Here is a 288,358-nt window from a genome sequence, read left to right as displayed (position 1 = left end):
AATAGCATTAAAAGGGGTATAATACTTAGGAATAAATTTAACAAAAGAGCAAGACTTATGCATTGGAAATTATAAAGCATTATTAAAAGATATAAGAGGAAGCAGGCTCCCTGCTGATCAGAGAGCCCGATGTGGGGCTCAATCCCAGGGCCCGATCCCAGGACCCTGAGATCATGACCTGAGCCGAAGGCAGCGGCTTAACCCACTGAGCCACCCAGGCGCCCCGATATGAGATATAAATAAATGGAGAGACAGCTCACATTAATGAATTAGAAGACTTAATATTGTAAGGATGGCAATACTCCTCCCCAGGGTGATCTACAGATTCAACACAGTCACTATCAAAACCCCAGCTAGTTTTTTTTTTTTTAAGAAATTGACAAGCTGATCTTAAAATTCATATGGAAATACAAGTAATCTCGAGTAGCCAAAACAATCTTGAAAAAGCACAAAGTTGAAGGATTCATACTTTCATTTTCAAAACTTATTACAAAGCTACACCAATGAAAATAATGTATTTTTGGTATAAAGACAGGCACACAGATGAATCAGATAGAATTAAGAGTCCAGAAAATAAAAATCCTCTATTTATGGTCAATTGATGTTTCAACAAGGGTCCAATATAATTCAATGGGAAAAGGCTCATCATTTCAACAAATGGTGCTGGGACTAAAGGCTATCTATGTTCAAGAGAATAAAGTTAGACCCCTCCCTCACACAATATATAAAAATAATTCAAACAGATGTGGAATATTTGTCATAAATAAAGAGCCAGAACCCAAATAAAATAAAATTTAATTTTTAAAAATTTTTAAATTTTAAAAAAAGTGTGAATTTTATGGCATGTGACATATCTCAATAAAGCTGCTATTTTTCAAATGTCTGGCACAAAGTAGACATTTAATAAATATTGTTTGGTCTCATTCCCATAAGCCTAAATTCAGAATACAGAGCTGAGACTATTTCCTGCCCAGGATTTAACAACTTTTTTCTCCTCTTGCAGGATCAGGTAGGAGTGCCTGAGGGCTGCCAGTGAAGGAAATTGGAAACAGCTGTCCAGGTTGTTGGATGGGGGGAAAGAGCTGGTAAAGAATGAGGCGTCCAAAATTAGGGAAGAGATGCAGCTTCTCTCTCCAGAGGTCATTCCAGACAATAAAATAGGGGGAAGAATAGAGAAGATAAATTGAGACTAGAGAACAGTGGCTTGTGATCTGGAGAAAACTTAATTCAATGAACAGCTACTTACATTCTCCCCTCTATGTTTCATTTGGCTACTAAGCTTGATTTCTCATAGAGCAAGGAGATGCACCCCACTGCTTATACTCAAGTTGATCTAGTCATTTTCCTGCCAGAAAAACTATATCTTTTCTGGTTTCATTGATGTGTAACTGACATATAACTATTCCTTTAAGGTGTACAACATGCTCATTTGATATATATTGTGAAATGATCACCACAGTAAGTTTAGTTAACATCTATCACTTCCCATTGTTACAACCTTTTCTCTTACAATGAGAACTTTTAAAGTCTGCTCTCTTGGCAACTTTCAAAAGTACAATATCATACTGTTAAATAAGCACTAAAATGTACATTAGACCCCCAGAACTTACTTATTCTTTATTTTAGATAAATAATTATATTACGAAGCATGGCGGTGAACAACAAAGGAGAGCTGAGTTTCTAAAATATTTGGTTCCCTTCCCTGGGTATGAGTGAAAAAGACTGTGGTAATTCATTGTGCTGGATTAGCAATAGGTACACCAGATACAACTAGACTGCTTAAATTTTCATTTGATGCAATATTTTATGCAGATAAAGAATACTGTCTATTTATTGACTTAATCCATACCATTGAGCAAAATCCTTGCGGGAACAGAACTAAAATATATTCAGAACTGATTGTTTACTGGGCACCATATATTAAGTACTGTCACAAATGTGATCCAGAAAGATAAAACCTAAGGAAGAGGCTTTGAAGCTTTAGACTAAGACGACAGTGGCCTTTGAAAAGCGGTTTCATTAGAGAGGTGAACTACAATTGGAAGGGTTATAGAGAGTGCACTGTGAAAAAGGGAAAGTAATGGGTGTGTGCGCCATTACTCTCATCTCAAAAGGATGACTAGATGAGATAGCTTGAGGAATATGCAGGGTAAAAAATTATAGAAATTTATTTTTCTGATTATTTAATCTGGGCCTAATGTAGATAGTCTGGAAGAACAGAAAAGCACAACAAAAAAAATAAAATGGTGTATGATTTTTTTTTAAAGATTTTATTTATTTATTTGACAGACAGAGATCAAAAGTAGGCAGAGAGGCAGGTGGAGAGACAGTAGGAAGCAGGCTCCCTGCTGATCAGAGAGCCCGATGTGGGGCTCGATCCCAGGACCCTGAGATCATGACCTGAGCCGAAGGCAGAGGCTTAACCCACTGAGCCACCCAGGCATCCCTGGTGTATGATCTTTAAATAAAAATAAACAAACTACAAATCTACATTTTCTGCCTAGATTCAGATCAAAGAAAATAAGAAACTAAATTATTTAAAAGCTAGTATACAATTTCGATTTTTAACTTATCAAAGTACATTTCTATTAAAGAAAGAAGGAAAGGACAAAAAGGGACTTGTCCTTTTATGACAGATGTTGAGTTTGAAGGAAAAGTATGGAAGTGACAGAAGCCACTTGTACTGCTTAGAAATTATTTTCCTTGTTGACAGCAATAAACTTTTGTTGATAGAGTAGATCTCACCAAAGTTCGTAACTATGTGTGGTGACAGATGTTAACTAGACTTACTGTGGTGATCATTCTGTAATGTATACAGATATTGAATCATTATTTTGTATACCTGAAACTAGCATAATGTTATGTCAATTATGTCTCAATTTTAAAAATAACAAAATAAAAAAATGTATAGGAGCAGACACAAAAAAATTCTATTCCCGTGTAATAATCAAAATTATGGATTTCAGGGGTGCCTGGGTGGTGCAGGTGGTTAACCCTGACTCTTGGTTTTGGCTCAGGTGGTAGGCTCAGGTTCTGATCTCAGAATTGAGAGATGGAGTGGGGGAGGGGGGATGGGAATCCATGTTCGGTGGGAGTCTGCTTAAGACTCTCTCCCTTTCCCTCTGGCCCTCCCACAATAAATAAATAAAATGTTTTTTTAAAGTATTATGGACTTCATTTATATTTTAGGCTTCTTTACCTTATATCTGGCTCAGATCTGCCCCATCTAGTGCAGCCTGCAGTCAGAGAAGCCAGAAGTCAGAAGTCAGGGAAGAGAATATGATAAACGTCTCTTTCCTTCCATTACCCATTCTTCGGCCCCTCCCATTGTTTTATAGCTCACCAAAACTGGAGCACAGAGAGGAAGGAAAGGAAAGTGGGCGAAAAAATTCTCACTTAACTGATGGTAGTGGCTAACAGCTCCTTAGACATGACAGATGTGTAAACCTGCTTTTCCCTCCCTAGAAGGTATTGGGGAAATTTTGCAAACCCTGCCTCCAGCACTGCCACTACTACTATATCGCTAAGCCATCTCTAATCCAGCTAGTCATTTGTAATTTCTTCCATACCCTGAGGTATCTACTTTTTTTTGCCTTCTGCTCCTGAGGCTTCCACTTGGACAGTAACTAAGACCATGCCAGGTTGACTTTTCCCCCCCGTTATCCACCAAGATCTGGACCTTGGGAAACATCACAACTGTTAGTGCTGTGACAGACTCTAAAAGGGCAGCTACTTCCCAAACAACAACCACTGACCACTTCCTCTGAGCTCTCATCCTTTAGATTTTTCAGGGATAATTCTGACACCAGCCTTGGGTGTCCCCCAAACTGCGGGAGACACGTAATAAGCTCTTTAAGTGGCTTCCTAAGTTCCTCTGTCTTGTCTTCAACTGAAGGGAAAGCTCCACTACCCTCATACTCTTCCCACCATGTTGGGGATCAGCATACCCATAAATTTATAGAAAATTATATATGCATATAGTTAAAATTTTAAATAAAAATAAATAAAGCAAAGGCAGTTAAAGAGCCAAGCACAGTGCCAGGAAGATATTAACCATGAATGAATGTATTAGCTTCTCTGAAAGGTCAACTCTGAAAGGTGATTGTTAAGAAATGGAAAAAACAAAACAAAACAAAACACCAGAGTCATTTTTTAAAGACCTGGCTATCTACATGCCAGGAAACCAATTACTTTTATTAAATATTGCTAGGGGCATCTAGGTGGCTCAGTTGGTTGAGCGACTGCCTTTGGCTCAGGTCATGATCCTGGAGTCCCCAGGATCAAGTCCCGCATCGGTCTCCCTGATCAGCAGGGAGTCTGCTTTTCCCTCTGACCTTCTCCCCTGTTCATGCTCTCTCTCTCTTTCTCTCTCAAATGAATAAATTTAAAAATCTTTAAAAAGAAAAAAAGAAGAAAAGAAAATGGTTAGGATTAAAAAGAAGTTAAGAAAAATAAACAACCCAGGGTGGTACAGTCAACAGGGCAATTTGGGTGCCATCTAAGTATTCTTCTATAAAAAAGGTAGAATATAAATGAAATAAGTTACAAAGCTCTAATTGTGCCTTGCAGATCACACAACCAACATGACAGAGGCAATTTGGGGCTGAAGTGATCAGATTGCCAAGTTTTGTTATTTGGGGCATCCAGACCTAACTAGAGATATTCGCACACTCTGTATTCATGCCTTCATTCAAAAAATGTGCACCTATTTCATATGAAGTATTTTCTTTAGCCTGTGATGGATATAAACAACTATGACACAGTAATTGGCCTTAAGGCATGTACAGTCTAGTTGGAGAAGATAAAGCAAGCTGTCTTTCAATTTAGAAAATTTGAGGAAAACTAAGCTAGCTAGGTAGAGAGGTACTTATTATTAGAAGAAACATTTTCTGTTACTGTCAAATTCTATATATTTTCAAATTCAAGATGTCAATTTTCAAGTTTGTGGCTGTTGGGTAGTAGATAAAAGATCCATATGGTAAAAAAGGATTCAAATGATGATTTTCTATATCATGTTCATATGCATTTCTTACATACCAGGGCACAAGAAAGACCCTAATTTTCTTTCTTCCTCCCTCTCTTCCTTCTTTCTTTCTTTCTACTTTTCCTTTCCTTTCCTTTCCTTTCCTTTCCCTTCCTTTTTCTGATTTATTTATTTGAAGAGGGGGCAAGGAGAGAAAATCCCAAGCAGATTCTGCACTCAGAACTGAGTCCAACGCAGGGCTGAATCTCACAACCCCAAGACAAGACCCCTAGATCACAACCCAAGCTGAAACCAAGATTTGGACACTTAATTGAAAGCACCACTCAGGCACACCAGAATGCCCTAATTCTCAAAGACACTAGTTTTTACTTCACTACCTTATTATCACATTTCCTTTGATTTACTTCAATCCCCATGGTACGCAATATGAAGAACATGATAGGTATTTTTCAGGCCAGCATAACACTTGGCCAGATGTCATTCTCTGTTCTCTTTATAGAATCTCTGCAGTGTTTCCTCTAAATGTTTTTTTTTCTATAATATTATCTATCTTCCTTTTTTGTTTCCTCTGTTTCTTTTTTTTTTTTTTAACTCTAATCACATAACCCAATAGAGATCTAAAAATCCTTACTTCAGCAACTTCTAATCTGCTACTGAATTCTTCCCAGACCCGTGATTTAACATCTGTGTTCAATATTCTAATCTACCAAGGAAGACTGGAGCTCAGCTTTATTTGCTTCTTTCAACCTGGGGTGGGGGTGGGGGAGAAAAGTGGGGGGAAGGCAGAATAATTGAACTCATCAGTTTCCTGATTTGAGATCTTTTTAATATAACTTCATTATTTTGACATGAGTTCCCTAGACTTTGGATTCACTCATATTCAAATTTAAGGGCAAAAGCATCCAAAAGACAAATGAATTACTCTTGGATTACTGAACCTCTGCTTCTTCTGATGCAGACAACTGAGTTGCCACTATATTTTACACAGTGAAAAGTGATACCTTTGGCTAGCAATTAGCTTTTTATATAACTTTGTGATATTGTATCCCAAAGACTTAGAATACAGATTTGTTAATAACCCTCTTAAATGCTACATTTAAAATAACTTTAAAATTGGGTCATAATGAGTGATTCTTGAAAAATCCCCAGCTAATTTTAATGCCCTAGCTTTAAATAATGCTGAAACACAATGGCCTCATCTTGAAAATTTGACAACCAAATTGATACTAATTAAAGCAATGTGTGCAATTTTCTTAGGGCTCTAAAACAAAATGGAATTTGAAACTCAGTAACAGACTAGAATGACTGTCAGAAAATTAGATAATTAAAAGATTTTAAAAGAAGCACACATGTAATACAGTAGAAAATAGGTAGGTCTACAAGGTATAAAATGGAATGCAATTTATGTGACTCTTAAAAAGATAATACCGGAGTGCATTTAGCAGTGCTGACCCTTGGACAAGCTTGACCCTGAGGTATAACTGGGGCCTGAATCCAGGCTGGGACAGGAGGAAAAGCAGAGCCAGTCATAATGTTGGGTTGTGGGACAGCAAGCTAGTATCCAAATGACAGATTCACCACTGACCCAACTGGTACTGATATTTGGTCCATTCCAGTGGGTAAGTGTATAGAGAGTAGAAAATAATGAAGTCAGGGAAGGTGGTGGTTTTGGATTTCAGGAGCAGAAGTCTAACAAAGCCTTGGGTTTATGGAGCACAGGATTCAGCCCCTCAAGAACAGGCTGTTAGGAGCCCATTCACGGGGATTTGGTTTCCCTATTCCAAGGGAGATCTTGAATTCTGTTAGGATTTTGAATTCTGTTAGGATCCCATTCACATGGATTTGGTTCAGTGTTCCTATTCCAAAGGGATCTTGAATTCTGAAGAATTAACTGAGGCAGAAATCCAGTCAAATGACAGGAATAACACAGAGGGAGGAGGAGAGGCTGTGGTTTGGCGGCATATGAGAAGCCAGGGCTCTCCCCAGGCACACAAAACCCAGGCTCAAAGCAGTTGAGACTAATCCCATACTCCCATGGCTCTGGTTTGAATCTGATAAAATAGTGCCTCTTAGGTACTAAGATAAAAGCAATCAATGGTTGCAAGGTAGTCAGGAAGGTGATGAAGCTGTATGTCAGACTGAGGATACCAGTGCCTTAAAAGAACAGGACAAGTGAAGGTAAAAACCAGTAAGAACCCAGTTCTTAAGAAAGTATTCAGGACATAGAAAGAATAGAATACTCAACAAGGAATGGTTTGTACTTGGATACATTCAGAGAGAAGGTGCTGCTTAACTGGTATATCCAGTTAGGACACAAGAGAGTTGCCTGCTTCACGGTACTGGGTGAGCTAATTTTTTTGGAACCCAAAATGTTATGAAAGCTAATAGTAATAGATACATTTACAGAGCACCTCTGTTGGGCCAAGCATTCTACAATGTTCTCAACAACCTACAAGGCACCTGGGTGGCTCAGTGGGTTAAGCCTCTGCCTTCGGCTCAGGTGGAGATCTCAGTGACCTGGGATCAAGCTCCCCATGGCAGCAGCAGGCAGCCTGCTTCCGCCTCTCTCTCTGCCTGCCTCTCTGCTTACTTGTGATCTCCGTCTGTCAAATAAATAAATAACATCTTAAACAACAACAACAACCAACAAGGTAGTTAGACTATTATCACCATTTTACAGACAGGGAGATGAAGAGTCAGAGAAGTACAGTAAATGATCCCCAGCCACTCACTTTAACATGCTGAACTGGGTCTGGTTCCAGTAAAGCAGTTGAAAAGAAATAGGTTTATATTATGGAATAAAATATATACAATTTATTGCCAGTTAACTTAAGTTTTTTAAAAAAAGGATATATAGTTAAGCTTACTTTAGTATACCTGTACACATAGCAAAATGAAAATAAAATACAAGCTTTACTACTGTGATATTCTAATGCTAACTGGTCCTTTCTCATTCAGATATTAGGGAAATGTTTATAGGATCTGTTCTTCTCAATCTCTATCTTGGTTTTCCTAGTGCCTGCCTTTTTACTCCCCGACTTAGTCTACAGATACATTACTTCAGTTTCTGTGAAAAATCCTAAGTGAAATGGAATTTGTGTTTAAAATCTGCTGGTATTTAAATTCTAACTTAAGTTTCCTTCAGGACTGTGGGTCACACCCAAACATTACTATGGAGCCTCCTCCTGGCTACTCTCAAGCAACTGATATCAACTAAAACCCGATGAAAGGAAAAAGCTAAGGAATGAGGTAATATTGTTGGCAAGGATAATACAAATTTAAAAGAAAATTACTACAAACTCTTAACATTATAAAGAGGATGCTATGGATGCCATGCTACATCTATTCACAAAGAAGTGTCATTATAAAGGAACATTTATAATTAACATCTAGTGTTAATTAGAAAATCAATTTCCAGGGATAAAAATAGTATAGTTGTGATATGTAAAAATGTGCATCACATAAAGAAGGCTGCAGTACTAAGAGTTCACTGATTTCCAAGCTACATAATATCAGACATTTCAAATAAAAAGCACACATTGAGTATCTAAGGGGAGAATGAAGATCAAGTTTAGGGATAGGATGGGAAAGTCTCTCCCAGATGCAGGGAGGGGAAGAAAAGCAAAGCAGCAGCATTCACAATAATTGGAACGGAAAAGTAGACTTTCATCAAGGCAGGACAGACTCAAAGTCCTAGAAAATTCTGGTGACAATTAAACATCTTTTTGTCAGTCTACTTTACCAGAACCCATCTCTCCCATCTCCAATCAATGTACTAGTGGAATCTGCTCCACATACCTGACCTTAAGGATGGCTCCAGAGGTGGAGATGAGCCCAAGCCAGGTGTGAGAGTTTAGCCAAGCATACAGTTAGGAGGAGCACTGTCCACACAAGACTGCCCTCACTTATGACACCAACTACAAATTTGGCGGGCTCCCCCAAACACCCTCAGTTTTGACAATTTGCTAGAAGAACTCAGAATGCCCTACAAACTGCTATATCCACAGTGAATGGGGTATTACAAGGGTTAAAACCAGCCAGGAGAAAAGATGCATAGAGCAGAGTCTGGGAGGGTCTGAGGAGCTTCTTGTCCTCTCAACACCAAGTCATGGGGAGTGTTAACTTCTTCTAGTCACAACATGTGAAGATCTGTATGGCCAGCAAAGGAAGCTTGCCCTAGGATTTGGTGTTTCAAGTTTCAATTGGGACCCCATCACATACCACCTGTGTGGCTGACCTTTAGTCCCCAGCCCTACTTGGAGGATAGGCTGGCATCTTTAGTCTCTAAGCCCTTCTGGAGGTAAACCTGATACTAAATGGCCCCAAACCTTCATAATATAAATCACATTTTTAGACTGATACTGGGGTCAAAGCCCCCAAGCAAAGATACTTCTTTCAGCAGGACGTTCCAGGGCTGGAGAATCACCTCCTGCTTTCTGGGGACAAAGGCAGACCTCTCTTTGGGTAAGACTAATTCTTTACTACATACCAGGCAAATCAGAATTCTTTCCCAGGAGTTTTCTTTCTGGAGATAGAGGAGAAGGAACTGTTTTAGGATTCCCAGAAACAGAGATTAAGATTTTTAGGTAAGTGATTTGCTAAAGGAGCATTCTTAGGAGAAAGTGATCAGGATTTGAGTGAAGCACAATAGTACAGGGGAACATACTAAGCAGAAGAAATAGTTTCAGCTAAAGTCTAGTCATAGCCAGATTCTACCAGAAGCTCTTGAGCATGATTGATTGTACCTCAAAATTGACATACCGTAAGAGGGGCTTTATACCCTCATATCAGCCAGCCCTTGGCTGTAGGCCACAAAAGGTGGTGGGGCATTGTTTCCCAGGCATTTCTGGATAATGCAGCAACTAGTGGCCCAAGAAAGTTTTCCAAAATTGAGTACAGCTGTGAGCCTGTATCAATCAGCCACACTGGCAGCAGCTTGAAGATTGATGCATTGACCTGGAAAAGGGGGTAGGATGGGTGGGCCATTGGTAGCATTTATTGGATTCCATACCTTCCACTGCTCAGATCAGCTTGCCATTCACAGTGGGTTCACTATTCCCAGTCACAGCTTCTCTAGGATTCTGGTTGATCACAATTTCTGGGGTAAGTTACACAAGGAGGATCAATGGGACAGATTTCCACCCCCAGCTGCTATGCGTGATCACAAGGCCAGATACTTACAATGTCCCTCCCCTACTGCTCCATTCTTAATTATTCTCCCCATTGACAAGCATTTTCACTGGTATAGGTTTATAAGGTAGAATAACCCAGACACCTGTGGTAATAGCAGTAAGACCCTTCTCAAGCTGTGGTTGCTATTGTTATCTATTTATAGTTAGAATCAGTCTGGGAATACCAAGAGATGCCACAGTGCAACACCTGAATTTCTTCCTGTTTCTTTATGTATCAATAGTTCTACCTCTTCAAATGATTAAGGTCAGTTACTCCTGCCAGTGTAGTAATTTCTTTCTTTGCTTACCAGCTGCTATAAAGGGACAAGAAGTACAAAGTGACCAGAATGCAGCTATAGCTTTAAGTTTAGAGGTACTTTATGTTACTCTATGTGCAAAGATCCCATTGTCATGGAAATTTAGAACTCTCAACCCACAGATTCTAAAGTTGAAAGGAAAAGAAGACAAATTCTCCAAGTGGGTCAGTGGGAGGGATATTGAGGGGGATACTACTATTTACTATACACCTTAGTTCCTGAACCTATGTATTCTAACTACCAGGGACATAGACCATATAATATTCATCACTTTATGATGCATATACCATTCTGAAGAATAATGCCCCTTTTTCACACGAGAGTCATCTCTAAGCTAGCAACTCAGCAGAAGCTTTGAAAAGCCATTACAATATAATGACAGAAACAAATGGAAAGATATTCCATGCTCATAGATTGGAAGAATTAATATTATTAAAATGTCCATATTATCCAAAGCAATCTACAGACTGAATGAAATCCCTATCAAAACACCAATAGAATTCTTCACATAAACCTAAAATTTGTATAGAACCACAAAAGACCCCAAATAGCCAAAGAAATCTTGAGCAAGAACAACAAAGCTCGAGGTACCACAATTCAGGATTTTAAGATATGCTACAAAGCTGTAGTAATCAAAACAGTATCATACCAGCACAAAAACAGACACATAAACCAATGGAACAGAATAGAGAGCCCAGAAATAAACTCAACAATTATATAATCAATTTATGACAAAAGAGACAAGAATATATGGTGGGGAAAAGAAAATCTCTTCAATCAATGGTGCTGGGAAAACTGGAAAATTACCTGCAAAAGAATGAAACTGGACCATTTCCTAACACCATACATAAAAATAAAATGGATTAAGACCTGCCTTAATGTGAGACCTGAAACCATAAAAATCCTCAAAGAGAACACAGATGTTAATTTCTCTGACATGGCTGTAGTGATATCTTTCTCGATATGCCCCCTAAGGCAAGGGAAACAAAAGCAGAAATAAACTACTAGAACTCCATCAAAATATAAAGCTTCTGCACAGCAAAGAAACCCACCAATAAAACAAAAAGACAATCTACTGAATGGAAGAAGATATTTGCAAAGGATATGTCCAATAAAGGGTTAATATCAAAAATATATAAAGAACTTATAAAACTCAGCACCAAATAACCTAACTAAAAAATGAGCAGAGGACCCAAATGGGCATTTCCCAAAGAGGACACCCAGATAGCCAAAAGACACACCAAAAAATTCCCAACATTACTAATCACCAAGGAAATGCAATCAAAACCCCATTGAGCTATTACTTTATACCTGTCAGAATGGCTAAAATAAAAAACACAAGAATTTTAAAAATGTTGGTAAGGATGTGAAGAAAAAGGAACACTCATACAATGTGAGTGGGAATATAAACTGAAACAGCCACTACAGAAAACAGTATGAAGGTTCTCCCAAAATTAAAAATACAAATACTATATAATCCAGTAATTCCACTGTTGGGAATTGCCAAAGAAAATGAAAACACTAATTCGAAAAGATATATGCACCCCTATGTTGACTGCAACATTATTTACAATAGCCAAGATATGGAAGCAACCTATGTGTGTCCACTGATAGATGAATGGATAAGGAAAATATGAGATGTCTGTCTGTCTATCTATCTATCTATCTATCATCTATCTCTCACATGGAATATTACATGGCCATAAAACGGATGAGATAATGCCATTTGAAATAATGTGGATGGACCTAGAGGGCATTATGCTAAGTGAAACAAGTCAGACTGAGAAAGGTAAATACCGTATTATTTCACTCACATGTGAAATCTAAAAAAAGATGCCTGGGTGGCTCAATCAGTTGCGCATCTGCCTTTGGTTCAGGTCATAATCCTAGGGTCCTGGGATCGAGTCCCACATTAGGTTCCCTGCTCATTGGGGAGCCCACTTCTCCCTTTGCTGCTCCCTCTGCTTGTACTTGCACTCTCTCTCGCTCTGACAAATAAATAAATAAAACCTTTAAAAAAATAAAAACAAGGGGCACCTGGGTGTTTCAGTGGGTTAAGCCTCTGCCTTCAGCTCAGGTCATGATCTCAGGGTCTTGGGATTGAGCCCGGTATCGGGCTCTCTGCTCAGTGGGGAGCCTGCTTCCCCCTTTCTGTCTCTGCCTGCCTCTCTGCCCATTTGTGATTTCTGTCTATCAAATAAATAAAGTCTTAAAAAATAAAAAAAAGAAAAAAGAAAAACAGGGCTTTGGCCTTGATTTTAAATAAATAAATAAATAAAAATTTAAAAAGAATTAATAAACAGAAAGCAGAGTTGGACCTATAAATACAGAGAACAAACTGATGGTGTCCAGAAGGGAGGGAGATGAGGTGATGGACAAAATAGGTGAAGGGGTGTGGGAGATACAGCCTTCCAGTTATGGAATGAATAAATCACAGGGATAAAAGGTACGGGAATATAGTTAATGGTATTGTAATAGCATTGTGTGGCAACAGATGATAGCTACACTTGTGAACATAGCATAATGTATAAACTTGTCAAATTACTATGTTCTAACCTAAACCTAATGCAACATTGTGTGTTAACTATACTCAAAAACACACAAACAAAACCACCATCTCTGGGGCGCCTGGGTGGCTCAGTGGGTTAAGCCGCTGCCTTCGGCTCAGGTCATGATACTGGGATCGAGTCCCACATCGGGCTCTCTGCTCGGCAGGGAGCCTGCTTCTCTCTCTCTCTGCCTGCCTCTCTACCTACCTATGATCTCTCTCTGTCAAATAAATAAATAAAATATTAAAAAAACAAAAAACAAAAAACACCATCTCCTTTGTTCTTGTAAGGGCTATTTAGCCAGAGTGGCCCCACCTTGGTTGAACAGCCATTTTGTTGTTTATGCAGTACAACTTAAACTGACCCTGCCCCCGCCAACCCCCAAAGGGAATTTACTTAAAAGCAAGTCCAGGGAACCAGGCCCAGGTAACAAAGCCCAAATACAAGGGTGGGTCAGGTCAGGTGGAGATAACAGCCGGAATGCAGGGTTGCGTCGGGTCAGGTGGAGACATCCAATCAGTAAAGCTTGCATACTGTCTCCCTAGCTACCAAGGAGTGTGGGCCCAGCCTTTTGGGTGCCACTTCTGACCAAGGTGATAGGCTAGTTCAAATGTCTAGTATAGGGTAAATTGTAGTTCAATTGGCCACCCATGTGTGACCTAGCATGACTGTGCAGCTTTCTCTGTGTGTTGCAGTCTCATATGGCCAGTCTCAACCACACAGTCTTTGCTCTATAAAAGTTCGTCTGTGAGGCAGGGAGGGGTCGCCCTCTCTGTAAGGGGCGGCCCCGACCAGTCTGTTTGACAGGGTGTGTTTTGACAATCGGTTTGATTCTCGATGCTTGGTGCGAAATAAAGCTTTGCTTGACCTTTGCTTTGTATTAGTCTTGTTCCTTTGACCATGGACCCATTATTGGGGGACCCAACAGTTCTAAGGAGATATTATGTGGGATTTCATATCAGTAAATCAAATAGTCTGTGACCCCTCATAGAGTAGAGTTAGAGCAGACTCCGTAAAGAAGAAAAACATACCAGAACCACCATGGTAAAAATGAATCTTCACTCTTTCAAAGGTGGACATTATCTATGTAAGGAAACCAAAAGGATGCTCAATGGAGTATGTATGCCCCTTCAACTATCCCAAGCAAAACAAGCATTTTGGCTTTTTAGTTCCATACCATATTCTGTGGTCATGGCCAAGGTCAACAGTATCCCTCTTCTCCTGCTCAGATGGCAACATCTCTGACCCAGAAGATCTTTCACATAGGTATTTAAGGAAAGTGTGCTAATCTACATCACAATCTATATAAATGAAGAATTCTAAATTTATCTAAAGCATTTAGGTGCATTAAGACCTGTTCCTCTCTTATCAGAGGCTTCTATTCTTTTTCTACTTTAAAGTTCCTTTTACCTTTGATTGCTAGTTGCTTAATAAAAGGAAAATAGGCATTCCAGTCCTGCCTTCCTTACTGAACACTGCTCATCTTGCCTAAAACAGCTAAGTGTGTCTTTTCAATTCTTTTAATCAAAAATGTAAACATCTTAAAAGAAAGTAGAATACACTTGAAAATAATGTAACATTGTGTGTCGACTATACTTCAATTAGAAAAAGAAGTAGAGGGGGCACTTTCCCTATTTTTTGCATTTCTTACCCATTGGAATTCCAGCCTTCCAGTTTTGAAGATTCATCCACATTATGCTGTTTGTCTTTTAATTATTTGCCATTCTATTTTTCAAAGATCATTTCAAATCCGAGTTAATCACAAAATTCCTTATATACCTATTTTTATTTCCTTACAGGCCAATTACCTCATTTTCCCAATGAAATAATTAATGATTGATTAGTGATAATTTCATATTTATAAGAATTTCATATTTTAAAACCATACTCCTCTACAGATACTCTAGTCCTAATACCATAATTCATTTTCCTTTATTTAAAGTAAAATAAATTTCTAACTTTGACAATCCCCTTTTTCAGGTCCAAACCCAGAGGAACTGGAAAGGACAAAGTCTCCTCTTCAGAGATTCCAATCCCAGATTATCTTCAGCTCTTTGTCAGTGAGACTTAAATTCATAGTTGTATTTCTCATTACGGCATTATCTACCTTATCTGAGGAGAATTTTTCCTCAGGGCTGGCATGTATCTTTAGAAATCTTTCTCTTCACTCGATTCAACAAAAGAGTCCAAATTCAAGTTACTTTAACTACTACCATTAACTTGATTTTGTTGTTTTCTTTACACTTTTTACATAACATCATCCTCCCCCCCCCCCGAAATCTTGTCCTCTTTAAAATTGCATAGTATTTTCTGAAAAATCGATTCTTTGTTCCAGGAGTTAGCAATACTTTCCAACAAAGAGACAAAATAAAATTCCAACCTGATCTACAAGCTTTGGAAGTTCAGAGGTGGGACAAACTGGGAATTAAATCATGGCTAGGTTGCAACCTACCCATGCATGAGATGGAATGAGGAAATGGATTTCAAGAAAACAAGAAGAACTGGAAAAACTCAAGATGTATTCAGAGGACAAGTGAACTAGTTTATCTGTACGGTTTGCAAAACGAGATGTGAGACTTAAATCTGAAATGTAAATGTGGAGGATTTACACGCCGATCTAAGAATTATTATCCTAAGAATTAGGATATTATTCTAAGCAGAAGTTCTAGCTGAGGTTAAGGAAGTGAATTGATGTTACCAAAATTTTATTTTAGGAAGATGTGTGATGGCATTAATCAGAACTTTCAGGAGAACTAATACCAGTAAATTAATTTTGAAGGAACTCAAGCATAAATAAGAATAAACCCTCATATGGGTGATAGCAAAAATGGAAATAATGGATACATGAGAAACCCATTTCAAAACATGGGGCTTATTTTGTTGTTCCTAAAACAGTTAAATATAGAATTATTATAAGACCCAGAAATTCCACCTGTAGGTATATTCTCAAAATTGAAAACAGGTATTCAAACAAAAACTTGTACATGCATATTTATAGTAGCACTATTCCTAATAACCAAAAAAATGTAACCAACTCTACAAATAATGAAAGAATAAATGAAATGTGGTATATTAATATGACAGAATATTATTTGGCAAATAAAAGGAATGAAGTAATGATATATGCCTCAACATGGATAAGCCTTATAGGCATTATAAAATAATTCATACATAAAAGTACTAATATTGTATGGCTCCGTTTATTTGAAATATCCAGAATAGGCAAATCCATAGAGATAAAAAAGCAAATTAATGGTTGCCAAGGACTGGGGAAAGGAGATGATGGGGACTGACTATTTAATGAGTACACGTTTTCTTTTCATGATGATGCAAATGTTCTGAAACTAGATAGTGATGATGGCATACCATTGGGAATGTCACTGAATTATATATTTTTAAATAGTTGAAATGGTAAATTTTATGTTACATGTATTTTACCACACACAAAACAAAACAAAACAAAAACCACAGGGCTTGCTAATTGATTGGAAAGGTTAGAAAGAAGGGTAAGCCATGATATTATCATTTAAAGTATGGTTGATTAGGATACTGATGCCACCATTAATTGACATAAGAAAATTAATTAGGGAAGTTATTTAAGAAGAAACTATGTGGCAGTCACTTCCTTATATGGCAGGGAGGCTATGGGGTCAGCATCAGGTTTTCTTCCTTTTTTAAGGTATCATTGACACACAATATTACATTAGTTTCAGGTGTACAACTCAGTGATTTCACAAGTTTATACATTATTCTATGTTCACCACAAGTATAGCTACCATTTGTACCATTACATTGCAATTACAGTATCATTGACTATATTCCTTATGCTCTGCTTTTTATTCCTGTGACTTACTCATTCCTAACTGGAGCCCTGGATCTCCCTCTCCCCTTCACCCATTTTGTCCATCCCTCACTCCCTCCCCTCTGTCAACTGTCAGTTCGTTTTCTGTATTGATAGTTCTGATTCTGCTTTTTGTTTGTTTATTCACTTTTAAAGATTCCATTATGAATGGAATCATAAGGTATTTATTTGTCTTTCTCTTATTTCCCTTAGCATAATACCCTCTAAGTCATTCATGTTGTCTCAAATGGCACCATCTCATCCTTCTAGGGATGTATAATATTCCATTGTATATGTATCATAGTTTCCTTATCCATTTGTCTATTGATAGACACTTAGGTTACTTCCGTGTCTTGGTTATTATAAATAATGCTACAGTAAACATAGAGGTGCATATATCTTTTCAAATTAGTGTTTTCATTTTTTCAGGGTAAATACCCAATAGTAGAATTATTGGATCGTATGGTATTTCTATTTTTAATTTTTGAGAAACATCCATATTGTTTTCCACAGTGGCTGTATTAGTTTATATTCTCACTAACAGTGCATGGGGGTTCCTTTTTATCTACATCCTTACCAACAATTATTGTTTCTAACTTTAGGTTAGAAGGACTCATTAGCAGGCAGGTATAAAGTCCCTGCCATTTGGGTCTGATGCAGGGAAAACTCTGATGGGCCAAGCTTCTCCATGGGTTCCATCAAAGGTGTCATTTGGGACTGCATCACAGCTCAACTTCTCTATCTCCTGTACCCTGCCTCCTTCTCCTTTCTTCCACAGGTATTGATCCCAATGGCATTTCCTAATAAACACCCTGAACCCTAGACTCCAATCCACTGTACTTCCTAGAAAATCCAAACTGCAAGAATTCGTGCCAGGAGTGATCTAATAAAACAGGTAAGACAGGGATTTGGAGCTAGTTCACTCACTACTTGCTTGGTAAAGAGGATGCCATCCCTGAAGGTAAATGAAGCAACAACAGCCTCTGTTGCAGAGAGCTGTGCAGTTGTTCAAATTTCCACTGGTAGTGAGCTGCAATGGCATAATAATAGAAATAAATACTCTGGCTGGTTTGATGTATCAGACATTTGAAAAACAGGGATACAGTAGTAACTACGAGGACAATGGAATTCCATAGCCAATGCCAAACTGGATTGATGCTCTAGAAAAAGGTAAAAGGCTGAGAACAATTAACAGGCAATTGAATGTCAAGTGCTCCTTAGCAACATAAAAAGTGGCTTTCTGTAGCAAGAAGGCAAAGAAAACTTGGGATTAGGCCCAGAACTTGTCAGAATAGGTACTTTCCAAAAAAAGTTCAACTTTCAAACAAGACAGGTCTGCTATACTAAGTTCTAGGCTCTGTCTGAGAAAGAATTGGACCTTAACACTTGGAGCGGGGACATTTGGGTTGATATCCCTAAAAATCTTAAACTCTTAGATTTCCCTGAGTAATGATCCTGCCTAAGTAGCCCAGACCTCCCTATTCAGAGCTATCGCTTCCTCTTGCTTTAAAATGCAGATTTCTACTCCCTGCAAGACAATATGTGCCCATCTCAGAATCTGTGAGGTAGGTAGCTGGGGAAAGATTTTGATAGGCGTCATAGCGTAATCCAGTTGGGGACATGTTGGGACATGAAAGAGGACAGAAAGGAGATGCAGGACCCAGATGGCATGTGGTGGAAAGAGCTGGAAGTATGCCTGAAGCTATATTCTTGAGTACTTGATTAAGGGCATTAGAACAAAAGATTGAAAAAAGTGTTTTTTATGAAGCCCCGTGATACAGGATTTAACACCTATAACACAGATCCCAAGTGGGGGTGGGGGGGAGGTGTCTCTGTGTACTCTCTGCGATCTCTTTGAACTCACCAACTGGGTAACACCTAAGAGTGTGGAAAAATGATGGCCCACAATAAGGGAGGTCAAAATGCCAGAATCCCTGTGACAGATGGAAAAGGAAATTGAAAGGCATAAGAAAATGAGCATGCTGGAGTACATATACTGTATCACAAAAATATCTCCCTAAATGATTCCCTTCCATGAGAAGACCTGAAGGATACATAATTTGGCAAGACCATAGGGATATCCTGGTCAAAGGAAGACAATCAGTAAAAAATTCAGTGTTAGTTCTCTTTTGCATGCCAGGTATGACAACAAAAGAGATGGTTACAGTACCAGGCTTACTTAGGATAACAGTGATGATAAGTGATGATAACTACCAGACTTAGTATAACAGTGACGATAAGTGATATCTCCAAAAAGATAGAGACCACATGGCAGCACTTAATTAGATGATTGGTAGATGCAATTATTGTAATGAGTATCAAGTTCAGACTGGCAGCCAAGGGGACTGATCCACAAAGAGTTATGGAGATGATTAGTAGAAGACTGTATCCCAAGGCCCAAAACAGATGGACAAAATTCATGGTATTACTCAACTTGTACCCTTAGAAGAAATCAAGGATGGCTAAATAGGAGGCTGAGGCAATTTTTCCAGTAAAACTTCATGATCTTTTGCCCAATTTTCAGAATTGAATTTTTTTTTTTTTGACCCAGAGGATGCCAGTTTCTCAGAAGTAAGAGCTAGCTTCTTGTGTGTCCTCCTACTGGTAAAATCATTCCCCAGGGGGATCTATGGCTATTTATGCAGATATATACATACTGGGGAAAGGGAGCTACGGAAACATTTTGGGGGGGGGGGTGGCTGTTGGATATCGCTTTATGATGATTACAGTATCCTGAAGAATAGTGCCTCTTTCTCACATGGGAGTTATGTCCAAAAACAGCAGAAGTGTCAGCTGAGGAGAGACACCTAGAGCAGCTGCAATTATGGAAGCTGTAGTTCATCTCATTACCATTCCTCTTCTAAGTTGTCCCCAGTAGAGCAAGCCAACCAGAATCCTAGAGGAACTTCTCTCTGAACATATTTCAAGAAGTAGATTTGAGCAATGCAGAGTGGAGGGTTGTGGACATGAAATTGTGATATCCAGAGCCTCATTCAAAGAAGTACTCACTAAATACAAAGCATTCTGACATGAAGTAATAATAAAGGACACTCACATTGCTTGAATTTCCTTTTCCTATCCTTTGGTTTCTTCCCTGATTACAAGAGGGATAGTATGGAGGTAATTGTCTTAGCTGGCTTAGTGGTACAATCACAAATATGCCAAATTTGAGGTGATAGCAAAACACCCAGCACAAAATTTTCAGGAAGCACTTGCATGGAGCTTGAGGACAATGGCAGGACTAGATAAAGGTGAAGTAATTTGAATGTCAGTCACAAGCTTGGCTAAGATATACCAGTTAATTCTTTTTCTGCATTTCAACTTACTTTCTGATACTTACTTACCCTCTGACTCTGTTCCACTGGATAGACAGGAAAATTGTCCATAGCCATTCAGGGGTATGCCCTTTTCCTTGAATTGTACTGTGATTTTAGGGTCTAATACAGTGCCAGGGCAGGGAGAACTTACATAGTTACCACTAGGGGTCCACTGTCCTATGTGCATGGTCCCTCCAATTTTAGAAGCTCTCTGCTGATTTTTGTGCCTGGGAATCATTTTTAGACTGCCTATGTTCCATCTCCCTGGGTGGCCGCAGAGCCATTTCTCTCTAGCTACTTTCTTTCTCTCTACTATCCACCTGGTAGCACTAGCTGAAAGCAGCACCCCAGTGTCTAAACTCTGGACTCCACAGCTATTAATTTCATCTCCTATCCTCAGTCCAACAGAATGTCATTTTAGTCCAAGTTAGATCTTTATTCTTTCACGTTTTTTCTGAGACATGCCACTTATGCTTGGAAATTTTATTCTCCCTTCTTCTAACTTCCCCTTTTAGTTTTTCTAGGTCTTACACTTTTGGAATGCAAAAGCCAAGGAGACTTGTGGGTTATTTCTGCTTTCCATTTTGCGGCCTACTTCCTTGGAGACAATAATCAACGTGCTTCATGCTTGAATGGGAGGTAAGAAGAGCGGAAATACAGAGATGAAAAACTCCATAGATTCACATCCCAAAATAACTTAGAGCCACACAGATTTTTCTTTTGTCTTTTAAAAAATTTTTAAAAAAATTTTTAATAAACATATAATGTATTATTAGCCCCAGGGGTACAGGTCTGTGAATCACCAGGTTTGCACACTTCACAGCACTCACCATAGCACATACCCTCCCCAATGTTCATAACCCTACCACCCTCTCACTACCCCCCTCCCCTCGGCCCCCCTCAGTTTGTTTTGTGACATTAAGAGTCTCTTATGGTCTGTCTCCCACCTGATCCCATCTTGTTTCATTTATTCTTTTCCTGCCCCCCAAACCCCCGATGTTGCATCTCCACTTCCTTATATCAAGGAGATCATATGATAGTGTCTTTCTCCGATTGACTTATTTTGCTAAGTATAATACCCTCTAGTTCCATCCACGTTGTCGCAAATGAGCCACACAGATTTGATCATGAGCTGAATAAAGATGAAGCTGTAAAAATTAATGAGCTATTTTTTATTCTATGACATCAAAATCTATTAGTCTATCTTGCATACACACACACACACACACACACACACACATTCCTCCCCCCTCTTAGGAATCTATTCAGTTCATTCAAGAGTGACAGATGTTTAATGCTGGATTTTTTCAGCAGATTACGTAGAGTGGAAAAAATACTATATGAATATTCAATTGTAATTTTTCTTTTAATTTTTGAGTAGCCAATAAAATACCATGGTTTCTTTTTTTATTTGAATATAGTTGACTTGTGATGTTACACGAGTTTCAGGTATATAACATAATGATTCAACAACTTCATGTATTACGCTATGCTCACCACAAGTACAGCTGTCATCTGTCTCCACACAAAGCCTTTACAATACCGTCGATTATATTCTCTATGCTTTTATTCCCTTTATTCCTTTGATTCATTCCATAACTGGAATGCCTGTTATCTCTCACTTCCCTTTACCCATTTTGTCCATTGTCCAACCTCCCTCCTCTCCGGCTACCGTCAGTTTGTTTTCTGTATTTATAGGTCTGATTCTGCTTTTTGTTTATTCAACTTGCTTTGTTTTTTAGATCCCACATATAAGTGAAATCATATGGTATTTGTTTTTATCTGACTTATTTCACTTAGCATAATCCCCTCTAGGTACATCCATATTGTTGTAAAGGGCACGATCTCTTTCTTTTTTAATGGCTAAGTAAATTAGTATAGCCATTGTGGAAAACTGTACAGAGGTTCCTCAAAAATTTAAAAATGAAACATCATATGATCCAATAATGCCATTATTGGGGTATTTACCCAAAGAAAACAAAAACACTAATTCAAAGAGATATATGTATCCCTATGTTGATTGCAGCCATATTTACAATAGCCAAGATATGGAAGAAACCTAAGTGTCCATCAACAAATGAATGGGTAAAGAAGATGTGGTGTGTGCATACAACGGAATATTATCTTGCACTTTAAATCATATTCCTGCCATTAAACTTATGAAACTGTTTCAGACTATGATGAATTCATTTTCTTCTGAAGTCACAGAAAATAATTATCACTCTTTTAATTTTAGGGGGTAATAATCATGTACTATCTTCTGACTTATCTTGCTCTTCAAATACTTGAGGTTTCTGCCCATATCCTTTTTTTAATTGCAAAACTAAAGTATGTTCACTATAAATAATTGTTTGGGGACTTAGATTTTGTGGCATGGCAGGTAAGTATTACTTACTAAAGTAAGTAAAGGATACAACACCAAAATGCTGAATAACAACTTAATAAAAACAACAAAAATACTGAATAAAATGCATATTTTAAAGTTAAGAGCACTGAAGAACTGACAATATCAAAAGGAACTGCCAGGCAAAAATCCAAAGGAAAGCTAGAACAAGAAGGAGAAGTCACAACACCAAAGCCACTTTTAGCCTGAGAGTTTTTGTCATTCCTGAGAAAGTTAAATTGGGTTTTGGTAAACTTGTAATATGATGGGGACAGATCTCAAACCCCAAGTGGCTGGTGGGGACACCCACCAGAATGGCTAAAATCAATAACACAAGAAACAACAGGTGCTGGTGAGGATATGGAGAAAGGGAAACCCTCTTGCACTGTTGGTGGGAATGCAATCAGGTGTAGCCATTCTGGAAACAGTATGGAGTTTCCCCCAAAAGTTAAAAATAGAACTACTCTACAATACAGCAATCACATTACTAAGTATTTACCCGATGAATACAAAAATACTAATTTGAAGGGGACACATGCACCCTGATGTTTACAGTAGTATTATCTACAATAGCCAAATTATGGAAATAGCCCAAAATGTCCAATGTCCATCAACTGATGAATGGCGCTAGAGAGTATTATACTAAGTGAAATAAGTCAGATAGAGAAAAACAAATACTAGATGGATTCACTCATAGGTGGAATTTACAAAGCAAATTATCAGAGGGGGATAAAAGAGAGAGGCAAATCAGGAAACAGACTCTTAACTATAGAGAACAAACTGATGGTTACCAGAAGGGAGGTGGGGGGAGGGAAAGGGTGAAATATGTGATTGGGGATTAAAGAGTACACTTGTAGTAATTCAATATTTATTGTACTAAATAAATACACTTTAGTAAAGTGTACTAAATTGTACATTTGAAACTAATATTACACATAGCTAACTAACTAGAATTTAAATTAAAACTTAAAAAAAAAAAAGAAAAAACCCACATAAATCTGCACTAATTCCCACTTCCAGTGGATGGCAAAGAACACAGCTTTTGGTGCTGAAGAGAAAAAAAAAGAAGGGATTAAACCTTCCATGAGAATTTGTGACTACCCAATATATCCTCTCACAGATGTATAGCCTGGATCTGTATCACCTAGTGGTCCAGACAAGCTCAAGCCATGAACTTGTTTTGGGATGGTCCTGGTTTAGAGCCTGGCAGAAGAAACACAAATATTCCCTCAAGAAGGTACTGTGGTGGACTGAATAATGTCCCCTTCTCTCAAAACAAAAGGTGTTCATGTTCTAATTCCTAGCACCTGTGGATACGTTAACTTACTTCACAAAAGGGATATTGCAGATGTGATTAAACTAAGAATCTTGAAACAGGAGATTAGTCTGGATTACGCAGGTGAGCCCAATGTAAACACAAGGATTCTTTTTTTTTTTTAAGATTTTTATTTATTTATTTGATAGACAGAGAGAGATCACAAGTAGGCAGAGAGGCAGGCAGAGAGAGAGGGGGGGAAGCAGGCTCCCCGCTGAGCAGAGAGCCCGATGTGGGGCTCAATCCCAGGACGCTGAGATCATGACCTGAGCTGAAGGCAGAGGCTTAAACCACTGGGCCCCAAACACAAGGATTCTTATAAGAAGGAGTCAGATGGGCCAGAATCAGACCTAAGAGATTTAATAGCAGAAGCAGAGGTTGAGGTAACGCAAAGGGCTCTGGCTAAAGAATGCAGGCAGCCTGTAGCAGCTAAAAAAAGGCAAGGAAACAGTCTTCCCTAGAGTGTCTAGAAGGAATGCAGCCCTGCTGACACCTTGATTTCAGATTTCAGAATTGTAAGAGAATGTGTTGTCTTACGCCACTAAGTTTGCTGTTATTTGTTATAGCAGCAACAAGAAATTTATATAAATACCTTCACTCTAAGTATTAAAGAATCCCCACCAATAATTCTCAAGAACAAAATGAGGTATACACATCAAAATACCTAGCACAGAAAAATGCAAGGTATAATGAATAAAAACTAGCAGAAACGACAGAATAAATAGATGCAGAAAGTACTCAGGTATAAAAATTATCAGACAAATTTTAAAAACCTTGTCTATATATTATGTTTGAAGAAAGGTGAGATAATTTGAATTTTTCTGTAAAGAATAGATGTAAAACAGACAAAAATGACCAATTAGAAACTTCTAGAAAGAAAAAGTAAAATGCCATAACAACCACAATAAAAAATATAATGGATATGTTTATCAACAGATTATAGCCAGCTGGAGAAAGAAAAAGTGAACCAACAAAATAAGTTAGAAGAAATACAGTATGTAACACAAAAAGAGTTAAAACTATGAAAGCACAATTAAAAAACATTAAGGATACATTGACAAGATTTAACTCATTTACCAGAATTCCAGAAGGAAAGGAAAAAGAGAATGAACACAGGTAATATTTTAAAAGATCATGGCTAAGAATTTTCATTTTCCAGAACTGATGAAAGACAATCCATGGATTCAAACAGAGAAAGAGAAATAAAAAGAAATCACCAATAGGTATTTCATGGTGAAATGCAGAACACCAGACACTCTTTAAGGAATCCAGATGCAAAAGAGCACCTTCAAAAGAGTAACTTTTAGAGGCAGTACCGAAGGCTAGGGACCTAATCAATACAGACATTGGTAATATGTCAGATCTAGAGTTCAGAATGACAATTCTCAAAGTTCTAGCCAGGCTGAAAAAAGGCAGGGAAGATATTAGAGAAACCCTCTCGGGAGATATAAAAGCCCTTTCTGGAGAAATAAAAGAACTAAAATCTAACCAAGTTGAAATCAAAAAAGCTATTAATGAGGTGCAATAAAAAATGGAGGCTCTCACTGCTAGGATAAATGAGGCAGAAGAAAGAATTAGTGATATAGAAGACCAAATGACAGAGAATAAAGAAGCTGAGCAACAGAGGGACAAACAGCTACTGGACCACGAGGGGAGAATTTGAGAGATAAGTGACACCATAAGACGAAACAACATTAGAATAATTGGGATTCCAGAAGAAGAACAAAGAGAGAGGGGAGCAGAAGGTATACTGGAGAGAATTATTGGGGAGAATTTCCCCAATATGGCAAAGGGAACGAGCATCAAAATTCAGGAGGTTCAGAGAATGCCCCTCAAAATCAATAAGAATAGGCCCACACCCCGTCACCAAATAGTAAAATTTACAAGTCTCAGTGACAAAGAGAAAATCCTGAAAGCAGCCTGGGAAAAGAAGTCTGTAACATACAATGGTAAAAATATTAGATTGGCAGCAGACTTATTCACAGAGACCTGGCAGGCCAGAAAGAGCTGGCATGATATTTTCAGAGCACTAAATGAGAAAAACATGCCGCCAAGAATACTATATCCAGCTAGGCTATCATTGAAAAGAGAAGGAGAGATTAAAAGCTTCCAGGACAAACAAAAACTGAAAGAATTTGCAAACACCAAACCAGCTCAACAGGAAATATTGAAAGGGGTCCTCTAAGCAAAGAGAGAGCCTACAGGTGGTAGATCAGTAAGGAACAGAGACAATATACAGTAACAGTCACCTTACAGGCAATACAATGGCCCTAAATTCATATCTCTCAATAGTTACCCTGAATGTTAATGGGCTAAATGCCCCAATCAAAAGACACAGGGTATCAGAATGGATAAAAAAACAAAACCCATCTATATGTTGCCTACAAGAAACTCATTTTAAGCCCGAAGATACCTCCAGATTTAACGTGAGGGGATGGAAAAGAATATACCATGCTTTCAGAAGAAAGCAGGAGTGGCAATCCTTATATCAGATCAATTAGATTTTAAGCCAAAGACTATAATAAGAGATGAGGAAGGACACTATATCATACTCAAAGGGTCTGTCCCACAAGAAGATCTAACAATTTTAAATATCTATGCCCCCAACGTGGGAGCAGCCAACTATATAAACCAATTAATAACAAAATCAAAGAAACACATCAACAATAATACAATAATAGTAGGGGACTTTAACACTCCCCTCACTGAAATGGACAGATCATCCAAGCAAAAGATCAGCAAGGAAATAAAGGCCTTAAACGACACACTGGACCAGATGGACATCACAGATATATTCAGAACATTTCATCCCAAAGCAACAGAATACACATTCTTCTCTAGTGCACGTGGAACATTCTCCAGAATAGATCCCATCCTCGGTCCTAAATCAGGACTCAACTGGTATCAAAAGATTGGGATCATTTCCTGCATATTTTCAGACCACAATGTTCTGAAGCTAGAACTCAACCACAAGAGGAAGTTTGGAAAGAACCAAAATACATGGAGACTAAACAGCATCCTTCTAAAGAATGAATGGGACAAACAGGGAAATTAAAGAAGAATTGAAAAAAATCATGGAAACAAATGATAATGAAAATACAACGGTTCAAAATCTGTGGGACACAAGGCAGTCCTGAGAGGAAAATATATAGCTGGTACAAGCCTTTCTCAAGAAACAAGAAAGGTCTCAGGTACACAACCTAACCCTACACCTAAAGGAGCTGACAAAGAAAAGAAAAAACCCTAAGCCCAGCAGGAGAAGAGAAATCATAAAGATCAGAGCAGAAATCAATGAAATAGAAACCAAAAAAAAACAATAGAACAACTCAACGAAACTAGGAGCTGGTTCTTTGAAAGAATTAATAAGATTGATAAACCCCTGGCCAGACTTATCAAAAAGAAAAGAGAAAGGACCCAAATAAATAAAATCATGAATGAAAGAGGAGAGATCACAACTAACACCAAAGAAATACAAACTATTATAAGAACATACTATGAGCAACTCTATGCCAACAAATTTGACAATCTGGAAGAAATGGATGCATTCCTAGAAACATATCAACTACCACAACTGAACCAGGAAGAAATAGAAAGCCTGAACATACCCATAACCCAGCAAGGAGATTGAAACAGTCATTAAAAATCTCCAAACAAACAAAAGCCCAGGGCCAGACGGCTTCCCGGGGGAATTCTACCAAACATTTAAAGAAGAACTAATTCCTATTCTCCTGAAACTGTTCCAAAAAATAGAAAGGGAAGGAAAACTTCCAAACTCATTTTATGAGGCCAGCATCACCTTGATCCCAAAACCAGACAAGGATCCCATCAAAAAAGAGAGCTATAGACCAATATCCTTGATGAACACAGATGCGAAAATACTAGCCAATAGGATCAACAGTACATTAAAAGGATTATTCACCACGACCAAGTGGGATTTATTCCAGGGCTGCAAGGTTGGTTCAACATCCGCAAATCAGTCAATGTGATACAACACATCAATAAAAGAAAGAACAAGAACCATATGATACTCTCAATAGATGCTCAAAAAGCATTTGACAAAGTACAGCATCCCTTCCTGATCAAAGCTCTTCCAATGGTAGGGATAGAGGGCACATACCTCAATATCATCAAAGCCATCTATGAAAAACCCACCGCAAATATCATTCTCAATGGAGAAAAACTGAAAGCTTTTCCGCTAAGGTCAGGAACACGGCAGGGATGTCCATTATCACCACTGCTATTCAACATAGTACTAGAGGTCCTAGCCTCAGCAATCAGACAACAAAAGGAAATTAAAGGCATCCAAATCGGCAAAGAAGAAGTCAAACTATCACTCTTCGCAGATGATATGATACTCTATGTGGAAAACCCAAAAGACTCCACTCCAAAACTGCTAAAACTTGTACAGGAATTCAGTAAAGTGTCAGGATATAAAACCAATGCACAGAAATCAGTTGCATTTCTCTACACCAACAACAAGACAGAAGAAAGAGAAATTAAGGAGCCCATCCCATTTACAATTGCACCCCAAACCATAAGATACCTAGGAATAAACCTAACCAAAGAGGCACAGAATCTATACTCAGAAAACTATAAAGTACTCATGAAAGAAATTGAGGAAGACACAAAGAAATGGAAAAATGTTCCATGCTCCTGGATTGGAAGAATAAATATTGTGAAAATGTCTATGCTACCTAAAGCAATCTACACATTTAATGCAATTCCTATCAAAGTACCATCCATCTTTTTCATCTAATTCTAAAATTTATATGGAACCAGAAAAGACCTCGAATAGCCAAAGGGATATTGAAAAAGAAAGCCAAAGTTGGTGGCATCACAATTCCAGACTTCAAGCTGTATTACAAAGCTGTCATCATCAAGACAGCATGGTACTGGCACAAAAACAGACACATAGATCAATGGAACAGAATAGAGAGCCAGAAATAGACCCTCAACTCTATGGTCAACTACTCTTCGACAAAGCAGGAAAGAATGTCCAATGGAAAAAAGACAGCCTCTTCAATAAATGGTGTTGGGAAAATTGGACAGCCACATGCAGAAAAATGAAACTGGACCATTTCCTTACACCACACACAAAAATAGACTCAAAATGGATGAAGGACCTCAATGTGCGAAAGGAATCCATCAAAATCCTTGAGGAGAACACAGGCAGCAACCTCTTCGACCTCAGCCGCAGCAACATCTTCCTAGGAACATCGCCAAAGGCAAGGGAAGCAAGGGCAAAAATGAACTATTGGGATTTCATCAAGATCAAAAGCGTTTGCACAGCAAAGGAAACAGTTAACAAAATCAAAAGACAACTGACAGAATGGGAGAAGATATTTGCAAACGACTAATCAGATAAAGGACTAGTGTCCAAAATCTATAAAGAACTTAGCAAACTCAACACCCAAAGAACAAATAATCCAATCAAGAAATGGGCAGAGGACATGAACAGACATTTCTGCAAAGAAGACATCCAGATGGCCAACAGACACATGAAAAAGTGCTCCATATCACTCGGCATCAGGGAAATACAAATCAAACCCACAATGAGATATCACCTCACACCAGTCAGAATGGCTAAAATCAACAAGTCAGGAAATGACAGATGCTGGCGAGGATGCGGAGAAAGGGGAACCCTCCTACACTGTTGGTGGGAATGCAAGCTGGTGCAACCACTCTGGAAAACAGCATGGAGGTTCCTCAAAATGTTGAAAATAGAACTGCCCTATGACCCAGCAATTGCACTACTGGGTATTTACCCTAAAGATACAAACGTAGTGATCCGAAGGGGCACGTGCACCCGAATGTTTATAGCAGCCATGTCCACAATAGCCAAACTATGGAAAGAACCTAGATGTCCATCAACAGATGAATGGATCAAGAAGAAGTGGTATATATACACAATGGAATACTATGCAGCCACCAAAAGAAATGAAATCTTGCCATTTGCGACAACATGGATGGAACTAGAGCGTATCATGCTTAGCGAAATAAGTCAAGCGGAGAAAGACAACTATCATATGATCTCCCTGATATGAGGAAGTGGTGATGCAACATGGGGGGTTAAGTGGGTAGGAGAAGAATCAATGAAACAAGATGGGATTGGGAGGGAGACAAACCATAAGTGACTCCTAATCTCACAAAACAAACTGAGGGTTTCTGGGGGGAGGGTTGTTGGGAGAAGGGGGGTGGGGTTATGGACATTGGGGAGGGTATGGGCTTTGGTGAGTGCTGTGAAGTGTGTAAACCTGGCAATTCACAGACCTGTACCCCTGGGGATAAAAATATATGTTTATAAAAAATTAAAAATTAAAAAAACACAATGAGAAAAAAAATAATAATAAAATACTTAGTTATACATTTAACAAAGAAGGATTAAATGAATTTAACCAAGAATCTGTACATGGAAAGTTATGAGACATAGATAAAAAATTGAGAGAGATATACTTATAATGGAAAGATGTTCAGTATTCATGAATCAGAAGAATTCTGTTAAAATGTGCATACTACCCATAGCAATCTATAGATTCAATGCAATTCCTATCAAAAACCTCTATCAAAATTCCGATGACACTTTTTCAAAGAAATAGAAAAAAATTCTAAAATAACATATGGGATCACAAAAGATTCTTATAGCTATAAGCAATCTTGAGAAAGAAGAACAAAGTTGGAGGCATCAACTTCCTGATTTCAACCTATATTACACATAGACCAATGGAAGAGAATGAAGAGCCCAGAAATAAACCATGCATATATAATCAACTATTTGAAAAAAGAGTCAAGAATGTTCGATGGAGAATGGATAATCTTTTCAATAGAGTTGGAAAACTGGACATTCACATGCAAGTGAATAAAATTTGACCCCAATTGCACACTACTCACAAAAATTAACTCAAAATGTATTAAAGACTTAAATATAAGATCTGAAACTATAAAACTCTTAGAAGAACATACTAAGGTGAGGCAAACCTAGGATTCTCCTATTATTGTCCATCCCTAGGCTTGCCTCATCCCTCAAGCACAGCTAGATAAATGTTAAGTCATTCTGAATACCCAAGAAATTGATCTGAGGACTTAGAACAAGCTATATAACTAGAGGGAGAGAGGAGAGACTACGCACAGAGATGTGGAGATGTGGTATGAGGGAGAAATGTATGACAGGTGCTTACAGGGAAGAGAGCCCAGGTAGCAGAGAGAAGTGAGAGAGGAGCCCACAGGGAATTGCACAAGGAAAACACTTCCCCAAACGCACTGACTGGGAAAATAAAAGGGGCTAATTTTCATGACTCTTTCAGTCAGCAGGGCATAAAGACTGGAGTTTTAGAGGTTTTTGGTGTGGCTGGTAGAGAGCCATGAAGACACTGCAGTGCTCCTGAAGAGAAGGCAGGCATGTAACCTGGGGATACAGACAGGGCGATCTGAGGATCTCCTGAGATGCACTGGAGAAGATGGCTCCCCCTTCTTGGAGCACATCTGAGAGAGGTGGCATTGCCTCTCCAGGAACAAAGAAACCCATGGGTGACATTTCTCTTCCCCACTCCTCATAATAGGCACAGAGATGCCTGCGAGGGTTGCTAATGCAGTTACTGGCTGCTTAGTGTGTTTTGCTCCAAATTCCATGTTCCTGAGCTCTAGTGCAACTGCCCTGCTGGGTCAAACCAGCATCAGTCCCAGTGCAGCAAGACCTTCCCTCAGAAGACCACCACAGGTCCCTGCCACACCAGGTCCCTAAAGTTTGGAGCTTTAAAACTCAGCTAGCCCGGCTTCGATAGAGCCCAAGGTACACTACACTGGGGGCAAGCAACCCAGACACAGTGTGTATGTAGCAATCTGAGGAACACCTGGGACACATGAGAGGAATCTGTTATCTCTTCTGGCATCACTTCCCTGATAGCAGCAAGCATGAACTCCCCTCTCCCTCTCCAGACAAAGAAGCTCCCCATTTCCATTTCCCTCCCTTGCCCCTCACCATAAACTAACTTCAGTAACTAACAGTGTGTCAACACTGGCTGCCTAAATTGCTTACACCAAACCCCACTCCCCCTCCACCCCACTGTTCACCTGAGGCTTTTCTTGGCAAGTGTGCCTGAGAATCCGGGTAATGGACCCCTTTCCCAGAAGACCAGCACAAACTCACTGCATGCACCATATCTACTGACCATCAAGTCCTGCAAAGCTTCAACTCTAGTTAAAATAGCATCAGGTCTCTTTTAACAAGCAGACCAGAGCACACCTAGTTAAAACTCGCCACACTCTGGCCAAGGTCCAAATACTCCTGATTGCAGGCAAGGAGAAACTCTGAAGAAGGCTGATCTGAGGCACAAGCAACCAAAATACATGCAGCACACACCAGAGGTAATTCCTGAAGCACTGGGTCCTGGGTATTGTATGACTTTTTCATAGAGCCATTCCTCTCAGGAGCAGGAAACGGGCTTTTCTAACACAGAGATGAAGAAAGAGACCTAAGCAAAATGCCAAGACAGAGGACTTTTTCCCAAAAGAAAGAAGAATAAAAGGTCATGGCCAGGGGTCTAATCACAACAGATAAGGAATATGCCTGATCCAGAATTTAAACCAACAATCATAAGGCTTGAGAATAACATAGAAGACACTAGGAGTCCCTTACCACAGAGATAAACGAACTTAAAATCAATCTGGCTGAAATGAAAAGTGCAATAACTGAGATTCAAAACTAATTGGATGTAATGGCCACAAGGATGGAAGAATCAAAAGAATGAATAATTATATAGAAGATAGAATTATAGAAGATAGAAATAGATCAAAAAAGAAAGGAAAATCTTGCATCATGAAAGTAGACTTAGGGAACTCAGTGACTCCATGAAACATAATAACATCCATATTACAGGAGTCTCAAAAGAAGAGAGGAAAAAAAGGGTACAGAAGGCTTATGAAACTTGAAATTAACGACAAGAAAAAATTTGGAAAGATTAAAAATACATGGAGATTAAAGAACATCCTATTAGGGGTTTGGGTGGCTCAATGGCTTAAGCCTCTGCCTTCCACTCAGGTAATGATCTCAGGATCCTGGGACCAAGCCCCACATCAGGCTCTCTGCTCAGCAGAAAGCCTGCTTCCCCTGCTCTCTTTGCCTGCCTCTTTGCCTACTTGTGATCTCTCTCTCTGTCAAATAAATAAATACAATCTTTTTTAAAAATCTCATTAAAGAATGAATGGATCAACCAAAAAATTTAAGAAGAAATTTAAAAAATTTTTTTTTATTTTTTATAAACATATATTTTTATCCCCAGGGGTACAGGTCTGTGAATCACCAGGTTTACACACTTCACAGCACTCACCAAAGCACATACCCTCCCCAATGTCCATAATCCCACCCCCTTCTCCCAAACCCCCTCCCCCCAGCCACCCTCAGTTTGTTTTGTGAGATTAAGAGTCACTTATGGTTTGTCTCCCTCCCAATCCCATCTTTTAAAAATTGGAAACAAATGAAAATGAAAGCATGACAGTCTAAAACCTCTGGGATGCAGCAAAAGCAGTCCTAAGAGAGAAGTATATAGCAATACAGGTCTACCTCAAGAAGCAAGAAAAATCTCAAATACACAACTTAACCTTATACCTAAAGGAGATAAGTAAAGAGCAAAAAATGAAACCTAAAGCCAGCAGAAGGGAAATGGGAAATAATACAGATTAGAGCAGAAATAAATGGTACAAAAACAAAAAAATAGAACAGATCAATGAAACCAAGAGCTGGTTTCATTGAAATTATTAATTATTATTAATTGAAAAAAATTAATAAAATTGATAAACCCATAGCCAGACTTTTCAAAAAGAAAAGGACCCAACTGAATAAAATCACAAGTTAGAGGAGAGATCACAACTAATCCACCAAAATGCAAACAATTAAAAGAGAATATATGAAAAATTATATGCCAACAAATTGGTTAATCTGGTAGAAATGGATAAATTCTTAGAACATAAATTACCAAAACTGAAACAGGAAAAAATAGAAAACTTCAATAGACTGATAACCAGCAAAGAAATTGAATCAGTAATCAAAATACTCCCAACAGAGAGCCTGGATGGCTCAACCGGTTAAGCATCTGACTCTTGGTGTTAGCTCAGATCATGATCTCCTGGTCAGGAGATCAAGCCCTGTGTTGGCCTCCACACTCAGCAAGGATTCTTCTTATCCTCTCCTTCTGCCCCTCCCCACTCCTGCTTGCATGCTCACTCTTTCAAATAAATAAAACTTAAAAAAAAAAAAATCTCACAACAAACAAAAGTCCAAGGCCTGATGGCTTCATGTGGGAATTCTATCAAACATTTAAAGAAGAGTTAATACCTATTCTTCCCAGACTTTTCCAAAAAAATAGAAATAGAAAGACAACTTCCAAGCTCATTCTGTGGGGCCAGCATTACCTTGATTCCAAAACCAGACAAAGACCACTCTAAAAAGAACTACAACCCAATATCTCTGATGAATAAGGTAAGAAGCTTCTGCACAGGGAAGGAAACAAACAACGAAGCTAAAAGGCAAACTTCAGAATGGGAGAAGATATTTGAAAATGATATATCTGATAAATGGTTAGTGTCCAAAATACATTTTAAAAAACCACACCCAAAAACCAAATAATCCATTTCAAAAATTGGCAGAAGACAGGAATAGAAATTTTTCCGAGGAAGATATACCAATGGCCAACAGATACGTGAAAAGATGCTCAACATCACTCATCATCAGGGAAATAGAAATCAAAACTACAATGAATTATCAACTCAAGCATGTCAGAATAGCTAAAATAAACAGTACAGGAAACAAGAGATGTTGGCAAGTATATGGAGAAAGGGGAACCTTCTTACACTGTTAGTAGGGAATTCGAACTGCTATAGTCACTCTGGGAAACAGTATGGAGGTTTCTCAGAAAGTTAAAAATATAACTACCCTAGGATCCAGTAATTGCAATACTAGGTGTTTACCCAAAGGATTCAAAAATACTGACTAAAAGGCACACATGCATCCTGATATTTACAGCAGCATTATCAACAATAGCCAAATTATGGTAACAGCCAAATGTCCATCAACTGATGAGTGTGTAAAGAAAATGTGGTATATATGCCCAATGGAATACTCAGCCATAAAAAAGAATGAAATCTTGCCATTTGCAACAACATGGATGAACTAGAGAGTATTATGCGAAGCAAAATAAGTCAATCAGAGAAAGACAATGATCATATGGTCTCATATGTGAAACTTAAGGAACAGAATCATAGGGGAATGGAAGGAAAAATAAAATAAGATGGAATCAGAGGGAGACAAATCATAAGAGACTCAATCAGAGGAAACAAACTATAAGTTGCTGGAGGGGAGGGGGTTTGGGAGTTGGAAATGTGAGTGATGGACATTAAGGAGGGTACATGATGTCGTGAACACTGGATATCATTTAAGACTGATTAATTACTGAGCTCTACCTCTGAAACTAATAATACTATATGTTAATTAATCAAATTTGAAGTTAAAATCACTATGATGAATACTGAATATCTTACAGTTTTATATGTCACTTATACATCAGTAAAGCTGAGATTTAAAAAAAATAAAAAATGGAATCTTGCATTTGCAATGACATAAGTGGAGGTAGAGAGGTATTGTGCTAAGAGAAATTAGTCTGTTAGAGAAAGAAAAATATCATATGAGTTCACTCATATATGGCATTTAGGAAATGATAATCTGTTCATCATAATAGATGAACATAGGGAGGAAAAAAAAGAGAGGCAGCACTTATAACAGACTCTTAACTATAGAAAACACAGTGAGGGTTGCTGGAGGGGAGGTGGTCAGGCACTGGGTTAAATGAGTGATAGGTATTAAAGAGCACACAGGTTGTAATGAACACCGGGCATTGTAAGTGATGAATCACTAAATCCTACACCTGAAACTAGTATTACACAGTATGTTGACTAACTGGACTTTAAATAAAAACATGGAAGAAAATAACTAAGTAAAAATTTAAAAGAAAAATTTTCTAAAGATTTTATTTATTTATTTACAGACAGAGATCACAAGTAGGCAGAGAGGCAGGCAGGGGGGGGGGGGAAGCAGGCTCCCCGCTGAGCAGAGAGCCCGATGTGGGGTTCGATCCTAGGACCTTGAGATCATGACCTGAGCCGAAGGCAGAGGCTTTAACCCACTGAGCCACCCAGGCGCCCCAAAAGAAATTTCTTAATTAAAAAATTTTTAGGAAAAATATATAGGGAAAAAAATCCTTGACATTGATCTTGGCAATGACTTTTTTGGATATGACACCAAAAGCATAGGCAACAAAATAAAAAACAAGCTGGATTACATCAAACTAAAAATTGTCCACACAGCAAAAGAAGCAGTCAGTGAAATGGAAAGGCAACCTACAGAATGGGAGAAAATATTTGCAAGTGTGTGGTGTGTGTGTGTGTGTGTGTGTGTGTGTGTAGAACACATATAACTCAATAGTAAAAATCCAATTAATAGAATTTTAAAATGGCCAAAGGACCTGAATAGACACACAAATGAACAATAGGTACATTAAAAGGTTCTCAGTATCAGTAGTCAATAGGGAAATGCAAATCACAACTACAGTAAGATATGCCTTCACACTTGTTAGTATTGCTTCCATGAAAAAGGCGATAAGAAGTGTGGACAAGGATGTGAAGAAAAGGGAACCTTTGTGCATTGTTGGTGGGAATGTAAATCGGCACAGCCACTATGGAAAATGATATGGAGATTCCTCAAAATATTAAAAATAGAAGTCCCATAAAATTTAGTAATCTAACGTTTGGGTATATAGCCAAAGGAAATCACTGTCTCACAGATATCTTCACTCCCATGTTCACTGGAGTATTATTCACAATGGCCAAAATATGGAAACAACCTAAATGAGTATCAATGGATAAATGGCTAAAGAATAGGTGATAAATATCAGATAGATTTAGATGAGTATGTGCTTATATATTGTTATTATTATTCAGCCATAAAAAATCCTACCATTTGCAACAACAGGGATGAAATCCTGCTGTTTGCAACAATATGGGCATTATGTTAAGTGGAATAAGTCAGAATGACACTTGCTGTATGCTGTCACTTAGATATGGAATCTAAAAATTGGAACTCATAGAAACAGAATAGATTGATGGTTACCAGGGGCTGAGGGATGGGAAGAAAGGAGAAATGTTAGTCAAAACAGACTTTAAGTTGTAAGATGAATAAGTTTTAGGGATCTAATATACAGCATGGTGACTACAGTTCAAAATACTGTGTTGTTATAAACACACACACGCACACACACACACACACACACACACACAATTCTGTGTTGCATTTTTAGAAGTTGCTAAGAGGATAGATCTTAAATGTTCTCACCACACACATACATACACATGCACACCAAAAGACAACTATGTGAAGTGAAGGATGTGTTAACTAAAAAAAAAAAATTTTTTTTTAATGTTAATAATAGGAGAAACCAAGTGGGGAGAGAGAAGATTGAGGGAGTATAGGGGAAGTCTCTGTACTTTCTACCTCAGTTTTCTGTAAACCTAAAACTTCAATAAAATAAAATAAAATCTACTAACTAAAAAAATTCTCTATGTAATTTCAATCATGTTAGAGTCATTGAGACTTGCTTTATAGCCCAATTTTTTTTTAACAGCCCAAAATTTTATAATGTTTCATGTGTGCTTCATACAAAGTGTGTATTTTTTGAAGGTTTTATTTATTTATTTGAGAAAGAGAGTGAGCGAGAGAGAGAGAACACAAGCCATGGGGGAATTGGAGAGGGAGAAGCAGGCTTCCCTGCTGAGCAGGGAGCTCAACGCGGAACTTGATCCCATGACCCTGAGAATACGACTTGAGCCAAAGGCAGCCGCTTAGCTGACTGAGCCACCTAGACTCCCCCAAAAGTGTATATTTTATAGTAACTCTTAGATCAATTTTCATTAATTATATCCCAATAATAAATATATATATATATATATATTTATTTTTGTCTGCCTATTACATAAATTATTGAGAGAGGTGCATTATAAATATCTTAGTATGTGAATCTGGAAAAAATTTTGGCTTAAACATTTTGAACTATGTTATTAGGATTATACTAATTTAAAATACTTATATCTTCTGTCCAACTATACCTTTTGATTATGAAATTATCTTTGAATCTAGTAATGCTTTCTGTATTTGCATTTATTTGTTTGATACTAATATAGCAACAGCTACACTGGCTTTTTAGGAGAAGTTCAGTATTTGCAATAGTATCTCCTTTCCAATGATTTTATTTAAATCTGAATGTTTTAGATGTGTTTCTTGTAGACATCATAGGGTTATACTGTGTTATTTTAATCAGCTTGAATCTATGTCAGTTCCTCATATATTTTATCTTAAATCTATCTTCTCATCCTGTGATTTCTACTTGTCTCACCTTTTCTGTTTCTTTGTCTTGACTTCTTTTGAACTGCTTAATCTTTTCATCTTATGCCTTTTCTAGAGTGGAAATTTCACATTAGGCTTCTCTTCTTTTAATAGTGACACAAAAGAAACTTAAAAATTTATACCTAACTTATCAAAGTGTAATCAATACTTCTACTCTCCTCCATCATGATATGAGTTTCTTGGAACACATTAACTTCATTTTCCCATCTCCTATTGTGTGCTTTAAATATATAATTCTGTGTTATAATTTTCTTTTCTCTCGCCTGACACTTTCTGTTAAGTCATTGTTCATTTAGATTTACCCATGTACGTTCATTATACCTTCTTTGTCTCAGACCTTCCATTTGAGATTACTTTCCTCTTGCCTAAAGTATGACTGAAGTATGTCAGTCTCTAAAATGTTCTCTGTTGATACATGGAATTCTAGCTTGGCAATTATTCTCTATTAATTATTTAATTAAGAATGGTTCAAGATATTCTACTCTCTTCCGGCTTCCATTGAAATATTGAAAAATAAGTCATAAGTACAAAAGTTACTCTTTTTTTGAATTTGGAATTTTGAATTTTTAAAATTTTTTATTTTTTATAAACATATATTTTTATCCCCAGGGGTACAGGTCTGTGAATTGCCAGGTTTACACACTTCACAGCACTCACCAAAGCACATACCCTCCCCAATGTCCATAACCCCACCCCCCTTCTCCCAACAACCCTCCCCCCAGAAACCCTCAGTTTGTTTTGTGAGATTAAGAGTCACTTATGGTTTGTCTCCCTCCCAATCCCATCTTGTTGCATTGATTCTTCTCCTACCCACTTAACCCCCCATGTTGCATCACCACTTCCTCATATCAGGGAGATCATATGATAGTTGTCTTTCTCCGCTTGACTTATTTCGCTAAGCATGATACGCTCTAGTTCCATCCATGTTGTCGCAAATGGCAAGATTTCATTTCTTTTGGTGGCTGCATAGTATTCCATTGTGTATATATACCACTTCTTCTTGATCCATTCATCTGTTGATGGACATCTAGGTTCTTTCCATAGTTTGGCTATTGTGGACATGGCTGCTATAAACATTCGGGTGCACGTGCCCCTTTGGATCACTACGTTTGTATCTTTAGGGTAAATACCCAGTAGTGCAATTGCTGGGTCATAGGGCAGTTCTATTTTCAACATTTTGAGGAACCTCCATGCTGTTTTCCAGAGTGGTTGCACCAGCTTGCATTCCCACCAACAGTGTAGGAGGGTTCCCCTTTCTCCGCATCCTCGCCAGCATCTGTCATTTCCTGACTTGTTGATTTTAGCCATTCTGACTGGTGTGAGGTGATATCTCATTGTGGGTTTGATTTGTATTTCCCTGATGCCGAGTGATATGGAGCACTTTTTCATGTGTCTGTTGGCCATCTGGATGTCTTCTTTGCAGAAATGTCTGTTCATGTCCTCTGCCCATTTCTTGATTGGATTATTTGTTCTTTGGGTGTTGAGTTTGCTAAGTTCTTTATAGATTTTGGACACTAGTCCTTTATCTGATTAGTCGTTTGCAAATATCTTCTCCCATTCTGTCAGTTGTCTTTTGATTTTGTTAACTGTTTCCTTTGCTGTGCAAACGCTTTTGATCTTGATGAAATCCCAATAGTTCATTTTTGCCCTTGCCTCCCTTGCCTTTGGCGATGTTCCTAGGAAGATGTTGCTGCGGCTGAGGTCGAAGAGGTTGCTGCCTGTGTTCTCCTCAAGGATTTTGATGGATTCCTTTCTCACATTGAGGTCCTTCATCCATTTTGAGTCTATTTTTGTGTGTGGTGTAAGGAAATGGTCCAGTTTCATTTTTCTGCATGTGGCTGTCCAATTTTCCCAACACCATTTATTGAAGAGGCTGTCTTTTTTCCATTGGACATTCTTTCCTGCTTTGTCGAAGAGTAGTTGACCATAGAGTTGAGGGTCTATTTCTGGGCTCTCTATTCTGTTCCATTGATCTATGTGTCTGTTTTTGTGCCAGTACCATGCTGTCTTGATGATGACAGCTTTGTAATATAGCTTGAAGTCTGGAATTGTGATGCCGCCAACTTTGGCTTTCTTTTTCAATATCCCTTTGGCTATTCGAGGTCTTTTCTGGTTCCATATAAATTTTAGAATTAGATGAAAAAGATGGATGGTACTTTGATAGGAATTGCATTAAATGTGTAGATTGCTTTAGGTAGCATAGACATTTTCACAATATTTATTCTTCCAATCCAGGAGCATGGAACATTTTTCCATTTCTTTGTGTCTTCCTCAATTTCTTTCATGAGTACTTTATAGTTTTCTGAGTATAGATTCTGTGCCTCTTTGGTTAGGTTTATTCCTAGGTATCTTATGGTTTGGGGTGCAATTGTAAATGGGATGGGCTCCTTAATTTCTCTTTCTTCTGTCTTGTTGTTGGTGTAGAGAAATGCAACTGATTTCTGTGCATTGATTTTATATCCTGACACTTTACTGAATTCCTGTACAAGTTCTAGCAGTTTTGGAGTGGAGTCTTTTGGGTTTTCCACATAGAGTATCATATCATCTGCGAAGAGTGATAGTTTGACTTCTTCTTTGCCGATTTGGATGCCTTTAATTTCCTTTTGTTGTCTGATTGCTGAGGCTAGGACCTCTAGTACTATGTTGAATAGCAGTGGTGATAATGGACATCCCTGCCGTGTTCCTGACCTTAGCGGAAAAGCTTTCAGTTTTCCTCCATTGAGAATGATATTTGCGGTGGGTTTTTCATAGATGGCTTTGATGATATTGAGGTATGTGCCCTCTATCCCTACACTTGGAAGAGCTTTGATCAGGAAGGGATGCTGTACTTTGTCAAATGCTTTTTGAGCATCTATTGAGAGTATCATATGGTTCTTGTTCTTTCTTTTATTGATGTGTTGTATCACATTGACTGATTTGCGGATGTTGAACCAACCTTGCAGCCCTGGAATAAATCCCACTTGGTCATGGTGAATAATCCTTTTAATGTACTGTTGATCCTATTGGCTAGTATTTTGGTGAGAATTTTGGCATCTGTGTTCATCAAGGATATTGGTCTATAGCTCTCTTTTTTTGATGGGATCCTTGTCTGGTTTTGGGATCAAGGTGATGCTGGCCTCATAAAATGAGTTTGGAAGTTTTTCTTCCCTTTCTATTTTTTGGAACAGTTTCAGGAGAATAGGAATTAGTTCTTCTTTAAATGTTTGGTAGAATTCCCCCGGGAAGCCGTCTGGCCCTGGGCTTTTGTTTGTTTGGAGATTTTTAATGACTGTTTCAATCTCCTTGCTGGGTTATGGGTATGTTCAGGCTTTCTATTTCTTCCTGGTTCAGTTGTGGTAGTTGATATGTTTCTAGGAATGCATCCATTTATTCCAGATTGTCAAATTTGTTGGCATAGAGTTGCTCATAGTATGTTCTTATAATAGTTTGTATTTCTTTGGTGTTAGTTGTGATCTCTCCTCTTTCATTCATGATTTTATTTATTTGGGTCCTTTCTCTTTTCTTTTTGATAATACTAGCCAGGGGTTTATCAATCTTATTAATTCTTTCAAAGAACCAGCTCCTAGTTTCGTTGAGTTGTTCTATCATTTTTTTTGGTTTCTATTTCATTGATTTCTGCTCTGATCTTTATGATTTCTCTTCTCCTGCTGGGCTTAGGGTTTCTTTCTTGTTCTTTCTCCAGCTCCTTTAGGTGTACGGTTAGGTTGTGTACCTGAGACCTTTCTTGTTTCTTGAGAAAGGCTTGTACCGCTATATATTTTCCTCTCAGGACTGCCTTGTGTCCCACAGATTTTGAACCGTTGTATTTTCATTATCATTTGTTTCCATGATTTTTTTCAATTCTTCTTTAATTTCCTGTTTGTCCCATTCATTCTTTAGAAGGATGCTGTTTAGTCTCCATGTATTTTTGTTCTTTCCAAACTTCCTCTTGTGGTTGAGTTCTAGCTTCAGAGCATTGTGGTCTGAAAATATGCAGGGAATGATCCCAGTCTTTTGATACCGGTTGAGTCCTGATTTAGGACCGAGGATGTGATCTATTCTGGAGAATATTCCCTGTGCACTAGAGAAGAATGTGTATTCTGTTGCTTTGGGATGAAATGTTCTGAATATATCTGTGATGTCCATCAGGTCCAGTGTGTCGTTTAAGGCCTTTATTTCCTTGCTGATCTTTTGCTTGGATGATCTGTCCATTTCAGTGAGGGGAGTGTTAAAGTCCCCTACTATTATTGTATTATTGTTGATGTGTTTCTTTGATTTTGTTATTAATTGGTTTATATAGTTGGCTGCTCCCACGTTGGGGGCATAGATATTTAAAATTGTTAGATCTTCTTGTGGGACAGACCCTTTGAGTATGATATAGTGTCCTTCCTCATCTCTTATTATAGTCTTTGGCTTAAAATCTAATTGATCTGATATAAGGATTGCCACGCCTGCTTTCTTCTGATGTCCATTAGCATGGTAAATTCTTTTCCATCCCCTCACGTTAAATCTGGAGGTATCTTTGGGCTTAAAATGAGTTTCTTGTAGGCAACATATAGATGGGTATTGTTTTTTTATCCATTCTGATACCCTGTGTCTTTTGATTGGGGCATTTAGCCCATTAACATTCAGGATAATTATTGATATGAATTTAGTGCCGTTGAATTGCCTGTAAGGTGACTGTTACTGTATATTGTCTCTGTTCCTTACTGATCTACCACTTGTAGGCTCTCTCTTTGTTTAGAGGACCCCTTTCAATATTTCCTGTTGAGCTGGTTTGGTGTTTGCAAATTCTTTCAGTTTTTGTTTGTCCTGGAAGCTTTTAATCTCTCCTTCTCTTTTCAATGATAGCCTAGCTGGATATAGTATTCTTGGCGGCATGTTTTTCTCGTTTAGTGCTCTGAAAATATCATGCCAGCTCTTTCTGGCCTGCCAGGTCTCTGTGAATAAGTCAGCTGCCAATCTAATATTTTTACCATTGTATGTTACAGACTTCTTTTCCCAGGCTGCTTTCAGGATTTTCTCTTTGTCACTGAGACTTGTAAATTTTACTATTAGGTGACGGGGTGTGGGCCTATTCTTATTGATTTTGAGGGGCTTTCTCTGCACCTCCTGAATTTTGATGCTCGTTCCCTTTACCATATTGGGGAAATTCTCCCCAATAATTCTCTCCAGTATACCTTCTGCTCCCCTCTCTCTTTGTTCTTCTTCTGGAATCCCAATTATTCTAATGTTGTTTCGTCTTATGGTGTCACTTATCTCTCGAATTCTCCCCTCGTGGTCCAGTAGCTGTTTGTCCCTCTGTTGCTCAGCTTCTTTATTCTCTGTCATTTGGTCTTCTATATCACTAATTCTTTCTTCTGCCTCATTTATCCTAGCAGTGAGAGCCTCCATTTTTTATTGCACCTCATTAATAGCTTTTTTGATTTCAACTTGGTTAGATTTTAGTTCTTTTATTTCTCCAGAAAGGGCTTTTATATCTCCCGAGAGGGTTTCTCTAATATCTTCCATGCCTTTTTCGAGCCCGGCTAGAACCTTGAGAATTGTCATTCTGAACTCTAGGTATGACATATTACCAATGTCTGTATTGACTAGGTCCTTAGCTTTCGGTACTGCCTCTTGTTCTTTTTTTTTTTTTGTGGGTGAATTTTCTGCCTTGTCATTTTGTCCAGATACGAGTATATGAAGGAGCTAGTAAAATACTAAAAGGGTGGCAATAACCTCAGGAAAATATGCTTTAACCATCAGAAGAGATCCCAAATTGTGAGGGTGGAGAAAGGGGATAAAAAGAGTTTCAAAAAGAAAGAAAGAAAAAAAAAAAAGAAAACTAATAAAGAAAAATATAAAAAAGAAAAAATATATGTATTAGATAAACTAGGTAAAAGACATTAAAAAAGAAAAGGGTAAAAGCTTTAAAAAAATGTTAGAAGAAGAGAAAAAAAAAAAAAAAAGAAAAAAATTAAATTAACTGCAAGACTAAAAAAAATCACAGGGAGAATGTCATGAGTTCCGTGCTTTGCTTTCTCCTCCTCTGGAATTCTGCTGCTCTCCTTGGTATTGAAACGGCACTTCTTGGTAGGTGAACTTGTCTTGGCTGGATTTCTTGTTGATCTTCTGGGGGAGGGGCCTGGTGTAGTGATTCTCAAGTGTCTTTGTCTCAGGCCAAATTGCACCGCCCTTACCAGGGGCCGGGCTGAGAAATCCGCTCGGGTTTGCTTTCAGGAGCTTTTGTTCCCTGAGCACTTTCCGTATAGTTCCAGAGGACAGGAAAACAAATGGCGGCCTCCTGGTCTCCCCCCCGGAGGAGCCGAGAGCCCGGGGCCCCATTCCTCAGTGCGCCCTCAGAGAACAGTGCTCCGTTACTCCTGTCTGCCTGACCTCCGGCCGCGCTCTGAGCTCACCGAGCCTGTGTTTGGTTCAAGGTAACCCTGAGCTGTGATCTTACTGTCGGCTCTGTCTCTGTAGCCGGTTTTCCCGTTCCAATACCCGCAAGCTCTGCGACACTCATACACCCTGATCCTTCTGTGACCCTGTGGGACCTGAGGCCCCGCTGACCCCGCGTGGGCTTCGCCCCGGTGTATCCTCTGGGGCGATGTCCCTCAGCGGAACAGACTTTTAAAAGTCCTGATTTTGTGCTCCGTTGCTCCGCCGCTTGCCGGGTCCCGGGCCCTCCCCCCGGGGTTATCTTCCCGTCTCTTTGGATTCACTTCTCTGCCAGTCCTACCTTTCAGAAAGTGGTTGTTTTTCTGTTTCCAGAATTGCTGTTCTTCTTCTCTTCAATCTGCCGATGGATTTGGAGGTGTTTGCAATCTTTAGATAAGCTATCTAGCTGATCTCTGCTTGCTGAAGTAGTCTCAGACTGCTACTTCTCTGCCATCTTGACTGAGTATTTTATTATTTTTGATGTGATTATAAATGAGATTGTTGTCTTTATTTCTTTTTCAGACAGTTCACTGTTCTGAATAAGTTCACACTTATATTCACTTCTTTAAGAGTTTGGCAAAACTCATCAGTGAAGCAATCTAGTTCTGGGTTTTTCTTTGTTGAGAGGCTTTTGATCACTGATTCAGTCTTCTTACTCATTATTGGTCTGTTCACATTTTCTATTTCTTCAAGACTCAGTCTTGTATGTCCCCAGGATTTTATCCATTTTTTTCTTGGTTGTCTAATTTGTTGGCTTTTCCTTGTTTGCAGTAGTCTCTCATGATCCTTGTACAGCAGTACCCCCCTTATCCACAGTCTCACTTTCCTTGGGTTCAGGTTCCCTCAGTCAACTGTGTCTGGAAGCACATGATCTGCCTCCTGATGTAACATCAGAAGGTCTATAGTAGCCTACTGTTATATCATAATGCCTACGTTCAGTCATCTCACTTCATCTCACCATGTAGGTATTTTATCATCTCATCACAAGAAGGGTTAAGTATCGCACAATAAGATATAGTGAGAGAAAGAAAAAGAGACAACATTCCTATAACTTTTATTATAATACATTGTTATAATTTTCTATTTTATTATTAGTTATTAATCTCTGTGCCTAATTTGTACATTTAGCCTTATCATTGGTATATATGTGTAGGGAAAAAACATAGCATATACATGGTTCAATTTAATATCAACATCAATTTAAGTCTTGGTATTTTACCAAATTTGTAACAGTGCTATCAAATTAATTGTGATTTTCCCCACTCCAGGTTTATGTTTGTCTTTTCATTTTGGTCATGGCTCTTCTTTGGGCAAGGACTGAAATTTCAAATGTTCACATAACTAGACATTTACTATTTTTTCCATTGCTTTTCAGTTGTCTCCTTTCAAAAGTTTGATAAATATTCACTTCTATTTTTTCTGTTTTGATTTGTTTTTATATATTTAACTCAAACCATCTGGGATTTATTTTGATGTTTGATATGAAGTGAGAACCTACATGATTTTTTCCCCTCAAACTGCTAAACTATTGCTCCAGAATGAATAACTTATTTTTCCATTTATTAGTGACATATTCTTTGTATTGATTTTATATTATATTCAAATTTATTTCTGGGATATTTTGTGTCACCAACAGTGTCTTCTTTTCCCAGCATTTAAAGGTGTTTATAATTTTATGTTATAATATGCTTTAATACTCTAGGACCAATACTTAACCAGATGGCTTTCAAACATATATTTGTTGTTTTACTTCTACAAATATTTTCAGTAAGAATTATTCCCTGATTGTGTTTAAAACACGGATATAAAGAAGTTTTAGAAATTACAACAGCACAACATGGTCATAAAAATAATGCAAATGATATTGAAGGGTATAATACAAACAAAGTCCTTCCCCTCACCATGCACTATGTCCCCTTCAACAAGGGCCACTGTTAACTCTTTTTGATTATATTCCTTCAGAAATTGTCCATCTATATAATAACATACATAGTATCTATTTCCTTACCACCGATTTTTACATAAATTGGTTGATACTACACATTCAGTTCTCACACTTGTTTTTTCACTTTACTTCTCATAATAGTAGTATACTCCTTCCTTATCTGGAAAGAACTTTAAAATAACTTTTGAAGTTCCATGATACCCTGTTGAAGTTTTGTCTGGAATTGCATCAAATCCTACACACACTAACAGGCATTTTGAATTTTTTTTTTTTTTTTTTTTTACTTCCTCAGCCATCAAGTGCTTCCTCTTGTTCCTTGGTCTTGTTCCTTGGAATTTACCTTAGATAGAAAGAATACTTTCATGTACTTCAGGCCTTTTATGCCTGCCTCTCCATCTTGGTAACTCTTAACAACATCTGGGGTATTAACTTGTGATATTATCTCCTGAAAACTTTATTATTTGCATTTTTTCTTATATCTAGTTCCTTAATAAAGCCATATTAATTCTACAATTTTTGGAAGTTCTAATGAAATTTCTTGATGTCTACTAATATAATTGTAAGTAACAAGAGTTTTTCTATTTCTGCTTCCTCTTTATTGCATTAATCAGAATTTCCAGTGCAATATTAAGTAACAATAGTGATAGAGGACACCCTGATACTGTGTCTACTTTGAATAAATATGCCTTACCTCTTTTGTTTTAAATATTATGCCTACAGGTGCTTTGAAATATGTATTGTCTAAAATGTTAAGGAGGTGACTATCTAGCCCTATTATTTTAGGGAATATGAAAGATTTTGATTTTTTTTAAATGCTCTTTTGGTATCTGTTGAGATGATTCTGATTTTTTTATATGATTTATTTATATAACATACCACAGAAAAAGTTTCCTCATGTTGAATCTGGATTGTTTTTCTGGGATAAAATCCCTTTGGTTCTGGTACATTACAATACATATTATCGCCTTCTCTTTCTCACATTTTGCTTAGCATTTTTTTTTTTTTTTGGTAAATAAAGTTAGTAATATCCTTTTTATGATTTGACAAAAATCTCTTAGAATAAATGAACCTCAACATTTAGAAGGTAGGTAGTCCCTACTTATGCCAGAAATGTTTTATATCATAAATTAACAACTGATATTAATAGATAAAAGCAGCCTCCTGTGAATTTGATTAGCAAAACCCATATCATTTCATTTTCCCTAGGTGAATCAAATCCCTCAATCCATAGTTCTTCAGAGTGGATACTATATTGGGGCAGAAATATCAAGTAATAGGTATGAGAACTGATTGGAAGAAGTCACTACACCAATTCTCACTACAAGTTCCTAGGTCCAAGACCTTATTTTCAAAGTGCAAAAACATCACAAAATAGATACCAGAGACTTTTACTGCTTTTAAGTTATTTTGATTATCTGAGGGTTTGAACCTATATGACAACCTATTAACCAAATTGGGGGGGGGGGTTCCTTTCATTTGCCTTAAAAGGGTTCTATTTTTCCCATTTCCATTTTGTGAGACAAATGTCTTTTAAGGCATATCAAGATTTAGTAGCCCTTATATTCAGAAATAACAGCACTTTTATAATGCAGAAGGCAATGTGTCAGTAACTCTAATGTCATTTAATCTCTTCAATACAAGGTTTCTATTACACACAATAACTTTCTTACCAATCACTGAAAACAAAACAAAACAAAACAAAAAACCACTACACTACTTCTGAACTCATTAAGTCCCTCTGAAGCTATAAAGGTCAACTTTGTTTTAGCTTCTGGTTCACTTAATGATACCCCAATACAAATCTTAGGTTGAAATTACTTAAGCAGATCTAAACCAGGCATTAGTTATTCATCTGGTTTTATATCAACACTGTTTTTTAGAATTAATGCTCACTCTTAGGCATAAAATCTGGGTTGAGAATTCAAATGATTTAGCCAGGGATTGAAAGACATAGAAATTATTCCCAGCTACACTGGTTCTATTATGCTCTTCTTCAGATGACCATCTTCAGGATTTCAGTTCTCTGAAATTAAATGTATCCTAATGGAGTTATGTTATTTTGTACCTTTCTTGTGGATGTGGTTTTGTTTTCTTACTAATCTGTTTGAAAATGGCCAGAATAGGCATAACCTTGCCTTTATTGGTAGCAACTACATTCATATATGCATTATATTACTTGGTTCATGTAACTTATTTCTTATTCAATAGAAATTACAACTATAATGGCCCTTCCAATCTTTGCCTTTGGGTAGGATGTTCAGAAAACAGAAGGGGCACTATTCCTCTGTCAAAATTATTCCTGCATAAGAACATACATAATTTTTGGACCTTCCAAGATGGCAGAGGAGTAGGAGACCTTAGTTTTGTCTGGTCCCAGGAATTCAGCTAGATAGCTATCAAATCATTCTGAACACCTGTGTACTCAACCAGAGATCTAGGAAAAGAATTGCTGGAATTCTACAGAAAGTCTACAGAAAACCTACCACTTTCTGCAAGGTAGGAGGTGCAAAGAAGTGAATCTGAGGTGACATATTGGAAGATAATTTGTGGTGGGTGGGGAGGGGGTTCTGTCAGCTGGCTATTAGAAATTGATATAGCAATGGAGCACAAAATTGGAAATTTTAGAAGTCTGCTCTGGTGAGGGATGCCCCTGCCTGAAAGGCATTCAAATGGCAAACTGGGGCGGAATCCTAGGTGGGACAGTGTGGTCTCAGGATTTTTGGGGTCAGAGAAAGAACACGGGTGCAACATATTTCCCAGGCATTGGAGCAGGAAAGCCAGCTGTAATCAGCAAATCCAGGAGTGGAATTTCAGCTCAGGGTTGCCATATACCAGGAACCCCAGCACAGTCAGGTGACTGGTCTCTGAGCAGAGTCCTAGCAAGTGTCAGAACCATAGCGAGACACTCCCTCCTATCCCCTGAGAGGAGCGGAACTGGTACGTGCAGGAGTCACAAGTTGGGTCACATGCCTGAGAGAGAAATGCTTGGTCACATCACAGGCTAGGTGAGCACAGTGTGGATGGAGACCAGGGAGAAAATAGTGATTGACTGCTCTTCCCTAAGGGCATACCGAGGAGAGGGGCCCCCGAGCTTTTGGCTCCAGGGCTCAAGATTGGGGGGCCAGGAGGCCACCATTTTCATTCGAATTCTCTAAAGCTGCATATAAAGCCTTCAAGGAACAAAAGCCATGTAGAGCAATCCAGAGCTGCTTAATTAGTCTGGTGCAATTTCACCCAGTGTAAAGACTCCTGAGAATCAGTGCAACAGGCCCCTACCCTGGAAGATCAGCGAGAACATCCAGCTAAGACCAAATTTACCAATCATAAAGAACTGCAAATCTCCAGCACTACGGGAAAATAGTGTATAGAATTCATGTCACCCCTCACTAACTCTTTAGTCTTTCAATTTTAATTTTTTCTCTTTTTCACCCAATTTCTTATTTTATCAACTTTTAAAAAAATATTTTTAAATTTTCATTTTACAGTTACATTCTATACTTTCATTGAATTTAATTTTATTTTTGTGTTTTTCTTTCTTTACAATTTTGGGATGCAGTTTCTTTCAAAAAACAGACCAAAATATACACAGGATATAGTGTATTACTCTGTTCTCTTCACCTGTTCATGTTTTTTCTCTTTTTTTCTTGTAATTTTCATTTTTACAGTTACATTTTATTCTTTCATTGTATTTAACTTTATTCTTGTACATATGTAAGTTTCTTTTCTTTACAATTTTGGGGTCTAGTTTTTTCAGAAACAGACCAACATACACACAGGATTCAGTCTATTGGTCCATTCTGCTCAGTTGTCTGATTATATTCTCTCCCTTTTCAAATTTTTTTTTTTGTTTTGGATCTTTCCTGATTTGTTTAGTGCATATTTCTTTGGGGTCACTCTTGCCACTTTAGTGTTTTGTTCTCTCATTCATCTGTTCTTCTCTGGATAGAATGGCAATATGAAAAAACTCACCTCAAAAAAAGAGAACAAGCGGCAGTACTGACTGCCAGGGACCTAATCAGTATGGATATACATAACATGTCAGAACTAGAGTTCAAAATAACAGTTATAAAAAAACTAGATGGGCTTGAAAAAAAGTACAAAATACACTAGAGAATCCCTTTCTGAAGTAATAAAAGAACTAAAATCTAATCAAACAAAAATAAAAAAGGCTATTAATGAGATGCAATAAAAAAATGGAGGCTCTAACTGCTAAGATAAATGAAGCAGAAGAGAGAATTAACAGTATAGAAGACTAAGTGATGGAGAATAAAGCTGAGAAAAAGAGAGATAAACACTACTGGATAAGTGATAACATAAAGTGAAATGATATTAGAATAATGGTCATTCCAGGAGAAGAGGAAGGGGGGGGTGGTGCAGAAGGAATACTGGAGCAAATCATAGCTGACACCCTCCCTAATCTGGGGAAGGAAACGGCATCAATCCAGGAAGCTCAGAAAACGCCTCTCAAAGTCAATAAACATAGGTCAAAACCTTAGACATATAATAGTAAAGCTTGCAAATCTCAGAGACGAGGAGAAAAATCTTAAAAGCATCTTGGGACAAGAGGTCCATAACCTGCAAGGGCAGAAACATTAGACTGGCAGCATACCTATCCACAGAGACCTGGCAGGCTAGAAAGGGCTGGCATGATATATTCAGGGTGCTAAAGAAGAAAAATATGAAGCCAAGAATACTTTATTCAGCAAGGTTGTCATTCAAAATAGAAGGAGAGAAAAAGCTTCCAGGACAAACAGAAACTAAAAGAATTTGTGATCACTAAACCAGCCCTGCAAGAAATATTAAAGTGGATTCTTTAAGCCAAGAGAGACCCCAAAAGTAACATAGACCAGAAAAGAACAGAGACAATATATAGAAACAGTCACCTCATAGGAAATACAATGGCACTAAATTCCTATCTTTCAATAGTCACTCTGAATGTAAAAGAGCTAAGTGCCCTAATCAAAGGACATAAGGTATTATACTGCATAAAAAAAACAAAAAACCCATTGATTTTTTGTCTGCAAGAGACTCATTTTAGTTCCAAAGACACCTCAAGATTGAAAGTGAGGGGGAAAACCATTTATCATGCTAATGGACATCAAAAGAAAGCTGAGGTGGCAATCCTTATATTAGACACATTAGATTTTAAACAAAAGACTGTAATAAGAGGAAGGACACTATATCATAATTAAGGGGTCTATCCAACAAGATCCAACAATTATTAATACTTACTCCCCTAACATGGGAGCAGCCAATTATATAAACCAATTAATAACAAAATTAAAGAAACATGTTGATAAGAATAAAGTAATAGTAGGGGACTTTAAGACCCCACTCACTGTAATGGATGGATCATCTAAGCAGAAGATCAATAAGGAAACAAGGGCTTTGAATGCACAGTGGACCAGATGGACTTCACAGATATATTCAGAGCATTCCATCCTAAAACAACAGGATACATATTATTCTCAAGGGCACATGGAACTTTCTCTAAAATAGATCATACACCAGGTCACAAATCAGGTCTCAACTGGTACCAAAAGATTGGGATCATTCCTTGCATATTTTCAGACCATAATGCTTAGAAAGTTGAACAATCACAAGAGGAAATTTTGGGGAAAAAAATCAAACACATGGAGGCTAAAGAGCATCCTACTAAAGAATGAATGCATCAACCAGAAAATTAAAGCTTTAAAAATTCATGGAAACAAATGAAAGTGAAACAACTGTTCAAAATCTTTGGGATGCAGCTAAGGCAGTCCTAAGAAGGAAGTATACAGCAACACAAGCCTTTCTCAAGAAATAAGACAAGCTAAAACAACAACAACAACAACAACAAACAACAAGAAATAAGATGGGTCTCAAATACACAACCTAACCTTAAACCTAAAGGATATGAAAGAAAGAACAGCAAATAAAGCCTAAGCCCAGCAGGAGAGAATTAATAAAGATTAGAGCAGAAATCAATGAAATAGAAACCAAAAGAACAGAACAGATTAATGAAACTAGGAGCTGGTTCTTTGAACAAAGTAATAGATGGATGAATCCCTGGTCAGGCTCATCAAAAAGCATAGAGAAAGGACCTAAATAAATATAATCATGAATGAAAGAGGAGAGATCACAACCAACACTGAAAAAATACAAACAATTATAAGAACATATTATGAGCAGCTATATGCCAACAAATTGGGCAATTTGGAAGAGATGGATGCATTCCTAGAGACATATAAACTACCAAAAGTGAACCAGGAGGAAAGAGAAACCTAAAGAGACCCATAATCAACAAGGAAATTAAGTCAGTAATCAAAAATCTCCCAACAAACAAGAGTCCAGGGCTGGCTAACATCCCAGGGGAATTCTAGCAAATGTCTAAAAATGAGTATCTCTTTTTTCTGAAGCTCTTTTAAAAAATAGAAATGTGGGGTGCCTGGGTGGCTCAGTGGGTTAAGCCACTGCCTTCGGCTCAGGTCATGATCTCAGGGTCCTGAGATCGAGCCCCGCATGGGGCTCTCTGCTCAGCAGGGAGCCTGCTTCCTCTTCTCTCTCTGCCTGCCTCTCTGCCTGTCTCTCTGCCTGCTTGTCATCTCTCTCTGTCAAATAAATAAATAAAATCTTAAAAAAAAATAGAAATGTAAGGAAAACTTTCAAAGTCTTTCTGTGAGGCCTGCATTATATTGATCCCCAAAACTAGAAAAAGACTCCACCAAAAAGGAAAATTATAGACCAATTTCCATGGTAAACATGGATGCAAAAATTCTCACCAAGATATTAAACAATAGCATTCAACAATACATTAAAAGGATTATTCACCATTTATTCCTGGGCTGCAAGGGTGGTTCAACATCTGCAAATTAATCATGTTATACCCTACATTAATAAAAGGACAAGAACCATATGATCATCTCAATAAATGCAGAGAAAGCATTTGAGAAAGTATAGCATCCTTTCTTGATTAAAACTCTTCAGAGTGTAGGGATAGAGGGTTTATACCCCAGTATCATAAAAGCCATACACAAGAAACCCATAGCAAATACCATCTCAACAGGAAAAAACTGAGAGCTTTTCCCCTAAGGTCAAGAACATGACCACCAGTAGTGAGTCCACGTCTCACTACTGTTGTTCAACATAGTACTAGAAGTCCTAGCTTCAGCAATCAGACAACAAAAAGAAAGGCATCTGAGTCAGCAAACAAGAAGTCAAACTCTCACTCTTAACAGATGTCATGATACTCTGTGGAAAATGCAAAAGAATTTACCCCAAAATTGCTAGAACTCATATAGGAATTCAGCAACATGGAAGGATATAAAATCAATGAACAGAAATCAGTTGCATTTCTATACGGTGACAATGAGACAGAAGAAAGAGAAATTAGTAAGTTGGTCCCATTTACAGTTGCACCAAAACCCATGATACTAAATATAAACTTAACCAAAGAGGCAAAGGATCTATACTAAAAAAAAAACTATAAAACACTCATGAAAGAAATTGAGGAAGACACAAAGAAATGGAAAAATATTCCATGCTCATGGATTGGAAAAATAAATATTGTGAAAATGTCTATGCTACCTAGAGCAGTCTATGCATTCAAAGCAATCTATATCAAAATACCAATGACATATTTAACAGAGCTAGGACAAATAATCCTAAAATTTGTATGGAACCAGAAAAGACCCTGAATAGACCATGGAATGTTGAAAAAGAAAACCAAAGCTGGGTGGCATCACAATTCTGGATTTCAAGTCCTATTACACAGCTGTAATCAAAGACAGTATTGTACTGGCACAAAAACAGACACATAGACCAGTGGAAAACAGTAGAGAGCCCAGAAATGGACCCTCAATTTTATGGTCAACTAATTTTCAACAAAGCAGGAAAGAATATCCAACAGAAAAAAGACAGCCACATGCAAGAGAATGAAACTGGACCATTTTAATTATACTGTACACAAAAAAAACTCAAAATGGTTGAAAGACCTAAAGGTGAGACAGGAATCCATCATAATTCTAGAGGAGAACACAGGCAGCAACCTCTGTGACCTCAGCTGCAGCAACTCCGTGCTAGACTTGTCTCCAAAGACAAAGGAAACAAAGGCAAAAATGAACTCTTGGGACTTCATCAAGATAAAAAGCTTTTACACAGAAAAGGTGACAGTCAACAAAACCAAAAGACAACCAACAAAATGGGAAAAGATATTTACAAATGACATATCAGATAAAGGGCTAGTCCCTAAAATCTACAAAGAACTTACCAAACTCAACACCCACAGAACAAATAATCCAATCAAGAAATGGGCAGAAGCCGTGAACAGGTATTTCTCCAAAAAAGACATACAAATGGACAACGGACTCATAAAAAGATGTTCAACATCACTCTGCATCAGGGAAATACAAATCAAAACCACAATGATATACCACCTCATGCCAATCAGAATGACTAAAATTAATAAGTCAGGAAATGACAGATGTTGACGAGGATGCAAGGAAAGGGGAACCCTCTTATACAGTTGGTGGGAATGCAAGCTGCTGCAGCCACTCTGGAAAACAGTATGGAGATTGCTCAAAAGTTGAAAACAGAACTACCCTACAACACAGAAATTGTACTACTGAGTATTTATCCCAAAGATGCAAATGTAGTGATCTGAAGGAGCACCTGTACCCCAACGTTTGCAGCAGCTATGTCCACAATAGCCAAACTATAGAAAGAGCCCAGATGTCCATTGACAGAGGAATGGATAAAGAAGATGTGGTACATATATATGTATATATACGTAAACAATGGACTATTACTCAGCCATCAAAAAAACAAAATTTTGCCATTTGCAATAATATGGATGGAACAAGAGAGTAGTATGCTGAGCGAAATAAACTGATCAGAGAAAGACAATTATATGATTTTACTCATAAGCAGAATTTGAGAAACAAAACAGGATCATAAGGGAAGGGAGGGAAAAATAAAAGAAGATGAAATCAGAGAAGGAGACAAACCATAAGAGACTCTTAATCATACGAAACAAACTGAGGGTGGCTGAAGGGGAGGAAACTGGAGAAATGGAGTAACTGTGTGATGGACATTAAGGAGGGCACATGATGTAACGAGCACTGGGTTTTATAAAACACTGATGAATCACTGAAACTAATAATATACTATGTGTTGTTTAATTGAACTTAAATTTTTAAAAAAGTTAATAGGATTGTAAAAATATATGAAAAAACCACAACTATCAACAATAGGAATAGGATGGAATTTCCTCCACTAAGTGGCATTTTTAAAAGATTTTATTTATTATTTGAGAAAGAAAGCGAGAGAGAAAGCAAGAGCAGGGTGAAGGGCAAGGGGAAAAGCAGATTCCTGGCTGAAGAGGGAGCCCAATGTGGGGCCCGATCCCTGGACTCATGACCTGAGCCAAAGGAAGATGCTTAATGGACTAAGCCAACCAGCACGCTCAGTAAACAGCATCTTAAAAAAATAGCTAATGTCATATATTATAATGAGAGACAGTGTTTCCCTCTAAGTTCAGAGACAAGGCAAGGATGTCTTCTCTAATCAGTTCTTTTGCTGGATTACAGATCTACAGGTAAAATCCAAAGCTATGAAATGCCTAGAAAAAAACTCATTGGAGAAATCTTCACAATCATAAGTAAGCTAAGATTTCGTAAAGAGAAAAGTGAAAACACTAAGGATTTTTTAAGATAACTTATAGTTTGAACTTTTGCAAAAATAAAACATTGTTCAGGAAGACCTACCATTAAGAAAATAAACACCTAGGCCATGGTGAAAGAAAATATTTACAAATATACATTTAAGAATGGACTTGTCTGCTCCCCAATAATGAGAAGATAAAAATGAGAAACAAATTGGAACTGACATTTCAGAAAGAAAGATGTATAAATGTTCAGTAAGCATAAGATTTCATGCTCAACATCATTAGTCATCAGGGAAACCCAAAATTTAAAAATCACATCTATCCACATAACTAAAATGAAAAATACTGGTGAAACCAAGTGTTGGAGATGATGCAGAGCAACAGTGGAAAAATATGACCCATGCATTAAACCCATGTGTTGTCTTTTTAAATAAAGCTCTATTAGAACACAGCCATGCCCATTTATTCATATATTTTCTGTGCATGCTTCCTCTCTGCGACAGTGAACTGAGTAATCACAACAGAGACTGTATGGCCCACAAAGCTAGGATATTTACTTGATATCCCTTATAGAAAAACATTGCTGATCCATGACATAATATTATCAGAACCCTCATAATAATCTCATTGTTGTTTGGCAGGTAATTTCTGAAAAATCTCTATCTACCCTATAACTCAGCAGTGTACCACCCAGCATTTATTCAAGCTGGAAATATATATCCACATTAAGCTTTGTGCAAAATGATCATTAAAATGTTACTCACTTTAGCCAAAAACTACAAAAAATTCAGGTATCCATCAACAGGAGATTGGAAAAACATTGTGGTATATTATTCATTTAATAGAACACTTCTCAGCAATATTATTAAAGAACAAACTACCAAAATACATAGCCATCTCAAAAACCTAATGCTGTGTGAAAAAAGAAAACACGGGCGCCTGGGTGGCTCAGTGGGTTAAGCCGCTGCCTTCGGCTCAGGTCATGATCTCAGGGTCCTGGGATCGAGCCCCACATCGGGCTCTCTGCTCAGCAGGGAGCCTAATTAAAAAAAAAAAAAAAAGAAAACACAAAATATAATGCTTACATGAACTCTAAATAAAGCAAATTCACATATGGTGACAGAATTCACTGTTTGCTTTGATATGGAGATGGATTACCTTGCAAAGGGCACAAGGTAACTCTTTGGAGTGATGGAAATATTCTGTCTTGGTAGTGGTGAAGATTACACAAATCTAAGCATTTGTGAAAATGGTTTAAATTGTATGTTTAAAATTTAGAAAAAAGAAACATATCTTTTTCAAGGCTTACACAATATGAAAGTTTAACAAAAATAAATAATATCTTCTATTTCTCTAATCCAGAGTTACTTCCAACAAGGCCAGCTGAAGTTGTTAAGCAAGGATTATAGGAGAAAAAAAGTCTCAAAATAATCTCTTAATGTTTATAGTCACACTACATCTTCTGCTCTTTTGTATATAAACTTAATATTTTTGAGAGTTTGCTTTGCATTAATAAAATTCTGTTAAGAAAAATGTGATATTTAGAAATAAGGCAAAAGCATAACTACATACCATTTTTATGTCACTTGAAAGCACTAATGGCTCTAAGGATTATTAACTAAATAAGGGGATTTTGCTTTTGTTTGAACTGCTACTTACTCATGATTAGGGACTAGATTTTGTAAAATTAAGCTTTAACTTTAGATTTCTCTCTGGAATTCAGGTAAGTCTGATGGTTATGGTTCCCTTACCCTGTAGGACATTAACTAGTTTGTATATGTTAGCAAATTCATTTCAACTTTTCTTTCACTGCATAACTGTCTAGTAGGTGTTTCAAAGTCTCACATGAACCATCTTTATCTCTTCATGGTTCTCCCAATAATGAGTTAAGAAATCCTTGACACCTGTCTACCATAATATTTGTATAAGAAACAAGTCTTAATTTTGTAAACAATTGTACTTTGACAATTCTCAAGTTTAACACATAGTTCACTTTCAAGACCAAAGGCCCTTAGATGTTATTCTCCCCTTAGCTCTTCTCAAAAAATACGAAGGCAGGTGGTTTCAAATACCATGAAACATGAGAAAACTATTAAACCCCTGAAGCATATTTCCAAATGCAAGCATCAACTAAAGCATTTTTAAAAATTCCTGTCGCTAGTACACATGTGTGCAGTTTCCTCCCTCCCTTAAATGTATACATTTACACACACACAACTTATGGATAGAATTTAATAGGTTGCATCAGGACAATGTTCCAAATGCAACAATTAGATTTTACTCATTCTGACAGTGAGGTGATATCATCGTGGTTTTGATTTGCATTTGCCCAATGATGAGTGATGTTGAGCATCTTTTCACGTGTCTGTTGGCCATCTATGTGTCTTTAGAAAAATGTCTATTCATGTCTTCTGATCATTTTTAATTAAATGTGGTGGGGTATTTTTTGGTGTTGAGTTGTATATGTTCTTTATATATTTTGGATATTAACCCTTTATTGGATATATCATTAAAAAATATCTTCTCTGGTTTGTAGATGGTCTTTTTGTTTTGTTGATGGTTTCCTTTGCTGTGCTTTTTATTTTGGTGCAGCATTATTTACAATAGCTAAGATATGCAAGCAACTCAAGTGTACATCCACAGGCGAATGGATAAAGAAGATATACATAGACACATACACATATACACACACATTGAGATATTACTGAGCTATAAAAAAAAGAAATCTTACCATTTGCAACAACATGGATGGATCTAGAGGGTATAATGTTAAGTTAAATAGGTCAGTCAGAGAAAGATAAACTTATGATTTCACTGCTATGTGGAATTTAAGAAACAAAACAAATAAAGAAAAAAAAAGAGATGGACAAAAAAAACACCAGACTTTTAACTACAGAGGACAAACTGGAAATTGCTAGAAGAGAGGCTGGTGAGGGAATAGGTGAAATAGGTGAAGGAAATTCAGAGTACACTTGTGATAAGCCCTAAGTAGTATATAGAATTGCTGAACCATGATATTGTATACCTGAAATTAATATAACACTATATGTTAATTATATTTAAATGTTTGAAATAAAATATTTTTAAAAAGAAAGTTGGAATGGCAATTTTAATATCATAAAATTGGACTTCAGAATAGGAGTATTTCCTGGGAAAAGGAAAAAAAAATAATGATAAAGGGCTCATTTCACCAAGAATATACAAAACTGATAAATTACATGTACAAAATAATCTTCAGAATACAGTAAGCAAAATCTGATAGAATTGAAAAAATAGTTATTTCTAAAATTTGGTTGATAATGTCAATATTTTTCTCTGTAATCTATAAAACATTAGATCAAAAATCAATAAGAAATTAGAAGACTTGAAGGTTATCAACCAATTTGACCTAATTAATATTCATAGAACACTCTACCCACCATAGTAGATTAGTCATCCATTTCAAGAAAATATGAAACATCTGCCAAGAGAAATGATATTCTGGGGCATAAAACAAACAAAATACACTTGAAAGATTTTAAATAATACAAAACAGAAGAAAAGTACAAAAAATGATTTTGAAAACATATTTTATTTGGAAATTTGATAAAAAATTCTTCTAAATAAACAATGGGTTGAAGATCTTGCCAGAAAATCAGAAAAATTTTCAACTGAATTAAACTGAAAATACAATATATCAAAACCATTGGGATGCAGATAAAGCTTTCCTTAGAGGGAAATTTTTAGCATTAATGCTTATTTTAGAAAATAAGAAAGACTTCAGATCAATGACCCAAGCTTTTAAAAAAAAGTAGAAAATTCACATGGAAAGGCATAGAAGCTAGTACAACAAAAACAAAATTGTAAAGAACAAAGTTGGAGCACTCTTCCTATACATTTTCAAGATTTACTGTAAATAACCAAATAATCAAGGCTATAATTTTGGTGAAAGGATAAACATGTAACTCAATGAAGCCAAGAAGTATAAAAATTAGACCCTCACATATGTAACCAATTGATTTTCAACAAAATTGCAAAGGCAATTCAATAAAGAATCAATGATCTCTTCCACAAATAGGGTGGAAAAGTTTGATATCCATTTGAAAAACAAGACAAAACAAAACCTCAATCCATGACACAGGCCATACCAAAAAACTAAATCAAATGAATTATAGATATATGGAAAATCTAAACTATAAAACAATTACAATACAATGTGAGGTCTCATGTCCTAAATATTTAAAATTCAGTAAGAAGAATACAAACAATCCAGGAAAAAACTTAAAAGATTTGAGCAGATACCTTATCAAAACAGACATGGATTACAAATAAGCACATAAAAGATACTCTGCATCAGCAATCCTTAGGAAAATGTGAATTAAAATCACAATGAAACTCCACTACACATCTATTGGAATAGCAAACAAAAAACTTGACAATACCAAAAGGCTAATGAAGATGTGAAATCATTCAATAATACTTTATTGGTGGTAATCAAAAAAATGGTATGACTACTTTGGAAATGAATGTTCAATTTCTTACTTATCATCACTTTTTTTTCTTTGTTTCTTTTCTTTTTTCTTTTTTTTTAGGGAGGGAGGGAGAGAGACAATGGACAAGTGGGGAGGAAGATCAGAGAGAGAGGGAGGAAGAAGGAGACACTCTGCTGAGCAGGGAGCCTGATGAGGGGCTCGATCCCAAGACCCTGCGATCATGACCTGAGCTGAAGGCAGACGCTTAACCAACTAAGCCACCCAGGTACCCCCTTTACTTATTACTTTAAATGTATACTTTTAACATGGCACAGTAATCTGATTCCTAGGTATTTACCAAGTAAAAAGGAAAACATGTTCACACAAAAAACTTGCACACGAATGTTCATAATAACATTATTCAAAGTCAGAAGAAATTGGTAACAAGTCAAATACATTATCCATAACAGCTTAAAAGTAGAAACAATTCAAATAACTTTCACCTGGTAAATGGATAAACAAACTGGTATGGTCATACAATGAAATACTACACAGCAATAAAAAAGAACAAATGACATATAACAACAACAAAAAAAGAATCTGAAATGCATAATGTTAAATAACAAGAAACAAACTCAAAATGACATATACTATATGATTCTACTTATATGATGTATAAAAACCAATACTAGAGGGATAGAAAAGAAAGCAGTGGTTGCCAGAGTATGCTAAGGGGAAGCAGTGGTTGTAAAGAAGCACAAGTAAATTTGCGGGGGCGGGGGATGGAATTCAAAAGTCCCTTGTGATAGTGGTTTCACAACTTGTTACATTTGTCAAAACTCATAACACTATATAGTAAAAATTATGAATTTTACTGTATGGAAATTATATCTCAATAAGCCTGAATTTAAGAAAAGCTAATAAACTAAGTAATATAAAATAATGACATAAAAAAACAGAAAAGAAGGAAAAGAGAAAGAAAGGATAAGAGAAAAAATATACAAGCAAGATGGTAAACTTAAAATTAGTTATATGGGGGGCACCTGGGTGGCTCAGTGGGTTAAAGCCTCTGCCTTCGGATCAGGTCCTGATCCCAGGGTCCTAGGTTCGAGCCCCGAATTGGGCTCTCTGCTCAGCAAGGAGCCTGCTTCCCTTCCTCTCTCTCTGTCAGCCTCTCTGCCTACCTGTGATCTCTGCCTGTCAAATAAATAAATAAAATCTTTTAAAAAATTAGTTATATGAGTAATTACATTAAGTACAAATGGACTACACACTCCCAAATCAAAGGCAAAGATTTTCAGACTGGATTTTAAAAAACAAGTCAAGTATATGTTGTTATGTTTTAAATATAAGTACACAGATTGAAAGAAAAAGAATGGACATGATAGAGCATGCAAACAGTAACCTAAAAAAAAGTTTGTGTGGTTATATTAATATCAAAGTTACCTTTAAGGCAAGAAGTCTATCACAAATAAAGGGTGGCATTTCCTAAAGCTAAAAGGGGCAATTCAACAGGAAGACAAAATAATCCTAAATTTTTATGTCTGTTTTAACATAGCTTGAGACAGTGTACCTAAGTATTAATAGAAGAATAGAACCCTAATTACAGTTTAATATACCTACTTCTGGTGTATTAGACACCACAGAATGACTAGATAACAAAAATTATAAATTATATCGAAATCTGAACAAAATTAACAAATTTGATTTACTTTATATATAAATATATATTATGAAATATATATCAAATTTAATAATATATTAATATACATATAGATTAAATTGAATTATTAAATATTTAAATTTAATTTATTTAAATGTATTGAATTTATTTGAATATTTGGATATTAAATACATTAATATTAAACATATATTAATATATAAAGAAATATATATTTCTTGACCCAGTAGTCAAGAAAGCACAATAACAATTAGATAATAAAAATTCAGCACATTAAAATTCATAGGATATAGTAAAAGCAGTGTGTGCTATTTATTATTTTTTGCCTCTCTGCTCCAAATTCCACCTATTTGCTAGCTTTTTGTAAACAGATTTTGTCCCTTTTAAATATTTTTCCTTGCTGGCGAGAACTTTGTCATTAGAGGGCACTGGAAACACACTGCAGGGGCAAACTGTTTTTGCTTCCTCATTCTGGTATGCTTGCTGGGCAAGCTTCTCCAGGAAACATTACTTTCCCCAGCACTAGGCTTCTGCAGTTCAATGGCCAGGAGCTTCACCTGAACCTCTGTTGGGCAGCTTTGTAGCAAAGTGTCTGCTCTGAGGTTTCCCTGGCACTTCAGAGGCTGGATTTCCAGCACAGTTTTTACCAATATGGTGCTGTAAGAACTTCTCTGCCATTCAGTGAGCTACAGCAACCTTCCACAACAAGGTCTGAATCTCAGGCCTTGAGGGGGTCTCTCTCTTGGGTGTGTTATCTTAGCTGCGGAGGTAGTGGCTGTAGAATGTTCTTTATGTTTTGCTGACCAATCCATCATTACTCCAGTCCACTGGTAGCATTAATAACTCTTTATTTTTTCTTTTCTTTTTTTATTATGTTATGTTAGTCAATCATTTATTATGTTAAACTTTTTGAAATTACTGTGTGTTTTCTCTCTCCTGATTGGACCTATTGATTCATAGTGCTTACAGTAAAAATTACTTTAAATACAAATATTAGAAAAGAAAAAAATCAATTTCTAAGTTACAATCTTAAGAAATAGAAAAAGAATAGAAAATAGGAGGAAAAGAGTTAAAGTTAAAACAAAAATTGATAAAATAGAAAGCTGACATAAAATGGAGAAAAATCAGCAAAGTCAGAATTTTGTCCTTTTAGAATGCCAATAAATTTGATGAACTCTTTGCAAGATAATTATGAACAGTTTTATACAAATAAATGTGACAACCTAAGTAAAATGGAAGATTTCCTTTAAAGATTTATTTATTTATTTTAGACTGTGTGTAGGTGGGGGGACACAGGGAGAGAAAAGAATCCTCAAGCAGACACCTCATTGAGCACAGAGGTCTGTGCAATGCTTGATCTCAGGACCCTAAGATCATGACCTGAGCTGAAATCAAGAGTCAGATGCTTAACTGAGTCACCCAGGCCCCCCTGGAAGATTTTCTTTAAAAATGACGATTTATCAAATTGACACAAGAAAAATCAGAAAAAAATTTGAATAGTTGTTAAATATATTAAATCTATAATTAAAAACTTAACCCCAAAGAAAATGTCAAGCTTACAGGTCTTTACTGGTAAATTCTTGGAATATTTAAGAAAGAAATAGTACTAATCTTCCACAACCTCTTCAAGGAATAGAGAGAGAAAATTTATTCATAACTTATTTTATGAGTCCAGCATAAACCTGATATAAAAATATAACAACAAAATTATAATATTAACAGACACACAAATAAGAGCAAACTATTAGAAAAAGAAACCCAGAGAATACATTAAAAAGATAATAAGTCATGGGGCACCTGGGTGGCTCAGTGGGTTAAAAACTCTGCTTTCGGCTCAGGTCGTGATCTCAGAGTCCTGGGATTGAGCCCCACATCGGGCTCTCTGCTCAGCGGGGAGTCGGCTTCCTCCTCTCTCTCTGCCTACTTGTGATCTCCATCTGTCAAATAAATAAATAAAATCTTAAAAAAAAAGATAATAGGTCATAACCAAATTGGTTTATTCTAGGAATAAAAAAAGGTTTGAATTTTGTAAGTTAGTCAATATAATTCACCTCATTAAGGTAATAAAAGTGAAAGTCATATAATTACCTTAACAGATGGAAAAAGACATCTAATTAAATTAACCACTATTTCATGATAGAAACTCTCAGCAAGCTAGGAATAGAAGAAAACTTCTTTAACGTGATTACATTTATATATAAAAAGACTACTGTTAACATATTTAGTGGTGAAATGTTGTGTGCTTTCTCCCTGAGTTCAGGAACAGCTCAAGTACTTCTGTTTTTATTCTACTATTCATTTTATTACTTCACTAATCGATACCAGTTAGTACAACAAAACAAAAAAAAAAGAATTAAATGGTGTAAATACTGGAAAGGAGCCTGTAAAACTGTCATTCCAGGTGATATTATTGTAAATAATAGCGAAACTCAAAAGAACATATATACTATTAGAGTTAATAAATGAATTAAGCTGTCAATATATAAATATCTATTATATTTGTATGTATTAGAAAAGATAATTAGTAAATTAAACTTTAGAAACTCAGGTCGTGATCCCAGGGTCCTGGGATCGAGCCCCGCATCGGGCTCTTGCTCAAAGCCTGCTTCCTCAAATCTCTAAGAATGAAATCCAAAATGAAGGATCTTAAAAAAAAAAAAAGATAATTAGTAAATTAAACTTTAGAAACAGTATCATTAACAATAGTTTTGAAAAACCTCAAATATCTAAGAATGAATCCAATGAAGGATGCATGATCACAAAACTGAAAACTGTAAAACTGTAAAACTGCCAGGAAAAATTAAAGATGACCTAAATAAATGGATAGCTATACCATGTTCAAGGATTTGGAGACTCAATATTGTAAAGATGTTAATTCTCCTCAAATTAATTTACTGATTCGGTGCAGGATCAATCAAGATTTCAGCAGGTTTTTCTTTGGAAATTTTTAAGGAGAATACTAAAATTTATACATAAATGCAAACAGCCTATAATAGCCAAAGAATCACCTTGAAGAAATTGTTGGAGGATTTACATTATCAGATATCTAGATTTGGCATAAAGTGACAATATTTAAGACATTCTGTCTTAAATATTGTCACTGCTGATATTGCAGCAATGACAGATAAAACAGATCAGTGGAACAAAAGAGAGTCCAGAAATAGGGCAATATATATAATAGTAAGCTGATGTACAACGAAGGCGTAACTCCAAGTTTATGGTAGTAAGATTTTTTTTTTCAATAAGTGAAGCTGCATGATTCATATGGAACAAACAGACCTTAACACTATTTTACATCATTTGCAAAAATTAATTTCAACTGGATTGTAGACCTAATATATAAGGAAATCAGTAATTTTTTAGAAGAGGAGTTGGTAATTTTTTTCTGTAAATGGCCAAATAGTCAATATTTTTGGTGACTATGGGTGACAGAGTCTCTGTTGCAACTCTACAACTCTCTTGTTCTAGCCCAAAAGAATCCTTAGACAATACATAAATGAATGGAAATGGCTGTGTTCCAATAAAAATATATTTACAAAAAACCTGTGGGCAGACCACATGGGCCATCATTTGCTGCCCCTGTTCTAGAAAATAACACAGAAGAATTTTATGACCTTGGGGTAGGCAGTGATTTCTTAAATAAGACTCCCCCCAAAAATATGAACCACAAAAGGTTAATAAAGTTCTTAAATTCTATTTCTGAAAAGACAGCATTGAGTCAAACAGCAATACACAGCCTAAAACAGGATATTCATGATATATAGGCATATCTATCTGCGTATGCATATATACCATATCATATATACAGCATATGTATCCAACAAATCACTCATAGCCACAATATCTAAATACCTACAAATAGATAAGAAAAAGATAAATAACTCAATGAAGATAGCTCAAAGTGAGTAATAAACCTAAAAAGATACTTTGCAGAGACTACTAAGCATGGACATGAGAATCTGAAAAGATGTACTTTATGATCAGTCATCAGGGAAATGCAAATAAAAATAAAGCCATAATAAAATATCAGTTCACACTCAGCATGGCTACAATTAAAAAGACTGACAATATGAAGTGGTGGCCAGGATATGGAGCAACTAGGCCTGGAACTTTCATATATTACCAATGAGAATATAAATTGTTACAATCACTATGAATCACTGGGGTCTACTAAAGCCTCTCTTATCACCCAGCAGTTCCAACCGAGAAAATGCATGGTATATGAGAGAAAATGCATGAACATGTCCCACGAAAGGCATGTACAAGACTATCATAACATTTCTCCTCCTAATAGCCCAAGACTAGAAATAACTCAAATGCCTATTAAGGTAGAGTGAATAAATTGTGGCAGAATAGAATACTACAAGCAGTTAAAAAGAACTGATAATGTGGATAAGTATAACAGATAATACTAAACAAACAAACAAAAAACCCCAGGCACAAAATTCTATTTCTATGAATTTCAGACAGACAAAATAATCTATGGTTGTCGGCACAATGGAGGGGCACAATGGAGCACTCTGGGGATAGTGGTTACATGAGTAATACATATATAAAAATTCATTGGGCCATATACTTAAAATTTGTGCACTTTAATTTCAGTATGTCAAAACTCAAAAATAATTTTTTTAAATCATAGAAATTTCATGAATATATTTTCACTGAAAGATTCAAACAACATTGAAAGACATAAGAGTAAAATATTAATCCTACCTTCATGTCTTGCTCTCCCATTCTTGCTGTCTTCCCTAAAGAAAATAGTCAAGTGAGCTTACTTCCAAGTCAATTTCTATGCATTTATATGCATAAATACATGCCAATATATGGCAACATTTAAAAAATATACATTAATGCATGACAATAATTCTATAATTTTAATTTTACCCTAAAAATACATCTTAAGCTCTTTCTAAGTCTAATGCAGATCAGCTTAAATTTTTTTTAAAGGTACACAATGTTCGTAGTATCAAGGTAACATAATAAATTCAGTAGTTTTCCAATTAGTGGAAATTTAGATTATTCCTATTTTTCACTCTTGAAAGCTATGCTGCATCAAACATTCTTAAGTTTTCTTTGTGCACACAAGTAAGTATTTCATGGTACACTATGAACAATTGACTTACTTTGGCTAAAACTGTAAAAACAAAATTGCTGAGTAAAAGAAAATTGTATAATAAAATTGTATAATAAAAAAAATATTGGTAGAATTTACCAAACTGCTTTCCAGAAAGCCTTACAAATTATATTCTGACCAAGTATACATAAAAATATACCTGATTCCCCACATCTTTTAAACATTAAATATTATCAACCTTTTAAAAGTTTTTATTTAAATTCTAGTTAGTTAATATACATTATAATATTAGTTTTAGGTATATATAAATATTATCATTTTTTAAAATTATTATCAATCTTTTAAAATTCTGCCAGTTCTAAGGATATAAAAGAAAAAAAAAGCAATTCACTGTTACTTTAAATTACACATCTTAAGTCAGACAAAGACTAAAACCAGATGATCTTACTTGCATGTCAAACCTAAAAAACAAAAAAAAGCAAAAACAGAACCATAGATACAGAGAAAAAACTGCTGTTGCCAGAAGGGAGGGGGAAAGGGGATGGACAAAATGAGTGAAGGGGAGGGAGAGATGCAGGTCTTCAGTTATGAAATGAGTAAGGCATGGGGATGAAAGGTACAGCAATAGGGAATATAATCAATGGTATGGTAATAACATTGTACTGTGACAGATGGTGTTTACACTTGCAGTGAGCATAGCACAAGTACAGAGATATTCAATTACTATGTTGTACACCTGAATCTAATGTAACATTGTGTGTCAACTATATTTCAATTAAAAATTATATTTCTATTCATTATTTCTATTTCTTCCCACTGAAGTGATTATTTATATCTTTCATACATGTTTCTATTAGGTTAATAGTTTACTTAGCCAGAGTCTTACTCATTTGCTAGGCCTTAGGAACATTATGTATATTGATCTTCAACATAAATAAATATAGGGTAACCTGTATTTGGATTGTAACTTGTAGACTCTAACCTTACTGCCTCTTTTTCACATTTGTTGGAAAGTCTGTGAAGAACATAGGTTAAAAGTCTCCTACTTTGGGAAACGTACATGATGTGAAACTGGGGTGCTATGTTAAAAATAAATGTATGATAATAAAAAAAAATAAAATAAATGTATGATAATAAAAAAAATTTTTCTTTATTGATTTTCTATATTTTATATTTTATATTTATATTTTCTTTATTGATTCTTTGGTGCTTATTACATATCATAAAATGTATTCAAAAACAGGTTGAAAATATCGTCTCCTGCTTTGTCACTTTTAACTGTTCTTTTTCTTATCACATAGTACTGGCTAGGACTCTCAAAACCGTATTGAAAAACCTTAGTGTAAAACTTCTGATCTTTTATGATTAGACATGATGCTTTGTGTATACAGATATCTTTCATTAAAATTGAGAAGTTTTTCCTACATATGGTTTGCTAAAATCATTTCCTTCCTAATAAAAAAAATAGATGTCAAATTGTATTGAACGCTTTTTGGCTTCTCTTAAGATAATTATATCATTTTTTTCTTTGAGTATAATGATTTGTATTAATATATTCTGAATTTTGAATCAGCTTTGACTACCTTGGATAAATCCTACTTATGATTTTTCTACATTTCTATATAAATGTATTCATTTAAAAAACACATTTCTGGGTTCACTTTGCTAATACTTAGGATTTCTGTATTTGTGTTCATAAATACTACTTGTATTTCTACCAGGTTTTATTTTATAAGTTACAAGCATAACTTTTGATTTTATATTGATAGGATTGTTAAAGTTCATTATTAATAAAGCTTCTTATGGAATTGTTTCTTTTATCAACATGTATGTTCTTTAACTTGCTAAATTCCCTTTGCATTAATTTTTTTTTGTCTGACATTGTTATCACACTTAATCTATTTTTAATGCTTGCAGGATATATCTCTGCATGTGCTTTTATTTATAACCTTCTTTTTAGATGCAGTTCTTCTAAATAGCTTAGAGCTAGATGTGCTCTTGCTTTACCAAACTTAAGATTCTCTGTCTTTATTGAAGAAATTGATTCCATTTGTAATGTATTGTATCCACTGTCATGTATTGTATCCACTGTCAAATGATTACTGATGGCTTGACTTTTTTCCTGCCATCTGGCTGTATGTGTGAATGTATTTTTTGTCATGCTTTTAGAACTTCCCTCTTCTCACTTCATCATGCCTTGTCTCTGATGTCTTTCTATTGCTGTCACCTAGAATAGGGTTTGGCCTGCAGGCCAAATCAGTCTTGCTGCCTGTTTTATAAATAAAGTTTTATTGGACCATTCAATTACATATTATCTGTGGCTGCTTTCAGTCTACAGCAGTAGAGTTGAGTAGTTGTAACAGAGACTTAATGAACCACAAGCAGAGAATATTTACTCTCTTGTATTTTACAGAAAAGTTTGCGAACATCTAATCTAGATTTTAATTTTATGTTACTGATTTCTAAACATACACCATATTCAGATAACTACAAGTTAAATAATTTTTCTCTTCACCGTTTCTTGAACATATTCATCTTTCTTAGATTCCTTATTTATTTTGTTAAAGTTCATCCTATAGTCTACTTTTTAAAAAAATATTTATTTATTTGACAGAGATCATAAGTAGGCAGAGAGGCAGGCGGAGAGGGAGGAGGAAGCAGGCCCCCCATGGAGCAGAGAGCCCGGTGTGGGGCTCAATCTCAGGACCCTGGGATCATGACCTGAGCAGAAGGCAGAGGCTTTAACCCACTGAGCCACCCAGGTGCCCCTATAATCTACTTTCAAGGAGATTCTGTGATACATAACTGCTAAGGCTTTTTATTTCAAAAATCTTGCTTTTTTAAACTCTAAGTGTGGTTTGTGGTTTGTTTCATATTTGCGGATGTAATAACACACTCAGTCTCTCTGAGGATAACATATATTTGTAATAATTGTAACTATCTATTTTACTTATAATAATTTTATTTTTCTTAAAATTCTAAGATAACATTTATAAAATAAATTTATACTTATCTTTTTATTTTATTTATTAGCTCTCTTTCCTCAGGTATTATTTCAGAATTCACTGAGTTTTGTGCCTCTACAAATGCAGATTACTCTTGTACTTTGTTAATAAGAATCCCTATTAGCCCTTTATTTCTGCTTAATGTGGATTGACTTTGGTGGTTATAGGAAAAGGGAACGACATACTGCTGAGCAGAATATTTTCAGAGTGAGGAGTCTCTCTCTCCCTCCTGAGATCCATTCTCCTATGCTATTCTTTGGCTCCCATGACCCCACAGCCTCACTGCTTTAATATGTGGACCAATATAAGCAAGAAAATGGAAGGCGATCAGCAGTCTAACTGCTCCACATGCAGGGTCTCAATCCTTCTGGTCACTACCTTAGCACCCCCTATTCACTGAATCTGCTCACTCTGAGCTGGGACCTTCCCTGAAATTGCTTCCATCTCCTTAGCTGTCTTAAGCTTCTGAGTATTCGAGGTTCACTTGCTCTAGTTTATTCATCCAAGTTCTGATACCACCATCTCCTAAAAATTTCTGATACACTGATGACACTTTTTGCCCCCCATCCTGTTACCAATTATTTCCCTCTCCCTTCCCCCCTCCTATCTCTCAATCTTTTCTGTCTTTTCATAAGATTTGGTAAAGATTAGGTTTCCCTCAATCTCACATCTTGTTTTAATCTTCATATATGGGACTCTTTAATTAACTCTTTCAAAACACCATTAAATACAATTTATTTCTGAGCAGTAACTTAAGATCGAATCATTTTTATATCAAAAGATTTTAAAAGATATTCAGAAAGAGTATCTTTGATGCAGAAAGGAAACTGAAGCCTTACTCCAATGATATATTTGAGGGTATTAAAAATGATAAAATGACTTTCACCAACTGTAGTGGAAAGGGCTATTTAGTCCAAAGTCACTTCTCTTTAAAAATAGGTTGGGGAATCTACTTAAAGAGTGTTCTTTCATGAGGAAGAGCGGCAGTGGTTGCAGAAGCGCTGTAGTCATTTAGACATTGTTTTTCCAGCTAATAACAATCTTAACATATTAAGCAGCAGCAGTAATCAGTGACATTTGTAGTCAGAAAAATTTGGCTATCAAGCTCATCCTGTTTTGGAACTTTACCCCTATCCTGCCATATGCAATCCCTTGACTGCTGAGTAGCCTGTTCCAAATACATCACAAATTAACTATAACAGTTTTAATGCTGATTTAAGGGAACTCTTCCTAGAGTAGCTAGAAAGCATAGACTCTGACCCTGCACTCCCCCCTCCTTTCTGGTTTTTGAAGTCCCTGAAAATAAGAGAAGCTGGTTTCATTTGGCTTTCTTTAGGGACCTTAAAAGGGATGAGTATGTTTGAAATTCCTATGACTACTTTGAGTTTTCCCAGCTGATTATTAACAGCTTCTATTCTTTCTCCTTTTCCAGTCCCAGAGTTGTTAGTTGCCAGAGTTTGCTATCAGATACCTCTGTATACTCCCTGAGCTTTCGGAGATAGAATTTGATGAACCTCCCTAATTTTTTTTCTTAGTTGTGGGTAAAAATTTTTTCCTTGCAATGAATGGTGCCTGTCTCACTCTTTGCTGTGCCCCAATTTCAGCCTGGAGGGGTGTGAATATTTTTTCATGCTCTGATCAAGTTATCTCCTGAAGCAGCGGGCCTCAGGGGCAGGATAGCTTTTGGTAACCACAATCTGTACTTCCTCGGATTTTAAAGTGGTGGTACATGGTCACCAGGTTACATTTGGTTTTCAGGGCTCCTATCACTGTTGGGGTCCTTGCACTCTCCCATCACCCCTTGTCTGTCTTTATCCTCTTTAACCTCCCCAGGAAGAGGGAAAAAAGGGAAATTCATATTATTTGGCTCTTACTGTATGCTCACTGTGTGCCTTATGCTACATATTTTCACAAATACTTCCCATCAAACCCACCCTCAAGCATAACTGCACAAGGGAATTGTCCTTATCCCCACTTTTACCAGTTAGGAAACTGAGGCTCAGAAAGGTAATCGACTTACCTGTGACTACAAAAATGGCAAGCAGTAGGTCTGGGACATGGACCCTAGATTCTAAGCTCTAAAACCCAGAGGATCTTCCAGAGAAGAAGCCTCAAGCCTGGCTTACCCAAGAGCATGGCTCTGAATGCAAATGAGAAACAAAAGCTGAAAGAAGAACATAACTCTTCTTGAAAGGTACAGAGATGGCCAAAGTTTAAAACTGGAGAACTGAGGGCGCCTGGGTGGCTCAGTCAGTTAAGCATCCGACTCTTGATTTTGGCTCAAGATACGATCTCAGGGTTGTGAGATTGAGCCCTGTGTCAGGGTCCATGTGGGCATTGGAGTCTGCTTAAGATTTTCTCTCTCTGTACCCCAAATTGGTAAGGAAATGTTGAAAAAGAAAAACAAAACCAGGGCATCATGTTGCCTCATTTCAAGCTCGACTACAAAGCTGTGATCACCAAGACAGCATGGTACTGGCACAAAAACAGACACATAAACAAGTAGAAAAGAGAGAGTCCAAATATGGACCCACAACTCTATGGTCAAATAATCTTCGACAAAGCAGGAAAAAATATACAGTGGAAAAAAGACAGTCTCTTCAATAAATGGTGCTGGGAAAATTGGACAGCTATGTATAGAAGAATGAAACTTGACCATTCTCTCACACCATACACACAGATAAACTCGAAATGGATAAAAGACCTCAATGTGAGGCAGTAATCTATCAAAATCCTGGAGGAGAACATAGGCAGTAACCTCTTCCACATCAGCCACAGCAACTTCTTTCAAGATATGTCTCCAAAGGCAAAGGAAAAAAAAGCGAAAGTGAACTTCTGGGATTTCAACAATATCAAAAGCTTCTGAACAGCAAAGGAAACAGTAACAAAACAAAGGCAACCCATGGAATGGGAGAAGATATTTGCAAATGACACTATAGACAAAGGGCTGATAGCCAAGATCTATAAGGAACTCCTCAAACTCAACACTCAAAAAACAGATAATTCCATCAAAAAATGGGCAGAAGACATGAACAGACTTCTCCAAAGAAGACATACAAATGGCTAACAGACACATGAAAAAATGTTCATCATTATTAGCCATCAGGGAGATCCAAATCAAAACCACATTGAGATACCACCTCACACCAGTTAGAATGGTTTAAGTTAATAAGACAGTAAACAACAACTGTTAGAGAGGTTGTGAAAAAAGATAAGCCCTCTTACACTGTTGGTGGGAATGCAAGTTGGTGCAGCCACTTTGGAAAACAGTGTGGAGATTCCTCAAGAAAGTAAAAATAGAGTTACCCTATGATTCTGCAATTGCGCTACTGGGTATTTACCACAAAGATACAGATATAGTGAGCAGAAGGGCCATCTGTACCCCAAAGTTCATAGCAGCAATAGCCACAGTTGCCAAACTGTGGAAAGAGCCAAGATGTCTTTCAATAGACGAATGGATAAAGAAGATATGGTCCATATATACAATGGAGTATTATGTCTCCATCAGAAAGGATGAATACCCAACTTTTTTATCAACATGGACGGAACTGGAGGAGATTATGCTGAGTGAAATAAGTCAAGCACAGAGAGTCAATTATCATATGGTTTCACTTACTTGTGGAGCATAAGGAATAACAAGGAGGACATGGGGAGAAGGAGAGGAGAAGAAAGTTGGGAGAAATTGGAGGGGGAGACGAACCACGAGAGACTGTGGACTCTGAGAAACAAACAGGGTTTTGGAGGGGAGAGAAGTGGGGAATTGGGTGAGCCTGGTGGTGGGTATTGCACCATGCATGTATTGCATGGAGCACTGGGTGTGGTGCATAACAACAAATCTTAGAACACTGAAAAAATAAAATTAAATTAAAAAAAATATTTTCTCCCTTTCTCTCCTTCCCCACCCCTCTCTCTCTTCCTTTCTAACAAAACAAAACAAAACAACACACACACATACATACAACAAAACAAACAAGCAAAAACACTGAAGAATGGAAGGTCTAGAAGTCAGACTGAACAGACAAGATTGGCCAGTTTGGAAATTTTTGTAGAGTCATGGAGACATAAATTTTCAGTATGGGTTAATTAAGTTCTCAATTCCTGCACTATTTTGGATAAGCCAGTAAGGTTTTTTTTTTTTTTTAAATTAATTAATTAATTAGAGAGAGAGAGTGAGAGAGAGCATGAGAGGGGGAGATGGTTAGAGGGAGAAGCAGACTCCCCGCAGAGCTGGCAGCCCGATGCAGGACTCAATTTCCGAACTTAGGGATCATGACCTGAACTGAAGGCAGTGATTTAACCAACTGAGCCACCCAGACACCCAGCCAGTAAGTTTTGTTATTGGCCCATTCTTCCTTTTTTCTCTCATTGGCCTAAATAAAAGGAACTCTCTCCAACTCAATAACTGAATTCAATAAACATATACTGTTTGGCTACTTTATGGTAGGGACTATGTTGTCCCTATATGTTGAAGATAGAGGGAAGAATGAAAACATACGTCCTGCCCTCATATAGTTCCTAGTACTGAGAGCCAGGGTTGGGGAGGGCAGACACAAGTAAACCTACAATTAACTTATAACGTGATCATATCTCTGACATAAGGCTATGCAAGTTTCTATAGGACCACAGAGAAAAGAGCCAACTCAACCAGGTTGGGGGTGGGCTGAGGAATGGATAAGGCAAGACTTCCAAGAGGATACAATTTTTGACATATGATTGAGCCCTTCAGATGATCAGGACCATACTGTATGTGTAAAACACTTCTGGAGAAAGAGGGATTCACACCAACTAAGAGAGCAATGGGGACCTTTTCCTGGGGGGTCTGAGAAGATAAATCAGTTGCTAGAACTATTCTGGAACCTAAAAGAACTTTTAGTTCCCTAGCTCTCTTTAAGTTTCTATAAGGTCATTTGTATATCTGTTCCTAGGTTTCTGGGTGGTTATTCTGTCCCAAGGCCAGGACAATAATCTGTTGTTCCTCATTTGTGCCTTCTTACCCTGGAGCTCGATGAGGAAATCTACTCTGTTCCCCTCAACCCCTAGGCCTATTGCTCCTACTATTACTAAGAAACTATCACATCTTCTGGAAGCCTTTTCAGCCTGTCTACTCACAATTTCAGCTTACTTATTGCCTCTGCTTGTTGCTATGGTCTAATGGTTTTTGAGGTCTGCCTTCTCACGTGTGTCTTTTAGCTACTGCTTTTATTGCCACTGCCTACCCTCTATCATATTAGTATTCTCCAAGAAAGGAACCAGTTTGTTAATAATTACTAACCTCTTCCTTAGGCAAAGCTCTCATAGTTGGTTAACTCATAGGTCACTGTCTAGCCAGGGGATTAGTTGCCTTCATGTTGGAGCTGAGCCCTATTTCAACCAGGGGCCCAGGGTTACAAGTGACAAAGATGTTGGTCTACAACAATAGAGCCATTTACAAGGCAGACATAGAAGGTAGCCAAGGATATAGTAGACAACCTAAAGCTCGGCTTACTGAGGAGAATGATGCTACAGATACATGTGAGCCACTATAAAAGGAAAAGCAAAAAACATACTGACATCAACCATAATAGTCCCTTGGCTAACTTCAGGTAACAGTAAGGGGGGAAGAAAATAGAAAGTTTCTGGGAATAAGCATTTACAAGAAATAACACAGAAAATAAGTACATCCAAGGAAAGGAGACAAGTTGACCTACCTGACAGGAAATGGTCTTTTTCTGAGGTGCTTAAGAAGATTATCAAAAGACTTCTTTCTTCCCTCAAATACACGAGGTGGGAAGTGATGTCACGAAGATGATGACATAGGTTGTTCCTGACTTTTGCTCTCCCTCCAAGAATAACAAGAACTGGACACCATTGAGAGAATCCTAGAACAAAGGGTAAGATTGAAGCACTCCACTGTACCTCAGAGACCAAGACAGACTGCATTAGAAGGGTAACAGAACACTGACCACATGCCCCTCCCCCAGGCCAGGGCAGCATCCTTGCAGAGAGGTCTCCCCTGAGCCTCTGGTTCCTCCAGTGGGAAAGGAGAACTCAGAGGGAACAACCACTGCCCCCAGTACTGTGGGTAACTTTTCAGGAGCCCCTACTCTGATCCCACCTCATGGAGACTAGAGGACAATCTGCGGAGGATAAACACTGGGAATGTGTGATAGAGAAGGGGAGAACAGCCTGGTGACAACCAGCACAGAAATCTTGGCAGACCAGTGACCAGAAGTAATCTCAATCAGTGACTCTGCTCATCCACAGAAGCAAGTAGAAGGGACACTCTGCCAGGAAACTCAGAAGGGTGCAGATCTGCCTGATTCTGATCCTCAAAAGAAGTTTTTTCAATGCTAAGCCCAATTTGCCCACACCCAAACAAGTTGGTGAATCACAACTCCACCCACTATAGAGAATGCCTTCCAGCCCCATCTAACCAGAGGGGTTGGCAACAACTGGAACCGTGTGGCCCAGCAGCAACTAAGGGGCAGGTAAGCACAACTGATCATCCACAGAGCAGCCCAATACCCAGCATGGAGAATTCTGGTGCTGTGAACAGATAGGGGGATCAATTCACAGCCAAGGCTGAGGGGAGCTCCCAGCCCCTCCCAACTGGAGAGACTTTGGGAAATTGAGCAGTCTCTCCCCCTCTAGCCCAAGCAAGGATCTGAATCACAGTATCACCTGCTCTGCTGAGTGTCTTTTGGCGTCTTCTGACCAGAAGGGCTGGCAAAAACACCTGGAAGCTGTGTGGCCCAATAGCACTTGTGCTGAGAGGCAGGTGAGCAGAGCTGATAGTTTACATAACAAACAATGGCCCTGCTCAGTCAGGGAACTTGGGGTGCAGGTTGGCTTAAGTTAAGACAACAAAGACCTTTACTGGCATTAGAGCTGCTTCTCCTGCTATGCCCAGGCAGGGAATCAAATTCATAGCCCTGCTCATCACTGACTATAACCTTTGGCCTGTCTGAACAGGGAACCCAAACAGAGCACATGGAATGCTGCATAGCCCATTGAACAACCCTATACATAGTAGCACTAGAACAGATAGCACAACCCACGGCTTCCCTAAATGTTGAGCAAAAGCAGTGGCCTCACCCAACTGGTGAATTCAGTGAACACTGATTTGGGTCCCCAAACAATGTGCTGTACAAGCCCTGGGTTCTATCCTGCTGTCCTGACAAGGCAAGAAAGGTCATTTATAGTCCCATCCATTACTGAATATAGCACCCAGTCCTGACCATTTAGTAAGCCTGATTAGAAAGTCCAGGCAAATGCAGAGCTCATCCTATAGACTTACTTGGTTAGGGAGTCAAGCCAGTAGTCCTATCCAACAGTTCTCATCCAGTGATGCACCCCCTCATTCCTGTCCTCAGACTTCAAATAGTTGCCTTGCCCTCGAATAGACCATAATAGCAGACCCCACCTGCCAAAGGATAATACCAGCAGACACACCCAGACACCCAAACTGAACTGATTGGTGAAGAACTAGCTCTGCCAAAGCAAACCTGTAAAGTCTGGAAGAGGAGTCAGATTACGCAAATGCACAGATGCCAACATAAGGAATCAAGGATTATGAAAAGCCAGATAAATATGACACCAACAAAGGAAATTAATAAAGCTCCAATAACTGACCCTAAAGAAATGGAGATCCATGAACTGGCACACAAAAAATTCAGAATAATTCTCTAAGGGAAGTTTAGTGACCTATGAGAAAACAGAGACAATTAAATGAAATTAGGAAAACAATGCATGAACAAAATAAGAAGTTTGACAAGGAAACAGCAACCATCATCAAAAAAATAAAGAGAAATCCTAGAGTTAAAAAAATACAATAACTGAGGGGTGCCTGGGTGACTCAGTGGGTTAAGCCTCTTCCTTCAGCTCAGGTTGTGATCTCAGGGTCCTGCGATCAAGCCCCGCATCTGGCTCCCTACTCAGAGGGGAGCCTGCTTCCTCCGCCTCTCTTTGCCTGTCTCTCTGCCTACTTGTGATCTCTGTCTGTCAAATAAATAAATAAAATCTTAAAAAAAAAAAAAAAAAAAAAAGAAGAGGGTTCCATAAGTCTTTGAGTGGATTTTTCAACAGAAATTTTCCAGGCCAGGAGAGACCAGGATAACATATTCAAAATATTGAAAAAAAGACCCGTGTCAACCAGGATTCTATACCTGGCAAAGCTGACCTTCAGAAACAGAGGAAGGATAAAGACTTTCTCAAACAAATGAAAATTGAGGGAGTTCATGGTCACCAGACTTGCCTTACAAGAGCAAGTGTTAAATGGGAGTTCTTTGAGTAGGGGCAAATGAACACACACTAACATCATAAAAACATAAAAAGTTAGTGTAAATCTCACTAATAATGGTAAATCATACTTAGATTCTGCAATATAGTAATAATGGTATATAATTCACTTATAATTCTATTGATTAAAAGTATTATATTTTAGTAAATATAACCATAGCTATAATAATCTGTTCTTAGCTATACAATCTAAAAAACATATAAACTGTAACAGCAATAACTGAAAATATGAGGAAGGGCAGAAGCAAAAGTATAAAGTTTACAAATTCAATCAAAGTTGTTATTTGCTTAAGATAGAATGTTATAAGTTTAAGATATTTAATGCAAGACTATGGTCTTGCATTGGTTTTTATAAAAAAACAATAAAGAAGTCAAAGCATACTAATACCAAAAAACATCAAAACAAATAAAAAAGACAGCAGGATAGGAAACAAAGAACAATACATCTACAAAACAACCAGAGAACATCAAAATGGCAATAGGAAATCCTTACCTACCAACAATTACTTTAAACATAAATGAATTAATTCTACAATTAAAATACAGAGAATGACTGATGGATTAAGAAAACAAGATCCAAAATTATTTGGCCTATGAGACTCACCACAGTCTTACAGACATACATAGACAGAAAGATGGGATAGAAGAAGACTTTTCAAGCAAATGGTAATAAAAAAAGCAGGGGGAGCTATGCTTGTATCAGACAAAATAGAGCTTAAACTAAAATAGTAAGACAAAGAAGGTCAATACATCCAGAAGTTATGACAGTTATAAATATGTATGTGCCTAACATTGGAGGACTTAAATACATAAAGCAAAAACTAACCAAGCTAAAAAAAAAAAAAGGAAGGGTCACCTGGGTGGCTCAGTGGGTGAAAGCCTCTGCCTTTGGCTCAGGCCATGATCTCAGGGTCATGGGATCCAGCCCCGCATCAAGCTCTCTGCTCAGCAGGGAGCCTGCTCCCCCACCCCCCCACCCCCCCACCCCCCGCTCTGTCTGCCTCTCTGCCTACTTGTGATCTCTCTCTCTCTGTCAAATAGATAAATAAAATCTTAAAAAAAAAAAAAAGGGAAGTAAAATGGTATTACAATAATAGTTGGGGCCTTTAACACCCCACTCTCAACAATGGATAGGTCATCCAGACAAAGAATAAATAAGAAAATAGCAGATTTGTACAATAATATGGACCAAATTACCTAAATATATACAGAACATTCTGTCCAACAACAGCAGAATATGCATGCTTCTCAAGCACACAGCAACATATTCTCGAATGGACCATATGTTAGGTCACAAAACAAATTTTAGCAAATTCAACAAGGTTAAAACCCTCCAAGTATCTTCTCTGACTACAATAGCATAGAATTAGAAGTCAATCACAAAAGAAAAGCTGGAAAATTCATAAATATATGGAAATTAAACATCACTCTTCTGAAGAAGCAATGAATCAAAAAAGAAATTAAAGGGAAAATTAAAAAATTTCTGTGAACCCACCTAAAAAATCAGAGAGTGCAGGGCACCTGGCTGGCTCAGTGGTAGAGCATAGGACTCTTGATTTTGGATTGTGAGTTCCAGCTTCACCTTGGGTACAGGTATCACTTAAAAATAAAATCTTTAAAAATAAATAAATAAAAATAAAAATTTTCTTGAAACAAGCAAAAATGGAAACACAACACACCAGAACCTGTGGGATGCAGCAAAAGCAGTTCTATAAGAGAAGTTCATAGCAATAAATGTCTATATTAACAAGCAAGAAAGATACCAACCTAAATCTATACCTCAAGGAACTAGAAAAAGAAGAACAAACTGAGCCCAAGGTTAGCAGAAGAAAGGAACTAGTTAATATTTGAGCAGAAATAAATAAAATGGAGAAAAGAAAAATAATACAAAAGATTAAAGCAAACTAAGACTTGGTTCTTTGAAAAGATAAAAAAAACCGACAAAACCTCAGATAAACTAACTAAGGAAAAAAGAGAAAGGACCCAAATCAACAAAATTATAAATGAAAAAGGAAACATTACAACTGACATCATAGGAATTCAAAGACTCCTAAGAGGCTATTACGTACTACTATATGCCAACAAACCAGATAACCTAGAAGATATGGAAACATTCTTAACTTACTCAGACTAAATCAGGAAGAAATAGAAAATGTATACAGAACATTTGAGTAAGGAGATTGAATCAGTAGTCCAAAACTTTCCAGTGAGGAAAAGCCCAGGACCAGATGGCTTCACTGGTGAACTTTACCAAATATTTAAAGAATTAACACCAATCCTTCTCAAACTCTTCCAAAAAGTCAAAAGGGAGGGAATACTCCCAAACTCATTTTACAAGGCTAGCATTATTCTGATACCCAAAGCAGAAGAGGACACTACTAGAAAACTATAGGCTAAAATCTCCTATGAATATAGACACAAAAATTCTCAATAAAATACTAGCAAACTGAATTCAGCAACACAGTAAAAGGACCATTCACCATGATCAAAAGAGATTTATCACTGAGAGGCAAAGACGGTTCAACATATACCAATCAACCAATGCGAGACATCGTATTAATGGGATGAATCATATGATCATGTCAATAGATACCAAAAAAGCATCTGACAAATTCAACATTAGTTCATGATAAAAATTGAGGCACAGGACAAACATATCTCAACATAATGAAGGTCATATATATGACAGGCCCAGAGCTAACACCATACTCAGTGGTGAAATGAAAAATTTTCCTCTAAAATCAGGAACAATCAGGGTGCCCACTCTCTCCATTCATATTCACCATAGTATTAGATGTCCTAGATAGAGCTATGAGGCATGAAATAGAAATAAAAGATACCAGAACTGGAAAGGAAGAAGTAAAATTATCTCTATTTGCAGATGACATGATTCTTACAGATAAAATCCTAAAGACTCAACCTAAAAACTGTTAGATCTAAACAATGATTTCAGTAAAGTTACAGGACACAAGATTAACAGTCAAAAATCAGTAATGAGGCACCTGGGTGTCTCAGTCTGTTGAGTGTCTGACTCTTGATTTTGGCTCAGGTCATGATCTCAGAGTCTTGAGATGAGCAGTGCACTGTGCTCTATGCTCAGCAGGGAGTCTGCTTGAGATTCTTTCTCTCCCTCTATCCTGCTCCCTCTCCCTCTCTCTCTCAAATAAATAAATAAATCTTTAAAAACAAAACAAAAATCAGTAACATTCCCATTTACAATAGCATAAAAAATAATAAAATACTTAGAAATAAATTTAACTAAGGAGGTAAAAGATCTCTACTCAAAAACTACAAAGCATTGATGAAAGCAATCAAAGACGACACTAAATGGAAAGGTATCCCATGTTCAAAGACTAGAATAAGTAATACTGGTAAATATCATTATTACCAAAAACCATCTATGGGTTGAATGCAATCCCTATTAAAATTCCAATGGCATTTTTGACAGAAGTGGGAAAAATACTTCTAAAACTTGTATGGAATCACAGAAGATTCTAAATGTCTAATAAATCGTGAGAAAAAAGAACAAAACAGGAAACATCACATTTATTTATTTCTTCATTCATTAGAGAGAGAGAACATAAGCAGAGGGAACAGCAAGCTCCCTACTAAGCAGGGGGCCCAATGTGGGACTCGATCCCAGGACTCTGGGATCATGACTTGAGCCAAAGTTAGACGCTTAACCAACTGAGCCACCCAGTCATCCCTGACATCACACTCTCTGACTTCAAGCTATTTTATAAAGGTATAATCGTAAAAGTCTGATACAAAACTGTATGATGCCAGCATAAAAACAGATATATAGATCAATGGAACAGAATCAAGAACCCAGTAATAAACACAAGCATTTTAGTCAACTAATAGTTGACAAGAGAGCCAAGAATACTTAATGGAGAAGACAGTCTTCGCAATAAATGCTATCGGGATAATTAGATATACACATGTAAAAGAATGAAACTGGGCCCGTATCTTAAACCACTCAAAAAAATTAACTCAAAATGTATTAAGGACTTAAATGTTAAGACCAGAAACTATGGAACTCCTGGAAGAAAACACAGAAATAAAGAAAAACACAGAAATAAATCCTTGACAATGGACCTTTGTAATGATTTTTGGATATGACACTTAAAGCGCAAGCAACAAGATAAAAAATAAGCAAGTGACAGTACATCAAACTAAAAGGCTTCTGGGCATCAAAAAAACCCAAACAGAGACACTTGGGTGCCTCAGTGGATTAAGCCTCTGCCTTTGGCTCAGGTCATGATCTCAGGGTCCTGGGATCAAACCCTGCATGGGCTCTCTGCTCGGCGGAGAGCCTGCCCCCGACCCCACCTGCCTCTCTGCCTACTTGTGATTTCTCTGTCAAATAAATAAATAAAATCTAAAAAAAACCAAAAAAACAAACCCAAACAAACAAAAACAAACAAACAAAAATCAATAAAGTGAAATGACAACCTACAGAACAGGAAAAAATATTTGCTAACTTTGTATCTGATAAGAGTTTAATATCCAAAATATAAAAAACACCCACAACTCAATAGCAAACAAACAAACAAAATCAGTTAAAAAGTGGGTAGAGGACTGGAACAGACATTTCTCCCAAAAGATGTGTGAAAGAATAACAGATATATAAAATGATGTTCAACATCACTAATCATTAGGGAAATGTAAATTAAAACCACTTAATCTCAGGAAACAAACTGAGGGTTGCTGGGGTATGGGGAGGGATAGGGTGGCTGGGTGACGGACATTGGGGAGGGTATGTACTATGGTGAGTACTGTGAATTGTCTAAGACTGATGAATCACAGACCTGTATCCCTGAAGCAAATAAACATTATATGTTAATTTAAAAAAACCACAATAAGATATCACCTCATGCCTGTTAGAATGGCCATCACCAAAAAGACAAATGATAACAAATGCTGGCATGAATGTGGAGAGAAGGGAACTCTTGCGCACTGGTGGTAGGACTGTGAATTGGTACAGCCACAATTAAAAACAGTATACAGGACTCTCAAAAATTATAACATGTAACTACCCTATGATCCAGAATTCTACTTCTGGGAATATACCCCCCAAAGGAAATAAAAATAATAATTTGAAAGCTATTTGCACCTCCATGTCCATAGCAACATTATTTATAATAGCCAAGACATGGAAACATCCTAATTGTCCAATGACTGGAAGAATGAATAAAGAAGTTGTGATAAATATATATGTAATGTATATATTCAATTGGAATATATAATATTATGTTATACATGGAATATATATAAAATGAAATATTCAATAGGAATATGATATTATATTATACATGGAAGATATATAAAATGAAATATATAATATTCAATCATTAAAAGAAAACAAGGAAATCTTACCATTTGCAACATATGGATGACCTTGAAGGCATTATCCTAATTGAAACAAGTCAGGGACGGCTGGGTGGCTCAGTTGGTTAAGCATCTGCCTTCCGCTCAGATCATGATCCAGGGGTCCTAGGACTGAGTTTCACATAGGGCTCCTTGCTCAGCAGGGAGCCTGCTTTTCCCTCTGCCTGTTTTGTATGTTCTGCCTGTAGCTCTCCATGCTTCTGCTCTCTCTGACAAATAAATAAAATCTTAAAAAAAGAAAAGAAAAAGAAATCAGAAAGAGAAAAATAAATCTTCTATTTTTTTTTTTCACTTACAGGTGGAATCTAAAAAACAAGTCATAGAAAAAGAGATCAGACTTGTTACCAGAGACAGGGGACGGGGGAGGGGAAACTGGGGGAAGGTGGTCAAAAGGCATAAACTTCCGGTTATGAGATAAGTAAGTACTAGCGATGTAATGTACAAAAGGATGACTACAGCTAATCCTGCTATATAAGGAAAGTTAAGAGAGCGAATGCTATGAGTTCTCATCATAAGCAGAACATTTTTTTTTCCTTTTTCCTTTTCTTCTTTTTTTCTTATTATTGTATCTATATGAGAGAATGATATTAGCTCACCGACTGTGGTAATCACTTCATAATAGGTGCAAATCAAACCATGCTGTATACCTTAAACTGACACAGTGATGTATCTCAATTTTTCCTCAATAAAACTTGACACAGTACATGACATAAAGACCACAGTGAGTATGTTGGTTAGTTTTATGCTCTGACTGGCTAGGCTCATGTCAGTTAATCTAAGTGTTGCTATGAAGGTATTCTGTGGCTGTGGTTTACATCTACAATCAATTTACTTTAAGTAAAGAAGATTATCATTAATAATCTGAGTGGGCTCCATCCAAACGGGTAGAAGGCCTTACGACCAAAACTGAGGTTGTCCCGAGGAAGAAGAAATCCCAACTATGGATTCCAGTGTTCATTCCTATCCAAGAGCTTCTGGCCTGTTGGCCTACCTTACAAATTTTGCACTTAACTGCCACTACTAGGTAAGCCAAATCTTTTAAATTATATATTATAATAAAATAATTATAATAAATGTTTTCATAAGCAGTCATAACAGATATGCAGTTGTAATCGATATTATAGAAGTTATTATGCATACATGTGTATGTGCATCTATATATACAGATGTATACACACACACACACACACACACACGTATCCCCTACTGATTGTAGGAGATGAACCTGACAGAACCCTGCCTTGCCAGTATGGAAGCAGACTTGGAATTTGGTACCCCATATAATGTTTACCAGCTGTTATCTCCAATTAGGTTAGTCTCCTGTCTTTCCCTATTCATGTTCATTTTCCTATTTCTCTTCACACTGCTTTTCCCTTCTGACTTGTCTCCACTCCTTCTCCCACCTTATAAACTCTGTCCCTCTCTTTACACTCCAGCTCTATCCAAGCCTTCCATGAAACTGTCTTGTACTTTAGCTCCTTTTGCTCTTCTCTTTCTCTAAACTCCCTCAGTAGTTATTAGCTGGGCTAGTCACTGCAATTCTTAACCTTACAGATCTTACCTAACACTGTTTTGTATTTAGTATCCACCACTAGTGGGTATAAATTTGCAAGTATAAATCTGGGTGTGCAAGAAATATCACAATTCTTTATTTTGATTCAATCAAATTAAATTCACCTCAGACATAACTGAACCAGCTTCAATTCTGTTGGAGTAGAAGGAAACCCAATCTTAGTTATTGGTGGGCTATCCTCTTTTCCTCCTTAGGCGTACACTAGAACCTGAAAGACTTACGTTAAGCGTAAAATATGGGGGAAGACAGACTTTGACATACTCATTGTTCAGGGATATACAGCCCCTAGAAGCCAAGTAACAGCTCTGCTCATAAAACAAAAGTGGCAGGGGGATTCAGCCACACTAGGGTCATTGTGCAACCATCTGAGGTTTGGATATCTCTTGGGGTATTCTAGAAAGCAAAACTGGTATTTCTATTACTGGAGCCCTGATTTTTGACATCTTTGGGAGTTTGGGGAAATTTTTTCTTTCTCTACAATTCCATCCACCCATAACCCCTCCCTCCCTCTTTCTTTCCCTTGCTTCCCAGATGCTCCACTTCTTTAACCCTCCAACAAAATCTCCTCAAGGAGCAAGGAACCTGGAAAGCAGACTGGAAGGCACAATTCCGGGGATAACACTGACACTTCATTCTAAGGTCTTGTGGCCCAGGAGGCTTCATTTTCAATGTGAATTGTTCCTATCACAGAGGAACACAACACTTTCCTAAAGCCTGTTTAGAATGGAGGAAAGGGGAAAATATAAGAACATAAACCAAATTAATAGTCCAATCAGTTATCCTGTTACACACCTTTATTTATTTATTGTCCCATATATGTTTACTGCACTTTAAAAAATATGTGTGCACTGAGAGTTCTAGTCTTAAATGATGAACTTCTTGAAGATTCAAACAATATTTTATTTACCATTTATTTTTAAATCTTTCTGATGTCCCGTTATAATAATAATAAAAGTACTTAAATGAATTGAGGAATGAGAGAGTTTGTGGATCACTGATTAGGCTCCACCAGTCCAGACAGCACTGGTGTTGACCTTCTCATTGTAGGGCTGGCTTTAGTGTCTTCTCATTGTCACTTTTAGGATTTGTTAAATATGCTTTTTCTTTACTCCCTTTTGTTCACAGCTGCTGGTAGGCTGAATTTTCAAGATCTCAAATTTCTACTTGGGACCTTTCTAGCCCCAAGTAAAAGCAAACACTTCCTTTAACATTCAGCCAGATGATATTAACTTGAACCTTTTTTAATATAAAGAGAATTGCAGGTTCACAACATAAACATGTATATGGTAACAACAGTGGAGAATTTCTAAGTGAAATCCAAACGGTACCTGGCATTCATTTTCATAGTACCTTTCACTTGAAGATGCAAGTACACTTTGAGAGCTTTTATCCCATTAATCCTTAGAAATAACCTGAAAGAATGGCTCCTGTAGATAGGGTCACAGAGCCAGATAATGACAGTGTTAACATCCTACTGCCTTGCCTGGTATTTGAATAGTTAGCTACTTTGCCTTAACAAACCATTGTTTTAATGATATAAAGGAAAATTTGTGCTCTAACAAGAGAATTCCAATTTTCACATCATACATTAGTAAGTATGGCATGGAGAAAACTTATTCAAATTTGCCAATGTGTACTTGGTTTTGAACCCTCCAACTTACCTCTTCTATAATCTTGCTTTTTTTCTTGTCCTCTTTCCCCTACCACCACCTCGCTTCTTCTAATCCTATTAAGACTGAAAACTCAATAACATTACAGCACTGGAACTGAATACATCAGCTCCTCTAAGACTGTATGCATTTTGAAAGACAGCAGCCTAGCCCAAATAGGTGATCCATCACTTTCTGATACAAAGTTTTTGGAGGTAGAAAGCCTTCCTTCCTTATCCCCATAAATAATAACATGTGGGTGATTACACACTCTACTTTCAACTCCTAGGAGGAAAAGTTTGCAATGGAAGAGGCAGAGGAGGGAATGAAGGGAAAAGAGGATGAGTAGATACTTTTCATTTTTAAGGGAAGGAAAACAGAATAGGGTCCAAAGTTATCTTTTCCGTATTTGTAAACCACCATATTTGCGGAAATGAAATGTATACCTTAGGCACTTAACGATGATTTACTATTGATGAAACCCATTTTAGGCCTCATCTTTTGTCCGAACAATCATAACTAATCACACAGAGTAACGTCTTGTAAAATGGGCTTGTGTCCCCCTCTCCTTCCTTTCCCTCCCCTATACACTCCATCAAGGATCTGAGCACCGAGCTAACACCGGGCTATGCATTATTCACTCATCCCATGTGCTCTGTCATGGCTTCATACCAGTGCTTATGCTAAAATCCTCCTCCCTCAGTGCTCTCCTACTGAACTTCTCTTCATCCAGTGAGACTCAATTCAAATGCTAGCCAGGAGGCCTTCTCTAAACAGCTGTTTTACCCTAAACAAGTCCAATACCTCCCTCCACTATGTCTCCGTCACATTAGTAGACATGATTCTATTGTAGAACTCATCACCTTGCACAATCAATATATGTTATTATGTCTCTCTGCTCCAAAGAATGTAAACTATTTCAAGTTGGGACCAGGTTCTTACACATGAATGTATGTATGTATGTATTTACATTTGGGGGGCCAATCCTATTACGTATCAGGCATGACAAATATATGATAAATGTATATGCTATAGTCTGGACAGTATGAAAAGTTTACAAAAAGAGACAAGGTTTACAGATATAGAAGAACATGATGGTATAATGCATTGGGTTAAGAAAATCAAGGCTAAGTACCTCCTGCATTCAACAAATATTTACTCAATACCTAGGAGTTAAGTATTGTATCCCAGGACTACCAGGATAAATAAAACACAGCCACTACCTTTGAGGTGCTAACAGTCCACCTTGTGGATTGTCTCTCTTTCTTTGTGTACAGCACTTCCATGGTTTATATATCAATTTACATGCTGTTCCTCATAACAACCCTGTGAAGTAGGTCACTATTTTCATTTTTATAGAGACGGACACAGAAGGTTTGAATTCCCAGGTCTCTTGACTCAACAACCAGAGTCTTTCTATCCTACTACAACAATGTTTCTCAAAATTTTCCACTGGAGTACACTTTCACAGGGAGAATAGACTTAAACTCCTCAGGGTTGGGAAACAGAAGCTCAAAATCTAGTGTTATCTTAAAAATCCGTGCTTACTCTAATGTTTTCCATTACTTCTGAGTCAAACTGAAGGTCTAAGAAAATGAGCCACATTGTTTCTGGGTGCTTCAGGACCTTAGCACAGGGTTTCATGACCACAGGGGAATTCACACAATTTCAGAAGCACATGGCTACAACTGCTACCTTTACTCAGGGTGCCTGGATTTGGTGTGAGTCCCTACTCAAGACTTTGGGTAATTTTATGAGGTTTCTTTTAGGTTTCTAAACCTAAGCTTATTTTGTTTATAGTCCTCTCTGAAGACAGCAATAAAACACACTCTACTCCCAGATGTTGAGGGACAAGTGGGGCTGATCCCTGCAAAGATGTCTCATTCTGACAATCAGGTCTCTTCAGTCTGATACTCTCCACCACCCCTTTCACTGCTGGTTGAACCCAAGAGTCCCAGATGTCTCCTCTAACTTCCTATTGGTCCCTGAAGGCCCCAAAGGCTCAACGACGCCCTCTCAACAGCACCGCAGGGCAGCTCAGGGTTGCAGCTCTGCTGACCCCTCTAGTGGCAACTGGGGTAACATGGCTCTTTCATGGAACAGATAAAAAAGCTCTCGAAAGTTGTACTCAGGGAAGCCTGCCTGTGTGACACCCAGCAGCATACTTTAAAAGAAAGTCTTGTTTCTCAGCTTCCTTTTCCTAGGACCTTTGGCAGGCCTCAGAGACATTATCTTTCTTGAATGAAATCTCCCACTCCTAAGATCTCCCCCTCCCAGGGTGTGGCAAGGTGAAGCCATCGTTCTCTCCTGACTGAGTAAAAAATGAGAATCTGGGGGACTTGGCAACTTTCCTGAATGCTTTTTTTTTTCTTCCTCCATCTTCCTCATTGACATAGAGTTCACATATACATTCAAGATTTTTCAGTATTACATCATTTCCAGCAAGGGTTGCAGATTGCGGAATTAGACTTCCAGGATCAAACTCCTGGCTCCCTCATTATTGGATAAATTTAAGAATGCTATTTAACCTCTCTAAGCTTCTGTTTCATCTGCATAATAGGTGAATAATAGCACCTACAGTATATATAGTTTGGGAAGGAATAACTATGATAATGTATAGAGAGTGCTAGATCTGGCATGCTGAATGTGCTCAACGAACATTAGCTATTTTTATTCTTCTTCAAAGTTCCTGTCTAGTACACACCATGTCTATCAATCTGGTACAGAAAAATATTCTTTAGATAGGACACAAAGGTAAATGTGCAAAATGAAGTCATAAACAACCTGTATTTTCCCAAAGTGGCTAGGTTAATAATAACCTTGGGTAATTTGCATTAAGCAGTAGTGCAAAGGGTATCAGGATGCCTGAAATCCTCATGGAGGAGCTGTGTTTTGTACCCAGGTGCCCTTCCTCCCTCCCATTTCTTCACACCCAGCCATCTGCAACTGTGAGTATTCAGGGTGAATCTGGGAGCCAGGCCTGAGTGCACCCTGGTGCAAAAGCAAGAGAGTTCTAGGGCAAGGCAGTGCACAGAGCACTGCAAAGCCAGGAAGCCCAAGCCAATCAGATTCCCCACCCAGGATTCTAAAAGGTGGCAGAGCCTCATGGCCCAAAGTCCAAGCACAGCAGGAAAGTGGCCAGAGAACCTGATAGGTAGAAACCTGATAGAAACTGTCAGAAAAGTCAAAGCCGAGGAGCTCAAAACACCCACAGGCCCAGAGAAAGGTCAGTGTGAGTTGAGCAGCTGTTCCATCTGGTGCCAGATCTGGCCTTGGCTGTTGTCTTCTATGGCCTAGCAGTTTAGGCCTCCCTGATCAGCCCCACCTAGAAAAGCCAATTCTTCTGCTCTTAAAGGGGACTTGCTTGTTCCTAGCAGACTCTTATTCTTACTGGCCCCAACTGTCTCCTAAGTATGAATGGGCAGAAGGGCGCAGAGTGCGTCCAAGGGTTCAACGGGCTTCAAAGGAAGGTGCTTCTGGCCGGAGCCTGAGCCTCCATGTTGCTGAGAACTGCACGCCTTTCTCTCAGAGGCAGGCAGGGGCCTTGGCTGCCAGGGACCCTGACAAGCCGCGACTTGAGCTGTGCCTTAGAGCCTGGGTTGGCTTGAGAGAGGTATAGAGGAGGGAGGGAGGGCATTCCTGGAAAGGGGGTGGGGTGGGGAGGTGAGGGGAACAGCATGAGCAAAGGCACGAAGGAAGAATGAATCTGCTGCGCGTTGAGAATGGCATGGAGACTTCACTGATTGGAGCTGGGAGTTCTTGCAGGGGGATGGAGGCAGCTATGATTGGATAACTAAAGTGGGGCCAGATTTGGAGGGCTTTGAATGCCCGACTGAGAAGCACTCAACCCAGCTCCTGACTTGCGATTTCCGTTCAAGACTGAATTACCCAAAGGGTGGTTAATTCCAAAGGGTGCTCTTCTTTGGGGGCTTCTGCAAAGTCAGCTTAGCCTCTTACCTGCTTCAATTCTCTTCACTTACCCAGGGAGAAAGCAGTCCTCACTTGTCGAGGGGCGGGGGGGAAATGTTGATTAATTGCACTTTTCCTGATTTGAAGATGCCAGGGAAAAAACCCCAAATCCCATTTCCACGCCAAATATTATATTTGGTTTCTCCTCCTCCTCCTCCTCCTCACGCTAGTTCTCTTTCTCTCGCCAGCACCTCCCCCACGTTTTCCTGCTCTCTCCTCCACCATCTCGGCCCGTCCCCTCCTTGGCCCCGGCGGCGCGCGTTCCGGGTCGAGCTGGCCCGCGCCCGCCCTGCGCACCCGTGCGCCCCCCTCCCGGCCCCCCGCGCCCGCGCCCGCGCCCGTAACCCGCACACGCTGGTCCACGCCCCCCCCCCCCGCCCCCAGCGGAGCGGTAGGTGTTTTGCCGTCTGCGCCGGGCCGCAGTGCGGCTGCGCGCACTAGGCTGCCTCCCGGGCTGGCAGGGCAGCGGCGGCCGCGGTGGCGGCGGGGCCGGGAGCGAGCGGCGGCGGCGGCGGCGGCGGCGTGGGGAGTGGCGTGGAGCCGAGCCTGGGGCTGCCGCAGCGAGGGCCCCGGGCGTAGAAAGCCTCGGGGGGCAAGAAAGGAAGCCCGGGCCGCGGAGACATTGAGCGGCCGCTCTTGGATTTGGGGGAGACTTGCCCCCCCACCTCGTCTTCAGACGTCCCCTCCTCATCCCCCCCAGCCCCGGCCGCTGACGGGAGGAGGCGGCGGCGGCGGGGGGCTGAGGGGCGCCGCCATGCCTCTCCCGCGGTGAAGCTTCCCTGCCGTGAGGAGCCGCTCGGTCTCCCCGGTGATGTCCCCCAGGCGGCAGGCGAAAGCGACTCACTCGAGCCCTGGGGTAAAGGCCTAGCTTATTCAGCTTCCTTCCTCCTCCTCCTCCTCTTCCCTTCCCCCCTTCCTCCTCCTCTCCCCCTTCGTCCTCCCCTCCCCGTCTCTTCCCTCACCCTTCCCCGCGCCCCCATCTTCCCTCCCTCCCTCCCACCCCTCCAGCAGCGATGGCAGAGGAACAACAACAGCCGCCACCACAGCAGCCTGATGCCCATCAGCAGCTTCCCCCCGGCGCCCCCAACTCGGGGGTGGCTCTGCCAGCCCTTGTGCCTGGGCTGCCAGGGACAGAGGCCAGCGCGCTGCAACACAAGATCAAGAACTCCATCTGGTAAGAGGATCCTCCATCGCTGGGGTAAAAAAGCCCAGACACATTTCTGCTGCAAAGGGGGTGGGGGGCGATGGGCGGAGGAGGAGGCTGATGCATTCATTGAATGTGGGTATCCAGAGTCGGGTGCATATTTATAGGACCTCTGGAGGTGTGGGGACTTTGCATCAGCCTCTGGTCTCCATAGCCACAAAATGCCTTTACCCCCTCCTCAATTGTGAGTGTAGATAAACAAGTTATATGTGTTTTCCACTTAGGTGTAAGAGGACTGTAGGTCAAAATTAAGTCATATTGCAGGATGGTGGTATGAATTGGGGACTGAGGAATGTGAAATGTGTTTACTCCTTTTTGCAAGCATACGGGGAGGAAGAAGTGTATTGTGAATTTTCACCAGACATTGTGCGTAAGAATATTAACATGCAGCACAAAACCTAATGTGTCTCTTCCTTTCCGTGGGTTTAGCTGCTATTTCTGGATGTTTTCGCCTTCTTTATTCTGAGATTAAATTTCCTTTCCAGGGAGTTTATTTGCATGATTGTAAAGAAAGGGCTTCTTTAGTATAAGGTATTTTACGGCGGTAGTTTACCCTGTGAAGTGATTTTTTTAATTTAAAAACCTATTTTAATTTAAAATGTCTTGTTATTTCGTGTCTTTTTTAGAAACCATAGATGAGATATCCTTTGCTATTTCTGTACTTTCTTGTATGAGAATTTACAATATTTCAGCATTAGGTTAAACTCTGAAAGACTGGTGGCAGTCTTTTAATAATTAAATACACTGAGTTAAGTCTGTCTTCTGTTAGAGCCATTGTAAATATTCTTTGAACATGAACTTGCATCATTTCTGTAGGATTCTTCATTAACTGACATTTTGTGAAATGTAGTGCTGTTTTAAAAATGGAAAGTAATATTTGGAATTTGGTCTAAGAGATTGCTTTTAATAGAAGTTTTAAAATAGAATTGAATGTGGTGTAGAACAAGCTCTGATTTTAAAAATGAAATCTTGCATGTCCATCATTGAATATGACTACTAAAATATCAAAACCCCTTACTTTCATTGCAGTTTTAAAATAAATGCATCATGAAAGCATTGCAGTACAATATTTAGACATTTAAAAACAGTGACAATTTTTAAATATAAAATTAAGGTTTGTTATGTAGTAATTTTTATGATTTCTTGGCATACATCCATATTGTCATGATGCTAATATGAAGTAGGTCAGTGCAGGCTTTAATAGTTTCTTACTACACAGTAATTGGCAGTTGAGTATTTTGCTTTCAGTTTTAATTTTAAGATGAACTTTAGATATTTTGAAGGAGAATTTTTTTGGCTTTCACAATCAATAGTCATGTTTTGGCAACTTGAATAGGTCAGCTAAGTAAGATTGTCTTCCATGTATGTGTGAAACAGAGACCAAGAGAAGCCTTTATTCTTTGATGGATACCCTCACGCCCTCTTAAAAGCTTCTATTTAAAGGGAGAGATTGTTAATCTTCTGCTTACCATCAAGGTTTCCTGAAATCAGTAGGGGTTCCCCCCCCCTTAACTTGATGTAATATAGTGTTATATTCAGTCATCATTGAATGGCTTTAAACAATTTGGTTTTTACATTTAAGGTAAGGGACATCCAAAATTAAAGGACTAAATCTTTTAAGAAAGGCACATTTTAAAAGTTGAATTAGTAATGTATATTTTAACTTAATATGAGAACAATAGGGGAAAGAAAACTCCACTTCATATTTTTAATATAGGAGTAGATTGTATAGCCAACTGACTGAATAATAATGAGTGCTCTTTTTGGTAAGTCATGTGATTTAATTATTCTTTCATTGATAATTTATATTTACACATATTCATTACAACTTGACTGCCCTGACTCTAATGTGAGGAAAAACTTGTCCTGAAGTTCAGTTCATTTTTTGCTACTTGCTCAGAAAGAAATAGCAGGCAACAAACACCTTAATCCCTAAATATATAATTTTATATCTTTATTTTAAAAATTGTAATGGCACACTTACTAGTGTTTAATTTTCAAGTGCAGAACTCCTATTTGCAAAAATGATTTCTTTATATTGTATTTAGAACTTTGGAATAAACAACATTAGTGGATCATAAACAACATTAGTGAGTATAATTAATATATAGTCTCATAGCTCCTGCTCTACAAGACTAGGTTTATATTATTCATCAAGTGACTCTAAAATAAAGACACTAAAAAGTGAAAGCTCCTTCACCACCACCTCCTTTGAATTAGTGTATATATGCTAAATTTAAAACCATCTTTAATAGATAAGATTATAGTTCTTTAGGTATCTCATTTCACATTTTGTGAGGGAACAGTATCTTTTTATTATTTATTTTATAAATTGATAATGCTCTGAGAGATCAGTTTTGTACTCCTTTAGTATCATTACTAATGAGAATTTAAAATGACATTAAACCAAAATGTGGCATTTAAAAATTATCAAAAGGGTTTTGCATTTAGGTTGATCATAGTTTCTAAATTATTAACTTGCAGATCACAAACAAGTCTGTACTTGTCTTCCTATTCAACAAATATATACATATAGTATGTGAGGCAGGTCTTTAAGCTAGATGAGTTATTTATTATTTCAGATCATAATTTATTCTGTTTATTAAAAAACTAAAATGCTGTTTGATAAAAGTATGTCCATTGTAATTTCAAGCATTAAATTAGGCTTTGGGGGTAAAAAGGTGAAGTGTTCAAAGTTGAAATCATGGTATCTAATGAGAACAGAAACTATCTTTCATAAGAATTGGAAATACAATTTATAATTTTTAAGGTAGTTCCAGGAAATAAAGATACTGTCAACTTGATAGTGTTGTAGTATTTGTATAATATTTTTATGAATATCATCAACTTAAATCCAAGTTAACAAGCCTGCACTATTCTTGACCTTCCTTATTCCCACTCCAGACACAAGGTCCAAATCACTTAATAGTACTTTGAAGGGAGATTTATTTAGGAGATACATTTTAATACAGAAAGTGCTATGAAAATGCTATCTTTTCTAAACAATAGATTCTAATATAAAATTTTCATTTTAAAAAGAAAACTAGCAACCTAAAACAGCCATAACTAACCTCACTGCAAACTTCTTGAACTTACATTGCAATTACTTAAGAAAAGAATACCAAAACGTGTTTTTCTTTCCTCTTATCTCCAGTATCTTCATTGTTTAAAAGAGAAAAAAGAAAATTTATATTTAGTTTACATATATGTATGTGTATACTAAGTGCTTTCTTTTCCATTTTAAAGCAGTTTTACTTGAAACCCTGATAGAATAAAATTGCTATGGAAAAAATAGGATAGAAAAAATTACATTTGGTATCTGTCTATGATTAGTTATAAAAATAATCATGCTTTCATGGGTGGGAGTGATTAACATATTTGTAATTAGGCCGTAACATAAACAACAAACCTTTGTCTAGAAATTCAGAAGAAACCTTGATGTTTTATGGTAGAAAATATTCTAATACTGTATTTCCTCAACAGATGAATTCAGGGATTCTTAAATTATCAATTGTTATTTTTATTTATATAAGCCTTTATTTGTAAGTAAGACTGTATAAGCCATTTCTTAAACAGTCCTGTACGATGTATCATTGTTGTACCCACTTTTTGGAAACAGATAAATTGAATGACAGGAAAGCTAGGATTCTTCTCTTTCATTATCAGACCTTAGAAGCTGTGCCATGGCGAGTTCCTTGTCTTTATTCAGTCCTGTAAGTCATATAGACTTAAAAATCTCATACATTTTAGACTTAAAATTATAAAATGGAATTATGTATGCAGACCATTTGGATGTTTTTTAAATTTTAATTTAAACCTAGATTCAGCAGTTTTGTTTTACTTTCTTATTTATAAGTTACAATGAGCAAAGTATGATGATCCAAAAGGTTTACATGGTGATACCATATTAGATCTGATTCTTTCCCGTATACTAGAACTCAGCAGTTCCATTTTGTCCTTGGTTCTGGGTCAGGGCATTTATTAGCTGTGTCTGAGAAATAGTTATTGTTCCTTCTCCTGCAGTGGGAAACATTTATTGTAAAGCTTACAACTTCAGAGTTTATTTTAACCAGAAGTCCCTGATCCTCATTTTGTGTTAAAATTAGAGACTGACTAGTACATTAGCTGGCTTTCATATACTTTTGATTAGTTGGTTGAACATGCTGCTTGCCTTGAGTTTAGCCTGTCTTCCATACCAGGCACAGCAAGGGTGCTTTTGTTTGTCTATATTGAGGCCAGCTGTGATGGTTGCATCCCAACACTGACTGTTTGTGATTCCAGAAAGAAGGCAGTTCCTTGCTCTCCTCTGTGATTTGAAACTAATCGAATTGTCTTCCCTCTTGACCAGGAAGGCAAGTTAAGCAATTTGAAGCCCCTGTATTTTCTGGCCTAATGTTTAGCCCTTAGGTAATGGATGTGTGTATATATAAATAATTTACCAATTTGCTCTCCCCACTGGGAGGTGTCTTGAATGTTCTGTGCAAAACTGATTTGGTTCTATCTCACTATTTGTTTTTGGTATTATTAGGGGAAATGAACTTCACAGTAGTGGAAAAGATAGAGAAGTGTTTTATCTGTTAGGAAAGAATGCTTTGAGTAAAAACTTGTGTCACATTGCTTTTTATATTAGAAAAACAATGTTGCACACTAAAATTGTACAAATGAAAATAAGTAAAATGAGCATTGTCATTTGCTCAAATTTGAACTAAGCAAGAACAATGTATAAGTACTCTCCGGTACTCTGCTGTATACAAAGTGCTATGTTAGAGACTGGCATTTGCGGAATGCCATTCTCTTGTAATGTTAGCCTTGTAATATTAACCTAAGCAAAAAAGTGCAATAAAACTCTTTTTTCTTCAGTCCCGAAACCAGGGAAAGAAGTGGCAAGTGCCAAAGTGTTCATTGTGAGAAAAGTAGACCTTCGTTTCCTTGTCTGTAAAATGAAAGGTTTATACTAGATGACCTTGGAAGTTCCTTTAGCTTAACTTTCTATGACTCTGTTATTAAATTAATATTGACAGCAGTAATAAAACATACCATAACCACAGTGAAAGACTAATAGAATTAACTAATCACAGGCAATCAAAAGAACATTTTCAATGGACGAATTGTTAGGATTTGTCTGTGTTTCCTTGGGTGTTAGCCCAGGAGGACAATCTGAAGGTGTTATGCACTTCTTGTTACCTTAGTGCAAGATTTCTGTTATGTGAGATGCAGTTTGCAAATATTTATTGAGCATGTATTACATTTAAAATATTCTAAGAGCCGTGCCAGTCTATGCAGCAATTCTTGTTGGGGAGTTTAGTTGAGAGATAACCCTAGGGGGACTATTTGTGTGCTTGTTTTGTTTTGCTTCTAAAGAGGTTCTCAATACTTAAAAGCAACTCACATAGGAGATTTTTCCTATTGTAATAATGTATATTTAAAGGCAGTAGTAGAGTTTATATTGTCAGTTTGGGTATGTAAATAAGAAAGCTGTATTTTCAGAATAATTTAGTGTAGGGTTGAACCTCACAACTTTTTCTCTTCATCCATGGTAGACTTTTTAATGTGTAATTATGACAGTTTTTATACCTATTGAGGAACAAGACAATAAGATGGTTATTCCATATCTCTGACAGAACTAGGCAAGTCTTACTTACCCAGTGCCTTTTTTTCCACCAGTCTCTGTGTATTTAGTTGCTTTCTCTTCTGCTTTATTAAAGGTTCTTAGAGTTCAGGTTAAGATGAGCAGCATGGACCATAAGGAGGAGGAAGGATCTTCCTGTCCTGGGCAGGATTATAAATAAGGAACAATAAGCTCTGAGGCCTTAATGCATTTGATTGCTGACTACGAGTAATACTTAGCCAATATGAATAGAAACTTTAAAACATGATTTTTTTTTCTTGAGACTCTTAGTTTTCTCTGTTTATGGACTATAATATCTCCTCCTTATAAGAGGAAATAGAAAACAACTAGGTTTGGTTAATTATGCCTATCTTTATCAGACATCTATTATAATAGGTCCTATGTATATTATGAAAAGTTGTGTGGGAGGTGGTTTTATATTCCTCATATCTAAGAACAAACTGAAAACATATAGATATTCTTTGCTACTTGAGTCTGGTTTCTGAATTCAAAGAGTGAGAGGTCAGAGTAACAGATTCCAGTCTGTTATGCCAGACTCCATATGGTGTGAAATACCATGTCCTCCAAATAGCCTTATCTAAAAAAATAATAATAATAAAAAATAAAATTTTTTTTTTACCTGAACCCATTCACAGTCCGAGTTTAGATAGCAAGGTTTCAACTAGCATACATTCATTCCAACACAGGATTAGCAAATTGGTGTGAATTTTCATGCTAAATCTGATTAGTGATACCTACCAAGGCATGGAGATAGAAGTGAAATATTGGTATCCTGGAAGGTATTAGTCTCTAGGGCTATGGTGTTGCATTTTGTGAGGCCTCATTTTAAGATACAAACCAAGCATGGGAGCACTTAGGCTTTCTTAGTACTTGGCTGTTTTGTTTGTTTGTTTGTTTGTTTTTTATCTGTGGCTTTCCTTCTTTGATTACCTTGTACTACCAAGTAGCTACAAGATGAGAACAGGGGATTACTGCATTAAGTGACTACTGCAGTTTGCACTAACCCATTTTTTTTTCTTTTATTATCTTGTTTCTCTGCTTATCCCTGTTCTAGTCTCTACCTACTACTTTAAAAACCTTTCTTTTTTTCCTGTGGATCCAAGGGTTTAACTTCAAGGTTTAATTCATATTGCTACTGTTTTTGTGAAATTTTTCTCAGCTCTCAAAGAACAATGATCTGAGTTGTGTAAATTAACTTTTTTCAGTGATTTAGGCTGGCCTTACCAGAGATGAGCCTGTTTTACTTAATTTGTACTGAATTTAAATTCTCCTTTTTTAATATGTGAAGGTCATAGGAAGTCAGAGACTGACTCTACCTGAAACAAAACAATCACTGCATAATAAGTAATTTACAAAATGATAGTAAAATATTTTACTTATGTGGGGTAGCCAAGTACATGCCATTGTTTTTGCAGTAGGTATGAAATTTTAAAAATTCAGTTGGATAAGAGTATCATTTCAGTGGCATCTTGCTTGAAGTAAAGTGGGTGCTTCTGAGCTCCTAGGAAAATGTATTTGAACAAGATGCTTCAGTTAATTTAAGTGAATCACTTTGCTTATTTGATTGCAGTTATTAGATCTTTTAATTGCACATGTATGTAAGCAAACTGTGATCTAAAATATAATTGTCAGATTATTACAGGCATGATCCCTTTTTCTGAAGCAGGAGACATTAACAATCTGTATTTGGCCAAATTCTGTACATATACATTTCAAAGAAGTGAGAAGATCAAGAACTAATCCTGAATTTACAGAGTCAAGTGGTCAAGAAAAACTGAATTCCATATACCTTTATTTTAATATCTAGTATATACAGGCACAGGATAATGAAAAAGTAATGAACACTACTCTGCATTTAAAACATTCATTCCTTGTGTAGTAGTTGCATGCATCATCAGTAGAATTTAACAAAAGTAAGATTTTGTTGAATGCAGTGATAGTCTGGTATAGTTGATGGTATTAAAAAATAGATGAGAGGGGCACCTGGGTGGCTCAGTGGTTTAAAGCCTCTGCTTTTGGCTCAGGTCATGATCCTGGGGTCCTGGGATCGAGCCCCACATCGGGCTCTCTGCTCAGCAGTGAGTCTGCTTCCTCCTCTCTCTCTGCCTGCTTCTATGCCTGCTTGTGATCTCTGTCAAATAAATAAATAAAATCTTTAAAAAAAAATAGATGAGAGAGGGATTCAGTAGGATATAATATTCTTATTGGCAAAATTCAGGATGGTGTCTTTTTTTTTTTTTTTAAAGATTTATTTATTTATTTATTTGACAGTAGATGGAGAGGCAGGCAGAGAGAGAGAGAGAGAGAGAGAGAGAGAAGCAGGCTCCTTGCTGAGCAGAGAGCCCGATGCGGAACTCGATCCCAGGACCCCGAGATCATGACCCGAGCCGAAGGCAGCGGCTTAACCCACTGAGCCACCCAGGCGCCCCCAGGATGGTGTCTTTAACAAAAATGGCTGTTGATCCAGATGCACTTAATGGTATGCTTACTGGGAAATCTTTATTCCCACTAGCAGGAATTAAAGTCACGGTTGTTGATGACAGTAAGCCTTGCCTGTAATGAGAATAATTACGGGAAGATAATAGCTTAGGTCAAAATTTGCTTGATTGGGGAGTGGGGTTTCCACCAATCACAGTTTTCTCATCTAAATGCAAAGGTAGAAGAAAGAATATAAAGTAATAATAGGGAAGAAGAGGATAGGCATGTTGAGAACTGGAGCAGAGGACTAGGAAATGCTCTGTTAGTTTTAGAAGAAGGCTGTGTACCCTGAGTTGACTCTGAATAATGGCCACTTCATGACGAGATTTAGAATATTACTATATGTGGGGTTGCTTATATACCTCACTTAGTCTTATTCTTGCTTCTCTGTCTTAGCATCTGTATTTGTGTGTTTTCCCATTATAGGATGAAGTTTGTTTTCCCCTTTGGATTCATCCCTGTCCATATATTTAGGGAATTTGTTCTAATACATACCCTTTCTGTCAGCATCACCAAACTATTCTTTTCCACAGGTTACTTTTCCTGTGACTTTTATTTTTTTATTTTTTAAATATTTTATTTATTTATTTGACAGAGAGAAATCACGAGTAGATGGAGAGGCAGGCAGAGAGAGAGGGAAGCAGGCTCCCTGCTGAGCAGAGAGCCCGATGCGGGACTCGATCCCAGGACCCTGAGATCATGACCTGAGCTGAAGGCAGCGAGCTTAACCCACTGAGCCGCCCAGGCACCCTTCCTGTGACTTTATACATGCTAATGACTTCCTTAAAGCAGCAGCAAACAACCTTGGAGAAAAGTTTTTGCACTAAAGACTTGATCTTTCAGTGACCTAAAGAGCTCATTCATAGGCTAAGAAAAAAAGTCATTAGGTAAGTGAATGAAGAATGTAAATACTCATTTTATAATAATAATATAAACAGTTAACAATGCAAAAACCCTTATTTGATAATAAAATATAAAGCAGAGAAGTACTATTTTTTTTGTCCACTAAGAAAAGATTTAAGAAACATGGTAACCGTTGCTAGCTAATCTCACCCCTGGTTTTACTGTTTTGCTTGCTCATTTCCCTCCCCTCTGATCCTATATGTAAGGCCACTCATATATATGAGTGGAATAAGTGAACATACATTTTTAAAAGTATTAACTGGTTTTGCACTTGGGGGGTGGAGCAAATGTATGCCCCCCCCTTAGTATATTCTCAAAATTTTCCTGAATGAGCAGGCATTATTTTGAGTTTAGAAAAATCCAAACAAGTAAAATAATGCTTTGTCTACCCTGCTGCTCTTCCTTTTAGATGCCATCTGTCTATCAGCTCACCACCCCCACTCTGCTAGATCTTCTCTCTGCTCTTGTCCTTTTTGACTCTTGCAGTCTGGCTTCCTGTTCTTCTTGCCAACTCAGTGGCCTTTTTCAGTCGTTAGCTTTCATTTTGTCTTCCACTCTTCTTGTTACTGTGATTCCTTTGCAGTTTGGGAATTCTCATTCATTCCTTTTTGAGAGCTGCCTTTGTCCGCTACTTTGCCAGGCATTGGGGGTTCCATGGGCAAAGATGCAAGATCCCTGTTTTCATGGATCTTATTTCTGATGAACATTTTATTTTCCCTGCAGCTTTCCTCTACATGCGCTTTAATTTTGAATATCGAGACACTTTTCAGCCACCTTTTTTTTTCTGTGTTCACTTCTTTGCCAAAATCAGAAATAGATGGGCTGACCAGACAACTCTAATCGCATCTACTGATACACTTGCTAGAATACAGGTGGCTACCACTGCCATTTTAAACTTGGCATTTTCACAGTAATCCTTCTGTGCCATAGTCCTTGCTACCTCAGTTGGCTTTCATTTTTAGCTAATTTACTTCTTTGTGTAGTAGATAGCACCTGTTCCTTCATTCCATCAGGCTAGCAATATTGGTTTCATAATGGACTTTTCTCTCTTATCCCTGTGCCCAAAATTTTAACAAGTTGTCAAGTTTGTAGTGTCAAGTACTTACGTTTCTCCCTGTCTTCTACTCTCTCTGTTTCCTCTGCCAGGATCATAGTTTAGTGCTTTACCATCTCTGGATTATTACAGTGGCACCATAGTTGCTCTTTGTCCCTGGCCTTTCCCTTCACTGGACTATGCTGTATATTACAGCCAAAATAAGTCTTCCAAAAAATCCTTTTCCATGTAGTCTCCTTCAAATAACCTGTACTAATTTCACCTTGCCCACCATATTGTTATCTAAAGATTTCTGTCAGGTTTCAAAGGCCTGGGCAATCTAGCCCCATATAATCAGTCCCACCCGCTTTCTTTCTGTTCACCAGTATTCAACTCCTGTCAGGCAAGCACTTCAGTGTCTGCCTTAAAATTTATGGTGCTCCTTTTAGTCCTGCTTTATATCTTTTCTGGAATCTCTACTTGCCTGTATCCAAATCCTGCTTAGTCATGGTTTTTGTTTTTGTTTTTGTTTTTGTTTCAAAGATTTTATTTATTTATTTGACAGACAGAGATCACAAGTAGGCAGAGAGGTAGGCAGAGAGAGAGGAGGAAGCAGTCTCCCCGCTGAGCAGAGAGCCCAATGCAGGGCTCCATCCCAGGACCCTGAGATCATGACCTGAGCTGAAGGCAGAGGCTTAACCCACTGAGCCACCTAGGCGCCCATGCTTAGTCGTGTTTTAACCATTTTTGAAGTCATAGTTCAGATCATTGTACTATAAAACATTCTTTAGCTACTGTAGTCTAGGGCCTTTTCTTGACCTCAAACTGTATAGTGATGTCTTACAATTAAGCACTTAATCACTTAAATTTTTGTCCTATGCTGTTCTAATAAACAGCAAGTTCTTTTAAGCTAGGGTCAACACCTTTTGCATTTTTGTTAATCATCTAGCAGTAAGTACTAGTAAATACTATTTTTGTCTACTGCATTCTTAGAAACACTTGATTTTTTTCTACATATTAATGTTTCTGTATTTGATACATTTGATGTGGTAATTTTCTCCCCAAATAAGTTATTAAATTCATGCTGTTTTTTACAGAATGGAGGACTGACAGTGGCTGATTTTTTTAAAAAATTGCATTGGTGAAACTGAAGTAATCATTTATTTAGAGTTTCAGTACTACTAATCAATTTTTTTTACCATAAATATATTATTAAAAAATAATTTACCTCCCAAGTGAGAGCCACTGTGTCCTTCATTTTAAAAATACTGAGCAAATGACTGATACATAGTTTAGTAACCTTTTATGAATGAGTATACAGTAGTATTTAGTCAGGGTTTGTGGGCTAAATCTGCATTCCAACCTAGTTCTCAAGAGATAAAGTTGGAATTTTGAAGAACCCCTTAACATTGACCTGGAGATAGCTACTTTAAAGTTTGGTTCTGGTGGAGGGTTTGACCTACTTATTTTAGGAGGCAAAACCCAAGGCAAAGATAACTTGTTGAGTCATGGCCAAAGCCTGAAGACGGCAAAGGAAACCTGTGAGTTAGGGTAGATAACTAACTGAGGGAGGTGGATTGATTGGGGAAGTAAAAAGGGAATGAGTAAAATAGGAAAGCAGTTCTGAAGGCCCAGAGTGTTTCAGATTCATAAAATAGGTAACAGTCTGTTGGATCTTTCTACATAGAGACTTGTTTCTTTGTTTAGCCTGATGTTCTTTCTTTCAGAGGATTCAACTAGTTCTTAAAAGACCCTTTCAGCTTTAAAATTGTATTTATATGATGCTGTTTGGTTTTTTAGAATGTTGTTCTCTGTGTTAGCATCATACTAGTATCACCTTGGAACTTGTTAGAAATGTAAATTTTGAGGCTCCTCAGATTTACTGCAGTAGAAACTCTGGGGGCGGATCCAGCAGTCTTTGTTTTACTAGCCCTTCAGGTGATTCTAACACAGAAGTTTGAGAATCCCTTGCTTAGAGAGTGTATGTTCTACTAAGGAATAGTAAGCCATAGTCTTCTGTGGCAGAATTTTAGTATTCTCAACCCTTGAGTACCCCAGGTAGAGTTAATAACTCCTTTATTTTAATCTTTTAGTATTTGGATGTAATTGTTAATACCATTATTTACACTGTGCTGCAAAAGATTTTCACTAAACTGGATTCTTTAATCTCAGAAATTGTATATTAAAATCAGGAATTGTATATTCAATCTCAGGAATTGAGATTCTGTTTAATCTCAGTAATTGTAAATTGTGGATTAAATCTAAAAGGTCACTAAACCCTCAACTTAAATACAACCTTTTTATTATTTGCAACCTGAGTTTCTGAGTACATCAGGTCATATGTACTCAGCTGTCTGAGTATATCAGGTCAAACTTGTGGTCGAGGCAGGCCCAGGCCTCGGCGATGGCTGTGGTGTTGCTCAGCATGCAGATGGCCCCTGCACATTGGCCAGGTGACACCCCCCGCCCCCCGGGCACCACTGTGGGGGGGCTGGTATTTAAAGCCAACCTTGAAACCTGTAGGACACCAGTCTGCAAACTGGATGGTGCACTTAGTCTTGATAGTTGCAGTAGTGGCAATGGTGGCATTTACGTCCTTGGGCACTACTTCCCCATGGTACAGCATGTAGCAGGCCATGTATTTGCCATGGCGAAAGTCACACTTGACCATCTGGTTGGAGGCCTCGAAGCAGGTGTTGGTGATCTCTGCCACCAACAGCCACTCTTGGTAGGCCTTCTTGGCCAAAATGTTGGGGCCTGATGAATTGATAGATGAATTGATAAATAAAAATTAAATAGTGCATATTCATCATTGCACTCAGCCTTAGTCAACAATTAAAAGACAAACAGACACACACGCACACAAAATATCAGAGATCACTTGTGCCAGAAAGTATGGGATATATAACCCAGGGCCAGCAAGCTTCTACTTTGAAGGGCCCGATGGTAAATACTTCAGGCTTTGTAGGACATAGGCTCTCTGTTGCAACTACTCTACTCTGCCATTGTTATCAAGAAAGTAGCCAAGACAACGTGTGTGTGTGTGTGTGTGTGTGTGTGTGTGTGCGTGCACGTGAGTGTGTGAACAAATGAATGAATGGCTGGATTTTTCCATTACTGGCAGGATTTGGCCTTTGTGCAGTAGTTTGTGGACCTCTGTATTCCAAACTACTTAAAGAATAAAGTAATGGTTTTCAATAAAGTAATGGTTTTCAATGGCTGTCAATAAAAGGGAGTTAAAGAAAACTTTCAATAAAAGGGAGTTAAAGTTTTCTTTAACTCCCTTTTATTGACAAACAGTGGATGGCAGTCCCCGGCTTGATATTAATTGTCTTATAATTCTCCCTTAGGTAACCCCAGGATTATGTGTAAAGCAAATTAGAATGCAAAAAGAGTTGTATTCCAGGGATAGACTTACCTTAGCTCCTATGATAATAATAAAGTATATTGACTTATCATTTCTGGTGTGACACATAGAGAGCTTGGAAGTCCCCATTTCTGTCATCCCAACATGAAGAAAGGTGAACAAACTGAAAATCAACAGTTCTTAGATGCATCAGAGAATTGAGGTCTCAAGGCAAACTGCTGCCTGCAAAACCTGGGATAGGCAGATAACAGAGAATCAAAGCTTATAGGTGGCAGAAGTCTAGGAGTAGAAGCCCTGCAACTGAAGTCAGTGTAGGTAGGAACACTTTAAGCTTAATTAATGAATTAACTGCTGGAGGCTCTGGGTGGGCTAGCTTGAGAGTTGAAAACCAGGAAGGCTGAGTCTTGGGGTGTGGGGCACTCACTTTTCTGAGCCTTACTTCAGGAGCCCTACCAGGTTCTCCCTGTGAGGATCAGAGAAAAATCTTTAACTGCCTCCATAGTGAGGGAGGATTTCAGGGGGTGGGGAATTTGCAGGTGGGGCCAAGGAGGGAGGAGGAGAAGAGTAATCATTTTGAAATATAACCAGAGCTCTCTGTTCTCTTTAACAAAGCCTGTTTCAAGGAAAAGTATTTTACCAGAGTAGTATCTGGAAAGTATCTAACCAGCATGGGCTCTGCCAATGCCTACTTGACCTGGGGGAAGGGAAATACCCAACATAGACTCTCTAAAGGACTGAGACTAACCATAAGACAGTACAATGCTTCTCTCCAACTTTACCACCGTGTCAGTAGGGCTTCTAAAACAACTGTAAGCCTCACACCTTATTTAAAGAGTCTCTAGGGATTCCGAAGGTGAACATAGGAGACAAAAACCGAGGACATTAGAAAAAATTTTAGCCTTAGACCCCACAGCTACAGCAAACAATAAACACAGCCTAACTCCTAGTCGATAAACATAAAACTCACACTAAAGTGCTGTCTACCTAATTCCTTTTATCCAATATTATATCTGGCTTTCAACAAAAGATTACAAGTCATGCTTACAGACAAAAAACCCGCCACAATCTGAAGAGGTAAATGAAGTGTAAGAACTATGTGACAAAATCTATGTGACATAGATTTTGGAATTAACATCCTGTGGATTTAAAATTATGATTAATATGCTAAAGGCTCTAATGGAAAAAGTAGACATAATCTAAGAATGGATGGGTAATGTAAGCAGAGACATGGAATCTCTAAGAAATAATACATAGGAAATGCTAGAAATCAAAAACACTATAACAAATGAAGAATGCCTTTGTTGGGCCCATTAATAGAACTGGCCGTGACTGAAGAATTGGTGGGCATGAAGATATAGCAATAGAAACTTCCACAACTAAAATGCAAAGAAAAAAAAATGAAAAAGTTGGAACATAGTATCCAAGAACTGTGTAACAGTTAGAAAAGTTGTAACATATGCATAACTGGGATGTCAGAAGGCAAAGAGAGAAAAGAACCAGAAGTATTTGAAGTTTAGTAGGTGGGAATTTTCCAAAATTAAAGACCCCAAACTACGATCCAGGAAGCTCAGAGATACCAAGCAGAATAAATAAAAACAAAAAGATCTGCCCCTATGTATACTGTGTCCAATCTGCTAAAAATTAAAGACAAAGTTAAAATCTTGAAAGAAGCTGCTTGAGGAACAAGGTTAAGAATTGTATCAGCTTTCTCTTCAGAAACCAAGCAAGGAAGGAGAGAGAAAAGTATTTAGAGTTGAAAGAAGAAAATCACCAACCTAGAATTCTGTATCTAGCGAAATTATCCTTTAGAAGTGAAGGAGGAATAAAAACTTGTCAAACAGACAAAACTTGATGGAATGTGTAACTAGTAGACCTGCTTTGCAAGAGACGTTGAAAGTTCTTGAAAGAGAGGGAAAATAATGTAGGTCAGAAAGTTAAATCTACATGAAGGAGTGAAAAGGAATAAATGAAGATGAATCCTTTTCTTTTTCTTATATTTAATTGATCTAACAGATAATAGGTTGTTAAAAATAATGTATTTGGGATTATAGCTTATAGGTCAGTGAAATTAATGACAGTGAAGTTATAAGGGACAGAAAGGAAGAGTTGGGAATACTCTTAAATTAAAAGTACTTACAGTGGGGCACCTGGGTGCCTCAGTGGGTTAAGCCACTGCCTTCGGCTCAGGTCATGATCTCAGGATCCTGGGATCGAGTCCCATGTCGGGTTCTCTGCTCAGCGGAGAGCCTGCTTCTCTCTCTCTCTCTCTCTGCCTGCCTCTCCACCTACTTGTGATCTCTCTCTGTCAAATAAATAAATAAAAATCTTAAAAAAAAAAAATTAAAAAAAAAAAGTACTTACAGTAACTGAAGTGGTATATTGTTGTTCTGAAAGTGGACTTGGATTAGTCATAAAAGTATATTGCAGGGGCGCCTGGGTGGCTCAGTGGGTTAAGCCGCTGCCTTCGGCTCAGGTCATGATCTCAGAGTCCTGGGATCGAGTCCCGCATCGGGCTCTCTGCTCAGCAGAGAGCCTGCTTCCCTCTCTCTCTCTCTCTGCCTGCCTCTCCATCTACTTGTGATTTCTCTCTGTCAAATAAACAAATAAAATCTTTAAAAAAAAAAAAAAAAAGTATATTGCAAACTGTATGGTAACCACTAAAAAGATTTTAAAAGGAAGTGTAATTGGTATGCTAAAAGTGTAGAGATAATAGAATCATAAAAGATGTTCAAATAAAACCAGAGAAGGCAGAAATAGAGAAGACAAAAAAAATAGAAAACAAAGAAAAAGGGCAATGTATAGTAAATAGTTAAAATAGGGTACATATTAATCCAGCTATACCAATAACCAGTTCAGGTGTGCATGTTCAAAAAACACCAGTTGAAAGAGACTGTTAGAGTAGATTGGAAAACCAAAACAACTGTTTCTGCTTTACCCAGGGAGAGATCCACACAATGTTATTCAGGGTTTCCCCTCATAACTTCAAGGGAAACTTTGAACATGTCCAGAACCTTTAGTAGCCTGCAAATGAGGGAGGAAGATGTCCTCAAATTCCTTGCAGCACTTGTCATTCCTTGTCACCACTTAGGTGACACCAGCCTGGACTTCCAAATGGAACAGAACATCTACAGAAGGAAAAATGATGGCATCCACATTATAAATCTGAAAAGAACCTGAAAGAAGCTTCTGCAGGCCTTTCATGCCATTGTTGCCATTGAAAACCCAGCTGATGTCAGTGTCCTGTCATCTGGGAATATTGGCCAATTAGCTGTGCTGAAGTTTTGCTGCTGCCATTGGAGCCACTTGTGTTGCTGTCCCCTCCTAGAACCTTCACTAACCAGATCCAGGCAACCTTATGTGAGCTGAGACTTATGGTGGTTACTGATCCCAGGGCTGACCACCGGCCTCCCACTGAGGTGTCCTGTGTTAACTTGCCTACCATTGCTCTGTGCATACACTCCTCTGTGCCAATGGACATTGCCATCCCTTGCACAACAGCAAGGGAGCTCACTCGGACTAATGTGGTGGCTGCTGCCCCAGAAGTTTGGCACATGGGTGGCACCATTGCCCATGAGGGCTCCTAGAAGGTTGCGCCCGATCTCTACTTCTACAGAGATCCTGAAGAGATTGAAGAGGAAGAGCAGGCCACTGCTGCAAAGGCTGTAACCAAGAGGAATTTCGGGGTGATTGGATGGCTCCAGGTCCTGAGTTCACAGTGACTCAACCTGGAGTCACAGACTGGTTGTGGAGGCATGCAGAGGCCCCCTTTCTGCCCCCCTACCCAAGACTGGAACACTTAGCTACCACTGAAAACAGGGCTGTAACTTCTGCTTCTCAGGCCACTGAATGTATAGGAACAACCACTGAGTGGCCTTAAGCTCCTCTTCTACAGAGAGAATGAAAATGGACTTAAGGTTGATGGAAAATAATGGGTTTATAAAAGTTGGGGGGAGACAAAGCAAGACAACTATATGTTGTCTACAGGTATACCCTTCACACTTTGGTGCTTTATAATTTAGTAACCAGTTCTGTGTAACATTCTTCACCAGTATGTTGTAACACTGAATTTGAGAACTTAAAAGTTGCAAGTAAATGATGAGATAAATTATAAAGAGCTCAGGAAAATGGCATTTTTGTGGGGTTTAAAAATTTTTTTTTTTTAAAATTCTGGCTAGTTAATATTAGTTTCAGGTGTAAAGTACAGTAATTGAACAGTTTCATACATCACCCAATGCTCATCACAAGTGTAGTCCTTAATCCCCATCACCTATTTTACCTAGCCCCCTACCCACCTCCTCTCTGATAACCATCAGTCTGTTGTCAGTAGTTAGTCTTTCTCTTGGCTTGTGTCTCTTTTTTTCCCTTTGCTTCTTTGTTTTGTTTTCTTAAATTACACATACAGATGGAATCATGTGCTATTTGTTTCTAACTGACTTATGTTACTTAGCGTAATACTCTCTAGCTCCATCCACGTCATTGCAAATGGCAAGGTTTCATTCTTTTTTATGGCTGAATAATAATAATCCATTATATATACACCACATATTCTTTACCTGTTCATCAATTGATGGACACATGGTCTGCTTCCATAGCTAGGCTATTGTAGATAACACTGCTGTAAGCGTAGGGAGTACATGTATGCCTTTGAATGAGTGCTTTTGTATCCTTTGGGTAAATACCCATTAGTGCAATTGCTGGATTGGAGGGTAGTTTTATTTTTAACTTTTTGAGGAACCTCCACCATGGTTGCACCAGTTTGCATTCCACCAACAGGGTATGTGTTTTTCTCCACACCCTCGAAAATGGCCATGTTTTGTGTATAAACTGTTTAATTTTCTCTGTTTAGAAATATCTTTACAAGAAATTATTGAGCATTGTTATGTACATTTTTTAAGCAGTATTAATGAGTTAATTTATATACCATTACATTTGCTTGCTTTAAACATATAGTTCAGTGGTTTTTAGTATATTTTGGAAGTTGTGTAGTCATTATTATGATCTAATTTTAAGTCTATTTGATTTTTTTTTTAAAGCAGTTGAAAAGTGAATTATATTGGCTGGATTGATTCGAATTGGAAAGGTTATTTATCGACTCATAATTCTGAAGTTTCAAAGGCAGCAGGAGCCGTTACAGTGTAGTGTTTTTGTTTTACATGTTATTGAGACTTAACAAGAGAATGCGGATTTGTAGAAATTCAAAAGATGAAGTTGTAATTACTCAATTCTTTTTCTCTTTGGTTTTTCCTTGCCTTTATCCTTTGTGGGGCAGTCTTTGATTTAGATATGTTTAAACGTTTTCTTCTATTTAGATGCTTACTGCTAAAAAAAAAAAATGAATTGTCTCAATATTGCCTTAAGCTTCATCATAACTGGTCAAATACTTAAGTCTTACTATGGCACACATTATTTTCTGACATTTCAGTTTTATGTGTTTGTAATTATAGAACCTAACATGTCAGCTATTACTTTCTTCTGTAACATATTTTGAACCAGTGAAATACTTGTACTTTCCTAAATTGATTTTCTGTAAGATGGTTAGGAAATTTCTCTGCTAAACATAAAACTTAGAGTAACTTTTATTTTTAAAAAAACTTACATATTTAATAGTTTTAAAGTGAAAAAATAATCAGAATCACAAAGAGACAGCCCACTACAATCATTAAAAATGCATTCTGAAATTAGTTGTCTGGGTTTGCTACCCAGGTCAACATAACTTTTAGAAGTTGGTTCCATTATCAGTAAAATGGAAATAGTAATAGTGCTTACCTTGTAACGTAAGTGGTGAAGATTAAAAGAGATAACTCATATAAAACACTTAGTGTAGAATCTGGCACATGGTGAGAACTTGATAAATGTTGGCTGTTACTTTTTAACCACAATAAATTCAAAGAACTTTTTCTCTTTAACACACCATCTGTTACTATGATTACTTCTTTGTTCTTATATTACTGTACTGTGCAGAGGAGACCATGACATTTGAGAAAGAGTTATCCAGGCAGAGAGGGAACAGCAGATGCAAAGGTGAAAAGGCTGCCGCAAGGAGGCCCTGGAGTGGTCAGAGTGTGGGGCGTGCACGGGAGTGCAGCAGTGAAGTCAGAAGTAGAGGAGAGGTGGATTTGTGTCGGGCCTTGCAGGTCTAGTGAGCACTAAAATTTAGGTTCTTTTTCAGGGTGAGGTGGGAGCTCTTGGAAGGCTTTGAGCAGAGGAGTAACATGACCTAACTGGTGTTTTAAAAGGCTCACCAGGTTGCTGTGTGGAGAAGAAACTAGAGGGGCAAGGGCTAAAAACAGTGAGACTAGGCTATGCTGGGTCACTGACAATTTACACTGGGGTGTGTGTGTGTGTGTGTGTGTGTGTGTGTGTTTGCATGTAAAAGATGAGGTATTACTTTTATATCAGTAAGTGGTGGACTCAGGGTGTTGCAGTTAGCTATGAATGATTTCATTTTTTTATACTTTTCTTTGTTTTCTAAAAGATTTTAAAGAGTACTTTTTGTAATAAACATAACTTACCATTTTAAGTAGATCTGTGATAATAAAAGATTATGTAACATATTAGGCTCTTTGATTAGAGGGACATACTTAACATATTAAGTACGATATCATAGGTGCTGTTACTAAAATTTGAAAGATTTGCTGTCAGAGAGATGAAATGTTCAGAATACATCTATTGGAATGTAATGAAGCACCAGGAATTTTGAATAAATGACCTAAGAGTCTCCTGAATCTTTACCATAGTTAGGTAAACTTAATCAGTCTCCCCCTAGGTTCTAATTCTTGTTACTGTACGTCACAATCTTAATAATTGTATAAATTTTTATAGTCTCCTTTGTTGAAATATCAGCACCATAAAGACAGGAATTGTATGCCTCTCACTTAGAGATTCCCTAGTGCAGAATGAACGTATGCATGAATGCATGAGCTAACTCTGTAACTACCAAACTTCCTTCAGATGTCAGTTGCAGGTCTGGTGCAGTTTTTCCTGCTGTTCTTCCTCCCATGAAACACTGTTTACTCCTTTGTGTAGTGTTTAAGTTATAAGTTACTAAGTATAGTAGAAGTTATAAATAAAAATAGCAAACTTTAGTATTTTTTAAAAGATTTTTATTTATTTAATTGACAGAGAGAGAGCACAAGCAGGGGGAATGGCAGCAGAGGAAGAGGAAGAAGCAGGCTCCCCGTTGATCAAGAAGCCCAAATCAGGGCTTGTTCCCAGGACCGGGGTATCAGGACCTGAGCCAAAGGCAAATGCTCAACTGACTAAGCCACCCAGGCGCCCCCAGACTTACTTATTTTTACCAGTAAAAAATCTTTTCTCGGTACACCATTTTCAACAGTACAAAAAGATAGCTTTATTGTAAATTTTTGTTTATAGATGACCTTTTTGAATGTGTAATTTATTAAACTAGACAACATTACCAAAGAGAAATACCAGAATTTAAATTAGTATGTATAACCTCAGATTGTTGGATTCTTTTTAGCTTGACGTATGCAGCATTTTTCCGAAACTCCCCAAAATCCTTTTCTCCCAATGTGGTGGGTTTCACTGGTATATGTGGTATTGGTATATGTACTAATATATGTTTATTTAAAAGAAATGTTCAGTGTGCTTACTAGAGATTTCTTAAAATTCTTTATCATTTTTCACTGGTGACATGGGGGAGGAGAAAAAATAGCTTTGTGATGTCACTACCATACTTCTTTATTTTTAACCTCTGAAAATTATGACATATCACATCAGTATAGTCTGACTTCTTCTTCCTTTTTTTTTTTTTTTTAAAGACTTTATTTACTTATTTGACAGAGATTATAAGTAGACAGGCAGGCAGAGAGAGAGAGGAGAAAGCAGGGCTCTATCCCAGGACCCTGGGATCATGACCTGAGCCGAAGGCAGGGGGTTTAACGCACTGAGCCACCCAGGTGCCCCAGTATAGCCTGACTTCTTGTTGAAAATAAAGTAAGAGGAAAGGCTGGCATATTGACAACCTATGTACTTAGCTGTGATCGTTAAGGCTTAATTTTGGGTGATGTGATTTCTTTCTTGAAGGCTACTTCCAGAGAATGCACTATTAACTAAATACTTTTTTTTAAAGATTTTATTTATTTGAGAGAGAGAGAGCGCGCGAGCATAAGCAGGGGGAGCTGCAGAGGGAGAAGGAGAATCAGGCTCCCTGCTGAGCAGGGACTCCCCCCACTCACACACCAAACTTTGGACTTGACCCCAGGACCTTGGGATCATGACCTGAGCCAGAGACAGACACTTAACTGACTAAGCCACCTAGGCACCCCTAAATACTTTTATTTTATGTCCATCTCAGTTCTTTAGAAAATCTTTCTGATCACTTTTGTTTTCTTCAAGAGTTTTATTCACTATTTCTCACTCCTAGGGGATTTTTGAAGGTTTTAAAAAACAAAATCCAGAGAATTCCAGAAAGTTTTTCCTACATAAAAATGGATATGAAGAATCTCAGGACTGGGGCACCTGGGTGGCTTAGTGGGTTAAAGCCTCTGCCTTCGGCTCGGGTCGTGATCTCAGGGTCCTGGTATCTAGTCCTACATTGGGTTCCCTGCTGAGCGGGGAGCTTGCTTCCTCCTCTCTCTCTGCCTGCCTCTCTGCCTACTTGTGATCTCTGTCAAATAAATAAATACAATATTTAAAAAAAAAAAAAAAAAGAATCTCCAGACAGAAGGAAAGCTCCCTTGTGTTTTTTGGTTGGTGGTTTGGAAAACTGTGAATACACTTGAATACTAGTGTATGTATTACTTCAGGGTCCTACTTTTGTTGTATTAAATGGCACATATTAACAGAGTCTGTATTTATAGTTTTCTCTATTACTTTCTTGTTCCATCTTTGCTTCTAGTCCATTTAAGTCCCAGTTTTCTCAGTTCCTTTCATCACTTTCTTTTTTTCTCCAGTTCTGCCCCTGAAGTGGGCATGTACCTTCTGTTTGTGACCCTACAGCTATTCCTTGTTTTCTGTCCTTCCCTAGGTGACTTCCCTCTGGATAACTAATGTTGAATGCCTGCACCTGTATTTTCTCTTAATCTTTATAGTTAGCTACCACTTTTTGACCTCTCCTTCAAGTCATTACTCTAGGCAGACTCTCTGCATTAGTCTGTTACATCTAAACTTGTGTTCAGTGTGGATCATCTAGTCTATAACAAGACACGAGTAAAATGTGAAGGGAAGTATTTCTTCACAGAGTTCAGGTTAATAGAATACAAGGTGTTTATAGTAAATAATTCAAAATTTCCTGGTTTGTCTCCCTGAATTTTGTCTCCATCTCTTTTTTTTTCTGTTTTCTTCTCTTTTTCTTATCCTTTCTACCTTTTACCTTTTTCTCTGTCTCCTGTCTCCCTCTCCCAATACAAAAGAAAAAAAATTTACTTGTGTAATTTGTCAAAATTTTATCTTCTGCATTTCTCACATTTGGAATCTTGGAAGTTATAAGCTCTCTACTTATCAGGTTAGTTGAAAGCCTAATGAGGTAGTTTAAGAAAAGATGTAATGAGCTTAAAATCATTTAATAATGTACTGTAGGGAAGGTGTGAGTCAGCAGGCAAGTTTAATAGAAGGAAAGGGATGTGCTAGGCTGATTGCTTGCTTGCTTTGGTCTGCAAATACAATTCCAACCAGTTGAAGATGGAGAGGAATGAAGCTAAAAGGCCACTTTGGGATTCCTAACTCCTGAAGTGAGATGTAAAATGTAATGAATACTCTATTTGGTTAGAAGTACAAACTTATATCTTGCTGTATTTAAATAATAGAATAACTTCTCCCTCCTGGTTTTAAATAGTTTTTTTAAGTAAGTTGGAATGTGTATTCCAGTATTGACAGTGCAGTATGAACAAGTTAGATGTTGCTTAGAAAACTGTTTTTTTCTAGATGTAGACAATGAACTGTGAAGGTCTATAATCAAAATCCACCTGGAGAAATCAGTGTTGTAGGAAATTGTTTTGGATGTCCGTGCTACAGTGTATTTGCTACTTGATTATATAGCTGAGGTTACACATGTTTTTATCTTTGTGATGACTTTTAAAGAAATGAATGGGCTTTGGAGTGATTGTGGGAGATTAAAAAAAACAAATAAAACTTTATATTTTAGACTTGTGTATTTTGGTTGTTTTGGATTGTAGCTCATCCCTTGAGTTCCAGATACAAAAGTGTGAACATTAAGTACTCTTTAATGATGAAATCTTGTTTGTTACTGTCACTCATGTTCTTTTTTTTTTTTTTTTAAGATATTTATTTATTTGTCAGAGAGAGCGTGCAAGTACAAGCAGGGGGAGCAGCAGGCCCAGGAAGAAGCAGGCTCCCCACTGAGCAGAGAGCCCTATGTGGGGCTCAATCCCAGGACCCTGGGATCATGACCTCAGCTGAAGGCAGTTGCTTAACATGCCCAGGCATCTCCATGTTCTTTTTCCAAACTTAGGATCATAATCAAGTTGTATTTTAATTTTATATTTATACTGTTTTATGTTATTTATATATAATATATTTAATGTAATATTAATGAATAATATGTATATTAATTTTAATTTTACAAATATATGCTACAGGGTTCATCACAAACCAGCAGGAGGATTATTTAAGAAATGTTATCAGTGTAATTGCTTAGCTGTTTGAAGGATAAAAGAAATAAATGTAGAGCCTCAACTCAACAGCAGGTCATCAGAACAATTACAGATGAATAATCGGTTCAGTGAAAGAAAACTGGGATGATTAAGAAAAAAAAACTAGAACAAACTAGAAATAAACTATGATGGAACATAATATTTTTTTTCTCTTAGGAGTAATAGAAAACATCTCAAACAAAAAAGATTTTACTACTTAAAATAAAAAACCAAACACTTTTAGGTATTAAACTTTTTTAACTTATATAGAAGTCCAGATTAAATGACAAATCAGAACAGAATAAAATTTTTGTGTTTATGCTGCCATTAAAAATTTTTAAGGAGAGTATATCATTACATGAGTAAATTCTTTTGATAGAATATGAGAAAAAAAAATCACTGTATAGTCACACAGTTTCACACAGCCAGACACACCACATACGTACAACCCTAATTGTAGAAAAAGAGAATGGAATAAAAACACACCAAAATATTGCCTTTCCATAATGCTTGGATTGATAATACATGGGTTGATTTTCAAAAATTGTATGTGTTTTTCTGAAATAAGCAACTTTTAAAAATATTTTTTGAAATTGCTTACAGAAAACACTTCCTAATTCCTTTCTAGCTGGACTTTCCAGCTTATCTTCTCTGCCCTCCTTTCTCTTACACACAGTTTCTCTCCCATGTACTAGCACAGTGCTGTTTACAAAATTTTACAAAAATTACGATGTGAATGCCTTCAACTTGTCCCATTTTACTATGTGGCCCACTACATTTTATTTGTATTAGGTCTAGCTGTATCACATAGTGAGGTTTTTGCCCATTCATGAAGGATATCCTTGCTTTGCATCTGTTGCCTGATAAGTATTTTGGAGTATTTGATGTTCTCTTAAAGGTCTGGTGTATAGTCTTCCATCTTTTTTCCTTGGCTTTGGCTTTACCCTTTAGCAGCAATGCTTCCCTCTTCTCTTTGCATATTCAGAGGCAGATTTCAAGACCATAATTAGGTCACCCCAGCTTACCATGTTCTCTCCACTGTTTTTCACCCCATTTTACCTTGTACTACCAGTATAGCATTTGTCATAGTTTGCGTGTACTGTATTTTCTCCTGTATGTGTCTTTCCCGGTAGATGTTGAGCCCCCAGTGGGCAGTCACCATGTTTTATTCATCTTTGTGTCTCCCACAGTGCTGTGTCAGCAAATATTTATAGTCTTATGTTGATTTTAAATAATGATTTGTCACAGTTTGAATCACTAGTAGAAAGATGTAGAAACCCATTTTTACCCACATGCATTTCTTATTTGATATATAATCTTTTTTAAAAGATTTTATTTATTTATTTGACACAGAGAGAGAGATAGGCAAGTAGGCAGAGAGGCAGGCAGAGAGGCTCCACGCTGAGCAGAAAGCCTGATGCAGGGCTCGATCCCAGGACCCTGAGATCATGACCTGAGCTGAAGGCAGAGGCTTAACCCACTGAGCCACCCAGGCGCCCCTTGATATATAATCTTTTTTTTTTTTTTAAAGATTTTATTTATTTATTTGGTAGAAAGAGACACAGCGAGAGAGGGAACACAAGCAGAGGGAGTGGGAAAGGGAGAAGCAAGCTTCCTGCTGAGCAGGGAGCCGGATGCGGGGCTCGAGCCCAGAACCTGGGATCATGACCTGAGCTGAAGGCAGATGCTTAACGACTGAGCCACCCAGGTGCCCCCCTTGATATATAATCTTAACGCACCATCTTTTTTTTTTTTTAAAGATTTTATTTATTTATTTGCCAGAGAGAGAGAAAGAGAGCGAGCGAGCACAGGCAGGCAGAGTGGCAGTGGAGGCAGAGAGAGAAGCAGGCTCCCCGCCAAGCAAGGAGCCCCATATGGGACTCGATCCCAGGATGCTGGGATCATGACCCGAGCCGAAGGCAGCCGCTTAACTGACTGAGCCACCCGGGTGTCCCAACGCACCATCTTTTTAAATAGATTTATTTTTTACGTTGTAAAAGCAAAGGATATTCATTATAGAAAATGTAAAAAAGTAACTTATTTCCACTATCTGCATGAAACATACATGTTTCTTTAGACTCTTTTTCCCTATAGTTTTTTGGTTTTGCCTCACTTAAATCATATTGTATACTGTCATTTTCCTTAATATTCATTCATTATAATTATTCATTTATTCAACTAATATTAGGCAAGTACCTAATATTAGGCAAGTATTCTTTTAGAACTCTGGGGTTGTAGTAGTAAACAACTTACTTAAAAAGATGTGTTTTCATAAAGCCTGTATTTTACTGGAGAGAGACATAAAAAGGCAATAAATTAAGAATGAATATACTACTGTGTGGCATAATGATAAATTCTCAGAAGAAGAAAAAGCAAAACAGGGAAAGAAGGAATTGTATGTCAGGGAGAGGAGAGGAGTACAGTTTTAAGTAGGTTGGTCAGGGAGCCCTCACCAAGGTAATATTTGTATAAAGACCTGAATTATAGAGTGAATCATATGGATATTTGAAGACAAAGCCTTCATTTATAATGGTGGGACCTAAATGTTCAACAGTAAGAGAATGATTATTATTATTTGTAAATTATTATCAAGATTTTATTATGTAACCATAAAAGATTCTGATGTCAGTTAAAGTATAATGACTTAGGAAAAGGCCCACCATGCAATGTTAAATGGGAAAGGCAAAATAAAAAACTAATTTTACCCTAACTTTAAAAAAGATCTTATATACATATGTGTGTATAAATATATGAGTGTAACTAGAAGAAAATTAGAACCAGAACTTAGCAGAAGTTCTTTGCTGGATATGGTCTTGGGTTTTTTTCCATTTTCATATTTCTCAAATTTTTTTAATGAGTATATGTTAAAATAATCTTTAAAAGTACTTAAAAATTAATTTTGATACATCTTAACTTCCAGGTCCTGCCATAATGGAGTAATGGATATTGAACTTATCCTTTCTCTAAAATCAGCCATGAAACTGAATAAAATACCATAGCAATTGAGGTGTTCTTAGTATTAGATAACAAAGCATAGGGGAGTGATCCTTGAGAAGGAAAACCCAAGAGGTAAGCTCACACTGGCTTTCCAAACTGCAGCTCAGGATGAGAGCCCAAAAGAGAGACCAGAGCTTTAGTGCAGTGGAGAAAACAGTGACTGGAGTGTGTAGCTGCTGAAGGAGCTGGAATTTGTGAAGCTGGGTACTGGCAAGGAGCAAACTGTTTAGAGAAGGAGCTTCAGAAATCTCCACAGGTTCCTTGGATTCTTTGGCTGAATACTGAACTCCACATATGCAGGGCAGGTCTCTTTTCAGAGAACAACTAACTACCAGGACCTGTAAGTCAAGAAGAGAGACTAGAGGTCACACAGAATTTTGGCCAAATTGGAAGGAGCTAGTTGAGCCTCTTGGACAACCGTTGAAACCCCAGAAAGTCTTATACTATAGAACTAAGATTACTCTACCCATAGAGTAGGAGCTGTTTTACTCCCATTCTGTCTAAAACTAACCCTCAGAAGTATCAGGTTGAGCTGCCCATAAATTAGCTTTATGGCAGAACATATTTTGAAGGAACTCCAAACATTCAACACAGTACCAACAATTTCCAGCTATATACAAAATTACTAGACATGAAGTGGGAAAATGTAATTCATCTTGAGGAAAAAAAAAAAAACAATAGGAACAGAGTCAAAAGACAAAATGTGGACAAAGTTGGCTGATATTTTAAATTGTCTCTGGCAAATAGGCTTAAGTAAAGGAAAAGATGGGCATGATGCATGCCCAGGTAGGGAAACTAAACAGATACAGAAATCTAGGAAAGCTTGGGTGGCTCCGTCAGCTAAATGTCCAACTCTTGGTTTCAGCTCAGGTCATGATCTCAGGGTTATGAGAACAAGCCTAGGGTTCTGTGTTCACTGGGGAGTCTGCTTGAGAATCTCTCTTTCTTTCTCCCTCCGTCCCACCCCCACTTGCACTTACTCTCGTTCTCTCAAATAAATACATCTTAAGAAAAATGGAAATTTAAATAAAAATCATATGGAAAATCTAGAATAGAAAAGTTCAATACCTGAAATGAAAAACTGACAGGATATGTTTAATGGACAATGGAAAACTGCCAGAAGAAAACTTACGTAGACTGAACCCAGACGGGGGGAAAAAAAAACAAGCCTCAGAGATCCCCTGCCAACACTGGGTGGTAGAACACATGTGTAAATTGAATCCTGGAGAGAAGAGGTATTGTAGCAAGAAAATATTTAACGATATGATAGTTGAAAGATTTCCAAATTTGATTAAAATTTGGACAATAAATTTCACAGACCTGTGGAGGTCGACAAATTCCAAGCACAATAAACAAAGAAAACCATACTAAGACATCAAGTCAGATTGCTGAAAACCAAACATAAAGAGAACATTTTAAAAGCAGCTAGAATGGGGGAAAAGACACATTGTATCATACATAAGGGAACAGTAATAGGAATGAACACTTAATTTTCATCAGAAATAATAGAGACTAGAAGACAATGGAGTATCTTTTTTTCAGTGCTGAAAGAACAAAGTTAATCAACCTGAGATTTTAAATCCATCAAAAATATCTCTCAGCAATGGAGGCAAAATAAATACATTTTTATTTGAGCAAAAGCTAAGGGAACTTTTCCCCATTAGACTTCACTACAAATAATACTAAATTAAGTTCTTCATGCTAAAGGAAACAGACTAGTCAGAAACAGCTCTAAATAAAGGAATGAGGAGAACCAGAATTGGTCTTCATATTGGAAAATATAAATGACATTTTTTCTTATATTTTATAAAAACATTAAAAAATTGCCTCTGAAAAAAATGTTAATATGTTGTGGGTTTATAATGTGCAGTAACACAGGATAGTAAGAAGGTAGATTGAATTATATTGTTGTAAGATGAAAAGATATAATAAAATAGACAGTTACAGGTTAAGGATCTCTATTTGCAAATCCTAAAGCAGTCACTAAAAAGCCAATAGAAGCAATAAAATGGAATACTAAAAAATACCAGATGAAGGAAATCCACCCATATTTTTACCTTAAATGTGAATTGACTGAACACTACAACTTACAAATCAGATTTTTCAGACCGGGTAAAAATGCAAGACTGCATCAAAAACTATTATAAAAGGTGTACTTTAAATGTAACAATACAGGGTAAATGTGAAAGGAAGGAAAAAGACAGTATACAAATATTGATCATAAGAAAGTTGGAGTAGTTTTGGGCGCCTGGGTGGCTCAGTTGGTTAGGCAACTGCCTTCATTCAGCTCAGGTCATGAAACCAGGGTGCCGGGACTGAGTCTTCCAGCTCCATGGGGAGTCTGCTTCTCCCCTCTTAGGCTCTTTCTCACCGTCTCTTTCAAATAAATAAAATCTTAAAAAAAAAAAAAAACCCAAAACAAAAGGAAAGCTGGAGTAGTTTTAATAGTAGTCTTCAAGATAAAGGGTATTAGCAATGATGAAGGGAAACATTTCATGATGATAAAAGAACCAATTCATCAAAAAGACATAAAATCCCAAATATGTATTTGCACCATATATTGGAGCTTCAATATACAAGACACAAGAGCCAATTAAATGAAGAAATAAAAGCAAATACTGTAGGCCAGTCAGCTGTGGAATGATATTTTAGCTTTTTATAATAAACTTCAGAAAGGGGACATTTTGCTCACTAATTTTTTTTATCTGAATTGAATTCCTTCACTCATTTACATTTGTTTATTCACTGTTTTGATGTACATTAACTCTCTGAGCAGTTAGTTCTTTTATCTGGTATCAGTAAATAGAGCATAAGCTTATAGTAAAACAGATCTGTATTTAAATTTTGATTCTTCTTCTAGATTTATATTTCTTTGCACCTTATTTTAATAATAAGCAGTGAATTTGAAGTACTGTGTAGCCTCACTAAGTACACAACAGTGTTATTACCTGGAAGAGATTTAGTATTTTTGTATTAGTATTTTTTGGTTTGTTTTGGATGGAGTTGATTGGAGCCACCTTTGTTGCTCACTGCACATGCTGCTGAAGTTGGGTCTCTATTTCCTTCTCCATTAAGGAATAGCTGTACTTTACTTAGTTATTCTCACCTCTAGAAGCCCAAATGCTATATATCCATACACCAGGCTTACTGTTTTTTCTGCAGTCTCTCAAATAATCAGCCTGGCAATGCATTGCCCCCTCACTGGTTTTCCACATTGGCTCTTCGCAAAATAGGGATACCATGTTTCTTCTATTTTGGATATAAAGCTTAAGAAACAAACGATGTGTAATCATAGTCAGTGAAACATGAAGGTTTCCTTAGGATGCCTCTCTTAAGGGAAAATATAGTGAAAGATAAGATGAAGTCTCAGTCATAACTGTACAAGGGAGGAAGGCAGGAGAAACAAGGAATATTCTGTATCTTAATATGTGGATAATTGATTGTGAGGATTAAAGTCTTAATGCTGTTGCTTATATATAATAAATGTTTGTGCGGGCTCATTACTGGAGAAATAATAAAAATGAAAGAAAACTGTGACAAATGATTTGGTTGAGTAAGAACGTATTGATTACTATCCTTTACATGAGATATTTAGCATTCATGCTTAAATACATTGCCACGAAAAACAATTATACATATCATTAAATTTGTGTTAAAGCTATAAATTAAATCTTACATATCATGCAATGCAGTTAATGTGTACTCAGACAACTGGTTTTATGGACATTGACTTAAAATGCTTAGTGGAAAAGATAAAGCATTTGCTTTAGAGTAGTCCATGCGTTCACTTACGGCATCAAAAGGAAACAATCACACAAATCCCAGAGTATGTGAGATTCTCAAGTCAACTGTACTGGACTCCAAAAAGGGACTATCATGGGGGGAAAAATGTAGAAGGATTGTTCTAGATAGGAGCCACTTAGAAAGCATGAACCTGTTGGGACACCTGGGTGGCTCAGTCAGTTGAGCATCTCCCTTCCACTCAGGTCATGATGATCCCAGGGTCCTGCAATTGAGTTCTTCACATTGGGCTCCTTACTCGGCAGAGAGCCTCCTCCTCCTCTGTCTGCCACTCCCCCTGCTTGTGCACTCGTGCACTCTGTCTCTGACAAATAAATGAAAAACATCTTTTAAAAAGTGCACAAACTTGGACTGATCTATCTGTGAGGTTAAATCTCTATAAGATAGTCTTGTGATAATTAGGGAAAATGTAAATGTGGGCTGTGTGCTATATTGTGAAATTGTTAATTTTCTCAGGTGGCATAATGGAATTGTGGTTATTTAGAATTTGTTTTTTCATAGGAGATGCTTGCCAAACTATTTAAGGATTAAATGTTATAATATCCACAACTTACTCGGCACAGCACAATACATGTGTCAGAGTGTGTGTGTGTGTGTGTGTGTGTGTACTTTATGCTAAAGAGAAAATAAATTAGCAGATGTTGAATCTAGGTGTGCAGTTCTCTTCTTTCATATCTTAATAATAAATAGTTGGAGAATATTTGCATGCATTTGGCAATTTTTAAAATACCTGCTGGCTCACTCATGACCAAGAGTTTGAGCCCAATATTGGGTGTAAAGATTACTAAAAATAAAATCCTTAAAAACAAGTAAATAACCTTTCAAAAAAGAAATCATGATGAAAATTAGAAAATGCTGAGAAATTGAATATGATAAAAAGATTTTGTCAGAATATGTAGATGTACCAAATTGGTACTTGATAGAGAAATTTGTAGATTTACTGCTTTGCACTAGGTGAAAAAGAAAAATTGAAAATTAATGAACTAATAAGCTTTCAATTTAAGATGAAAAATTAGGAGTTAACCCCCCCCCCAAAAATAGGAAGAAGGAAGTAAAAAAGGTAATAAAGGAAAATGAATAGGAAACTAAGCTATCATGGGATCACCAACATCTCAGTCGGGTTCTTTGAAAAATTTTGTTAAATGGTCCAGACTCAGGAATGATAGATGAAGAAAAAAGTATATGTAAATAATATTAGGAATGAAAAATGAGACATAAATGTGATGCAGCAGAGATTAAAATAAGGGAATTTGTAAGCAACCTTGATGTCCTTATATTTTAAAAAATTGAAGGCCGTGGGGGTACCTGGGTGGCTCAACGGGTTAAGCCTCTGCCTTCAGCTCAGGTCATGATCTCAGTGTCCTGGGATCAAGCCCTGCATCAGGCTCTTTGCTCGGCAGGGAGCCGGCTTCCCCCTCTCTCTGTGCCTGCCTCTCTGCCTATTTGTGATCTCTTGCTCTGCCCAATAAATAAATAAATAAAATCTTTTTTTTTTTTAAATTACTTCAATAATAGAAAACCAGATTGCTCTTTTACCACTAAGGAAGATGAATGGGTTCTTTAAAAACTTCCTGCAAATAAAATAGCAAGTCCCAATAATTTTAGAAGTGAAATCCACCGAAATATTCAAGGAAAATCTTACACAAATTTACAAATTAGAAAAAGAGGGAATGAATACTCCATGGTCTTTACAAAATATGTGTAAACTCTTGATACTCTTCCCTCCTAGAGGTGGAAGCCTGATTCCCTTATCTTGAGGGTGGACTGGACCTAATGATGCAATTCTAACAGAAGTAATGAAAAAATGATGGGTGGGACTTGAACAAATAGTTCATAAAAGGCAATACAGCTTCTTCCTCACTCTTTCTGTTGGTTTACTTGTTCTTGGAGAAACCAGCTACTTATCAAGAGAACACAAACCTATGGAGATACTTACATGGTGGAACACTGAGGCCTCCTGCCAACAGTATGTGAGTGGACCATTTTGAAAGTGGATTCTTTAGCCCCTGCTGACATCTTGACTGAAACCTAATGAGAAATCCTTAGAACCCACCCACTAAGCCACTCCCAAGTTCCTGACACACAGAAGCTTTTAGATTATAAATTTTTGTTGGTTTGAACCACTACAGTTTGGGGGGTAATTTATTACACGGCAGTAGCTAATATACATTCCTGCTCATTTTGTGAGGCTAGTATAACCTAGGCACCCAAACGAGATACAATATAAAAATGGCCTTTAATTTTACTATCGCATTCAAACATAGGAACAGAGAGTCCAAAACAAAAAGTAGAAAATCAAAGCCAAAGATGTATAAAACAGGAGAGTACATCTTAGCCAGCTTAAATATATTAGAGTACAAAGTTAGCCCATTAGGAAATCTGTTCATATAATGTATCACTTTAACAGATGAAAGAAGACAAATTATTTGATTATCTGAATTGATGTAGGAAAAGAATTTAATTTAATAATAGTCAACATGGGACGCCTGGGTGGCTCAGTTGGTTAAGCAGCTGCCTTCGGCTCAGGTCATGATCCCAGCGTCCTGGGATCGAGTCCCACATCGGGCTCCTTGCTCAGCAGGGAGCCTGCTTCTCCCTCTGCCTCTGTCTGCCATTCTGTCTGCCTGTGCTCGCTCTCTCTCTCTCTCTGATAAATAAATAAAATCTTTAAAAAAAAAATAAGAGTCAACATATTTGTGATAAAACTCCTAGTAAGCTAAAAATAGAAATCAATTGATGAACAATGTCTACAAAGAAGCCACAGAAAGCCTACTGATTAGTAAAAAAAAATCTAAAATACCCCCCTTTTAAAATTTAAATTTAATCAATTAACATATAATGTATTATTTCTTTCAGCGGTACAGGTCTGCTTCATCAGTCTTATATAATACCCAGTGCTCATTACAATACATACCCTCCCCAGTGTCCATCACCTGTTCCCCTTACCCCATCTCCCTCCCCTCCAGCAACCCTCACTTTGTTTCCTAAGATTAAAAGTCTTATGGTATGTCTCCCTCTCTGGTTTCATCTTGTTTCTTTCTTTTCTTTTTTTCTTTTTTTCCTGTTTTCCCCTATGATCCTCTGCCTTGTTTCTTAAATACCACATAGGAGTGAAATCATATGATAATTGTTTTTATCTGATTGACCTATTTCACTTAGCGTACCACCCTTTAGTTCCATCCACGTTGTTGGAAATGGCAAGATTTTAATTTTTTGATGGCTGCGTAATATTCCAGTGTGTGTGTGTGTGTGTGTGTGTGTGTGTGTGTATTGTACACACACACACACACACACACACATAGACATCACATCTTTATCCATTCATCTGTCAGTGGACATCTGGGCTCTTTCCATAGTTTGGCTATTGTGGAAATGGCTGATATAAACATTGGGATGCACGTGCCCCTTCAGATCACTACATTTGTATCTTTGGGATTAATACCCAGTAGTGCAATTGCTGGGTCATAGGATAGCTCCATTTTCAACTTTTTGAGCAACCTCCATGCTGTTTTCCAGAGTGGCTGCACCAGCTTGCATTCCCACCGACAATGTAGGAGGGTTCCCCTTTCTCCACGCTGTCAGCATCTGTCATTTCCTGACTTGTTATTTTAGCCATTCTGACTGGTGTGAGGTTATATCTCACTGTGGTTTTGATTTGTATTTCCTTGATGCAGAGTGATGTTGAACATTTTTTCATGTTTGTTTTGGCCATTCATATGCTTCCTTTGGAGAAATGTCTGTTCCTGTCTTCTGTCCATATCTTGATTGGATTATTTGTTCTTTGGGTGTTGAGTTTGGTAAGTTCTTTATAGATTTTTGGGTACTGGCCTTTTATCTGATATGTCATTTGCAAATGTCTTCTCCCATTCTGTTGGTTTTCTTTTGTTTTTGTTGACTATTTCCTTTGCAATGCAAAAACTTTTGATCTTGTTGGGGTAGTTCATTTTTGCCCTTGCTTCCCTTGCCTTTGGCGATGTTGCTAGGAAGAAGTTGCTGTGTCTGAGGTCAGGAAAAAGTTTTTCCTGTGTTTTCCTCAAGGATTTTGATGGATTCCCATCTCTCATTGAGGTCTTTCATACATTTTGAGCCAATTTTTGTGTGTGGTATAAGGAAATGTTCCAGTTTCATTCTTCTGCATGTGGCTGTCCAATTTTTGCAACACCATTTGTTGAAGAGACTATCTTTTTTCCGTTTGATATTCTTTGCTGCCTTGTTGAAAATAAGTTGACCGTAAAATAGGGGGTTCATTTCTGGGTTCTCTATTCTGCTCCATTGACTTAGGTGGGTTTTTTTTGTGTGTGTGTGTGGGTACCATACTCTCTTGATTGCAGCTTTGTAATAGAGGCTGAAGTCCACAATTGTGATAGCACCAGCTTTGGTTTTCTTTTTCAACATTCCTTTGTCTACTCCGGGTCTTTTCTGGTTCCATACAAATTTTAGGATTAATTGTTCCAGTTGTGTGAAAAAGTTTATGGTATTTTATAGGGATTGCATTGAATGTGTAGATTGCTGTAGGTAACATAGACGTTTTCACAATATTTGTTCTTTCAATCCATGAGCATGAAATGTTTTTCCATTTCTGTTTATCTTCCTCAATTTCTTTCATGAGTGTTTTATAGTTTTCCGAGTATAGATCCTTTGCCTGTTTTGTTAGGTTTATTCCTAGGTATCTTATGGTTTGGGGTACAGTTATAAATGGAATTGACTTCTTAATTTCTCTTTCTTCTGTCTCATTGGTGGTGTATAGAAGTGCACCTGATTTCTGTGCATTGATTCTATATCCTGCCACTTTATACTGAATTTCTATACAAGTTCTAGCAATTTTGGGGTGGAGTCTTTTGGGGTTTCCACATAGGGTATCATGACATCTGCAAAAAGTGAGAGTTTGATTCTGGATTTGGATGCCGTTTCTTTCTTTTAGTTGTCGGATTGCTGAGGCTAGGACTTCTAGTACTATGTTGAACAGCAGTGTTGATAGTGAATATCTCTGCCATGTTCCTGACCTTAGGGGAATAGCTGTCTGTTTTCCCACATTGAGAATGATGTTTGCTGTGGGTTTTTCTATAGATGGCTTTTATGATATTAGAGGTATGTGTCTTCTATCCCTACACTATGAAGAGTTTCTATCGAGAAAGTATACTGTACTTTATTAAATGCTTTTTCTGCATCTACTGAGAGGGTCATGGGGTTCTTTTTCTTTCTTTTATTTATGTCATTTAGAACACTTTTAAAAATTAGAAACAACTTATGGGTGCTTATTATCACTCTTACCCATATTGTAGAGTCTTCGCACATTCAGAAATAAAAGGGAAAAACAAGTAAAAGTTAGGAATAATTAGAAGAGACAAAACTATCATACATTAACTTGTATGGAAAACTCAATGTACATAAAAATTGAACTTTTAATAGTATAGCAAAAGTCATTTGCATTTGTATATACAATAAAACTTTTACATAAAAATATATAATTTAAAAACAAAAAAATATAGGTTCTTGTAAATCTGAGATTTTAGAAGATTTTAAAGCCTTATTGAAAGAATTAAATAATTTAAACCTAAGTAAATGGAGAAATGTACTACTACCAAAGAAATTCTTTCATGTCTTACCAATTAAGTCTACAGATTCAATGCAACTTTAACCGAAACATTGTTTTCCATAAAACCATATAATCAGATCTTACGCTTTTTTAGATAGAAAATGGCCTGTAATAGGCAAGATGCTCCTGAAGAAAAAAGTTTAGCACTTGCAATCTCAAGTGCCAAGACTAATTATGACTACAGTATTTATGGCATAGAGTTCCAATTTCTCCATATCCTTGTTAACAGTTGTTACTTTGTTGTGTTTATTTAATCCATCCTGATGGCGAGGAGGTGCTGTCTCATTTTTTACTTTATTAATGTTCAGTTGCTCTAGCACTATTTGTTGAATATCTGTCCTCCATTGAAGTGCTTTTGCATCTTTTGTCAAAAAGAATTGAATGTATTTGAATGGGTCTGTTTCTAGGTGCTCTGTTGTGTTCCATTGTTCCTGTGTCTATTACTGCCAATATGACAATAACATCAGCTTTGTAAAATGAATTGGGAAGTTTTTCCTCTTCTAGTTTCTGGAAAAAATTTTATGAAATTGTTGTTCTTAAATGTTTGGTAAATTCTCTAGCATTTCTGAACGTTTATATTTAATTCTAAAGTTTTGTTAATCTGTGTTAACATAATATGAGTGAAACCATAAGTCACACACTAAGAGAAGATAGTAGGACACAGCTGAAAGAAGAGTAGTATTTGAAAAGTCTTACAGATTGCTAAGAGAAGCAAACAAATTTGAGCAAAAACTGTAATCAGACATTTCATTAAAAGGATACATGGTTTAAAAAAAAAAAACACAAAAAACATGCTCATGTTAGTTTTCAGAGGAAGGCAAATCATGACAGTATTTTATACCCACCAGACTTGGCAAAAATTAAATGTCCTCCTGGCTATTGGATAAATCTTTTCTATATAGAATTATAGAGCCAAAGACCATTTAAATAATAATAAAAAATAAAGCTTGACTGTATATGTTTTTATGTTTTAAATACCTTATAGATTTGGAGCAGAATTAATAATAAAGACTTAAAAAATTTAATAAAAAAACTCTACCCTGAGTGTTTCCTTCATTTTGTTGTTTTCTCTCCTTTGCTCCTGTTTGGGGAGCATGTAACTTGGATTAGGGATTTGGAGAAATCACAGTATTTTTTTTTTTTGGAGTGTGTTTTTTGTTTTGCCTGTGGCACCTTCCATAAGTCATAGAAAAAAATCCCCTCCTTAGGGGAAATAACTCTCTTTTATTGTCTTTTTTTTTTTTAAAGATTTTATTTATTTATTTGACAGACAGAGATCACAAGTAGGCAGAGAGGCAGGCGGGGGGGTTGGGGGGTGGGGAAGCAGGCTCCCTGCCAAGCAGAGAGCCTGATACGGGACTTGATCCCAGGACCCTGAGATCATGACCTGAGCTGAAGGCAGAGGCTTAACCCACTGAGCCACCCAGGCGCCCCTCTGCTTTTATTGTCTTAATTGTCACCCTTATATGTATTTTAGATCCCTTTTGGTTCTAGAATATTGTTAGGAACTAGATCCTCAAAGCCAGCTTAGGCTTTACCAATACCCTGTGTACTATTGATTCTCCTTGGACTTGTGGGAATAGTCTTACCTGTGCTTCTAGATCATCATTTTCTAGTTTGGGATACTTGTTCCTCAAGATGCATGAAAATAACATTTCTTCACCAAATTAGTTGGTAGATGCTGTGTACTATTAGCCCTCTTTTTAAACCCCTCTTAAATGGACACAGTACTCATTGACATATTAAGATCTTTGAACAGTCAGTTATTATAGGGATGAAGAATCCTAGAATACATTTAATATTGCTTAATTCACCAATTCCTGTATTGACTTGAATATTGGCCACTTTTTTTCCATGGGGTACCTGTTCATATTGGGAGGAAGAGTCCTCAAAAAAAAAAAAATGCTAGAATATTGGTAATATATCACTAGTGTGTACTCACCTTGCAGTTCTCTGTTCCAGATGGTTGTAAAGCTGGCTTCTAACATTTCTTTACTCCTTCTATACTTAACACCTATCTTCTGCCTATGTTGTGTTATTGATTGTAAAACATAATTGCTTTATCATCTGTGGCTGTGATTCTTGGTTTTAAGTAAAGGGCAATTGGATATTAAATTATTCCTTTTTTTTGGAGGAAGATATTGAAATACTGATTACCTTTCTAGTAAAATCTAGTAAGGAATTACTCTGCATGTATCATGATTGAAGGCAATCTAAGAAATTTGCATTCTTATATATACTTTTTTTAAAGGAGAAAGTCCTGTAATTAAAGAGTAACAAGCTGTTTTGTCTCTGCATGCTCACCTTTGAAAGAGTCATCAAATTTTTCTTATATTCTTTTAAGTATAGCCTATGCAATGTACTGTGCCATAGACCTACACTGCCTTCTACAGTAGTCACTAGCTACATGTGGCTGTTGAGTACTTAAAATGTAGCTAAATCATATTGAAATATGTTATTAACTACATACTGGATTGCAAAGACTTAATATGAAAAATAATCTAAAATATTACAGCAATTCTTATATTGATTACATATTAAAGTAATAATATTGTGTAGTGGTAATATTTTGGTGTTTTAATAAAACATTTTATTAACATTAATCATCTTTTTTTACAACTTAATGTGACTATAGATAATTTAAGATTACTTTTGTGTATTCTATTTCTTTGGACAGAAATATTCCCCGTGAACTAACAGGTCTCAGAGACTGAAACTCATTAAAGTTTTATAAAGCTTTCTGGCCCAGGAAAGAATTTGTTTTCGTTTTGGAAACTTTTGGCCGAAGATCTCATGATCTTTCATTTCTTAAGTCTCTTTGAAGTATCCTAAGAGATCACTACCAGATCTACGACATGGAATTGTGCTTTAGGCACAGAGAGAAAGATGAAAAATCTAGATCTTTCTAACTATATCATTAATAATTTATCTTACCTATTTCCATGGATAACTGTTTAACCTTTAAAATGTGTCCATCTTGGTAACTTCCTCTCTAAACCATCGTTTGAAAATTGAGTATTCTTTGACCTCCTTAGGTAGACTTCTGCTTTATATATTGGAGCAACATTTTTAGATCAGTCTCTCCACTTTTGGGGAAAGAATTTTAGTAACAACTATCAAATTAGTTTTCATGTGTTTTGCCTTTTATGAGGACAAAAAGTTCTGTGGTTCTTGGGGTTAAGTGAAGGACAAGGGTATTGAACATGGTGGCTACATTTTTTGGAACAAATATTGGGATAGTGAACCCTTTGCTATCCCAATAAAATCTAGAAAAGAGTTGTTCTGTCTCAAGAGTGAAGCACTATACATGAGTCATTTCATTGCAATTTTAAGAAATATTCTTGTAGCTGTTTATATAAGACATTAATATAATTTCTGATCTGCATACGGAGCATCATTGCAATCTCATTGCCTGGTTTTTTTAATCTGGCTTCTTCTCGTTAAGAAAATAAGCAGGGGCGCCTCTCAGTTTAAAAACTTTCGGTTTTTCTCGGACAGCCATCGGGCCTGCTTTTTTCTGTTCTCTCTCCCGCCTGTTTACTTGTGATCTCAGTTAAATAAATAAAAATCTTTAAAAAAAAAAAAAAAAAAGAATCTAATAAGCATATGATAATAATGGGTTGGCTTAATGCTTTTCAGTTTCAAAAGACTTATACACAAGGGCACCTGGGTGGCTCAGTCAGTTAAGCATCTGACTGTTGATTACAACTCAGGTCAGGATCTCAGGGTCATGGGATTGAGACCCACATTGAGCTCCACACTGGGCATGAAGCCTGGTCAAGATTCTCTCTCTCTCCCTTTCCCTATGCTCCTCCCAACACCCTCACACTTTATCTCTCTCTCTAAAAATAAATAAATAAATAAATAAACAAACAAATAAATAAATAAATAAAAAGTCCTACACACACATCACCTATTGCTGACATCTGAGGTACATCCTATGAAAATTAGGGCACTTACTTTTATCCCCACATGTTTTTTATTTTAACAAACTGCCTTATTTCTGACCTGGCTTTCTCATACTGTAACATAAGAAGATACTAAGCTGCATGGCTGTATCACTCTTATTTTGAAGCTATGTGATAAAGGAAGAAGAGTAATTCTTACTGGGTTATCCACATGATTCTGTCCTGCCTCGTGTTGTAGTTTGTTTTTTAAAGTTTTATGGGTTTATTATACAAATTGAAACAAGAACAGAAACTGTAAAAAGCTTTCTGAAACTTTGAAAAGAAAGTAAAACCTCTTCAAAACTTCCTTTTCCAAAAAACAGTGTCATGACCTTATAAATGGGTCTCATTGCCTCATGTTTCATTTCGTTGTTTTCATGGACATTGTTATGTGGTCTATAGACCAAGTAAATTTGCCTGTATTTGGAATGGGAGGATGCCTCTGCAGATCAGCACTAGAGGGCATTGAAGCCCAGCAAAAAGTATATGACTTAGGAGCTACCCAGAACCTTCATCTAGCTCACTTACTGGCAGTACTTCATGTTTTTTGGAGAAGGAAGTTCCAAAATGATGAGACTGGAATACAATTTTGTTCTTAATAATAAAAATCCCAGTGTAGAATAGAGGTGTGATTATCTGGTATAATAGGAGAATTTTTAATAGATAATGTGGCCAAATAAAAATCAGTGTGTGACCTTGCACAAGTCATTTAACCTTTTGATTCTCCATTTTCTTACCGTAAATGAAAAGGTTAGACTAGATTTACTTTCATTTAATACTTATGATGAATCTGATACCTGGGGCGCCTGGGTGGCTCAGTTGGTTAAGCGTCTGCCCATTTGGCTCAGGTAGTGATCCTGGAGTCCTAGGATCGAGTCTCACATTGGGCTCCCTGCTCAGTGGGAAGTCTGCTTCCTCTGTCCTTCACCCCACTCTTATGCTCTTTCTCACTCTCTTTCTCAAATAAATAAATAAAATATTAAAAAAAAAATCTGTTACCTCTGCGTTACTACAGTATGACTTATATAGATCATCTTGTTTAATCTTCACAAAATACTTAAGAGGAGGTATCCTATACTTACAGAAAAAAAGAGTTCATCTAAGTAAAGGGCATACAGATAGTGATGGAAGAATTGGAATTCTTTACTTCATAAACTGTTTTTTTCCTGCTACATAGAGTGAGGTGTTTCTTACGGGATAAATTTATTTGAATGGTTCACTGTAACTTTTTTGTTTGCTCGTTTTTTTTTTTAAAGATTCTATTTATTTATTTATTTATTTGACAGAGATCACAAGTAGGCAGAGAGGCAGGCAGAGAGAGAGGAGGAAGCAGGTTCTCTGCTGAGCAGAGAGACCAATGCGGGGCTCAATCTCAGGACCCTCGGATCATGACCTGAGCCAAAGGCAGAGGCTTTAACCCACTGAGCCACCCAGGCACCCCTCATTTTAACTTTTAAAAAGCATGTTACATGAACAAATCCTTTCCTATCATTTGACTACTTTGGACTTTTATTACAAATCTGAAAATCTGTGCATTGAAAAAATAATGAGCAAATGCATAGATTGAGACAAAAGAAAGTAACTCAATTTGTTCAATACCCTGCCTCCCCTTTTAGAGCAAATTTTAATAGTAAAATTTGGCATTTGGGATAACCAGCAATCGTATAATAAAAGATGTCTATATGTGGAGAATAGCAAAACAAGGAAATTAATTTTACTAAAATGAATCATAGTCTAAACTTTGAAATACTAGTAACATAATCTGTATCACTAAATGGCTGTTCAATAAATATTATAGGCACTGGATATAGTGGATAAATCTGTGAGTCTTAGTTTTCTATGTAGTTTAATACAGTATGCTTCATAGTTTGAATCAACATTAGATGATTTTCAGGTCTTAAACTAGTCTCTTAGTTCTAGGACCTGCATATTCGATGATGCACTTTTCTTTTGGAAAGGAGCTATTAAGCACTCACCTTTTTAAAACTTATTTTGAAAAAATACAATTGTATACAGAAAAATACAGTGAACCGTCATGTCCTTATTGTTCATCTTCAGCAACTAGTCTCATAGCTAAATATATGTGTGTGTGTATATTTTCATTTATATATATAAATATATATAAAATATAATATAAATATATTTATATTATATTTATAAAATCTCCATTGATAATGTTGATTATGTTGATCTTTTCATGTCTCAATTTTTTCTTTTGTAATTTTTTTAAAAAAATAAACATATAATGTATTTTTATCACCAGGGTTTCAGGTCTGTGAATCACCAGGTTTACACATTTCACAGCACTCATCATAGCACATACCCTCCCCAATGTCCATATCCCCACCACCCTCTTGCGTCCCCCCTCCCCCCAGCAACCCTCAGTCTGTTTTTTGAGATTGAGTCTTTTATGGTTTTTCTCCCTCCTGATCCCATCTTCTTTCATTTTTTCTTTTCCTACCCCCCAACCCCCCACATTGCATCTCCACTTCCTCTTATCAGGGAGATCATATGATAGTTGTTTTTCTCCGATTGACTTATTTCGCTAAGCATAATACCCTAGTTCCATCCATGTTGTTGCAAATGGCAAGATTTCATTTCTTTTGATGGCTGCATAGTATTCCATTGTATGTATATGTGTATATATATATATATATATATATATATATATATATATACCACATCTTTATCCATTCATCTGTTGATGGATATCTAGGTTCTTTCCATAGTTTGGTTATTGTGGACATTGCTGTTATAAACATTTGGATGCATGTGCCCCTTCGGAGCACCACGTTTGTATCTTTAGGATATATACCCAGTAGTGCAATTGCTGGGTCATAGGGTAGCTCTATTTTCAGTTTTTTGAGGAACCTCCACACTGTTTTCTCGGGTGGTTGCACCAGCTTGCATTCCCACTAATAGTGCAGGAGGGTTCCGCTCTCTGTGCATCCTTACCAGCATCTGTCATTTCTTGACTTGTTACTTTTAGCCATTCTGACTGGTGTGAGGTGGTATCTCATTGTGGTTTTGATTTGTATTTCCCTGATGCCAAGGAGTATTTTCTCATGTGTCTGTTGGCCATCTGGATGTCTTCTTTGCAGAAATGTCTGTTCATGTCCTCTGCCCATTTCTTGATTTGTTCTTTGGGCACTGAGTTTGCTAAAGCTCTTTATAGATTTTGGACACTAGTCCTTTATCTGATTAGTCGTTTGCAAATATCTTCTCCCATTCTGTCAGTTGTCTTTTGATTTTGTTAACTGTTTCCTTTGCTGTGCAAAAGCTTTTGATCTTGATGAAATCCCAATAGTTCATTTTTGCCCTTGCTTCCCTTGCCTTTGGCGATGTTCCTAGGAAGATGTTGCTGCAGCCGAGGTCGAAGAGGTTGCTGCCTGTGTTCACCTCAAGGATTTTGATGGATTCCTTTCTCACATTGAGGTCCTTCATCCATTTTGAGTCTATTTTTGTGTGTGGTGTAAGGAAATGGTCCAGTTTCATTTTTCTGCATGTGGCTGTCCAATTATGGACATGGAATGGCTGTTCACCATTTGTTGAGGAGGCTGTCTTTTTTCCATTGGACAGGAAGCAGGAAGGATCCTACTTTGTCGAAGATTAGTTGACCATAGAGTTGAGGGTCTATTGCTGGACTCTCTATTCTGTTCCATGATCTTGTGTCTGTTTTTGCGCCAGTACCATATTGTCTTGATTTGGCTTTCTTTTTCAATATTCCTTTGGCTATGCGAGGTCTTTTCTGGTTCCATATAGATTTTAGGATTATTTGTTCTATTTCTTTGAAAAAAAAATGGATGGGATTTTGATAAGGATTGCATTAAATGTGTAGATTGCTTTAGGTAGAATAGACATTTTCACAATATTTGTTCTAACAGTCCATGAACATGGAACATTTTTCCATTTCTTTGTGTCTTCCTGAGTTTCTTTCATGAGTAATTTATAGTTTTCTTAGTGTAGATTTTTTTGCCTCTTTGGTTAGGTTTATTCCTAAGTGTCTTATGGTTTTGGGTGCAATTGTAAATGGGACTGACTCCTTAATTTCTCTTTCTTCTGTCTTATTGTTAGTGTAAAGAAATGCAACTGATTTCTGTGCATTGATTTTATATCCTGACACTTTACTGAATTCTTGTACAAGTTCTAGCAGTTTTGGAGTGGAGTCTTTTGGGTTTTCCACATATAGTATCATATCATCTGGGAAGACTTCTTCTTTGCCGATTTGGATGCCTTTAATTTCCTTTTTTTGTCTGATTGCTGAGGCTAGGACTTCTAGTACTATGTTGAATAGCAGTGGTGATAATGGACATCCCTGCCGTGTTCCTGACCTTAGCGGAAAAGCTTTCAGTTTTTCTCCATTGAGAATGATATTTGCGGTGGGTTTTTCATAGATGGCTTTGATAATATTGAGGTATGTGCCCTCTATCCGTACACTTTGAAGAGTTTTAATCAGGAAGGGATGCTTGCTGTACTTTGTCAAATGCTTTTTCAGCATCTACTGAGAGTATCATATGGTTCTTATTGTTTCTTTTATTAATGTATTGTATCACATTGACTGATTTGCGGATGTTGAACCAACCTTGCAGCCCTGGAATAAATCCCACTTGGTCGTGGTGAATAATCCTTTTAATGTACTGTTGAATCCTATTGGCTAGTATTTTGGTGAGAATTTTCGCATCTGTGTTCATCAAGGATATTGGTCTATAGCTCTCTTTTTGATGGGATCCTTGTCTGGTTTTGGGATCAAGGTGATGCTGGCCTCACAAAATGAGTTTGGAAGTTTTCCTTCCCTTTCTATTTTTTGGAACAGTTTCAGGAGAATAGGAATTAATTCTTCTTTAAATGTTTGGTAGAATTCCCCCTGGGAAGCCATCTGGCCTTGGACTTTTGTTTGTTTGGAGATTTTTTATGACTGTTTTAATCTCCTTACTGGTTATGGGTCTCTATAGGTTTTCTGTTTCTTCCTGGTTCAGTTGTGGTAGTTTATATGTCTCTAGAAATGTATCCATTTCTTCCAGATTGTCGAAATTGTTGGCATAGAGTTGCTTATAGTATATTCTTATAATTGTTTGTATTTCTTTGGTGTTGGTTGTGATCTCTCCTCTTTCTTTCATGATGTTATTTATTTGGGTCCTTTCTCTTTTCTTTTTGATAAGCCTGGCCAGGGGTTTATCAATCTTATTAATTCTTTCAAAGAACCAGCTCCTAGTTTCGTTGATTTGTTCTTTTGTTTTTTTGGTTTCTATTTCATTGATTTCTGCTCTGATCTTTATGATTTCTTTTCTCCTGCTGGGTTTAGGGTTTCTTTGTTGTTCTTTCTCCAGCTCCTTTAGGTGTAGGGTTAGGTTGTGTACTTGAGACCTTTCCTGTTTTTTGAGAAAGGCTTGTACCGCTATATATTTTTCTCTCAGGACTGCCTTTGCTGTGTCCCACAGATTTCAACCATTGTGTTTTCATTATCATTTGTTTCCATGAATTTTTTTCAATTCTTTAATTTCCTGGTTGACCCATTCATTTTTTAGAAGGATGCTGTTTAGTCCCCATGTATTTGGGTTCTTTCCATATTTCCTCTTTTGATTGAGTTCTAGGTTCAGAGCATTGTGGTCTGAAAATATGCAGGAAATGATCCCAATCTTTTGATACCGGTTGAGACCTGATTTAGGACCCAGGATGTGGTCTATTCTGGAGAATGTTCCATGTGCACTAGAGAAGAATGTGTATTCTCTTGCTTTGGGATGAAATGTTCCATCTGGTCCAGTGTGTCATTTAAGGCCTTTATTTCCTTGTTGATCTTTTGCTTGGATGATCTGTCCATTTCAATGAGGGGAGTGTTAAAGTCCCCTACTATTATTGTATTATTGTCGATGTGTTTCTTTGATTTTGTTATTAATTGGTTTATATAGTTGGCTGCTCCCACGTTGGGGGCATAGATATTTAAAATTGTTAGATCTTCTTGTGGGACAGTCCCTTTGAGTATGATATAGTGTCCTTCCTCATCTCTTATTATAGTCTTTGTCTTAAAATCTAATTGATCTGATATAAGGATTGCCACTCCTGCTTTCTTCTGATGTCCATTAGCATGGTAAATTCTTTTCCACCCCCTCACTTTAAATCTGGAGGTGTCTTCAGGCTTAAAATGAGTTTCTTGGAGGCAACATATAGATGGGTTTTGTTTTTTTATCCATTCTGATACCCTGTGTCTTTTGATTGGGGCATTTAGCCCATTAACATTCAGGGTAACTATTGAGAGATATGAATTTAGTGCCATTGTATTGCCTGTAAGGTGACTGTTACTGTATATGGTCTCTGTTCCTTACTGATCTACCACTTGTAGGCTCTCTCTTTGCTTAGAGGACCCCTTTCAATATTTCCTGTAGCGCTGGTTTGGTGTTTGCAAATTCTTTCAGTTTTTGTTTGTCCTGGAAGCTTTTAATCTCTCCTTCTCTTTTCAATGATAGCTTAGCTGGATATAGTATTCTTGGCTGTATGTTTTTCTCGTTTAGTGCTCTGAATATATCATGCCAGCTCTTTCTGGCCTGTAAGGTCTCTGTGGATAAGTCTGCTGCCAATCTAATATTTTTACCATTGTATGTTACAGACTTCTTTTCCCAGGCTGCTTTCAGGATTTTCTCCTCATCACTAAGACTTGTAAATCTTATTATTAGGTGATGGGGTGTGGGCCTATTCTTATTGATTTTAGGGGCTTTCTCTGCACCTCCTGAATTTTGATGCTTGTTCCCTTTACCATATTGGGTACATTCTCCCCAATAATTCTCTCCAGTATACCTTCTGCTCCCCTCTCTTTTTCTTCTTCTTCTGGAATCCCAATTATTGTAATGTTGTTTCGTCTTATGGTGTCACTTATCTCTCGAATTCTTCCCTCGTGGTCCAGTAGCTGTTTGTCCCTCTTTTGCTCAGCTTCTATATTCTGTGTCATTTGGTCTTCTATATCTATCGCTAATTCTAATTCTTTCTTCTGCCTCATTTGTCCCAGCAGTCAGAGCCTCCATTTTTGATTGCACCTCATTAATAGCTTTTTTTATTTCAACTTGGTTAGATTTTAGTTCTTTTATTTCTCCAGTAAGGGCTTTTATCTCTCCGGAGAGGGTTTCTCTAATATCTTCTATGCCTTTTTTGAGCCTGGCTCGAACCTTGAGAATCGTCATTCTGAACTCTCGATATGTCATATTACCAATGTCCTTATTGAGTAGGTCCCCAACCTTTGGTACTGCCTCTTGTTCTTTTTTTTGTGGTGAGTTTTTCTGCCTTGTCATTTCGTCCAGATAACATTTGCTTTCTCCTCCTCTGGAATTCTGCTCTTCTCCTTGGTAAGTGAAGTTGGTCCTGGCTGGATTTCTTTTTGATCTTCTGGGGGAAGGCCCTGTTGTAGTGATTCTCAGCTGTCTTTCCCAGAGGCATAATTGCCCCGCCCTTACCAGGGGCCAGGCTATGTAATCCACTCGGGTTTGCTTCCGGGCGCTTTTGTTCCCTGAGTGCTTTCTGTAGAGTTCTGGAGGACGGGAATGATAATGGCAGCCTCCCAGTCTCCAGCCCCGAAGAGCCAAGAGCTCGGGGTCCAGCCCCTCAGTGCACCCTCAGAGAAAAGCACCCAATCGCTCCTGTTTCTCTGGCCTCTGGTCACACCTGGAGAAAAGCAGTCGGTCGCTTCTACCTCCCTGGCCTCCAGCTGCATGTTTGGAGAAAAGTGCTTAGTCACCCCGTTTCCCTGGCCTCTGGTCGCACTCTAAGCTCACCCAGCCTGTGCCCGGTTCAAGGTATCTCCGAGTTGAGAGCTTACTCCTCGGCTTTGTCGCTTTAGCTGGCTTCCCCGCTCTAATACCTGTGAGCTCTGGGACGTTCAGACACCCCCGGTCTTTCTGTGACCTTGCAGGACCTGGGGTTACGCTGACCCTGTTTGGGCTTCCCCCTGGTTTAGCCTCTGGAGCGATTTCCCTCAATGGAGCAGACTTTTAAAAGTCCTGATTTTGTTCTCCGTTGCTTGGCTGCTTGCTGGGAGCTGGCCCCTCTCCCCGTGGTCTATCTTCCCATCGCTTTGGATTCACTTTTTCGCAGGTCCTACCTTTCAGAAAGTGATCAATTTTCTGTTTCTAGAATTATTGCTCTTCTTCTCTTCGATTTCCCATTGGATTTGTAGGTGTTCGCTATGGTTAGATAAGCTATCTAGCTGATTTCCTGCTACCTGATGTCCTCTCAGCTTGCTACTTCTCCGACCATCTTGACTCCTCCCTTTGTAATTTGTTTTAATTAGTATCCTCATATTGCTGTATGTTGATTGTCTCTTAATCTATAGGTCTTCTTTTAAAATTTTTCTTGTATTTTTTATTTTTTTCTGTTGAAGAAACTGTATCATTTGTCCTCTGGAGTTTCCTGCAGTCTGGGTTTTGCTGATTTCATTCTCATGTTGCTTTTTGGCATCTTTCTCATCTCTACTTTCTATGTTTACTAGTTAGATATAAATATGGTTCAATACATAGACAGGGTTTAATGTTTTGCCAAGAATACTTCATAGATGGTTTAGTGTACATTCATCAAGAGGCTAAGCCCTCTTTTACTCTTATGGAATGTATTTCCTCAGCTATGCTGCACTAGATATCATAATCTTGCTTTAGGTAGCTATATTTCTGTTGAGCGTCACCGAAGCAGAAGTCATTGTAGGTCCTATTCTTCTTTCCCTTTATTTCTGTTGTGCCCTCCCCTACCCCTCCATTTGACCTTAAGCTTAGGGGTTCTTGGGAAGAGACTGTCGTCTCAACTGTTGTATGTTCCTGGATTATGTAAAGGATACAGAAGTCAAATGACTATTCTGAGTAATAGTAATTGCAGCGTATCTTTTTTTTTCAGTCTTTCTGGGGTTTCTTGTGTGCGTACAGCTACCTTATCTTTAGGAAGAGTTCAGCTGGATCAAATGTATGATGTATCATTGCCTTTTATACTTAGGCTTTCATTAAAATTCTGCAAAGACTTAACATAATAATCAAGTGATAGTTATAAAACATCACAGTTTTTTGGATTTTAAACCTATTCAGTACCGGCAAGGCCATAGTCTCAGCCTGGGAGAGAGAAAGCAGAGTGGTTACCCAGTTACATGATCAATATCTTTGCCTCCAGCATTTCAGAGTCTGGAAAGCCCATTTGCCTGCAGCCCACCCCCTGAGTCTGTTTTTAATACCCTTAGATTTGTATGGTTTTTAATACTTAAGTTTGCACCAAGGACCATGATCTGAATATTTTTCCCCCTGAATATTTTCTTCTATCCCTGCCTCACCTTTCTTTCTCTCCCTTTCCCTCCCTCCATCCATCTTTTTATTGAGCACACATTGCCTGATGTGTACCAGGAAAAGTGCTAGACTTAGGAAACACAAAAACAAAACAGCAGCCTTGTCTGCAAGGGAAGGGTGGACCACTGGAGTTTTAGTTATCTATATGAAAAAAATACATGTATCACATACAGACTCAAGGGACCTCAAGCACCGAATGTATAAAGCATTTATAAGAAAATAAATCTCTCCCTCTTTTTTTAAAGTAGGTTGCTGGAGCATGGAGTCCAACACCAGGCTTGAATTCATGACTCTGAGATCAAGACCTGAGCTAAGATCAGGGGTCACACACATAACTGACTGAGCCACCCACGCACCCTGAAAATAAATTTGTGACGTCATGAAAGGAAAAGTTTTTAAAAACAAGATACCAAAAGCACTTTTCATGAAGGAAAATTCTAATAAATTTGAATACATTAAAATAAAAGCTTTCTGTAAAACAACACCATAAAAAGAAAAACAAGCTGCAGATGGGGAGAAAATATTTGTAATTAAATAATTGGCAAAGGATTAGTATCAGAGTATAAAGAGGACTCATTATTATAAAAATAACAATAGTAAACAACAAAGTGGAAAATGGGTAAAGATTATGAGTAGACAGTACATATAAGAAAGCATAGTGGTCAATAAACATGTGAGGATGTTAAACCTCATTAATAGAGTGATGCATATTAAAGCACTGAAATAATTTCACACACATTACATTGGCAAAAGTCTGTCATTATCGGATTTTGGAGAGGGTAAAGAAATTCTCATACACAGCTGATGGAGTATACTTTGAAGGCCAATTTAGCAATAATTAGAAGGTTGAAGATCAACATACCAGAATTCCCCTGCAAGGTTTGTGTATATGTGTTTGTGTATGTGTCTGAGAAAAAGTGTTGCATAACAAGAGCTGTATGCCAAATGTTTTTTGCAACATTCTGTGTTACAGTAGAGAGCTGGAAAAACCATAGTTATCTTTCAGTAAAAGAATGTATAAATAAAAAGTGGTATGTTCAGACAGTGGGATACTATGTGTATTAATTTTCTAGGGCTGCTATAACAAAGTACCACAGAGTAGGTGTCTTAAGCAACAGGAACTTATTTTCTCACAGTTCTGGAGGCTAGAAGTCCAAGATCAAGGTATTCACAATGTTGATTCCTTCTGAAGGGTGTGAGGGAAGGATCTTCCAGGTTGCTTTCCTTGACCTGCAGATGGCCTTCTCCTTATGTCTTTTCACATCTTCTTCCTTCCTTATGTGTCTTCATGTCTGCATTTTCCCATTTTATTAGCACAGCTATGGTATTAGATTAGAGCCCACCCGCATGACTGATTTAACAATGAAGTTAATTGAACAATGAAGCCTCTGTAAAGACCCTGTCCCCAAATAAGTTCACATTGTGAGGTACTGAGATTGATACATAATTCAACCCATAACACTAATAACAGTTAAAACAGATAAACTAGAATGAATCAAAAGATACACTTTCTAAAGCCCCATAAGTAAAAGGGGGAGGGGAAAGGTAGACTAATACATGTATCATAACTCCATGTTTATAAAGTAAACAAAACTGCTTCATATTGTTTAGTGACATACATTACCACCCCTCCCCCCATTCCAACAGGGACCCAAGTGGATGCCTGAGACCATGGATAGTACCATGGATAGAAACCATGGATTTTTTTTCTTATACATAGTGCATATGTACCTATGATAAAGTATAGTGTATCAATTACGTACAGTGAGAGATTAACAACAAATAGTAAAATAGAACAATTATAACAATATACTATAATAAAATTAGGTGAATATGTTCTCTCTAAATATCTGACTGTACTCACCCTTCTTGTGGTGATATGAGGGTGATGAAATGCTTACATGATGAGATGAAGTGCAGTGACTGATGTAGCCATCATGATACAGAGCTAGGCTACTGTTGACCTTCTGATTATAAGACCTGATTATACATTATACATCAGAAGGAAGATCACCTGCTTCTGGACCATGGTTAACTTTGGATAATTGAAACTGAAGGGGGACTACTGTACTGAATATTTGTAGTAAAATATAAATATTCATAAGAATGATAATAAGTTCTAGATAGTGGTCACCACCAACAAATGAATGGTGAAATGAAATTGGAAAACAGCCTAGAGGGGCTTCAGTTTCATCTACGAAGGTTTCCTCCTTAAGGGAAAAAAGGGAGAAAATGTTCAGATTACTTCAAAGTCACTGGCAGGAATGTGTATTGTATTATTCTCTATAACTTTTTTTTTTTTTTAGATTTTATTTATTTACTTGACAGAGAGAGATCACAAGTAGGCAGAGAGGCAGGCAGAGAGAGAGAGAGGAGGAAGCAGGCTCCCTGCCGAGCAGAGAGCCCAATGCGGGACTCGATCCCGGGACGCAAGATCATGACCTGAGCCGAAGGCAGCGGCTTAACCCACTGAGCCACCCAGGTGCCCCTATTCTCTATAACTTTACACTATACTTGCAACTTGGTAATCTCAAAAAATAGTAAAATAGTAAAAAATTGTTCAATGCTTTGTAGAATGCTTGGTATGCATTAGAACAATAGAAAATAATACTAACTCAATGAATGCATTGATGTCACTAAGAAATTGAAAGCTTCATTTTAATAATATTAATAATAATAGGCAAAAGTTTTCTGTTAATAGTTAATTCTTCTAGTGGAAGTTAGTTTTGGGGTCCTGGGTGACTCAGTCGGTTGTGTCTGACTATTGATTTCTGCTCAGGTCATCATTTCAGGGTCCTGGGATCAACACATCAGGCTCTGTGCTCTGCAGGGAGTCTGCTTCAGGATTCTCTCTTCCCACATTGCTTGTACATACGTGCACGCGCGCACACACTCTCTCTCACTAAAATAAATACATCTTTAAAAAACGAATTAGTTTTATCTGAACAGGAAAATGAGTTTTTTGATAAAATTAGCAAATGCTTATAATACTCTTCAAAAAAACAAAAAGTTCACTATTCATACCTAATGAAGTTTGAACTTTAGAAATAACTCATTTATAGAGCATTGTATTGAGTATATTAGGGAACCTCTTATATGTGAGTCAACAACACATAGTACATGAATGACTTTGTTCTGTGCACTCCAGAGTTGTAGCACTCAACTAGAGACGTGATAATATGTAGAGCAGTTTTGGTTGTCAGAATGTCTACTGACATTTAGTGGGCAGCATACAAGCATTCTACAAAGCATAGAACAAACTGTATGGTAAAGCAAGATGCCACTAAAAAGCGGTGTCCTATTGAGATGTATTGGTCTACAACCTAAATTACCTTTAAAGCAGATCCCCGAAAGGTCGTAAGATCAGGCAAGAACTCTGAATGATGACTATTTTTAATGCAATTTGGGAAGAGTTGTAATGGTGTCTGTATGATTTCTGGAGGCTGCTGCATCAGATCTCGGCCAGCCAGAAAAGATGACAACAGCAGCCAGAACAACTTCTGAATCTGTGAGAGATAGGAGAGGAAAGGGGGAAGGTGATTTGAGCCACTTCTTTTTTTTTTTTTTTTTTTTAAGATTTTATTTATTTATTTGACAGAGAGAGATCACAGGTAGGTAGAGAGGCTGGCAGAGAGAGAGAGAGAAGCAGGCTCCCCGCTGAGCAGAGAGCCCGATGTGGGACTCGATCCGAGGACCCTGAGATCATGACCTGAGCCGAAGGCAACGGCTTAACCCACTGAGCCACCCAGGCGCCCCGATTGAGCCACTTCTTAAAGCAGTATTTAAGTAGAAATCTTCTCACACAAAGATAAAATATAGATGAACTATTCAAGAGGCAAAAGAAGTAGTTTGGAATCACGATTTAGGAACAACACTGGAAGGAAGAGAGGAAACAGCAGGAAAAGAAGAAATCATCCTACATGAGAACATACAACATCTTCAGTGTCAAGCCTTGCTTAGACCAGATTTCTCCTGCCAACCTTGTGCAGATGAGCCTCTAACAGACGAAGAAAATGAAGATTTTGAAAAGGAGAGTAATGCTGATACTGCAGCTCTTCTTGAGGAACTAGGAAACTTTTAAGAATTGCTTAAAAGGAGCAGTCCTGGAAGGAGCAAGAGCAGAAAGCTGAAGAAGAAAGAATAAGTATAGAAAACGTTGAGTGGAAACCCTCTCTTTAATCTTATTGGGCCATTCCAGGCTCAAGCCAGTTTCAAAGTTAATAAAAGATGGGATGAAGGGGGCACAGCTGGTGGCTCAGTTGGTTAAGCCTCTGACTCTTGGTTTCAGCTCATGTCATGATCTCAGGGACATGAGATAGAGCTCCCTGTCAGGCTATGCACTCAGCATGGAATCTGTTTGAGATTCTCTCCCTCTCACTCTGCCTCTCCTCTCACTCACACGCTCTCTCTCAAATAAATTTTTTTTTTTTTTAAAAGGTGGGATGGTTATGTTGTTTTCAGGAACTATGCAAAAAGGTATACATTATCAGAGGAAAGACAAAAGATTTGTAAGTGATACACTGTGATCTGAATTTCACAAAATGTTCATGTAGAAATATATATAGTACAGTTTTATGTGCTTAATTAAAGACTGTAAAATGGGGGTGCCTGGAAAGCCTAGCTGGTTGGGCCTTTGACTCTTGATTTCAGCTTGGCTTAGGGGATTGATCCCTGGGTAGGGCTCTGAACTCAGCTCAAAGTCTGCTGGAGTATCTCTGTCCTTCTCTGCCCCTTCTCCCCAACTCATGCTCTATAAATACATATATACACACATACATACATAAAATCTTAAACAAAGACTGTCAAATGTAAGCAATTCAAAACAAAAGCATTTGGGGATGTAAATGTAAACATAATTGGTACTTATTAAGGTAAGTTTTACATGACCTAAAATTAACCACTTAAAGTTCACACTTGAATGACATTTAGTACATTTATAATGTGTTACCATCACCTCTGTGTAGTTCCAAAATATTTAATCACCCCAAAGTGAAACCCCATATGCTTTAAGCATTCATTCCCCAATTTCCTGTCCCCTTAGTTCCTGGCAGCTACCAGTCAGCTTTCTGGTTGTATGCACTCTGGATGTTTCAGACACATTAAATTACAGAATAATTACATAATAAATGACCTTTTATGTCTGCCTTCTCTAAATAGGCTTTTCAGGATCCATCCATGTTTTAGTATGGATCATTCTTTTTTTGTGGCTGAATGATACTCCATTATATAGATGTACCACATTTTGTTTATTCATCCATTTGGGTTGTTTCCACCTTTTAACTCTTAAGAATAGTGCATCTCTAAATATTTATGTGCACATTGTTGTTTTAATACCTATTTCATTTCTTGGATATATACCTAGGAGTAAAATTTCTGGGTTATATGATAATTATGTGTTTTGTGAGGAAACACCAGACTATTATCTGTAGCAGCTACACTATCTTACATTCCTGTTAGTAGCAGACAGTGATTCCAGTTTCTCCACATCCTCACCATCAGATGCCAGTTTTGTTTTGTTTTTTTAAGATTTTATTTATTTATTTGACAGAGATCACAAGTAGGCAAGAGAGAGAGGCAGAGAGAGGAGGGGAAGCAGGCTCCCTGCAGAGCAGAAATCTTATGTGGGGCTCGATACTAGGATGCCGGGATCATGACCTGAGCTGAAGGCAGAGGCTTTAACCCACTGAGCCACCCAGGCACCTCCAAATCCCAGTTGTTTTTAAGAAAAAATGATTAAGTGGGCACCTGGGTGTCTGAGTCCATTGAGTGTCTGCCTTTGGCTCTAGTCATGATCCCAGGGTCCTGGTTTCAGGTCCTGCATTGGGCTCCCTGCTCAGCAGGGCAGTCTGCTTCTCTCTGCCTCTGGCCCCACCTCCATTCTCTCTCTCTCTCTCTCTCTCTCTCAAATAAATAAGTGAAATCTTTTTTAAAAAGACGTAGTTAAGTGTACAAATAAAATATTTCTGGATGATGGGATTAAGAGTAGTTTGCTTTATATATATATATTTTATCCTTCAACTTTTATAGAATTAACCACTACTATTGTGGTTATTTTTATTATTTATTTTATTTTTAAAGATTTTATTTATTTGACAAACAGAGATCACAAGTAGGCAGAGAGGCAGGCCAGGACGGGGTGGAGAAGCAGGCTCCCCGCTGAGCAGAGAGCCCAATGCGGGACTCGATTCCAGGACCTTAGGATCATGACCCAAGCCAAAGGCAGCGGCATAACCCACTGAGCCACCCAGGCACCCCTATTTTGGTTTTCTTTAAAAACAGAAAATTTTTTTGTTCTCTTTTGAGCGAACTACAAGTAAATGCTTTAGAAAAGTATAAGATAAAAACATCTTTTACTTTGATGGACTGTGAGCTAATTCATAATCCACAAAAAGGATTTAAAGTCAATATACTTTTGACAGAATTAACTATTTTGCAGGAAGAGGAAGCTAAGAGTTTGACTTATCCTGGCAAGGCTAGAATGGCTTCTTACAGTTGATGTACTACACTTACTTCCTGTACTTTAGATTTTCCATAGGTGAAGTGTAATATCTGGTATTCATAGATCACAAATTCTGCAACATGAGAATTTTGAATCAAGTATATAGGAATTGTGAGTCGTTCTGAATTCAGACTTGGAGACTCTAAATAAATGTAGAAATAGTATTGAACTTTTGCGTGGAAGCCAAACCTATTACTGGAGAGATGACTGGGAATCTCTTAGGATGATATCAGTAATAAATACTTAATATAACAGTTTGTGGAAACTGGGAAAACAAAGTTTCTGGAATGGTTATAGCGAGCATCTGTTCTTTCAAGCATATTGTTACTTACAGTGAGTTATATTCTATGTATTGTTACATATACATATAGTATACATATAATACATTCTATGTATTATAGTCTGTGTATGTTTGGCCCATGACTAGTAATCTATTTATTGTGGCATGTTGAACTATGAAGAAAAGGGGATATTACATGGTTATTTTTGTGAAGTAAAGTGGTTATTTCGTGGTTATTTCTGTGAGGTGAAGTAAGCTTAGACTAAGTTTTTTTTTTTGTTTGTTTGTTGGGGTTTTTTTTAACATATACTTTCTAAAATTATTGTCTCTTTTGTATAACTGCATTAGGTAAGAAAGTTTCCCCAGCTTCACTCTATAATTCGGCTTAGGGAAAACAAAATATGCTTTCTCAAGTTGTATCTCTCTTTATTAAATTAGTATATGCTGTCTTGCTGCTGTGTTTCCCTCTTTTCCCTACTCTGTAGGTCTAGTTTAAGATTTTTACTTCTTTTTTGTTTTTTTAAGATTTTATTTATTTACTTGACAGACAGAGATCACAAGTAGGCAGAGAGGCAGGCAGAGAGAGAGGGAAGCAGGCTCCCCGCTGAGCAGAGAGCCCAATGTGGGGCTCCATCCCAGGATCCCAGGATCATGATCTGAGCTGAAGGCAGAGGCTTTAACCCACTGAGCCACCCAGGTGCCCCAAGATTTTTACTTCTTAATATTGTGTTGATCTGACCTAATATGCAAAGCCTGAACTGAAAGATGTGGAAGATGAATGATTAGCATGTTCCATAACATTTGTAGTTCTAATACCACAGCAAAATTATGATACTGATATTTCCTTATTTTTGTCTAATACCAACTACCAGGTTGATACTATCTAATTAAAATGTTTATAAAACATTTTTTGTCATAGATTAATTTAGTCTATGCTAGAACTTCATATAAATGGAATTGTCCACAGTGAACTTCTCTGGGTGGTGTCTTTGGCTCACTGTAGTATCTACTAGATTCATCCATGTGTTTCTGTGTATTATAAGTTGTTTTTTGTTTGGCTTTTAATTGCTGAGTACTATGACTATACCATGTTTTTATCTATTCTTACATTGACTGCCATTTGGATTATTTTCAGTTTGGGGCAATTATGACTAAAGATTCTATGAACATTATTGTTCAAACCTGTTTCATGGATACAGAGTTTCATTTCTTTTAATATAAATACCTAGGAGTAGAATTGCCACAATAAAAGATAAGTTTATATTTAACTAAATTTTTCTGAAGTGGTTTTACTTTTTACATTTCCACCAGAAATGTATGACAGTTGGAGTTGCTCCAAACTGTGTTTTTAATTTTAGCCATCCTAGTGAGTATATAATGGTATATCGTCATGATTGTGATTTGCAGTTCCTTAATGATTAATGATGTTGGACATCTTTTCATTTCCGTATTGGATATTTGTATATTTTTTTGTGTGTGTGAACTATCTATTGCAGTTGTTTATTTATTAATCGACTTTACTATTGAGTTGTAGGAATTTATAACATATTCTGAGCATAAGTCCTTTGTTAGATGTATGTTTTGCAAATATTGGTTTTGTGTGATGGCTTGTTTATTTGCTTAGTTGATGTCTTTTGATGAATATAGTTGATTTTCATTTTGATGGAATTTAATTTTTTTTTCTTTAAGGGTTATTGCATCCCAAGATATCTTGTATATTTTTCAGGTCGTAATTTCTTATAGGCATTTTATAGTTTACATTTTTATGGTTAATTTTAAGATCCAACTCAAAATTAGTCAAATGAGTTATATTCATTTGTTTATAGATATATCTGCTTATTCCATCAGCCTTTGTTGAAAGGATTTTCTTTTATCGCTTAAATGCTTTAGTTCTGTCTGCAACTTCTGTTGCAAATCAGCTGACTGTATAGAAGTCAGCTATCACTCATACCACTTTTTTACTGCATATAATGTTAACTTTATTTACTCCATCCAGTTGACCTCAAAATTTGCTTTTCATCTTCGTGTTTTCATCTCTTTGACTATGATGTGCCCATGTGTGGTTTTCTTGGTAGTAATCCTGCTTGGAATTTAATGAATTTAGATATGTAAGTTCGTGTTTTTCACATAATTTGGGGAAATTTTTGGTCATTTGTCAGATATTTTTCTGTCCCATTATCTCTCCTCTCCAACTGTACATGGTTAGACCACTTGATGTTTTACTACAGATCCCTAAGGCTCTGCTTATTATGTTGAAAATCTTTTTCTTTCTCCTTTAGATTCAATAAGATATATTGATTTATTTTCCAGTTTAGTGACCCTTTTTCTGCTGTATCTGATCTGCTGTTAAGGTAATCCAATGAATTTTTCATTTTAGACATTGTACTTTTTAGTTTTAGAATTTCCATTTGGTTCTGAGAAACTACCATTTCTCAGCTGAGGTTCTCCCCTGCCATGTATACGTTTCTTATGACATTATTTTCCTTTAAATACTTGGACATATTTATAATACTTGCTTAGAAATCCTTGACTAATTCTGACATATGGATCATTCAGGATTTGGTTTCTGTGAGCTGCTTTTTGTCTTGACTCTGGATCTCTTTTTCCTGTTTCTTCTTTCTGGTATATTTTGCTTGTGTAATGGGCTTTGTGGGTGATACACTGTTGTAGGCTTTGGATTCTGTTATTTTTCTCTGAGTGTTTTGGGGTTTTTTGTGTTTTGGATTTTTTTTGTCCTGATAGTCTGTAACATGTTGGGATTCAAACTCCAGCATTATTACTCCTATAATAAGCAGCAAGGAGACTCAACTCAGATCTTTCCACTTTTTCCAGCCCTTGCTTTTTTCTGGAGCCTTGGAGTCTTTCCCAGAGGAAGGTCTCCAAACGTTTGGGCATAGTTTATAAAGAAATTTTGTGGCTCCATCCTTTCTAGGATTTCATCTTTCATGTTACAGTGGCTCTGGCAATCCCAGACATTGTCTTCTGCCTCCTCAGCTGGCAAAACAGAAGATTTCTGCCTTATTCTTCAGTGATCATTGTTGCATGGGTGGATAGGTGCCCTCGGACAAATAGCCTTATAACGACAAATCCTACCTAACACAGTTCCCTTCTTTTACGGATGTTTCCCTCTAGTTGCTACCTGCTTTTGGTCACTCTAACTTTGATGCGAGGTTTTTATATTTTGTCCACAATATATCATTGTTACATGTGGGAAGTTACTTTGTCATTTTCTGATGCAGAACATCGGGATATTGAAGCATCATTTTTATTGAGTCAGTAAAAATAATGAATATTCAGGAATATTGTAGGAAATAATAAAATGCCCACTAAATGGAATATTATAATACATCATGTTAAAATTCTGAAACAAAAACTGGAAACCGAACAGGATGTCTGCTCTCACTGTAATTCTTAATCTTTAGACTAGAGATTTTAGGCAAAGTAATTAGATAAGAAAGGAGGTGAAAAAGAGGCATAAGGACAGAAAAGGAAGAAAAATATTTTCATTAATTGTAAGTGAAATGGTTATCTACAGGAGAATCTATATACTGTTAGAACTAATAAGGTCAGCATAGAAAACTAATAGTTTTTGTGAATATCAGCATGTACATTAGTAGGTTAAAAAGTATAATTTTAAAAAGATACAGAGAAAATTATAAGACAGTTTTAAAGACAGACAAAATAAATCAAATTATGAGTCAACTCCTCCATTTCAATCTATAACTTCAGTGCAGCTCAATATAAATCTTAGCAAGAATTTTGTATAATTGGAAAAACCAAAAACTCAACCTGGTATTTAAGGCCTAAGGATTATCAAGACTGTTCTGAAAATGGTCAAAAAAGGTCATTTAAGCAAACAACTAGACCTAATTTTTAAAGCACAGGTAAATTTAGAGTGGTGGTGCAAAGATAGATACATAGGTTAATAATTAAACAGAAAAAAAGCCAAAAATAGATTCAAGCATACGTGCAAACTTGGACATAATAAAATAGGGAGCAATTGGCCTACCAGAGAGAAAAATGTATTATACCACACCATACGTAAGAGTAAATTCTTATTCAAATAAAGATCAAACTTGAAAAAGCTAACTTTAAAAATATTAGAATGATATATGTCCTTAAAACTTTAGCTAGATAGGATGTCTTAAGATAAAAAACACAGATCATAAAGGAAAAAATTAATAAATTTGACTAAATCAAAAATTTAAACTTTAGTAAGCTATCACTAAAATATATAATTAGTGAAGTTAAGTATATGTAACAGGATTCCTGTCCATAGTGTATAAAGAACAGCTACAACTTAATAAGAAATAGTCAACTCCTCTTAAAAATGGGCAAAGAATATGAACCAGCAATTTACAGAGGAGAAAATCCATATGGCCAGTGAGCAGGTGAAAAATATTGCTAGCAATTGGGGAAAATGACAAATTCAAAAAATATATATCCATTAAGATAGTGTTTAACATGTGTATTATATATCATGTATAAATGGCAAATATTTGTACAAAGTAGTAGGAAAGTATAGACTATTATGTGGTACTGATGGAAGTGTAAATGGATATAAACTGCTTGGGAGAAGAATTTGATAATATATTATACAATTGAAAAAATACATCCATGAGCCCCTGAAAATTAACTTTTGAATTTGTAACTGAGAGATTTCCACTGTGTACATCAGGAGACCTATACAAAGTTTATTGTGACATTGTTAGTAAGAAAAACTGGGAAGTATAAAATTGGCTTTCAGTAAAGAAATAGATGAATGTATTTGATATATTCACCCAATTGAATAATTTTCAGCAGTTAAAATGAATGAACTTCATCAAAGTGTGTAGATATCAAAAATAATATTGAATGAAAAAAGACAATTGCGGAATATATATAATGTAAAGGCAATTATATAAACATTTTAAAAATCTTCTTGGAACAGCAGTATATGTTGCTTATAGACTTGTATATGTAATACTAGTATTAAAATACCAACTGGGGAGCTTACACGTCAAATTAATGATAGTTATCTTTGGGAAGGTAGTGAAATGGTATGAGACTGGACAAAAGAACAAAGGCGACTTAATCTATATCCTTCTGTTATGCCTGTGTTAAGTATGAAGTAAAAATAATCAAAAGGCTAGGTCAGGTGATTGCCAAAGTTCATATCTAGCTTAGAAGCACTTACATTTTACCTTTTAAGTTTATTTTTTCAAAGGTTATCTTTTACACATACTTTTTAGATTTACGAAGTTGTTTATAATAAGACATAGTCATCTTCAGATATTCCACAGAGCCGGTTTCTGGTAGAAAAGGAGTATATTTAGGGCTGTGGTTTAAAAAATAATTACATTTTCAGTTTCATATTAATTTCTCTAAAAACCTTTTTTCAAGTGGTCCCAGTACAGGGGGCTGAATGTGTTTCTGTCATTTATTCATTTAACAGATTTTCTTGAACATCTAACATGTGCCAGATGATAATAACAGCAGTGAGCAAAACAGACAAAGCCTGCTTTCATGGAGTTTAAAGTCTAGTCAAGGAAGATAGCCAGTAAACAAATAAATTAATAAAAATATAAAATGGGCTCAGTTCGTTAAGTGTCTGCCTTGGGCCCAGGACATGATCCCAAGGTCCTGGGACTGAGTTCTGCATCAGGCTCCTGGCTCAACAGGGAGTGTACTTCTCCTTCTGCTCCTCCCCCTACTCATTTTCTCTCTCCTCTCTCATTCTCTCTCAAATGAATAAATAAAATCTTTAAAAATATATATAAAAATGATTGGTGGTAAGTGCAATAATGAGAAGCAAAGCAGAACAAGAAGGATAGAATGATGCAGAATATTTTATATGGGAAAGTCAGGGAAGAACTATCTGTAAAATACAACATCTTGCAAAGTCATGAAGAGAATTAGAGGCTGACAGAAAAAACCCGTACAAAGGCCTTGCTTTTGCCTTGAGAGTGTGGCAGGAGGCAGGAGCTGAATGAATGAAGAACAGAGAAATAGTAAGAGATGAGATTGGAAAGACAGCAGAAGGCTGGGTCATGCAGGACTTTGTTGGCTATGATCAAGACTGGAGCAGAAGACTAATGTGGTTTGGACAAAGAATCACTCTGGCCACTTTGTTCATAATAGCCGACAGAGTTAGTTGGGGGTGGATGGGGGAGACCAATTAGGTTACTGCAACACTTTAGACAGGAAATGGAGGGGGGTTGTTTAGAAGAAGGTGGTGAACAGTGCTTGGATTCTTGATGCATTACTTTTTAGGAGCAGTTCTTAATCAATACTCTTTTTTACCTCAGGGAAACTGGGAGTTACTCAGAGAGAAAAAAATAGCAGACTTGAGCTGCTAGTGAATGAGTTATAAACTATACAAACGATCCCAAAAGACTTAAAAAACCTCTGAAAAGTCTAATGTGGGATTGTGGGAAGGGGATTTCATTTCCTCTTAAGTGGAGGTATCATTTGCTTTTCTTGTTCCTTTTAGTCATTCTGATCTTTGCAGTTGAACTTAATCCAGTTATACTTTGTTCTTTAAAAAATGAAATTTGAGGTCTAAGTACAAATGAAAAGTTTTGAGGTTACTGATTGTATTAATCAATACAAATGAGTTCTAAATGTTGATTTTTACTTTAATTGTATAGATAGATATATATACAGAGGCAAATAACCAAACTTTCTGATACTTGTTTGCTCTAGAACCTTTTATGAAAGATAATTTGGTTTGTAGCATCTTTTAAGTTATAAAATATCTCTGAACTTACACATTATTTCATTGCATTTATACTTTAATGTGTTATAACAAAATCCAGGTGATGGTTTAACTGTTTTATACTGGCTTCATTTGTATTATATATTAATAGTTCACTTATTCAGTAATTCACTTATTTGGTAAATTGATATGTAGTCGCTTTTTGGGGTTATTTCTAAATGTATTCTCCCCTTCCAATTTATTATCATATCAGTTATGTTTAGGGATTCCTTTCCCTAGCCTGTGTGGGTGTGTGTGCGCACATGTACATATGTGAGAGGGAAGGAGCGAAGAGACAATCTACTTTATAGCAAGTCTTTAGAACTACAGATTATATTACACCATTATGGCTTTTAAATGCTAAACAAATTATTTTCCAGAGTGGCAGGCATACACTAAAAATTGTAATTCATTATAAACTCTGTGTCCTATTTCTTTGTATAATACTTATCTGCATTTTTAATGTATCTCTAAAAACTTTATTGTTTATTCAAAGCATCTGTTAAAATGATACATGTTAAAATGTAACATGTATTGTTAAAATGTAACAACAGTAGGTTGATTCTGTGTAGCAGGTAACTCAAGATGTTCTCATCATGCTTTAGGACTAAATTTAGTGCAGTGAATGGGAATAGATGTTTGTTTGGCTTTGTGAAAAATGCAGTTTTAAGGTCTGATGCTAATCTTAAAAGGAATTTTACTATTTTAAACATTTATTTTAACATTTTTATTAACTTAACTTTCTTTTTCTTTTAGCAAAACTGTACAATCTAAAGTGGACTGCATTTTGGTAAGTAAAATGAGTAATCTTCAAGTTCTTTTGTAATAAGGTTTTTACCACTGTATAAAATATATTACCCTAAGTAAATATTTATTGTAAATATCTCAATTTTAGAGAATAAAATTTGATATTGAATTACAACCCTAAGGGTGAATTAGGTATAAGCTATCTACTTTCCAATATCGCATCAATAATGAAATCACAGTCTGAGGTTATTGCATGTTTTTGAAACTTACTGGCGTTTTCTAAAGATCACTATGCATTTAATAAAGTTCTTTCTTTTTCTTTTCTATTGACTGTAAGAATTTGTTGAAGGAAAAGATTTAAGATGTTTGATGGGTTCGTTTTTTGTGATAACATATTGTTCATATTTAGGTTCCTAGAATTTAGGAATTAAAGCCACAATAATAGTTCTAATTTATGTTGTACTGAATAGAACTTTTAAAAATTGTGTTTAAATGGGAGCTTTTTAAAATGCTTCATGCTGTTAAGACCTAGGAAGGTAGTAATTAGGGACGGAGGGGTGCTTTTGACTCCAATCCCCAGAGGATATCCTTGATATCCCAGTTCTCAAGAGTCTCATTGTTTATCCCTCAGAAGTTACTGTATATTGCATTCTTTTCAATACCCAAGATAGTGTTGGAGGATTATTCAGCTTTTGAGGCAGAAGACTAGTACAATTTTTAAGATAAGACATTTATTAAATATTAAATAATAAAAAGGCTTTTAAATCTTTCAAGTTCAGAATTGTATTTTAGCATGAGGTCTAAAGTTACGTATATTTGATGAAGAAGATAGTAAGATTTCTATCCTCTTGAACCTTATAGTTTTTTGAATAAGGTAGATATTAGATGAATAGTCAAGTAAATGAGCATTATAATGGTAGATAGTGATAAATGCTATTATGAAATAGCAAGTGTTGGTGGGTAGGGGAGGGCAGGCAAGTGATGGTGGGTAGGTTGGATGATTAGGAAAAACCTTTTTGAGAAAGTGGCATTTGAAGGGAGACTTGGATAATAAGAACCCAGCCTTGTGTGATGAGTTGCCTGTGACATGGACTAGGCAGAAGGGAAGAATAAGTACAAAGATTCAGAAGCAGGAATGAGTTGGGGATATTTACAGAATACAAAGAAAGCACTGTCGCTGCATCTTAGAGAAGAGAGAGAGAATGATGGAAGAAAAGTTCAGGTAGTGAGAAATTTTCGTAGGATTTATTTAAGCTATGGCAAATAGTATGGATTTCATTCTAAGTTTTTTAAGTTGAATAGTATGACCCAGTTGTTTTTAACCCCCCTGGTTGTTTTTGAGAAATGGGCTGGTCTTGGGGGATGAGTGTAAGCAGGGAAACCATTTAGGGTATGGGGAAGTCCAAATGAAAATTCAAGGCTCTTGCTTACATGATGGCAGTGGAAGATGGAAAAAAGCATATAGATGGATTCAAGGCTTATTTTGGATATAAAGCTAATTGGCCTTCCTTGCCGATGCATTGAATGTACAGGGAGAAACAAAAAGGAATCAAGGGTAATTCCTTTTTGGAACAAAAGATTCCCTTGAGTATTTCTTGTAAAACAGTTTGCTTTTAATGAATTCTCTTGGTCTTTATCTGTGAATGTCTTTATTCGCCTTCAGTTTTGAAGGATAGTTTTGCTGGAAATAGAATTTTTGGTCAAGAAGTTGTTTTCTTTCATCTCTTTGAGTATGTCATTCTGCTGCCCTTAGCCTTCGTTGTTTTCATATTTATGGTGAGTTGTTTTTCTCTAGTTGATATCAAGATTTGTTGAAATTCATTAACTTGCTTGTTTGCTCACTCACATACTCTTGCTTTGACTATTATATGTGTAAGTATGGATCACTTTGTGTTTATCCTACTTAGGATTTGCTGAGCTCGCAAGTATAGAGTATTCTGATTGGGGTAGTTTTTATCCATTATTTCTTCAAATATTTTTCTGTCCCTTGGATTCCCCTCTCCTTCCAAAGCTTTCACGTTGAAATGATTTTAGTTTTATCCCTCCAATCTCTGAAGCTTTTGTTCATTTTTTCTCTGATTATCTTTCTCTGTGTTCTGGTTTTTTGTTTTTGTTAAAATTCTCTGTATTTGATTCATTGTCATCATGTGTACACAAGCAGCCTCATCCTGGCAATACTACTTTCCAAACCATGTGGAATAGATCATGGGAGCAGCCCCTGGCAGGAGTGACAGACTTTGAACAGTTAATACTGAACTAAAGTTAAGTTTTTAATGACCAAACATTTCTTAACATGCCATTTGCCATTAGTTTCCAAAGCCCTTAAAATAGTTCTTTTTTGGCCATTTATACTATTTTATAGTTATTTCAATGGGAGGATTTGCTGACCTATTCATTTCAACTTTTCTAGATAACTCAACCTTCTCAAAAAGATTTTATCACGTTTTCTTATAAAAATTTTTATAACTTCAGCTTTTTCTATTAGGTCTGTTAACCATTTTGATTTAAATTTGTGTTTTGTCTGAGGTGAACTGAAATGTTTATCTTTTATCATACGACTGAATAATCCATTTTCCTAACCATTTACTGAGTGTAAACTGAAAATCCTACCCTTTCCCAGTCATGATGTGTGTTTTTTTTTCCCATTAATTTTTCCCCATTAATTGCTAGATCTTTCTTTTTCCCCATTAATTGCTAGATCTTTCCTTATGACATCATCACATGTCTTGTTTACGGTAGCTTTGTAGAAAGTCTTATATCAGGTCTTATAATGATTCAAATTAATTTTAGCACTTCCATTCAGATTTTGGGATAAATTTGTCAATTTCTATTAAAAAAATCTACTGGGATTTTTAAAATGGGGATTATGGTGATTTATAGATCAATGTGGGGTTGTTGATATCTTAATGAAAAATCTTTTAATCCATGAGCATGGTATATCTCCATATTAGTTGGGGCTTTCATAATTTTTCTCAGCAGTGTTTTGTAGTTTTCTGTGTATAGGCTTTATATATATTTTGCTCAATATTTTTATGCTTTGGATGCTGTTGTGAATGACATTTAAAAATACTTGTTATACAGTGTTTTATTGCTAATACTTATATTGCCCTTGAAGTCTGCAAATATGTTAAATTTACATAGTATATCTAGAAGTTTATATGTAGAGTCCTTTGGATTTCTACCTGTTAATCAAGTTGTTCATAAATAAAGAAAAGTTTGATTGCATTTCATTTTAAACTTCTGTTTATTTATTTTACTCATCTCATTGCACTGCTAGGACCTTCAGGACAATGTTGAATAGAAATGGTATGAATGGATTCCCTAACCTTGTTCCCAGTCTTAGAGGAAAACCATTCATTCATTAACTTTTTAATGTGATATTAACATTACCTTTTTCATGGATGCTCTTTTCAAACTGAGAATGTTCCTTTCTGTTCCCTATTCCCGAGAGGTTTTTTTGTCAAATATATGTTGTATTTTATGAGATTATTTTTCTGCACTATCAAAATAGTCACATGATACTTCTTTATTCTATTAACATGGTGAACTATATTGATTGACTTTCTCAAGTGAAAACAGTCTTTGAATTTCTGTGATAAACTACATGATGCTTTATACTTTATGTGTTGCATGATACTTTTAGATATTGCTACATTGGATTTGCTATTTGTTACTGTTTTTGTGTTAATTAGGGCTTTGGATGTGCTTTTTTTCTTATAAAACCTTTTTCTGTTTTTGGTATCTGGATAATGTTGATTTCATTTAATGAGTTCAAAAGTGCTCTTCTCTTTTTTCTGAAGGAATTTATTTAAAATTAATATTTTTTCTTTAAGTGTTTCATAGATTTTACTAGTAAAACTGGGAAAGGTTTTAGTTACAAATTTAGTTTTTTTCATTATTACAGAACTATTTCTAAAACTTTCTTCTTGATACAGTTTTAGTATGTTAGTCTTTGAAGGAATTTGTTCATTTCTGCTATATTATTGAATTTGTTGTTATAACATTGCTTATAACATTTCCTTATTATTCTTCACTGTCTCTAGAATTTGTGGCAGTTATCTCTGATTCCTGATGAGGGACCTTTGTATTTTCTTTATCCTTGATCAGTTTAGCTAAAGGTTTAGTCATCTTATTGTTCTTTTCATATGAATTGAGTTTGGCTTCATTGATTTTTCTCTTGTTTATCAGTTTTACATTTTGTTTCTCTTCTAGTAAGTGTTACTTCTTTCCCTTTGTTTACCTGGGTTTTAATTTATTCTTATTTTTCTAGCTCCTTAATATGGAAACTTGAAACTTTTTTTCTTTCCTATGGTAATCATTTTTTTTTTTAAAGATTTTTTTTTTTTTCTTAAAGATTTTATTTATTTATTTGACATACAGAAATCACAAGTAGGCAGAGAGGCAGGCAGAGAGAGAGGAAGGGAAGCAGGCCCCCCGCCGAGCAGAGAGCCCGACGCGGGGCTCGATCCCAGGACCCTGGGATCATGACCCGAGCCGAAGGCAGAGGCCCAACCCACTGAGCCACCCAGGCGCCCCCATTTTTAATGCTATAAATTGGCCTCTAAGCACTGGTTTAGCTGCATTCCATAAATTTTTATGTAGTGTTTTCATTATCATTCAATTATTTTTTTTTCTATTGTCCATTCTGATTTATCCTTGTACCCATGGAACACTTAGATAAATCTTGATCAATTTCCAAATAGTTGAGTATTTATCAAAGCTTGTTTATTTTGGGGGCACCTGGGTGGCTCAGTTGGTTAAGCATCTGCCTTAGGCTCAGGTCATGATCTCAGGGGATTGATCCTGATCAGTGGGGACTCTACTTCTCCCTCTCCTACCCCCCCATTCCTACTCTTTCTCTCTCTTTCAAATAAATAAAATCTTTTTTTTTAATTGTGTATTGTCTGCATTTGTGAATATTTTCTATATACTTGAAAAGAATATATATTCACCTGTCACTGGATGGAATGTTCTTTATCCAAAAATTAAGTCGTTGATTATTGTTTTTAAAGATGTGTTTATTTTTCCCCTTTATTTCAGTAACAGAAAGGAGTGCTAAAATGTCTCTCTTGTGATTGTTAACTTTTTTTTCTTTCTGATTCTGCCAAGTTTTGCTTCATGTATTAAAAATACTATTAGTAGCATAGGGAAGCCTGGGTGGTTCAGTTGGTTAAGAGACTGGCTTCAGCTCAGGTCACGGTCCTGGAGTCCCAGGATCGAGTTCGGCATTGGGCTCCCCACTCAGTGGTGAGTCTTTTTCTCCCTCTGATCCATCCCCCTCTCATGCTCGCTCTCTCTCTCTCTCTGATAAATAAATAAATATATAAAATCTTCTAAAAAATAAATAAGAATATTATTAGGAGCATAAATATGTAGGATTATTATGTTTTCTTTTTGAATTGGTTCATTTATTATTATGCTAGTTCCATTTTTATCTCTGGTAGTATTTTGCTTTGAAGTCTGATTTGTCTAATATTAGCATAGCTTCTCCATCTTATAATTAGTGTTTGCTTGTATGACATATCTTTTTCTGTACTTTCACTTTTAAGCATTCTAGGTCTTTATAAAGTGTTTTGTTTTTATTGATGACATCATATACGTGTAACTTTCTTATCCACCCTGACAAGCTTTATCTTGTTCTTACTTGTATGGTTGAGTTTACACCTAAGATTTTGCCATTTATTTTCTTGTAGGTCTACTGTTAATTCTCCTAGTTTTAGTTAATCTGAAAAAAGTGTTTAATTGCCTTTCATTTCAAAGGACATTTTTTTTTTTTTTTGCCTCACCATAGCACATACCCTCCCCAATGTCCATCATTCAGCCACCCCATCCCTCTAATACCCCTCCTCTTCAGCAACCCTCAGTTTGTTTCCTGAGATTAAGAGACTCTTATGGTTTGTCTCCCTTTCTGGTTTCATCTTGTTTCATTTTTTTCCCTCCCTTCCCCTATGATCCTCTGTCTTGTTTCTCAAATTCCTAATACAGTGAGATCATATGATAATTTTCTTCTCTGATTGGCTTATTTCAGTTAGTGTAATACCCTCTAGTTCCATCCATGTTATGCAAATGGCAAGATTTGGAGGTTTTTTGATGGCTACATAGTATTCCATTATAAATATACACCACATCTTCTTTATCCATTCATCTGTCGATGGACATCTAGACTCTTTCCATAGTTTGGCTATTGTGGACATTGCTGCTATAAACATTCAGGTACACGTGCCCCTTTGAATCACTACATTTGGGTAAATACCTAGTGATGCAATTGCTGGGTCATAGGGTAGATCTATTTTGAGATTTTTTTTCAGGAGCCTCCATGCTGTTTTCCAGAGTGGCTACACCAGCTTGCATTCCAGCCAGCACCAACACCTGTCATTTCCTGAGAGGTTAATTTTTTACCATTCTGACTGGTGTGAGGAGGTATCTCATTGTGGTTTTGATTTGTGTTTTTCTGATGCTGAGTGATGTTGAGCACTTTTTCCATGTGTCTGTTGGCTATTTGGATGTCTTTTTTGCAGAAATGTCTGTTCATATCTTCTGCCCATTTCTTGATTGGATTGTTTGTTCTTTGGGTTTGTTCTTCGAGTTTGATTATTTGTTCTTTGGGTATTGTTGCTTGGGTTTGATAAGTTCTTTATAGATTTTTGGATACTAGCCCTTTATCTAATATGTCATTTGCAAATATCTTCTCCCATTCTGTTGGTTGTCTTTTGGTTTTGTTGACTGTTTCCTTTGCTGTGCAAAAGCTTTTGATCTTAATGAAGTCCCAGTAATTCATTTTTTTTTAAAGATTTTATTTATTTATTTGACAGAGAGAGATCACAAGTAGGCAGAGAGGCAGGCAGAGAGAGAGAGAGAGGGAAGCAGGCTCCCTGCTGAGCAGAGAGCCCGATGCAGGACTCGATCCCAGGACCCTGAGATCATGACCTGAGCCGAAGGGAGCGGCTTAACCCACTGAGCCACCCAGGTGCCCCCCGCCCCAAGTAATTCATTTTTGCCCTTGTTTCCCGTTTCTTTCTCTGGAACACAGCCCCATTTGGAGTCTCCGAATCCAGCAGATTCCTGCAGTGCACTCCTATACTGCTCCTCCCAGTAGAGGATGGGTGGAGGGGGTTTTCCCTGGATCTGTCACTTGTGCGGTTTCTGCTTAAAGAGTAGTGGCCCGACTATGCCTTGGATCACAGTTTATGTCAGCCCTGAGCTGAGACCCCACTCATCAGCTCCATCTCTGCAGCCAGCTTCCCTGCTCCAATACCTGGGTGCTCTTCCACACTCGGGCACCCCCTGTCTTTCTGGGACCCTGAGGGTCCTGAGACTACACCAACCCAGTGAGGATTCCACCCCCGACTTAGCCACTGGAGCAATGTCCCTTCACAGAACAGACTTCTAAAAGTTCTGATTTTGTGCTCCTCTGCTCTCTCACTTGCTGGGAGCCAGCCTTTTCCCCCCACAGTCTGTCTTCCCGTATATCACCTCGAATTTACTTCTATCTACATTCTACCTTCCAGAAGGTGGTTGCTTTTCTGTTCATAGAATTGCCTCTATTCTTCTCTTTGGTCTCCTGTTGAGTTTGTAGGTGTTCAGAATGGTTTGATAACTATCTAGCTAATTCCAGGGACTAGACTAAATTTAGGTCTCCTACTCCTCTGCCATCTTGCTTCAAAAGGCATTTTTGATACAGAATTCTAGTTCTTCCAGTATTTTAGCAGTGGCAGTCCACTTTCTTCTGGCTTACATAGTTTTCATTGGAAAGTGTGTAGTTAATCTTGTTTCCCTGTGTATAATACATTCTATTTTTTTTCCTCTCCTTTGACTTCTTGTAGGATTATTAGTGGTTTTCAGCAGTGCTATTATAATAGCCTTAGTATGATTTCTTTTGTTTCTGTCCCGCTTGTGGTTCATTGAGCTCCTCAAACCTGTGAGTTTTTATTTTTCACCAATTTGCAGAAAAATTCCTGGCCTTTTAAATATTCTTCTTCATTGCCATCCTGGGACTCCAAGTAAGTCACAAAGGCTATGCTTAGTTATTTTTTTCTCTTTTCACTCCATTTTGGGTAGGTTATATTTCTTTATTATCACATTTCCTAACATTTTTCATTGATTCTGTTGGTCTAATCTGCTGTAAATCCCATTGAGTGGATAATCTATTTTAGAGCCTGAATTTTTCAGGTCTAGAAATTCCACTTGAGCATTTTGTTTTGTTTTGTTGTACATTTCTCAAGGGCCTCTATTATGTCTCTACCTAAGTCCTCTGCATTCTTCCTCTATTTGCCCATGATGATCCCATCTACTTTGATGGTTTCAGTTAATGTCAGTTAATTGACATGCCCAAGTTAAGCTCCAGATTCATATATCCAACTAGTTAACAACTGACCAGTTTACTACTATGTCCCATAGTCACTTCAAACTCAGCTTTTCCAGAACCAATCTCACTGTGTCCATATTCTCTATCCCACATTCTAAACCTATCTGTATTAGTTTCCTAATGCTGCTACAGTCAATTACTATAAACTTAGTTGCTTAAAACAACACATATTTATGACAGCTTTGTAGGTCAGCAGTCTGACATGGTCTCACTAGGAAAAAGTGAAAGTATCAGTATAGCTATGTTACTTTTTTTTTTTAATTTTATTTATTTATTTGATAGAGATCACAAGTAGGCAGAGAGGAAGGCAGAGAGAGAGAGAGAGGCGGAAGCAGGCTCCCTGCTGAGCAGAGAGCCCGATGTGGGACTTGATCCCGGGACCCTGAGATCATGACCTGAGCCAAAGGCAGCGGCTTAACCCACTGAGCCACCCAGGCGCCCCGCTATGTTCCTTTTGAAGGGCGTCTGTTACCTTGCCTTTTCTAGCTATTAACGACTTGTGTCTTCAAAGCCAGTGATGGCTGCTCAAGTCTATCTTCCACTGTGCTACCCTGACACTTCCCTTTTTTTATAGTCAAAGCTCCCTTAGCCTCCCTCTTATCTGGACACTTGTGATTACATTGGGCCTTTTGGATAATCCAGGATAATCTCTCCATCTCAAGGTCATTAATCACATCTGTAAAGTCCCTTTTGCCATAGAAGGTAACACATTTACAGGTTCCAGGGATTAGAAGTTTAGGACATGAACATCTTGGAGGACCATTATTCTTTCTACCTACCATACTGTCTTAGTGGATGTACTCACTCATCCATCTTAAAAACCTGATAGTAATTCTTGACTTCATTCTTTTCCTCAGCCTACCTCATATCTAGTCAATCACTGGGTCCTATCAATTCTGCCTCCTTAATTGCTCCATTTTTTCTGTCCCTGCTGCTCCTGCATTATTCTGGATCACCATGCTTATTGGAAATACTGCAGCTATTCCTTTGCTTCTAGACTCTCCACTTTCATTCCGTTCTCCACAGCACCATTACCTAATCAGCTTTCTAAAGAGGCTCCTGGGTGGCTCAGATGGTTAAGTGTCTGCCTTTGGCTCAGGTCATGATTTCTGAGCCGTAGGATTGAGCCCTGTGTCAGGTTCCCTGCTCGATGGAGAGTCTGCTTCTCCCTTTCCCCTTTGCCTCTCCCCACTTCGCATGCATGCTCTTGCTCTTGCTCTCTCTCTCTCTCTTAAAAGAATAAATAAAATCTTTTTTTGAAAAATCAGCTCTAATAAAATGTGCATCTGATTATTTTACACCCTTGCTTCAAACCTCTCACTGGCTCCCCATTATTCTCTCTTAGGCTTGGGAGACCATTTGTACTCAGGCCTTCCTCTTGTTTAATCTTATGATTCTCCACTCCATCTATAGGCTATCATTAAGCTGTGGTGAATTGTTGTAAAATAAGAGAATATGTTTTCTCTCTAGCGCTGTGCATTAAAATGTGGCTAGTGAACACTTAAAATGTGACTAATGTGACTGAGGAACTGAACCTTTATTCCATTTTAATTAATTTCAAGTTAAATAGCCACATGTGGCTACTGGCAACCAGTTTGCATAGTGCAGATCTAAAGCAGTGGTTCTCAGCCAAAGGCATTTTTGCCCCCTTTGGGACATTTGACAATATCTGGAGACATTTTTTATTTTCATAGGCAGGGTATGTGATCAGCTTCAAGTGGGTAGAAGACAAAGCTGTTTAAACATTCTACAAAACACAGGACATCACCTCATAACAGTCATTATCCCAAATTGTCAGTAGTGATGAAGTTGAGAAACTGTGGTCTAGACAATTCTTCTTTTTGATGTTTTATTCTTTCTATTGGCTATCCCTACTTTTATTTTAAGATACATTTTAGATATCACCCCCTCTGGAATGGCATCTTTGATTTCTCGGGTCTGAGTTCGATACATCTTCTGTCCTATATTAACCTGTGCTTAATTACCTTTCTTGGTATTATGTAGTCACCTCTAAGATCATTATAATAAGCAGTTTTTATTTGTTCTTAGCCTCTTTAGTATAAAAACCTATTAATTGGAATGTGATTCAAAGGTACATGAAGATGATCAATATATATTTGCTAAGTGTGTGAGTATCAATTATTAAACATTGCAATTTAAAATATAAAGAAGGGTTGCTACCTTCAATTTAGGCCTTTTAGACACCTTACACTTGCTAAAATATTTGAATTTATTTTTTGGAATTACTTCACATTTTACCAGTAAGAACAGAAACTTGTTTCATTCCTTGAGAGGAACAGAACATTTTTGTCTGACATTCTTCCCCTTTCCTTTGTTCTACTCTGCTTTACATATACCTCTTCCTTCCATCCTTTCCTATTATGAGATAACCAGCCTAAACCATCACCACTCTAATCCATGGAGTACAGATGGGGAGCTAAAACTTAGTTCATAGATGCAGGAAGGATTTAAAGTAAGTGATGTGGAACCAAGAGGCCAAAAACTAAGGAAACTGATGAGCAGTATAGCAGAATTGCTCAGTTAAGGCTATAGAATGAAATAGGCCTGAGTTTGAATCCTTGCTCTAGCCATTATTACCATTACTGTTTGGTTTTGGACAATATTTACCTAATTCACTTTTGTAAAAAAAGGACATAATAATAGTGACTAACCCACTGAGTTGTTGAGAATATTAAGTGAAATAATTAGTGTAAATACAGTGCCTGGCACATAGTGAGCACATATGGCAGCTTTAGTTGAAGATGTTATATGTGTAAATTGACAATGTGGTTGTAATTGGCTTAAATTACCATAAATTTGTTTCAAGAAGTCTAAACATTAGTCAAAGACATGTTTTATGTTCATCATCACAGAACATACCATTTAAGAATGAATGCTCCCCATATGGAACCACTGAGAGGAGAGTATTGAATCCCTGAAACATAGTGAATGGAGGATGGGAAAGGTTGGGAATCTCCTGGCAAAAGCCATCCAAGAAGCCAGAAGGTGCATATTGTAGAACAGATGCCGATATTGACACTCCATACTCCCTCCTCCCCCGGGCCTTTGTAGATGCCGTTTCCTCTGCCAGCTGTGCCCTTCTCAAATTTTTCACTTGGATCACTTTTTCTCTTTTTTTTGGAATCAGCTCAGAAACGGTTCCTGAAAGTTTTGTTTTTCTGCTAGCAATGCATTCAGATAACAGATAACAGCAGATAACAGAAAACCAAATTATTAGTGGCTTACAGGAATTTTTAAGAGTTTGTGTTGTCTAGCAAGTCCAAAGTTAGGCATTCTAGAGTGGTGCTCAGCAGTGCCACCAGAGTTCTAGGCTCTTTCTTTTTTGCTGTATCATCTTTTACCCATTCACATCATCGATGGCTGTTGCACTTACATGCCTTTGTCCAAATGGTGAGGCAGGAAGAAGGGAGGAAGGGCAAAAGGGCCTTCTAGAGAAACTCTGTTTTTATTTTAAGATAATTGTTTCTATTCTGAAAACCCACTTCAGAACCTTCCATTTCCAGAGTAATGTCACTTGGATATTCCCAGCTATGCAAAAAACTGGACCATGGAGGGGTTTTTTGTTTTGTAGCCTCTATACCAGAGAAAGACAAAGAAGAATATACATACATACATAATACAAGTTCAACCTATCTGCCTTATCTTCTCATGTTAAAGGCCCCTCTTTTCATGCACCTCGTAAAATGTTCTGTGCTCGTATTAAAGCTCTCACCACATAGTATGCTAATCACCAGATTAATTTGTTTTCTTCTCCAAAATAAGAATTTTTAAGTAAAGACTGTCTTGTGGTCTTTGTATCCTCAGTGTTTAGCACAGTGTGTAGTATGTGGAATATACTCCGTAAACACTTCCTGAAAGATTATTCACAAGCAATAATTATCAAATAGAGTGTATAATATGTATATAATGTCCCCACACAGAGAGTTCCTTTGTATTTGTTGTTGTTGTTATAGTATTTATTGAGTATTTATTACCAGATGCCAGACAAGTGCTTTACATGTTTTATCATTCAATCCGCTTAATTTGCCTCATCTGTTTTCATCTTCATTTTCCAGATAAAGAAGCAGGCTCGGATTGTTATGTAATTTGCCCAAGGTCCTAAAAATTGATAATTGGTAGGATTAGACTTTTAATCTAGGTAGTCTGACTCCAGATCCCAGGCGTTTAAAAACTGTGATACACTATTTCATTGTTTAAAGCATCTGAAATATGAGTTTGTATGTGAATTTTTATTTTTATTTTATTTTATTTTTTTATTTCATTATTATTTTTTAAAAGATTTTATTTATGTATTTGACAGAGAGAGATCACAAGTAGGCAGAGAGGCAGGCAGAGAGAGAGGAAGAAGCAGGCTCCCTGCCAAGCAAAGAGCCCGATGCGGGGCTCGATCCCAGGACCCTGAGATTATGACCTGAGCCGAAGGCAGAGGCTTTAGCCCACTGAGCCACCCAGGTGCCCCATATGTGAATTTTTAAAATTTCTGTTTTATTATAATCAAGAAGATGTTTCTGAAAATTATTTTCTAACTTTAAAATAAATCTGAAATGAGGAAATTAAAAGCTAATTTCCTTATCTTACTGAATTTAAGTAGCCAGTAATTCTAAATGCAATTTAATTTTTGTATGCAGCATGTTTGAATGCCCTTTAAAGAACTTCGGACATGCTCGCTAAGACAAAATAGCTAAAATTATTCTAATTATTTACATCAATTACGATTGCGAAAGCTGTGCCACTATGAAATACAGAAGTGAAAAATATAAAATTGTATCTGTGCTATTTTTAAAGCCCAGCATTTTGCCTGTTTAAAGACAAATGAAAATATTTGTAGTGGTATAACTGTGAATAAAACTTTTCGTTAATGTTTTAATGCTTTTGCAGTGAAAACAGTTGGTTTTTACTTTAATAATAGCAAATATATCTTAAACTAAATTTCTCATGAGTTACAGCACTTTTAGATCCATAATGTCATTATATGTTTGTAAAGCTGATCCAATTATATTTCTACAACCAATTTAATAGTCGAGATAAAATCTTACTCGATATATACGCAATACCAGTGGATTAGCTAGACCCCAGCAGAATTTGAAAGCTATTCAGTCCATATTGCTTAGTCACCTTAGTTCAGTTAAATGGGACTACCTGACAGCTGTAGAAGTTCTAAAATATGAAAGAAGTAGCCATGAGTTTTTTGGTATAGAAAAGACCTTGTTTGGTTAGAGCCAGTCACAGCAGGCTGGGAAATAATAGTTCATGTTTCCCACAATATGGTCCTTCGAAGAATAGTTCCATAAGATGTTAATATGTTACACAGAAAGTTCCAAAAGTCAAAAATGTTTCATGAACTTTGGATTAAAATGTGTCTTAAGAGCTATTAATACGCTGTTAGATACATCATGAATCTTAAGTACTCAGTGTGTTCCAAATTTTTACCCTCTAAAATTTAACCTTGAAACTAGTTTTCTAGGCTACACTATTGAGGAAATGATTGGTAAAATCTATAGGCAATTTTCTAGAATAGAAAGAGAAATTATTTAAAAAAAGAAGAAGAAGAAGAAAGAAAGAGAAATTATTTCCCATATGTTACCATTCAGAATTACCAGAATATTGAGAACTTCCTATTTATGTTACTGTGTTTTAGGCATTTGCACCACCAGGAAGCAATATTTCTACCAGTTCTAAAGTTCAGGTCTCCTAAATAGTTAGTTCTGCTTTGAAATTATTAGAATTAATAATGATCAAAAGAGGCAGGGAAGGCTATTTATTCTGGTTACTGTTAGGAAAGGCTAATGTAAATATTAAACAACATTCATTTTGGCAGGAAATCAGTTGAAAGCAAGAAGAAAAATATATGTCTCATAGACTTGGTAATTCAACAGCAAACCTGGTAAGAATATTAGACAGTCTTTGCCTACCTTTCTTCTCATCAGTTTGAGAGATAAAAGTCTCACAACCAAGACTAAAGGAGGCTATTTTAAATGCCATTTGTGTCCATGTTTTAAACTTCTCAGGAGGCGTATATGGCCTTACTTCGAGGGCTCTAACTGATCAACAGTCTAAGAGAGGACTCTTATGTGTTGCCAGCAACTTCTCAGTCCAAAAAATGCTGCATTGATTGTCCCTTTTTTTGGTGACTTAGTGTAACCTAACAAAGCACTTACCCTTTGCTCTGCACTAAGGTCAAGTAAACTGACCTGGGCAAAATGTGAGTATGTCTAGAGTTCCTTGTCATCAATGAGTCTATAGGCTTCCTTACCTAAGTCTGCTCTACTGGGGTAAGGTTTTATTCATGGAAGTTGACCAAAAGTGGACTTTGTAGGATTATCATTAGGAAGAAGTGGAAAGTGATGTGAAATCGCCAGAATACTATTCCTTTTGGAGGGCTGGAGAAACCTGAAACTAGGTGACAAATGCTATCATTTAAATTATTCGAGTAGTGAGGCACTTTCCTTCCAGGGAAGAACTCTGAGGAGGGTCCTCTTGCAAGAGAATAGAGCAGAAAACATGAAGATGTGTGTTTGAATCTGTATTCAGTGTATCCTACGTTCTGAATATTGATTCAGTAATTCTTTAGAGACTACTCTCTTATCACCCATTCCCATTGGAATAGTGTTTGTCCTCCCTAGGGAAATGAACAAAAATGAACAGCCTAGGGGCACCTGGGTGGCTCAGTTGGTTGAGTGACTGGCTCTTGATTTTGGCTCAGGTGGTGATCTCAGGTTCCTGGGATCCACCCACATTGGACTTCACACTCAGCAGGGTATCTGCTTCAGGATTCTCTCTCCACCTCTGCCCCCATCCCCACCCCTTGCTTGTCCTTGACCTTGTAGACCAGAGGAACTACTCTAGAAACCCACAGGTTAAATCTGTTCCACAGAAGTGTTTTGTTTGGCCCTCTTTGACATTTTTAAATTTTTGGATTGGTTGTCGTTTTTCAAAATTGGGAGAGTTCACAGAAATTTGGTTTCTCTTCAAAATTCGGGACACTTAAGTCCTTACTTCCACATGACAGCAGTTGGCTGGGCTGATGTAGCAGCCATCTCTTTCCTTTTTTTTTTTTCTTAAGATTTTATTTATTTATTTGACAGAGAGATCACAAGTAGGCAGAGAGGCAGGCGGAGAAGGGGGGGAGCAGGCTCCCCACTGAGCAGGAGAGCCTGATGCGGGGCTCAATCCCAGGACCCTGAGATCATAACCTGAGTCAAAGGCAGAGGCTTAACCCACTGAGCCACCCAGGCGCCCCAGCAGCCATCTCTTTGAAACATGATTTGAACTCTTCAGTCTCTCAATCCCCACCAGGCTTTTAGCTCCTCAACATAGGTATTTTTTTTTTCTCTATAGTCTACCTTAATCATTTGCATTACCTGGCTGGCATTTGGGTTTGTGACCTCTCTTTTAGATTCTTTTGGGTCAGGGTTCTTCTGAGAGTCATTCTTTACAGAGTTGAGGGAGCCACGGTAGTATGTATGAGGACAGATAATAAGAAAACAGCCTCTCTTTTTATCTCTCAGTAATCTGGACTCTCTTTACTGTCAGTTCTTGCCGTGGCTGGCCATTACAACAACTGTCAATAGAAAAGCAAAAGTAGGGTAGAACAAAGAATTATGGTAGCTCTTTTGAGTCTATCCCATTTGACTAGTCATCATGCAAAACATTTTGTCTTCTTATTTCCCAATGAAACCTTCCCTTACCACTCTTATTTAAATTTCCCTTCCCAACACTTTTTCTAAATAGCATTTATCATAATCATAGAACGTATGTTTTACTTTTAATTTTGTTGATTGTCTCTCTCCTAGTATTAAGATTTAAGGTCATGCCTAAAGCATAGTAGACACTCAGTGCTGGATGAAAGAATGAATGTTCTCATGTAATTTAAAATTTTTCAAGTCTGTCACATGGTTAATGTCTTAGGTTAGAAGCCATTACTGCTGCAAAGATTGGACAGGAACTAAAAGATACGTGAAACGTTAAGAGTGTGGTTTGTCTCCTGCCTGAGAACCAGACCAGTGGTGTTAGAGTTCTAAGATAGATGATACACTGCCAGGCATAATTTTGAGTATCTCACTCAAGGAATAATTTTTAAAGAAGAGGCACTTGTCCTCTCCTGCCCTCCAGAGATATGTAATATAATATGCCATCGAGGGGGCATATATGAAGTGTTTACAATTGGGAGACTTCTTCATCCTTTCCCTCCTTTATGGTGCAAAGCATGCTTTCTCACCTCAGATGTTTGCTGTAATAAATGCTAAATGATGACCAATGTCAACTTACTAACTCAGTCTTGATTAAAACTGAAAGTTTTGTTTGCAGTATCTAATTAAAATACATCCTAGCAGTGAAAAGCCCTTTTATTGTTAGAATAGAGATGGGGTTTATCTTGTGATGTGGCCTGAGGGTTGCTGTTAGTGAGCAAAGACCTATTTCAGAATCCGATTTTTTCCTTTCAGTCACTTGGTGAAGAAGTGGGTAAGTTTCAAAAGAAAGAGCATTTTTTGTGTAGCATTTACAGGGGCAGGGAGGAAGACTTGACAAAAGGGCCAGATTTAAATAGTGGGTTTTGTTTTTTAGTATCATAAAGAAATAATCTATGGAGCCAGGCCATTTAGAGGATATTGAACCTTTTTCTTTTTTCTTTTTCTTTCTTTTTCTTTTTCTTTTTTTTTTTTTTTTTTTTTTTAATCATGAGTTACTTCATCTTCCCTTTGTATGGGAGGACAGTACAGTCATAATGTATTGTTTTGTTTTGTTTTTCCTCGTGTTAGGGACTCAAGTGGACTGAATTGCCAGTAAGGCCCAAATCTTGAGTTCTAGTAACTCTTCTCTCATAATTATCAAGAATGCCCTAACCATTGTCAGCTACCTTTCAGATTCATTTTATTGTCAAAAAGAAAAATAGGAAAGAATAATGGCAATCTCTTACCACTACCTGAAAGAAGCTCAATTTTCATTAATATCTTGGTATTCATAAGAATGGGATAATACACAAAAGTGTGGTCTGATAGAAAACAAATGAATTCTTATAGCGTGGGTTTTCTATCTTTGTATATTTTAAGTCATTTCAAACTTATATTCTGAAAAGTAAACTATGCAAAACAAGGAGAGGTTACTAGGAATGGAAATACCAAGTCTATTTTAAAGCATGTTCTTTAAGATGACCACTGTTAGATACAAATAGATGTTTCAGTGTCCATGGCAATCTCTTTAGCTTTTTTCTTCCATAAATTAATCTATTTCCAATTTTATTTGCGGAACTTTCCTAATATATTCCACAGAATCTACTGAGAAATACCTTACTTACCTGCATTGGAGTGTGATTTCCCCACTGCTTCTGCTGCAGCCCTTCAGGGCATATTGATGTCAGAATTTCTCAGCTAGATTGTAATAGAGGCAGCCTGAAGGGTTTTTTGTTTGTTAGTTTGTTTCAGATTGTCATAGATTCTTTAGATCACCCAGCAGAATTAGAAGAAAGGAAGAAGCAAAGTTAGGGTTTCACTGAAGTTTGTCAGCCTTGCTTACTATTTTTAAAGCTGTCCCTTAGTAATTGATGTCTTTCAAATAGACTCAGATCACATTCTTTATCTCTGAACATATTATAAAGAAAGCTAAACCATTTTCATTTTATATCTAATTCAGTAGGTTTACAAATAGAGTAAATTCCCACAATAATACAAATATAATAAAAATTTTCTCCCCATTTGATTTATACTTTCTCAAACTGAGAATGGAAAAACAACTTCCTCTTACATTGCTTGTAGCAAGTAGCTCAAAAGAAAATCATACCCCATCCCCACCGTAGTTCTATCATAGCAGGTTAGGAAAGTGAAATTAAGACTTCTAAGCAACAAGCATTGAAAATTAGAGTCCTCGTTCCTTGGCCTTTTTCTCTGTCTTCCTTATTCAACCCTTTGGGAGGACAGCTTTAACAACTGCTGGGGCCCGAGAGAGTATAATATCAGGTATGTTGATTGTTTCCATAAATTTAAAAAGGCTATAGAATAAGGATCTACTTTTCCCCCCTTTTAGTCCTTCTGTCAATGTTGCTGGTGAAAAAGGTCTTTTACTGCGGTGCTCCAGAATCAGTGTCACCTGAGGAGGAAAAAAAAATTAGATTTTTTTTTTAAAGTTCTGGTTTTGCTTTGTTTTGGTAGTTTATAAAATCAAATGCAAATTCAAGCATGACTATCCTATCAGTGTATATATGTTCCATCCGCATATGGTTAACTGAAGAAATAGTCAAACTGAAGAATGTAGGTTTCTAGATTTTAAGCTTTAAGTTCTACATAAAAATTTAAGTTAAAACTTTTTAAAAAACCTTTTTCTGATACCACTTTGAAAAGTAAATTTTAAAGAACTAATTATGGTTGTGATACCCTGGTTGTTCCTCTTCCACCAGAATTCAGTCATTGTCAGCCTAGCCAGTTCTTTGAAGGGTATTTATACATCTCAATAGAAGAGTTTCAGTTTTTTCTGGAAATAAAGATAATGATCCTCAGATGTCAGTTTACCATTGATTTGCATAAAAGTTTCACAGTTGAGCCTTCACTTTGTTAGAGTCTTTGTTAAGGATCGGCCCTTACCCGGGGGGCTTATTTGTGATCTTGTTACAAACAAACCTGAATAACATCTGAGAGGGAAGTCTCATAACAGGAAACACATCACTATAGCAAAACTGATTTCAAATAGAAAAAATTTGAGAAATTATAGCGTAAACCGGATCCAAGATGGTCCCTCAAAACAGGACCAGATCTCTCCATTCAGAGACTACCTTATAACTATATTCCATGGCAATAAATACAAACCATCTGCTTGAAGGGCTTCAAGTTCTGGTAGTCAGACATTTGAAATTCAACCTGATCCTTGGCAATCTATCCTGTTTATATTGATACTTCAGAGGTAGATGTCTTGAGCATACAAGCAGGACTGCTAAAAATAAACTCAGTTTTTGAAATATAGTATATTGTTTCAAGTATTTTTTATGATAGAAGACAAATGGGAAGTTACACATTTATTTTATTTCTGACCTATTCTGCTTAAATTGATTTCTTTCTCTCTGGTAGCACAGTTGTTGTCAGAAGTAATTTCTAATTTCTATTTCATCTTGGTGGCTTAGGAGGGAATAGTATCTACCTTTTTCTATATTCACCCTGTGGAAAGTTAGTGCTGGTGGAACATTGTCTTCAGTAACTTAGGGGCAAGTGTGATGCTCATATATGAAATCTAGGAGCATTGTTCTACGTACCTCCTAAGTTAGTAGAGGTCACCAGGCTAAAATATTTCCTAGAAGACATCTTGCTTTTTCAAATAAAAGATTATGTACTTGTTGATAGAATTTATTTATTTATTTATTTATTTATTTTTTAATTTTATTTATTTGTCATAGAGAGAGAAGCGAGAGCAAGCACAGGCAGACAGAGTGGCAGGCAGAGGCAGAGGGAGAAGCAGGCTCCCTGCCAAGCAAGGAGCCCGATGTGGGACTCGATCCCAGGACGCTGGGATCATGACCTGAGCCGAAGGCAGCTGCTTAACCAACTGAGCCACCCAGGCGTCCCTTGTTGATAGAATTTAAATAATAAACTCTTCTACCAAAATCTCTTAAGCAGTTATATATTTCAGAATAATATATAATAATAATATCATAGATAAATTTTATAAATTACTTTTAACCCTCACAAAAATTTTATGAGCATTTTATCATGGTTTTACAGATTACTCAGCTTGAACAGCTTGCTTAATATCACAAAGCTAATGAGTGCAAATCTGGAGTTTGGCTGTAAGCCTTCTAATTCTATATTCTGCACCTCACTGCTGCTATATCTTACTGCTTTAGATAGATTAGATTTGAAGGGTCAGTCTATCAAGCTCAAGTAGCAGCTGTTTCATTTGCTTTTAATAGATAATATAGGTCATATATTCATACTGGTTATCAATAGGAAACTTGCCTGTTAAAGTAAGATTTATAAAAGCTCTATCAAAGCTGCTTTATTACTGTGTTAATCAGTTATTGGGTAATATTTTTATAGAAAAATCTGGGACACAAGTTCAAGAAGGACCAGTGAATCATACATTTTGCTATATTACACTCAAGGATAAATCGTTGATTTTTTCTAAATTAATAAAGAAAGATGTTTTTAAATACTAAAAGTAAAGATGACATATCTTGTTAACCTGTAAGTAAACAAGAATCCCATAATAGATATGGTATGAAAAAATGAGAAGGGAATTGGTGAACTACAATAAAGTATGTTGGGCAATTAGCTAAACTTGTGGGAAATTTTTAATTAGAACTCTGCTTTATAGAAAAATAAATTCTAGGGGTATTAAACACCTAAATGTGAAAAACAATACTTAAAAAGAAAATAAGGGCTAGTTTTATGACATTAGGATAGGAAAGAATTTCAAAACAAGACACAGAAAACACAGATTATAAATGCAAATGTTGATATATTTGACTTCCTGGAAATTAAAAACTTCTCTGCATCAAAGACTCCAAAAACAAAGTGAAAAGACAAGCTACAACTAGGAGAATGTAATAGCAGCATGTATAGCCAATGGAGAATTAGTATATAGACTACATGATAAATACTCTTTCAAATGTGTGGTTCCTTGAACAGTATGGTTCTTTAGATGAGATTCCCTGAATACCAGTATCAGCATCAGTGGGAACGATTAGAAATCTGGATTGGGCGCCTGGGTGGCACAGTAATTAAGTGACTGCCTTTGGCTCTCAGGTCCTGATCCCAGGGACCTGGGATCGAGCCCCGAGTTGGTCTGCTGGTTTGGTGGGAAGCCTGCTTCTCCCTCTGCGACTCTCCCTGTTTGTATTCCCTCTGTCGCTCTCTGTCAAATCAATAAATAAAATCTTTTAAAAAAAAAAAATCAGGATTCTCTGGCCCCCAGCTGAGACCCTACTGATTTAGGAATTGTGAAGGTGGGGTTTTGCAATCTTTAACAGACTCTTCAGGTGACTCTGATGCGTGCTAGAATTTGATAGCCTTTGTATCAGAGTAAACTCAAATGATAAATAATACGAAAAAATATTCGGTCTTATCTTCAACCAGAAAATTTAAGACTGTGAAATACTTTTTCATACCCATAAGAGTAGCTAACATTTAAATCTTAAATTTTAACAAGGATATAGAAAAATTATAGTTTTGCTCTTGGAAATATAAATTGGCATAATGGTTTCAGGGAATAATTTGGAAATACCCAAATAAAGTTGAAGATTTGCATCTCTGATGACCAAGTATTTCTGCTTTTAAGTATTTACACTAGAAAAAACTCTAGCACAAAGAATACACCAGTCAAAATTTAAGGATTTTCACTGTAGTGCTATTTGAAATAATAAAATTTTATGATAATTGTCTATCAGTAAAGAATGAATAAGCTGCTTTTAATCCATGCAACTATTATGTAATCTGTTAAAGTCAACGAATTTGCAAATATGGCAAAAAGCATCATTTGAAAGTGAATAGTGAGGCATGTATACCTACTTCCTGTACTTTGTGTGAAATTTAAAAAGTTAAATGGGATATTAAAATATTAAAAGGATTCCCTTCTCGCTCTATCTCATCTTTCAGGATTCTGTTTCAAAAGATGATTGAGTTTGGGGCACCTAGGTAACTCAGTGGTTGAGTAGCTGGCTCTTGATTTCAGCTTGGGTCATCATCTCAGATTCCAGGATCAAGCCCCAAATCAGGCTCCAGGTGCTCAGCAGGGAGTTTGCCTAAGGATTCTCTCTTTCCCTCCCTTGACTCTTCCTCCCACTGCTAGCACACTCTTTCTCAAATAAGTAAATAAATCTTAAAAAAAAAAATTTTTTTTAAACAAAAAAAAAGGTGATTGCATTGCACAAAGAATCTTGTTCAATCTAATTGATCCCACTCAGGATCACATGATGTCAAACTGAATGCTGAATCTGATTGTTTGTTACAGGCTTTTCTGTTCAGGATGTGAAAGAGCAAAGCACTAACTAGGTCACATGCAGAATTAAGTTTGAGGTGGTTTCCTGGAAGGTTTTTTGATATTTCTTAAATCAAACTTTAGTTTAACGATTTCCTTTTGTATATCTTCTTACAAAGATTGAGATGTGTGTGAGAAAAGTCCTCATAACTTTTCAGAAGAGATCTTTGGGGCATCTGGATGGGTCAGTCAGTTAAGTGTGTGATCTTCATTTCTCCGCTAAGTCATGATCTCAGGTTTGTGGGTTCAAGCCCCATGTTGGGCTCCAAGCTGGGTGTAGAACCTGTTTGAGATTCTCTCCCTCTCCTTCCTGCCCCTTCTCTCTCCCTCTCTTAAAAAAGAAGAAGAAAAAAAGGTCTTCAACCATAATAGTAGGAAATTATCACCTTAGTTCATTTAACTAACTTGGTAATATATGCGATTTCCCCTAAACTTGAAATTGGTTTCAATAACTTTGCTTTGAGAACTTAACTTCTTATGTGGGCTTTTTGTAACCTAGTCTACTTTGGATTTAATATGATAGACATTGTTGAGATTAGGTGAGATTAAGTGGGTGATGTTAATAATATTGAACAAAGTATTTTAGGAACTATATTTAAGATAGATTCAAGTAAGGGAAGGTTGGAGGTAGGGAAACCAGCTAGTGTTGTACTTTTTAGTGATTTTGAATCTTTCTGAAGTTCCTTAGGGCAAGGACTATCATGTTGTTCATTTGGCATTTCCAGTCTTTGTAGGTTCATTTTGAATTTGTAATTATTGCAAATCATTTGTAGAACATGGCAGTAAATAAAATCGGTGAGTAAATGAATTCTTTACTGTTAAAAGAAAGCTAAACACCTAGCCTTACATAGTGACAAGGAAAATAAAGAGCCTGGCAGTATATAGGGTAAAGAGTTAAGAGAGCTAAATAAAGTGGAGTGTATGATGAGGAACAAAATTAAGCATACTCTAAAACTGAACACACTAGGGAACTGGAGAAAAGAAGGTGTTAAGGAACAGTTGGGAAAGAAAATACCTGTTTTGTTTTGTTTTGTTTTGTTTTGTTTGAGAGGAGAGTTATATAGGATATAGCTGATAAATCTATTAGGTATTGGAGTGAGAGCTAATTGGAAGAAGACCCCATAGACAGTGGAATGGAAAAAGAAAAAGTAGATTTGGGAGTTATTTACATGTAATTGATAGATTAAATCATTTTGTGGATGAATTCTAGGATTAAATTGTCTTATAGATGAATTCTGTTGAGAGTAAGAATAGGCTGAGTTACATTGTTTTAAACATTTTTAAAATTGGATCTGTGTTAAGCTGTGTTTTTATTATATGAAGATAAATTCTGTTATCAGGACTGCCAATAATTTGTCCACGTTTTCAGTTGCAATGGAGTTTCACTTGAATTGGGCTACCAGAATTTCACTATATTTTTATTGTAACAGGGGTTTGTGGCACATTTAAAGCTACTTTGTTGCAAACAGAGCTGGGAAAGAAAGCTATATACAGTCCTCAGTATAGCAGAAATTATTTTAAAGGATAGGTTTAGAGACAAAAGGATATAGTTGCAGAAAAGCTACAGAGTCTTACAAATAGGTCCTCCAAATAGCCCCTGCTGCAGCTCTGTGAATAATTACATCTGCATTGTGTGGAAGGGGTTGTTGGTAGTACTTCAGTATTTTTACACCTCAGTTCTATCTCCATGTGTCAGTAGCATCATCAGTCATGTGTTCACAGAAGTCATCTCACCCATTTTGCATTTGTAAGGAAAATTGGACAGAGCACCAAAGCTTCATAGTCGTTAAATAGTTAGGCTAAAACTAACTGATGAATGTTCTTTTGACTGCTAGTCTAGAACTTTTCCTGTAATCCTGTGCAGTACTCCTTCTTTGAATGTGATTAAAACTGAGAATTTTTTTTTTAATTTATTTATTTGACAGAGAGAAATTACAAGTACACTGAGAGGCAGGCAGAGAGAGAAGGAAGCAGGCTCCCTGCTGAGCACAGAGAGCCTGATGCGGGACTCTATCCCAGGACCCTGAGATCATGACCTGAGCCGAAGGCAGCGGCTTAACCCACTGAGCCACCCAGGCGCCCCAAAACTGAGAAATTTTTTGTCTAAACATTGATTTTATTTGTATCTAGAGTATAAGAATTGAAAGTACCAGGGGTGCCTGGGTGGCTCAATGGGTTAAAGCCTCTGCCTTCCGCTAGGGTCAGGATCCCAGAGTCCTAAGATGGAGCCCGCTTTCTGCCCAGCAGGGAGCCCGCTTCCCTTCCTCTCTCTCTGCCTGCCTCTCTGCCTACTTGTGATCTCTGTCTGTCCAATGAATAAATAAAATCTTAAAAAAAAAAAAAGGAAATTACCATTTTCTCTTAGTAACTTTTTATGTGCAATAAATTTGTCAAACAACTTAACTATTACTTTACTGATGAGAAAAAAGCCTAATTTTTTTCTTTGGCAGGTGATTCATTCCATCTGGTTTAAATCTACACAGTCAGTATTTTTTCATTATTATTTTTTATTGAAGTATAGTTGACATACAATGTTGCATTAGTTTCAAGTGTATGACAGTGATCCAGCAAGTTTCTATACATTATGCTATGCTGACAAGTGTAGCTACAGTTTGTCACCGTACAATGCTATTATAATACCATTGACTATATTCTTTATGCTGTACCTCTCATCCTTATGACTTACTCATTCCATTACTGGGAGCCTGTATCTACTGCTCCCCTTCACCCATTTGCCCATCCCCTCCCTTCTAGCAGCCACTGGTTTGTTCTCTGTACTTACAGGTCTGTTCCTACTCTTTTTTGTTTGTTTCATTTTTTAGATTCCACATAGGAGTGAGATCAATGGTATTTGTCTTTCTCTGACTGACTTATTTTCACTTAGCATAAAACCTTCTAAGTCCATCCATGTTGTTGCAAATAGCAAAATCTCATTTTTTACAGCTGAGTAATAGTCCATTGTATATCTATACCGCATCTTTTTTATCTGTTCATCTATCACTGGACACGTAGGTCGCTTCCATATCTCGGCTATTGTAAATAATGCTACAGTAATCATAGGGATGCATATATCTTTTTGAATTTATGGTTTCATTTTCTTTGGGTAAATACTCAATGGAATTACTAGGTCATATGGTATCTCTGTTTTTAGAGAAACCTACACAGTGTATTCCACAATTGCTGCACCTAAATTGGTAAATTAATTCCTACCAACAGTACATGGGTGTTAGTAAATTTTGTTGAGGGATAAACAAGGTTTTAAAAATGTTTTCCTTTTCATCTTTTGTAACTAGAAAGAAGTTGAGAATTTTACAGACCTAGAGAAACTCTACCTCTACCTTCAGCTGCCTTCTGGTCTCAGCAATGGAGAGAAAAGGTATATCTCTTCTTGCTTCTGCCTTAATTACAGTGTTAATAGGACATTCCTATGGTGTGTGGGGTGTGTGTCATGGTTGTTATTGTTGTGTGCTATTCCAAAAATCATCAGAAAACAGAATGGCAAAATAGTAGATCTTTTAGTCTTTGATCATATTTGGTTAAGTGTTTACTTATAGTTTTTGCTGATTCATTTTTACATCTGGGTAAATGCTATGAAATGTAATTTGGGTTGTTTTTTAAACAGATCAGTGTATTTATGCAGTGTGAAGGATTGTAAAAATTGGACAGAAAAGCAAAAAATAAATCATGCATATTATAAGCAATGAAGCTACAGGAGTTTTGTTTTTGTTTTTTAGTACTGCTAGGTGAACAGTTGACAGAATATCAAAAAGAAAAATTTAAATTGCATATATGGAACATGAATTTATTGTAAATATAAGATACTTTAAGTGTGTTTGAGAGTATTGCTATATTTTCATTACTAAAAATATTTAATAATTTCATGTAGAAAATAGAGGTGTTAGCTCATGCTTGCTATTAAAAGTTTCATTATTCTAAGTTTCTCAAAGTTCATTTCATTCATGTAAGTTATACTTAAAATTCTGTTACTTTATAATTGTGTATAAAAGGAAACAACATGAAAATTCTGTTGCTTTTACCCCTTCTCCCTCAAACCAAATTTTATAACCATTTTAATCATCTTTTTGTCCTAGAAACTTGCTCACTATCTTCTTTGGAATTAAATAAGTTATTGTTCTAGTTAGCTGGGATGAATGTCAGAATCAATAAAGGATCTTCCCTTATGTTATCTTGGGTGTACATTTTATAGATTTAGTTTATAAATGACTCTGCCGTATAGTAAAAACTTAGGATGTATAGTAGAAGTATTGGTCTGGAGAAGGACTGTTGCAGGAAGTTGTAGGAAGGACTGACTGTAGGAGGAAATTTGTCTTCTCAAAACCTGTCTGGTGTGAATCGCATTCTGGAGCTTGGAGGGCTCAAGGGTAGTTATTTGAAAATACTAAGCAAATAGAAACTATTTTTTTCTATAGCTTGCTTTAAAACTTTGATGATTTGGCAAATTTAGGCAAATGAACAGGCAAGTAAGTGAACAAATATCCACTTTGAGGTCATTTTCACCAAAATGAATACCTTACATTGTCAGTGCTCCATCACCTGTGCCTCTGTAGAGACCATCGGAGGGATGCAGCAGGGCAGTAACTTTGGTCAGTCACTAGCTGTAGAAAACGGCTCACAACCACAGGTGGGCAATTTGCATATAGATAACTGGGCATCTACTGTATGGTTTGAGTTTGGTTTGGTCACTTATAGTGTGTTTACACACAATTCTTTAATGGAACTTATAGGCCTGGCTCAAAAATTATCAATCAGTTGCTGTCTCGTTCAGCTTAAAACATGTTTTTGTTTTATAATCAGTGATCAGAATGCCGTGTCATCTAGTCGGGCACAACAAATGCATGCCTTTTCCTGGATTCGAAATACGCTGGAAGAACATCCTGAGACTTCATTGCCCAAACAAGAAGTCTATGATGAGTACAAGTAAGTATCATGTGCATACATTAGGCATGTTGATGTGTTAAGCCATTTAAGTACTATATTTGGCCATAATAATTTGTTTTATCATTAGTAAATATCACAGTGGTATGTGGGATTTTGACTTAGAGATTTCTAAGGTTCTTTCCATCTGTAAGCTTCTCTGGTAGCATATATCAGCAAGGACAGATACTGAATGAAAGGATTTCTCTTTGGATGATAGGAGGGATGTTTGAGGGTAGAATGATGATGATAAAGGATTGATGAATGAGAGGGATCCTATAGAGTTCTTAAGGATGAAAGGAAGGGTGTGTCTGGAGTTAGAAGATAGTGGAAGGCAATAAATAAGTCAATGTGTAAGGGAAAACTAAAAGGTGTTTTTAATTTAGACTTCCTACAGGCCTTTTTCATATGTCCAAAACTGTTCTAATGCTTCTCTATACCAACCAAAAAACAAAAAAGTTAAGTTTCTAGAATATTGTGAAATACGTATTCATGAATGAGGGAGTTCAGTGGCTTGTATGTATTAGACTTTCAAATAATGTCATTTGTACAGATAATTTATTTAAATATAGGAAGCAAAAATAAAGAGACTAATGGGCCTTCTGGATAAAGACAATGTAATAGTTGCTAAGTCTAGTTTTGTTTAACATTTTTGACAGAATTTATTCTGGCAGAGTAAATAAAACCAACATTTTAAGAGTATTTAAGTGTCACACCAGCAAGCATTCATGTGTTGTATTTATACAGTTTGAAAGAAAAGTGTCAGATAAATGCTATTGTTAACCAGTGTAAGATCATGCTAAGATCATACACTTGTAAGATCACACACTTACTGAGATGTTGGTATTTAGAAAGAAAACCTCTACCTTCATTCAAAATTGATTCCCTCACCTTAAGGAACATAATGGAGCTAGAGAAAGTCGAGAGACTAATGTCTGAAATGATCAAGGGAACAACATTAAACTGAAGAGCCTTAGATTTTTTCTTTTTTTTAAGAAAATTAAATCTAAGAGTGCGTGTGACCCAAGTCTATAATAAGGTTCATTCTCTTAATTTATAACAATCTGTTGAATACCTGCTCGTGCCAGACCCTGTATAAATTCTGAGGATATAATGAATAAGAGACAGCTCCTCTCGTTCATGAAAAATATGTTTGTATTTATAGTAAGTATTTTTCACTAAACCTAACTAATTAAAACAGATAACCCTATAAAACTACAAAGAAGCAAATATTAATTAAAAGGGTGTTAATATCAGTAAACATGTGATATGTTAAAGAAACTCTGGACTGAGTATCAACAGAATAGATAACTGCATTAAAGTTGTGACCTAGACAGTTGTTTTAACAATTCTTTTTGTCAGATGCATTATCTATAAAGTGAGGCAATTGAAGAAGTATGAGGTTTCTTATAGCTTTAAAATTCTAAAAGTTGTCTGAAGTAGGAAATGTTGAGGAACAAGTTATCCAGAGATGTCTTGCTAGTTTCCCAAAAGGGAAAAATGGATAAAATATGACATTTTCATAATGAATTAATCAGAGAACTTGAAATATTCATTTTTTTTTTGAAATCACATCTTTCCACTGTAGAACCCTTTTTTGCATTGTCATTAGAGACTGTACCCTGCCTTTGTGGAACTGTGATTCTGGCCCACTAAAGCAGTCCTTATGTTCCTAAAGGTTTCCTGCCTTTGTTCTATTTTTCTATTAAATCATTTTCCAAGATTCCTATAAACTCTCATAATTCTTTTCATTATGAAAAGTTATAGGTTTTTCCTAAACAAAAAAGAAATAAAGCATTTCATCGTTGTGTGGAAGCAGTGGGAGCTTCAATTTTGAGTAATTAAGTTGCAGTGGTAGTGGAGAGCAGCAGAGATAAAAGGAAGGGACCTTGACTAGAGTTAAAAGGGGAAGTAGTAGTTAGGGGAAATTTTTTATAATAATGTGACTAGGAAAGAAATACCTGTTTTGTTTATGGAATGTGAAAGAACCGTGGTAATGATTATGCCTCTGTAGAATACTATAAAGTACTATATCTCAGTCTGGGTATTTTAATTCAAAAAACCATTTCACTAAGAATATACTTTATTTTCATTTGTATTCCCTACAGGGTTTCCACATACTAGACACTAATTTAATATTAAGAGCAATTAGAATGGACTCTGATCCCTGACATTGATAATAAAATTTCAGTGTTTTGAGACTTAAGTCTTTTAGTGTATTCTTGTCCCCATTGTATAGATAAAAACACTGAAAACCAGGAAGTTAGGTGACTCTCCCAGTGTCACAAAACTAGTTTAAGGGCCAATATATTCCTAGAACTCAGGTTCCATGAGTGTTTCATAATGAGTGAGAAGGCAAAACTTGTTAAATTTGAGTGATAGCATACTGTGTGGGTAGAAAAGGTTGGTCAAGTATTTAGAAATAAAGTTGGCTATGACTTCTCCTTAGGCTGAATAAATAAGCTGCTCAAAATACGGATTAGTATACATACTATAAATAATACAACTGGGATAAGATGTATTAGCATGACATGGGCTGAGAAGAAAGTATGGGGCCACAACCTCATAGCCCGTGGGAGCTCCAGATTCAAATCATTCTTTCATTTGATTATCCATTGCCTAAACCATAATTTGCCATGTGGGTTTAAAAAACTTGAGAGATGAAAATGTAGGAGGACTATAGACAGGCAAGAAGTAGATCAACATATCAGGAAATAACTAGTTAAAAAGTTTTTAAATTATTTTAAGTTGTATTGTCCCAAAAAAGCAAAATGAAGTTTAACTACATTTTTTTTAAGTACAAGAGTTTTAAATCACAGAAGAGACTTCAGTTAGACAAAAAATTACATTTTTCTCTGAAAATATTTTTAGAGAAATTTTGTCCTTTCCTAATGGCCTTTTAGACTAATTAATCATCTTCCTATTTGGAGTACCTTAATGAGGTTTCCTGCAAAAAAACTTAACATAGAATGACCAGTCATAAATTGATTCTATTTTAAATACTCACTGAAAAAAAATGTTATTAAATATACCTTTATTTTAAATGATTCTATTGTATATAGACCCTTGTATAATTTATTGCAATGATGTTCAGATATATTTTTTTGTGAAATTAATCCCTTTTACAGTCATTAAAATCAAAATCCCTTTGAGAGAAAAAATGAGGGTATAATCTAAGATAGCACTGTGACTGACTTCTTTTAACTCTATTTTCATGCTAAATTAAGTACTAATAGAAACAGAAAGCTTTAAGGGGCTTTCAGCATGCAAAAACAGCTTAATTTACAAATGATCCTTAACTTTTATATTTGTTGAAACTTGAATTCTGATAATCTCGTGTTTATGAAAATGATCATTAATGTGTTTATATTATTTTTGAATTACAAAATTAGTATGTGTTCATCATTACAGTTTTGGGAAAGAGTTATAAATGTATTTTTTTAAAAAAAGCTGGTACCAGTAAATCTTACTATCTAAAAATAACCACTTTGGTTTTTTTCTTTTTATTTTTTTCTAATACCTTCTTCTTGTGTATATGTTCTTGTTATTGTTTAACTAAATTTGGCCCCACTGGTTACACAATACTTGAAGGGGGAACTGTGGCAAATAACACTGCAGTGAACATTCTTGATGATATAATTAATTCAGTGTATGTTATTAAAGTTGAGATTGCTGGTTTATGGACCTTTATATATTAAAGATATTAACTATTAAAATGAAATGTTTTTTCAAGATTACTGTTTATTGTTTTTGTTAATCTCTTTATAAGTAGTCTGATTTAGCCACTTTCTTTACAGCTTATAGCATTGCTGTTATGCTTAGAACTTCCCCATGCCTCTAGCGGCTGAATACCCATGTATTTTTCCTAGATTTTTAAAAAGATATCTCTTATTTCACTTTTCATGCATAATCCATTAGTCCATCTGGTATTTATTTTGGTGAATGCCATTAGATAAGGCACTAATTTCATTTTTTTCCTGAATATTGTTAACTAATTATTCCAGCCTCATTTATTGAATGATTTTTTTCTCTTTAATACACTAATCTATAATATAACTTTGAACTTACTAAAGCCCTTTTTGGCCTCGGTTTTTTTCTTTGATATTTTCTGTTCTTATTCCAGTACCATATCATTTTTAATATTTTAACTATTAACTATTTGAAAAACTGGTAGGACCAGACTCCTCTTACTATCCTATCCCTCTTTTTAAAAATTTTCCTTGGTTTTATTTTCAGACCAGTTAATGTTTTTCATATCAAGTTTGGGATCACTTTTCTAAATTTAAAAAAGGAAACCTCAAAGGAATTTTGATTCAAAATACATTAAATATGAAATCTTATATTAGAAAAATTAATTTCAGAGCTAGAAGTATGTTTCTTAATTTACATCTTTCTCGTACCCTTCATTGACGTTTCTGTTTTTTTCCCTTCAATTAAGTCCACTTGTTTTTCTAATTAAGTTTTATTTCTTGTTAATTTTTATAGTATTATTTATATTAAAAATATTTTTTCTATTGCTTTACTGTTGATTTGTTTAGATTTATAGGATATCTGTAGACTTCTATTTATGTTGTACATTTTATACTTACTGAATTTTTCAGTTGTTACTTTTGACTTGAATAAAGTTTATTCTGTATGTCTTCTTCATTCTCTTTATTTTATTACATGTAATGGGTTTTCCTTCTGATTTTAAATAATAACAATGATGGGCATCATTTTCTCTTACAGTTCTTTGATGTAAAGGATGTATCATTTATAGTTTATCAGGACTTTATTTGCTATTTTGTAAGAAATGGATATGAAATTTATCAGATTCATTTGGGCATTTATTGAGATTATTATGAAGTGCTTTTTTCTTTGAGCTATTGATGTGATATATAAAGATATTACCCAATATATAAACCCTTCTTTTAGTTCTAGAATGAATGTTCTCTTCATATCAAGATGTGTAATCTTTTAGTGTGCTGTTGATCTCTGTTTTCAAGTATATTATTTAGGATCTTTGCATCTGTATTTATGAGTGAATATTTTGGTCTGTAATTTTCTTTTTTTGTGCTATCTTTGTCAGGTTTTGATATCAGGGTTAGGCCAGCTTCGTAAATGAATTGGAACTCTTTCCCTAAATTTCTGTGCTCTGGAACAGTTTATATAGCATGGGACTTATTTGTTCTTGAAAGTTTTAAAGAACTCAACTATAAAACCATCTAGGCCTGGAGCCTTTGTTGGAGGTAATTCTTTGACAATTTTTTGTGGGTTTTTTCTGGTTAGGTTTTTACTTCATTAGTCAAATTTAGTAATTTGTTTTTCCTTGAATTCAGTCACATTTTCAAATGTATCAGCATAGCATTACATATATTACTCTACTAAATTGAGTTATCTTCTATATCTCATATCTATTTTTGTGTTTCTAGTTTTTAAACATTTGCATTTTACCTTTTTTTTCAAATTATACTTAGTTGTAGTTTATTTCTATTGTTTTTTTGTTTTGGTTTGTTTCTTTGTTTTGTTTTGGTTTTTTGTTTTTTCTTTTCCCAGAAAAAAAATGAAGTTAAGATATATCAGGATGTTTTGGTTTTGGTTTTGGGTGGATTTTTTGTCCTTTTCTTACTTATTAGGTGCCTTTCTTTTCCTTCTCCCAATTTCCTTGGGATTTTTTTCTTACTCTTTAAATGGAATTCTTTGTTTTCATTCTTTTCATATTTAAGATATGAACATTTGTATCTATGAGTTCACCTCTGATTATGGTTTTGGCTATATTCCTTAGGTATGGATATGATTTGTTAAATTACCATTATGTTCTAATAGTGTGATTTTTATAGCTCTCGTTTCTTCTTTGACCCAAAATAGAAGTTTGGTGGGTTTTTTTTTTTTTTTTAACTTTTCATGTGCTTAAGAGAGTTCTTTCATTTTCTTTTGTTTTGCACTTGATTAATTTGTGGCTTCATTATATTGGATCAAAGAGTGAAAGTCATTCAGTTTCTGAATTTTTATATTTGTTGAGGTCTACTTTCAGCGTAACGAATTAGCAGTTTCTATAAGTACTTCTAGACATTCTTTTTATATCACTGTGTATTCAAGTATATTGATATGTGCTAAATCCACTTTTTTATATTTTTCAAATCCTACAAATTCTATGAAATCCTTTTTTTCTGTCTGTTTAATCAGTTGAAGATGAGTAGTATGTTAATCTCTTACAAAGTCACATTTCTCACAGTTCCTCTTAATATTTTTAATGGGTTTTGTTTTATAGATTTCCAGGCTGTTTGATAGAAGAAAAGATTCATGATTTTTATCTTTGTTATAGTTTTGGCCTTTTGTCAACAAAAAATGATCCTGTGTCATATTAAGTGTATTTTGTGTTAAATTCTCCTTTGATATGAATATTTTTGACCCAATCTGGGTATCTGTCATATATATATATATCTCTCCATCTTTTTTTTTTAAGCCATTTGTGTCATCTTATGTAAGCTGTTTTATATTACGTTTCTAAAGTTGTTTCTGGTCTTGAAATCTGGTCAATAGAAGAAGCTGATAGAATGAACCAATCTAGAAAGTCTGTATTGTTAGAAACACTTAGCAACAGGGACAGTAGTAGCTGCTGCTGCTCTTTCCTGTTGCCTCGGAAAGAACATAAGCATTAATCTTAAACGGATTTCTTACTAAATAATATATGGCCTGTTTTAGCACTCCTGAAAATCTGTTTGCTTTCATTCTGGGTAGAAGCACAAACTCTCAGATTTGTAAACTTCACAACTTTGGCTGCAGTGTTTTCTGTTACACAAATGTTCTCTCTAAATCCCTTTTTAAAAACTCTCTAATGTTTTAAGGAGTATGATTGTGTTAATTTTTTTATATAGCCATTTTGTGTATAAACATTAATTTTATATGTATGATACCTTGGTGCTTACCAGCTAAGTTTGCGGTTTCTGTTCTGTTAACTAATGTAAATGAAACTTCTAGGACAACCTTGAAGACAGAAGCAGATCCTACAAATACTTGTTTTAAGAGTGTTAAGATGGGGTACCTGGGTGGCTCCATTGGTGAAGCATCTGCCTTGGGCTGAGCTCATGTCCTGAAATCGAGCCGTGCATCAGGCTCCTTGCTCAGCGGAGACTCTGCTTATCCTTCTGCCTGCCTCTCCCTCTGCTTGTGCTCTCTCTCTCTCTGACAAATAAATAAAATCTTTTTTTAAAAAAAAAAATGGTGTTAAGATAGTGATAAATCTATGTTAAATCTAAGCATGTATGCATAATTTATAAATTTATTAAGTGTATAATATATTGTTTAATGTTATAGCATCTGTATAAAATAAGTGGAAACAAATACCATCCATCCCTCCCTTTACGGGTGACTCAAAGAAATGAAATAACTAGGTAGATTTGAAACCAGGTTTTGTTACTTCAAGGCTGGCTCTTTTTGCATTAATCCATATGACCTTTAGAAACTTTTTCCAGATGCTTTTTTCAAAATTAAAATTTTTGGAGCAGCATTTGCCATGCCTCAATTATATTTTAAAGATTTTTAACTGGCTAGAAATAAGCTAAAGCATAAAAGAGATAAATTTTTTCAACATTACTTTTTGTTCATATTTGACAGTTAAATATGGATATTAAATAAGTCTTAAGATAAAAATTGATTTAAGATTTCTATCATTGAAATATATTCTAACAGTGTCTGAGTTGTTATCCTAAGTACTTTGTCTAATGTTTAAATTATTACTTTCAAGGTAAGATTTTTTTTTTTCCACACTTGCTTGGTATGGTCTATTTCTTAGAGGCTTTTATCCCAGTTTCTCTTTTCTCTGTGTTTCTGTGACTTGACTTTCAAGTTAAATCAATTGCTTTTCCTCACATTCTCTGTTTCTGACCAATTGTACTTTCACAGATTCCTCAGTTACTGTCTTTAACTTCTTAACTCTTTAGTGAAAAAAAGTATAATAGAGGAGTGGCAGAATAGAGCCACAAAAGTGATATTATATCGGAAGGAACTGGTTCTCTTATATGACACAGTTGTAGAAAGGTTGACTGACTTTTCCAAATCATACTCACCGCACTAAATACATTGTAATCATAACTAGAAATACAAAACAAGTCTCCTAATTTAAAATCAGAGTCTTTTCCATTACCCCCACCCGTATATGACTATGAGCCCAGTCATTATGTATTTTTGAATCTTTAGTTATCAGTTTGTCACTATTATTACTACCTTAACGTTTTTTTATCTGTCCCAGCATGATTAATGGCAGTTGGGAGATATTTAGTACTTTTCTTTAAACTAAGGCAATTAAGACTTAAGCATTACCACTCCCAAGGACAAAGAGATCATTGAAGAAATTAGTAGTGCTTTAGTGAAATCAACAAATTAAAATAAATGATTTTAAAGTAAATTTGAGTGCATTAATTTATGTGTACATATATACATGAATATGTATATGCATTAATCATGTATACATAGTCCCTACTTTCAAATAGGAGAAACAGATCACTAAATAAAAAGATCACAGAGTTTCCAAATCAACCTGAGAGAGTAAGGGCCAGCATCACACAAGAGGTATTGTGTAAAATCGTAAAAACAGTTTACTAAACAGACTAGGGATTCAGAAAGGTATTCTAAGTGGAAGGTGTATTATTAAATGCATGATAGCTTATAGTCAGAGTTCAAGAGATGATATCAGAGACCAGGCCAAGAAAATTTGACTTATTTCCATGTGTAGGTCTTGGAGAGTTATTGAATATTTAAACAATAGAATAGTATCTCAGAAAATAAGAAATGATAAGGACAGGGAGAAAACTGGTATTTAGGGGTTAGGCAGAAGAACATGAGCTGTCCAAAAATGGGTAAGAATTGAAAACACAAATAAGAAAGCATGGTATAATCAGATAAGAGAGATTTTAAGGAGTTTACTCCAGTCTCCAGTGCCTCAGAGAGCTAAAGTAAAAGGAAGACAAGAAAAAGATCCATGTTATATGTGAGTTAATAGGCTGCTGGGATCTGTTGCCAGAGCAATCTACATACTGTACTGAGAAATGAAGCCTGATTGCAATGCTCTAAAAGGTTTATAGGTGTTTACAGATAGGTTTTCTAAGGGATGGAGAACGAAGAAGTAGAAGGGGGGGGCAGTAAACAAATTTTTTTTTTTTTTTTTTTGGTCTTACCCAGTAAGGAATAAATTCATTTATCTGTAACAGAACATTCAATGAACAGTAGTTTCTTTCTTTTTCTTTTCTTTTCTTTTCTTTTTTTTTTTTTTTTTTTTTATTTTATTCCTTTATTTGACACAGAGAAAGAGAGTGAATACAAGCAGAGGAAGTAGGAGAGGGAGAAGCAGCAGGCTTCCCACTGATTAGGGAGCTGGGACTCGATTCCAGAACCCTGGGATTTTGACCTGAGCTGAAGGCAGATGCTTAATGACTGAGCCACCCAGGAGGCCCTGAACAGTAGTTTTAAGAAGAAAGAATTCAGTTTTCCTTTTAGCAGCTCTGTGGTACTAGCAGGGAACCCAGGCTCCTTCTGAATCCCTACTCTCACCTATAAGCCTTAGCCTGGTTTTATTTGTTGCCATCTAAAATGAGCTACTGTGGAGATGCTAATATAAAATAAAATAAGCTACTGTGAGGGTGCTAATCTAAAATAATAAAGTAAAATGAGCTACTGTGGCTGATAGGAAAAATAAATTACTTAAAATTCAGATGCATTAGGAAGGAAGGGAGAAAACGATTGAAAATCATTGATTTTTGATACTTATTTAAAATTAATCATTCTGTCATATTCTGCTGTTTTTCAATTTAAATTGCCATTTTTTTAAAAAGGTTTTATTTATTTATTTGACAGACAGAGATCACAAGTAGGCAGAGAGGCAGGCAGAGAGAGAGGAGGAAGCAGGCTTCCTGCTGAGCAGAGAGCCCGATGCGGGGCTCGATCCCAGGACCCTGGGATCATGACCTGAGCTGAAGGCAGAGGCGAGCCACCCAGGCGCCCCTTAAATTGCCATTTAAATATAATGTTTGTTTCCTCTTTCCAAATAGGCAAGTTACTTTTTAAACCTCACACTAAGCCTTGCTTATAATAAAACCACAATGTTTTCTGTTACTTTTTAAAATTTGTGGTAAAATGCATAAAACTTGCCATCTTAACCATTTTTAAGTGTGTAGTTAGTTCAGTAGTTTTAGGTGCATTCATACTGTTGTGTTACCACGCTCCCAACTCATCAACAGAACTCTTTTCTTTGCATAGAACTGAAACTCTACCCGTTCTCATTTCCCTCTGCCCTAGGAAACCACCATGCTATCTCATGAATTTGACTAATTTAGGAATCACTTATCTAAGGGGAATCATGCAGTATTTGCCCTTCTGTGTCTCGTTTATTTCTCTCGGCACAATGTTCTCAAGGTTCATTCATTATAACATGTGTCAGAATATTCCATTGTGTGTATATGCCACATTCTGTTTACCCATTCTTCCATTCTTGGGTACTTGAGTTGCTTCCTTTTGGCTATTGTGAATAATGCTGCTATGTATGTGGATGTGCAAATATATTTTCACAATATTCTTTCAGTTATTTGGGGTTTATGCCCAGAAATGTAATTAATGGATCATGTGGTAATTCTGTTTTTAATTTTTTGAGGAGTTACTATACTGTTTTTCATAATGGCTACACCATTTTATATGCTTACCAGCAGTGCACAAGATTCTTCACATCCTTGTCAACACTTGTTATTTTCTAGGTTTTTTATAGTGACCCTTTGATAGGTGTGAGGTTGTATTGAGTACGTTTTGTGCTTGTTGGCCATTTGTACGTACTTGGAGAGATTTATTCAAGCCCATTGCACATTTTTTTTATTAGGTTGTTTTTAATGTCATTGAGTTCTTTAATTTAATGTAGGAGTTCTTTTTATGTCCTGGATATTAACACCTTGTATAAGATACTCAAATTAATTAATTTGTTATTCTATAATCATATACAGATTTATGCTCATTATAACAAACTGCAAATCTAAAAGTATAGCATCAAATAAAAATCATTCTTTACTCTTCTTCATCCCACATCCTCCTGAGATTATAACATTCCCAATAGCTGTATTTTTCTGTATTTACTCAGAGAGTATGCATGCATGTGCTTGTGAGTGGGGAGAAGAGCAGAGGGAAAAAAATCCTCAAGAAAACTCCCTCCAAGCACAGAGCCCCTTGTGGGTCTTGATCCCATGACATGACCTGAGCTGAAATAGAGTCTGATGCGATGGAGCCATTCAGGTGCCTCATCTTTCTATATTTCGATATATAGACGTAATGTCAGTTATTCCTAAATTTTATTCTTTTAACTCAAATTAAACTATACCATACATATAGGTCTGACTTTTATCACTACAGCAATATTCCTAGGTAGCTTTTTTGGTCCATATATAGAGAGAGTTATTGCATTCTTTTTTTTTCTTTCTTTTCTTTTTTTTTTTTTTTTTTGTTTTGTTTTAAGATTTTATTTATTTATTTGACAAAGAGAGAGATCACAAATAGACAGAGAGGCAGGCAGAGAGTGAGAAGCAGGCTCCCTGCTGAGCAGAGAGCCTGATGCAGGGCTCGATCCCAGGACCCTGGGATCATGACCTGAGCCGAAGGCAGAGGCTTAACCCACTGAACCACCCAGACGCCTCTCTCTTTTTTTTTTTTTTTAACTGCTGCACAGTATTTCATAAATATTACATGGTGTGTGTTTTTCAGGCTCTTTATTTACAAACATTTTATATGATTGAAATAATACTGTACTCCGCAATCTTGAATTATATATTGTTATACTTGTATAAAAGTAACACTGAAGTATGGACTACTTAGAAGGGAAATTGTTGGATCAAAAGCTATAGTTTTATCTCTTTTTTTTTTTTTTTTTGAGAGGGAGAGCGTATTTGTGCACACAGTGGTTGGGGGAGGGGTGCAGAGGAAGAAAGAGAATGTTAAGCCAGCTCCACCCCCAGCTTGAAGCCCATCTCCAGGCTGTGTGATGACTCTGAGATCCTGACCTGAGCTGAAATTAAGAGTCAGATGCTCACCTGAGCCACCCATACACCCCTATAGTTTTATCCATTTTAATTTAATTTTTGAGTAATTACTATATTCATGTGATTGTAAATCAAAAAGGTATAAAGATATGTAAGGAAGAAATTGCATTTCACGTTTGCCTTTCAGCCACCCATTTTCTATCCCCATAGGCAACAATTCTAGTTTCTTTTGTATCATTCCAGCAATATTTTGTAATAGTATACAAGTAAGTACTATTAGATACTTTAGTTTCCCATTTTTTTGCAAAAATGGTGGCATACTATTTACCTGGTTTTGTACTTTGCACTTACCCAACAACAGATCCTGAGATCTTTCCATAACAGCATGAATTATACCTAAATAATTATAATTGCATAATCATAATTATTAATCATGAATGGCTGCATCTTATTCTGTCCTATGAATTATATGTGTAGACCACAATTGATGAACATCTAGGTTGTTTCTAGCCTTTTGGTAATACTAACAATGCTGTTATGAATTAAACGTGGTATATCAGTAAGAAATTTGAATATGTGAAATTAACTAAGGATTTGTGCATTTTTAATTTGGATAGAAGTTTCTTGGTACATAGAGATGTGAATTTTTTTTAATCTTTCCTGTATTATCTCTGCGTCTTCTGTGTTTTTTTTTTTTTTTTTTGTTATTGTAACTTTGGGTTCTTTTTTTAATTTTCATGTTGGAGATTGTCTTCAGTGTGTCTGGTGGGTTCTTGGTTATCTGTTCATATTTTTAAATGGCAGGTTAAGTTCCATATATAGCCTTATCTGCCGTTGGGCTTGACTTTTAGGTGAGCAAGCTTTATATTGAGAGATTTCTAGATCTGTATGTTCTCCAGGGATCATTCAGTTCTTCGGAAAGATCCCTCTAGAGTTCTGTTTGAGAAGCACACGCTGGCTGCTGGTAGCAGTTCTGGACCCTGGACCCCCTTGGGAAGGGGAAAATGGACTCTTTTTTTTGGTAGACTTTAAACACATCTACACACTCATTGTATTCCCTTTTCCCCTCCCCACTACTACCCAAACTGGCTTTAGATTTCCACTTCACCTTTGCTGTCTCTGACTTCTACCCATTCCTTTAAAATTTCTCCAAAGTATTGTTATCCTGCCTGAGGAATTTATTTCTGGCTGCTGTTACTCTGTGCCTTGAGGAATTGGGGAGGAGGGAGTATTTTCTCCTTACACTAACTTTCCTTTCTTTTTGTCTTTTTGTTTTTTGGAGTTTTTTTAAGCATATGGTCTGTCCATCATATTTAGACAGAATCCTTCTTAATTTGGCATTTGGAAGTGCAACACAGCATGTGATTATATAACTATCTCAAGTTTTCTTGTCTTTCAGACTTGTCTTCCAGACTGATTTTAACTCCCCATAGTAACCTAGCACCTTGTAGACAACTTAAACAGTTTAAATGAATATCCTGACAGCCTAAGGCAGAGTAACTTCTAGATCTGTGAGACAAATCTGTTAACAGACTTGGGCCCTACAGTAGAGTTCTCTTCCTCACCTCCTATTTATTCTGTAGCTCACCACGTTCTGTCTTGACTAAACTTTTATAGGCTGAGATCATTAAGTTCTTTAATAATTCAAGCCCATGAATTTGATGAGATAATGTAGTAAAAGCATTATAAATGTATGCGGAAGAACCTTAAATTAACTTTATTAGTTGCATGTTTGTATGCATTTCTCTCACAACTGATGGAAAGAAAATTATTATCAAGAAACAACATCCCAGCATATCTTTGGAAACATATTCCTAATTTACTTTACCTCCCGCACCCCTCCCTAACCCCCCCACAACCCCCCTTCTTCTTGACCATAAGCAGCAATGCTATTGAATTTCTAAATACTTGGTTAAAAAATGTGTTAGGATGGGGTGCCTGAGCAGCTCAGTCAGTTAAGTATCTGACTCTTAGTCTCAGCTCAGGTCATGATCTGAGAGTTGAGAGATTGAGCCCTGCATGGGCTTCACACTCAGCATGGAGTCTGCTCAAGACTCTAATGTACCAGTACTCTGTCAGAGTTCGTAGTTACTCTGCAAAGGAGAGAGTATTATATAGATAAAATTGTCACTTTAATGTAGTTGATCTCAACTTCAAGTAAGAATTGGAATTACCTGGGGAGCTTTCAAAACAAGTCTGTTTCCTACCCCCTCCCTCTGGATACTCTGATTTAATTTTTGTGGGGTGCAGCTGGACATTAGGAGTTTTAAAAGCTTACCAAGTGTTTTACCACGAAACCAAGGTTGACACCTGTTTCTTGAGAGTATTGGTTGACAACTGAAGGGGGTCTTGCCCCCCAGGAGATATTTAGCAGTGCCTGGAGCCTTTTTTGGTTGTCACAATTGCAGTTTATTACATGGATCTATTACAGGGTGCAGACCAAGTATGCTACTTACCTTCCCACAAAGCATGGGCAGTTCCCCACAATGAACTATCCAGCTCTAGATATCAGTAGTGTTGCTGTTAAGAAACCTGCTTCATACAGTGCTGTAGCAATTACCATTTTATTGAAGCTCTTACTGAATCTATGAATTTGTTCAAGCTAGGTATTCTGTATTCTCTAGTGACTCTAGCCTGGCATCTCAGAGACTCTGTGTGTGCGGGTGTGCTTGTGTGTATAAGATATAAATATATATATTGATGATAGCAGTATCACTGATTTTTTTTTAAAGATCTTATTTATTTATTTGACAGAGAGAGATCACAAGTAGGCAGAGAAGCAGGCAGAGAGAGAGGAGGAAGCAGGCTTCCTGCCGAGCAGAGTGCCGAGTATCACTGATATTTTAAGTCTCTTTAAAACCTTGAATGTCCTTAGTTTTTCCTTGGTATTTATTAGTTGTGTGAATGATAGACTAGCAATAAAGAAGCACTTAATGTGCTAATACACTAGATGCTCCTAAAAGGCCAGTTAACTAAATTAACCATTTAATTGTAATATAATGATAATAATCAAGAATCTTCATATTTATTTCATTGCATGTTTTGAGTGGCCTCCTTTTATCAAATAGCTGTTTTGATGATTGCAAATGAACTGTTTTGAAAAAATACACATAATTATTTAAAATTTAATTGATTATTAAAGTATCTATGAATTTTTATTTATTGCTGCCTAACTTCAGAAAATTTGGTGAGAAGGGGCACTTGGGTGGCTCAGTCGTTTAAGCTGCTGACTCTTGATTTTGGCTCAGGTCATGATCTCAGAGTCCCTGTGCTCAGTGGGGAATCTGCTTGAGGATTCTCTCTCTCCCTCTCCCATTGCCCCTCCCCCTGCTTGTGTGTTTTCTCTTCCCCCTCCTTTCTAAAATAAATAAATCTTTTAAAATAAAAAAATGAAAAGAAAATTTAGTGAGAAGGAATGCTAATGGTAAATTGAATTATAATAGCTTAAGGAAAATGCCCTCTTGTTTTTGTCTAATTAAGCTCTGTAATGATAGGTGTGGATAAAAGGAAGAAAGATGCTGACAAGGTCATACTCATTTAACTGGATAGCTCTAACTTGGGCTATTCCTGACGTGGCATTTTTCTTCTCTGCCCCCACTATATCCTATGTGCCTAGTAAGTCTTTGCAGTTAAGATAAAAGTAGTCTAAGAAATGACATAGGCACTGTTTCAGCATTTTTATTTTACTCTTTTAAATTTGCTGATAAATTTAGGTCATATTATTGTGTTTAGATTGAAGGTTAAAGGGTACCCCCAACTTTCCAAAAAGACTTTAACAAGATAGTGTGCTTGGATTTATTTTTGTTTATTTATTTATTTTTACTGGATCACTTAACTAAGTGATAGGGAAATTAAACAAGGATGAAAAAATACATGTTTAAAGGAGAAGTACATACAGCAAGGTAGTCCTCCATGGACCATAGAAGAGGAGAGGCAGATTATACTGAGCTCTAGTAAGTCAAGAATGCCAACAGTGAATTAACTATAGAAACAAAAGGCTTAAGCCATTTTGGTTGGGGGGATAAGACCACATAAGCTATTTTAATCAGGAAAATTCACTGGGCAAATATGAATGTATATTTAAGAAAATAAGCTATATTACAGGATAGAAAGTTTTCAACTACCATTGATTTCGTGGAAAGAGCAGCCCAGTGTTGTGCCATGTCTAAAAGATCAACCATAGTGGATACAATCAGAAAAACACAAAACCAGCAAACTAACATTTCACCATCTTATAAAACCGTAATGCTGCCAGGTACTTTGCCAAATAGACACTGCAAGACCTTAACAAATTCCTAATTTGGGGAATATCATTACTCTTTTAGATGTCTTCACTTTCTGTTCATTACTGTCATCATCTACTTTGAAGAATAGCTTTATTTTCAAGGCAGTTTCTCTAACATCCTACTATAAAAAATTTCAAATGTAACAGAATTTTGAAAGAATAATATTTTTTATTATGTTAGTCCCTATATAGTACATCATTAGTTTTGATGTAGTACTCCATGATTCATAGTTTGTGTATAATACCCAGTGCTCCATGCAGTCCTTAATACCCATCACCAGGTTCATCCATTCCCCCCTTGCCCTGCCTTCTAAAACCCTCAGTTTGTTTTCCGGAGTCCCTAGTCTCTCACGGTTCGTCTCCCACTCCAATTTCTCCCCCTTCATTTTTCCCTTCCTTCTCCTAATGTCCTCCATGTTATTCCTTATGTTCCACAAATAAATGAAACCATATGATAATTGACTTTCTGTGCTTATTTTACTTACATAATCTCCTCCAGTCCCATCTATGTTGATGCAAAAGTTGGGTATTCATCCTTTCTGATGGCTAATACTCCATTGTGTATATGGACCACATCTTCCTTATCCATTCATTCATCTATTGAAGGGCATCTTGGCTCTTTCCACAGTTTGGTTGTTGTGGACATTGCTGCTTGAACATTGGGGTGCTTATGGACCCCTTTTCACTACCTCTGTATCTTTGGGGTAAATAACCACTAATGCAATTGCTGGGTCATTTGAAAGAGTAATATAAGAATATCCAGATATTCTCTACCTAGAATTAAGTTTTTTTCTTATACCATATGAAAGTAAGTTGTGGATATGCCTAAGGATAAAACAGTTACTTACAACTATAATATTTTTATCACATCTAAGAAAATTAACAGTTCTACATTCCATCTATTCTCTGGTTTAGAGCTATTTTAAACACAGAAAAAAACATTTTTGTCATTTTTGAAGACTATGTATATCTTAATGATTTTACAACAATGAAACCAACCTTACTGAGATGCAAATATGATTGGCTAGCTCATATCCCAACAAATGAGTCACTTCCACTTCTGTCTTAAAGCATATGATGCAGATTTATGTAGCAGCAAAAAATCTCAATTTGCTATATGTCATAGATTAAGAAAATTATTCACAGATGGGTGAAATTAAAAATTTTTGTTTAGCTTTTTAGATTCTATCTTTTGAGCTAAAAAACACATTATAAAATTCACTGTTTTAAGATTGCACAGTTCAATGGGTTTCTTTTAGTACATTTATAAAGTCGTGCATCAGTCACCAGTAATGTCAGAATATTTTCTTTACTTCTCCAAATTCCGTATCCATTAGCAGTCATTATCCATTCTTCCTTCCTCTCTGGACTTGCAACAAATAACTACTTCATGGCTAATGAATTTGCCTATTCTGACCTTTCATATAAATGGGACCATACATTATGTGACCTTTCCTATCTGGCTTCTTTGACTTAACAAAATGTTTTCTGAGTTTATCTATATTAATTATATATCAGTACTTCATGCCTTTGTAACCAGGTAATATAACACCATGTGAATATACCACATTTTCTTTATCCATTCATCAGTTGATGAACATTTGTGTTGTTTCCACTTTTTAGTATTATAAATAATGCTGAAGTTTTTCTGCTTATGAAGTTGCTACAATTTGGTATGGACATGTGTTTTCATTTCTTGTGGGCATATACTTAGGAGTTGACTTGCTGAATCAAATGGCAACTCTTATGTTTTAAGTTTTTGAGGAATTACAAAACTGTTTTTGAAAAATGGCAGCACCAGTTTACATTCCCACCAACAACATAGGAGGATCGCATGTCCCCACATTCTTGCTGTTGCTTGTTCACATTTTTGTTGTTGTTGTTGTTGTTCTTATAGCCATTCCAACACGTGTGATGTAATAGCCCATGGTTTTGATTTGTATTCTCCTGGTGACTGATGATGATGATCATCTTTTCATGTGTTTATTGGGCATTTCTATACTTTCTGTGGAGGAAATATTCATTCTCTTTCTATGGAGAAATAACCATTTCTCTGAGGAATACTTACTCTCTTACCATTTTTATTTGTTGTTTTCTTTTTTTGTTTAGTTAGGTTTCCTCTATATATTCTGGATACTAGATCCTTATTAGGTATATTATGATTTGAAACTATTTCTCCCATCTGTAGGTTGTCTTCATTTTTTTGATAGTATCCTCGAACGAATAAGTTTTTAATTTTTATTAAGTCCAATTTATTTTTTCTTTTGTTGCTTGTGTTTTTAGGTATCAAATCTAAAGAACTATTGCCTAATCAACTGGTCATTCAGATGTATACTGTTTCCTTCTAAGAGTTTTATAGTTTTAGCTCATACTTTTGGGTCTTGACATTTTGAGTTGATTTTTGTACACAGTGTGGCATAGGTGCCCAGATTCATTCTTTTTCCCATGGATACCCAGTTGTCCCAGCATCATTTGTCGAAAAAACTATTTCTTCCCCATTGAATGGTCTTGGCACCCTTGTGAAAAATCAGTTGACCATAGATATATGGGCTTATGTCTAGACTCTGAATTCTATTCCATTGTTCTGTATATCTTTCTTTATACTAGTCTTAAGAGGTCTTGATTTGTTGAATTTTGCAGTAAGTTTTGAAATTAAGAAGTGAATAGAATCTTCCAGATTCATTCTATTTATTAACTTTATGAGGTTTTTTTAAATGACATTGTGAATGGAGTTACTTTTTAAATTTTATTCTTGATTGTTGCTAGTATATAGGAATAAGAAATTTTTATATATTGATCTACTGTCCTTCAGTCTTGCTGAACTAGTTACCTCTATGATAGTTTTTTCAGTATATTCCTTAGGTTTTTCTGTATATAATATTGTATCACCTGAGAATAAAGATAGCTTTATCTCATTCTTCTCTGGCTTTTATTCCATTTTCTTGCCTAATTGCCCTGACTGGAATCTCTAGTACAGTGTTGAATAGAAATAGTAAGAGTAGATATCCTCTTCTGCCCAGTTTGAAGGGGGAAGATTTCATTGTCCATCATTAAGTATGATGTTAGCAGTGGGTTTTTCCATTAGATGATCTTTATCAGATTGAGGAACTTACATTCCATTACCACATTGGTAGATGTTCAAGTTTGTCAAATGCTTTTTCTGCACCTGTTGAGGTAATCATATCAAATTTTTGCCTTATGCAATTCATAGAGTATATTACATTATTGATTTGATTAATTCTTATATGTTGAGCCTATTTTGTATTCCTAGGATAAATCACACTTGGTCATGTTGTGTACTCTTCTAAATATGATGATAGATTCAATTTGCTAGTATTTTGTTAAGGATTTTTGTATCTATGTTCATAAGGGATCTGGGTTTTTATTTTTCTTTCTTGCGATATCTTTGACTGCTTTCGAAATCAGGGTAATGTTGATGTTACAGAATGAATGACTTTGGAACTATTCCATCTTCTTTTTTTCTTTTCTTTTTTTTTTTTTTGTTGACACATTAACATTCTTAATTTATTAATCCTCTTATGAAAAATCTGCACAATCACCACAGATAAAGCCATTGCAGCATCTTTACTCTTTCTGTTGTCCAATCTCCAGCTTACTTTTTGCCAGCACCAGGATTGGGTTTTGCAGTCCCCCTTACTTTCTTCATTCTGTTCTTGCATACTTTTCACTGTTTTCTTGAGGTCTTCTTCTCATATAGACCATGTCTTGCAAGTCTATGTTCGGATTCATTTTTCTTTGCAAAATCCAAGGAATCATAAGTCATGCCTAAGTCATTTGTCTTGCCACCACCAAAATGGGTTCTGAATCCAAATACAAATATGGCATCTGGTGTGGTCTTGTACATTTTGGCTAGTTTTGCCCGAACTTCTGTCTGAGATACTGTTTTCTTTTCGGAATAAAGGACATCAATAACCATTTGTTTGCGCTGAAGTAGTCGGTTGGTCATGAATTTTCTGGTTCAGATAGTTACAGTGTCATTCATGATGACGGCCGAACTTCAAGCGGCTGGAGAGGAAAAGAATCCACCTTCTATTTTTATGAAAGAATTTATGAAGGATTGGTATTGATCTTTAACTGTTTGGTAGAATTCAACAGTGTGAGACCATCTAGGCCGAGGCTCTTCTTTGTGGGTACTTCTTAAATTACGAATTCAATCTCTTTCTATAGGTCAGATTGCCTTATTTCTTCTTGAGTCCATTTTGGTAACTTGTGTGTTTCTAGGAATTTATGTATTTTGTGTAGATTATCCTATCTGTTGACGTACAGTTTTTCATAGTATTCTCTTCTATAGTACCTTTTATTTCTATAAGTTTACCTATAAGATTAGTAGTAATATTTCTCTTTCATTCTGATTTTAGTTGAGCCTTTTTTTTTTTTTTACTCTTGATTAATTTAGCTAAAGGCTTATTAATTAGATTTGTTGTCTTTTTAAATACTCAACTTTGGGGTTTGTTAATTTTTTTTCTGTTGGTTTTCTATCCCCTATTTCATTTATTTCCACTCTAATCCTTATAATGCCCTCTTTATACCTACATTAGGTTTGGCTTCCTCTTATTTTTCTAATTTCTTAACATGGAAGATTAGGTTATTCATTTGAGACCATTTTAAATGTACTGAATATGCAGCTATAAATTTCCCTCTCAGCACTGCTTTCACTGTTCTGTAAGTTTTTGGTATGTTGTGTTTTCATTTCTATTCACCTCGAAGAATTTTTTAAAATTTTTTGTGATTTTTCTTTGACCCATTTATGATTTCTACATATGTGTGAGTTTCCCATTCCTTTAGTTATTGCTTTCTAATTTCATTCCATTATAGTTGGAGAAAATACATTGTATGGTTTTATTCATTTTAAACATGTTGAGACTTGTCCTACAGCCTAATATACAATCTGTCCTGGAGAATGTTTTATGTATACTTGAGAAGAAGATATATTCTTCTATCACTGGGTGTTGGAGTGTTCCATGGGTATCTGTTAGGTAGTTGGTATATACTGTTATTTATGTCTTCTCTTTCCTTATTTATCCTCTTCTTAGTTCTATCCATTATTGAAAATGGAGTCTTCAAATCTTTATTTATTATTGTTGAATTATCCACTTCTCCCTTCTATTTTGATCACTTTTGTTTTATGTGTTTTGGAGCTCTGTACTTAAGTGCATAATAGGTTATGACTGTTACATCTTCTTGACAGATTGGCCCTTGTATCATGAAAAACTCCTTTCTTTGTCTCTAGTAACAATTTTTGTTCTAAAGGCATTTTCTCTGATATTGGTATAGGCACTCTCTTTTTTGGTTCCTTTTGGCATCCTTTATCTTTTTCTGTCCTTCTACTTTGACCTATTTTTTTCTTTGAGTTTAAAATATGTATGTAGGGGCGCCTGGGTGGCTCAGTGGGTTTAAAGCCTCTGCCTTCGGCTCGGGTCATGATCTCAGGGTCCTGGGATCAAGCCCCGCATCCCTTCCTCTCTCTCTGGCTGCCTCTCTGCCTACCTGTGATCTCTGTCTGTCAAATAAATAAATAAAATCTTTAAAAAAATAAAATAAAAAATATATGTAATATGTAGGTGATAGATAGTTTGATAATATTTTATTCTAAATCCATTCTGCCTCTCCCTGCTTTTAATTGAAGAGTTTAATACATTTACATTTAATGTGATTACTGATAAGATAGGATGTACATTTCCCATCTTTGCTAATTTTCTGTATATTTTATGTCTATTTTTGTTCCTCAATTCCCCCATTACTGACTTTGTATTAAATGGGTGTTTTATAATGAACCATTTTAATTCCCTTATTCCTATAGATATAGATATAGATATAGATATATAGATACATACAATTATTTTCTTTTATGGTTATCCTGGAGATTGCAGTTAACACCTCAATTTATAAAAAGCTAGTTTGGATTAATACCAATTTAATTTCAAAAGTATATAAAATCTATTGCCTATATATGTGTATCAGTTGTTTGTGTGTGTGTGTGTATATATACTCTCCCATATCCCCATTGATCTTATGAATTATGCATCCATCAACACAGATTTGTATTTGGTGTTTTATGCAATTGTCTTTTAGATCAAATAGGAGAATAAAGGAGTTACAAGCAAAAAAGTACATTTAGACTGAATTTTATATTTACTTTGTGGTTACCTTTACTGGTGCTCTTTATTTCTTCATGTGGATTTAAGTTACTGTTTGGTGTTCTTTTATTTAAGCCTGAATGACTCCCTTTAGCCTGTAGAACCAGTCTGCTGGTGATGAATTCTCTGATGTTTTTGTCTGACCATTGAGGTCTCTACTCAGTTAGCTAAGTGGTCAGGTATTGATTGGACAGATATTCCTTTAAACACCTTAAAGCAATAAATCTCCCAGTCTTTGCCAAAGGGCTCTGTGTATGTGGGGGTATGCTGTAAACACTCAAATCGTACAATTGACAGCCCTTCTTTAGCCTCCATTTCCTACATTTGTGGAGCCTCAGATTTAGCCAGAGGTGAGAGCTTGGGGTCTTCTAGGGTCTTGAGATGCACACAGCCCTTTGCATATGCATTACCTTCTAGAGTCCCAGGAATAAAATGGAGCTTTTCAAAGCTTCTGTGGAAATCTTACACACCAGTTCTTCCTTTTAAGGTTTTTGTTAGTCTGTTATCTGCCCAACTATTATCCACTAAAGTTTAGACATTTGCCTGCAATTTATTTTATTTTATTTTTTATTTTTAGAGAGAGGAGGAGGGGGGCAGGGCAGAGGGAGAAAGGGCATCTTAATTAGACTCCATGCCCAGCGCAGAGCCCAGCTTGGGGCTCAGTCTCACAACCCTGAGATTATGACCTAAGCTGAAATCAAGAGTCAGACATTTAACAGACCGAGGTATGCCTGCCTACAGTTCTTTTCAACAGTTTCCCCTCTGTACCTTTCCATCTCCTCAAGAGAGAAAGCTTTTTGGAGTAGGCAAGTTCTGAGACAGGTCATATATAGCCAAAGATGGGGTCTTATAAGAATCTACCACAGGAAACAAATAATGACAGTTCTTTAGATAACTGAGAGAGTTCCAGCTGTGTTATGTTCATTCTGACCACCAGACTGAACTGGGAATATTGGACTGTTACTTTCAAGGCTACCGCTTGATCATGAGGGAATCAGATTAAGGCAAGTTAAAGTGATACAAAGCTGTTCTTATTGAAAATCAGCCTGTTTTCTTGGATAAATGCTCTCCAGTTTACTGCAAGTCTTGGGTTAATTTCCAAAGCTTTGAAAAGTTGATATTGATCAGCTTTGCCAGTTTTTCCATTGTTTTATGGAAAAGTGGATCTCAGTGCTTGTAAAGTGCAAATTTTACTGATGTCACCAAAACTATAAAGTTGAAATCCACGAATGTTAAAGGACCAGAAATGTTATTGCAGATCTAACTGCAACACTTCATTGAAAAGTTAACTGAAATGAGCCAGCAAATGGAATAGCCATTTTAATCATAAGAAATAAAAACTGCTCACCTGGAAGACAAAAACCTCTGTAAAAACTTTCTTAAAGGTCTATAAAAAAGTATAAACTATAATAAGGACTTCTTCCAAATTATATTTGATATTTCCCTTTGTTACAGAATGCAGTCCAAAGCCTTTATTTTTCAGAGAAAGGCGTAATTTTACAGTAGGGAAAGATTTAGACTTTGAAACTAGCCACATCGGAGTTTGATCCTAAATTGGGCATATGCTGGGGAATTGTAGGTGTAGGCAAGTCCTTAACCTATAGTGTTAGTTTGCTTTCTATCATTCTGTAAAATATCATACTCTTTTCATTAAGGTTTAGAATTCTATATGTAAACTGTTTATCACAAGGCTTGGAACATAGTAAGACCTCAATATTCAATATGTGGCAGCAATTGTTATTATTCAGACTCCCACAATCCAACGTTTTGGCCTTAGCTGATACAAATCTTATTTTATATAAACGTGACAAGAGTAACTGCTCTCCTGGCTTCTGTCACCACAGATTAGTTTTGTTTATTTTTTCAAAATTTTATGAATGAAATTATACAAGAAATTGGTATCTGTGTTCTTTTATACTCAACATGTTTATAAGTTTCATGCATTTTGTTTTGTGTGGTTTTGACTCATTCTAAAAGCTGTTCACTGTTCCATTTATGAATATATATTCTTTGTTCATGGATGAACATGGGGGCTTTTTTTCCCCCCAATTTGGGTTTTCATTTGCATTTCCTTGCATTTAAGTTGAGGGCCTTTTTATGTGTGTTTCTGCCCAATTGGCTCTGTGCTATTTTTGAGAATGTATTTAAATCTTTGCCCATTTTTCTCATCTGTGTAAACATTAAAGGCAGGTTAAACATATCTCACTTATTTTCTGCTAACATAGTTTCTAGAAGAATGCCATATTGTACATATTTTATCTATATGTATGTATTGACTTGAGATTTTATGCAACAAATCTAATTGGGAACTGATAAGTATTGTTAAGAAGGAGCTTTGTTGGGGTTGCCTAGCCTAGGTGACTCAGTCGGGGAAGCGTCTGCCTTGCTCCAGTTGTGATCCCAGTATCTTGTGAACCAGCCCCATGTCGGGCTCTCTGGAGGGAGCCTGCTTCTCCCTTTGCTCCTACCCCTGCTCATGCTCCTGCTCTCCTCCTACCCCAGATAAATAAATAAAATGGTTTTTTTCTTTAGAAAGGGCAGGGGGAGTCTTAGGGCACCTGAGTGGTTCATTTGGTTAAGCAGCCATCTCTTGATTTCCACTTAGGTCATGATCTCAGGGTTGTGAAATCCAACCCTGTGTGGGGCTCCGCACTCAGCAGGGTGTCTGCTTGAGATTCTTTCCTTCTGCCCCTCCCTCCACTTGCATGCAAGCTTTCTCTTTCTCAAATAAATAAATCTTAAAAAAAAAAAAAAAAAAAAGGGAAGAAGAAGGAGCCTTTTGAAGATTTTGCATTGCCGCCATTGTATGTATGAAATACCTGTTACATAAAACTGGCTCATTAGTGGTATAAAGAACCACTCACTAATTAACTACCCTTGCAAATCATGTTCACCCCTCATCTACAAAATGGTATGATTATACAAAGTGATATGGAGCTTATTGGTTTGTTGTTGTAATTGTTGTTAATTTAGACAACCTTGTTTCTGTCTGAATTTATCCTCTTACTAACATTTCAGAAATATTTGAAATTACTGAAGAACTATTAATATAGTAAGATTGGATTTGGATGGAAATTGAGAGAAAAGAGATGGTTAATCAGGAATTCATTGAGCCAAGTCCTGGTGCTTCAGTGTTTTTGTTCATTCTTAAACTGTAGGCAGTTACTATCTATATTCATATAACCTGAACATTTTATATTAGGTTAATTTAAAATAAAGAACAGAAGCAATTCAAAAATAAAAGTAAGGGTACCAAAAAAGTTAGCATTACATACAGAGTGTGATCAACATACGTGTGTGTGTGTGTACATGTGTATATACATACGTGTATGTACATATATATGTACACACATGTGTATGTGTGTGTCTTCATTTTTTAAAAAGATACTATCCAAAATGATGGTTGTTTTAAGTAGCTCTCATAGGCAATAGTGAGAAATCAAGCCTTTCTTAAGAAATAATAAAAAAATTTTAACCTTTTTTTAAAGGTTTTATTATTTGAGAGAGAGAGCGTGAGCTGGGGGAGGGGGTCACAGGCAGAGGAAGAAGCAGACTCTCCACTGAGCAGGGAGACCCACGTGGTGTCTCTCAGGACCCTAGGATAATGACCTGAGCTGAAGGCACCCCAAATACTTTTTGACAATGATTAAATAGTTAAGAACACAAATTTCTTTTTTTCCCTTGGGATTATTACCTAAAGCCATGTGTAATAATTGGGGCTTCTGGGTGGCTCAGTCAGTTGAGACCCTGACTCTTGATTTTGTCTCAAATCATATCACAGGGTCATGAGATCAGGCTCTGCACTCAGTAGGGAGTCTGTTCAAGATTCTCTCTCCTTCTGCACCTCCCCCATGCACACACACTCCCTCTCTTTCTCTTTAAAATAAATAAATAAACCTTTAAAAAGAATTAAAATCGTGGGTATTAATTCCTTGAAAAAGGAAAGGCAAGTTAGAAGGAAACACGTGGTTAATAAGATCATACATAATACTTACTTACATGTACATTATAATTTAACTCTTTTAAAAATTAGTTTTGTTGACTTCAAAGTAAATTTTTCAGATATATTGTTTCTTTATTACTTGCTTACCACGAAAATAAGATTATCTGAATTTCAAAAGTGATTTTTTATCTTACTCTAAGCTTGACTAAAAATATTACTAAAAATTTCTCTATAGGGTTTAGGCTAAAAGACACTATAACTAACCTAACAAACCTAACAAACTTACGCTGTGCTTTTCCAGTATGCTGTCCTCTGAGACACCAAATCATCACATATATTACACTAAGCACTTCTCTAGTGTTCTCTAAGTGTTCTTCCCAAATGCCAGAGCCCAGTGGACTTTAGCTATGCCCAGACTTAGCTTTATAATATTGTTCTTCCCAGAATATGAACAACTGACCAGTATCTTTCAGAAAAGAGGTTTCAAACTTAGGGAACTGTAATTTTTGCAATTGTCCCCCAAAGAATACCCACATTGCTGGCTCTGATAGGCAGTGGGGCTACACTTGTAGTTTCATAGGACAATGTCTGTTTGCATACTTTTAAAAGCTGCTACCTAAGGATCTGGTTTCCCATTAGCTTGATTCTAGGTGTTGAAATCCTCCTTTTTGGGGCACTGACAGGTTTTGGGCATATATTTAACTACTGGAAGCTATTAAGATTATACAGACTACTTGGACAAACACAGAATTTTGAGATAGCCAAGAAGTAGGGCAGAGTTGATCGACAAGGCTCACCTACGTGAGTCTACTCCTTCAAGATTGGGGATGTGACTGTTTTATCTAATGCATAGAAACCAATACAGAGTAGAGCAAAATGAAAAAGAGGAATATGTTCCAAAGGGAAGAACAAGGTAAAACCTCAGAAAAAGAAGAACTTTTTCAGATGTAAGTAATATACCTGTTAAAGAGTTCAAGTAATAGTCATAAAGATGGTCACTGAACTTGGGGGAAGAATGGATGAACATTGTGAGAACGTCAACAAAGAGATGGAAAATGTAATAAAGTACCAAATAGAAGTCACAGAGCTGAAGTCTACCATAACCAAACTGAAAAATACATTAGAGGGGTCAACAAATACTAAACGAAGCAGAAGAAAAGATCATTGAGCTTTAGATAAGGCAGTAGAACTTGACCAATCAGAGCAGCAAATACAAAAAAGAATGAGACCGTGATACCTTAAGGTACTTACTGGACAAAATCAGTAGACTAACATTCACATTTTATAAGAGTCACAGAAAAAAAGAGCTAGAGAAAGGGGCAAATTTATTTGAAGAAATAATGGCTGAAAACCTCCCTACCATGAGGAGGAAACAGAGACCCGGATCCTAGAAATTCAGAGAGTTCAAATTAAGATGAACTCATAGATCTACGCCAGGATACATTATAGTTAAAATGTCTAAGGACAAGGAGAGAATTTAAAGCAGCAAAAGAAAAGCAACTTGCTATATACAAAAGATGTACGTGGCACATCCCCCATAAGACTACCATCAGATTCATCGGCAGAAAATTTGCAAGCCAGAAGAGAGTGGTGGAATATATCCAGTGTGCTAAAAGAAAAACATTTCCGACCAAAAACACTCTATCTGGCTAAGTTACCATTGAGATGTGAAGGAGAGATAAAGAGATTTCCAGAGAAACAAAAGCTAAAGGAGCTTATCACCACTAAATCATGTTAAAGGGACATCTTTAAATAGTAAAGAAAAGATACTAACTAATAAGAAAAAAATACATGAAAGAGTAAATCTCATTGGAAAGGCAAATATATACTAAACATAGTAGAATAATCATAAATTAGTGTGAAGTATGGAAAACAAAAGTAAAGATAACTATGATTACAGTATTTAAGGGGTACATTAGATAGTTATAAAAACATAAAACATGGAGGGGGAAGAGTAAAGATGTTGAGCTTTAAAATGTGATCACACTTAAGCTGTTATGAGCTTAAAATAGGCTACTGTACAGATACATTGTTATATGTGAGCCTTCTGATAACCACAAAGCAAAAACCTATAGTAAATACTCATATGATAAAGAGGAAGCAGTATAAACATATTACTAAAGAAAGCCATCACACCACAAAAAGAGAGTAAGGAAAGAAGAAAAGAACAGAGGGAAACTACAAAAACAGCCAGAAAACAATTAACAAGATGGCCGTAAGTACATTTCTATTGATCATTTATTCCAGGAATGCAGGGATGGTTTAGTATCTGCAAATCAACATATAATATGCCACATTAATAAATTGAGGGGTTAAAATTATGGTTGACTGAGTAAATGCAATATAAGCATTTAACAATTCAACATCCATTCATGATTAAAAAAAAAAAAAAGAAACCCTCAGCAAAGTGGGTATAGTGAGAACATGCCTCTACATAATAAAGGCCATATATGACAAGCCCATAGCCAGGATCATACTGTTAAGATTAGGAACAAGACATGCATGCTCACTCACAGTACTTTTAATCAACATAGTATTAGAAGTCCTAGGCAAAGCAGTTAGGCAAGAAAAAGAAATTAAAAGCATCCAATTTGAAAAAGAAGTAAAACAGTTTGCAGTTGATGTGATATGATATATCAAAACCCTAAAGACTCCATCAGTCTTGACGGAATCTCACAGCTGTTAGAACTAATAAACGAATTCAGTAATGTTGCAGGATATAAAATCAATACACAAAAGTCTGTTGTATTTCTGTAATTATGAACTGTCAGAACTTAAGAAAACAGTCTCATTTATGATTGTATCAGAAAGAATAAAATACCTAGGAATAAATTTAGCTAAGGAGGTGAAAGAACCTGTAAACTACAAAACATTAAGGAAAAAATTGAACACACAAACAAATGGAAAGATTGTCCATGCTCATGGATTGGAAGAAATAATATTGTTAAAATGTCTATACTATCCAGAAGGATCTACATATTTGATGCAATCCCGATGAAATTTCTCATGGTGTTTTTCACAGAAATAGAACAAAGAGTTCTAAAATTTATATGGAACCACAACAGACTCCAACTAGCCAAAACAGTCTGGAGAAAGAAGAACAGAGCTGAAGGCATCACACTCCCTGATTTCAAACTCTGTTAAAAAGTCTGGTAGTTAAACAGTATGGTACTGGAATAAAAACAGACACATGGATCAGTGGAACAGAGTAGAGAGCTCAGAAATAAACCCGTGCATATATGGTCAATTAAATTGTGACAAAGGAAGCCAAGAATATACAATGGGGTAAGGACAGTCTCTCAGTAAATAGTGTTGGGAAAACAGGACAGCCACAAGCCAAAGAATGAAGCTGGGCTACTATCTTCAACCATACACAGAAGCCAACTCAATAGTAAATAGTGTTCATCCCACTATTTACAATAGCCAAGATAGGGAAAGAACCTAGGTCTCCATTGATGGATGAATGGAGGAAGAAATTCTGGTGCGCGCGCGCACACACACACACACACACACACACATATTCACCAAAGAAACAAGTGAAATCTTGCCAGTTCAGACAATATATGGATGGACCTTGTAGGCATTATGCTAAGTGAATTAAGACAGAGGAAGACAAAGACTATATGATCTCTCATATGTGGAACCTTAAAAGAATAAATAGTTCATAGATATGGGGAACTGACTGGTGGTTGCAAAAAGGCAAGGGTTGGTGGGGGTGGGAGAAATGGGTGAAGGAGATCAAAAGCATGGATCTTGAAATCATGCATGAAGACAGTAAAAAAAAAAAAGGAGAAGCCATGAATTATAGCTGTCCGTGGCTGACACTATTCCCTTTCAAATTTTTGCTACCCAAAATAAGTGTATGTTCTTATAACTAAAAGTAATTATACTTTATAACATTTTATACACATGCAATACTCTCTTCCTTGATTTTCTACCTGGTAGTGTAGGGTGACCTTTTTGCATCACACTTTTTATAGGTGGTAATGTGCTATTGCAGTGAGACAGCTTAATTAAGTGCATTTTAGAGACTGTTGTCTCACCATCCTTATCATTAACATTTATTGAATTCCAGTACTATAAATAATGCATATATATTTTACATGTAATAAAATGTGTGTGCATGTTTTCATATAAATTATGCTATGGCCATTTTTTTTTAAACATCTATAAGAAAACTAGAGCTCCTATTTAATGGTTTTGAGACTTAGTGTCTCAGAGGAGTTTAGGAACAACTCTGCATGGTTTAAAAAATTAAAAAAAAAAAAAAACCTGCCTCAAGGTCATTGGGTGAATTAAATAATGTAATGCATACAGAGCACTCAAAAAAAAAATCCAGGTGTGTAAGCTAAGGTAGCCTAAGGCTGTATTTTTGCCCCTAGTGTCCCATGACTTTTGTTTATATTTTTGTACCTTTAAGCAATGTTTAACTTTTATAGTTAATTTGTAAATGGCATGAATAAACATTAAAGATTGACTTACTTCCAAAGATTTTGAGTGATGTGTTGATGATCATATTGAAATTGGGCTTCATTTCAAAGTCTTAAAAGTACACTATTAAAAAAAAATGAGATTAAAAAAAATTTTTTTTAATTTCCTTTTTTAAAAAAAGTCTCATTTTAAGGATGGCAATGGAATGTTGGTTATCCTGTGAATGGACCATTGTTCCTTCCATTTTTTAAGTCTTGGGTAAATATAATCTGACACTGAGTTAGGTATCAACTGACAGTTTATCTTTTTTTTTTTTTTCTTTCAGATTTGATTTAAATTCAAGTTAGGTCACATGTAGTGGAGTATTGGCTTAAGATGTAGAATTTAGTGACTCATCGGTTGCGGAACACCCAGTGCTCATTACGTCACATGCCCTCCTGAATGCCCATCACCCAGTTATTCCGAATCCCCCCTAACCTCTCCTCTAGCAACCTTCAGTTTATTTTCTACAGTGTAGAGTCTCTTATGAGACTCCCTGTCTTTAGTTTTTCTTCCCTTCTCTTATGTTCATCTGTTTTGTTTCTTAAATTCCATATATGTGTGGAATCATATGGTATTTGTCTTTCTCTGACTGACTTATTTCACTTAGCAAATGTACATACTATAGTTCTATACACATCATTGCAAATGGCAAGATTTCGTTCTTTTCGGTGACTGAGTAATATTTCAGTGTGTGTGTGTGTGTGTGTGTGTGTGTGTACACACATTTTTATCCATTCATCAGTTGATGGACATTTGGACTCTTCCCATGTTTTGGCTATTGTGGATAGTGCTGCTTTGAACATTGCGGTGCATGTGCCCTTCAAATCACTATTTTTATATCCTTTGAACTTAGTAGCCCTTCAAATCACTATTTTTATATCCTTTGAACTTAGTAGTTCAGTTGCTGAATTGTAGTGTATTTCTGTTTTTAACTTTTTGAGGAACCCTCTACAGTTCTCCAGAGTGGCTATACCAGTTTGCATTCCCACCAACAGCATAAGGGGTTTCCCCTTTTCCCCGACATTCTTGCCAGCATCTTTTGTTTCCTGGGTTGTTAATTTTAGCCATTCTGACCATACCTGATACTATATGTTGCTTGATCAACCTGCAGTTTAAGTTATGAACCAGGAAAATCAGATGTAAACAAAGATCTCCACATGACCTGGAATAATTTATAGTTGTTACATAGCACTAGTTTCAAAATTATGAATAAGTAATCTAAAAATATTTCCTCAGATTAAAACAAAATCTTTGAATATCTGTATCTTCCCAGTGGAGAATGGGCCCTAATAATGAAATACTTTTTCTTTGAAATTTAGAACCACTAAAAATTGAATAGGCCATCTTAAAATATAGAGCCCTCCCTATCAGGGGAGGGTATTCACATCGATGTAATCCATCAGTTAGGAGAATGGCATTTCCACATCCATCAGGAAGTTGAACCCTACAACTTCTAAACTCATTGCCAGTTCTGAGAGTTCATAAAGTTAAGGAAATTGAGGACCTGCTCCAGTTATGGTTGCTTTTAATTTGAGACTTTGTTTATTTTCTCTTTGACATGTAAGATGTCAAAGTATAGAATTTTGAATTATTAGCAATTTTATTCTTAACATTGCCTACTGTTTTTTAGGAGGAATAATTTAAGCTGTTTATATATCTGCAAGTACTTTTTAATACCTATCCTCTAAAGAGTTTGTTAAAGATAAGTTCATTATTAAAAAATAATAAGCATTCTTCCAGAAGGGGAATTCCTGTCTTTTACATGTCCTCCTTATTTTTTAAAGAAAAAAATTTTTTATTAATGTCTACATCCAACATGGGGCTCAAACTCATGACTCCAAGATCAAGAATCATATGCTCTACCAGTTGAACCCACCAGCACCCCAGAATTCCTCTTTTAGTGGAATAAATAAGAATCAAAAAACATTTCACATTCTGAAGTCACACCCAGAATTTAACAAGCAAACTTTGCATTGGTCATTTTGATACTTAACTCTGCCGACCTTTCACACATTCCTTTTGCCAAAGTAAAAAATTTTGGTATACTAGTGTAATGAAAAAGCGTTAAAACCTAAATCCCAGAGGGAGAATAGGATAGCTGTAGAACTTTTCTCGTTAGACTCATTGCCCTCCTTCTCTTTATTTGGTGTCAGGTTTTTTAGGCCCATCCATATACACCATTGCTGTCAGAGGAGCTTAGTGGACTGTGTTTTCCTTATTGCCTTGTGTGTTTCTTTAAAGTTCCTTATTTTAAGTATGACATAATGTCGTGTTAAGACTTAATGCGACCCTTAAATCTTGTTTTTAATGCTGACAATATAGTGGTGAACCAGATAGATATGATCACTGCCCTGGTTGAGCATATAGCCTAAGGGAGGAGACAGAGACAACAAGGAAATTGGCTGTTACATAATATTGTGAGTCTTGAAAAAAACAGAGTACACTGATCGGTAAATACTGTGAGGATGTCATAGGAGGGTGCTGCTTTCAATAGGGTCCTTGTTAGAGACACTTCTGAAACAGCATTTCAGCTGGGACCTGAAGAATAAGAAAAGTAATTTTTCCAGGTAGAGGGGACGTGTCAAGTCCCTGAGGTGCAAAAAGAACTTCATCTACGGTTTCTTCCTGTGCTGATTTAAACCATAACATTGACTGGTTATGATTTGATACACTGCATTTAAATTGTCAGCACCAGAAAATAGTCACCTCTTCACTTTGTACCTTAAACCCTGTCCCCTGAACCACTCAGAGTATTACATATAGTCTCAAGTTAAAAATAACATATTTAATCTAATACTTCCTGTAAAGGGAATTCTCAGTACATGTTAACTCCTTTCCTTTCTCCCTCCTCTTCAACTTTGTTGGAATGTGTTTGCTGGGCAGCTCTTTTCTCCCCACACCTGCACCAGGGGTGTGTGGAACTTGGTGTGGGTATTGGAGGGGCATAGTCAAGAATAATACCATTGTCTCCAAAACCTGCCCCTAGTATCTCTGTTAAGGCTTCCCAGAGTCCCTACCTCATCCTCAGTCTCATCCAATTTGACTTAAATTTAGGGCACTTCAGAAATGTACTACATAAGTATATACTTATATATATTTTATTACATATATAATATAATATAAATATACATATAAGTATATATAATGCTTTCATATACTAGCAACAGCTAGTATATTCAGCAGCCTATAAGAGCTAAAGTCCCAGTTACCATTATACCCTGTTCACAGGCATTCCAGTTGTTTTCCTCTTCTCCTTCTTCCTAAATGTCTTTTTGGCTCTCCACTTCATGATATTATCAAGAAGCTGCTCTGGTCAGTGCTGAAAAAGAGGTGAGGTAGGGAAATAGCACTGGATTCCCAGGGATTTCCTCTGATTTCCTGTTTGGTGTTGCTCAGGCAATGCTTCTCTCAAAGGCCTTGGTAGCCAAGACAAGACGTGGCCTTGGCCTGCTGCTGAACTGGCAAAGGAGGGATTGGCGTCTTACCTATGACTGGCAGATGCAGAGAAAAATAGAACACCTGATTCCAATGGTAGTTAAGACTTGGCTTTTTTCCCTGTTCCCACTTGAAGTTACTGCTTTACAGAGTACTTTTTCCTGGCAATAATAGCAGTGGTAGGGGTGAAGAAAGAACACTGGACCTTCACAATCTTTCTCTGCGCCTTCATTTTATCCCCCTTATCAGTAAAATGAGAGTGTTGGTATAGATGATCCCAAAGGTCCCTTTTAAGCAATATGTTTACATTTTAAACCATATAGTTTTGTTTCTTTTTTCTGACTTACATAATGTGTACAGTGGAAATTATCTCAGTATATGAATTTGATACTTCTCTGGAAATGTAGAGCCCTACTGGTCAAGCTGGACATACTCAGAGTGTAGGGTTGGATTGTAATTGGACGACTTTGTACTGGGGTTATCTCTTACAGTGAGTTTTTGGGATGCTGTTGAAAGCAGGAGTACTGTGTACCCTGAGGATGAAACAAGCTAACTCAACCTGAGTTAGTCTCCAAAAAGTTATGGCCAGTGAAATTTGTGGTGAGTGACTCAAAGATGTGGTTTTAAATTTTGTTAAAGTGGTCAAATTATCTTGAAATAGCACTGTCCTTGTGTAACTCTGAGTTCTGTTGCTCTAAATTGGTCCCTCCTTCTTTTTCAGGAGCTATTGTGACAATCTTGGTTACCATCCATTAAGTGCTGCTGACTTTGGAAAGATCATGAAAAATGTCTTTCCAAACATGAAGGCACGTCGTCTGGGCACAAGAGGCAAATCTAAATATCCTTTACCAGAATGGTTTTAAGTAATTGCTTTAGTAATCACTTAGAACATCTGCTGTTGTAGGTCAACTAGCAACTATATTTAGAAGTAAATTTAAGTCAACAAATATAAACGACTCAAAGTTCTTAGTAGAATAATTGCAGACATTGTTTTCCTGGCTACATATCAAACTGCAAGAGAAATAACAAATAGTGGTTTTAGATTATGATAGATGTCACCATATTCTGTCACTGTAGTGTGTGTTCTTCATGGTCTGGTCTTCTTTTCTTCAACAATAAGGATTAATTGAAATAGGTCACGGTGCGGCTACTGTAAATCACATCAATAAAAGTGAAGAAAGAGGTTAGCTGTCTTCTTCCTGTAATTTAGAAACATCAGTATCTCCTTGGCAAAATATACACCATTCAGGAAAAATTCCTGTGGAGCTTGTCCTAGAAGATTGTATTCTCTTTTAAGTATTTTTTCAGCCAACTCTTTAAAGCCTGTATTAAAATTAAAGCCAGAGCATAGGAAAGATCCCTCTTGTGACAGAGACATACTTAGTATAAGCAAACAGAAGGAGATGAAAATGAAGAATTTATTAAAGTCCTTTCGACTCTTGGCAGAAGATTGTAAAATAGAGGGTCTCTGTATTAGAAAAATATTATTTCTCTTTACTTAGCCCTTGGCCTTTTTCAGAGCACAGAAACCCGTTTCTGTGGAGATGAGAGGGGCGGGAAAAGAAGGAGGCACTGCTTTTCTAGAACAGCTCCAGGTGCTTTCTGCTTACTTGTTGCATGACCTATCCTTACTTTCTGAGTGCAAGCAAAACTGTCTTGATGGGTCTTTGGCATGTTACAGGCGATAATCCTGCGTGTTTCAGTGGAAAAAGAACTGAAAAGGTTAAAGCCCTTGTGACACTCTTAAGAGTTGTTTTTGTCCCAGTGCCCTGGGCTAAAGTTTCCCTGTGCTGTGCCAGGTTTCCATCTGGATATTCTTTTCCTTCTGACCTGTTTGTTACTGGTGGTTGGCACAACCTATTAGGAACATTTATTCATAAAATTTATAACAGATGAGAATCATTTTTGTTTCATTTAAGAGAATAACCATTCTACAAAGACTGTTCCAGTTTCAAAAGAGTGAAAATGTCCTGAATTTATAATATTGAGGTTTCTCTTACTGAAGAATTCTAAAAGTAGATGTTATCTCGTGTTGACTTTATACTTAATTCATATATGGTTACTTCTCAAATGCTAATTATATATAAGCCAGTTTATTTAATTTAGAATGCTTTAGACCTTAACTGTTTATTACATATTGCTATAGTGGACTAAGGAAAAAAGCCTTTGTTCATATGCCAACACTGCCCAATCTTGATTTTCACAAAACTGGAGATGGGGTAAGAATTCTGCCTTTTCTTTTTCATGAGTAGAATTATACTTTAATATCAGCATTGAAATGCATACTGCATAGTCTCATTTGGGTTAAACCAGGGGCCAGGAACTATGCCTTTTACAAAATAAATGAGACAAAAAATTTAACACTGGCTGAAAATGTTTAACATATCTGACTTAAGCCAACATGGCTCACAAAATTAGGAGGAACATAGGTCTAAACTGGTTTTGAAATATATCCATCATGTATATTGACAATATATATATTGTCAAGAGAAAGAATTAAGTTGTGGGGTAATACAGTATGAATATCTTCCCCCCCCCTTTTTGATTTACTTATCTATCTAATACCCCCCTAGGTGTACAAAAGACTTGAGGTGGCCAGAAGTACTAAGAAGAGAAAATACAGCTAGTGGCAGTTTGTTTTATTGTTGTCAGAAAAGGTTTTTAGAAAGATTCATAAGATCCCTTAGCCTTCATATATATTTAATGAGCATTCAGTGTTCCAGTCCCAGTGCTGCTGGAGGCTGTGCCCTGGCAGGTGGTGTAGGCATAGGCCTCGTATTTGCATAGCTTTTCTATGCCTGCCATCAGGGCATTTTATACAACTTGGACCCGAAAGATCTAGATTACATCTTCTAATTAAGAATACATGTCTTCGATGTGCTTCAGTTTAATTGCTCTGAACTTTTATAAGTTAACTTTTCCTTTTTCCTTTGTTTAGTTGGAAGGAACTGAACCTTCTGGGCAGCTTCAAAATATTGATGAGGAAGTTATCTCTTCTGCTTGCCGTCTTGTGTGTGAATGGGCCCAGAAAGTGTTAAGCCAGCCGTTTGACACAGTCTTGGAATTAGCCCGCTTCCTTGTAAAAAGTCATTATATAGGTACCAAGTCGATGGCAGCTCTAACGGTAATGGCAGCAGCACCACCAGGTACAAAATTACCACTAACAAGCTAACGCTAAAAAGGACAAAGGTGTTACTGCATTTTAGAGTTGGTAGCAAAAGAAGAGTTTCACCACAGAACTTCCTTGTCTTTTTAGTGTTTGTGTGAGTTTACCCTCACTTCACTTAACTCTAAGTTCAGATGGTTTGTTGAACTAACAAAAATATTAATAGTTATTTCATTATAAAACTTAAAGCTATAGTTTTTCTTAGTATATTGCTCTGCTAAAACATGAGACTTCTACGATATGCCAGTTGATATTTCATTAATTTTTCCATTGCTATTTTAAAATTTCAGTAATGTGTGTATATGTACTTTTAAATATATGTGTGTCTAAATTAATAAATATTAGATAAGATTAAAATTTTAAAATGATGTGCTCTCTTCCTGTTACAAACTAATACTTACGAATAAAATGATCTTTGGATAGTGTGACAGGTGCCTTAGTGTCAAAAAGCAAACTATATGAGGCATTTTTATAAAATAGCAAGTGATTTTTTAAAAAAATACACATTCAGATGAATATTTTTGTTCAAATAGGGATTTTTTCATTTGATAGTTTTAGGAATTGACAATACTGGAATAAACAATTCCCTCCTAAATTAGTAGCTGTGCGAAGTACCTGTTCTGTTGCAGTTTTTAAATATCTCATTTTGGTAATACCTTATAAACCTAAGGAAGAATAAGTAAGTTTTACTATTACTCTAGGAAATTATAAATTCTGTGAAAATACATTAATTGAAACTTGTTTTCCAAAGATGAGTCTTTTGATTATTAAATATAAATAATTTAAAATCATAATAAATTTCTCCCAGCCAGAATTATAGTTTCTTAAATAACTTCACTTTTTTAAAAATCTTAATAATTTTAACAATTTTTTTCCCTTTAGTTTATATTTATCAGAAGCTTTACATATTTTGTGGGGGGGGGTATATAAGTGTTCTATCCATTCACCTTATTGTCATTTGAGGACTTGATTCAGCAAAATAATCTCTGACCATAATTTTGTCATGGTTTTGACTAGATTGTAAACTGTGTGACTTAAATCTGCTCACTTATACTTACACATGAATAGGAGAGCACTTGGGTAGCCTTATCTAGCTAGGTAACTTTTTTCATATGTTACCTCATTTCTTCCCCCAGTAGTCCTCTGAGACAGGTGATATTAAATCCCATTTTATAGATCAGGAAATAGGTGTAGGGAAGTTAAGTAATTTGTGCATGGCCAGATAAGCAGTGGGACCAGGATCTGAATTCCAGTTTGTTGGTCTCAAAAGCCCAGGTTAACTGCATTACATCATGCTGTCTTCTTATCTTCTGGTGAAATAGGGTTTTAAAAGATAGGGCCCTTCAGCTTCCTGTGTTCTCTTTCTCTTACCCCTAACTGACACCCAGTTAGTACTTGAACAGACTGAGGACTTAGGAGAGATCATGGGAAAAGAAACTTCTCCGTCTTATTTTCCTCATTGTTCACAAAGTTTTGACTGAAAGAAGTGATGAATGATGGGATGAATTAATTTTTAAAGCACAAGTATAAAGAAAGGTGTTTTTAAACAAAAATACTAAAAATTTCATATGTAAACATATTTCACTTTGTGAAAGTATTCAGTAGTTTAGCAATTACATCATTACTCAAAACGTTTTTAGACTCTTAAAATTTTGTTCCCAACCACTGCCATATATTTTTTTTAATACCTTTGGTGATTAATCTTCATCCTTTGAAGGTGAATTTGGTTTTTTATAAATATAGTCTCCATATTAAGAACAGGTTGTGTTACAGATGTCCTTTTGTAAGTCAGCTGCTTGGAAATCATTCCTGTCCAGAAACTCTGGCAGGAGGGAGACAGCTGAGCTTTGAGCCATTGGCAGAGGCTTTTGGGTGCAGGTGCTGAGAAGCCAGAGCCTAGGCTGGGGGCCAAGAAGGAGCAGTACAATTTGAGGTGGATTTGAAGAGAAAAAAATGGTACTTAGGTGATCAAAAGGGGGGTCAAAAGATGAGGGATTATTGAGGAGTGAGTGTGTGGGAAAGAGTTTAAGAAACTTCTTTCTCTCCCTCCTGTCCCCTCTCGCAAGATGAAAAGCAAAAAGTGGGCTGGGGAAAGGTGTACCAGAAGGATGGTGCCGTCCTCCCCTTTTCTGTCCACTGTTTTTACTAGCCACAGCTTACTCTTTGTGATGATTGTAATGATATTCCCTAAATGTGAGATGAGCTTTTCAAAAAATTAATTGTATTATATCATCACTGTTCTTAACTAAAAATGTATCTCTTGCTTACTTTATCATTCCTTTTTTTCCTCAATGTTGCTCTTTACTACTGCTTTGAAAAGTTTTCTCAGTGACACTGTTTCAAAATACCTTAACCTTAGTTATATGCAGAAGCTCGGCTTAACTACTCCTGTGTCATACTGGAATAATTGTATAGTAACAGTTAAAATAGTACCTCTTTGTGAATTGGTAGAACTAAACACTTATTTTCCCTATATGCTTTTTTTCTAAATGTGAATGATTTCAGCCGATATTTATTGAATGCCCCATGTAAGCTGAATATTTAAATCACAAAAATGCATGCGTTTCTAATTAGAGAATTGGGGAAGAAAATTTCTGACATCTGATAAGACGTGAAACATGCTCCCTTGGTATTTATTTATCTTAACTTCTGCATATTTAGAACATAGCTACTACTCTTTTCAAAATCTTCATCTGTTATTGCTGATTTAACTGAAACGTCCTCTGAGTTGAACCATATTTTAATGTGTCACTTAAAACCATATTGACAAATGTTTTTAAACTGGAAGTCTAACACTTAGGCTTTATAAAGAGATTGTGAGTTAAAATTTGCCAATTTTGGATGCCGATTTGGATTTATATAGCCAGTAGATGGCTATATAGTCAAAGAAATTGAGTTGTGACTGCCTTCCATGCAGCAGAGTATTTATTTTAGCTTTCTTTTCTGTTTATTTTCAGGAATTAAAGGAATTACTCAGCCGTCTGCTTTTATACCTACAGCTGAGAGTAATTCTTTTCAGCCTCAAGTGAAGACTTTGCCTTCTCCTATTGATGCTAAACAGCAATTGCAACGGAAAATTCAGAAGAAGCAGCAAGAACAGAAACTACAGTCCCCTTTGCCAGGAGAATCCTCAGGCAAAAAACCAGAAGGCGCTACCACCAATGGAGTAACTAATCTTTCTAATGGAAATCCTGCGATCCTTTCTCCTCAGCCTATTGGTATCGTTGTGGCAGCTGTCCCTAGTCCCATTCCGGTAATATCATTATTAAATAGTGTTAGACCTCACTGGGATGATGGGAGATCATTTGTTTAATTAAAAGTGGCCCATGAGAAGGAGGCAAGTATAGATTCAGTTACAGACTGATTTTGTGAGTACAGATAGATTCAGCTTCCGTCAGTGGTCTTTTTAAAGATTTTATTTATTTATTTGAGAAAGAGAGAGAGCCACGTGCACAAGTATGAATAGGGGGAGGGGCAGACTGAAAGAGAATCTCAAGCAGACTTCCCGCTCAGTATAGAGCCTGACCCAGAGCTCGATCCCACTGTCCTGAGATCATGACCTGAGCTGAAATCAAGAGTCCAACGCCTAACTGACTGAGTCACCCGGGCGCCCTGTCAGTTGTTTTTTCACAATATATGATATTGATTACAAAGCAAGCTATAAAATGAACACAAGTGAAAATACAAAGATTTGAGATGTGCACAGTATGCACGCATAGCCAGTCAGAGCTTTATGTAAGAGAAGAGTCATTTTTAGAATTGTCATCCCTAGCTAAGCCAAGATGATCAAGTGCAAACTTTTTTTGGGTTTAAACTTTTCTTCTTTTTAACATTCAGTTGGAGCAGAATTGTAATGCAGATTGATAACACTTTAATATAGATGTATTGCTGTGGCTTGCTGGACACAGGACCTTAGACAAGTGCCTTAGCTGTTCTGAATCTGTTTCCTCATTTCCAAACAGAGGTTATAATCTCCTTTCCTGTCTCACACAGCTGAGGTTATGATGAGGGGGCTTTTAAAATGAGAGGGCATCATACTAAAGCTAGGTTGTTATTTATGTTATTATTGATGATATCATTAAGGAGATCTGCTTATCTTTGTTTTTCTTATCATCATAATCATCATGTCAATAAAACATTGCGTATGTGGTAACCACACTTGTATGCTGTTCATTGTAGAGCAAACTTGGAAAGACAGTAGTTTTATCTGAGACTGTATCCACAGTGGTTTAATTACTAATGTGCAATGAATGACATTATGACTGTCCCCCCTTGAGTGAGTCACTTTCTTGGCCCAGAGGTAGATATCTTTATAGTTGCATATTTTTTCAAGATTTTATCTTCTCTTCCTATAACCTTAAAAATGATGATTTTGACAAGCAGTCATCACAAATGTGAAGTTTTTAATCTTGTTTATTTGAAAGGTAGCTTACTGATTTTCTTATATTGTTATATTTTATAACTATATTGCACTGTGTTGCAGTTTTTATATTTATGTGTCTGTATAGAAATGGATCTAACGTATATAGAGATATCTAGATAGATAAGTAGATATAGAACTCTTGTCTAATAGAGGAAGTGTTCCTTTTCTTTTTAACATTACATTTATTAAATGCCTTAATGCTATCAAATATGTGAATTACTGTTTATATCCTAGACTCGTTAAATCTTTTTTGTTTTCTACCTTCTAACAGGTCCAGAGAACCAGGCAGTTGGTAACTTCACCAAGTCCAATGAGTTCTTCTGATGGCAAAGTTCTTCCCCTCAATGTACAAGTGGTCACTCAGCACATGCAGTCTGTGAAACAGGCACCAAAGACTCCTCAGAACGTTCCAGCCAGTCCTGGTGGGGATCGTTCTGCCCGGCACCGCTACCCTCAGATCTTACCCAAACCAGCCAACACCAGTGCACTCACCATTCGCTCCCCAACTACTGTCCTCTTTACTAGCAGTCCCATCAAAACTGCTGTTGTACCCACTTCACACATGAGTTCTCTAAATGTGGTGAAAATGACAGCAATATCCCTCACACCCAGCAACAGTAGTGCCCCTCTTAAACATTCTGCCTCAGTAAACAGTGCTACAGGAACAACAGAAGAATCAAGGACCATTCCACAGATCAAGAATGGTTCTGTTGTTTCACTTCAGTCACCGGGGTCACGGACCAGCAGCAGCGGGGGAGCATCTGCCGTGGAAGTCAAAATGGAACCTGAAGCACCATCAGATGAGCATCCTGGACAGTGCCAAGAGAACTCTGAGGGGACTAAAGCTCCCAAAACAGCAGCTGGTGCCCTTCTGGGACAGAAAAGTAATACAGATGGAGTAGTGCAAAAACCTTCAAATGAAGGTGTCCTTGAAGTAAAAGCAACTAAGGTCTGTGACCAGAGGACCAAATGTAAAAGTCGCTGTAGTGAAACTCTGCCAGGCACTTCAACAGGCAATAATCCAAGCACTGTCACCCTCTCAGTTGCCACTCAGAACTTAACTTTCACCAGCACCACCTCACCAGCTAATGGTGACTCAATAAATAAAGACCCTAAATTATGCACTAAAAGTCCAAGAAAGCGACTGTCTTCTGCATTGCAAGAGTCCCAGGTGCCTCCCATAAAGAAACCAATTGTGGAACAGCTTTCTCCAGTTCTCATAGAAGGTCAGAAACCAGGCAGTGTTGAGAAGGACCAAAAGGTTCCACATTCAGGGAAAATGGAAAGTTCAACAGCCGGTGCTCAGATTCCTAGCAAGGTATCAATAAATGTCAACTCACACATAGTGGCAAATCGACCCTTGAATTCTGCTCTCATCAGCAAATTAGCAAACACATTAGCTTCAGAACAGCAAACACCATCATCATCTCCAGATATAAAAGTAAAACTTGAAGGGAATGTCTTTCTTTTGGACAGTGATTCAAAACCAGATGGCAGCTTTAATTCAAATGAATGGCAACAGGTCAGTAAGGATTCTGAGTTTATATCTGCCGGCTGTGAACAACAGCAAGATATCAGTGTTATGACAATTCCTGAGCACTCTGATATCAATGACTTAGAGAAATCTGTTTGGGAATTAGAAGGAATGCCACAGGACACATATACCCAGCAGCTGCATAGCCAGATACAAGAATCTTCTTTGAATCAAATACAAGCACAGTCTTCAGATCAGTTACCTCTACAGTCTGAACTGAAAGAGTTTGAGCCTTCTGTTTCCCAGACAAATGAAAGCTACTTTCCTTTTGATGATGAGCTTACACAAGATAGTATTGTGGAAGAGCTGGTGCTTATGGAGCAGCAAATATCAATGAACAATTCTCATTCTTACGGTAACTGTTTGGGAATGGGCCTTCAGAGTCAGTCTGTTACCCCAGGAGCTCCAATGTCATCTCATGCCTCCAGTACCCACTTCTATCATCCAATCCATAGCAATGGCACTCCAATCCACACACCCACACCCACTCCTACCCCAACCCCGACCCCGACCCCGACCCCGACCCCGACGTCAGAAATGATTGCTGGCTCTCAGAGTCTGTCACGGGAGAGCCCTTGCTCCAGGCTAGCCCAGACCACACCTGTGGATAGTGCTTTAGGAAGTAGCCGACACACACCCATCGGTACTCCACATTCTAACTGCAGCAGTAGTGTCCCTCCCAGCCCTGTTGAATGCAGGAATCCATTTGCGTTTACCCCGATAAGCTCCAGTATGGCGTATCATGATGCCAGCATTATCTCAAGTAGTCCTGTGAAACCAATGCAAAGACCGATGGCCACACACCCTGACAAAACCAAGCTTGAATGGATGAATAATGGGTATAGTGGGGTTAGTAATTCTTCGGTTTCTGGCCATGGCATTCTCCCAAGCTATCAGGAACTAGTGGAAGACCGTTTCAGGAAACCTCATGCTTTTGCTGTGCCTGGACAGTCTTACCAGTCTCAATCCAGACATCATGACACTCATTTCGGTCGTTTGACTCCTGTCTCTCCTGTGCAGCATCAAGGTGCCACTGTAAATAACACCAACAAACAGGAGGGTTTTGCAGTTCCAGCCCCTCTGGATAATAAAGGAACTAACTCCTCTGCCAGCAGCAACTTCAGATGCCGGAGTGTGAGCCCTGCTGTTCATCGCCAACGTAATCTTAGTGGAAGCACCCTGTATCCAGTATCTAATATCCCCCGATCTAATGTGACCCCCTTTGGAAGTCCGGTAACCCCAGAAGTTCACGTTTTCACAAATGTTCACACAGATGCATGTGCCAACAATATAGCTCAAAGAAGTCAGTCAGTTCCATTGACAGTCATGATGCAGACGGCCTTCCCAAATGCTCTTCAGAAGCAAACAAACAGTAAAAAAATAACCAACGTTTTGTTGAGTAAACTTGATTCTGACAATGACGATGCAGTGAGAGGTTTGGGCATGAACAACCTGCCCTCCAATTACACAGCCCGGATGAATCTCACTCAGATTTTGGAAACTTCCACTGTTTTTCCTAGTGCCAATCCACAGAATATGATCGATTCCAGCACTTCTGTTTATGAATTCCAAACACCATCTTACCTCACTAAAAGTAATAGCACCGATCAGATCAGTTTCTCTCCTGGAGATAATCAAGCACAATCAGAAATCGGAGAGCAACAATTAGATTTCAATAGCACTGTTAAAGACCTGTTGAGTGGAGACAGCTTGCAAACCAACCAGCCGCTGGTAGGTCAGGTAGCATCTGATCTCACTAATACTGCGTCTGATTTCTCTAGTGATATCAGGTTGTCTTCTGAGCTCTCAGGCAGCATCAATGATTTGAACACTTTAGACCCAAACCTACTGTTTGATCCAGGTCGTCAGCAGGGACAAGATGATGAAGCTACACTGGAAGAATTAAAGAATGACCCATTATTTCAACAAATTTGCAGTGAATCCATGAGCTCTATGACTTCATCAGGTTTTGAGTGGATAGAAAGCAAGGACCATCCTACTGTTGAAATGTTGGGTTAAATAGTGTTTTATAATATGTAGCACACTGTATCTAAAGACATATGTATTGTATTTGTCTTAATGGAAGTGCCTCCCGCAGCAGAAACACTTAACTATTAATTGTGACATTTTAAAAGAGTTTGCTGCAGAAGTGGTTTCTTCTTCAGTAGGAAATGGTTAGACTCGCCTCAGTTCTTAACAAGTTTCTGAAGACAGTAGGCTGTAGATGAGCAAGTATTAGGTTTTAAATTTTGTAATGTTCCCCCATTTAATCACATTGTTTGCTAGTAAACAGTTGACTAACCAGCTTTTACAAGAGCAGTCTCCATCTTTATTTTGTATAAGTTCGTTTTAATTCATCAGTTGATCTGCACAGAATGTAGAGGAAACCATTGATTTTAGGTCTAGGCTATTTTTTGTTGTTGGCATTATCTTTTAGATATGAAATCATAGCTAAGATAAACTGTAGACAAGAAGGTCTTCCTTAAAGCAGGGATAATATTCAGGTTATTATCGGTATTTAGGCTTGAAGCATAGAGCTACTGTAGAATGAAAAAAAATCTCTGTAGGACTTTCTGGGACTTGAGTACCATTTGCACCTGCATTTTGAAGGGCTTAAATAGGAGAAAATAATGGGATATTAAATATTAATTTAAGGAAAGCAAAAGCCGCACTAAAATTTTTTAAAGGAAAAACTAGTAGCCATTTCTATTTGTGACCTTGCATTAGTCTTATTTTGAAATTTATTTTTAATATGGAGCCAGCAAACACACAGAGACGTGTGTATGTGTGCTCACACACACAGACAAGTGAATAACTCCAAATATTATAGTTTAATAGAACAAATAGAAGCATGTTGGAAAAATACTTTATTTTATTATTTGGTATTTGAGTTAGGAGAATTTAGAAGGAAAATAAAAGCATTTTCTTAGTTTCATCACAGTGGCTAAATGCAGGTATTAAAATTCTATTTAAGATTAATTTGAAGTTTTTAATTATAATATTCCTAAGTCCTCAATTTAGTGACTGACCCCTTCGCTCCTGAATATAGTAATACAAGTTGATCATGGGATCCCTTTGAAAAACAAATAAACCGGAGGGAGATAACATAAAAAAACAAACAAAAAACATTTCACCACCTGAGGTCCGCAGCCACAAATCTTTATGTCGCTGATAAAACAAAGGGGATATCAATAGTACTTGAAGAAGAGGAGCATTTTATTACATGCTTAATTTATTTATTGTGATAACCACAATTGCAAAAGAAGCACTCAGGATGTGTTTTAAAATGTTTCTCTGTATGGCTCCCATTTTGTTTTATGAATAATTATTTATGAATTTCTTGTTGACACAAATCTGCTCACTAGTTGACAGCTTCATTTGAGTGAAGTTAGGGTTACTTTCAAATAGATTTAAAAATTGCCATTAAGTTTTTAAAGCTAACATTAAACCATTGCTATGCTACCTTGAACCTAGCTAGCTAAGCTTTCCTTTACCTTAATTAGTAAGCCAATCAGAAGACTACAATCAATGAATATTTAACAAATGTGATGAAGGGTTTAATTTAATAAGGTTTCGTTGTTCAATAAATTTGCAAGGTAGGGTATTAACATATTTTGATAAATAAACGGTGCTAGGGTTGGCTCAGAGGTTTATATATTGGTATGTCTTAGTTATCGGCATTTGTGTGTGTTTGCTGTTATCTTGATTTAATGATCTGTTAGATATTTTTTCTTGATGTTAGTTATTTCTTCACTGTACATTGAGACACAGCACTACTGCACACCAAAGTATGCAATACCCAAAGGAAACTGTGTGATTTCTCTTAACAAATGATGGGAGCCTTTCTATATGAGATACTCTGAAAAGGAGATTTTGAGGCCATTCTAATCCCTTGTTTACATTATTAGCTTCCTACTAATATAAAAATAATGGAAATCTTTTTTTATAAAAATATAAAAGACTGGAGGATTTTTAACCCTCTGTACAGTATTGCAGCAAACACTTTAAATTTGGTTGAATTCGTCCAGCAAACTTTCTGGGGTTCATATATTGCACTAAATTTTGTTGAACCTGTGGTAGGCACATCTCTTAGGATAAATGCAACCAATACAGTCCACAGATTAAACTTTTTAAATGTGTTTCATTATGAAAAGACAAAATGTCATCAAAGTGACAGATAAAATTGTCTTATGTAGCAATGTGCATTGATCTCAATGAGATATTTCTATTTCTTATTCTCTTACATGAGAATATTACAGCAGGAAGAATTAAGTTTAGTTTGCTTCACCATGTTAATACATGATCACAAAATGTGCATGAGTGTTATTGACTTATCTTGTACAGTACTAGGTATTCCTGTAACCACTTTTTTTTTCTTGGCTGTATTAAAACTGGTTCAGTGTTAACCAGGCAAGCATAGTTATTCACAAGTTAATTACTTTTTTATGTTTACTAATTCTGCTTAGTTACTGTTGAATATGTTCTTTTCTCAAATTATTTTCATTGTTTTCATGTTTAAAACATTTTTCATACTGTTTATCATGATAAGACTTCATGAAGTAAATAATTTTGCATATAATTGCAATAAGCACTGACTTTTGAACTGAAAAGAAGGAAAAAGTTTTTTTTTTGTGTGCAGTGCATCTGAGGTTCATATAATAGTCTTGTACTATAATGTGCTTTACTACACCATAAATGACAAAAAAACAAGCCCTGTTTCATGTTTTCATTTAGTGCAAAAAGTCAGATTTCCCCAGTGTTTTGTTGTCTGTTGTACCTGCTGAAACTACAGTAGTTGAATATTGCAGTAGCATTTCAGTTCTCTTTTTTTATTGAAAGTGCTCAAAAATTGTTTTTTAAATGTTTTCAAAAACAATTAAAGACGTTTTATATTAAACTGACTGGGTCTTAAGGTGATTTGTGGGATCTGTCTTAAACAGGCAGCGTGCCATTTTCAAACAGACCTGATGCCATTCTTCCTTAGGTCTCATGAAATTCATAGAAATGAATAAAAGTCAGCACAAGGCTGAACAACGCTCTTCACTATTAATCCAGAAGGATACACAGATCTTGTTTTATTCATCAGAACTCTGCTATCCTCTTAGGATGTATTACTGATGAGTCGGACATGGCATGGAGCTTCATGTTGCCCCCCCCCCAAAAAAAATCTCTGCTTTTGCTTATTTCAACAGCTAGTCTGTGGAGTACCTGAATATGTATATTTTTGAAGCTTTGAATAGAAAAATAGTGGGAAAAGTGGAGAAAATTCTAAAGCACATCTATGCCCCCAAAGCAGCATATGCATTTTGGTGAACTCGAAAATACAAAATACACTGAAGCTCGTGATGCAGAACCCAGGAGTCGTAGGTGTGGAATCAGAAATGAGCAGATAGAAATTTCAGCTCCTCCAGAGTAATGACACCAGGATCTGAGATGGAGATTCCTCACTCCTGAGATTAAGATGCAGCAATAACCAGTGCCTGGGACCATAACTTCTCCTGTAGTCAGGACCTGAGCCAAACAGTCTGCTCATCTTGTATGCAGATCTTTATAGAACTGGGATAGCCCCACTGTCGCCCCAGGACTGCAACCCTGACTGTGGACAGGTGGAAGAAGCCATTAAAGGAGGAAAGAAGAGAATAGAGATTCTCTTAAGGGGGCAGAGATAAGAAGCAGGAAGACTCCCACACAAAATAAGCCTACAAACCAAAATTCTGAAGTACTGGAAGAAAACAACTAATCCTAAGAAAGATCATCAACACTTAAAAGTAATGAGCTACCTGGATGTTAACTTTAAAATAGATATGTTAGGATCCTCAGTGATATATATTTTTTTTTTAAATGATCAAAAGCAAGCAAACGAGCCAGTGGTTACAGTTAACCAATAAGAAAATCGAGGTTGGGGGGGGCAGGTGGAATACTGTGTAGTATCTGAGGTGCTCTGGGCTGCACATTACAGAAAACCTAACACTGGCTTAAACCATAAAGATGTTTACTTTTAGCTTACTTTGGAAGACAGGTTGTCAGGGTTTCATTCAGGGGCTCAGTATTCTCAAGAACTCTTTCTGCTGCATCATCAGCTTTCTGTGTGTTGCATGGTGGTCACAAGATGCCTAGCACAGCTCCAAGCTTTATATCTTCATACATCCCAAACAAGGTGGTAAGGGCAGCTCCCAGCCTTTGATCAAAGAGAAAAAATCCTTACCAGAATCTCCCATTTGCAACTGCCTCCTCACCCTCCAGGCCCTCTTTAGTCTCTTTGGACAAAACAAGTTCAAAGGTTCACCTGAACGCCAGTCAGTTTAGATGCTGGATTCATCCTTCCATAACTAGAGGAAGGGCCCATCTCTGGTCATCCACCTAATGAGTTCCATAACTTAGGAAAGATACCAAAGCCTCAAGATCTTGTTCCCACCTTTGAGGGGCTCACAGTTTTATAAAGAACTAATTACATATTCCCCTCAAACTACGTGTATATACTTTTCATAATTATGTATGTCCCAATAAAATATGCTGTATAGAAGAAAAGTGACAGTTCACACTGAGGAGCTAAGAATAGAACATAAGAAGGTTCATAGTATAGGGACTACATTTAGAAATAGCTGTTAACTGATGTAAACCCTTAACTGATATCCTGCCTTCTCTGAGTTAAAGAATCAGGTATTAGTATCATAAGTGCAAATTGTCTAAGCATCTTTTACCATGATAGAAGACCACAATTTTTATTTTGTTAAATATATCAAGCAGAGATTGATTTTTATGTCCATTGCTCTAAATGAATTTTTAAATAACCAGAATGGGATCATTTATCGATATTACATAATCTGAGATTTTTCTAAATATGGATATGGCCAGCCCTGGAGCTATAAACCTGCATCTAAGGATGGAAAGGGGAAAACTGACTACAAATTTTAAGATAGATTTTCTTTCTAAGAAGTACTTCATTTTGGAGAGAAAGGAAAATTTTACAACTGTATCATGACAATGGTATCACTATTATATATAGAATATTTTCTTGCACTAGGCCTTCTATTAAGTATTTTGCACATACTTTATTTCCTCACCTCAAGATAATTCTGAAAGAATATCTTTTCAGGTGAGAAAATTTCAGCTTGGGGGTAACTGGTAGGGATGATCGCTAATAACTGGAAGAGCCAGGGTTATAACTTGATTCCAAAGCCTATTCATAACCATTATGCTATACTTAAGATATTTATTCAAATGACCTACTGTAGTAGTGCGTAGTTTTATTTGGTGGCTTTTTTGAAAATTTTCTTCTGGTTTAAAATTTAGAATTAGTTTGATTTTGTGGGGATTTTATTTCTCTTACACCGCTAACCCTCTATCTCTTATACTTCTTTTTCACTTCTGTTGCTTTGGGATTTCACCTGTATTTTTTAACTTTCCCCTACATTATGTAGTTCGTTTTTTCTCCCTACCATGAAAATACATGCCATAATGTATTGGAAGTCAAGGGAGAAAATAAGATTTACACACAAAATTGGGTTTTACACATAACTTTGTAAGTACATTTTTTTAAGATTTTTTTTTATTTACTTGACAGAGATCACAAGTAGGCAGAGAAGTGGGGGGAAGCAGGCTCCCCGCTGAGCAGAGAGGTCTGAAGTGGGGCTCAATCCCAGGACCCTGGGATCATGACCTGAGCCGAAGGCAGAGGCTTTAACCCACTGAGCCACCCAGGTGCCCCCTGCAAGTACATTTCTTAGAGGTATACCTAATCATTTATTTTTAAACCACTTAACATTTCATCAGGAAATAAAAACTAGGCTGTTTGTTGAATAAATGATAAAGCACCTAAAATATGTCAGTCTCTGTGCCAGTTGCTAAAAAAGATATTTCGAGATTTTACAGTATAAAGAAGACGCAAATGAACGGACTTGCCGGATGCAGTGCGCTCACTACAGCAGAGACGGCTGTTTGCCACTGATGACATCCTAGCCATCTGCATGAAAGACATTTACCAGCTTCCCTTAAGTGGAGCCACTTAAAAGTGCTCAACCAGAAGGATGTCATCAAAAGATTTGTGTGCAAGTTTCTTTGAAGTGTACTTGCCCTCCTTCCTCCCTGCCGCCTGGAAAGCACCTGTGATGACTAGAACAACTCTGGTTAGCTCCCTTGGTCTTGAGGTAAAGCCACAGACTACGGATGATGGAGTGACAATATGGAAGGAGACCGAGGCCCTGATGACAGGGAAACTGCCTGCTAGTTGTGACAGCTTGCCTCTGAATGTGTTTTTCATGAGATATTTTTTAAAAAGATTTTATTTATTTATTTGAGAGCAAGAACACAAACAGGAGGAGGGACAGAGTGAGAAGGAGTCTCCCCTCTGAGCTGAAGGCAAACAATGGACTGAGCCACCCCAGGACCCCAAGAGAGAAATTTCTTACAGGTTTAACTCATATAGTTATTTTGACTGTTCTGTCACAACACAAATCCAAATTATAACAGGTTTTCAGCAGCGGCAGGAAATATTAGATTAGCTTGAGGACCCCTAAACTATCATGGATTCCCCTCAAGAATGGCAAAAGCTGCATCTCTTTTTCATTGGAACTGGTAAATTATGAGAGGCTCTTAAGAACGAAATACCCTGACTATAGCACAGCACTTGAATACTGTTTCATAGCTTTCCAAAAAAGAGAGACAGAGACAGAGAAGGATAAAAGATAAGATTAGGGGAATTACAGACTGCTTAAATAATTGAAGAGAATTAATGAATCAAAGTAAAAGGCATTACAACATTCTGGTCATTGGTTTCAAACCTGGTTTTAAGTCTCAATTCTGCCATCTACAACCTGGGCAAATTACTTAGATATGAGTTATGATATCCATTTGGAGAATATTTCCTAGTGGTGGCCCACATGGTTCTGGACCATTTGTTATTTTTGCCAGTATCTTGAATGAAGACAAAGTTTTCTATGGTAAATATTGTGGACTGGTTTGCTCAGTTTCTGTCCCAGAGTTTTTCTGATATGCAGATCCTGAGAAGCCAAAAACTACATTTTCTTGACTTCTTCACAGCGTAGGTTCTGGATATGAATTATATTCCATCTATCAGGTGCATTCCTGAAAGATCTGGAAGACAAAAGTGAAGCAGAAGCTATCTTCCTACTTGCCTTCAGTGACTTCCTTGCAAACAAGCTCACAGTCACAAAGTTTTTCAGCAGCAGTGTTCTTCAGTTCATTCTTGAGATTCTTACATATCAAGGGCCCACATTCCATTGCCAAGCCACCAATTCTGTGAATGTCAAGATTCAGTCAAGTGGTGGCAGTGATGGTAGCAGCAAGCAATATCATCAGCTCCCTGGTCTACCTTCGTGGTCTCTGGAGTGATTCCAGGTATGAACTCATTCCTTTAATGGTCAACTACCAGGTTCTTTTGGGAGTGATTTCTTGAGGCACAGCCTAAAGATTATGTATAAGCACCTAATTCCCTGCATCGAATCTTTTTTCTGCTTAAAATACCTAGAATAAGCATTTCCTGCACTTATCTCTTAGCACATGCCTGTAGGAGTCAAGAACACCTGAAATCTAGACCTGATTCTGTCATTCTTTTCCCCTTTCTGAACTTAATTACGAATAATGGTCACTGTACTGGTTACTTCCAAGAATCTTTTATGAAGTTCAGTAGGATATGACAATATTTTGTAAACCCTACATATAAGCTCTTATGATTGTTACAAAAAGGCAGGCATTTATCTACAAGAGGGAAACATATTTTTCTTTTTAGCACATAAGTGTTATGTTTTACTTGAAGCCACAAACCCACATCCATCAGGAGTTAAAATAAAAATGTATATTCAGACAAAGGGCCGAACTTTGTTTTGAGGTATATGGCCATAAACAAGTAATAACTTTATAAAACTTAGACCAACCTGTTGTCATTGGAACACATTTGTTTGATATCTACATAGATTATTTAAATCATGAGACTGCTTGTATTTGGATTTCACATATGTGAAATACATACGATTTAAATTTGGATTTCACGTATGTGAAATACGTACGATTTAAATATCCTGTACAAGTCCAACCCTAGTTCAGTATGATCTCTTCATAATTTTTCATAAACTTACTGCACCCTCAGAAGAGTTCTGAAATGACTGTCTCGAAGATTACTGGTGATTCCATAATTGGTAAACCCAGTGACATTGTTCTTTTGTTTCTATGACTTTGTATTCTGATTCACTTCCTCTCCAAACTCGTCATTCTTGGTTTCTTTCAGGGATCGGTTTTCACTGCCTATCATTTGATATAGAAATCCCTTGATATTTTATGATTGGCTTTTCTCTTTTTATTCTACTCTGTCTCCTTGGTCATTTCAAACACTCCTACAGCTCTACCCAATGGCTTCTAAGTCTAAATTTTCAGATTTTGACCTCTCACAGATTTGACTTTTAATCTCAAAATCTACATGCTTCCAATTTGAAATTCATTCTCTCTTCTCCCAACCTTCCTCTCTTCCTATTATCTGTTAACAATATTATCATTATTGTAATCATTCGACTGAAACCTTGTGTGCCCTTTCCTTCATCCTCTCCTCAACATCAGTTTAGTTTCCCAGCCCTATACCTTTGAGGTATAGGTTACCTCTTTGTTCCTTCCTTTCCCACCTGATCCTTGCCTTGTTACATGGATCATTTCTCAATTGAAACATTATATTCTCTCTCACTTCTCTAATAATTTCTTTTTTAAAAAAATTTATTTTATTTATTTGACGGAGAGAGAGAGAGAACAGATGCAGGGGGAGCAGGAGAGGGAGAAGTAGGCTCCCCTTCGAGCAGGGAGCCCGATTCTGGGATCATGACATGAGCCAAAGGCAGACGCTTAATGACTGAGCCACCCAGATATCCCTCACCTCTCTAGTAATTTCTGAAGAGTGACACCATATAAATATTTAACTCAAAAGACTTTGATATCCAGAAGTTTGCATTCTTCATATATGTAACCAGTTAGAAGATACAATGCAAGAGAAGACCCTTTCTATGGTAGCAACCGAAAGGTTTAAATATCCAGCCATGAAATTAATAGAAACATGCACAATTTATGTAAGGAAAACTTTTAAAACACTTTTACTGAAAGACACATGGTAGACCAGAGAAAATGAGATGAGAGACTATGTTCTTAGATGGAAAGACTTAATATCATAAAGATATCAACTCTCCCTAAGTTAATTGTTAAATTTAACATGATCCCAACAAAAATGAGAATGATTATTTTCTGGAACTAGATGGATTAAATATACATTTAAAATGAGAACATTATAGTCACAAAAATAATAATAATTTTAAAAAAGCAGTGTTTGAGGGAATAATCCCACAAGGTTTTAAGCATATTATAGAATCACATGCCAAAATTCCATAAGTAAAGTCAAACAAAAAAATGTAGGAAGAGATATTTGTAAACCATATCCCATAAAAAGGGATAATAACCCTAATATTAGGAAAGAGCTCTTAAAAGAGGAAGGAGGGAAACCTACAACCAAATAGAAAAGTGGGCAAAGATATGAATAGACAGCTCACAGATAAAGAAATACTTCTTAAGGGGCGCCTGGGTGGCTCAGTGGGTTAAGCCGCTGCCTTCGGCTCAGGTCATGATCTCAGGGTCCTGGGATCGAGTCCCGCATCGGGCTCTCTGCTCAAGGGGAGCCTGCTTCCCTTACTCTCTCTCTGCCTGCCTCTCTGCCTACTTGTGATCTCTCTCTGTCAAATAAATAAATAAATAAATAAATCTTTAAAAAAAAAAAAAGAAATACTTCTTAAGCATGAAAAAAAGTTCAACGTATCATAAAAAGGAAATATAAAAATAAAACTATGCCAAGTTAATAAATAAAAACTTAAAAAACTAGATTGTTACCATATCTCACCTATCAGGTTTGCAAAAAATCTAAGTGTTACAGTATCCTCTGTTGGAAACATTGTGTTGGTATGGGCACTCAATATTGTTTCCTTGCACATTTCCTGAGGAATCTACTGGAGAACAAATGTCAGACAGCCAAATGACTAGACAGACATTGACCTAAGGACTGATGGTGAACATTAAATAGCTATTTACTTGTAAAACGGAGACCACACGGAGGGTTAGAAAGAATATACTGTGTATTGAATATATGTCTGAAAATGCTGATAAAATACAACTGTAGAAAATGGAGGGGTATATGCAAACAACTTTTTAACTTTTGAAATCATGTTGGTGGGGGAAGAATGGGTGATTTTGCTGAGACTGTTATGTGCACAGTGCAAGACAATGTAAACAATAATGGTGATGGTCTAATGCTACCGTTTTCTGGTCCCTGAGATGTTAAGTAGTAACAATATAGTCTGACTGTGAATTGAAAGTATCAGGAAGAGCTCATGGGATATCTTGCCATACAATAGCAAGGAAGGTCTCAAAGACTACTGAGGCCATGTCAGATGGACTGAGGAGCCAATTTGAAGAAGCTGCCACTGGCCAAAGAAGAGATAATTGTTCAGTGAGGATAAAAATTTCAGTGTAACATATTTTAAATGTTTCAATCTATGAGTTTTAATGATCCTAAAAAATTAATTGATCTCTTAGGGATAATAGTCAACCAATCACTATTTTTAAAGTTGGGTAAAGAGAAAAAATAAAATATTTATTCACCTTTCCTATGTGAGCTGTATTAATGGATAACCAAATTATAGATGAGGGGGAGTTCCTCTATACAGAAATATTCTAGCTAACAAAATGAGGAAGGGTGATAAAATTGAGAAAGCATCATTTTATAATCCCTAATGAATTGAAATGATCTAAACAATAGGCATCAACAGTTACTAACCTCACAAAAAGAAAGGCAAACAAATATTATTTGACTCAGAACAGAACAGAACCCACAGTGAGGTAGTGTTACCTCGAAAAATTAAATTGAAATCTAATCAAGTTTGTATATCCAATTGCCAATTTATGGGAAGTATATAAATTCTAAAACATTGTATCATGGGGATATATCAGTAAAATCCAAATTCCAGGAAAGTAATAAAATATAAAGAAAAGCAATGAAATGGTTACCATAAAAATCATAATAAGTAGACACAATTTCTGAGGTAGGTACCAAAGTTCTATTTCGTCATCCAGCTTACAAGGGTGTTTTCTTACAATAATTTATTAAGGCATTGATTTTATGTGGCTTTCCATATCTGTGTCATATTTTGCAGTTGAATTTTTTTCAACTAATGTGTTAAAAATTGACAATATAAGGAAATTTGCCTTTCCTATATCAACTGTATTTAAGATAACCCAATAGCTCTATATGACCCAGAAAAAATGTTTCTATAGTGAAAAACTCCAGGCAAGAAGTATGGAAAGAGTGATAAAATTAGAAAATCACCACTATACAACCCCTAGTGAAACAGAAGATTCAGGCAAAGATCATCGATGAATGAAACCAATAGGCAGTAGATAGATAAGAACTTTTGTACTGGAAGGATCCAGCTGTCACCACCTGAATGTATTGATCAATCTTAGGATTACTATTAATAAATGTGGGACAAGCAGACATCGGGTAATTTCCATTTATAAGAAATACAGGAGATTGAGAAACAAGTTAACACCACAGGGAAACAACCAGACCAATCCAGAAGCAAGAACATTCTAAGAGAAAACTGAACGTGGTTTCCTCAACGAGTTAAGGGCATAAAGAGAAAGAGAGATGAGGAGGGCTGCTATAGATTAAAATAGATTTATGAGCTATAAAAAAATACATGCCATGTGTAGACCTTGTTTAGAACTTGATTCAAACAGACCAGCTTAAGAAGACATTTTTGAGATAATCAGGGAGCTCAATGAAGGACCTGAACTCATCACCCTGGGATTAAGACCTGAGCTGAGGTATGCCTGGGTGGATTGGTCAGTTAAGCATCTGCCTTTGGCTTAGATCATGATCACAGAGTCCTGGGATCGAGCTCTGCATTGGGCTCCCTGCTCAGCCGGGGAGAGTCTGCTTCTCCCCATGCCTGCCATTCCCCTTGCTTTTGTGCACTCTCTCTCTCTCTCTGACAAATAAATAAAATCTTAAAAAAAAAAAAAAAAGAAAGAAATAAAGAAGAAGAAAAAAGAAAAGAAAAGAAGAAGAATACCAGAGCTGAGATCCTGAGATCAAGAGTTGGACTCTCAACCAACTGAGCCACCTACGTAGGTACCCCAAAATAATCAGGGAAGTTTTAATGTGGCCTGGGTATTATCTATCCCATAGGAATCATAAGGTGTGATTATGGCATTTTGTTTGTAAGAAAAGAGATGCACTCTAAAATATGTAGAAGTGAAAACACAGGATGTCCAAGATTTACTTTAAAATACTTCAGTAAAAGAGAGGAGGATTTAAAGAGAATGATAATATCTTGATAATTGTTTAGGCTGGAAATGAGTTTATAGAAAGTCATTATTTTTTTTTTACTTCTGAATATGAACATTTTTCATTTAAAAAGGTTTTTCTGATTCCCCATTATTAAATAAGAGATTTAAAATATATAACTTTAAGTCCAAGCTCCCTTGGATGGATTTCACGGCACTGTATTATCAACTCCTTCAAGTTACATGAGCTGAAAAGAGGGCAGGTATCATTTCCCTAAAGGAAAATCAGGATGCTATTTCCAGAACAGAGTCAAAACCAGGCAAAAAAACACAATAGATTCTCACTGTTGTTCCCATGTGACTTTCTGAACTCCATCTTACAAAATGTATCTTGCCAAACAAAACCACTTGCTGTTTCCTGAGAAAAGCACATACTCCTAAGCCTCTAATTCTTGCTCAGACTGTTCTCGGTAGTTTTTGATAATAACAGTCATACTTTGCTTCAAAATCCATCTCAGCTGCCATCTGAGGGGGGATAGCTTTGCTACCACTTCCCATAAAATAATAAGACTCCTAGAGCACTGGATTCAAGCCTCCATGGTAGTATTCTGCCATGTGTGAGCAAAGGTGTGTATCCATATCCACCCCCCCCCCACTAAAATGGAAGCCACTTAAAGGCCCCTTTCATTGTTTGCCTCAAAGCATAGAGCCCAATGACTTGTAGCGGTACCATCTTTGTATACTGAATTGAACTGACAGAGTTTTCTCAAGAAGGCACAAAGTATCAAGCTAAGAAATTGTCAACCTTCAGAATAGCAAATAAATAGACATTTATTATCTAATAACTTTTGCCTACTTAAAGACATTGGCTATAATTTTAATTGAATACTAAATATTATATCCAAATTGTCTATAGTTAAGATGCCTTCTTCGAGATCTGTAGGGGTAGAAGACTGAGATGTGTTTACATTTTGAAATATGTTCATTTCTTTGCCAACCATAGCAGATGGCCACCCTTACTGCTTGTAACAGAAGTTTAACTGATTTGACAATAGCCTTATGGTCTTTCTGGTAGGAGGCCAAATATTTGCATTAAATGAATCTTTGATTTAGCTACTATTTTATTGTGTGAGTCTTTGAGTGGTAACATTCTCAAATCCAAATGAATTATAACAAAATATATTTTATGGTTTAATTTTTAATCTGGTGACTGAACTGTACTATAGTCTTTGTAAAATTATGTTATGCAAATATATTTTTAAAAATTTTTAATAAGCCCCTTTTTGAAAAAGTCTTTTTTTAAAGAATTTTTTAAAAAATTTATGTGACAGAGAGAGAGAGAAAGCACAAGTAGGCAGAGCAGCAGGCAGAGGGAGAGGGAGAAGCAGGCTGTCTGCTGAGCAGGGAGCCTGATGTGGCGCTCAATCCCAGGACCCTGAATCATGACCTGAGCTGAAGGCAGCCATTTAACCAACTGAGCCACCCAGATGCTCTGAAAAAGTCTTGACATAGACCTATGTTTGCATCTGCAAATCGGTAGTATTTCTCTTTCTTGTCTGGTGAGGTGTTTCTACAGAGAGAAGGTAGGCTTCACCATAGGAAGGGAGCAGAAGACTCACTTCTTTGAGCACTGTGTAGATACCTTCATTTAACTTATTCCAAAAAAAGCCAAGGTCAGTGTAGGTCTTTGAACACAATTGCAAAGTGAGAAACTATTTCCTCCAAAGATCTGCTACCCACCCCCACCCCCGGCCCGGAGGAAGCTCTTGTTCTCCAGAGGCCCTACTGCAAACCCTTCCTAAATTTGCCCCTCGCCAGTAGTCTACAAGTTTTTATCTTGCACTTATTGATTGATTCCTGGACTTTTAGAACTTGATATCTCAGAGAATTTAGAAGTTTTCCTCCTTGTTCAGATGGGAAAGCAGTGTTTGGAAATTAGTAAGTCAAGACCAATACTCCGACCATTTAGCCTTGGGACCAGTGCTTCTTCCGCTACAAATTCAGGGCTTCCCTGAGAATGTGCATCTGCCTGGGAAAGTGACACTAGAGGAAATAACCCACACTTACAGTCCACTGCTACTTAGTGCCAAAATCACCATCACCTGATGTGCCCCTGTGACCCCAGGTTTCTTCCCTCCATTTCTTTGTCTTGACCTTTCCTCCCTTGTAATCAGACAGCATAGAATGAAGAGGGGGTGTGAGTTATGGGTGAGGACAAATCCTAGCAAAGAGACTTCCATTTAAACAAATTCATGTTTGTTTCCTTATCTCTATTCCAGAGGCAGAGATGCCCGATAGAATGGTCTTCCTGAATGCATTTTCCTGGTAATAAGTCTTGGGGGGTGGGGTGGCGGTCTCTAGGAGTAGAAGAGCCAGCATCCTGCTCTGTCTGGAAACCAGCCACCTGGTCTTCTGTCCAAACAACTACATCTTCAATTCCATGGCTCATTTGTGAGTAGGCTCTGTAGTTGGATGATTTTGGTCCCGCTGTCCCTTTTCCTTAAGTGAATGTTCAGGATACGGAAGTCCTCAACCATATATTGGTTTCCTTCTAGTTCTGGGTGGAAAATATCAGATAATGCTTTAAGGATAGGCTTGTTCCTGAAGTCTTTTAGTCTTCAGGCTCATTGACACCAGAGACAAAGACACATTTCTTTTATATTCCCCCAAATTAAGACTTGTATGGAAGGTATATAATAATTCAAAGTCTCTCATTTATTGAATTCTTCCAACAGCTGAGCAACTCCTTGGACTGATACCAGACCCAGGCAACGTGACTGTCAGCTTGAGGATAGCATCTGTTGGAGCAAATTCCACTTCTCCTGGTTACTCTTGATCCAGGCACAGAACAGAAAAATTTGTTGTATCAGATACCTTCCTTGAGCTGCAGATCAAGGCAAAATGCCACAGCTTACGTGGGCTTCTGCATTTCCCATCACCTGCCTTGAGCTCTAATTAGCAGACAGGGAAATCAACAGGAGGTAGGAGAACATTCCTTCAAAACTGAATGAAAAATCAATGGGGAAATTATTTGCTTTACAAAAGTCTGTTCTGTGTGCCAAGTTCCAGGAATATCTTAAATTGAGGTCTATTACAGTGTATGTGCAATATCTGAATAAAAATCATGTAGCCAATGACATTTCTAGACGATGTTTAAAAATGCCTCCCTCTATCAAGTGAGGATAGAAATTTTTTTTAAAAAGATTTTATTTATTTATTTGACAGAGAGAGAGAGATAACGAGAGCAGAAACACAAGCAGGGGGAGCAGCAGAGGGAGAAGAAGCTTCCTGCCAAATAGAGAGCCCAATGCAGGGCTTGATCCCAGGACCCTGGGATCTTGACCTGAGCCAAAGGCAGATGCTTAATGACTGAGCCACCCAGGCACCCCTAGAAATCTCTTTTTAAAAGAAGTAGGAAAAGTGGGAATATTAATAAATCAGTTCATAACTGTGAGAAATTTTGGAATCTTTCTAATGGTCTTCACTTCCTTAATAATCCACATGTAATTTTAAAACTTTTTATCATGGAAAGTTCAAACAAATGTATAAGCTAAGAGAACAGTATAGTGAAATTTCATGTACTCTTAACCCAGCTTAAGTAAATATCAAGTCTCAATCAATCTCATTTCATCCATACCCCAACCCATTTCCCCACATCCTCCAGATTATTTTGAAGCAAATTCCAAATCACACTTATCTTAAATACTTAAGCAAGCTATAATGGATATTAAGTCCAGTTCTCAAAAAAGACTTTTTTAGATCACTCCTTGTTTTTAGTAGTTGACAGCTGTTTAAAATTTCAATATACTTTCTGTAAAACTAAAAATATCTACTGATAATTCCTTTTCACCAAGATTTGGTTGCTTCATTCATTCATCCACCCATGTGTTTATATGCATTCAGAAAAATGTATTAAGTACTTACTATGTGCTCACCCTATTTGGAGTGGTGGGACTATAGCTGTGAACAACATAGACAAGACATGCCCCCACCACCCCCCACCGGATCTGATGCTTTGTTAGAGGAAAAAATGAACACTTTAGAAAATTCAAGATCATTTCAGATGACAAGAAAGAAAGGAACAAGGTAATATGAGCACCCCTAGGTGGGGGAGATGTGACATTTCAGCTGATACCAGAAGAATATAAAAGAAACAGCAGTTTGAAGAGGAGATAAAGTAGTCTAGGTAGAGGAAATCAAAACAAAGAATCTGAAGCAGGGAAGAGACTTCTGTGTCAGGAAACAGCAAGGTACACAGTTTAAGTTTGGCATAGTGAACAAGGGAGAACCAAGTAAGACATAAACCTGGAGAATGACACACACCCCCCCCCCCCGACTAAATTATGCTTTAGATATTCACGCCCATGGTATTGTGTTCCCCATTGACTCTGGACTTCATTGTATGACTTGCTTTAGCCAACAGAACATTAGCCTGTGTGATGGAAGGAAAGTTGATAAGCTCTTGCACATTGGGGTTTGTCCTCTTGGAATGCTCTCTGGAAGCTAGTCACCATGCTGTAAAGTGACTTGGGCTTAACCACCAAATGGTCGGAGGCCACCTGGAGACACACTCTGAAGGACGAGAGTGCACTGTGGACCCAGCCCGCTGCTAGGTGAATGCAGCCACAGAACCGCAGTCAACCCACCAAATGGTGAGAAATGATAAATCACTGGTATTAGCCATTGCATTTTGGGATGGCTTATCACATGACAATAGGTAACCGAAACAGAAAGGAGTTCCCATATTCAGGGTGCTGCTGTGACAGAAACCTAAAACAGTGATTTTGAGACTGAGCCACAGCAGAAGGCTTGAAGTGTGGCAAAGGCAGTGAGAGAATTGTGACTAGAGGCTGGAGAGATTGATTAGTGGTTTTTGTTTCTTTTTTTTTTTTTAAGATTTATTTATTTATCTATTTGAAAGAGAGAGAGCATGCGGCAGCATGAGAGGCGAAGGGAGAGAATCATCAAGCAGACTCCAGACTCCTCACTGAGTGTGGAGCCAGACATGGGGCTTGAGCCCAGGCTCCTGAGATCAAGAGTCAACCAACTGAGCCACCCAGGTGCCCCAATTTGTGTGTGTGTGGTTTTTTTTTTTTTTTTTTTTTTTTTGGATTGAACAAGGAGTAGTGCATGACTGTGGTAATATGGACAATGGGAAATGTGCTTAATGAACTTGTGGATCTGGCCTAAGGGTATTTCCAGGTAGAGTGCCAGATGGGCTAACTTGCTTCCTTTCACTGCCCATGATAAAATATGGGAGGAGACATGAACCAAAAGAAGGAGCAGTTCAGTATTCCAGCAGAATTTAGAGAAAATATTTGCAACCACCAGCTCACTGGGTTGGAAAAACTCTCTCTTCTTAACTTCTCCTGCCCCGCCCCCCCCAAGGTTTTTCAGAGCTTAGAAATGGCCTGAGGATGCTCCCCGCTAAATGTGACCTTAGTCATGACCAACTTGAGGGTGTGGTTGTAGGACCTCCTTTAAGACCTTCCAGTCCAACGTACAGAGGGTCTGTCTCCAATGGGTAAGTGACTTTTGTCTAATGCAGTAGATTATAAGTTAATGTACAGAAAATCCACAGCATTTTTAAAGGAACTAAGGAACTAAAGGAAGGAACTAAAGATTAAAGGAACCAAGTTGATTCAAACTGAAGAGATTCCTGGACCCCTAACTTTTCACGTGCAAGAAGCAGACCAAGAAATTACTCAGCTGTAAACATGCACCAGTTCTAATGGAAAAGGAAAAAGATAGCTGAGGACAGAGCCAACAGCCAAGAATAGTAGCTGGGAACAGAAGCAGGCCCTAATCAAGTAACAGTCCCTGGATCAGGGGAACTGGCAACATGTCGTGTGGCTGGTTTTTGGAATTGGTAAGGACCTGTACTGCCATGTGCCTTCAGTTTCCTTCCTCTGCAAACGGTGTCCATTGCTGTTATCCATCTCTCACCATTGCGTAATGAGGTTCAGCAGGGAGGGTCAGAGAACCTGAATTTTTAGTTCACAAGTTTCCAGCTTGAAAAAAGCCACACCCAAGCCACCTCATTTACATCCACAGCTAAACCAGACGGTGAAATTCTGAACACTGAGCTGCTGCTATAGTGGATGAGACTTCAGGTGATTTAGGGGAGGAGATCAACGGATTTTGCCTGAGGGAAAAATACAAATAATTTATGGCCGTAAGATAGACTGGGGCTGATGAAAGATTAAAGATGGGTTTTCTGTTCATCACATGGAGACATGGGAGTCTATTTCCCCTCCCCTTGAATCTGGACTGGCTCTGTGACTTGTTTTGACAAATAAAATGCAATTAGAAGGGACATTATGCCAGGTCCTACAAGACTGTGCAACTTTCATTTTTGCCCTCTTAGAGCTCCAAGCCACATGGAAAGGTGTTCAGGTGCCCAGATGAAGAGCTGAAAGATTCCTGGTGAAAGATTCCTGGCTAAAGGAAAATAGTTTCTAGAGTCATATCACTTCTGATACCTAGTGTGTAGATTTTCCACACCAAGCAATTCTCTAGTGCTCTATGGATGTCAACTGGGTGACCCATACTTTAATTCGATTCTGACACTACTTACCCAGAGTTAGCACAGACCGACAGGCTAAGGGCTCAGTCCCACAAGGCTGCCCCCACCTTCAGATGTCAATCACAAGCTTCTTGGGTCCTCAAGATATACATACCTCCTTCCAAGTTGGCTGCAGATTGGGAGTTCCTATGACCCCCTCCTCAGATTTGATCATTTCATGTAATGGCTCACAGAACCCAAAGAAATTGGTCACTTACTTACTATTACTGGTTTATTACCAGTAACAGGCAAAGAAAGAGGAACATGGGGTGAGGTCTGGAAGAGTCTTCTGCACAGGAGCTTCTGTCTCACGAAGCTGGGTGTACACTCTCTTGGCACCTGGACATGATCACCAACCTAGAGGCTCTCTGAACACATAGTTTATGTTATTTATTTATTTATTTTTTATTTATTTATTTATTTTTAAGATATTTTATTAATTTGCTTGAGAGGGACAGAGGGAGAGGCAGAAGCAGACTCTTTACTGAGCAGAGAGCCCAACATGGGGCTCTGTCCCAGGACCCTGAGATCATGACCCAAGCCAAAGGCAGACACTCAACTGACTGAGCCACCCAGGTACCTGTGAACCCATAGTTTAGGCATTTTAGGAAGGTGCCATTTTGTAGGCATGATTGATTAAAACATTGGCCATTGGTAATTAATTCAATCTTCAGTGCCTCTCCTCTCCCTTGGTCAAAGCAAGTCAAATAGCAAACTGGATTCAAGAGATGGGGAACTAACAGAGAACTGAATAGTTTCTCTTCTTACCTTACTGATGAGAAGAGCTGAAAATCGTTTTTTTAATCTATCACCATACCACAAAAATTGTAGTCAAATTCCAGACATTTTTGCCCAGGAATTATAAGTGCTAAATACAGCAGAACTAGAATGAATGAATATGAATAAAATATATGATATTTAAAAATTAATCTCATGAAAGCATTATGTCATCATTTTATTTTAGCCCTAATATCAAAATGACCTTAACTTTCTTTTTTCTTTGTTCTTAGAAGGCCCATTTTAAAAGAAAGTTATCAAATGCTGAAGTAGTGTTCCAAACTGTTTTATGAGTTACCAAACATTTTCTCAGGTCTCAAATCACTCCGTGTAGACACCATTGCTGATGAGAGCTAATTTCTCCTGAAATCCTGTTAAACCTGGGGAAAAGAGAAGGAGAACAAAGTGTCATAGGAAAGCAGCAAGCAGGTAAAACCTCTTGATCTTTGGGTAGGTCCTGATTTACTAGAAATCCTGCTCTAAAACCTTCTGTAACAGCATACATTTCAGACACCTGGGTGGCTCAGTTGTTTAAGCTTCTGCCTTTGGCTCAGGTCATGATCTCAGGGTCCTGGGATGGAGCCCCACATCGGGCTCCTTGCTCAGCAGGGTGCCTGCTTCTCCATCTGCCTGCCATTCCCCCTGCTTGTGCACACTCTGACAGATAAATAAATAAAATCTTTTTAAACAGACAAAAACCTACATTTCAGAGTGTTAACCTTAGCTTTTCTGGACCTGTCCTTGAATGGCCAACAGTTAGAACTGTACTAAGAACCAGAACTTGTAGAGAATCCTCTAGTTCACAAATTCCCACAAATTCAAGTTTGCTGAATTTGAAGCGTCTGAGATTATCTGAATTTATTCAGATATTTATGTAATGGGTCAGAAAGCAATGAGGACACTTACCTAGACTTAGTAAAGGAAATTTGCCCATTTAAAGGGCAAATATGATTCTTTGTATCACCTTTTATCATCTAGAGAAATTTGTTAGACAATTATTTTTGTTTTGATAGTGGTTGATTTTGTTTTGATTTGAATTTTTTAAAGATTTTATTTATTTGAGAGAGAGATAAAGCAGGAGCAGAGGGAGGAGCACATGGAGAAGCAGGCTCCTTGCTTAGCAATGAGGGGCTCTATCGCAGGACCCTGGGATCATGACCAGAGCCGAAGGCAGATGCTTAACCAACTGAGTACCCAGGCTCCCCTTGATTTGAATCTTTTGATCAAACATTCTTTAAGAGAGCTTTATGTCTGCTTGAGAAGTAGCAAGGTGCATTCCTCAATATAGATTAAAGCCTAAGCAATCTGTACTATCAATGAGGCGGGGGGTGGTGCTGCTGCTGGTGGTGGTGGTGGTGGTGGTGGTGTATTGTAATCATAATTGTGTTAACGAAGGCGAAAGCTGCATGCAATTTTTCAGTTTTACCACTAGATGGAGAACTCACCTCCTCACCAATACAAGAAAAATTCCCAGCGTCTACTCTGTGCGAAGTTGAATGCCAAGCAGGTGCTCAGGTGATCAAAAATAAGAGGCAGATGACACTCAAGTGTCCCTGTCAGCTCGTGGGGATGAGACCAGAACTCAAGAGTCTGTATTTCAACGCAGAATGTAAGTGTCAAAATACAGACAAGAAGTTCTGTAGAAACTCAAAAGAGAGACTAACTCAAAGTTAGCAAAAGATTTTTGGATGAGGTAATATCTGAGTTTTGAAGTTCAAGCAGCATTTCATTCAGCAGGCCAGTGTGGAGAGTGCTGTGTCAATAAACAAGAGGCAGAAAAGCATGGTTATGTGTTCATGGAACACCAAGCAGTACGGTTTTCTTGGCAAATAAAACCTGAAATACAAGGCTGTATTGTTTTAAATTTGGAGAGACACAGCTTATAACTAACTCAATCAGTGATTGGGATAGCAGAGCCCGCAGTTTCTTTGAGGGACTGGTCAATGAGCCAGGTTCTGTCCAACCCCATTCCCTCCTACAGGCAGAGTTGAGACTCCTTCCTCCCCAAAGACAGAGCCCTCCTACCTACTAGAATTTCTAGAATGTGAATTTCTGGAGGGCAGAGACTTTTTCCAGTGTTTTCTTGAGTCCCTAGCATTGTGCTAGGTACATGTTAGCTGCTCTATAATAAGATGTATATAAAAAAGCCTGGGAGAGCCCAGAGAAATGAAAGTTATTTGAATGGTTTGCCAGAGTTCATTACTTGAACTGGGATGGTAGTGTTGAGATACCAGAGATATTACTAAAACTCAAAGATGTTTGAGTTTTAAGGGGTGCCTGGGTGGCTCAGTGGGTTAAAGCCTCTGCTTTCGGCTCAGGTCATGATCCCAGAGTCCTAGGATTGAGCCCCACATCGGGCTTTCTGCTCCGTGAGGAGCCTGCTTCCTCCTCTCTCTCTCTGCCTGCCTCTCTGCCTACTTGTGATGTCTGTCTAATAATTAATAAATAAAATCTTAAGAAAAAAAAAGATGTTTGAGTTTTAAGATAAACTATGTGTGAGGGCGATAAAAATAAGAAAAAGGGGCGCCTGGGTGGCTCAGATGCTTAGGTGTCTGCCTTCAGCTCAGGTATGATCCCAGGGTCCTGGGATAGAGCACCACATTTGGGCTCCCTGCTCGGCAGGGAGCCTGCTTCTCCCTTTCTCTCTCCACTGTCCACCTTGCTTGTGCTCTCTCGCTCTCTCTGTCAAATAAATAAATAAATAAATAAATAAATAAAAAATCTTTAAAAAATGAAATAAAAGTGAGAAAAAATAAGCCCAATTCACTAGCCCTACTTTTTCTCTGTTTCTACAAGGTATTCATGTTATTATTATTATTATTTTGGCTATTTTCAAAAAATTGGCATACCATTAAAGAACGTATCTTTCACATGAATGAGGATATTCAAAAGAATAATCCATGTCATGGAGGTAATTCTAAAGTATCCACAAATATTGTTGAATTGAGACAGCATTATTTGAATACATAATATGTGTTGCTCCAAAGAGTAACGTCCTGTTAGCTGACTTGAGGTCCTATTTAGAGCAGGAAATTTGCACAATGTAAAATTTTTTGAGTTAGTTAATGTTACTTTACAGATCATTAGATTCTCACTTGCAATGTAGATTTCTGGCTTCTCTTCAAATACTATAAAATTTCATAGCAAGTGGTCCCCATTTTAATATGGGATAATCAGCTGGAGCTGGGCAGGGAACACCTCCCTGTTCAATAACATAACTGCTCTCTAATTTCCACTGCTCCCTTATGTAATACACAGGATCTACTTTTTCATTTGTGTTTCCTGTCTGGCCCCAGAGATATTTGATCTGTGTGATTTCTGTGTCTGCCCATTTAGATCTGCAGATCTTAGTATCTTTGTCGGACTGGTCATTACCAGATGTTACACTCCAGTGTTCTGAACTTTTCCTGCACCCATCTTTTGGTTAGTATATAAAATTAATTTTGTTACAACTGAGTATATTAAACTCACAACTCACTCATTAAACCGAGTGAGTTGTGAGAGGTATAATCTCTCATGAGAGGTAAGAGTCACAGTGTAGGACCCAAGGAAGATCCTATGACTATTGGAATACCTGAGAACTTTGCCCCATGATTATATGAGGACAGCAAAAATGTGTATCCAAGTAGCCAAACAGTAAATGCAATAACAGTGGAAGCTTTGGTGGTGAGATAATTTAAAATATATGAATGTGGGGTTCCTGGGTGGCTCAGTTGGTTAAGCGTCTGCCTTCAGCTCAGATCATGATCCCAGGGTCCTGGGATCAGACCCCATGTCAGGCTTCCTGATCGGCAAGAAACCTGCTTCCCCCTCTCCCTCTGCTGCTCTTTTGCTCTCAATCTCTCTCTTAAATAAAATATGTAAAATCTTTTAGAAAATACGTGAATGTGTTTTTTTATTTTTGTACCTCTTTGACCATGACTCTCCCCCTAATTTAACCCCCATTGCCTTAAGAAGAATAAAAATGTTTACCGTAGGAACTCAGAGTCACTGTTTAACTCTTTGACTCCCGTTTCAAAAGCAAGAGTCTCCGCGCTGGGTGTACAGTCAGGGTCTAAACAGGAAAACAGAAACCTATCTACGGATTTACAACAGAGGAGAATTAATATAGGTAATTAGACTCACAGGAGATGGAGGAGTCAGAAACTGAAGAGTGGGGGAGTCACCTAGCTATGAACATCAGCAAGACTGGAGACAGGAGGAGACTAGGAAGAGACCATTCCTGCCGGCAGCTAGGTCCACACAGGAGGAAGCCTGCTCCCGCTGGAGACACATCTGTGGCAGAGGGAAATAGTTTTCTCCCTACCTACCTTAGCCCCACACCCTGCCAGTGTTGCCCAGGGGCTGAACCCAGCCAGAACCAGCCTCCACCCCCCCCACCGGGAGGAGGCCTGTAGGCATGGGGCCCCCAGACCAGAGAAGGGATAGAGGCAGGGCAAGACTGGAGAGCAAACAGGCCGGGATCTGCACACCAGCTACAGAGGCCAGCCATTTGAGATAGAACAAGGTTTTGTTCTGTTTTGTTTTTAAATTCTAAAACATTCTCTTTAACTCTCTAGATCCAAAGCATGGAGGGCTAAGTTTAGAGTTTTTAATATAAACCATAGGGTTTAGGACATGAGGTCATGGCAATTTCCTGTCACACAAAAAGGCAATAAAAATCCTTCCTGGCTTCGGAAGGGGAGCTTGGAGAAAAGGCTGAGGAGGGAGCACAGTGAATGGGGTGATGCGGGGCTCAAGCTTGAGATTCCTAGAGCAGGGGGTTCATACACGATGTTCTATCTGAAAATTTGGAAGGATGCCACCCTAAAGAATGCTCCACATCGACACAAGAATGACAGTAGAGTAGAAATGATCGGGTGGGGTGTTTAAGGCCAGAAACAATCTGTGATTGTGGCTTTCTGTGGGCTTTCTGGGGTTGGGTGTGTCCTGGACAAGAACCAGAGGCCCAGGCCTCCACGTGGGCTGCAGAACTGCTGAGGGGAAGTTCCTGGGGAATGACTGGACTCCAGTGGAGGACGGCATCCAACCGGAGCAGGGAGGCCAAGGAGGCACCCCAGGCTTCCAACCAGGTTCTGGCAGGGCCACACGGCAGGTGATCCAAGTAGGTGGCGGCCAGTGGTGCACCCTGCAGACAGTAAGACACCTCCGTTGAGCAAAGTGTCACCTTTGGCCAGCAAGACACAAAGGCCAGCATATCTGCAGGGGGGCCAGACACTCCTTCTTCCCCACAACGCAACCCTGGCTGCGGGCCACCTGCCACCTGGCTCTGGGTGCAGCCCTGGGGACAAAGGGTAGGAAGATTTAGAAAAGCCTAAATAGGGGGGCGCCTGGGATCAAGCCCCGCATCGGGCTCTCTGCTCAGAGGGGAGCCTGCTTCCTTCTCTCTCTCTCTCTCTCTGCCTGCCTGTGATCTCTATCAAATAAAAAAATAAAAAAGAAAAGAAAAGAAAAGCCTAAATATGGAGTTTGACTTTGAATCGACTACATTTGTATCCTGAACTGGTTATATAGGGGAGGAAAAATAATTTTCCTTTTACCCTTCGAAGTTCTTAGCTAGGACTCCTATAAAAAGAGACAGAGTAACGAGAGAAAACAGATTATGGATGTGTGTGTCTGTGTGTGTAACGCCATGGCTGGCCCCTCCCCAGCAACTCAAAGGTGTGGTTTGAACTTGACTTTGTAGAGTGTCTTAGCAAAGGGAGAAAAAAATTTTAGAGAAGTGACAATAAAAGGACTTTTAGTTTCCAGAGGTGGCAAATTGTGGGGGCAAATATATGGGGAACTAATGGTAGATAAAGGCTGGGTAGTAAAGTTGTTACAGAGATTCCTCTGGAAACATCTCCAGGCTGGTAGGGTCTAAAGTCTCCAGAGATTAACTTTTGTCCTTCCTGGTAGTGAGAGGAGGAGGGACACCTTTATAAATGTATGTCCTGTTTTTAGGCAAATAGGGGGAGGAATAGAGGAGAGTGTGGGTTTTTTTGGTTTTTTTTTGTTTGTTTGTTTGTTTTTAATATCTCTTTCTTAATTGCCTTCAGTTCAAAATAATCCTTATGCCAAAGTGGCATATTTAGGGGTGAGATATTCTGCCACACTTCAGTTATTTTTTGCAGAAGAAATGAACTTTTAAACTGGAGATGTCTGAATTACCTTAAAAGGGCAGAATGAAATGTTTCCCACCATTTGTAGAAATGAGGGGCTCTTTCTATTTTTATTGACAATTAAAAAAAAGTTACATTTTTTTCCATCTGAGTCATTATGACCATAAACTTCAAACATATTAAACATTCATGGTTTCAGGCAATTGTGCCTGCTCTGAGTTTAAACATGCGGACTCCACACTCGCACACAGAGAACACAGACACACATGCATGTACACATGTGCGCACACACACACACACACACACACACTACCTTTCAGCCCTTCAATGGACTTCTTTGTTTTAGTTGAATAGGCCTTTCCCTAAAGCAGTGAGTCCCATTCTAATGAGTAAAGAATCCTCAGGCAACATTATCATTTTTGGAAAGAAAACAAATACTCATTTACAATTCCCAAGTAGCATACAAAGTTCCAAATTAATTTCTTCTTTTAGTGAATTGTCGACAGTCCCCACAAAGACATTTACACTCAATTAGATGTGCCCCGTTCCAGAAGGCTTCTGCGTAGAGTCCGTCTTGTATCTTTCTCTAGAGGCCTCTCGGCATACCTTGGTAATGTGAGTTTTAAGTACAATTCTCACATTCCTTCATCAGTGGCTTTCCTTTATTCTCCAACGGACCTCCAGCTCTCAGAGAGCTTGAACTATGGTGTAGACAGACCTCTCTAGTGGGAGGCAAGGTTCAGGCAGCCTTTAGACAGGACCCCAAAGTAGAGGATGTACATTGCACAGTCCTGGGCATCACGTTAGTCCTAGTCTGTATGTATGACCCCCACTTCAAGTCGGATTGTACATGGTGACCCTCCCTCCACGTGAATAAGACAAGCTATCGTCTTTCCTTGAGAACAACAAAAAGTGTGGGCTGGTTTTTAACCCAAAGCTCTCTTCTCCTTCTGGAGGCAGTATCTTCCTTGGCTTGTGGGGCTAAGAAACAGTTGTGGGCACCTCCTAGGTAATACTCTCCCCAGGCCCATGTGACTCTCCTTGTGTTCACTCTACCTCCCCAGAAGGCCCCAGGTCTTATCAGCTTCCGCGTCACTAGCAATGGGCTCTCTTTCAAGCCTAGCAATAAAATCTTGTCTCTGTTCCCAAAGACAAGTCTTTCCAAATATCCCCCAAGTTTCCACTGATATGGCCTGCCTTGCTTTATGAATTTGCTTAATGCTTTATGTCTTTAACTCTCTGAAAATAGATTCAGTTTTTTTAAAAACCTCTTCAGAGTCCAAGAAAGAAATTTTAAATAGAGTGTGTTCTTTCCTTTCTTCCACTCATTACCCTGTGTGTACCTCCACTTAGCACACCTGGTCTCTGTGTTCTGAGTTCCACTTTTCCTTGGGAACATGGATCTTTTCTAGGTCATGGGAGACTGACAACTCAGGATGTCTTCACCTACCAAACATATCTCAGTACCATTTCTCCTCTACTGAGGCTACCCAGGGTGGCGTGGGCCCTTTGCCAGGGTCTCCTATCAGGGTCTCAGACGGGAAGTGAGGCATTGGCTCCTTCTACTCTGATTAATGAACCCAGTTTCATCAACCTATCCCCCCAGCACAGCTCTGACTGCTCCCAGAGGGGGAGTGGGAAAATGGGCCCCTTTGGACGTGGGGGCTCTCTGGGTCTCCTTTCTCTCTTTTTCTGATTCCTCTCTCTCAGCCCAGGAAATTTCTTTGATTTTCCTGCCTGGGTCTTGAAAAATTGCCCGTGAGTCATAGAGTGCATTGTTCTCTACTCTATGGTTACTTTTTATAAAGCCTAACTCTGATCCTCCAATCTGGTTCAAACTTTGGAACCAAGCCCTCTTTGAATTCAAAACAAAGCCATTTCTACATCAAAGACTTGGTTCATACAAATCCAAAATGCTGTAATTTCAGACTTTTTTTTTTTTTTTTTTTTGGCCAGGTGTGAATTTAAAAATCCATTCGTCCTTCAATTAAATTATTTGAATGATTTCTTTGAAGGTAGTGTCTGCCCTCATTGAACAATGAATGCCATTATCCAACTGGTTTTCAGTGGAGACATATGGAATGATTTTCAGAGACAAATCCAAAGTAAAAACCTCCAAATACTATCTCAGTATACCCCACAAACATGCTGAGACATTTTTATACTTTGAAATTATTACTGACTACAGAGCTTTATTTTGATCCTTTTTACTTCATGAATGACAGCATGACTTGGAAGAATATTTGATGAAGGGCTCCTGGGACTCAGCTGACTCTTGATCTCAGCTCAGGTCTTGTTCTTGGTGTCATGAGTTCAAGTCCTGCACTGATGAACCACTTTTATACTAACATATCTTGCAAAGCGACTACAGAAAGATGGTGTTAAACAGAGTCATGGTTTAAAGGTTTTATCAAAATGTCTGGGGTTAGAGATTTGCTCATCACATTTGGTTATTGTGATTTATTTAAGATCACTTTATAATCTGATAGTAGAGAGAATCTCCACTTAAACTAGGAGATCACTTTTATATGGAAAGACATGAATCAATTGAATTAAAACTTGTTTTGGTGAATTTATGAGGAAATAGAGTATATTTGACTTATTTTATTTACCAGTCTCTCCTTGGATCTCCACTTCAGCCATAATGTTTAGTTACTCCTTGAGAAGAAGAGTCTAAAAAGAACTATCCATTTTTCTTCAAAGGGGTCTTTAAATAAGCCTTTGTACTGAATAACCAGATAAGAAAGCCCTGACTTATGTCTCCTGACCCTGCAGATTTTCTCAAATCTTTCCACCCTATATAGTTAATGAAGAAAAAATGTATTTAATCAAAGACTTGGAATACTTTTGTTTGGGTGATATTCCAAAGATTTAAATTTATCTCCTTAGACTGTAGCTCAATAACACTCTTCAATAAGGAAGAATTTGAATTTGTAGGTATATAATAACAACTTACTGCAAAGATATCCAGGCAATTTAGAAAGAATAGATGTATCAACTGAAAGAGAGTCTTCTGCTTTCCTTCTCTGGGTTCTAGTGTCTTCACAGAATTACTCTACTGGGAAATCTCTTTATTTTTCATTAAAGAGTTAGCCCCTTTATGAGAAGTATCCTTAAAGAGGGCAATCTATTTCCTTCTGCAAGGAAACAGGGTTATTTTACCCATGATGTGTTTAGTTCAAGTTACACCTTCAAAATTATCCAATGAAAGGACATAGTCTAATTTACTACTAACTGCATATTTTATCTCATTCCTCAAAGTAATATTAGTCCATAGTTTTAAAATAATGTATAATTGTTAGAAGCATATAACAAAACAAAAATCCTCTGCCTTCTTCATCTAATTCTCATTCGTAGATGTAACTCCTTAATTCTTATTCTTATGCTTCTTCTAACGTTTACTTTCATATTTCCAAATAATATGCAAACTTTGTAATTTATTCATCAATTGTAGAGATTATTCTAAATTATCCATTATCATGGTAGAAAAGGAACTATACTCCCCACTCTCTCCTAATCTATTCTTCCAATACAGTTTTTTAAAAAGATTTATTTATTTATTTATTTTTATTTGACAGAGAAAGAGAGATCACAAGTAGGCAGAGAGAGAGGGGGAAGTAGGCTCCCCTCTGAATAGAGAGCCTGATGTGGGGCTCCATCCCAGGACCCTGAGATCATGACCCAAGCTGAAATCAGAGGCTTAACCCACTGAGCCATCCATCTAGGTGCCCCTTCCAATACAGTTTTTTCAAAAATGTTGGTTAAACCCATTTTTTCATTATTTTATGTTATTGACTGTGATATACTCGTGCATGCACACATATTTAATGTATAAATATTTACATTATTTTTTTCATATCTATTTCAAATAATATGAATGAATAGTACTTGTTGTTGATAGTCTTCACTCTAGGTCAATCACATGGCCAGCTGCCTTTTTCCTTGTGTAATCCCCAAAACATAGGCATTTTTTTCTTTTTCTTTTTTTTTTTTTAAAGATTTTATTTATTTATTTGACAGAGAGAGATCACAAGTAGGCAGAGAGGCAGGCAGAGAGAGAGAGAGGGGAGAAAGCAGGCTCCCTGCTGAGCAGAGAGCCCGATGCGGGACTCGATCCCAGGACCCTGAGATCATGACCTGAGCTGAAGGCAGCGGCTTAACCCACTGAGCCACCCAGGCACCCAGGCATTTTTTTCTTAAGGCTGTCCATACTTCCATCTCCTGCCAGTGTTTATAAAAATGGTTATTGTTTTCCTGAAACCCAGTAAAGGAAGAGAAAGAGGTTTTACCTTTAAGTATGCAGAAAATCACTTACCTTGTTTCAAATACCATCTCATACACATTCTACTATATTCCTGATGCCCTCAAGTCCACAGGCTCTGGTCCAGTTTCTCCAAAGCAGCCCTTTTGCTGTAAGTGTTGGGGGAGGGGGACTGACTACATGGAGTATGTAGGTGATAACCTGGGAATCTGACTGTTACTTATACAGACTTTCCAGCAACCCCCTGCTTTTATTCCTCACACACACACACAAATACACACATGCTCACTCACACACCTTACCCTCTACCTTCTGAGGTACTTGGCCCTTCTAATTCCTGAGCATTTCCATGATTATTTTTTTTAAGATTTTATTTTATTTATTGGACAGAGAGAGATCACAAGTAGGCAGAGAGGCAGGCAGAGAGAGGAGGAAGCAGGCTCCCTGCTGAGCAGAGAGCCCAAAGTGGGGCTGGATCCCAGGACCCTGGGATCATGACCTGAGCCGAAAGCAGAGGCTTAACCCTCTGAGCCACCCAGGCGCCCCATCCATGATTCTTTGGGGTAAATGAGCTCACTTTCCATCAGTAGGCCCATCTATAGATACTGTTTCATCTTAAAATTGTTAAGTCTGCTGATTACATTTAACATGTCACAGGATGGGAAGAGATGGGAATTTGTCTTCAAATAAGCAATAAATGAAGAATCAGTTGTGCTAGGTTCTTTGTATATATGTGTTTAGAAATCATACTTTGTATTTAATCAGAATTTATATTCTAATATAAGAGTTCTAATAGAGGGGCGCCTGGGTGGCTCAGTGGGTTAAGCCGCTGCCTTCGGCTCAGGTCGTGATCTCGGGGTCCAGGGATCGAGTCCCGCATCCAGCTCTCTGCTTAGCAGGGGGCCTGCCTCCCTTCCTCTCTCTCTGCCTGCCTCTCTGCCTACTTGTGATCTCTGTCTGTCAAATAAATAAATAAAATCTTTAAAAAAAAAAAAAAGAGTTCTAATAGAGGAGTTCTGTCTATCCTCCATTCACTAGAAATGACATAACAAATGTAAGTCTTGGTAGATGAGAAAAAACTTTGAAGTAGTACTTGCCCCAGGTCCTAAAGGGTAATGACCTATAGGTGAGGTCAAGGAACCTTGACATTAACCTTTGAAACATTCTAGTAACTCCAGGAACATGTGGGAACAACAGTTGAACTCTGTTTCAGGAGTAAAGGAGGTAGTAAAAGAGATTCAGGTGAGAATTAGCTCTGAGTATCTAATTCTATCCCTAGCTATGAGGTGGTCTGTCCTGTGCACCTGGGATCCAGGTAGTATGTTTGAGCAATCAGTCTATACCTGCTCTGTGCTTCTTGCTTTCCTAGTGGATTGCCAGTAGGCACATGTAATTTAGATTGGTGTATCTACCAGGTAGAACCAAAATATCCAAGGCCAAATGGAATCCATCATTAACATGGCCCCATTACATATTTGCTTCCATTCTTGTTTTTTTTTTTTTTTTAAGATTTTATTTATTTGACAGAGAGAGAGAGAGATCACAAGTACGCAGAGAAGCAGGCAGAGGGGAAAAGGGCAAGTAGACTCCCTACTCAGCAGAGAGCCCGATGCAGGGCTTGATTCCAGCATTCTGGGATCATGACCTGAGCTGAAGGCAGAGGCTTAACCCACTGAGCCACCCAGGCGCTCCTGCTTCCATTCTTATACGGCAATAAGTTTCTTTCATTCCTGTATGAAAATAGGTTTCTTCCATTCCTATATGAAGTGCAGGGCATACAGATTTTGAATTTTGTGGAGTCTGAAGTTAATCATCAAACCAATATATTCCTTCTCTGTTTTTTTTTTCTGACCTTGTATTTATATATTGGTATTTATATATTGGTATTAAACCCAGGATAAAATAATGAGTTATAAAAGATTGTTAAGGCTGGATCATTTCCTTTTTTTTTTCTGAAGATAATCTCAAAACTTCAAATAATAAATAAGTCAACCCTACTCTTTAAATCCTAAAAAGGTGGGCAGGTTTTATTTTTATTTATTTATTTATTTTTATTTTTATTTTTTTAAGATTTTATTTATTGATTTGACAGAGAGAGAGAGAGATCACAAGTAGGCAGAGAGGCAGGCAGAGAGCCCCATGCAGGGTTCAATCCCAGGACCCTGAGATCATGACCTAAGCCGAAGGCAGAGGCTTTAACACACTGAGCCACCTAGGTGCCCCAAGGTGGGCAGGTTTTAGATGGTGACCCTTTTCTGATAAAACCTTAACGATAGTCTTGAAGTACCAAAAGCAGTCCAAAACAATCATTTATTAGAAGAATAAAATTCTAATATACCTAAAGGAAACCTCCAATTTTGAGGTTAAAAATGGATAACCACGACACTGAGTTTACCGAGGTGGCAATATCATGTTTGTCAGAGCTCACAGTGGGCATGGTCTTTCCTGGCAGACTTAAACACAACCTGAGCACTGAAGGGAAAGATGTTCAAACAGAGGTGTTGAAAAGAAGAGTCCTACATTTTCTTTTGTGTGACCTAAAGCAATTACATAGGATTTTTGAATCTCAGTTGCCTTGATATGTAAAATGGAAAGCCTACCTCATAGCAGTGTTATGAAGGCAAAAAAAAGTAAAACATTTAGATGAGTGTCTGACACAGTGTAATTTTTAGCAATTACAGCTTCACATGTAAGAAAACAGACTTAAAAAAAAAAAAAGGAAAAAAAGACAAAATCGGCTAACCTCCAAAGAGCAAGCCCTCTCCCTCTGGTTCTAAATTGCATTTCAGTTCAGGAAATTCCAGGATTGCATCAGCTCAGTGAGATAACAGCCTGTCATCCCACACTGTTTGCCAGCACGTGATGCCTTTTTATGCTAGTCCCGTTTCAATGTGAGTCATATGTGTGAGGTACAGCTACTTCTGCAGATGGAATAAAATGTTTCATCCAAGTATAGGAAGTGCCCTTTCTCCTTTTTTCTCACTTTTAACCTGAAAATCATGTGGGATTTACTTCCTAAGTATCAGCTCTATAGTTAACTCCAAATTATCCATGCTAATAGAGGAAAGAAAGATGGCTACAAAGAATGACTGCCTCAAAAATCCCTCATAATTCATGACTTTCATGTTTAGAATTTTATATTTGAGGATTGATGTCTACGTGTTTTGGAAACAAAACTTCAAGCAAAATAACTCTTGCTGAAAGACCTCCGAGAAGCCAGAAAATTTATCCCATTCTCTATTCCAGAATGCAGTTTTCCTCTTCAGCGCTGTGATGCACTGTAGCATCGAAATGAGGGAAACCACCAGCCTAACTTGTATCGTTGTGTCTTCTGTTTGGTTCACACCCTTCCTGGCGATAGGGAAGATGTTTCATTATTCCTGACAGCTGGAGCTAATTGTGAGTAGGACTTCAATCTTTTTATCATTCTAGAAGATTATATATGGTAGGAAGAGCTAACAAAGAAAATAATGAATCATCTAGGGGTTTAAATGTTTTTTAAATGTACAAATAGTTTCATTTATGCAACATAAAGAAATCAGCTCTTTGGCACAGTAGCCCTGTGTAAACTAGCTGATAAATGAGAAAAAAAAAAAAAAAGGAGGAAAGAAAAAGACTTTAAATCAATGGTCTTTAAATACACACACACACACACACACACACACACACACACCCCCTTCCACACACACTGGATATGCAGTTTCGTTGAGTTGTAATTTTTTCAAAGTCAGCTCTGTGCCCAACGTGGAGTTTGAACCCATGACCCCGGAGATCAAGAGTTGCTCACTCTACTGACCGAGCCAGCCAGGTGCCCCTGTATTGAAATTTTTTGAAAAGAAGTAAATCCCACCCCCGCTTCATATTTAAGTTCTACATGTGAGTGATAACAAAGTTTAACTCTCCAAACTCAAGAGAGCACTTTTTTTTTTTTTAAGAGAATGTAAAGACGGAGGGGGAAGAGGGGCAGAGGGAGAGGGAGAGAATCCTCAGCAGGCACTCCACTCAGCATGGAGCCCGATATAGGTTCGACCTCACAACCCTGAGATCATGACCTGAGCTGAAATCAAGAGTGGGATGTTGAACCAGCTAAGCCACCCAGATGCCCCTGTGCAAACATTTTTTTCATGTTGAATTTGGATTAGAAATGCTTGCCTGAACATGCAGTTTCTAAAATAGAAGATGATATATTATTTATGAATTTATATGATCCACTTAATTATCTCTTTCTCCAGAACATAAATTCACTGAGGACAGCTCCATAAGGAGTTGGTTAGCCAAACCATTCTCTTTCACTTGAGCTTAGATGGCTATATTTTCTCTAAATACATACTTTGCTATTGTCGGCCATGGAATGCTGGATTAGGATGGAAGCTCCTTTTCACATTCAGAAGCCATCCCAGGGCCAGTTTTTCATATTTTTCCCCTGTATTTTCACCCTGCATTGCCTTTTTGTTCTTTCAAAATGGAAATAGTTCAATCAATTAATAGTTGACAAAGGAGCCAAGAGGACTCAATCAGGAAAGGATAGTCTCCTCAGTAAATGGTGCCAGGAAAACTGGATAACTACATTCAGAAGAATGAAGTTGGAACCCTGTCCTCTAGTACTCACAGAAATAACTTGAAATGGATTTAAGATTTATATAAGATGGGAAGCTGTCAAATTCCCAGAAGGACACATAGAGAAAACCTCCTTAACATTGCTTTTGGCAAAGACTTTTTGGATGTGACATCAAAAGCACAAACAACAAAAGCAAAAATAAATAAGTGGGACAAAAAACTAAAAAGTTTCTACACAGAAAAAGAAATAATCAGCAAAATAAAAAGGCAGCTTACAGAGTTGTAGAAAATATTTTCAAACCATCTATCTGATAATGTATTAATATCAAAAATATATCATGAACTCAAAGAAGTCAATAGAAAAAAAAAGTTCTCATTTCTAAAAATGGGCAAGGGACTTAAGTAGAGATTTTCTCAAAGAAAATATATGCATGGTCAACAAGTGTGTGAAAAATGCTCAACTATGTTAGGGAAGTGCAAACCAAAACCACAATGAAATATAACCTAACACATGTTTAAATGGCTAGTACCAAAAAGATAAGAGACAAGTGTTGGTGAGGCTGTGGAGAAAAGGGGACCCTTGTGCACTGTTGGTGGGATGTTAAGTTGGTGTAAACCCCTATGGAAAATAGTATGGAGCTCCCTACAGCTACCATATGATCCCAAAATCCCATTCCTGGGTATATATCCAAAGGAAATGAAAATACGGTCTCAAAGAGATATATGCACACCCATGTTCACCACATCATTATCCACGATAGCCAACCATGGAAACAACCTAAGTGTCCATTAATGGACAGGTGAACAGACCCTGCAACTCACCTCTGAGTCCTGCTGTTGGCCCCTACTGGTGAGGCAGGAGCCAGAGATTACCTGTAGGGAACACAGTGCCTACCACTCTTCCTTGATCCTGAGAGTGATCTTGAAGACCACAGATGTTGAATCAGGGTTGCTGACATTAATGTTCTCCAGCCCAAGTAGTAGGAATGCCCCTGAAGCGAAACAGTCAGGTTAATTGCTTCTAACTACTATGAGGGAGACAGCATACCATGGTGTGTGTCTCAGTAACCATACCATAGGATTTGGGCTCTTGTTAGGTGATTTAGGGACAGTTTAAGGAACTAGGAGTTTGCTCTAGACTAGAGCCTGTCAGAAAGCAGGGCGTTACCTGTAATTAGTATCTCAATGAATCTTATCCAGAAAGAGCAAGACTAGAAGAAAGCCAAAGCTACAATTGATGAAGAAGCCACAGTCACTCCTATTAGGCAAGACAGGTTTGGTTGGTCACTTTTGTTATTCGGGCAATGTTCATGTTTCTTCTGTGTACAGACATGATTACAGCACGGGCTTATTTCTGTCTTGATCCATCCTGGTCACAGAGTGGCCTTGTCTGATATTGTTGTTCTGTGAAATTTTGTATGTTCAACAGGGGAGCGCCAAGTCCTGGCTGAGTGTGAGGCCAGCTCCTGAGTATCAGGGGCTTCATGTCTCTTCCACAGAGTCAGTCTGCAGGGAGGAGTAGAATTCTTAAAGACCACACAGGCTATATAAGAACAGGACTGTGTCTGGAAGCAGTACAAGAGTGCTGAGCAGTGGGAAGGGATGGCAGAGAGCCACAGACAGACGAGATCATGCCCTGAAGCACTGGACAAGCTGGTTGGGAACTTAGGAAGCACATTTCCATAAGGGAAATCGAGCCAGTAAAAGAGATCTCACACAACCCGGGAGGGCACAGGAAAGGAAGAGAGAGAACAAGAAGGAAATAAGGAAGGAAGGAGTCCCTAGGCAGGTATACAAAGGATCAGGCTTCTTAGCATAGTTAACAAGAAGCAGTCAGTTCAATAGGATGATACCATTGGTTCCAAGATGGGGACTCGTGCCTTCTGACCTGGTCTTTTACATGCTGGAACGTGTGGACTATGAGTCACTGTGTGCTTCAAACACATACTTTTTATTACTTGGCCAGTCTCAAAATGTTCATCTCCACAACCCAGCGCATTGATTGTGATCTAAATGTGTCACTCAGACCAGAAAATAAAAATGGTTGGTAGTGAGTAGGGCAGGGGGCATATTTAGGAAGATACTAGAAATACACACACACACACACACACACACACACACACACACACACACACAAGTCTACACAAATTGCAGAGGCAGGTATGAGGCATGCAACCTTGTATGAAACAAAAGAAGGCAAAGAATATGCATTCCGTTTGTTTCCCGTAGTCCATAGTCTCTCATGGTTTGTCTCCCCCTCTGATTATTCTCCCTTCTTTTTCCCCTTCCTTCTCCTAATGTTCTCCGTGCTATTCCTTATGTTCTACAAATAAGTGAAGCCACATGATAATTGTCTTTCTCCGCTTGACTTATGTCACTCAGCATAATCCCCTCCAGTTTGCAATCATGTTGATGCAAATGGTGGGTATTCATCCTTTCTGATGGCTGTGTAATATTCCACTGTGTATATGGGCCACATCTTCTTTATCCATTCATCTGTTGAAGGGCATCTCGGCTCCTTCTACATACTGAGGGTTTCAGAGGGGAGGGGGGTGGGGGATGGGTGAGCCCACTGATGGTTATTAAGGAGGGCACATATTGCACGGAGCACAGGGTGTTATACACAAACAATGAATCAATCATGGGACACTACATTGAAAACTAATCATTACTGTATGGTGACTAACATAAGATGATAAAATAAAATATACACACACACATACACGGTATTATTCAAATACAAAAAAAATATATATGCATTCACTTTTCACTTGCACCTGCACTGGAAGAAACATAGGAAACCAATAAAAGTGCTCAGCTCGTAGAAGATAGGGGAGATAAGGTAGATGGGGCAAATGTGGGAGAAAAACTTTAATGCATACTTCTAATTACTAAAAAATGGGCAAAGACCTTAACAGACCCTCACCAAAGAAGATATATAAATGGCATATAAGCATATGAATAGATGCTCTATATCATATGTCAACAGGAATATGAAAATTAAAATGAGACACATATGAGAATGGCTAGACATTAGAATGACCAAAATCCAGAAAACTGACAACAGCTAATGTGGAAGAGAATGTGGAAGAATTCTCATTCGCTGCAGATAGAAATGCCAAATAGGACAGCCACTCTGGGAGATAGCTTGGCGGTTTCTTACGAAACTAAACATGTTCACCATTGGACCCAGAAGTCATCTTCCTTGGTGCCTACCCAAAGGAAATGAAAACTTATGTCCACACAAAAATGTGTACATGGATATTTATAGCAGTATATATACATGGATGTTTATATTCACAAATGTCAAAACGTAGAAGCAACCAAGATGTCCTTCAGCAGGTGAACAGATAAACTGTGGTACAACATTCGGACAATGGAATATTATTCAGTGTTAAAGAAATGAGCTATCATGCCATGAAAATACATGGCAAAAACTCAAATGTGTATTAATTACTAAGTGAATGAAACCAATTTGAAAAGGCTACATCCTGTATGATTCCACCTATAGGACCTTCTGGAAAAAGCAAGACTGTGGAGACAATAAAAAGATCTCTAGTTGCCAGTGGTTGGGGAGAAGGGAGGGATAACTAGGCAGAACACAGGGGATTTTAAGGGCAGTAAAACTACTCTGTATGATACTCTAACCATGGCTGTATATCATTGTATATTTGTCCAAATCATTGACTGCACAACACCAAGACCCTAATGTAAACTATGGACTTTGCCTACAAACTATGGTTTGCCAGCTGTAACAAATGTATCACTCTAGTGAGGGATGTTGATAATGGAGAAGGTATGCATGTGTCAGGGTAGGGGGTATATAGGAAATCTCTGTACCTTCTGCTCAATTTTACTGTGAACCTAAAATATATTAAAAATAAATAGAGAAAGGAGAAATTTGGTAAAAATCAATGGGCTAAATCCAGCCTCTTTAAGTCCAGGGATAATTATAGTAAAAAGAATAAAATATTTTAACAGGAATAACAAGGAGAACAAGTAACATTTATTTGGAACTTTTACTATATACCAGTATTGTCAAAGCATTCTTCGTGTATTAACTAATTTCTATGGGTATTAACTAACAACTCATTACAGGAAAAAATATAGAGTAGACCAAGAAAATATTCACAATTTTAGTAAATAAATAATACAAATTAAAATAACATCATGCATTTCTTTACATTTAATGATTTAACAAAAGTAAGTAAAATACTAAAACTCTATTTTGAAGGAGATATGGTGGGAGACATTAATAACTGTAAGAAACATAGCTCCCCAAATCCTATATAATATATTGATATACTGACCACCATGGGGGGCGATGGAAGCAGATTTTGAGGCAAACAATGAATAAAACAATAGCCCATTCATTTAATATTTACTGAGTGACTGGTGTGTGCAGGCACTGTTATAAGCCCTTGGGGATCTATCAGGGAGCAGAGCCAGCAAACATCTCTGCCACCATGAAGCTAATATTCTAATGGGGGAGAAACACAATAAACAAATAAGCAAACACATGGTATGTCAGATGGCGATTACTGCTCTAGAGGAAAAGCAAGGAAGGACGTAAAGGAATAAAGGAGCATGATTGCTGTTCTCCAAAGTATCAGAAACATATACGTAATATACTCATATAGGCAGATATACGTAAACATACTCATATAGGCAGACCTAGGGGCACCGGGGGAGCTCCGTCGATGAAGCGTCTGTTTAGGTTCAGGTCATGATCCTTGGGTTCTAGGATTGAGCCCCATGTCAGGCTTCCTGCTCAGTGGGGAGACTGCTTCTCTCTCTCCTTCTGCCTACTGCCCCCTCCCCTGCTTGTCCTCTCACTTTCTCTTTCTCTCCATGTGTCAAATTACTAAATAAAATCTTTAAAAAAATAGGCAGACCTATATGTAGGCGTCTATGTGTAGACATGTATAAATGTAGACTTCTATTAGTATATGTGTATATGTTAGTATTATATGAATATAGATGTGTAGTATATTTGCATCTATTAGTATGTCAGTATGTATGCATATATTAGTATATGTGTAGATATACAGATAATATGTACACATTTGTGGGAGGGAATTTCCCAGGCAGAAACAGAGGACTCAGTTAGTGCAAAGGCCCTGAGGTGGGAGTGCCCCTGGTATGTTCAAGGAACAGCGAGGAGGCCAATGGGGCTGATTTGGAAGAACTAGGAGCAGGGGAAAATAGTAGATGCGGGCCACTGAAAGGACTGTGAGTTCATGCTAAGGAAAATGGGAAGTCTTATGAAGCGCAAGGCAGAGGAGGGGCATAATCTGATTTACATTCCAAAAGGATCATTACAGTTGCAATTTGAAAATCAACTACAGAGAGGCAAGGCACAAGGCAGAGACAATGGGAATGGATCGTTGATTCAATCCAAGAAGCAAATGATGATGACTCTAATTCCAATGGCAGAGATAATCAGAAGTGGTTAGATTGGGGTGCCTGGGTGGCTCAGTGGGTTAAAGCCTCTGCCTTCAGCTCAGGTCTATGATCCCGGGGTCCTGGGATCGAGCCCCGCATCGGGCTCTCTGCTCAGCGGGGAGCCTGCTTCCCTCTCTCTGTCTCTGCCTGCCTCTCTGCCTACTTGTGATCTCTGTCTGTCAAATAACTAACTAACTAAATAAATAAATAAATAAAAAGAAGTGGTTAGATTAAGGATATATTTTGAAGGAAGCGCCATTTGAGTAGGTCTGCAAATGGATTTAATGTATTGGATGTGGATTACAAAAGACAAAGTAGTAAAGGATGACTACATTTACTCTAGATCAAAGAGAATTTGTGCTAGAAATAGAAGGAACGCATATTAATGACATTCACCGAATCAGTGGGTTAAAGGAGAAAAACAGTATGATCCTCCTAAAGATGCAGGAGAAAGGGAGTTCTTCTACAAACTGATTCCAAGGGAGATATGTTTACTAAGGTTATCAACTACCTGAATGGTCTGTGATCTGGTTGGTAGGAAATAAGCAAAGGGTGAGGAAAAAAAAAATCTCAAGGTGATTTTAAAAATACATTTTAAAATCCAGTTATTAAATTTAAAATCCAGTTGTTAAATTTTAAAAGTAAAAAAAAAAAAATCCTTGTGAGCACTCAGAATAGGAATCTTGCTTACGTTTATGAAACATAGTTATAAAAATATATAGCAAATACTGTATTTTATGGTGAAATATTAGAAATAATATTTCAAAGGACCTAAGAAGACTGGTGCTCAACATCATTGCTTCTATTCAAAATTATCTTGACAGATCCAGCCAATGTAGTAAGAAGATGACAAGAGAAAAATAGGTATAAAAATCGGAAGGGAGGGCGCCTGGGTGGCTCAGTGGGTTAAGCCGCTGCCTTTGGCTCAGGTCATGATCCCAGGATCCTGGGATCGAGTCCCGCATCGGGCTCTCTGCTCAGCGGGGAGCCTGCTTCCCTCTCTCTCTCTCTCTGCCTGCCTCTCTGTCTACTTGTGATCTCTCTCTGTAAAATAAATAAATAAAATCTTTAAAAAAAAATTGGAAGGGAAAAGCAAAAGGTAATTCTTCATAGATGATATGATTATCTACATAGAAAATCCAAGACACCATTGTAACTAATGAGAGTCTAGCAAGGTTGATTTAAGTTCAATACAGTAAATCCATTGCATTCCCCATGGCATGGCAACAGTTTGACCAATGTTGTTAAAGAAAAGTGATGCCACTCACAGAGGCAACCAAGTTAGATAGCTATAAATAAATCCAGCAAAAAAGATATGCAAGATCTTTATTGATAAATTTAAAATCTCTATTGAAGTTTTAAAAAAATCCTAAATAAATACAAAGGTTTGCCATGTCCCTAAGTACAAATACTAACCCTCTTAAGATGTTAAGTCATCACAACTTAACCTACACATTCAATATAATTCCAGTAAAACTCAAACCCATAGCCAGGTTTGTGATGTAGTCTGAGAAAAAAACAAAAACAAAATTCCAATGGAAGAGTAAAGGCCTAAGAACAGTAGACATATTTTGAGGGGGACTTGTACTACATCCAGATGACAAGATGCACTATGAAATTATAGAAATTGAAATAGTAGATTAATAAAAATTGGCAGAATCATTCTAACTCTTCTTTGACAATGGAGCAGATAAACTCATTTATTCACACAGCAGAATAAAAAACAACAGATAAAACAAATTAAATCTGAGTTACATGTATCAACTTGTATACTTTATAAAATACATAATGCTAAGTTATAAAGCAAGTGGCAAAATAATTTACAAACTAGGGTATATTTATATATAATTTAGAAACAGAGTAATTGATATATTCTTAATGAATACATTCATATATAGTCCAAGTAGAAAACACTGATGGGTAGTGGTTGCCTCTGGAAGGGGAGACAGAAAGGAATGGGGTCAGGGCAGGGCATGTGCTGTGGCTGTTTATATATAGATAAACATATGCATATCTATCTATAGATATATATCTACAGTATATCTATATATTTAAGATTGATTGATTGATTTGAGACAGAGAGATAGAGAGATCATGAGAGAGGGAGAGTCAGAGGGAGAAGCAGACTCCCCACTGAGTAGGGAGCCAGACTTGGGGCTTGATCCTGGGACTCCAGGATCATGACCTGAGCCAAATTTGGGCAGATGCTTAACTGACTGAGCTACCCAGGCACCTCAGCTGTATATATATATATTTTTTTTTTTTTTTTAAAGATTTTACTTATTTATTTGAAAGAGAATGAGCGAGAGAGAGCATGAGAGAAGAGAAGGTCAGAGGGAGAAGCAGACTCCCCAAGGAGCTGGGAACTCAATGCGGGACTCGATCCTGGAAGTCCGGGATCATGACCTGAGCCAAAAGCAGTTGCTCAACCAACTGAGCCACCCAGGCGCCCAACAGCTGTATATTTTTAAGAAACTGCTCTCAAGTAAAAGTGGCAAAATATAAAGATATATTTGATCTAGATGCTAGGCTGTCTCTGTATTAATTTTGGATTTTTATAAGAGAGAGAACACCAAGTGGTAGATGAAAGATTGGCTGGGTTTGAATCCTGGCTCCACTGTCTACTAGCTGTGTAGACTCGGGAATGCTTCACTCTACCTCTCTGTGCCTCAGTTCCCTCCTACATAGGATGGAATGAGAATAAGACCTACCTCAGGGGTTAATCATGTAAATGCTTGGAACTGTGCCTGCCTCATGTGGAACATATGTGAAGTGGTGTGCCAAGTGACTATATTTTAAAGATATTTAATATTTAAAATATTATATTTTTAAAATATACTATTTTTTAAATTATACTTTTTAAACATTATATTTTTAAAAGATTGTTCATTTTCCATTGCAGGAAATTCTAAAAACGTGTCAACTATAATTAATCCCTGTTGATTTTGCCCACCTGAGCCCATTTTCTTTCTTGGGATCCCAGAGCCCCCTTGCCAGTGAGAAGTCTTGTCCGTGTGGGTCAGGCGAGGCTGACACACTCCCTCCTGCCAAAAGGAGAACAGTGCAAGGACCAAACCGAATCATCCCGTACCTTAAATACATAGTGTGCAGGAGATAAAGGGGTTTTGTTTGTTTTCTCAATCTGTGGGTAAAGTGAGAATTATGTACTTGGAATTACTAGCAGCTGCTGTGCTACCTAGTAGAGGGACCCTGGTCAGAGATGAACAAGAAAAGGCAGAAGATGGATAGAGAAATAGAGACAGAGACCTAGAACTCTTAGATCCAATCGTGCCTGACAACTTCTTCACCTTCACCTTTCCAAGTTTACCAAACAATATACAGTTGATCATCACTATTCACAGATTCTTTATTTCCAAATTTGCCTACTTGCTAAAAATTATCTGTAACACCCAAATCAACAATTCACACCTACAGGTGCAGAATAGAATGGTTAAAAAAAAAAAATAAGTTGCCTAATATGGGTGTTCCCAGCTGAGGTCAAACAAGAGACACACTCTGCCTTCTGATTTCAGCTCTCAAACTGCAAACAAATGTCCTCATCAAGATCTATGTAGAACGATGGGTGTTTTTTTGGTTGTTTCATTTTTTGTTTGTTTGTTTTTTAATTCAACATATGATATGAACATTCAATGTTACATTAGATTCAGGTGTACAATATGATTGAACAATTCTATACATTTCTCTGCGCTCATCATGATAGTGTACTCTTAATCCCTGTTTTCTGTTTCACTCACCTCCCCCCACTCTGGCAAGCACCAGTTTGTTTTCTGTATTCAGAGTCTATTTATTGTCTCTTTTTTCTTTCTTAGTTTGTTTTGTTTCTTGAATTCCACCCATAAGTGAAGTCATATGATATTTGTCCTTCTCCGATTCACTTACTTCACTTAATGTTAGACCTTCAGATCCATTCATGGTTTTGCTAATGGTGATATCTCATTCTTTTTTATGGCTGAGTAGTATTCCAGTGTATATATAGCACATCTTTTTTATCCATTCATCTACTGCTAGATACTTGGATTGCTTCCATATCTTGGCTATTGTAAATAATGCTACAATAAAATAGAGGGGTGCATATATCTTTTCAAATTAGTGTTTTTGTTTTCGTTAGGTAAGGACTCAGTAGTGGAATTATTGGATCATATAATAATTGTTTTTAACTTTCTGTGAAACCTTCATAGTTTTTTCCTCAGTGGCTACAAGCTTCCTTTCCCATGGACAGTGCACTAGGGTTCATATTTCTCCATAACAAATAACCAACATTTGTTATTTCTCATTTTTTTTTAAAATTTTAACAATTCTGACAGGTGTAAGGGTGATACCTCATGATTTTGATTTGCATTTTGTTGATGAAAGTGATTTGAGCATCTTTTCATGTGTTTCTTGGCTGTCTATATATCATCTTTGGAAAAGTGTCTATCCAGGTTCTCTGTCTGGTTTTTAATTAAACTATTTATTTATTTTGGTGTTGAGTTGTATAATTTCTTTGGGTTTTTTTGGATATTAATTTCTTTTTTTTAAATTTTTTAAAGATTTTATTTATTTATTTGACAGACAGAGATCACAAGTAGGCAGAGAGGCAGGCAGAGAGACAGAGGAGGAAGTAGGCTCCCCGCTGAGCCCAGAGCCCAATGCAGGGCTCAATTCCAGGACCCTGGGATCATGACCCGAGCCGAAGGCAGAGGCTTTAACCCACTGAGCCACCCAGGCGCCCCTGGATATTAATTTCTTATTGGAGATATCATTTGTAAATATCTTCTCTCATTCAGTAGGTTGCCTTTTTTGTTTTGTTTATTTCCTTCACTAGGCAAAAGTTTTTTATTTTGGTATGGTTCCCATAGTTCCCATAGTTGAATTTTGCTTTTGTTTCCTGTGCCTTAGGAGATATATCTAGAAAAATGCTTCTACATTTCATATCAGCGAAATTAGTGCCTGTGTTTTATTCTAGATATTTTATGGTTTCAGGTCTCACATTTAGGTCTTTAATCCATTTTGTATTTATTTTTGAGTAAGGTATACAGAAATGGTCGAGTTTCATTCTTTTGCATGTAGCTGTCCAGTTTTCCCAACACCATTTGCTGAAGACTGTCGTTTTCCCATTGGAATTATATTATCTATGCGGGGCTGTTTTTCTAGAAAGCACTTTCCAGCAGATTGAGTAACCTGGAGCTGGCTTTCCAAATTGTAGTTATTTATGCCTTTGACAATGTCATCAATGGACCAATTTACAGTGCCCTGGTTTTTGTGGTTTCTTGCGGTGAAGTAGTCTCATCAGGAAATGGGCTTACATTTCTCCTTTTCAGCATCTAGTCAACCTTCTTAGCTTTCCTCAGGTCCACCTTAACTTCTGTTCAGCGCTGCCTCATTTCTATATTGTCTTGTTCTTGGATGTGTTGTGGTGGAAAGCTGGCAAATTAACATTCTTGTTGGTGGACATGGTTATCAGACAATGGGAGAAAACTGTGGCCAGCTGAGGCTTCCACAGAAATTGGTGCATGGTACGCACACAGGTTGCAGGTCAGCTACCCTCAAAATGAATGAGCATCTTGGATCAGCCCAAAGATGGTGTGTGACAAATGAAACTTGAATTACTGAAGTTTTTCGGAAACTTCTTCCTTTTATTTGAGTGATACTGATGGATAATCCGACTTACTCATCTATGTGAAATATAGTCAAAGAAGCCTGTTGGCAGCAGCTATTTTGTGATTTAAGAGAAGTCAGTCTGAGAACAAAATCTGAAAATTGGAGGAGGATGGAGCAGAGAAAACAGCAAGAAAATAGGGTAAGAACCTTGATCATATTGTACCTGAAGCCTAAATATGTCTAGACTTCTAGTTATGTGAGCCAACTTCACTGTTAAAGCTTTGGAGTAGGTTTTCTGTATTTGGAATAGAAAGTCTCTTAACTGAAGGAGTAGATATCCAGGGACAGTCCCCTGAACAATATATCTAAGATAGAGTCAACTGGACAGAGAGGACTGGGAATCCTGGAGAGGAAATCATAACCAGAAAGTCTATTTTAGTGTTACACAGTGTGTTTATTTGTTATTTCTTAGCTTTAATAAAGTCTTGTGTACGCCATGTGTTAACTGGAACTTCCTTGCCCATGAGATATTGGTGAGAGTGTTTTGAATCCATTATTTTAGGATCCGTAGAAATACAAAGCACTCCTCTAAGTTTCTTTCTAGAAATTCTAGATGTATTCAGGTTCATATGCCTACCACTGGCAATGGTTCAGTTAATGGGTTCTTACTCTCTAGTAAGTTATATAAGCTATATGTTGTCTGTTAAACATCATACCAACTTTTATGTGAAACACAACTCCTTTATTTAAAACACATATACATGGGGACGCCTGTGTGGCTCGGTCGGGTAAGCACTGCCTTCAGCTCAGGTCATGATCCCAGGGTCCTGAGATCGAGTACCGCATCGGGCTCCTTGTCCAGCGGAGAGCCTGCTTCTCTCTCTGCCTCTGCCTGCCACTCTGCCTACTTGTGCTTTCTCTCTGACCAATAAGTAATAAAATCTTAAAATAAAATAAAATAAAATAAAATACACATACATGAAATTATTAGTAACCTTGTTTGAATATTCTGGGGGGATGGCTATGGGGCTTACGTTGTAAAACTGTTAACAATTTCAAGGAATATTAAACACTCTCATTCTTTTTTTTTTTAAGATTTTATTTATTTATTAGACAGAGAGAGAGAGATCACAAGGAGGCAGAGCAGCAGGCAGAGGGAGAGGGAGAAACAGGCTCCCTACTGATCGGGGAGCCTGATTCGGGGCTCAATCCCAGGACCCTGGGATCGTGACCTGAGCTGAAGGCAGCCACATAACTGACTGAGCCACCCAGGTGCCCTAAACACTGTTATTCTTAAAGGGGTGTGCAAACCAAGGGATTTTTTTCCCCTGCCCATTTCTTTCAGTTCTTGTCATCCTTTTTTTCTTTCCTTGACCCCCCTACATTCAATGAGTATACCAGGAATTTCAATTTTCTCTGCCTCTACATGCAGAATAATTCAACTTTTCAATCCCAAATTTTGCTCTAGGCTCACTTGGCATATCCAAACCTATCTAGGAATTCATCAGAACAAAAGGGACTTTCTTATAACAGGATCCACCCTATTTTGAATAGAATTGTCCTTATTAATTAGCAGTGTTACGCATACCTGTTTAAACATTCTGACCTTGTTTGTACTAAGAAATATTAAGGATCTGTTAATCACGTGCTCACTGGTAGTAATTGGCAAAAGACCCCAGCTTCAGCTGCTCGTGCCCTGTGGATATTATTCTTTTAGTTCTGTGGATAGATCTAGATTTTTTTGAGATTAAGTTAGATAGCATTTCCATATAGTACAAGATGCCAGTTATATAAAATTCTCACTTGTAGCCAGACATTACAACACACTCACTTAGGCTTCTATCATTTATAAGAATTTCTTTTTGGCCATTTACCTATAAGGAATTTGCCTCTTTTTTTTTTTTTTTTTCCAACATTCTATTGACGTCAAGAATAATACCAACATTTTTCCTGGCAATTCAAGTTGGGGCCCAGTAAGAAACCAACTCTTAGTGTGTTGAGGAAAAGAGGGGAAAGAATTTACTATAAGGATCCAGAGAATAAAAAAAAAGAAAAAAAAAAAAGAAAGAAAGAACGAACTACCTATTCTTTGGAAGGGCAGAAACTAGAGCGACTTTGGAGGTCTGCAGACCTCAGAGGTGAGAATTCACTGACAGAATTTTAGCAGTCAGCCTTGGGATAACTAGGCTCTGCCTTCCACCTGTGTGTATCTCTGCTAGAGGTTTTATTTTATATACTTTTTAAATTAAAGTATGACATATATAAATACAGATCCTAAGTAAACAGCTCAATGAGACTTTACCCAGGGAACATGTAACTAACATGCAGATCAAGAAACAGGACATTACTTATCAGTGCTCTAGAAATCTCCCTTGTATCCTCCCCCCAATCATAATCCCTCAAAACTATCCACTTTTCCTATTTTATCACACAAATTTGTTGTGCCTATTTTTGGACTTTATTCGAATGGAATCATTTACAGTTTGGTTTCTTTTGCTCAAGATTATGCCTGTGAGAATACTGTATCCTTGTTGTATGTAATATTAAGTAGCTTGTTAGGATTGTTACATAGTACTCCAGTGAATACTATACTCCTAATGGACATTTGGGTTGTTTCCAATTTGGAAACATTGTAAATAAAGCTACAAATGACTGTTTCTGCACACTCTTTGGGTTCACACAGGTTTTCATTTTCTGAGAGTGGAACTGTTGGATAATAAAGTAAGCCTATATTCAGATTTAGTAAATATTGCCAAGTAGCTTTCCAAAGAGGCTGTGCCAATTTACATTCCCACCAGTAGAGGATAAGAGTCACAATTCCTCCACATCTTGCCAGCACTTGGGTGTGCTTTTAATAATTACTACCCTTTTTGGTGAGTGACTAGTGTTATCTCATTTCTTTCATGACTAATGGTATTTGTGCACCTTCTTTTCATACGCTCTTTGAATACTTACTTAAACATCCTTTTTTTAAAAAAAGATTTTAAAAACAATTTATTTATTCGTTTTAGAGAGACCATGAGTGAGGAGGCCAGGGGCAGAGGGAGAGGGAGAGAGAATCTTCAAACAGCTTCGATCCCAGGACCCTGAGATCACGACTTGAGCCAAAAGCAAGAGTTGGCTGCTTGGCCGACTGAGCCACCCAGGCGCCTCTAGATATCCTTCCTTCTGAAATGCCTATTTAAATATTTTAAATACTTTGTGAAGTATTTTCTTTAAGATTTTTTTTAATTTTATTTATTTGACAAAGAGAGATCACAAGTAGGCAGAGAGGCAGACAGAGAGAGAGGAAGGGAAGCAGGCCCCCTGCTGAGCAGAGAGCCCGATGCGGGACTCGATCCCAGAACCCTAAGATCTCGATCTGAGCAGAAGGCAGCGGCTCAACCCACTGAGCCACCCAGGCGCCCCTACTTTGTGAAGTATTTTATCGGGTTGTTTGTCTTTTTAAATTTTTATTTTTTAAATCCTTTATTAGATTCTGTATCTAAAATTTAAAGTTTGGTTGGCCTAATGGGGACCACATTCTCATCCCTGTATGGAATGTGGGAAATTGTGATTGGCAGATTTTCAGAATTATATAAAGTAAGAGTAATGAAAGTTTCCCAAAGGAAGATACACTGAACAGTGAAAAGGAAACGATATATACTTTGCAATAGTTTTCATTTAAATACTCCTCTTTGGGATGCCCAGGTGCCTCAGTCCGTTAGGCCTCTGACTCTCAATTTCTGCTCATGTCATGATCTCAGCTCGTGTTAGGATACCACGGTCACGAGATTGAGTCCCAGGTGGGACTCTCTGCTGGGTGTGGAGTCTGCTTGGGACTCTCTCCCTCACTTCCCCTCCCATGCCCCTGTCCTCTTAAGAAATTGAATAAATACTCCTCTCTTCCTTTCTTGCTTCCTTCTTTTTTTTTTTTAAAGATTTTATTTATTTATTTGACAGAGAGAGATCACAAGTAGGCAGAGAGGCAGGCAGAGAGAGAGAGAAGAGGAAGCAGGCTCCCCGCTGAGCAGAGAGCCCGATGCAGGATTCGATCCTAGGACCCTGAGATCATGACCTGAGCCAAAGGCAGCGGCTTAAGCCACTGAGCCACCCAGGCGTCCCTGCTTCCTTCTTTTTAAGTGACAGTGTTCTCTGGACATAAAGAAATGGTATTTTCGTTTCTCCTTTCAATAGGAATTTTAAGCTATCCTAAAAAGTCCTCTGTTTCTTAGTAATTCTAAAATTCTTTTCTTGCAATATTATCATCCAATAAGAATCAAGAGTAATTTTGGTTAAATGCTTTATCTTTCTCTCCTCACACCAAATCTTATCTAATATTTTTATGCTTCTTATTAAAACCTTATATTAACATTTAATATATTTATAATATTATATTAACATTTTATTTAATATTTTTCATTCACTATCTCAATTTATCATGTTTTAACTAATTCTTTATAGTATAAAAAATAAATTAAAATGTCTTCTTTAAAAAATTAGCATGTTAGGGGTGCCTGGGTGGCTCAGTGGGTTAAAGCCTCTGCCTTTGGCTCAGGTCATGATCCCAGAGTCCTGGGATTGAGCCTCGCATTGGGCTCTCTGCTCAGGGGGGAGCCTGCTTCCTCCTCTCTCTCTGCCTGCCTCTCTGCCTACTTGTGATCTCACTCTCTGTCAAAAAAATAAATAAAATAAAACAAAAGTAAAATTAAAAATTAGCATATTATAGATAAGGCTAAAGTCCTGTTGACCAAATCCCAGTACCCACCCCTCCATGTCAGAAGTAACCACTGTTAACATTTGATGTGCACAGAACTGTAAGGTTTTACAGGCGAGATAAACGTGACACCAGGCGAGGTGGGCACAAGGCAAGATTTATTAAAGGTCCCCTTGGGCGAGGTTCTGTGACTCCAGAGAGGAGAGTAGGAGAAGTCGCTCTGGGAGGGGGTCCCTGTTAAGACAGGGAATAGGTTCACAGCCGTATAAGGTGTGGTATTCGGGGATTGGAGGGTTGGGGGAGCCCTGATGTTCCCGTTTCTTGCATAGGTATTGGGTTACTTGTAGAGATGTGACCTGGGCATACCTCCTTATGGTGGGAGAGTCAAGGACAGGGGTGGGGGTCCTGGAAGATGGTGGCCCATCAGTCATTTCTATTGTTTCTCCTGCATTCCTGGAGCCGCAGACCCAACAAGAATTCCTTGGACAATAAACAGTATACATTTTCTCACAACTTGCTTTCGCCCGCTTCAACATTTTGTCTTATAATTCATAGTGTTGCCTACATTTATATTAATGGAAATAGAGTATCAATATAATGTAATTTACTTAAACTATTCCTCTAATGATATTAGTTTATTTGTTTAAATTTCTCGGTATTTTCTATTAATTTTTCACATAAAGGGGAGTATATTTCTATGCAAGATTGATCAAAAAAGCTCAGTGTGGAACACTGAGGGAAAAAAAAAGACCATTACTTTTATAATAGGCATTTTTGTGTTTGTTCTCTAATAAACAGTTTTAGCTTCAAAACAATGTCCATCATTTAACACCTGGTGTTCAGTGGAATCAGGGTCATGTCCTCCTATTCTAAAATTCTGGTATTTTATAAGTATTTCCCATATAGTTCTGTTATTTTCTAAGTATTTCCAATTAGAGTAGTGACTTTATTTTTGGTCTCAAGTATGAGGCAAGAGAAGGTGGAAGAACTGAAATGCAACACATTTATTTAGCAAATTGCTTGAAAATTATTTATCTGCACTTGAGTATCTTCAACCAAAACCTAAATAAGTCTGTGAAGGTAGATAAGAACTTTAGCTGAATTTATAAGTGATTTTCTGCAAAACTGTCAAGCCATTTCACTTATCATCCCTTAATAACAAAACTGGGATGTTAATCTATATTTGGTAAGAAAATTTGGAGACAATTTATCCAATGGTATAGACATTTGAGACCATGAGTATAAGTTAGAAGTGACTTCTTTGTCTCAGAAATGTGGCATGTAAATAAAGAAGACAAAATTATATATGTACATATGCATACACACACAAACACACACCACATTATTGGTAGGATAATTTTCACTTTTTAAATAAAATATTGTGTTTCTAGTTGCTTGCCAACTTGTCTTCTTGGTCTGCTATGGAGGTAATATTATTTTTATTCACATCTGAATAATTTCAAATAATAGTGTAGAAATTCTCATTTGCAATACTTTTATTCTATATATTGTAAATAAAATAAGTGCAATTTTTAAAATGTTTATTCAAAATCACTTTTTTAAGTCCCTTTTTCATTCTGTCACTCAGACATGATTAGTTACTAAAATTGAGTGTTATTTTTAAGTTTATCTTTTGCAGTAAAAAAATAGCATTTAGTCAGTGTGCACAGTATTAATGGTGTAGAAATCATTTATCTACTGTAGAACTGAATCACGAAGAATCAGAAAACAACACTGGTGAGGAGGCCACTGACAACTTCGAGCTCACTGGCTACCTTCTGTAGTGCAGGCATGACAACAGTAGATATTATCATGAAATTATAAGAATATCAGGGGTCTGGAACAGTAGAGGCCTGTGGACATTACTACAATGAGGAGTAAGATGGCTGACATATGGTGCTGTGTTCGAATAGCTAGACTCCAGATCTGTGACCCAAAGAGTGGAAGTAAGCTAGACTTTTCTCACAAGACTAGAAGTCGTAGTTCCTGAAGTGGGGCAGGAGAATGCTCCTAGGAGATGCAGTAAGGGTCCCACTATATATGAAATTATGATTATCACTTAGTCATTTTGAGCTTCTCATGCTAGTGGACACATAATAAAATAAAGAGCTGCCATACTGATAGAGAGCAGAGGGATGGACTGATTATTGTGAGAAGCTAGTTTTGGGCTACACAAGGAAGATAAGAAAGATTATGTGTAGAACTCAGGGGGTTCACTGGGCCATGTCTTGGTACTTCCATGTCTAATGATAACTGTAAATGGGCTATTATAGCAACCACATCCCAATAAGGTTAATACAACTTGATGGTTCATAGCCCCTGGGGACCAAAATCTGACTCACCACCAGGCAACAACCCAGACTTACTGAAGTGCTGGCCAAGGGTGGGGGAAATCCAGACTGAGCTTCTCATGCTAGTGGTTTAGGAGAGAGATGATGAATATTAATTAATGCCCAAGACCGGTTACTGCAGCGGGAGCCACAGCTTATCTTACTAACCCTTGTGTCAGATTTCTCTTGCACTCTGCCTCATATCCTCTTGCCTAACCTTTTCTTCTGTCCTTGCCTCGGCAACTGGCTGTGTAGAGATGTCATCAGACGGCAAGCCACTTCAGCTGTTTAACTTATCACATGCTTTCTGCACTTGGGTTTCACTGTCCCCTGAGAGAACTTACCCATTCTACGTATGAGCAAATCTGGAAATAAGAGGGCTAACATCTCACGAGGCACCCCCTGTCTGCTAGGGGATGGCAACCAATGTATAGATGCTCCTTTCTTGGGAGGGTAATTCTGAGGTGCAGCCTACATGACTTTTCAGAGGTCACCCAAATCACCTCAGCAATATTAATCAAACTCAGTAACTCAAAAGCCACTGCACTGCTTTTACCCCCTTCCCTGTATTGTCTTCAGAGGCCCTCACTCATGTTCCCAATGAACAGTAGCAGCCTGGTAAATATTTAATAACTGGTACTCCAGGAAAAAAAAAATTACCCTTGTGTATAGTGTTGGCCAGTTTCTGTGGTATAAATACTCACCCTGTGGTTAAAAAAAATTTTTTTAATGTTATTTGTTTATTTCAGAGAGCGAGAGAGAGAGCAAGCACAGGCATGGAGGACAGGGGGGAAAGGTAAAGCAGTCTCCCAGCTGAGCCGGAAGCCTGATGCAGGGCCATAGAGGTAGGCACAACTGGTCCTTGGGAGCCAGCAGGAGCTGCCTGCAGGACATCACTGCTTGACAGCATGTCCAAAAATAAACTACCCACACACAAACCTTTGTTGCAGAAGACAGAGGGTAGCTCAAGAAGGACAAAGAGTTACCTATCAGTCTGGGCCAATACTCAGAGAATGGTGAGTGGTACACCGACATGACTCATAGATACCAATAAGAGGGACAAAAAACCCCTCTGAGGTGGAGGGGAGAAGAATTTTTATTGTGTAACAACTTCATGGGTGTTGGTAGGGGGAGAGTTGTGAAGGGTGAGAATTCAGGGATACTCAGAAGTTTCTAGCCTTGGAGACTGGATGGATAGGCTGTTTCCAGAGACAGACAATATAGGAAAACCGTGAGTTGAGTTTGGGATCTATTCTGTTTGAGGTTTCCTCGTGATATTCGGGCAGACTCAGCTAGTGAGAAATGCATGTGTGAAGCTTACAAAAGAGCTAAGGGTGTGGAAGCTGTGGCACACAGTATTATTGTGAAATTCTATTGTTGATAAGTACGTATGATCCCTGGAATATCCTGGCTCCCTTCCTCTCCCCACACCCAGGCAGCCGTGAGTGCCTTCCGTATTTACTGCCCTCAGGGAGGACTGTTACTACAGAAATGAAAAGAGGGATGAGTCAACGCTCAGTTTCTAAGTTTCAAAATAGAGCTTTGGATCTCCCAGTAGAGAAAATAGGTTGAGAAAAGAGTTTTTTGAGCCTCAAAAGTCTCCATGTTAACTATCTGGAGCCACCGTGGATGGCCTTAGGGCCGATGTAGGTAAAAGGGATGATGATGAAGCAGCTGGTTGTCCTACTCTGAAGAGAGTTAGTGGTGACAACAACATACAGATGAATGTCTCTGAGAAAGGACTGCACTCCCTGCCTACATCCTCACTGCTGACCTATCAGTGAGAAGCAATTCTAGAGTTCCCTAATAATGGAGGAACTTTATGAGAAAATGTGGTGTGCCTCAATTCCTGTCAGGATGCCCATGAGATGGGAAACCCCAGATAGTTCTCCCGTTGTCATGGCCTAGAGACAGTAGCTGTAGTAGAAATGACAGTATGGTGTGATTTGATAGTGCGCTGCAGTCCAGACCCCAAGATTTCTGTCTCCACAGCAGTAGGGGAATAACATGTGAAATTTCCACAGTGCTAAAAGAAGGTGGAAAAGAGAGGGCCAGTGAACCAGGAGAGGCCTTGGAGATGGGACAACAACCAGAGGATGGCAGGTAAACTGATGACTGCTGTGTGTTAGAATACAGAGGGACAATAGGAAGAAACCAGACACCCTCCCCCATGGCCATGACCTTATGTAAGCTCCTGGTATTGAGACAATGGGGAGAAAAGAAAAATTATCATTTAGTTAAGTTGAAATCTGAAAAGGCTACATCATTATGCCTAAAATTTATCATAATTACTTACTTATATACTTATAATTACTTACTAACTTACCAAAATTTAACACACACAAAAAAAACCCTGAAGAAAACAAGATTATCTCAAGAGGCATTTATGTTATTGTTAAATAAAATCCAATGTCCATTTATGACCAGTAAACCTACTATTGAATTAGGAATAGCAGTGAATTTCTTCACCAAAGGAAGGATACCAAACAAAGCAAAATTTGAAAAAAAAAAAGGAAAACAAAACCCAAAACCTTACAGCAAGTTCCATGTCAGTTTTACCTGTTATCACTATGTCTATCCAAGTATTGGGACACTCAGATAAGAAAAAGAAATGCAAGCGGTTAGAATGGAAGAGACAAAATTCAAAGATGTTAAAAAATGTCTACATGAAAGAGAAATGAAGTATTTTAGACATAATGAACTTCAGGAAGTTTGTTGAATACCAAAATAAGTACAGAAAACTCAGTTGTATTTCTGTTACCAGCAATAAATTGTTAGGATATGTAATATTTTTAAAGACAGTATCCTTAGGGATGCCTGAGTGGCTCAGTTGGTTGAACGACTGCCTTCGGCTCAGTATTTCCCGGTACATCGAGCCCGCATCGGGCTCCCAGCTCCATGGGGAGTCTGCTTCTCCCTCTGACTTTCTCGCTCATCCTTTCTCTCACTGTCTCTTTATCTCAAATAAATAAATAAAATCTTTAAAAAAAAAAAAAAAAGACAGTATCCTTACAATAACAGGGAAAAATATAAAGTATGTTGAAATAAATACAGCAAAATATGTGCAAGACCACAGTAGTAAAAATTGTAAAACTTTTGGAAAGGCTTTTAGATCTACTTATTTATTCATTTATTTTTATATATAAACTCATTTTTTAGAACAGTTTGTTTATAAAAAAATTGTGACAGTAGTACAGAGTTCTTAAACACCCTACATTACAGTTTCCCCTGTTATCAACATCTTATGTTACTGTGGTACATTGGTTACAATTAATAAGTATCGATCCATTGTTATTAACTAAACTTTGCACTTTCTTTAGATTTTCTTAGTTTTTACCTAATGCCCTTTCTTCTGTTCCAGAATCTCACTTCCAGTATATTATATTATTACATGTGGTTATCCCATCCGTCTCTTTATGCCCTTTGTGGCTGGGACTTTCCTTGTTTTTGATGGACCTTGATGGCTTTGAGGAATACTGTTCAGGCATTTGCAGATCGTGATGTTTTTCTCCTGACTAGACTGGGGTTCTAGGTCTTCAGTCCTTAGAAGTAAAGTGCCATGTTCATCATATCACATCACATCAAGGGTACCTCTATCAACGTGACTTATCACTGTTAATGCTGACCTTGATCACCCGGCGGAGCTTGCGTTTGTCGGGTTCTTCCACTTTTAACCCCATCCCATATATTCTCCTGTTTGGGAGAAAGATGCTATGCTTAGCCCACAATGTGGCAGTGGGGTTATGTTCCCCCTCCTTTTAGTATCTACATAAATTATTTGGAATTCTTCACAAAACTTGTGTCTTCTCCCCTATTTATTTAATCACTTAATTATATCAATATGGGCTTGTGTATATGTATTTTATACTTTGGATATAATTCAATACTGCTTTATTTTGTTGGTCATATTCTTCCACCTTTGGCACTGGTAGATCTCTGACATATCCCCATCATTGTGGGGTTTTTTTTTTTTTTCTTCAACATTTCCTTACTTTGTGGAATGAAAAGCTGCTCAGTCTCATCTTGTAACTTTCCTGCCCCAGTACTAGAATCAGCCATTTCTCCAAAGAGCATTTGTTCCTTTTATTAGAGAACTTTATGTATTTTTAGCTAGCATAATTTCATTTTTTAAAATCTGAAACAATCTCAAGCTTACAGAAAAGTTGAAAGTATAAATTTTTTCTCGATCCTTTGAAGAGTATTTTGTGACTTGCTGCCCATCAACCTCCTAATGCTTTAGTGTGTACATCTTAAAACAAGGTAATTCTCATCTACATAACCACAATATAGTCATCAGAACCCAATAATTAACATGCAGTAGAACCATCTCATCCTCAGAAACCTTCATGTTTCAGCAAAAACCTCAAGAATGTCTTTTATAGCAACAGGGTTCAGAATCATGAGGTGCCTTAATTTGCACACCTCTGTAATGGTTACTTTTATGTGCCAACTTGGAGGGTGTTTTGGAAGAGATTTACATTTAAATTGGTGAACTTTGGGTAAAGTGGGTTGCCCTTCATAGTGTGAGTGGGCTTCACCCAGTCAGTTGAAGACCTGAATAAAATAAAAAGGCTGTTCTCTCCTAAGCAAGCAGAGATTCTCCAGCACAGGGCCTTTGGACTTTATCCACATCATCACCTCTCCTGCTGCTGGGCCACACTGCAAGTTTTGGTTTTGCACACCTTCATAACAGCATGAGCCAATGTCTTATGGTGAATTTCTTTCGTGTGTGTGTGTGTGTGTGTGTGTGTGTGTGTGTATCGTAAGTGTACACACACACACACCCTATTGGTTCTGTTTCTCTAGAGAACCCTAATACAGTCTCTTTAATCTCTGTCTGCAATAGTTCCTCAGACTTCTTTGACGTCTATGTCTTTGCACTTTTGAAAATTACAGGTCCGTTATTTTGTAGTACGTCCCTTAATTTAGATTTGTCTGGTGTTTTATCATGATGAGATTCTAGTTTGGCAGGTAGAGCACTGAGGTCAACTCATCCTAGCAGATCCATGATTTTAATTTGCTCCATTACTGACAGTTACTTTTTAAAAAGATTTTTATTTATTTATTTGACAGAGAGAGATCACAAGTAGGCAGAGAGGCAGGCAGAGAGAGAGGGGGAAGCAGGCTCCCCACTGAGCAGAGAGCCCAATGTGGGACTCAATCTGAGGACCCTGAGATCATGACCTGAGCTGAGGGCAGAGGCTTAACCTACTTAACCCACTGAGCCACCCAGACTCCCTGACAGTTACTTTGAATACTTGATTATGGTGGTGTTGTTCAGCCTTATCTCCTTTGTAAATAACAAGTATTTTGTGGAAAGATACATCAAACTCTGTAAAAATGTCACTTGTCAAACTCTGAATTTACTCATTTAGTATAATTTACATCATAATGGATTTACAGTATCAGATTTAGTCATTGGATTATAATCTGTTGCTGTCATAATTTATTTTGGTGCTCAAATTAGTCCATTTTTGGCAGTAGCACCCTCCTTTAGCTGGCTGATGTGTCCCCATCATTACTTCATTATGTTCTTGCATAACTAGATGTTTCATAAAAAGACTTTATAAACAAGACTCTGTAGCAGCATTATGTGTAACAGCAAAACAAAATGAAACAATAGAAAAAACTGTCAGAAAAAAGCGAATGCTGCCTCTCATTGCTGAAGCATAAAGTTCAAACTGCTTAAAATGGCATGATAGAGAAAGTTAAAACAAGAAGCACTGTGCTGTATCTGGGTTTCAGTGATAGAAAACGTTTAGAATTTACTTCATTAAAAAACAAAATGTAATGGGGTCAGTCTTTTAACACCATAAACACAAATTGGTCATTTTGTCCTTGAGTATAATAAACCTTTGGGAGAAGCTTAGTAATCTGATGCTTCATTTATCTCAGCTGATACAGAATTTTTTTTTTAAAGATTTTATTTATTTATTTGACAGAGAGATATCACAAGCAGATGGAGAGGCAGGCAGAGAGAGAGAGAGAGAGAGAGAGAGAGAAGCAGGCTCCCCGCTGAGCAGAGAGCCCGATACGGGACTCAATCCCAGGACCCTGAGATCATGACCTGAGCCGAAGGCAGCAGCTTAACCCACTGAGCCACCCAGGCGCCCTGATACAGACTTTTTAAAAGTAATCTCTATGTCCCATGTGGGGCTTGAACTCATGACTCCAAGAGTCACAGTACCAACTGAGCTCTATGTCCCCCAACTGATAAAAATTTCGAACCAAAATTAAATTTCAGAGACACAACTGTCATTTATCTAAACAACATGCTACATTTGAAACAGCTAAATCATATAAGAGGAGTTTACAAATTAAAAACAAAACCAAAAAACCCTGTTCCCCCAATGTCCAACAACAGAAGAATGATTAATTGTGGTAGAGCCATTCAATGTCATATAACACAGAAGTGAAAATAAATTTACTACAACTATTCAGCATGAATTAATCTCACAAATAAAATGGTAGGAAAATGCAAGTCACTTTATGGTTTCATTT

At 37.2% G+C, this 288,358-nt stretch overlaps 2 protein-coding genes, 2 long non-coding RNA genes and 3 pseudogenes across 6 annotated transcripts; 3 read left to right on the top strand and 4 right to left on the bottom strand.

Annotated features, from left to right (window-relative positions):
- Positions 1-66,461: 66,461 nt before the first annotated feature.
- On the bottom strand, positions 66,462-84,236 carry LOC123388232. The gene is made up of 3 exons (XR_006602783.1): positions 84,178-84,236; positions 76,209-76,379; positions 66,462-67,190 (listed from the first exon to the last, which is right to left on the bottom strand). It is a non-coding gene; the product is annotated as an uncharacterized LOC123388232 (long non-coding RNA).
- LOC123388230 (translation initiation factor IF-2-like) lies at positions 84,236-92,308 on the bottom strand. The gene is made up of 2 exons (XM_045067529.1): positions 91,392-92,308; positions 84,236-84,416 (listed from the first exon to the last, which is right to left on the bottom strand). The coding sequence occupies exon 1, from the start codon at positions 92,069-92,071 to the stop codon at positions 91,547-91,549; it is 525 nt and encodes a 174-aa protein (XP_044923464.1). The 5' UTR covers positions 92,072-92,308; the 3' UTR covers positions 84,236-84,416; positions 91,392-91,546.
- RFX7 (regulatory factor X7) lies at positions 91,892-232,093 on the top strand. 3 transcript variants are annotated; one of them, XM_004779207.3, is made up of 10 exons: positions 91,892-92,236; positions 92,392-92,554; positions 156,522-156,555; positions 182,148-182,230; positions 183,670-183,792; positions 218,795-218,911; positions 220,208-220,292; positions 221,012-221,219; positions 224,197-224,492; positions 225,934-232,093. In XM_004779207.3, exons 2-10 carry the CDS (start codon positions 92,394-92,396, stop codon positions 229,213-229,215), a joined length of 4,389 nt encoding a protein of 1,462 aa, XP_004779264.2. In that variant the 5' UTR covers positions 91,892-92,236; positions 92,392-92,393; the 3' UTR covers positions 229,216-232,093. The 3 variants fall into 3 exon arrangements, with proteins under 3 accessions (XP_004779264.2, XP_004779265.2, XP_004779263.2); XM_004779208.3 differs by having other exon boundaries at positions 92,389-92,554; XM_004779206.3 differs by having other exon boundaries at positions 91,892-92,554.
- LOC106004350 lies at positions 108,628-113,106 on the top strand (annotated as a pseudogene).
- LOC106004347 lies at positions 145,726-147,829 on the top strand (annotated as a pseudogene).
- On the bottom strand, positions 172,265-198,095 carry LOC106004352. Its single transcript, XR_006602784.1, has 4 exons — positions 198,058-198,095; positions 196,131-196,175; positions 174,194-174,981; positions 172,265-172,459 (listed from the first exon to the last, which is right to left on the bottom strand). It is a non-coding gene; the product is annotated as an uncharacterized LOC106004352 (long non-coding RNA).
- On the bottom strand, positions 203,678-204,067 carry LOC123388231 (annotated as a pseudogene).
- Positions 232,094-288,358: the final 56,265 nt, after the last annotated feature.

Source organism: Mustela putorius, unplaced genomic scaffold, assembly GCF_011764305.1.
Source record: "Mustela putorius furo isolate JIRA1106 unplaced genomic scaffold, ASM1176430v1.1 tig00003896_pilon_pilon_pilon, whole genome shotgun sequence".
Taxonomy (NCBI): domain Eukaryota; kingdom Metazoa; phylum Chordata; class Mammalia; order Carnivora; family Mustelidae; genus Mustela; species Mustela putorius.
The sequence above is the reverse complement of the archived record's forward strand: the minus strand, read 5'-3'. Positions and strand labels throughout refer to the sequence as shown.

Coding starts and splice junctions, on each gene's coding strand:
- LOC123388230 (XM_045067529.1), bottom strand. CDS start 92,071: ATGAGGAGGGGACGTCTGAAGACGAGGTGGGGGGGCAAGTCTCCCCCA.
- RFX7 (XM_004779207.3), top strand. CDS start 92,394: ATGGCAGAGGAACAACAACAGCCGCCACCACAGCAGCCTGATGCCCAT. Junction 182,231..183,669: donor CTCAGCAATGGAGAGAAAAG/GTATATCTCTTC, acceptor TTTTATAATCAG/TGATCAGAATGCCGTGTCAT. Junction 183,793..218,794: donor GAAGTCTATGATGAGTACAA/GTAAGTATCATG, acceptor CTTCTTTTTCAG/GAGCTATTGTGACAATCTTG.